The sequence below is a fragment of the Carassius carassius genome, chromosome 49 (genome assembly GCF_963082965.1).
Source record: "Carassius carassius chromosome 49, fCarCar2.1, whole genome shotgun sequence".
Classification (NCBI taxonomy): domain Eukaryota; kingdom Metazoa; phylum Chordata; class Actinopteri; order Cypriniformes; family Cyprinidae; genus Carassius; species Carassius carassius.
In genome coordinates, this window is record NC_081803.1 from 12,221,711 (window position 1) to 12,500,620 (window position 278,910).

At 37.1% G+C, this 278,910-nt stretch overlaps 4 protein-coding genes and 1 long non-coding RNA gene across 12 annotated transcripts; 2 read left to right on the top strand and 3 right to left on the bottom strand.

The window, feature by feature from the left end:
• Positions 1–865: 865 nt before the first annotated feature.
• Positions 866–30,717, bottom strand: LOC132132398 (HMG box transcription factor BBX-like). 5 transcript variants are annotated; one of them, XM_059544762.1, is made up of 17 exons: positions 30,562–30,717; positions 24,616–24,697; positions 20,564–20,735; positions 18,736–18,993; positions 18,336–18,537; positions 17,821–17,888; positions 15,818–15,898; positions 15,593–15,667; positions 15,407–15,484; positions 12,669–12,746; positions 11,373–12,258; positions 9,972–10,110; positions 9,011–9,159; positions 8,743–8,832; positions 8,209–8,397; positions 2,390–2,573; positions 866–2,312 (listed from the first exon to the last, which is right to left on the bottom strand). In XM_059544762.1, the coding sequence occupies exons 3-17, from the start codon at positions 20,720–20,722 to the stop codon at positions 2,231–2,233; spliced, it is 2,718 nt and encodes a 905-aa protein (XP_059400745.1). In that variant the 5' UTR covers positions 20,723–20,735; positions 24,616–24,697; positions 30,562–30,717; the 3' UTR covers positions 866–2,230. The 5 variants fall into 5 exon arrangements, with proteins under 5 accessions (XP_059400745.1, XP_059400747.1, XP_059400746.1 ...); XM_059544764.1 differs by lacking the exon at positions 30,562–30,717 and adding an exon at positions 28,576–29,412 and having other exon boundaries at positions 12,669–12,743; XM_059544763.1 differs by lacking the exon at positions 30,562–30,717 and adding an exon at positions 28,576–29,412 and having other exon boundaries at positions 2,390–2,570.
• LOC132132400 (E3 SUMO-protein ligase ZBED1-like) lies at positions 5,353–6,978 on the bottom strand. Its single transcript, XM_059544767.1, has 2 exons — positions 6,472–6,978; positions 5,353–6,352 (listed from the first exon to the last, which is right to left on the bottom strand). Exons 1-2 carry the CDS (start codon positions 6,907–6,909, stop codon positions 5,456–5,458), a joined length of 1,335 nt encoding a protein of 444 aa, XP_059400750.1. The 5' UTR covers positions 6,910–6,978; the 3' UTR covers positions 5,353–5,455.
• Positions 30,718–59,106: 28,389 nt separating the features above from the next.
• On the top strand, positions 59,107–117,832 carry LOC132132517 (E3 ubiquitin-protein ligase CBL-B-like). 2 transcript variants are annotated; one of them, XM_059544919.1, is made up of 19 exons: positions 59,107–59,364; positions 60,030–60,192; positions 60,799–61,049; positions 86,560–86,706; positions 95,612–95,768; positions 97,698–97,819; positions 101,519–101,656; positions 103,506–103,593; positions 103,687–103,818; positions 107,309–107,500; positions 109,519–109,674; positions 109,762–110,124; positions 111,594–111,679; positions 114,332–114,460; positions 114,541–114,605; positions 114,805–114,909; positions 115,438–115,593; positions 115,710–115,832; positions 116,163–117,832. In XM_059544919.1, exons 2-19 carry the CDS (start codon positions 60,040–60,042, stop codon positions 116,411–116,413), a joined length of 2,814 nt encoding a protein of 937 aa, XP_059400902.1. In that variant the 5' UTR covers positions 59,107–59,364; positions 60,030–60,039; the 3' UTR covers positions 116,414–117,832. The 2 variants fall into 2 exon arrangements, with proteins under 2 accessions (XP_059400902.1, XP_059400903.1); XM_059544920.1 differs by having other exon boundaries at positions 114,835–114,909.
• Positions 117,833–119,715: 1,883 nt separating this feature from the next.
• LOC132132518 (CD166 antigen homolog) lies at positions 119,716–180,123 on the bottom strand. Of its 2 annotated transcripts, XM_059544921.1 has the most exons (15): positions 179,875–180,123; positions 135,196–135,302; positions 134,797–135,016; positions 132,794–132,858; positions 130,259–130,346; positions 129,699–129,872; positions 128,102–128,226; positions 127,857–127,986; positions 126,087–126,199; positions 125,878–126,004; positions 125,632–125,753; positions 121,421–121,550; positions 120,588–120,614; positions 120,191–120,305; positions 119,726–119,942 (listed from the first exon to the last, which is right to left on the bottom strand). In XM_059544921.1, the coding sequence occupies exons 1-15, from the start codon at positions 179,930–179,932 to the stop codon at positions 119,852–119,854; spliced, it is 1,692 nt and encodes a 563-aa protein (XP_059400904.1). In that variant the 5' UTR covers positions 179,933–180,123; the 3' UTR covers positions 119,726–119,851. The 2 variants fall into 2 exon arrangements, with proteins under 2 accessions (XP_059400905.1, XP_059400904.1); XM_059544922.1 differs by lacking the exon at positions 120,588–120,614 and having other exon boundaries at positions 119,716–119,942.
• LOC132132519 (uncharacterized) lies at positions 178,878–233,619 on the top strand. 2 transcript variants are annotated; one of them, XR_009429048.1, is made up of 5 exons: positions 178,878–179,231; positions 181,308–181,371; positions 181,480–181,511; positions 232,930–233,109; positions 233,231–233,619. It is a non-coding gene; the product is annotated as an uncharacterized LOC132132519 (long non-coding RNA). The 2 variants fall into 2 exon arrangements; XR_009429047.1 differs by having other exon boundaries at positions 178,878–179,227.
• Positions 233,620–278,910: the final 45,291 nt, after the last annotated feature.

Here is a 278,910-nt window from a genome sequence, read left to right on the forward strand (position 1 = left end):
GTCACTGAACGGATCAGTAAATGAAGCTTTTTTAGTAAGCTCATTCAAATCAAATATTTTGCCAAACACAGAATTTAGCTTCTCAAATAATCTAATCTTGTTTGAAGGATTTATTTTTAGATAGCACACACACCACACAATCTTGTTTGAAGACCAGAACATGACCCTGCAGGGGTCTGACTCACAAGTGCCTGAAACACAGGATGTGCACGTTGCAGGAGAACATGTGTGTGTGTTTGTGTGTGTGTGTGTGTGAGAGGGTGTATCTGTGAAAGATTCTTCTATGTCAATCCCTGTTTGATTTTCCTTTCTAACTCTCCCATTGTGTGCTTAGAGGAATGGACAGAATCAGCAAAACTATGAGTTGGAATGGCGTCTTCAGCCTCAGGTACAGAAAAACACGAGGGCCGAGTATCTCAGTGATGATACAAAAGCTAACTAAACAAACCAAAACTTTCTATTATAACGAAAGCCAACAACAACTAAAAGCATTGTCTACGGTAGCTTAAAATAAGTGCAGTGTCTATTATTAAACTATATTAGAGAGGAGTAGCACTCTTTTGGATTAGCAAGCAAGACGCTACACACTGCAGTAAGGTCAAGTATTGACATAAAATGCATTTTTGTCGTTCAAGTATTGCCATACTGCTCTGATAATGATAGCTGTACATGTCAGAGAAGAGTGAACAGTTAAAAGTGACGGGGTGTCACGATATAAAAAGGTTCAACTGGCTTTCCATGGCATGATTCAGTCTGAAACACTTATAGGCAGGGTCTAAAATTATCTCTTACCAACATCCAGCGGTTAATGAATTGGAAAAAAATAAAAAAATAAATTCCAACCAGAAATATGATTTATTTCTGATTATTTCACATTATAACAATGTGGGGGGAAATCATAAATATTCATGCATGAAATGTTATTTTTGTAAATATACATTACGGTTCAAAAGTTTGTGGGTAGTAAGTCTTTTTCTAAAGAAATTATTATTTACATTTATTTGGCAAAGAAAGTCATGATCAAAAGTGACAGTAACATTCATGATGCGTTTTCAAATAAATGCTGTTCTTTTAAACTTTCTACTAATTCTAAGATTAAGATTTACACAAATATATAAAGCAGTACAAATGTTTTTAACATTGATAATAAGAAATGCTTCTTTCAGCACCAAAACGGCATATTAGAATGATTTTTGAAAGATCATGTGACACTGAAAACTGGAGTAATGATGCTGAAAATGCAGCTTTGCCATCACAGGAATACATTACATTTTAAAATATAATCTAGATATTTTAAATTCTAATAATATTTCACAATAGTACTGTTCTTAATGTATTTCCGATCAAATAAATACAACACGATTGATCATAAAAGACTTCTTTCAGAAACATCTCCCAAGCTTTTAAACGGTAATGTATATTGATAAACATTAAAGTATTTGATTCTTGGCAAGTGTTAATTTTGGAACCTGCTCGTAAACTACTGCGCAACTTGCGCAAACATCCAGCTCCCCCCGACAAGTCGCTGTTGTCTGCGAGTGGAAATCTCTGAATAACTGTCATCTACAGAGGCACCGGACACACTGAGGGTCATTGCTTGAAAGAAAGAGGCATCTAGGCATTGAATGTGCATTATGAAGGTGAAGGTGGTGCATCTGTGCACAGGTCTGTGAGGTATGAGGCTGAGGTTGAGCACTCACTCGCTCTCTTCAAAAGATTCAGAGCAAGAAAAGGGAGCAGGAAGCCACAAAACATTGTGACTTCTGACCGAGAGATCGTGTACACTGCTGTGTGAAAAAAGACATTTGTGCAATAAAGCTGACCAGGAACAGAAGCGCTTAGATAGAGAAAGACAAGGAGGGAACACTTGCTTCAAATGCACTTTTTGTTGGCAAAACTTGACCTTAAATAGTAGCCATTTCTTGCAGATTGTGAAGTCTGAAAACTGGTCCGGCGCCACCAGAGGAAACAGGTGTAGGGACCAGAATTGGCTCTCCCGGGGCCCTGAGGGGGTGAGAGGGAGGGAGGATGGGGTTGGGTGTAAGGTGAAGGCTTCTGGGATAAAACATCTTCATCCTTCTCCGAGCTTCCCTCATCCCTTTCCAGACTCTCTCGCTCTCGCATGCTCTTTCCTCCTGACATCTGATGCCAAGGGTCAAGAATAAGGCCCCGGCATGTCCATACATAAGCCCAGACCGGAAAAAAACCCATCCCAGGCCAGGCTGAGGCCTCACTGGTCCGCACAGGAAATCAGCACAGGAGCTATGTCCTTCACTTGACCTTCAGTGGGGATGCTCACAGCACGCTGGGCTCTGGAACAAACACACAGGTGTTTATTATCAACAGACCACACCATTGCAGTTAAAAGATTGAAGGGTTTCCTATATACCTGTGCACATTCTCCATTGCTGCAACCTCAGCGAGAGCAGCCAAGCTGAAGAAGGCCGGGAGGCCGCCGGACGCATCAGCCACGTCCGCTTCCGCTGATCTGGGGTCCTTATAGCAGATCCCGCTATTGCATAATGTCTCTTGAGTGAATGGCTTTTCATCCTGATTTTTTAATTTGTCTTCTGCTGAAATAGAGAGTAATAAAATAATTTTAGACTTTTAAACAACCCCTCCCCCAATCTTTTTTATTGGCAGGACAGTAGCGATTAACAATCCAAATGTTTTAAGTGATGCACACTCACATGAGAGGAAGAATCCAGTCATATCACTGGGTACAAAAATATATATTTCATTCTACATGAGAAAGATCCACCATATTGGGATGACATAGCTTGATGTGGTTTATTTTAACATAGTACCCTTCTGTTGGTGGCCATGCTTTGGCTGCGGTATACATAGGTGAGAAATATATTTGTAAACAGTGGCAAGTGGCATCAGTGGCTAACTTTTTGTTTTTTTGTATGATGCTTAATCTGTGTTGTTGTGCATTCAATGTAAATGTTTTTTTCCCCATATATATATATATATATATATATATATATATATATATATATATATATAGATTACTGGTGGGCATAGATTAATTTTTTTAATCTATATTAATCTCACTGTAATCTTGGAATTAATCTAGATTAAAATGGCTCATTTGAATTCTGCCGAAGGCATTCAGAATATGTGCTACCCAAATAATGACTAAAAGTAAGTCTTTGAGAACAGGTTTCTCAAGCCAGGTGGCGTTTCCAAAATGCATTACAAACTGCTTGAGAAAGCTGTTCTACTATGATAATTGGTGATGAAAATAAATTATGTTTGTGACGAGTGGGGCGGGGCCGAGAGACGTGGGAACAGGAGCGAGGCCGGTGGAGTGATTGGAGATGAACGATACCTGTTCGACCCACCGGTCTCGAGTCCCACGGAGGAGATGGAAGGATATAAAACAGGAGCGACGACAGTGAAGGACGAGAGAGGACCAGGTCTGGACTTTATTTTGTTTTTGCTTTTTATTTGTACGCAACAGTCGTCCGCGAGGGGCTGTTGCGCTGTTTCGTGTTTATTTTGATTATTAAAGTTTCATTTGATTGTCCGCCGGTTCCCGCCTCCTTCTTCCCGATGATTTGGAAGGTTTATTCATTACAATGTTCAATAAGATGTACTTGTTAGTACTGATAGAGCTGTGCTGACGGGCTTGCATTGGTTGCACTCAGACATAGTAGTTTGACGACGACTCTTCCCCTGCGCTACATCAGTGCTTGGTCCGGCATCTTCCGCATTAGCTAAGGATGCTTTGTGTTTAGGGGGTACTTGAGGCTGGAAGAACTCCTACAGTAAACTAATTCCGCATTGCACAAGTTGCAAACAACCGGCTGTTTCACACTTTACTCCGTCTGCAGTGCGTATGCGTTGCATATTTTTTTACGCACCCATGTTAACGGATTACAGCGTGTGCACGGTTGCGGTTCGACAGTGCATTCCAGGAGCGGTGCATCTGCAGCAGTGCAGCGATCGTTTATGTACCGAGTCTATTTTTGCTGTGCTGCACGCACTGAATTAAAGTGACAGCGCATTGTTTGCGATAAAAATTAACATGGATTGACACTGAAATGCAGTAATTTCACAATAAATGTATACTAATTAAAGCCTACTGTGTTTCACACGCAACACATGGGTTTTTGCCTAGGTTTAAAACAAGAAAAAGAACACCTTTAGATAAACGAGGCAACATAATATATGCACTTTTATGGAAGCAGAAAAACAAAGTTCATTAAGAACCATAAGATTGCTTGTAATAAAGATTTAAATGCAAAAGGCACGAGAGTCGACTGTTTCTGCTAGTGGTGTCTTAATTTAAAATATTTGCGATGTCCTAATAAGAAAATTTGGCTAATTGTTGTGTTTAAATGTTTTGCCTCTTGCTTGAGCAGCTTATTATACAAACCTAGAAGTCAAATGCATAAATAATATGTTGTTTATATTTATTGAGTTTAAACTAATGTCTATGTTTATAAAAGAATGTTACTGTTATGTGATAAAAGAGTCACAAAATTGCTGAAAATTAATTAATTTATTTTTTCTTTTTTTTACATGATTCGGAATATAAAATAAAGAACAAATGTTGTGTTTGTGGACTAAACAGCTGCAGATCAGTAGCAGACTGCAAACGCATCCTGTGTGACAGCACAATGAGTCCGTGCTGCTTCTGCTCCACATACGTAACACACACGGACTGCTTATGCACTGCAGACGGAGTATGTGTGAAACAGGCGTGAGTCTTGTCAAGGTTTCTATTGGGAAGCTTCTTAAAAAAAATTTCCCTGAAGCAAACCCGGAAGCTTCATAGTAGGGTTGTGCCGTGATGGCTGACTGACATCACGATGGAGAGACACCATCGTGATGCCACGCCCCCGCCCTGCTGCGAGTCGAGACCATAGACTGTAAAAAATACACACACTAATCCTAGTCTCTTCTATAGACTATAGTTAATCTAAAATCTTTGCAGGAATTGCTCTGTAAATTAAATTGAGAATATTACTGATGCATATATGTTATTTTAAATACTCACGGTAGTCTATGCCAGAGACGTGACGTGTGTTAGTATGTGAAAATACGGTGTGAGGCATTTGATCTTGACATTGTTAGAATCTTGTCTTTTTTTACATGTTAAACACTGTACATTTATTTTTAATTTTGTACAAGAAAACAGGCCTTATTAATGAATTATTAGTATCCTATTGTAGTGTCTCGGGAGATCGTGCTCATTGTTAGATGTGTGGCTTTACTGCACTGAAGCGGCAGTTTAAACCCAGAATTCAGCGAACGTCAATTAACTTTTGTCTGGTTAATAAATACCTTTAAAGACAATTTTCCTTGACCATGATGTCAAATCAAATGAAAGAATGAAGGTAATTCAGATAACACAAATTTATTAAAACACAGAAGAACAACAAAGAACAAGAAAACGGGAACAACACTCAGACCGAAACGCGGGATTTACATACATAGACCATGATTAAATTTCGATGTTTCTGGCCAGAAATACCAACATGCTCACTTTGTCTGGTTTTAATAAGCTGCGAATTGGAGTAACTACACTTCCCGCTGTGCTGAAGACCCGCTCTGATGGAGTACTGGTAGCACATATGCACAGATATTTCCGTGCTAATCTGGCCATGAACGTAAACCTTTTTTCGTTCGTTTTCCACCAAGTCAGTGGGTCCTCTTCCCCATCGATGGCCATTTCCTGAAGGTAAATGGTCATTTCTGACTCGACCTTTTGCTCATCAGTGAGCGTGGCTGCAGCTGCTGTGACTGCTCTCTTCGCAAGAAGGCTGCCTAAAGACCACTTTTTTTTCTTAGGCACGGTGGCGACGCCGGCATCTGGTTCCTCTCCATCTTTTCCAGCATGTGATGGACCTGGTGTTGGCCTTGGCAGCGACAGATCAATCTCTTTCACAATCTCTTCCACTATTTCAGATTTTGTAGAATGAAGTTCGGGAGGTTTCATATGGTCCCCTCGGTACCTCGGGTCAAGCAGTGTTGCTTTACGCATCATCCTCTGGATGGTGTCATCACCATATCTGCCTTCCATCTGCTCCAGGATGACACGCTTCAGGTCGGCTGTCAGTTTAGAATCATCACCTGACTCCTCCAGGACACCTTCTAAATGGGCCAACATGGGCAGCAGTGAGGACACCGTTACGTAATTTTCTCCAGAGAGAATGTCTGTGAAGTCCGCTACTGGCTTCAGCGCGTTGTTCACAGATTCCAGAACACTTATGTCTTGCCATGTCAGCTGGGGGAGTGGGCGGCGGCTTTTGTCTTGGGCAAACACACGTTTGATGGCTTGCTCCTGCTCCAGCATTCTCTCCACCATTTGCTGTTTTGAGCCCCATCGTGTTGCACAGTCCTGTCAGTAAAGACGCAGTAAATAATAAAATACATATTAAATAATTCAAACAACAATTTTTTTTTTTTTTACATTTTTTAAAAAATAGTTTTTAGTTAGATAACGGTTTTAAAAATTACCGTGATCAGTGAGTGCTCAGGGAGTTTCATTTCCACTTGTGCTTTCTGCAGTTCACGTCGCCTTAGCCAGCTGTGCGAAAACGCAGTGTTGACTGCCCGGCAAACCCCGAAAGCTCGGTCTGTGCTGGCCCTCTGTTGTGCAAGCGAGTTGTTTATGGCCAGGTTCAAGTTGTGCCCAAAGCAACTTAACCATGGCCATTTCAACTGCCGGATGGCTGCAACAATATTCGCCCCATTGTCGGTAGTTATACAGGCAATTTGTTTCTCCTGTAGTTTCCAGTCATTAATTGCCTCGCGCAGTGCATCTTCCAAATTATCTGCTGTATGGCTTTCGGGCATGAAACAAGTTTGTAAGCATTTGGACTGCAGTGTCCACTCTTTATTTACATAATGCACTGTCACTGACATGTAGGGCATCATATTGCAGCTGGACCACATGTCCGTTGTCAGGGCCAAATATTCTACATCACCCAGCTCTTTCGTGATGTTACTTCTAACCTCGTTGAAAAGGTTGAAAAGGTTTCTCAAAGGTCTTTGAGAAATATTTCCGACCTGGCAGCTCATACTGTTTATCAAAGGTATGCAGCATGGCCTTGAACGACGGCTTCTCCACTGTATTGAACAAAACCATTTCTTTGGCCAGGAAGCGAGTTACCGCATCTGTCAACTGCCTCCATCTGTCACTGTCGGTTTTATATTTAGTGCCTTTTGCAAAAGCCCCAGTTATCATCTGCTGGCCCTGGCTAGCTTTTTTGCTAGGTCCAGCATGTGCAGGCAAGGTGGCATATTATGCTGGATGGCGAACACGCAAGTGGTCATGAAGATTGGTCGTCTGCCCATCTTTTGCGCGGATCACACATGAGCAGATCTTGCACACAGCTTCAGTCAGGTCCCTTGGCTGCCCACTCTCATCAGGTCTAAATCCAAAAAATTGCCATATAGGCGAAGTAGTACCCTTTTTAGCAACCAATACCAACGCCATTGTATCAACTCTTTAAGTGGAAGGACGCTACTTTTTTCCCACACATGCAACCTATTGGAAAGCCCGGATGACGAAATTATAGTTTTTAAGAAGAAAAAAAAATATGTAAAAAGATATATTAAAAATATATTAAAAAGTGCATAACTCTTCTTAAGTGTAAGGACGCTACTTTTTTCCCCCTTACGTGCAACCTATTGGAAATCACGGATGAGTCATTAATTGGGAAATAAAATAAATAAAGTAATAAATTAAAATAACGAATACTAATTATATAATAACGAACATAGACCCAATAGACCCAGCTCTCAACTCAACTTTGAGAATAGATTAACAGCGATATTTTTTTAATCGCCCGATAGGAGTCTCACGTTAACGCAGGACGTTAATGCCGATAACAGTCCACCAATAATATATATATATAGCATATTGGAATGTATTTATAAAGAATCAAGTGGCACTGAAGAATGGTATAATGGCTGCTAAAAATCCAGTTTTTGACATCACAGGAAAAACAGGAATTACAATTTAAAATACATTAAAATATTAATACAATTACTTTATTTTGTAAAATATTACATAATATTTGATCAAATAAATTAAGCTTCAGTGAGCAAAAGACACTTTAAAAAACAAAACCATGTGTTAACTTTTAACAACAAAAAGTAAAAAATGGGTGTAGAGCGTTTCTGCAAGAGGTTATCGGTTTAGAAATCATAAATAAGACTTTGCAACAGGAAACTGTGGGTTCAGCTCACCCTCTGCAGGTGACACTCTGCCATCAGCCGTGCGCACCAAGTGTGTGATTTTACTCTTCCTGGCCTTCCTCTTCTGACTGCCCACAGGTGTGTCCAGAACCTTCTGGGGTTCAGGAGAGGGAGAAACACACGGACTGCCCGACTTTACTGGACTTGATTCTGTAGCCACTGGGTCAGTTGGGACGATGTCTGGAAGGGGGAATGTGAAATGCGTCAAAAAGAGAATTCCTAATGCAGGTGCCTGACAATGAATGATGCTTTATAATGTTATACTGAATTTAGCTTGCACCACTAGCAATACCCCACACCAGGCTGCATCAAAGTATTTACAAAAATGTGACTTGTGTGCCCCTTTTTTAGGTAACCAGAGTATATACAGTGACCTAGATATGACAGCGTTCCCTGCTATGCAGCAGGAAACACCGAGGCACACCATGCAAGCAGAGCTTCCAGCACTCGTTCACACAGTCTTGTCATCTGAACACAGAATGAAGCTGATATCAGAACAGTTGCTAATGGCTGTGGGGGCATCACCTTTGTCTGCGGCACTGGATTTCTCCTTCCTGTGTTTGTACTTGTTCACTATCTTGTGGAATAAGGTCTTTTTCTGAGATGAAGATGAACCTAATTTCAAAAGCAATAAAACAGAACAAAAAAAATACAACACAGCATGCTATGTTAGATGGAAGTCATGTCATTCTGAACATGAGATGACTACTTCCTAAGAAAGTAAGCAAATGGGGAAATGAGTGTGGGGGCCAGGAGGATGTGATGTCAGTTTCCATGCAAGCTGTTAACTCACCCTTGCAGGTTTTAGGCGGTTCAGGAGGGCTGGATGTACAGTTTTTTTTCTTCTTGGTGACCACCATGCTCTTTTTGTCAAAAGTCAGTGGGCTGTACTGCGGTAAGCTGTTGAATTTTTTCTCGAACTCCTCCTCAAGCTTTCCTAGTCTGAGAGTTTTATACACAGTAAAACATTAGCCATCTGTATGCAAAGTCTGCTAACCTGGATTCAACGTCTTCTAGATTAACTGACGTCAGTCTTGCACAATGAAACACAATGGAATGTTCTTAAAAAATGTTATCCTGATAAACTATGATTATGGAATGGCAAATATGTGTATGATACATGCTTGAAATGTACAAGCTAACCTAATGCACAGAAACTGACAGCTTTTTAGACCATTAACACTCTCCAATTAATTTAATAAAAATAAAAAAAACAGCAAATCCAAAAGTTAGCCTCTGTCAAACATACTAATTCAACTGATCAATGCTGAACAAGGCTGCAACTAATGAATAAAAAAAACTAAAAATCAAGAAATGAAAAAACGACAACTAACTTGTAATTATTCAAACTGTTTTGCTACTTTTAAATGATGGAAAAATTATAGTTTGTTGTTTTGATCATCTTAAAAACTATTCAACTTTTAGAAAATAATTTCAAAACTCAGTTTTATAATAAAAAATGCATAGTTTATAAAACATTATTTATATCTAAAACCAATGTATAGCAAACATTCATTATTACATTTAAGTATTATATAGCCTTAAATTTGGGCAAGAAGTAAATTTTTCAATAAAATGAAAAAAAAAAAAAAATACAAATAAAAATAAATAAAAACTTGATTAATCAAGAAAAAAAAATTCCATTATAAAAAATTGTTGTTCGTTGCAGGCCAAATAAAATCAACTCCTCTGTGGGAGAAGAATCAGTGTTTCCCTGTAGGTTCAGTGCTGTGATGAGAGAAATCATAGCTCACCCTGTGGTGGCTTCCTCTTTAGACTTGGACTTCTTGAGCTTTTTTGGGTTGCTGGTAACAGCTTGAGAAAATCCCCAGCTCTCGTCATTCCAGCCGCCCTCATGATCGGACACACTGCCTCGCATTGAACCTCTTTTCCCTGGAATACAGACCAGAAGACATCTAGAAGACCAAACAGCACTTTTTCATTTACTGTATCAACTGATTTTAATTTATACAGGGCTCCAGACTTAGCACGAGCACTTGAGTTGGTCACTATATATATATATATATTATATATATACACAGTGATTAACATTCCCCGTTCTTTTTCATTAGTAGTATTATTTGTGATTTCAATTTTGTGAATGGGAGTTTTGCTATTTTATAAGCCGGGCTTCAGGTGCTTTCACTTTCAAATTCGTGATCCTGTTATCAATAAAACAGTAAGATACAATGACAAACTAGCTTACAAAACGTTTATTAACAAAACGAATAAGATGAGGCATGGCATACACCATGTGCTGTATTATATCTTGACTAATAAATTACAGAACGTTTTGAAAACACTGAGGAATCAAATAAAAAAAATAAAGAAAAGGGAGCCTCCATAGCGTAAAGTGAGGTAAACAGCAAAGATACCAACAAGCTTTTCAAAATGAAAACAAAAATAAAAATAAAACTAAACTGGTTGTTGTTGACCATGCATGCTTTTTTTTCCCAACAAGAATGCCAGCATGGTTTAAAATTGGTTTAAGAAGCAGACTTTTACTTTAGCTTAGCTTGGAAACATTTCTTTACTCAATATTTGTGTCATTTTTGCTGCGCGCACTTTCATTCTCATGCTGACACGGCAAGTATAAATCAGGCTGAGTGAGTGGGTTAACATGAGAGGGTGATGGAATAGCAGGGGAGGGGAAGTGAAAACAGACTGACGGAATGTGCGTTGAACTAAATACCCTGTGCATTAATACTAAATATAATCATATGCAAATATTGCAGTCGCACCAGTGCAACCTCTAGAAAAAATTAGTCACACCAACAGGAAAAATGGTCGCAAAATGTGACTATTTGGTCGCAGTCTGGAGCCCTGTTATATGTGAGTTATTTGACATAAAGGCCCGCTGAATCATATTAACTGAAAATGATCATTGATATTCAGTATAAGTTAAAATAAACACATTTCAGGTTGATGTTGTTGAAAGTTTCCTTTAGCGTACAGTGGAGAACAAAGGTCCAATTACATCACAAAACACTTCCCAAAAATGCTATTTTTGTGTTTCAGGGAAGTATGTTTTTTATTTGCTCCACATAACCAGTTGGAACTAATGTGTAATGAGTTTCAAATCTTATCACATGGTTTCTATGACAAGATCAACAAATAGAAAAGGAACGTGGGAAATTTGTGTGTGTGTGCGTTACCTCTGTCCACATTTGCTCTCAGCGATGTAAGCATCCCTTCGGAAACCAGAGTCTTATAAAGCGCTCCTTTACAGCTTCTCTCAGACTTCCTGGACCCACAGGTCTCCGGCTTAACCTCTGGCTCTTTATCTTCCGGTCTGGTTTGAGGTGGTTTGGTGTCTGTGTCTTTCTCCTCCTCTAGTTCTGTAGGTCGAGGAGGAGAGCAGTGTGGTGCCATGTCCTCCACACCACTAGGTGTCTCCACCTTCATGTCTTGCTCATTCTCACACTCCGCTTTAGGGGTCAGAGGAGCTTCCTCAGTTTTCATCTCTTCGTCCTGTGGTTTATTGATCTCTACGTCCCATTCTTCCTCTTCCGCCGCGCTGTCGTCTTTAAATTTCAGCTGTTTTTTCGGTTTAGATTTTGTTTTCTTCTTCACAGCTGGAGATTGGTCCATTGTGGGGCTGCTCTCGCTACTTGAGGGATGAGATTTCTTCCTGGGTGTTTCTTCCAAGCCCCAAGCACCTTTTGCTACCGCTTCGATGGTGAACATCACACTGTCCAGGTCCGACTCTGGCAAATGGCGCTTCTTTGCCTTTTTGGGTGATGCAGGATTTTCGTCTGAGTCTTTATTTGCCTTCTTCTTTTTCTTCTTCTTCAGCGTCTTACATGGGCTGAGATCCGATGGGGTGGTGTCAGTAGGGGAGGACGAGGTGGAGCCAGAGGTAGAGGAAGATGATGAGGATGATGATGGTGTGGTGAGAGGAAGTTCAGGAGCATCCGCCTGCTCTTCGTGTTCTGTGATGTCTCTGCTACTTGAGCCGTGCTGAGCACAGAGTGAGGAGGAACCACCAGAGGGCTGGGACGATCCAGCTTCCATCTTGTCAGCCTCAGAGGCCAAACACATCTATACACACAGAAGGACATCAGGTTATAAAAAAATGACTAACGTGTAACAGGCTATCAAGGCTTTCAAGTAAAAACATCTTAACATCCTTTAAAAAGATGAATTCATTACATAAGATATTAAAGTTCATTTTCAGCAAATGCTTCTTGAATTCAAGTGTTTAATTGGTGGATTTAAGATATATAAACACCCACCAGGTGGCAGACTACGCATAAACACTCTCCTAGGATATGTTACATAACATTGCCTGCCATTGTCCGTGCCAACCGGTCAACACTAGCCATTGCCTCAAAGAGCTTTAATTCTGCATTATACCATCAAATACTGTCTGATGGTATAAAATCCCTCCTGTTTTGTATCTTTGTGTAACCCGGGGCAGTGATTGTGGTGTTTATGGGTTGGTGATGTACCTCTGCGAGTTGGAAAAGAGCCGACTGGCTGCACTGCCTCCCCTCAGACGCTGACTGAGACCTACTGGAGGAGATCTGCTACAGAGACACACAAAACACACATATCAAGCTATAAGCTTGAAGGAACATAAAATTATCCTGACAATTCATTAGAAAATGTGCCCACAGAGAAGAATACAATTCTGATTTAAATTACAATGTTATGATGGCATATAAGTCAATCTTTTTTCCTGTTTTAATTAAAATTTTTATTTGTTTTAGTAATTTTGTAAGTTATATTAGATTTAGTTTTTAAAATGTTAGTTTTATTTGTAATATTTTAATATTTCTGGTTTTTCTATATTTAATATTTCTGTATTTAATTTATTTGTATTAAAGTTTTATTATTTTTGGTACCTCAACTTAAACTTGTTTCAGTCAGCAGCCAAAGCAACTTTTTTTTTAATTTTCGCTCAAGTATTTTAAGTTTAATTGTTTTTTTCAGCTTTACATTACTGAAATTTTTTTTGTTTCAGTTAACAGTAAAAACAAACTGCCTATTATGTCACATGCAGTCACATTTTGTGCCACAATTTAAGAACAGAAAGTGCAAACTGCTCAAATTCTTCTTCAAACCAAAATAAATCTGCAGAGGGCCATTCCAGTTAATGACACTGAAGAGAAATTATGAAAAACAAAAGCAATGACGAGAAGTGCAGGAGTATCAAAATGGCTGTCTGGATGGAGGAAGTTGGTGTTCTAGAAGGTAATACATCAGCAAAAGCAGAAATGTGACATTTTATTGGCAATCTATTAGTAAATAAAGGTTTCTGCTGTGGTCACTGTTTGCAAAATATATGTGCATCAATATGAACAACCAGTGGTGTAGTCTAGTTTTCTGTAGTGAGTATACTGTGATTTTTCCCACCCAGCCTCATACTCGCCTGTCCCAGAGCAACACCCCATAAGCAACACCACACCCACTATTGCATACAGTTTGTAACGGAGCGCATTCTGAAAAACTGCTTGTGTGATATCAACATGTCAGTTTATTATAAGCAATAACTTTAACAGCCATTGACATTTACAGCTGGAGAGACTGGACTGAATTTCTATTGTTGAACTCAGCCAGTTAAGAGCTACATTTATCCTTAGATGTTACAAGAATGAGATCCAGTTTTATCAGCTGGCAATTTTTTAATGCACATTTAAGAGTGCCTGTTTTTAAATTTCCTAGCCTGACGTCCAGTCCACAAGGCTGGCCAGAAGTTTCAATCTCTCTCATCATCTGAAAAAGGAGATATAAACATTGTATTCGGTTTACTGCTGTACACAGAGACACATATTATCTGTTTTATCTCTCCCCTTCAAATGCACTCATTGATCCAGAAAAAATTGAAAATCCAAAATTTCCCATAGACTTGCATTGGCTGAGCAAAAATGCCCCTGTAAAAAACAATTGCAGTCCACTAGAGGGAGCCACGGGGAAGAAATCTTTCAACTGGCCTCATGTACTTTCATTTTCAAACATTTCAGTTTAAAAATAAAAGCATACATTTACAATATGCTGCCAAGGAAAGCTAACATATTTGATTGTGACCAGGTCAGGTAGTGACTGTCTGATGGCCTGAGGCCAGTGTGAAAGACGCTCGGGAAAGATGACTGATTTGTCACAGCTCCGATTGGGTTATGGTGCATCCTTGCGAAAGTTCATCACCGGGCCGTCTTTAGGGTGGTGCATTAGGTGTGATCGCACCAGGCCTGCACTTGATGGTCCCCACACACAGCGGGCCCCCCGCGATAACCTCCCTGCACTGGGTTGCATCGTATCATGTGTCAAATAGCCAGATATTTTGTCAAAAGCATCAAAAAGTGCCAATATTAAGAGGATTTGGCATTTCCAATTAATGTAGTCCAGTTCATACTTTTTATACTTTCACTTTGTATTAATTGCTGAGATTAAAGGCCCATTCACACCAAGCACGATAACTATAAAGATAACGATAAAGATATAGTTCTAAAAATCGTTCTCAATATTAAAGAATAGCGGAGTCCACACCACAACTATAACAATAAAGGCACAGAGAAACTATATCGTTGCAATCACTTTCAGAATGATTTTTTTTTCTGATGAATGATAAAAACATTGCCAACAAATCAGAATCAGTCCTGCTTTAATGAGCTCGAGAATTTAAAGCAGCAGACGCGCGTCCGCTTAGAATACACAAACAATATTGTTTGCTGGTGTGGACGCTAATATCGTTATCTTTATAGTTATCGTTCTTGGTGTGAACGGGCCTTAAGACGTTCACCGGCATAACTCTTGCGCAAAGTTTGTACGCTGCATAATATCAGCCATCATGGTTTAAAAAAATATTTCAAATTTTGCAATGTAATGTAACAGTGACAAATCTCCCCATGATTTTGTGCTACGCCACTGCGAGGGGGACCAAAAGAATACTATTACCCACGGATTGGCTACCTGTGAGGATATCGCTAGTGGACCACGTGAAAGTTCTTTCACAAAACGATGTTGTTACGTATCCTCGCGTTTTTTTAAGTGGGTATACGGAAATCCTTGACCCGTCTTAGTGGATATAAGGTGTATACCTGCGTATCACTTAGACTACACCACTGTGAAAAACACATAATGAATTTAAGAATAATTCCTTCATAGCATAGCATGATTGTTATTGCACTGTGAGAGATCTAAGGTGGGTCAAAGGACATTCAGAGTCTCTAGGAGAGTTCAACTGTACCTCAGCCAGCTGAAACAAGGGTGATTTAACACAACTCTTGGGTAGGTCAGGCGAACTTGGCTGAGATGGTCCAGAGGCCTAAGAAGGACATTAAAATGAACTGAATAAGTGCTCAGAAATAATTTTAAATTCAAAAGGTAATGGAGATCTTCCACATGTTTCACTTAAAGAGTCCAAAACCCTCACCTCTACATGTGTGAGAGAGCTTGTGTCCTCAGCTTTCATACTTCCCCCAGCTGGCTGTATAGGACTGGAAGAAATCTAAGGGGAAATAGTAAAAACAAAATGCATTCAGATCTTTAAGCAAGTTATTTGGATGTACACATCTAACCATCATCTGAGACGTCTCACTACTAAAGAGGGTTTTAAAGCTCTGTTGTTAAGGACTGACGAGTCTTCAGGTGGTCTCACCTCAGCCAGCTGGAAAAGGGCTGATTTCCCAGTGTGCTTAGCAACATCTGTGCCTCCTGTCTGGGAAGAGCTGGAGGAAATCTAAAATGAAAGCATAAAAAAAATTAAATCATTAAAGCTGAACAAAATCACAAACGTAAACAACAGTGAATCAACATCGTCTTTGAAATGACCACTGACATTTACAACACAACACCTCCCTCTGTTGACAGCTTGAGGAAAAGCCACAGGTAGATTCAATAAAATAAAAAATAAAAATAGCTATAAATTATTCTAAACAGGAAATGACCGACATCTAGAGGTGTCTATGCTGGAAACCGCTACACATCACCTCAGAAACTAAACATAAGCAACAGTTAGTGTGTCTTTGCAGAAAAAAGCATTAATTTCTTAACCTTAATAATAACTGCAAACTTATGCAGTACAAAAAAAAATAGGACTGCCTTTCATTGGGCACCAGAAATATCACATACTGGCTTTTATGTAACAGTTAAGAATAAGTGAATGCATAGTACATTCAATTAACAGAAATAAATTCACACATGAATTAACTATGCAGCACAAAAAACTAGAAAGGGACGACGTCAACATAAAGCAACTTCGACATGGTGTTACTCTCACTTTATCAGTGACTTGATACGATTTGAAGTGCACTAATGCCAGACACAGTCGCTGTAGATCAACCTGTGTTTGAGATTCAGAAGACTATTTCTGGTTAAACATGGAAAGTCAACAGGTAGAGCATTCAGCCCTGGCTCCTCAAATAAGACCAAACAGATGATCTAATGTGATCTGGCCACAAAACAACGAGGCATTGCCTTTTGTTTTGTATAAACCTCCCGTGGCCCTCTTCAGTGACAAATGCACTGCGCCGAAGGCAATTAGGATCACTTAGTGGCAGGAAAATGGAATTTACAGAGGATTAACAGGGGTGAGAGTCTGAGGAATCCACAGGAACACACACAAACAGCACACATCCCTGATTCACACACACACATTGGCCTAGAGTCTTCAACGGCTCATAAAGCTCTACAATTTATGAAGTCTATGCACCTCCTAATGGCACACAAACCCAGTTTGGGGCCCAAAACAGTCATCCCAGTCTGTTTAGTCACAGCCCGCTGTGGCTGCCGTATCCGTGGAGATGGGCCTGTCACAGTCTATTTACATGAGCACTGATCATGTGCTCATTATAACAGAGGTCTGCCGTGAGTACAGAATGATGTAGATTTGTCTCAAGCTCATCAAGATATGAGGATATGGATCTAGACTAATAACTGTTATTCCCTCTTCTTTGTGTTCCTGGTTTAAAAACTCATTTAACTTTACTGTTGTTGCATTGCATGTGTTTCTACTGCAAAATCTGCATATTATTAATATGCAATTACACTGTAACCCATTCTAATTGTTAGTACTGTGATGTAATTGTGTTTTTAGAGGCTGTTCTGATCTGCATATGAGGGTCTTGCATATGAACTACAAGAATTAGGATATTATGGATGCACTGATATCCAAATAATTTATTTTAAATTATTCAAATTGGCCAATATTTGACCAAGACTATAACTGTTTTCATATTATGGCTGATAGTAAACTTTTGTCTAATGAAATTAGAATTTTTTTTTGAGAATTGCTAAAGATTACATGTAAATTTTTTAAATCATTCGTTTTTAAAGACTAACTTTTAGTACATTAGATGACAACACAGGTAATCTAAATGAAAAAAAAGAGAAATAAGCAAGCACAATAATCTACCCAAAATAATTTAATTTATATCCAATATCAACCAATACAGATGATATAAACAATCTTTACTACTGTCAAATAAATGATATGATACATTGCATCCCCTGACATTAATAAAAATATGGCAAAATATAGCAATGTGTCACACAGTCCTTAAGTTTGTATTCAAAATAGGTCTTGGATGTCTTGATTTGATAAACGGTTGTGCTTAGCCTAAAAACTGTATTTTCATATGTATTAAAATTATGTTCCTTTACCTCTCTGGCAGTCAGCGCATGCTCCCCGGCTAACAGCAGCATGCTCAGGCCACCCATCTTATTGGGATCTAAAAACACAGCAAAGGAAAAAGATGTTAAGAAATGCGTAACTATACAGTTAAACAACCTGTGACGTAGAGACACTACCATTCAATCGTTTTAGATTTTATTCAGCAAAAGATGCAAAAACACACAGAATGATTTATGAAGAATCATGAAACGGAAGACTGGAGTAATGGCTACTGAAATTTCAGCTTTGCCATCGTAGGAGTAAATTACATTTTAAAAGATGTTTTAAATAGTAAATTTACAAAAAATAGTACTATTGTGAAATATTACATAATTATAATTATATATAATTATAATTTACAAATATTACAGCTTTACTGCATTTTTGATCAATTAAACAGCCTGGGTGAGCATAAGAGATGTCTTTCAAAAACATTAAGAAAATCTTACCAAACCCAAACTTGTGACCAGTATTGTATGTGTTTAAGTGTTTGTTTTGCTCCTACCAGCCATGGCGAAGTTGAGCTGGGGTGTGCTGTCAGTTTTGGGCTGTTTTTTGGCAAGTGAAGAATCCTTGCTTGGGTTGGAAGGAAGAGACCAGACTTTCTTGCGAGTGTTACTCACGGAGTGAGAGGGACTCTTTACTGGCTTGTTGGTGGCAGGACACCATTTGTAACCAGGATTAGCCTTCATGAACGCATCCTTATACTGTATAAAACAGAACACACCATTAAATAATAGATTAATGTCAGCTGTTGACATTTTTCTTTTCCTTTCTAACAATTGATTAGCCTTTTTATGCCAAGTAAATTTTATGGTAGCTATCATATTTAATCACGGTCACCACAAAAAAAAAACAAGATTTTTTGTTTGTGTGTGGTCTGCCTCACTTAGATTGTTTTTTACCTCCTTGGCCATGTCTGTGTATTTTTGTTTTTCTTTGGGGTCCAGTACGGCCCACCAGTCCGCCAGGATCTTAGTGGCTCCTCGGTTGTCTAGTCGCGGATGCTCCTGTCGGACCAGCGAACGATGTCGTTTGCAGAACAGCAGAAAGGCGTTCATGGGCCGGCGAGCCCGTTGTTCAGAGGAGTATTCCTCACTGTCATCTTCCATTCCGCCACACTCTCCCTCCTGTGCTCCACTCTCTGCACATAACACTGGCTCCTGGGGAGAAAAGTGAAAAAAGTGGAAAGAGACATACAGAGACCTGGTCAAATTCAACAGCAGCAGTGGACAAATCTACACTAAAGGTCTTTGCACAGTAAGAAATATCCGCACGTTGAAAGACAAATACGACCTCATGTTGTGTCAATCATGTTTACACACTGCCTCCGAAACTTTCATCCGTCATAATTTGTTTTTAGATCGGTTCGATTTTCTGCGTTTTTGCATCCGTAGCATGCATTTTGATAGGCAAGGATGTTGAATATGAAAAAACGCATGCAAACATTTCAGACTCTTAAGACAAAAGCAAGGCCTATTCATACATTTTTTGCTGCAATATTTCACCACAGTACAATATTAAAATAAAACTAAACATGGATCCCTTTAAAATAGCCCAGGGATTTGTTAGCTGTGTTTTACTATTAAAATGATTTCTTTTTTTTTAAATTGAATATATTTGTGATTTATTTAATTATTAGATTTTTATCATCTTATGAACACCCTTATTTAAGCCACAAATGGAAATCTGGGAAACCTTGCATTAAACATTCAACACTGAAAAATATGAACCACAAGGAAATTACAAAGTTAGTTAGATTTTTGTCCTTCCTCTACATAAAAATAATTGACCAAAATGCAAGACATTAGCTTCTGGTAAATTATTCCATACCCATGACTCAGAGAAGACATTATGCTGTTTCTATTGTTGGTTTTCTCTTGCTACTGTTGGTTTTCAAATATAGGTATCTTCGATTAAAATACCACAAGAACGCATTTTGATTTAATGTAACTTTCTTTATACTTTCTTGCAGAGATGGAAGAAAACTGATGCAAAACATCCCCAAAAAACTATACATTTGTATATTTTACAAATCTGAACCTGACAATGATTCAATAATGATGCAACGTTAAGGACCATATGAAGATGATTTGTTTATTGCTGTACTGACGAATTTCTGAAACTGAAACAACATTGGTGGAAGGGAAGGTCTATTTTAATAGTCTTTTTTTTTAGCTAAAATAATACTACTGAAATGAACCCTGATTTGCTACATGCTATTATTATTTTAATATTGATTATTCTAATTATAAAGAGAATTTTATTGGACAAATACTATACAGCCCTCAATATACATTACCATCCAAAAGTTGATCAAAAATTAAATAAACTGATCAAAAGTAACAGTACGGACATTTCTAATATGATACAAAAGATTTCTATGTAATATATTATATTTCAATATTTAACTATTATATTTAACTTTTCAAAATATGACTATGATTTACTGTATTTTGATCAAATTAATGCAGTCTTGGTAAGAATAAGAGAAACGTCCGACCTCAAACTTTCGAACTGTATTGTAAATGACTGAAAAAGTCAAAGGTTTAAATCTCCTAAAAACTCATTTGTCAGTGTTTAGAAGTACGCCCGCATACAGATGACCTCAGCACAAACACACATGAACTGTACAAGCCATAAAACTCCCATTTTAACCTCATGTAGTCAAGTCTTTGAGGAGCAGCTGCTGTAATGAGCGAAACACTAGCGTTAATGCACTAAATCATTCACCTTCTCCAGCTCCTCTTCATCCTCCTCCTCCTCTTCCTCTGAGAAGTCTGGAGCTTTCTTGGCCAGCAGCGGGTGCCACTGCAGACACTTGCGTTTGGGTCGCTTTCCGCTGACTTCTCCCTCCACCGGAGGTTCTTTCCCTCCACCTCCGCCCTTCATATTGCTGCTGACCCTGATGAGGGCAAACTTCAGAGGTTAAACATGGCCCTTAATGCTCGTTAACGACACATAATAGACCAAATGACAGGAAGAGGCCATAACAATGATAATTACATTGCCTGGTGTTAATTTAAAGGTGAAATGTACAATTGATTACAACAAGAGAGAGAGAGAGAGAGAGAGAGAGAGAGAGAGAGAGAGAGAGAGAGAGAGAGAGAGAGAAGAGCATTCTGAGGAGACTGCAAATATAATTTTTCGGGTATCAGAGGAATATAAGAAAAGCTCACACTATATTATTGTATTTTTTGGATGGGGTCATAAATTATGTAATAACCGCATCAGTGTGGACAAGGAGCCTTAATTCACAGCATATTCGACGTGCAGTCTCTTCCAGTGCGCAGTGGTAGTTCAAGGAAAACAGGCACGCTGTCGAGTGCAGTGTGGCGCAGTGTTCACTGAGGGAGAGCGGACACAGGGTTCCCTGTCTATCTCAGCACTGTTCTTCTGCGTCTGCAGCACCGGTGCAGCTCTACTGTACATGTGACCTTCACATGCACCAGCTCTCTCCTCTCCAATAGGACCAGAACACACATCTCACATGCGTGCACACAAACAGGAAGAGGAAGACACACACACACACACACAATGACACTCGCGTCACCATGAAACTTAACATAGAATGATTCCTAACTCGCGTGTCTCAATTATCATGTGTTCAGTTTTCAATTGCACACAGGAATTTCTCTGAATTTGGGAGTACTATGTATCCATGCATTGCATTAGCAGCAGACATCTTCTGAAATGTTGTTCATAGCTGGTATCTGCTGCCCTCTTGCTGTTAATTTGGTTACAGGACTGTTATGAACAAATGCTGAAAAGAGATAAGGTCTCGCACATTCATTCATCGTTGCTCATGTGAGAAGTCAAAAAAAAGCAGGTTACAATAGAGGTAAATATCCTCTAACCGAGAGGTTTTGATGCTTTTTCATGCCATGGATCCAAACAATTATTTAATTTAAAAGCAGCTATATATTTAAATGTAAAAGTTACATTTATTCTGTTAAGCATATAGAAAAAAAGCTCTGTATGGATATATGTTGATTAATTAAATAACTGGCTTTTATATTATCACTGTAATAGAAACAACCGATTAAACAAAAATTAATTAAGCTAAACGTGAGAGTATACATTTCCTGGAAGTATAATATGGCAAGGAGGAAAGGTTAACACTCACAAAACTATTTGTGAGTAAAAATGAGAGTCAATAGAATAAGATAGCTGTAACTGATTATTTATCTTCTGAAAAACAAAACAAAATGAAAGTGAAAAAAAAAAACTGTAAACGTTAACATAATACATTTTTTAGGTTGCTAACTTATTTTTAACAGTAAATGCATTGTTCTCAATCATTTACTCACTTTTATGTACATTTACATCTATTCATTTAGCAAATGTTTTCATGTCATGTCATTTCAATCCATTTTTCCTCTTTGGCACACAAAAGGAGATGTTTTGAGGATGTTCATGCTGCTCTTTTCCATACAACGAAAGCAATCAGTAACAAAGTAGTTCAGGACATTCATCAACTTTTCTGGTCTATAGAAAATCTTGTGGGTTTGGAACAACATGAAGACGAGTAAATGTTGATAGAAGTCTTGCAGGACAGCAGTTCTCTCTTTACGGCCAGTCACTACATGCACTAATGGGTGTTCAGCCTGAGTGGCAATAGCCTTTCTTAGTGATTGCTCATGTGGCCTGATAAAGTGCTATAAAACAGACATTACAGGACCTTACATTATCAAATGGGGATTATATATATATATATATATATATATATATATATATATATATATATATATATATATGATTTCACATGGGAAATATTGTGCCATCAATTTAAAGGAAAAATCCCATACATAGTCAACCAAAATATACTGTGAGTCTTGGTTGTGAGAATGTAAATATAGATTAATATCACTATTAAAGGAATGCAGTAGTAGAATGCTGTTAATTACCACAGAAAAACATTTTGGCTTGAATGTCGGTACATAAAAAAAACTAAGCAGAAATCGTGTTTACAATGAAAGTCATTATTACTGTCAAAGGAAATCTGTGTGAAAAGTGAATGATTTGTTTTCAGTTCAGGTAACATGATGAAATTAAACTGAAAATGTTGACATTACAATAAAGAGCCTTCCCATATGTTTTATGTTTGAATGCATCCTCTGATCTTCCGATCTTGTGTTCTCTCGGGCACTTGTCATGCAGGGACAACTTTCATGAACAAATTATATCTAATTTTCCCAAATTTGAATGAAACACTAGTTCAAAACATCATTGAACCAAGACACAGACTTGCAACCGGTTTGCAGTTAAAAAAAAGTTACATGTCCAAGAAATCTGTTTAAAGCTATGAAATCTATGCTAATATTTGTATTTTTAACTGATATTTTAACTCATAGAGCAGGGAAAGCTCCGGTCCTGGAGGGCCACTATCCTGCAGAGTTTAGCTTCAGCCCTCATAAAAACTCACCTGCCTGTATCTATCTAGTAATCCCGAAAACACTGATTGCCTTGTTCAGGTGTTTAATTAGGGTTGGAGCTAAACTCTGCAGGATAGTGGCCCTCCAGGACCGGAGTTGCCTATCCCTGTCATAAAGGTATACATTCATGATCAAATAAAATGCCATAATGTAAAGATAGATTTCGGATCTATCTTTACATTATGGCATTTTATTTGATCATGAATGTATAATGGGACTTTTACACAGCAGAAGTGAGTCAAAGTTCCTCATTGCAACGTCTGTATTTGACAGGCTGCTTTACCTGAATCAGTATTCAGGTTTTACTAGCAGAAATAATACAACTTTATTGATGCACTTTTGATGAATGCAATGAAAACCTACAAGAGTTGATAAAGACTGAAAGGTTATTAATATTGAAGAAAGGCTAAGAAAACTACAGCAGTTTTGGTATTCATATGTAAATATCAATAGTGAACTTAGAGGTTTGCATTATCAAACTATTATAAAAATAATAATAAAAAAAACTTGGATCTGAAGACCCATTAATTAAGAAAAATATTTTTTCTGGTTTTTAAGTATATGATGATAGAGAAAAAAATCATTGTTATATTCTTCTATTTAAATCTTAGAAAACTTGAGGAGTATTACAATTTGTCTAAGAACTTTTTATATGCTGGTTAAATTCATTCACTTTTGGCATCTCAAATTTTATAACAATTTCCATATTCATTTTGATATTAGAAATTAAACCGTATACAACTTAAAGCTACAATTTTGGTTTTTCATTACAATTTAAACGGACATACTGAAAGGCCAAAAAGTTGTAACTATTTTTGAAATACAAGTCAAAAATATCAGATAGCACACTTTTTATAGTTACAGCTATTTTTTTTATAAAAACAAATAGATTAAAATCAAAAAAGTTGCTTTTTTCTGTTTTAGATATCCATGACAATGTCATCGAGTTTGGCTCCAATACCAAAAACTGTGATATTTACAGTCTATTCTTTACAAATTACAATAGAAGGGTTAAAGTAATAACATGCTATGGCATAATGTAATATGCCATTATATGATGATCAAAAGTACAGTTTGTTATTAATGCAGTCATTCAGGAAAGTAGAACATGTTTGAACAAACTGGCTCTTTGCTTGCTAACAGGTTGAAGAATGAATATGTGTTCTATCTCGGATTGAGCACAACTCAATAAACAGGTGATTATGTACAGACACGAGCTTAAAATCTGTGATGTAATGAGTGTTTGATCCGTGATGTTAAGGCATCAGATCCCAATTAGTCTGTGAATTTAATAGATATAACAACTGATGAAGGGGAAAAACACATGGCATGAAGTGAAGGCGTACTTACAGAGCCACAGAATATGGAAATACGGTATTTGAAAGATGAGGATGGATCTGTCAGTCAGGCTGTATCATGCGATGAAGATGACCTAAAAAGTGAAACAAAAACACTGTGCCCTCAGTACAGGAATAAATCGTCTAAAGCAAAGCCAAATGAACAACATAATGCTGCCCCAAGTCCGACTTCATCGGTCAGTGACATTTTAACTGTGGATTAGTGCATATGTGCACCGCTCCAGCTTCAAACTAAGGTGGGACCTCCGGTTTGTTGATGAAGCATAAAGTTATGACATAGCTCACAGTATACACTGAATACATTAAACTACTTTAGCTATGGCAAGCTGTTGTAATATTTATTCGTTAGAAGGTGTATTATTTACTAATACTTATTTTTCTATGTTACTAGTACAAAAATGACGCTCACAATGACTTGCAGCAATAAAGTAAATGGATATCAGTTTTCAGATTACTAGTAAATGTAGTAGTGTTCCTGTAGCTCAACTGGTAGATCACTGCGCTGCCAAGCGCAAGGTTGGGGGTTCGATTCCCCGGGAACACATGATATGTAAAAATTGATAGCCTGAATGCACTGTAAGTCGCTTTGGATAAAAGCATCTGCTAAATGCATGAATTTAAAATTTAATTTAGTAAATGGTCCAATAGTGACTAGAAGTATCTTTTTCAATTTAACAATTTAACTTCTTTAAATTCCAACAATCACTAGTATCTATAATTTAGCCACTTGTTAAAAAATACTTGTATTAATAGATGCTACTACTATCTAACAGGTACAAGTAGCTACTATTTAACAAACAACTTACTTAATAATTACTAGTTAAGCTTGAATATATAATTAGTGTGAATATATACAAGTCAGAAACAAATAGCTGATATCTGAACCAAAATTCCCATAACATTTAGTCGAAAATACTTGCAGTAGCTAATTGGAATAATTACTAGTATCTAATGAATAATAATATTTGACTTCTAATTAATAAAGTAGCAACTTTGTAGCTGCATTCCATAAGTCGATGTACTGGTTGGTTGTTAGTAGCCATTCTTAGTTCTGGTTGATCTTACATTGTAATGAACGTCACTACTGCTAAAATGTTATTTAAAGTAATTCTGTGCATCAACATACAGCAGTGCAGCAATCTGTGCCAAGACCACAAACGGAAGGCTATATGGGCCCAACCACACAATTAATTGTCATACAACACGTTTTTAAGTTAATCCTTAAATCATCCCTGGGGTCAGAAACAACTGAAATTAGCTGTCTTTAAAGATTAACTGGCACCCATCTTGCAGATGCACACTAGCTAACGAGACATTAAATTGAAGCCGGCATGAAATTAAAATTCACTCTTTCTAGATGCATGTTATAGATCTTATTGTAAACAATTCATATCCACATTTCTGACCTCGTAATGTTCAATTAAAATACCATAACTGGATTGTTCATCAAAACGGTATATTTCTCTCCGGAGACATATTTTGGATTTCTCCAATCATTTAGTCCGCTTAAACCCACCCCTGCAAGCTTATGTTCTTCTGTCTCCACGTTCGAGCGCAACAACCACATCTCAAAATACAATAAACTACCGATGGAATAAACAAACTAGGGCTGTCACTTTTTCGTTCGAATCGATTTTAACCAAATATGCACACTATTAATTTTAAAAAGAATTAAACAAATTATAGGTGTAACAAAACTCACAAAGAAGCAGAAATATAAAGAATTCCGAAAGTGGAGTAGGCCTTGTGAAAGCAAGACAGAAAATAGCCAGCAATTTTACACACCTATAGTTTCATGGTTTCAATCGCTGCATCTACTGTTTTCAAAGAAAATGGAGGACAACGTCATGATGAGTTATGAAATGGAGCCACCATTGCCAGCTGACAGCGACCCGCTTTCGTGGTAGAAGATTGGCAGTACGAAATACCCCCACCTTGCGCAGCTGGCAATGAAATAGTTGTCCCTGGGACATCAGTGCGGTCGGAGCGCGTCTTCTCAACAGCTGGACATATAGCCTAGTGAATAAAAAACACTCTGCTCTGGACCCTCGAAAATGTTGATCGATTTGTTTAACGTTACCTGTCCAATAGTTTGTAATGGGTCTAGCCTTTTCGCGCATTTCATTATGCCTGCCTAGTGCCGCCTAGCCCAGTTGTCGGTTACGTTCAATAAAAAACACACATGGCCTGTTCTCAACTTCAAGTAAGTACATTTAAAGTTTCATTTTTGAACAGTTGTTTGAAATGGATTGAATCATTATTTAAAATAAATGTGGAGATTTTTGAATTGCCTAAATCATAAATGCAGCCGGGTTGAAGCCTGCAGTAATGTTTTCCATTTATGTTTTTCATTTATGTTATGGCAGCAGTCCACTCTGCATATATTTTTTTTCGAGAATGTTGCACTGTTGCTGTTTGTTATACTGCACGAAACTTCATGCAAATAAATAAGAAATATTACTGACTTGTGCGTTTCTAGCAAAATCTTTGGGTTCGTCCGTTATTTGGGGTTGAAAACGGAAATGTCTTTTTTTAGACATGGAAAATCGATTTTACAATCGATTCAATGAACACTTATGTCTTAAAAATCGAAAAAGATTTTTTCACAAAAGTGAAAGCCCTAAAACCAACTCCCCATCCATCCATTTTTCTTTTGCGATGTACATTACATTACGGAAGAAAAGTTATGTCGCTATTGTTTCATTTTGTTTGTTTTTTTTCAACTTTGATGAGTCGCTGAATATGATCACATAGTAGTGAAAGGTCATTGACACTGAGAGCGCTTGAATCGCTGAAGGTCACCGAGTTGCTGTAGGCTACTGTTGGTTTCCAGTCGGTGGTCCTACTCCAAACTCCTACTGGTAGTCAGTGCATTGCAAAGCTGCTCCTTTGCATAAAATTAAGCTCTTAACTTTTCCCATCACCAATGGTCATCAACGCTCATGTTGATTGATTGACTTCCTGTTGCTCTTCCACTGTAGATCTTTGGCAGGGTGAACACCATGTTATTGGCATATGCATTTAATGAACAGTTACTTGTGAATTTAAACATACGACCTTTGTAATATTAATAAAGATGCAAGCTGTAACAACTGTTAAAGGGGCTTGCCATAATTCGGCTCGATCACGTAGGGCTTTATAAAGCACATCCGACACAGTTTTCGTCGAGTGGATGGACGGTATATACAGTATTGCAGGCAGCGTTTAGTTTTCAGGTACAGCCGGAGAGCGGTGCTCTCTCCGTGAGTGTGTGTGTGTCTTTGCAGAACTCTCGATCACCGAAACAAGAACTCCACAAAGCACCATGATGACGATACCCTCCGATTATTTAAGCCATCGGGCTCATTTCAAAACTCATTTGACCCTTTATTTGAACTGTGCTGGGTTTGCATCTCGGTGCAAAATGTCGAACTGGTCTCTGACAAGACAGACAGCCGAGAGTCCATCTTGCTTTGGGGAAGATGGAAGTATAAATCTCACTCCTGTCAAACTCCGCCAGGGCATTTTCAGAGACAGATCCCCCTCCACGAGCTTTCATTACTTAAACTAGGGGTTTTCGGGGCAGACTTTTCAGATGAGAAGGTTTTGTGCTCGGGTTTCTCGCTCCGTTTAGTAAGATAGAATAAAAGTAGCTGGCTAGCCTGCTAGCCCCTGTGATGCGCGATTGCTCTAGCTCGCCTGAACGTGTCATTAGCAGACCCATATGCAATAATCGCACGGTCGGTCGTACATGTTAAATCGTCGTGGATTTCAAAGAAACCCTGATGTTCGGTGAGAGCAGGTGTCAAACACGCCGAACGCCAAAGTTGTTTATGCCGAAACACAACAAACTGGCACGAATTTCGCACTGTCTAAGCGCGAGCTCCCGATCAATCGGAACTCGGGGCTGTTCGCACACAAAAATATGTCTTTAAGTTTTCAGTCATCGCGGCATCTGTGAACGCAAACTTACCCCTGAAATCCGGTCGAAACGCCAGGGCCTTCTCATTCCAGCCTCAAACTTATTGACACATCAGAACAGTTCTGCACTGGCCGTCCGTACAGTAGCCCCACAGACACTTATATTATTTTTACCGGATGCTTGGAAAGGAGCAACACCGCAGCATGAAGTCGACAAAACTACATCACAATCGCTCCGATCACTCCGAAAACGAATAACGGTTGGGCCCAAATGGCACTTAGATGATGGTACTTTCGTTTCAGACGAACAATTTTCTCGGCTTGTTTTCTCTCGCAGCCCTCCTCCCCCTCCGTGCGTTCAAGTGTTCCCACTGACTGCTGTTCTGAAGCCCGTGTGCACAGTGTGTGGATGATCACAGCGCTGGACTCACTGGCCTACCGTGTCACATCATCAACATCATCCAAGCGGTGTCCAGTTGGAAAATTTAGTCTAATATGATACATGTGATTTATCAGTGTTTTATAACATGTTAGCTGCGTTCTAGCTGGTCGACCAGAAATAAGCTCGACCACCTTATGACTGGCTGGTAGGTGGTTTTCTCCTGGTTTACGACCATCACAGATCAGGAAAGATACAGAAACCTCACTAGAATCTTGCTCCAAAACACATCTACTTCGTGCAGTTTGTGGCTGTTCTGGACTGACTGTTATCATCTCATCGTCAACACTAGCTGGTTGACCAGTCATCATGCTCCAAAAACCAGCTTGACCACCTCACATGACCAGCCGGTCACTGGTTTCTTGTTCGTTCAAGAGCTTAATGAATATCTTACAGTATATCAGCTAGAAACTAGAAACCATGTTCCTTAAACCAGATGAGATCAGCCAGCCACCTTAGGCTGGTTTTAGCCGGGGGGGTTTTTTCAGCAGGTATTTAGTTTGTGCACAGTTATTGGATATTTTTGACTGACTTGATTATATAATCATTATCATAATTAGCTGGTTGACCAGTAATCAGGTTCTAAAAAACAACCTCACATTACCAGCTGGTCAGCTGGTAGCTTGTTTGTTGCTGGTTAAAGAGTTCAATTACGATCTTATAGCAGCTAGAAACTGGCTATCATGCTCAAAAACACATCTAGTTAGTTTGTACACAGTTTGTTGCTGTTTCGGACTGACTTGACTGTATCATCATTATTATAATTAGCTGGTTTCCCAGTAATATGGTTCCAAAAACCACCACACATGACCAACTGGAAGCTGTTGCTGGTCTACCAGCTTAATGTCCATCTTGGACTAGCTAGAAATGAGTTAGCGTATTGCAAAAACCTGCTTGACCGCCTTTAGCTGATAAGAATGACTTATAGCTGGTTTGTTGCTCGTATAAGATTGATCATCAGCTATAAAACAGTTACTGCTGCTAGTTAATTTGTGCAGTGTGGAGCTGTTGTGGAGAATGTGGACAGACTTGACTATACATGTCATATTATCATTTTCATAATTAGCTGGTTGATGGTTCCAAAAAAACTGCTTGACCAACTCATATGGCCAGCCGGTAGCTGTTTTTTGCTGGATCAACAGTTTATTGACCAACTTAGACCAGCTAGCAATGTTGTAAACAGATGCAGATGTAAACAGTCCAACTGACTGTATCTTTCTTGCTGTTGGTCTAATTATCTTAGACTAGACTAGAAATGTTGTAAAAATCTGTCTGACCATCTTAAAGTGGTATGAACGACGGATAGCTGGTATGAAGATGTACAAGCAGCTTAGATCAGTCACCTTGTTTGAAAACACACTATTCATTTTAAACCGGATTTATCATCAGGATTTAAGTCGAACCATTCTGCCTTAACTTTTGCGCTGCATTTAATTGATTTACAAGCACCTACTTCTAAAGGACGACACCACCATGCTGGGAATGCTTTTCTGATCACAGATCCACTATCTATAGAGCTTCCTGGATGTTGTATATTAGTGTCAGATCGGCGTCGCGCTGGTAAAATAAAGTCTACAGTCCATGTGCGTCGCCACTTACCTGCAACAGGCCCCCAAAGTGACTTAAGACGACCGTTGTCCACCTCTCCCACCTCTTCGATGGTGTCTTTCTCTGTTCACTTTAATAATTTTGTGTGTGTTATTTTGCAACATACAGTCTACTGTACATGCAGTGAGTGAAAATATAGTTTTCATGTAAGGACAGTTGTGATTGGCCGCACGCTTGAGTGACAGCCCGAGACAGCCACTCAGACTGCGCGAAACATTTCGGCACGGTTCCGAGATAGAGAGATTAAAACCACATCTTCGTAATGTCCCAGACATTCATAAAACACGCAAAACATACAGTAATTACAGAAGAAGTGTGCACTATAATTCATTAGATCAACAGGAGGTGTGAGTTTATCGATATAGGGACGCCGTCGAGAAAAGAGTGCGAGTGACATACGCTTCGGAACAATCCCAACACACTCTAAACAGACACCGAGTGCGAACACACATTAGTAAACAACATTGATGTGTTTGCCGTTTATTCACTCATTCCATACGACTGTTGAAAGCTCATTATGGTTAAAACACGATATAAAGCCATGTGTGTGATCATTCGTGTCACAGCTTCGTTCTCTCACTGGTGCACCGTTTTCCTGTCTCGTGCCCTCTTTTAGAGTTTTCGTGCGATGGCTCTACGTGCTAACATGAGAGTGGACATTAGACATCGCATCACTTTCACATATCACTTTGGTCACATACGAGCTATAATAAAACAAGCTATTTGTATTCATGATTCTTTATGACGGTGATACTGATGAATGATGATGAGGAGGAAGAGGAAGAGGAAGAGAAGGGTCAACAGAGGCGCTATAATAGCCTACCTGAGTGACACGATGCTTTTTATGTTAAGTTCATACTTTTCGGTCAAACTTTAGTGTAATTCGAAATGTAACCCTGTCCCTGAAAAAAAAAAACCTAGCCTAAACTGCTGGTCTTCGTCTTTTCACCTAGGCTGATCAAACTAGTCTGCCCAGTCTCCTTTTTGGTTTTAAACTGGTTTTGAGCACTTTTCTACAAGTCTAGCTGGTGTAAATCAGCATAACTAGGTGAGCACCAGCTTGGCTGAACTGGGAGACCATATTTATCAAGACCAGCAAATAACCCCCCCCCCCAGAAGGTTATAAATTTGGCAAAATACAGTATGTGTAGCCACTTCTAATAGATAATTAATAAAAACAATTAATTGGACAAATTTATTACATTATTTATTTAGTTTCACTTTTATTTTCAAAGATTATTGCCATTTTCTCTGATGGACAATGATTACAATTTATGTCATGTTTAATAATGTTTAGGTCTAGTGACGAATGTGAACTGATTTTGAATGCCTGCATCACTCATATACTTTGTCACTTAGGCTATGTGTTTATCATACTTTTCTGAGTTACGCAGCAAAACAACCACACGAATGTGAAACGTGACATTCTGTATGCAAGTAAATGATTATTAACTACTGCTTTTTTATTTGGACTGACTAAACAAAACTACTGTACCAGTCAACCCAAAAGAATCAGCCTCAGTGAGTGAATCTATTGGGCCAATCATTTACCTCCCGGTCAGATAAGTTTGATTAGACATTCAGTTCCCACAAAAGTGAAATCAAATCAATTGTATTTTGATGTTTCATCTTAATCACATTAAAACAGTATGTGTTGATAGTCGTTTTGTTTAACCGTGCCGCTGAGAGACTGAAAGAGAGCAAGTGAGTTGAGGAAAATCACATTAATGACTGATCAGATTATTGCTTTCAAAGGAAGTGGCTCAGAAATAAATCAAGGTGTTTGCTTTGGTGGTCTTTATTAACCCTTCAGCAGCCCGTTTTTCATTGTCCTGGGTGATAATAGATCCGAAGGGATTCAGATTTGCATAGTCTTTTATAAACAGCTCCTTTGCACTTGTTTGATTTATATCCCGTTGTTCAAGGCTTAAAATTATTTAAATGCTGCATTAGATGAGTAATACAAATGTAATGTTATAATCATCATTATAGAATCACCGCTGTATCAGTACTGCAAAATTAATTTGTGTATTTCTTGACCTATTCTAAACTTCCCCATGCACATGGTTTCCACAGTCTCGGAAATTAGTGAATTTTAAAATTGTGTTTTGTGTATTGAATATACATTTCATGCTGTAAAACATTTACTTAGCAAAATATTACTTGTTGAGAGTAATAATTGTTAGCTGAATCATTCTTATGATTATTTTGTATGAATCAGTCAAAGCAGTTCAAAGAAAGGTCAGAATGATTCATTAACATATCAATCTAAATGAAAATGTTCTTTAAAAATCCTAATGGTCATGGAAAGGTCATTGAAAACTCAGCAATTCACTTGTGAGAAAAAGAGTGCATGTAGCAAGATAGGCTTTCTGTTACATGTATTCTACATTAATGTTTTATTTGTGGAAGCCATAAATAATTTATTTTAAACATGAAGCTCACGTACGTATTGGCTTTGATTGTAGTTCAACAGACACACTTTCTGCAATTTCTCTACAATCCAAAATAATATTATATAAATAATATACAGAGATTGTAACAGCAATAAACATCACATAATAAATATAAAACACTTCAAATATTAATATCTATTGGAGTGGTTCCACCAAATACCTACAACTGAAGTTCATGGCAGAGTTCCACACAATCTGTTCACTGTTTCAAAATGAATTTTCTAAAACTACACCTATGTGCTCTTTCTGTATAAAGACAAATCTTCCTGCTTGAAACAGCAGAGAGCAGCAAAATTGACTGCAATCAAACCATCTTCAAAGCATACGCTCACTCAAGCTGGCAGGTATACTGCCCCTGCATTCAGTTTCTAACATCTCACATTTGACCCTATTACTGAGGATTTATATTACACACCACAGCAATACTGTAACCGCATATATTAAGGATTATTTTGGGGGAATCAAATGTAGAGCTTATATTTGAAAACCCTGCTAATCTGTAGATTTGCTGTAAAGTCAAATTGAAATACATCAAGTATGAGGCCATTTCTTTAAATCAAATTCTTGATACAATGATTGTCTGGTGGACAAAACTACAACAGTATAAACTATGAACAATGAGAGTGCATGCATGCATGCATAAATTAAATTATCAATAGATCCTACCATGTTTATCTATAAATTAATTAAATAATGAAAGTGATGATGGTGACTATTATTATTAACAATATTTTTTATTAAAATATTATATTTTCATATTTTCCCATTATTATTATTATAATAAATCATCTATTGTTAATTATCTATTGATCCTGTCATGTCTATCTATTACTTAATTGAACCATTAACAATCATTTTTATGCAAATATTTAACATAATAATAATTCTCATTATCAATCATTTATCTGTATCATATGTCTATTAATGGAATCTGAACAGAAACAGAAAAAGGTAGCTGGCCGCACACGGAGTCCAATGAAGACTGAAGAGGTCTATTTATTTTATAAACTGAATATAGCAAAAAAAGCAAAGTGCACGTGAGTTAAAAATAGATGAGCAGCAAGTTGCTATCCTCAGTGCTCAATATGCAACAAATGGTCACCCTCTTTCTTAATATGCAAGCAATTGAAAGCAATCAACTGAATCCAATTAATCACAAGTATCAATCAATTATCACAAGTGTCACTGCAAGAGAGTCTGATAATTAGCAAACATATAAATACAAAAAAATAGTGTATAAATAAATAAATACATATATATATATATATATATTATATATATATATATATATATAATATGTGCATATTTAGTGCAAGAGGTCGAGGAGAACGTTCCTTGATGTATCTTTTCTATATAGAGGAGAAACAATTTGTTTGTTAACAAGAAACATTTATAACACCCACAGAACGTGTGAACTTAATAAAAGGTCTTAAGCAATTCATATATTAAGCAAATGCCTCAAAATCACTCGCAGAACCTTTGTAAATAACAAAACAGTCATCAATGTACTGTATGTCTTAAACAGAATGATGTTATCAAAAAAAGGGTCTTTTCTCCAAAAAGCCCAAGTATAAATTGGTATAATCAAGAGCCACGGTTGGTGACACCATGGCCATGTCCTCTGTATATAATACCAGTTTTCAAATAAAAAATTTTTTTAGTAAGAACCATTACAGCCATTTCAATGATAAATTTAGAGGGAAGGCCATCATCTTCAACACACAAATCAAGAAAATGTTTTAAAGCTAATAGACCTTCATTGTGTGGAATATTAGTATAAAATGAAGTCACATCCATAGTTGCTAGTATAATATCTTGCTCAACATCTTGAATAGTTGTTAGACATTGCAGAAAATCTGACGTGTCTCTCAAATAACAAGGAATCTGGAATTTTTCAATACCATAAATGTTTAAATTATAAAGTGAGTCCGATTTCCTGAACAAAATTTATGACATGGTCCAGCCTTCATATACTGTCCTGTTCTTCATGTACATACTATGTACTTATTGTAGTAATTACAATAACTAGATACTAACCCTGAACCTACCCCTTAACCTAACCCTATCCCATGTAGTTACCTTATATTACCAGTAATTTCTTGGGTAAGTACATGTAAGTACACATACTGTAAAATGAAGTGCAATCCAGAAGAAGCTGTGATTTATGGGGGACAAAAATAGTACTATCTTTCTCTATAACTATATACTATATATAACTATATAGGAAGTTGTAAGCTTCAGCATGCTTACAAGGGAAAATCATTGAAGGTTAAACGTAGGTTTATTGTTTTATTTATTTTTATGATTATTTTAATGGCCATTTTTTTTTGGAATGGTCACATCATGGTATCGTTCCTCACGCAGGTTTTGAGGACTCCTTTTAGGTGATCTTTGACCCAGATAAGAAGATTCTGATAATCTGGTGAATTCTGAAGCATGTAGATCAATGACAAAGAGGCATAAGAGACGTCCAGACCTTTGGCCTCTGAAGATAAGGAGACGAGAATCCAGTCGTCTCGAAGATAGGCATGCCCCACTGCCTCCGTGTATTTGCTTGATGATGTCTGGTCTCAATACTGAGTCTGATGTATTGAACGTGTTGATATTTGCCACTCGTGTCGTTTCCGTGGTACATTAGCACTCTCTAGTGAGGGTTAGAATAACCGTGACACCTGCTGCCCTCTGCTGGTCACCTGTTACTGTAAAAAATCCTTAAAGGCTAGTGAAATTAGTTGTCATAATCGAAAAGTATGTAGTATCATAAGACAAAAATAATGATGTTAATAAATGATGATAATAAATACTAAAATATTTACAAAATAATTGTAATACTAAATTGATCTGGTTTCAGAATAGAAGGTCATATGAGAAAATAGAGATAGAAAAAGATACATGAAATGAAGGAGTGTTAGAACATTTGGTTCATGTAAGAAGCATCAGTGTTAGAGTATTCGAATGGAACTAAAGTCAGTCCGTGCTTGATTGTGATTGGCTGGCTGGGGATTTCTAGGTTAGTGCTGTAGGGTAGAGTTGTCTCACAGAGAGAGAGAGAGAGAGAGAGAGAGAGAGAGAGAGAGAGAGAGAGAGAGAGAGAGAGAGAGAGAGAGAGAGAGAGAGTCAATCCAATTGAGCTTGAGATGTGCAGCTTGCTTCATTCAAAGTTCTAAAACTCTTTTCATGACTCTTATCCAACTTATTTTGCAAACCAGAACTAAGATATTTCCTTTGAATGTGTGAGACTTCTGATTCATTAACCGCTAGGTAAATAACAAGAAGAGTAACAAAGAATAGTAAACGGTAAAACTATTTGCTCTACAAACCACTTTATGCTTATCATAATGATTTAAAATAAGATGATAGAATTTACCAGCTTGTAATATCAAATAGCATAACAGACTGATTTTGTACAGGTAAAATAAGTGTAAGTGAATGACAACAGGAGACTTGTACGTTCACTTTACAAAGGGCTGCACCTCTGATCTATATATCTCTATCATAGATCAGTGGGCTGCCTGCACCCGTTCTTAAAGGGGTCATATGATGCTTTTTTAAAGATCATTATTTTGTATATTTGGTGTAACAATATATTTTGACATGCTTTAATGTAAAAAAAAACACATTATTTTTCAAATACAGTACATTATTGTAGTTCCTCTATGCCCCGCCTCTCTCAAATGCATCAATTTCTTCAAAGTCCCTACTTCCGACAAGAGTGGTCTGCTCTGATTGGCCAGCTGACCCAGTGCATTGTGATTGACTGAACACCGCAAGCACTCAGCGGAAATGTATCATCCCTTTCCATAATCGCGAGCTTCATCTTTTAAATTAAATGTAAAGACAGTTAATAATGTCCTTTGTTTCACCATCAGTTCAAGCCGAAAGGGGAACAGAGTGACGTGACATACACAGTGATGAAACTACACAAGCCACGGACAGTTAAGACAGCTGACTCCACTGTGTGACCTTGTCTCTTTCTCTTTCTCTCTTTCTCTCTCTCTCTCTACCTCTCTCTCTCTCTCTCTCTCACACACACACACACACACACACACACACACACACACACACACACACACACACACACACACACACACACAACAACAACGTGCAAAACTCAGCATTTGAACATTCGATAGCAAATACTTAAACTAATAACAAAACATACTTAACATACACTAGCTTATTTAGAAGCACCAGATTTTCGTAGCAATGTCAGAATTACCTCCTCTCCTATAGTTCACGAAACGGTCATCTATAAAAAGCCTTGTTGTTCTGTTGTAAGTAATCTTAAAGATTCCTAAATGCATCTACTTTCTTAAGGCCAAGTAAAGTGCTTACGCCTGATACACACAGCATCTCCCTGACATGGCTGCTTCAACACTAACTGTGGTTGCTGAAAAACATTTTTTGTGTGAACTTTTGGGTGGCATTACGCAAATATTTCCACATAGTGATGTAGACATGGCAGAGTCTTAATTTTGATAAAAAAATATCTCTTTGGATTTGAGACTTTAGTCTTTGCAACTTTACAGATCTTCTTTATGCACCAAGAGCTTGTAACACTCCAAAGAGAAAGGAAAATTTTTAAATCACATCATATAGGACCCCTTTAAAAAACACCTATTCACTGCCATTATAAAGTTTGGAAGAGCCAGGGCATTTTTAAAGGTCCCGTTTTTCGTGCTTTTATGAAGCTTTAATTATGTTTACAGTGTGCAATATATAACATGTGTTCATGTTTCGCGTGTAAAAAAAACACAGTATTTTTCACACAATTCACCTATCTGTATACCGCTGTTTTCACTGTCATAAAAACGGGCTGATGACTTCCTTGTTCTAAGTCCCTCCTTCAGAAACTACGTAACAAGTTGTGATTTTGCCAGCGGTTCCTGTGTTGTGATTCGACAGCAGCTGAGAGCGCGCCCCCTCCTCGAAACACGATTGGGCTAGTTTTGAGAAGCAAGTGGGCAGGAGCATGTGCTGGAGATGTACTTGTAATCACAGGAGCGTTTTTACTGACGAGATGCGCATGAAAATCGCATTCGATTTTTTTGCACAGCCCTAACATCTAGTTAACAAAGCTAAACAGCGTTGCCCTTAGTGTAATAAGTTACAGAAACTGTTAAACACACCAACTTAAATAATAAAATACACTTACTGTTTGTGGTCCATAAACAACACCTTCTCCAGACAAAGAGGGAACTGCTCCATGGGCGAATCCGGCATTAAACTGATTCAGATTGAGAAAGCTGTCCTCAGCAAGCTGTCCTCAGCTAAATGTGCTGCACATAGTTTTACATGTGGATTATAATTTTCGGGAACCGAGTTAAACATAAATTGTAACCATTAATCTTCAAGTACAGCGTCCCTGGGAAGCCCAAACAAAGGTGTTTGGACTCCGAGATGAAAATAACAGCGTTTCGACGACATGGCGACAAAAAGAAACAGCAGCTCTATCTCTTCTCCGTCGGAGCGCAACAAGACCACACCCCCCTGTTTATGTATTCATGTGGGCAGAGGTTAGTCAAAAAACTGTTTAGTGAAGTCATTACTGCAGGAACTAGAGGGATGTAGTCCAAACGGGTCGTTCTTTATAGGCGAATTCTTCTCGCTTAGCATTGAACTTTAAGCTTTAGAATTTTACAGATATTATTTATACTCTAACAACAACATTACACACTAACTAAAGTTTAAAACATGGGATCACGAAGAACGAGACCTTTAAAATATAACTTTGAATGGAGTTATCTGAAAGAAGAAAGTCAAATGCACCTAGGAAGGCTTGAGGGTGAGTAAATCATGGGCTAATTTCATTTTTGGGTGAACTACCCCTTTAATGACTGTAGTGGGTCTTGTGCGGATAAACACCATCTCTTACAGCAGGGGGCAGCTGGCATTTATGGCAAGGGAGACAAGAGGGGAGAGCTAGTGGGCAGAGATTTAAAATGGAGATTCTCTGTGTATGCATCTCTCTTGCTACTCCCCTGGCGGTCCCGTTTATCTAACGCTAACTAGCTTCAGAGCCACTGAAGTAGATAAAATCCTTCTTTACTTACTGGTAGACCTCCGTCCCTCCGACTAGTGTGAAGAGCTGTCAGTTATGCAGCAAGAACATGGTCAGGGAACTAACATGATGTTTCTTTTCAATGGTGCCTATGCAAAATTCATTAAATGTTTGAAACAAAATTTTTAATATATACAATGGTTGAAAATGTTGACATTTTACAATGGTTAGTTGGTACTCAAAAATGAATTGTTGACTGGCATTATGTCATTAATGAGTGACTATGGCTGCATCCAAAATCACATGCTTCTCTTCTACAGTATGTAGTAGGTAAAAAACAGTATCTTTAAAAGAAGTGTGTCCGAATTCACCATAGTCATATAACAGGAGTCAAAATGTATAACCGGATGTGTGCATAAGATGAAGCTCATGAACACACTATTTTGCTAAAGTGCTAGAGTATGAACTGGCACTGTTCATTTTGCCAGCCTGCTGTTTTTTTAAATGCATTGGTCCAAAGAGTCAAATCACATGTGAAAATCACCATTTGTTTTTGTCAAATAATTGAGACTGAACAGACCTTGACCCAATGAATCATTCACTCAAATGTTTAGTTCAAAACACTCATTCATTCAGGAACAAAACAGGTGTATTTACAAAGGTTCTATTGAATCTTTCATTCAACCAATTTGTAAAAAAAACACTTAACAGTGTGTCCGAAATCGCATAGCCTACTGTCTGAGTAGATACTACATTTGAATTTGAACTTACTTTGTGACCATTAAAAAAGTATGAATATGGGTAGTATGAATGAAATTCCGCCATAGGCGTCTACACCTGCCGTGTTGTTACTACTGTCACATGACCTACATGTGTCAGTTGCGTCAAAAACTATAGAATACCCTTAAAAATCTTAAATAGACTTTGGTTGCCTTGCTTTGAGTTATTTGAAACTGCATTGAAACTAATCGAATACTTATTTTTTATATCAACTCAAACAAAAATGATTATAAGATTAATGAATATTACATTTTTAATGCCAAAATATAATCACAAAATATAAAACCATAAATAAAACAAATAAAAACTATTATAGAACGAGGAGAACATTACTTACCATATCAAGGGTAGGTAATTTAAATAAATGCATGTAAATAACTGAGTTCCCATGGGTTCAACTAACAATAAGGTTTGCTCTACATCTAGACAGACAGTTACTTACAGTTGATTTTAAAAGAGGGCTTTGCAGTAATGGTTTATGTCCAACAGGTGGTAGTATACTTTATCTTTTACAGTATTCTTGAGGCGTTCATGGAGATGACATAGATTTATATGTAAAAGCTGAAATGCTAACTGTAGAGTTTGAATACATTCAAATGATAAAAAAAATCACATCTTTATACATTTTTCACATTACATCTTAGACTGTATCTTTACCAAAATAACTCATGGCTTAAATCTTTAATCAATCCCGTTCTAGAACTCGCACTCTGTTGCATATGAGTTATACAGATCCTGATGCATCAAGGACAGAAGATCAGCTGGTCCATGACATTTAGATCAGACGGACAGACATGACCAAATCTCTCAAATCTCTCTTTCTCTCTGCTCTCCTATAGAGACTGATCGTCTGGCAGACAGTGTGCGGCAGGGAGAGCCTCGGGCCTGATGGAAATGGGGAGATAATGTGTTTAGCATCAGATCTCCTGCAGAGGAAGCACTGCATCAGAACGATTTGATTAGGCTTTTCCCAAACAATCCCATTGATCAGAGTTATTATCTTTACTCAGATTTATGTTAACCAACAGGAAGCCATTATGTTGGGTCAACAAAATACGTTGAAGAAGACTCAGCACAGTATCGTATCCCATAATGATGATGAATAGTAAGAGAGTAAATGAAATACAATTGTGTTAACCTAATGTACGTGTGTGTTCACTGATCAAAAGGTCCTACTGTGTTAAAAAGACTTGCATTATGATAATTTGATCCTGCACATGCACAGGCATGCCTAATAGTGCCTTTTTAGTGCATTTACACTTATTCCAGTAAATGATTAAGCTGCATTTATTTGATCAAAAATACAGTGAAAACACCATTGTGAAATTTTATTACAATTTAAAGTAATTGTTTCTATTTTAATATATTTAACATAATTTAATGAATTTTCAGCAGCCGTCACTAGACTTTAATGCCGCATGATGCTTCAGGAATCTTTTTAATATGCTGATTTGGTGCTCAAGAAAATTTTATCATCACTGTTGAAAACAGTATTTGCTGTTTTTATATGGAAACCGTTTTAGACTATTTAAAAGCTGAGGGCAAGTATTATTTGAAAAAAAAAAGAAATCAATACTTTTATTCAACAAAGACCAATAAATTGATTAAAAGTTACTGTAAATACATTTATAATGTTTTTGTAAGATCTTTTTCCTTTCCTCTCACATCAGAGATATGGACATGCTGGTCAGCATCATTTGATTTGGTCTGAGAGCCATTTCCTGTTGAAGTGGACACTGAAAGAGAGAGATTCTGCACCCAAGAAGTCTTAGCAGACAGAATTGAGCCTAACATTGTCATTGCCTCTTTTAGCACTAGTAAAATGCTTCTCAGGTGTTTAGCCACCCATGCGTATAAATGTACTTGGGGGCACTTTTTAACTAAATGCGATGGTATGTAAAAACGGTGTTGCACAAAAACTGCACAGAGGTACGTATTTTTATGAGACCAGGTTGGTGTATACAGTGCATTTAATAAGCTGAAACATGATGTGAAATAAGCAGTACAGAATATACTATTCAAAAGTTTGGGGTGAGTAAGAATTTGTAATGTTCTTGAAACATAAAGCTTTTTTAAATGTATTTATAATGTATTTCGAAGGATTGTATGACTGACACTTAGGAAATCTGTTATTGTAAAATGGTGTGAAAAATCCAGATCTGAGGTCAATGGATTGGTGAAGCTCTGGGTTTCCAGAGGGTCTGCGTGTGTTTGAGTCACTCATTACTCATTGCAGACAACTTTGACGCCTAACAGGAATTGCTACACTGGAAATGCACCAAAGAAGATCCTTTGTTGCACTACACCAGTAGGACAGGCTGAGTCATGTTAAAGTGCTAAGAAGTCCCTCGGGACACACAAACTCAGACGTTAGCAATGGTTTTGTGTCCGGAGATGTCAGCCTGTAATCTGTGTGGGAATTTTTCTTCCCTCCAGCTGCATGGACAATGCAGATGGAGTTGGCAGATGGGGGGAAAAGCCCACTTTACATTGTTAATCTCGAATAGTTTATCTTTGTCATTTCAACACTGGACTTCACTATTTTAAACAATGACCAGTATTATATAGTCTCACAAATTTAAATCACGCAAACTGATTTACAACCATCTCTGTCGCATTTCAGGTTAGCAGATCAAGTCAAGTTTTTTTTTTTTTTTCATTTGTACGTGTAGGCACTCGTCTTGTCTTGAAAAAAAAAATGTAAATATAACATTTTGTGTATTCTTGCTACAGTTTTGAGCTACTTTTATAAAATGGAAAGCATTATGAAAGATTTCACATACTAAAGACACACACCAACTTCATAAAAGGGGGATTCAAACCCAAAGCCTTAGATGGCAGCCCTCCTCAAGCAACCCCTAACTATAGACACAGCATCTCTCAGGCCTTCATATTCAGTATTAGGCAGCCTGTGGTAAGAGATGAAAGAAAAGATATGTCACTTTCACCCACCATAACTCTTTGAAGAGCAGCAGAGGAGGCACTCCAGCCTCCTGGTCTCCTTCCCAGCTGGGCAGAGTTAGTGTGTCCTGAAACGTTAAGACGCACAGTGACACATTGGGATGTTTGAGGCAAAAAGGGGCCCCGATCAAAGCTAAACACCACACACGTTTAAACAAGCATGTCTGTTTCCTATCAAGACATTTTGTGCAGTGATAGAACTATTGCTTAAAATTTACATGGAATAGAGTAAAATATGTCAAAAGAAGTGTAACAATATATGAATGTATGGTCACATTTACCATTGCTCAGTTAAATTTTACAATCAAAATCCATTCATTCCAATTGGAATCACGCAAGTTTCACATGAGGACAACATTTTTTGTTCATGCTCAAGTTAGTTGTCACATTGACCTACAGAAAGCTGCTTGCATTGAAAGTGATTTTTGTGTGAGCTGTGCTTAAAACATCACTACACAGTCGAAATTTTGCCAAAATTTTGCTTGTGTTACCGCACCGCAAAGACCCACTCACAGCAAGCATGATCTGTAAAGATAACGGTAACTATATTAGTGTCCACACCAATGATAATACTCTGTTTATTATAACCATGCCCTGCCACTTTAAATGCTCGAGCTCTTCAAAGCAGGCTGGATTCCAATTGGGTTTTAATGCTTTAAATTATTTATCACCTGAATAATAATAATAATAATAATTCTGAAAGTAATTCCAACAATATCATTCCTCTGTGCTGTTATAGTTATCATGTGAGCTCTGCATTTCTTTTACATTTAGAAATAATCCTTGGTGTCAATGGGCCTTAAGACTGTAAAAGTTGCTTCCATAATACTAGTTTGCTAGGGCATTGTTATTCTGTATGCTATTTTTAGCATGTTGTCCTTTAGTGGCTAGAGTGTTCTAGGTTGCTGCTAGGTGGTTACTTATTTATTCACCTTACCCTTGAATCTTTTGATCATTCTGGTCCCACCTACATTTGGGATTTTGTGTCTATAAAATGTCCATCCTGCAGTATTGATCAATTAGAAAGCCAAAAGCACTCTCTTCAAAAAGCTGTATGATTTTAGATATCATTAATGACTGTCGCATGGAAGAGAAAAGAGTGCTATTAAAAAATGTGAATGTGTTTCAATAATTAGAACTGCCTATAGATGGCACTGTTGTAAAAGTGTAAAAATATATTATTATGTATTTACACACATGAACATCTGATGGCACATTGAAATCACACTAAATAAGTGTGCTAAGTGTTCCTTTCTCACTATTCCTGATGTGAGTTCTTTTTCGAGACGTCGTGCAGCGCTCAATTGGTATGGCCCTCATTTCTAGAAGCATGAAGTGTGAGAAAAGAAGAAGAAAGAGACAGAAATGAAAGCCAGAAGGGGCCAGAGTGAAACTGTCCTTTGTGATCAGATATCAGAGGGCTCTGTTATTAGCCCTTCTCTCTTCAAGACCGCAGGCGGCTTTCATCTCTACTGAGTGTCAGTAGTAAAAGCTGGAGGTCATCTGGAGCTCCATACCTGTATTAGTGCGTGTGCTTCTGTGCTTTCGGCTTTACCGAGGTCAGCCCACAGCCATGTCAACACTGCAATTTAACAAAAGACCTCTGACAGGAGATCAGACAATTGCCCCAAAAAAGATCATTTACATGGTCCGGCATGACATTTACACTGATGAAAACACAGGGTGCTCCGAGTCACATTTGATTAACATGATACCCAGATGGTCTATTAGGACACTTGTTTAGTGAACTGAGATGCTTTGTAGTAACACATCCGAACGGGATGTTCTCACAGGTATCCTGAGCAGACATTATCTTTCACTGTACTCTGGTTAGTGTGCATGACAGAACCTAAAGTGAAGGCCACTGTCAAATATGTACTCGGGGATGGAGTCAGCAGCAAGTTGTGATTAAAAAATGCCACCTTGTGGAAAATCTGTCACTGTGAATCACTTGGTATCCCACGGTCCTGCTGGGGACTTATAAATGTCAGAAGGTGAGGCATCTGTCACTGAGTTGTCTCAAACAGTGAGCTGAGTTGCTCATTAGCTTATATGAGTTGTCTATGCTAGTAAGTGAAAATGTTAGTTGTCTTATGATTGCTTGCGTGCTCAGTCAGCACTGTTGTACCAGTTCAAGAAGTTCCATATTAGGAAGATTCAGTTAGGTTTTACCTATACTGCTTTGATATGTAATTAGTTTGTGCTATGGACATGAACGATTCCTCAAATCATGCAGCTTGTTAAGAGGAGTTACTTTAAAGTTAATGAACTTGCAAAATGTGTCTCGAAGACAATAAAAAGTGGTGAAAAACCCATAGACTTACATTGAAGGATATGCAGGGAAAGGAACCAGTGGGAACACCCAAACACCTAGCAACACCTTGGCAATCCCACTCAGCATGTGGCAGCACATTTTGCTTTGGCAAGTATGTTCAGTAGCATTGTTTGCTATTGCATTAAAGAGATGGTTTCCCTCAAATTATGCCATTATTTACTTGCGCTCATGTAATTACAAAATTTTATGACTTCTTTCTTCTGTGGAACATAAAATATATATATATATATATATATATATATATATATATGTGAAAGTGAAAGTGAAGTGACATTCAGCCAAGTATGGTGACCCATACTCAGAATTTGTGCTCCGCATTTAACCCATCCGAAGTGCACACACACAGAGCAGTGAACACACACACACACACTGTGAGCACACACCCGGAGCAGTGGGCAGCCATTTATGCTGCAGCGCCCGGGGAGCAGTTGGGGGTTCGATGCCTTGCTCAAGGGCACCTAAGTCGTGGTATTGAAGGTGGAGAGAGAACTGTACATGCACTCCCCCCACCCACAATTCCTGCCGGCCCGGGACTCGAACTCACAACCTTTCGATTGGGAGTCCGACTCTCTAACCATTAGGCCACGACTTCCCAAAACTATATATATATATATACACAGCAAGGTAAATGGACTGCATTTATATAGCGCTTTCAACAGACCACATGGCCATCCAAAGCGCTTTACAATTTGCCTCACATTCACCCATTCACACACACATTCACACACCGACTGCGGTGTCTGCCATTCAAGGCGCCATCCAGCTCGTCGGGAGCAGCTGGGGTTAGGTGTCTTGCTCAAGGACACCTCGACACTTGGTCAGGTGGAGCCGGGGATCGAACCACCAACCTTCCGGTTTGTAGACAACCTACATGAACCACTGGCTCAGTGGTATAGTGGAACAATATATATATATATATATATATATTGTTCCATACAATCTGTCCATTTCATCTTCTTATGTGTTACAGAGAAAAAAGAAAATAATAAATGTTTGGAACAACATGAGGGTAAGTAAATATTTAAGTAAAGCTTAAAGGGTAAGTTAATATTTGAGTGAGCCATCCCTTTAAATAATATTATTTATGTTTGAACTTGTTAATTTGTCTTGGCTCCTGGGCCCATTTCAATAAGGAGGTTAAACTAACTGAGTTTAAACTTGAACTCTGAGTTGACTTTCCCTGAGATCGGTTCAGCAGAGAGCATCTCAAGTGCAAAAGAGGAGCGGGTTTGGCTGTGGCAAGTGTTCACAGTCACACCCCATCAGGATAGAGGGAAGCTTTGTAGAACCGGTCAACGATAGGCTGTGGTTAGGAGCTTTAGATTTTACAACACATTGTTGGAGCAAAATGGCCTTTCATTTGCCAAGTGGGAATCACTTGCATATGGTACCAGGATGCTCCGCTGTAAGGAAGCACCTTTGAACAAAATGCTTGTAAAGCATTAAAGGATTGTGTAAGACAGTCTTGAAAGGTCTAGATTTAACTTCACACAATTTTGGCCATAATTGCATCGCATTACTCCTCTGCAATTATAAATATTTATTTCGTTTGTGTCTTGGATTATTAGGCTTGTCTGCTAAAGTGTTTGAGGACAGATTGCATTACATTTTATTTTATTTTTTTTGTTGTCAAACCATTAATCATGATTAATTGAATCCAAAATACAACTTTTTGTTTACATAATATATATGTGTGTGCTGTGTACATTAATTATGTAGATATAAATAAATACACAGACATGCATAGTTATGTAGTAAGAAAATATATTTTTTATATATAAAACATTTATATTTATATAATGTATATATTTATGTAAATTATATATATTTACATGTAACTATTAAAAAATAGTTAAAAAAAAATATATATATGTAACTATATATATATATATATATATATATATATATATATATATATATATATATATATACATATATATATATATATGTAACTATAAATATATATATATATATATATATATATATATATATATATATATATATATATATATATATATATACACAGTACACACACATATCATATAAACAAAAACCTTTATTTTGGATGCGATTAATCCCGATTAATTGTTTGACAGCACTAATTATTATTTATTTAGTTTATTAATTATTTAGAAATTACTTAAATAAGAATAATTAATGTAATTATTTTTTATTGTTTATTAATGTTATGAAAAATTATTATTATTATTATTATTTATAATTATTATTAACCAATTTTTTTTCATAGAAACTGTAGAAATACAAAATAACATTAAATAAATTATTTAATGATTTCAGACTTAAGTTTGAATTAAGTTTGGAAAAACTGTTCATCACCGAGGAGAATTTGCAAAAAGTGGCATTTTACATAACAGTGGCCTTGATTCATACTGTGTAATATACAAAATTATCTTATTTACCACACAATTTGTAATTATTCCACAAATTAAAGTTCAATGCAGTCATTAAGTTCACAGAGTTCAGACTACGTAACTAGATTTAGACTAGACTATTACTTGATTTTCATTTGAATCGAAGAAGCCAAGTCTGTGGCCAAAAGCTATGGCCAATTTACTGAGGAACAACATCACACCCATGAATAAAGGCTAATGAAATGTGTAGGTTTTGTTTTTTTAGAGCCCCTTGGATACTTTACAGTCAAGAATTTGTCATCACCCAGTATTCCCAAAAACTCTCTGCACTCTGCATTTAATCCAAACAAAGCCCACGTATTCTCAGCATGCCAAGATTGCTCTCGGCTGGAAAGGTGCTTATTCTCTCTAGTTATTCACGTTGTACATTAATCACCACGTCCCACTCGACTGTCACCGCTGTTGCCAAGAGGCACTGGGAATTCTTTTTCAGTCTCTGTCAAAGGCTGTGTACCTTCAGGGTTCAATCGAGGGAGTTCTTTCTGTGGGCACAGTAGCTGTTGAGAACAGAAGAATGAGTGGTTTTGGTAGCGCCTGGATATTATAGAGTAATTCAACATGTGTGGATCAGGCACGGATTATGATGTTGGCATGCTCTGGGCACGGATGGGGCCCATCACAGGACATGTTCTTGCTTTCAAAACAGATGGAGCACAACAGAACTGAACAGAAGGTGCATTTAAAAGGGGTATTAATTTTCATACACTGTTGCAAATGTAACACTCAGGATATTTGTCCAATGCAATGAGCTGTAACGGGCAAAGATGTCCATTTAGCAATATTTACCATTTAAAAGTTTGGGGTCAGTAACATTTTTTAATGTTCTTGAAAGAAGTCTCTTACCAAAATTAAAAGATAAAGTAAAAACAGAATAGTTATATATTATTACTGTTACATGTATGGTACATGTTGGTGCTCAAGAAACAATTATTATTATCAATCTTGAACAGTTGTGCTGCTTCTTATTCATGCTACATTTATTATATATATATATATATATATATATATATATATATATATATATATATATATATATATATATATATATATATATATATATATATATAAATAAATAAATTAGAAATATCGTAAACAAATTATCCCGAATGACTAAGCAAAGTTATATTACCCATTGACAACCTCAGAATACTTACTTACTGAATACCTACTCAGAGAGTAAACAATTTGGGATGCAGCTGTATTTTTTATTAATGCCGCAGGTCTAGTAAATATGAAGGTACTGCAGCTCACCGGGGGGCCCCCTGCTGGTCTGGTCCCCGTTTGGCCTGTGGGTTTAATCCATCTGTGATCTGTGTGGGTGGAGACAGAATATTTGAGCTCTGACAGGTTTGAAGGAGCTCTCCTCAGATGAAGCCATCATCCTACACTTAGCCTTTCCCACAAACGTGGAAGTGTAGCAGATGAGATAACATGGCTAATACACACACATGTGACCCACATCATTTTGGTGTAATCCAGTATGGTAATCACTCTTAAAATATACTTGAATAAACTATAATTTCCTCAATGACAGGCTGGATAGAACGCTTGGCCTCCACAACAACCTTATTATCTTTGACAGTTTCAATCTACAGTATTAATATCCCATCTCCGGCAGCCAGCCGCAGTTTGCCGTATTTCCCATGCTGAGGTTTAAACTTTATCCTTGATGTTTAAACAGTCTTCTGGAACTCTGTAGCTGATGGGCCTTACGCGCTATGTAGCATGAAGGCTAAAAGCTAAAGCTAGACTGTCTGTGAAAAGTATTGCTTTGGTTTTGAAGAGGAGTTGAAAATTACAGCACATGTGTTACTATGTATTTGGACACAAGGACACATTCGTCTGCTCTTTTTCCTGAGGGTTGAACATCACTGCTTTGAACTGTGGCTCTGTGGGGAGACCTGTTGAGTGGGCCTTGTTTTAGAGGAATTAGGTTCGTTATGCTTGTCGTTGAACTTGTCCTATGCACTTACCTCAGCTTGACCAAACAATGTCAACTGAAGTGGCTATTTGTATAACTAGAACAATCAAACCCTGTCACATCGAGTTACAACACACTGCTTCAGTTTGCATGCTTCTGTTTCAGCTGTTTGCTCTGTGCTGTGTAAATTAATGTCTACGAGCAAATTCAAAAAGCTTGATTTGTTTTCTAAAACAGAAAAAATAAAGATTTCAAGGTCCACAACCTTCACTAAGGCACTAAGAAATAGTAGTTTGTGCACATACTACGTGCCTTCAAGCTCTCCCCTCCTTCCCAGATTTAGCTAAAATATCTCTTTGTATAAAAGGGAGCGTTGGTTATTTCAACGGGTTTCATCAGTTGTTTGAGGAAATTGTTAGTGTGTTTAAACATTGGCACTTGCTCAGCTAAATTTAATCATCTGATAATAAAATTGAAGCATCTAGCTTATATTTAAATCACACCTCTGATGTACTGTACCTTATTTTTCTATTGTTTTAAATAGGCCATGAACTGCATTTTTTTAATTATTTTATAAGTCTTCACTTGTAATGTTGGCATGATTTTACATAAAAAACTATATAATTTAGAAGTAATGGGCTATTTTATATCTTGTATTTGAGCCTGTAGGCGGGGCATAGATGGACACTGCTGTGATGTACTGTAAAAACAACATGGGTCATTTGGGTTTAAAACATATAAATACTCAGTATATCAAAACGGTCTGGAACAGACAATGCAATAGTGGTAAAATCATGTTTACTCACACTTATGTGTTGCGACAATTACTGTTGAATCCACTCTAGTCAGACTCAGCTATAACAAATTCCAGACAGTAAACTGATGTCCTGCTCTATTTCTGACATACAAGCATTGTATGGTTCTGTTGATGGAGTAATCCTGTGTTTGCAGCTAGTATTTCCCCTCCTCCTAGTACTACAAGTGTGTCTCGGTGAGTGCCGCTAAACAGGAAGTGATGTAGCAGCAGGCGTTGATCTCCGCCTTCGGAGGTGGTGCTTAGCCACACTATTATGTCATAAAGATGCACATTCCAAAACAAACTGTTTTCTGAGCTTGGTTTCAATAAAAGCTGTTTTTAAACTAACAAGACATTTTGAGTTTTGAAACAGAGGATGGTTTTATAGTACATTGACCTATTATATGTCAAAAGATCAAGGGAAATTTGATTTCAGAATGGGTTTTAGTTATTATGCTATATGTTTATTATTTATTTGTTTTTATTTATTTATTCCTATTTAGCCTTAATTATGTTTTTGGTGTAGGTTTTTGTCATTTTAGTTCTTTAACTTATTTTATTATAGTAATCTAATATTTATTTAGATATTTAGATATATGTATTTATTTTCATTTCAGCTTTATATCAGTTAAAGTTTTTTTTTTTATATATAGTTTTAGGTAATAACAAGTGGAGCAAGCATTGCTATTACTATTGCTTATATTTGGCGTTAGAAGTATTACATCTTGCCTACTGACAAGAACCCACTTAAAAAACTATGTTTTTTCATTCATGATTGACTATTTTACCCGATATTTGTTTGTGCTATGTGTTATTTTGTACTTTTGTGTTGTTAGCTTGGCAATAGCTAACATCAATCTTCAATTTAATATCAAACTATAGCCAAATCTATATTCCTCAAAAGTACCAAAATAATACTTTTTACTACATACAACTTCATTTGAACTTGAATCTTTGGCTCTTAACTAGTCCTTCAACTAGTGACAATTTCTGGAACACATTCTAGGAATTGGTCAAGTGGAGCTGTGTCTTGTGGAGCACAGACTGCGAGGGTGTCACATTTCACAACAGAGGATCCGGAGCTCTGTGTTTGGGAATGGAGTGCTGCTTCCTTTTAAGGACGATGGAGCACAGCAGGCCCTCCTCCTCCTCCTCCTCTTCACAGATGCCATTTCCTGAGTGTTCGCATTCTTCTGGCTCTCTGTGTTTCTGTGATTTCAAGAGAAGAGTGGGATAAATATTACGCAAGTGATGTAAGGGTCTGCAGCCCACACATCCTAACGACGTCATTGCCACTTGCTGTCCAGGTCAAATGTTCAGTTTGGGTAAATTGGGAGAAGAATATCTGGAGCTCAAAACACAGGGAAGGAGTTATGGTTAGTGTGGTTCCATGTCTGATATTGTCACTTTTTAAAATAAGGATTTTACAGGGTGAAACCAGTGAAGAACTTTTTTAATTAAATTGCAAAAAAAAAAAAAGAACGGCATGTGAAAAGGATAGTATGTCTGAATTCATAAAAAAGTAAGTGAAAAGTACCAGTAAGTGACTTCCGCCAGGGTTCTGAAGTGTGCATCCAGTGGACACTTTCCTATCCCATGAGGCCATAGAAGAGGTGTTGTGAATGGTAGTGTAGTGCATCCAGATTTCATTCATAATACACACAGTCACATATAGAACTATATAGAACATACCTTGAAAAATTTCGTTCATCATCAAATGTAGTATGTACTTAGACAGGATGTGACTTCGGATGCTCCTAAGTTTATTCACTTATCTGAACAATAACACGTCCGGTTAATTAACACAGACATTTGAAAGTAACTTTCGCCCCATAGAGGCTCGATTACTAATAAGTATGTCAGACTGTGTTTTTATGTGAATATCAGTACAGACCATTTTTATTATATATTTATTTCAGTGTTTTTGTGTTCTTTTTGAAGCTTAAAAGCCTTTATTATAATTGTAATTAAACAAGCCACCAGCACAATACTTTACAATTCTTCTTTTTTGTTCAACAGACAGAAGAAAGTCATATTAGGGTGAGTAAATTTTTTTTAGCTGAAATTTCTTTAAGAAGACATGAACTAGGGCTTGAAAATATAGACAGGACATGATGATGAAGATGACCATAATGCCAATGGTAATGATGCTGTAGTTATGTGACCTCATTGCGAGGCCACAGAGCGAGGCTTGTGTGTAGACGCGTGCATATCTGTTTATGTGTGTGTGCGGGTGAACAAGTTTGGTACAAAGTAACCCAAAGACCAGTGCAGTACAGATTAGAGGTTGTGTGGTTTTCTGGTTGACTGGATTGTTTCTCATCTTTAGCTGTTTCCTCTCCGACAGAACTCTTATGTCTTATCTGAGCGCCACAGCCTTTCATGAATCTTTTTATAGCTCTGTTGCCATGGGCATCGCTGTGGATACACAGTCTGACACTAACCAAGAAGAACGACAGAAAGATATTTCAGCGAAAAGACAGTTCAGACCAAAACTGCTGAAAGGTACATGTGTGTCTAACATGAATGTAAAGTTAATTTTAGCATAGCTATTAGTTGCAGCCTCAGGAAACTCTATATTGTCAGAGAAAAATAGTGGGTAACAATTTCCTGTCCTGGCAGGCCTTGGACTGTCGGGGCCGGATATTTGTGTTTGTTTGCCGAAGTCTTTGTTTACTATACCATTACCAGAACAAACTTTATATCTCACCATGGGAATCAGAAAAGAGGTTTTTGAAGCCAGTATCCTGGGTGTTCAAGTCAAAATGTGAAAGCCCTGTTGGAAAATCCAGCTTTAACATTGCAGATGGTCCAAACTGGTTCAACATAGTTTAGATTTGAAATGCCAGCTGGCATGGACCTGACTGGGCTGGTAGACCATCTTAGACCAATAAGAAGCCAGCTATCAGGTTCCAAAAACAAACTGGATCTTGTTTTGCTGCATGCCAGCTGATTTTGTAGTTTCTAAATCATCAAAACCAGTCTAAATGGGCTTGGACCAGTTACAAATCAGGGTAACACTTTACAATGAAATTTCTTTTGTTAACATTAGTTTACTACATTAGTTAAGATGAACTTAGAATGAACAATACTTCTATGACTTTCTTCTTTCAGACAAATACAAATAAGAGTTTTATTATCATATGTCCTGGCTCTTCCAAGATTTATAATGGCAGTGAAGGGGGTTTGAGATTTTCGAGCCCAAAAAAATGCATCCCTCATCATCAAAAGTACTCCACATATCTCTGGGGGTGAATAAATGCGTTCTGAAACGAAGCAATGCATGTGTGTAAGAAAATCTACATATTTAAAACTTAATAAACCGTAATGTCTAGCTTCCATTAACTGCCGTACGCATGTTCAGGAGAGAGTCCAGCAGATGACATAGGATGTAAAATTTTAAATATGGATAGGCATCTTTACTTTGAGGCCACTCTGAAGCGAATCGCACCCCTGGTTATTCCCGTGGACATGATAAAGCCTTTTTACATTTCCTGAACATGCAATGGCACACATGATAACTCCCTGATTGAATTGGCTCAATGCTATACCAACTTCCTTTATGGAAAGCAGATTAAATTCTTATGCCTTATGGCAACATAGTTTCATAATTTTACATCTGAGCAAACATCCAGGGAATTATTTTGCAATACTTGATGACATCACTGCGCCCAGTTGCCAAAAACAATATTGTTATCGAAACAATGAGACATGCCAATTCCAGATAATCCTGACATTTCACAGTGAACCTCCACACCTTCATTGTGAATCCTGTTGAGTACAATGCAGTCTGTGACGGTTTAGCACACTATGAACAGGCCACAGACATCCTGAAAGACGGCTCGCTCTGAAATAAGTGTGCTTAGTCATAACAGAGAAATAATGACTCAGAAACATGTCAATTATATTTTTCATCACTTCAGTCAGCATATTGTGCCGAAGCCACTCTGCTACACATCGCAATGTACATTATTGTTTTGATTGAGACAGATGCAACTTTAATAAACTGTTACTTAAGTGATCGTTACTTTTTTTTGGTATGCTTTTATTAATGGTTAATGTTGGGGGTTAGTGACTGGCCAGAAACACTTACTTTGGGGTCTTTTGCCCCCCCCCCTCCCCCAAACTATTATCACATACTTGACCTCCACAGGTCAGGAAAAGGGAAATCGAAAGCAGGGTCACGTTCTAACAGAGAAGCAAGATATTGTGCAGACCATTTGATACTTTTGAGAGGGAATCAGTTATGCTGACATTTCAAGAATAACTTGACAATAACTTGTTGTAATCATGTTGTGCCGTACTGACATGGTGAGTTTTAATTAATTATATATATATAATTAATGTGTGTATATATATATATATATAAATAATGTGTGTGTGTGTGTGTGTGTGTATCAACATCAGCCCCTGTAATGATATGATTGTTCATCTTGTCTGCTCTCCTTTCTTTGGAGAAAGATATGCCCTGGAGATATTGGATCACATATCCTGTGTGTGTGTGTGTGTGTGTGTGTGAGTAGTGTCATGGAAGTGGAACTGAGAGTGTTGTGCTTTAATAAGCGCTGTGCTGTATTGTGTGACCTCCTGGTCAAGGCCCCAGGGACCTCCATTCTCATTACAAACATCATCTATGGTGCTTTGCTGCAGATGGGGGCAAGTTTAAAATTTCAATTTTGCCATAAGACAGTATATACAAACAAGGCTGATATAAAATCTTCTTTCATTCTTTGAAAGCGGCTGATTATTCTCTGTGATTTTCTGACAAAGTAGAGGGGATATGTACTAACCACATAAATAGCTTCATTTAATCCAGGCATGTCTGAGCATTTTCTGGATACATTGAAGTCCTGCATCCATTCTCAGTTAAATTAGTCATGTCTTACATTTCTGAACTCCTTTACTAATTTCTTATTCACATTGTGTTAATATCTGAATAAACAGTCTACTTTGTAGTGTCTGCATATTTGGTTGTGTCTTCAGGTGCAAAGATGTTTCATTGTTTTTGCTACTTCCTGTTTCCCTTTTGAGTGCCTATACCATAATTTTTTTTTTTTTTGTAGTGGTTTGACCTCACAGTTTCATATTTCACAGAGTTTCTGTATAGAATCACTCATGCTTGTACTGTAACTGTTAGATTTAACAATGAGTTCAGTGTATAGTCAGTTAAAGAGTAGAATATGAAATCCATATGTAGCTGGTCTAGGTGGGATGGGATGGGTGAAATACCAATCTAAAAGATTGCTGGTTGTTGGAAATGCCCTATATTGTTTCTAAGTACAAAATAGGATATGATGCACCTATAAAAAAGATCATAAATTCAAAGCCAGACTGTGACATTATGATGAAATAGTATGAAAGTCTTTCTATCAAAGAACTCTTTCAAAAATATGAACCATTCACAAACAAAACAAGTCTTAACGTACAAAGCTCTGGATGAGTTAACTTTTCCAGACTCAAAATGTTGAAATACCAGATATATCCAGGTTTTCCATGACTGTGAATATCCATCTAAGAATACAAACATGAGGAAGATGAACTGAAGGAGATGAAGACAGAATATGCAGAAGAAAAAGAGCAAGACATTCCTTATTAAACGACTGAGACAAAATGTACAGCCAATGGCCCATGTGGATATAGGGCAGCTAAACAACATGACCTGTGGAAAGCCAATTTAACATCTATTCTTTTAAACTAACTAGTAAAGTCATATCAATTTTTACATTACTTTTGACCTACTTAGCATACTTATTTGATTAAATTAGTCATTAGATTCTAGTAATTATTACATTGCTACTTATCACTTCTCCAATTCAATGATTCTAATGTTACTAGCAACAAATCACAAACTTTTGCAATTGAAATTTCATCTTAGTAGCACCGGCGGCGCCAGGGGGGGTCCTGGGGGGTCTCAAGACCCTGCCAAAAAATGCCTTGACCCCCCATTTAACCCACCACCCTCTTCCTGATTATATATATATATATATATATATATATCCGGGATAAATATAAAAAAATTATCTTCAAACTATGCAGAATAATAATAAATAATACTTATTTTGACATTTATTTATACACTGAATGAGAACCGTTTCTGTCGGACCCGTCCGATTCAAGAACCGAGGAGCTGATGATACTGCGCATGTGTGATTCAGTATGAAGCAGACTGACTCACAGCTCGTCTGAACTGATTCTTTTGATGATTGATTCTGAACTGATTCTGTGCTAGTGATATGAGCGCGGAAACTAAACTGAAGGCTTAAATGATGGGCAGTCATCGCGAATGACATTACATCGAGCACAAAAGAACCGGTGAACCGTTTTTTTTTAACTGGTTTTATTTGATCGAACTGTCCGAAAGAACCGGTTGACTTGAGCACCTGCTCCTTTGCCCCTTAAGTGCCCTTTTGTCAAAGCAAAATTTCTTTGAATTTTTTTTGTAATAATATTCCCTTTTGTGAATGCCTGCCCACGCCCAATCATAATTTTAGTACAATTTATTAATAATAATTTAGCCGTAAATAAAATGACCAACATGATGACCTTTCACCTTACGACGACGACCTCATCTGACCGGGACGATTCCTCACGCACATTTTTTAATTGCTAAAGGAAATTTTCAACACCGCGGCAGCTGGTAAGTGGTGTTTCATTCTCAGCGAAGTGATTTTGATGTTTATTTACTTATTATTATTTTACAAGAATGATGTGATGTGAGAACATGCAGATATGTTGTTTATATTGCTGTGTGTAGCCTGTAGTGTAAAAGTAACACTAGCGTGCTGTTTGAGGGAGAAAAGTTTCACAGGCGTCAAAGGGTCTGGTCTTTTTTATGTTATTTGACTAAACTATTATTATATTACAGTACTTATTTACTTTTTAACACATAGAGTGCCTTAAAAATAATTATCACAACACTGGTAAGGCTTATTCAGATGTTCTCATTCTCTGAATTATCATTATAAAAATAAAAACAATTCAGAAATGAATTAAAATAGAATTATATTTTAAATGTGACGCAAATATATATATTTTTTCTACAATAGCAACAGTGTTTACAACAGCAAGACCACTTTAGCCTGTAAACTCAATAATATCTCTCTGGAAATAAATGTAAAAATATCAATGTCAATAAAAAATGCATAATATACCTGACATCAAAGTGCAGTGTGAAGGATATGAATAACAAATGTAGCCTGTCATTTGTTTACATTGCAAAGGTGTTCGATTTTAGACAACAACAACTACAACAGTGATAATAATATGAATCAATATATTCCAGTGTATCAGTTTTTTTATTTTTTGTATCAATATTTAAGGTGGACTTATAGATTAGGTGCAAGAGTAGTAGTGATGGTTAAAATAATAGATTAATGATGAAATAGTAAATTGAGCCTTGTTCCTAGATGGACAGAGAGTGGAAAGTAATAGATCAAATGAGGAGATGGAGAAAGAGGAAGAAAAAGAGGGAAATGTAGAGGCACAAGTTACAGAAAGAGAGCAGGTAACAGCAAGCCAGGAGACAGAGGCTGGTGAGAAAGAGGAAACTGTAGAGGCACAAGTGTTTTCTATAGTTTTTACTATAACAGCTGTTCTTAATTATTCTGTAGAACAGAGAAGAAAAAGCCATCAGGTTGGGACAATTTAAGACATTTTAGTTTCTAATCACAGAGCTATTATTATTTTAAACTTAAAATTGTCTTCTCTATTGTTTCTTTTTCAAAACTGCATCAAAGCATTTGCTGCTGTATCAATAGATAACCATCCATATCTATACGTGAATCAGCAAGGAATGCATCACAATATATTGCTGTATTGATATTTTGAACAGCGCCATTTAAAGCCTTGTTCCATGTGCCCCTTTTATACTCTGAGCACCTGCCCCTCCAAAGGTCTCTCCACGGCCCTGTTCAGAGGGAGTGTCAGCCACGTTAAAAAAGTTAACCGCTTAAGTCATTTGTGGATTAATGCGTACTGGTGACGCGAAGCATTTAAAACACCAACCCTTTAAAGTTTGAACATATTGTTTGCAAACTGCAATTGATTAATTAATTAAAAACAAAGTAGTTGATATGCTGTGTTGTTTTTGTTGTTTAGTAGCAGTAATATGCAGTTATTAGCCGTGTCCACTGTATTTTTGGTTGGTTTTCATGAGCCCCCCCTTGAAATGACCAGGCACCCCATTGCCCCCCCAATCAAAATTGTCTGGAGCCGCCACTGCTTAGTAGTATTCCAGTTACTTCTTATTCTAGTTTATCTATGGTACTAGAACTTACTTTATAGTCATTAGCATCCATTTTAGTATAAATAGTAGCTATTTATTAGATACTGGCATCTAATCCATTTGTCACCAGTATCATTATCAGTAACAATGGAATATAAAGTTAGTGAGTAATTGAATTGAAGTTAGTTGCTATCAAAATAAGTGCAATTATCTATTAAATTGTACTAAAAAAAGAATATATATATACTAGTCACTATTGGATTAGGTACTAGTAGTGAAAGAGTAATTAGCATACATACATAGCACAATATTTAGGTATTTTTAAGGAATGAATGCAAACGCGGCTTGCCATAGTACTTGTTTCCATCGGAGAAACTGAAGACGGCTGAATGTACAATTTGCATAATAGGAACAACCTACAAATCGCTCTGCACGATTTCATTGCTTCCTCATTTGCGGAAATATTAAGTATGCGGTTAAAGTCTCCATTTTAATTGGCGATTGGAGGACTTCATCACCTCCCAGAACGTTCCCGCATTCTGATTGGCCACCTGAGAGCGATTGCTTCATTGGCTCCGCCCACTCGGCTCCTCCCTGTTGCTTTCGCTGCTTCTTGTTCCAGTAGTGATTTTCAAGCGAGCAGTGACACGACCATATCAGACAGCGAGTAAAGCGGGATTTTGTTGCGTTTAAGCGGTTTCTACGTGAGGATACGGAAAAGCCGCTTCAAGTTTCTGAACATCTGGGCAGAGATGTAACAGTTTCCTGGCATCTGGGTTGTGTTTTTGTTGCTTTTGTTGTATTTGTTGTGGGGACCTCCCTAAAGCTTCAACTCAGGAACTCTGACATTCCCTGTCTTGGCAGCTACACTGTTTTCCTTTTGCCGCAGTAAGTCTGGAGTTTATAGATGATACAAAAGAGCAGTTTGCCGCAATTTACAATGAATTTAAGATACTTGCTTTGGCTAATGAGTTGTCATGGTTTTGAACATCAAGTTGCATTTCGTGCTACAACGCATTTTGTTCAATTCTCTTTTAAATAGTGCAACATTGTAACCCTTTTTGCAGGGTGGTTTTTAAACCGTTTAATCCCAAATTATTCACATGTATTTTACTGCATAGACAACGTAATTAAACAAACTGCATGCTTTCCTATAAAAAGTTTTTCAAAACTTTTAGAATGTGATTTAATCAGTTACTCATTCAAAAGTGACCACTGACATGTTTACATGGATAATGACCATGATTTGTATGAGACAGAATTTTGTACTTAAATGATTATTGGAACCTATACACGTATATGATAGGTGCATTTGTGTTTTGTATTATATACATGGTTTATTCTAACTAATGTTCACAAATGTAACCAGTGGAATTAAATTAAATGGGATGATGGGGTTGCTATTGCTTAGTTACAAAGTTCAAGCATTTTTTCTTGACTTAGTACTAAACACTGGACAGATATAAAAGACCGAAGGTTTTATACTGTCACATATCTGTCCACATGTGTTTTGTTGCCTTCAGCAGCAAAAAATGTTTTTGTGTGTGTTACAGTGTGCAGAAAATGGCAACTGCTCTCAGTGGACGCCCACCTAACAATCGAAAAGGCCGTATTTTAGGCATTATTGACGCCATCCAGGACGCTGTTGGACCCCCCAAGCAGGCGGCTGCGGACCGCCGGACCGTAGAGAAGACATGGAAACTCATGGACAAAGTAGTAAGTGTCCTGAGTATGTTGCAGTCTTACTGCCGATGACACAACAGTTCTCAATGAGAGAGGTTTCCATGAAGTTGGTTGTTTGGAAGCGTTTGTAAGATACATAGTAACAAACTGTTTACTGTCTGGCAGCTAACTCGAGAAATTTGTTGGTTATTGAAATCCATCCAGTTAGCTTAATTTTCTCTATCTGCAGTCCTTTGCAATTTTTCAATGTTTGAGTAATATATAAAGGCATTTATGTGTGTTTGTGTATAAAAAAGGATTTTTTTATTTTGAGCACCCTTGTTTTATATATTGACATGTTTTATATCTAAAAATACATCAAATACTTTTTTTATAATATATTTATTTAATATATGCACTCCTTTTGTGATTGTTAAAGTATTATTTATATATTAATGTATACATTTATGCTATATCTTATGTGATTTATTTCCCATGCATCTGTCAATTCTATATTTTATAAAAGATTTGTCAGAAATACCACCTACCTTTTGTATTATTATTACTATTTTTAAATAAATAGTTTATTGAAAATTGCTGTTTACTTTGTTGTAAGTGAAGAGGAGTTGATGTGAGTGTGCTTTTTTTCTTTATTTTTAGGTGAGGTTATGTCAGAACCCTAGACTACAGCTGAAGAACAGTCCTCCGTACATCCTGGATATTTTACCTGACACTTACCAGCACCTGAGGCTGATTCTGTGCAAATATGAAGAGAATCAGAGACTTACTCAGCTAAGTGAGAATGACTATTTCAAAGTGTACATCGACAGCCTGATGAAGAAATCCAAAAGAGCAATTCGCCTCTTTAAGGAAGCCAAGGAGAGAATGTATGAAGAACAGTCACAAGACAGGTAGGATGCTTTTTATTTCACTTATGGTCTGTTTCACAAGTGGTTTGGTTAGTGTTTTATTCATTTCAAAGTGAGACAAAAAGAATAGAGCAGACATCTCACTTTTGTTTTATGTGCATCCTGCTTGTGATATCTGTTTTTAACACCAGCAGATGTTTTTTTAAGATCATCTTCAAGCGTTATCACGGTTGTCAGTCTCATTACTCATACAGTCTTTCTTTTGACACTGATCTGTTGCTCTTTAAACGTCCTGTTGGATGGTCATAGACATAAGAGAGGTCTGGTCACATGACTGGTCTGTTTGTTGGGTTTCCTCCGGTGTCAGTTTGAGTCGTGGCTAATTATCATGGAAATCCAACTCCGATCAAGAACTGCAGCCCTAATGAAAGAGACTGACCCCCTCTGGATCTAAACCCTTGGTGGGCCGGGCAGATTCTGCACTGGACGAGAACAAAGTGAGAGAGATTATTAACAGAGTAAGTGTGTCTCGGGCATAAGCTGACACAAGCAGAACACTCTCCCTAAAGGAATTGGAGCTCTGGGTCAGCCTGTGCTTTTCAGACATGAAACACGGCCCTTGACTACAGAGGAAAATCTTAGCATTCTGCTTTACTGACAGCCTAGCGTAACATTCCCAGCATCTGGTTTAGAGCGTAGCCTCACATCAATTAAACTGTATTTAGGCCACTGACTATTTGGGAAAATACTGCACAGTTGAAAACCTATCATAAGGCGTTTGATATTGCCAGCAGATAATAGTGTTTCAGCTGTTGGTTTATATCCCAGTGCTTTTGATTGGCAACTGTGGCTCGGGTTTTGGCAGAAGAGTTTAATTTCAGTAATGCGTTCGATCCCAGTCTCACCAGATCCTGCAGGGGTCAGAAGATGATTCAAATGACATTTTTTGGGAGTGATGGAGAGGTAAAAGCAGCATTTGTTAGCCTGCGGGCACCAGCTGACAGGGCGTCCTGGCATGTTGTCGTATCCAGAAGCTGTGACACTCACTCTGGACAGGAGCAGGGATATCGGCTGACAGCTCCTCCACATCTGCTGTGTCACTCGTGTTTTAAATCTCTGGAGAGAGATCCTCTACCTTGCCTTCCAGCCTTTGGTTCCCTGGCCCACACAAAGGGGGGTAGAAATGTGTCTTTTTGCAGATTACAGAGAGGAAGGGAGGGAAGACAAAAAGGCCAAGAAATTGAGATGAGTGCAAGGCTTAAAAATAAGGTTGCTGTCAGGGTTTCGTATAATTGATGATCATGTATAATTTTTTTTTGTGGTTTGTAAATGGAAACGTTTGGTTTTCTCACATTGAAAATTCTGCTAATTTAAATATGTTGCCACGGTAACATCTGGCTGGCTAACACAGATGAGTTTTTTGATCTTGCACGCAATAGTTCTAATGGAAATAATAAATGACAATAAAAATTTAAATATAAATAAATTATATCTATATCTATATATCTATATTTATATCTATATCTATCTATATGCATGCATATAGATGTTTAATAGTATATATTACCATTTGGAATATATAATTTAATAGGACATAATACCAATACATATACATTTGAAAATAATACATTGGAATAAATGTGTTTGAAAATTTTGAGTGAAAGTGAAAGTGAAAGTCCTGTTTAGGCCAGCAGAAACATTCCTTATTATTTAGCTCACTGAACGAGATGCGTAGAAAGGACAGAAGAGGCAATAAGAGAGGAGGGAAACAGGATAGAGCCATGTGGAAAAGCAAGGAGAGTTCATTCATAGTGCAGTGGGGCTGCGGGGAGACATCAGTACAAAAGCTGGTCCCCGGCCTGCAGCCAGGCATCTTCATAGAGGCCCCGCATGTGCTATAGTAATTATACTGCAACTCATGAGACCAACAACGGGACTCTCTTTTTCTGTCTGTCTCCCCCAGCACGCTCCCGCCTTATATATCATCTCTGGCTTCAACTTGGAGGACAAAATAGTTCCTAAATAACTTATAATGCCTAGTTTTGTTGTGTCATTGTGATTCAGTCCATAAATATGCATAAGTAAAAAGTTTTAAAACATTTAATTTTGTAACCCCTTTAAGTATCTTTTTTTTTATTTTTAACTATACTATTTTATTGTTCACCAAATCTGTGTTACTATTTTTCTGTGTTTACATCGTTGCACAGCTGTGGGCAAATTACAACAACAACAGAAACAGAAAAAAAAATGAACCATAAAGCCACTGATGGAACAGTGGGCGGGGGGATGAACGTGGTCTTACTTTGTTTCATTTAACTGCACAATTTTTAATAACTATTAAAAATCATCGACATGGTGATTATACAGACACCCATCTTCAGAATTTGTGCTGTATTTTAGCCTAGTCAGCCCTGTTTGAAAATGATCAGAGGATCGCTGAGGTTCTGAGTTCCTCTTACTGGAAAGATGTATATGCAGAACTATCTATTACTATTGACGTTAAAGGTGGACAAAACGGTGGTCTGGAACAGAGATGAATAGGCCGGATGTATTGAATCAAGTCAAGAATGGCAAGCTTTGTTGTATCTGGGGCTGAGGTGGCAATTGTAAGCCTTGCAGTGTTGGATCTCTCATGCTTTAATCTCCTCAGTGTCTTTTTTGGTGACAGAGATGGAAAGCATTGTGGAGAGTAGCATGGAGCCATGCAGTACTTTGCTGAAGCCTCAGACTTGGCCTCATTGACGCGCTTGCTTCTCAGTCATCATGCATGATGAGAAGATCGGCAGATGTTTTAATGTTCTTGTGGCTTTGAGGTGTGAGCTGATGACAGAGAGCCTGCTGTCAACAGAGATAGAGACTTCAGATGCACTGTTCTCAAACTCGCAAAAGAAAATATCTCTGAGGTTTGGCCTTTAAGCAGGCCACAGACAGTGGGGACGGTCCTTGGAGCTGTTTTGCATTTACACTGACTGTGAAATTGCAGTGTATGAGTGAGCATCATTCCTTACTCTACCTCTTCCAGCCTCATCACATCCCAAAACGACGTTTTTTTTTTTTTTTTTTTAAGTTCTGAGAGTCCTTCAAGACATCCAGTTCCCCTCTGAGAAAGGTAATAAACTGCACTTGCTCACAAGTGGCAGCCGTCTGTTTAAATCTCCTTACTCAGCTTGCTCAGTTCAAAGCTGATTAACAGCTATGGAACATTTGGGGAAGTTTTTGCCTTCCGCAAAGGTGCTAAAATTGAATTTCCTTCCCATCTTGCACCTCTACTCCTCTAGCACCTGTAAACCAGTGTAGGTGTTAGCACCATGATGTGATGTTTGAAATGTTTTATTTCCTTAAAAAGCACAGGATGTTTACCGCCCTCTCACTGAATAACCATCCTTCATTCATGTTTGACCACAAGCTACTATGTTCTCCGTGCAGATGTTCGATGGATAAACACAATCCTGTAGTTGTTGAAACAGACTTTTTTGGAGCCCATTGCCGTCTGCTGTGAATAAACAAAATTGATCAACATGTTACAGTACAGGGGGCAACAGGAATGTCACAGGATGATGCTTGGACTGAACGCTGCCCTGAAACAGACTGAACTGATGCAGCAGCAGATTTGATGGAAAAGGTCTCTGATGTAGCTTTATCTCAAGACTCTGTCTGAGCTGGTGATGAAAAGCTGAAGTGAAAGTGCAGACCTTGATGGAAACGGAGCTGTGGATTTAAAACTGCTAGGTAGAGGAACTGAGAGACTGGCGTGCCTTTTTTGACCTTAAGCACATTGCAGAGAGCATCTTTTAAAAGGTTAACTCTGCTATTTGTTCTGTGCAAGCAGAAGTTAATGTTCAGCGATTTCTACTTCCCTAGGAGAAACTAATTATAGGTTAGGTTTTTGGTGAATGAGCACAATTACCCATTCTCCAACCGTTTCTGGTCAGAAAGACTTTTCACTATGCATCAAATTATTACAAAGTAATAACTGCATTATATTTTAGGCTCTTTTTTCTTATATAAAATAAAATATTCTTATAAAAGACTCCAGGAATCTGGTTGGAAATACCATTTTGTTGTTTACCTGTCTTGGACTATATTGTCTTGTTGAAAGGTGCCATTTAATAAGTTTGATTAATGAAAACATTTTAATTAGGGATGCATAGTATATTGAAGCCATATTGGTCAAAATTAGATATATTTTTTTAATTTTTATTTAAATGTTTGGGGTTGATAAAACATTAATATTGTGAATATTATTAAAATTAAATTAAATTTAATGTATTGTAAACTTTAATTTATTCCTGTGACAAAGCTGAATTTTAAGCAGCTATTAAATCATTAAATTAAATAGTGCTCAAAAAGCTTTTCTTCTTATGATTAATGTTTTAATATGGGTGCATCCCTAGTTTTAACATAGCACAACCTATTGCTCAAGTATACAAAGTAATTATTGACTGCAGTAATGTCCAATGTGAGCCAGACCTGGCACATGGCACATGATGGACTGCAGCAGGGCATGTCACCCCTTGACTGGAGTTAATTGGAGTTATTTACAGAGTAAGTGAATGCCCTCCCATGGAGAATGAAAGGAAAATATACCCTCCCCTCATCTCAGAGCCTGCAGACCAAATGGGCCCCTCTCCACCCCCCAATCTCAACCTTCTCCAGCTGAATCCATCACACACTGGAACAATGAAGTTCAAACAGCCAAATAACAGTGGAACAGAGCCAGATGTTCTACTCAATTAGGGTCTCCCTGCTCTCTGGTCACTCCTCATGTTTTCCTGCTCCTTTATCCCATTGTGTAACATGTTTGTCCTGCAATGGGGGCTCAGTTAAGTTGTCCTGTTATTGGGTTCATGTTTTTATTTATTTCTCTTAAATTGCCTTGTCAAATGTAGGCCAATCGCTGTGATTAATGAGTGGTCTACATTTGGGTAAAAGCACAATTAGCAGCACTCAGTCTACCAGCAATCAGATGGCACACCACATATCCCAACTCCCCCACCCCACCACGCCTCAGTTACCGCATCTGCTCTGCAGTGTGATGATGAGGTTCATCTGGTGCCTGGCTAATGATGGAAAAAAAGCTTCATTAATAAGGAATTCCGATTCCGAGCCTAAGACCTCTAGGAGATACCACTGTTTACTGCTTTGAATTGGCTTCACTGGAAAAGACTAAATTCAGTGTCTATGTTCTCTGTACTTCAACTGTATGGGAATTCAGTCAAGGTCCCAAAACTTATCCAGACTTTAAGGGAAGTGGGTTGCAAGAAAGGCTGGGGTGAAAACCGGAAAGGAAAAACATTGGAATATATGACCTCAAGAGGAAGGGCAAACACACACATACACACACTCTTACAAGACGGGAAATCTTTACATTGCAAATCAGTGGCATTGAGTGCATGTATCTGTTATTTTTGCTCACTCTGGTTTTGTTGTGCTGTGCCATTTAACCCTCTTTTCAGTCATCTGGAGGAAAACTTGAGGAAGTGCCCCATAACATCCTTTTCTTGTATTTCCCTTCCACAATTATCCTTTTTCTGTGAACACAAACACATTTAAGTCAGAATACTTGTATACGCAAGTAGACGAATGCTCCTAGCCATGAATGCGGTTCATAAATCAAGGGTTGGTCATTAGCAGAAACTTTTCTTTTTGCTTTACTGCATTATTTAAAAATAATTTGTTGACCGATTAAAAAAAATGTTTAGTTAGAATTTAAATATCAATTTAAAGTATAATCAGTTTATCTGTCAGATATTAATATTATTGCATCCCTAGATGGCAAATTTGAACTCAGTCATTCTCTTGAGTTTCAAGGTTTAGTAGGTTACCGTCACAGTAAACTGAGCATGTTAACGGGTTAATGGGACTTCAATGCATTGCAATTCGTTGGCCAAGCTTTTGTGTTTGTGTGCTTGTGTAAAGTATATTTCTAGCTAGTGTTGTCACTGTACCAGCATTTCAGTATTTGGTACAAATACCAGTGAAAATCCACGGTTCCCGGTACCAAAGCAAAACATGCTAATTATAAAATTTGACTATACTTTCATTAAGTCCAAACAGTGTAAATATTTAATTTAAAATGGCTTTTGAATTTTGAAGCCAAGAATAACAACTAAGTTGTTAAAAAAAAAAAATAGCCCAGAACTGCTTTTCTGACTGATATGACACAATGTTAACCATTTGTACATTCTCTAACACTCATATTTTAGATTCACAATTCATTTAAATGCCTCTGGTGTGTAAAACTAGTAAATATATATATATTTTTACCCTAATAAAAGTTATAGGAGCATTAAATAGTTAATAAAGAAACTTCATTCTAATGCTCATTATATTAGCGTTAGTTGCGCTTATGCTTACGCGTGAGAGAGGTGTTTCCCCGGTAACGGCTGTAATCAGATAAGTGCTGAGCCTGTGCTCACAAACACTGCTCAAGCATTACAAGCACGATGAAATTAAATGACATCCATAATTTTCTGAAGACCGTCGGTTTTCTTCAGTAATACAGTGATATAAAAACACCTGCACCACGTTTCGAATTTGACTCGTGCATTTCTAATGTTTATTCAACGTAGTCAAAGCCTTTTGCAAAATCTATTTGTGACAGTCAGTTTTGATATTGTAAATAAATCAGTGTATGGGAAACACAATGAAACTTACATGCTTGAGCTCTTTCGTTTGATCTTAGTTAGATTTTTCCTCATTTTGATGTTGCCATGTCTCAGTGTTTTTATGAAGAGAGCGCATCTGCACACTTTTCGGGTAGCCCATCAAGAACCGTGTTGACCAGGTACTCGGTACCACCGGTACTTAAAAAAATCTGGTACCGTAACATTTTCTTTTTTTTAGTACCAACTTCGTACCGAAGCACTGGGTCTTTTGACAACACTATTTCTAGCCTTATTATAATGCAGTGAGCTGATTTCAGATGCAGCACCCATCTGTACTTAAAACACACATCACCCTTTTGTCTTTATGATTGTCTCTTTGTGTCCCAGCCCCCTGAAATTTGGGGTTCAACCTTTGCTGATCTCATCTGGAAAAGCATCAAAATATGGGATGCCTCCTTAAATGAACATCTAATGAATTATCAGCTTTTCAGGTTTCATTTATATCTCTGTTGGTGGTTTTAAATGTCAGACCATCTGCTCGCCTCTTCTTGCTCTCTAATATCTCGCTTGTTTTCTCTATCTTTACCTCTCAGTCTTTAAGTTCTGCATCTCGGGTGTCATGGGGCGCTTTTGAGCTCATGAACTGAGTAGGTGAGTGTCACACTTTCCACGGCAGTGAAAATGTGTTTCTCTGAAACCAGAGCCCCATTTGTGGCAGCTTCTTGCCATCTAAGTGACTGCAAGTGTGTGTTGGTGCTGTCTTTTTATTTTTTATTTTTTTTCATGGGCAGCAGGTGGAACTTCAGGATGGATTCAAATCAACCCAACAGCAAATCAATAGTAGTCTTGACAGCTTTGTCTCAAGTGGTTAGGTGGCTTGTAGAGCGAGAGAAGAGCAGAGGATGAGAGAACAAGCCTTTTGTTATATATTTGTTATAATATATTTACTCTACATCTAGCAATGTCCAGTCCCCGTATGATCACTGGGTTAGGTCCATTGTGGCAGATGTGTGCTTTAAAGGACAGAAACCTGCTTTGTTTCCAGCAAGGTGCTTGGGGAGTCGGCTGTGTGTGTCCAGTCCAGAGTGGGAATGATGATTTGTCTAGTGAGGTTTCACGGGTGTCCATATGGGACTTTGTTGCATTTTTGTGTCTATGTGGTGCTTTTGGGAGTCTAGCTGGCGTGCTTGATTTATTGTTAAGTGTTTGTTTCTCTCTGTTTCCGTCTCATATACTGTGTTTTCAAGATTTTGAAAGAAATTGATACTTCTGTTCAGCAAGAATACATTAAATTGAAAGTTACAGTAAAGACTTTAAAAATGTTACTTTTTCAAATAAATTCTGTTCTTTTGAAGTGTCTAATTATTAAAGATTCCTTAGAAAATCTGTTATGTATTATACAAAGTGCAACTGTTTCAGCATTTGTAATAATTAGAAATATTTCTTGAGCAGTAATTCAGCATATTAGAATGATTTCTGAAGGATCTTGTGACTCTACAAACTGGAGAAATTTAGCTTTGCCATCACAGTAATTAATTACATTTTAAGGTATATTAAAATACATACGTTGTTTTAAACTATAATAATATTTCACAGTATTGCTGTGTGTTTTTCTTCAAATAAAACCTGGGTGGGGCTTCTTTTAAAAACATTAAAACATGCCTCCCTCCAACTCTCATAGTTGTCACCATGCATTCAGTTGATTTCAATGAAACATTTGTCTGCATGTGTTATGATAAAACCTCAGGTTTGTAGTTTTAAAGCAGCCACAGAAGAACACCTGCCGGAGCTTTGAACGCCTTTTGTCTTTTCCCGCTGTAAAATTGGTGACCTCATCAGAGGGACCACATAAATGCTTTTGTCGGGCGGCACGTAGTGCTGTTGATGTGCACAGGATGGAAACTCTGAGCTGGCAATGGCTTCTTTTTCTTTCTGTGATCAGAAACCTTCAGCAGACTCAACTCAGCATAACGTGCCCCCAAAACTGCCCTCAGCACTGTGACCGACTCGCTACCTCAGTGTGAAAGCCTGTTTAAACTGTCAGACTAGATTAGGCCCTCTGGGATCGGTTGCCTTCTGTCCAACCGTCACTCAAACCAAGCAATATGTCACTCATCGTGGGGTGTGAGAGACGTTTTTGAAGTGTGTGGTCTTGTCAGTTATCCGTTGCTCTTAAATGTATGATGACATGATGACCAGTTAAATTCTTTGTGATTCAGAATTCCAGGAAGAAACCACCTAGCAGTCATCGATATCACCCTAGCATCCAAATAGACATTTTCTTCTTTTTTTTTCTTTTCTTTTTATTACCGATATGCCTTAGTTGATGTGTCTTAGGATAACAGAAAAGCTACTTCATTAGCATTTTTTTATTTTGAGTTATTAAACTGTTGGATATCTCAGGCTACGTCCACACAAAGCCGGAGCTTACCCCAATCCAATCTTTTTTTTTCCTCGTCTCAAGAAATATCCGCGTCCACACGAAACCACAAAACGATGTAGTATACATGCCAGACCAGCATGTGGCGCTGTAATTCTGCCACAGAGAAACACTAAAAATGGAGAAGACATGGACTATGTGTATAAACCTTGCGCGTGGTACACAAACGAACATGGAACAATAAATTTATTAATCTGTGTTAATGTTAGTTGATAAAAAGACAATCATTAAGTGTGTGTTCATGTTTTTGTTGCTGTTACGTGATGTAGAGGTGTCTGACTAGGGGCGAGACGTGGGCTGATGACGTCATTGTTTCAGAAATTATACAGATGGCCCCGTCCACACAAAAATGCAATGATGGCTGTTTCAGATTTATCCACCCTGGGACCCGGTTTCAAAAAATAGCGGTTTCACCTTTCCGAAAACGCCGGATCCGTGTGGACAAAATGCCTGTTCGATAAAAAATGTGTGCGTATTCACAGAAACGTGCCTCCATGTGGATGGGGCCTCAGACATTTCTTTCACGTTTAAGTGCTTGGAAATGTTTGCATGTCAGATCTGCATTTACACTGATAAGGCAGAATGGAAGCTCCAACAAATTTCCTTAACTCAAACCAGTATTGATCCATTCTATCCCGGAAGCAGCATCCTCTTTGAGCCCATGAACAGAGTTGTGAAACAAGAGATGTGGAGAAACAAACTCATCACTCTTTTATAAGCACCAGTTCTCTAAGCTTTAAGAAGCAAACCTAACAACCTATTCCAACCAACCTTGGAGAACTCTGTCTGGCTGTTGCTGTTTTGGGTTTGTAGCTGGTTTTAGTAAGCTGATCATCATAAAGCTAATCTTAGATCTCTTTTTCCTGTTTGTCACTGAACTAACTGTAACATGTTCCGCTGATTCAGAAATGGCAGTTCAGCTCGCTCGCAGAAAAAAAAAAGAAAAGGAAAATATTGGCAGTTGGGGTCAATGTTTGAGTATAGTCAGTGGCGTATGGGAGAATCGTTTCTATTTGTTATAGAGACACCGCTTTCACAGTACCTTAATATTACAGGAAATGAAACAATAAGGCTTTGTGGTGTTCTGAAAGTGATGGTCGAAATATCTTCTCTAGGATATCCTTCCAATACCCGCAAAGGACAATGAAGCAATGTTTTATCAAAAAGTTGGTATCATCACTCATGGTTTGAAGGTCATACTTACGGTTCATTATGCCATAGATCAGATGCTTGTTCTAACACACATTAGATTAAGACAACAAGGCAAGGTTATGAAATAACAACCTGACATTCTTTGACTGCTGGGATACTAAAAGCAGAATAAACAATAGTTTAATGTCATATTCCAAGTTATTGGCTGCATGCTACAGAGAGCATTTGAGAACATAGACAGTGCACACAGAGGTACAAGAGTTGCGTTTGGCAGCATTTGAGGGTTTGGTGTGTTTCTTGGCATTGGGTAATTATAATGCATGTTGCAGCTATAAATTTGCATGATTAAAAATGGCAGAATTGGTTTTCTGAGAAGAGTTCAGATGGTTTTTGCCACAAGAAGCCCACAGGATGAAGCTTGCATGTATTGAACATCTACATCGATGTGTCTTGCAAACATTGAAAATGTTTGGTTTAAAGTTTAAGGAAGTTCACTGCTAAAAAGTTATTATTGACCAAAATAATTTTGATTTATGATTTTTGCCAGAATTAAGCGACCCTATAATGATTTTATCATTTTATCATTTTAGCAAAAAAAAAAAAGTTTATTATATAATAAAAATATAATATATTTAATGTTTCATTAACATTTTTAAAAGTTCTTTAACATGCTGTGCTGTGTAGTTTAACACATACCTATTGAAAATTACAAATAAATCGCCAATTCACATTGTTTTTCAGCAAAAGTGTATGTGTAATGTTTAGTTTACACCCATTATTGCAAAATACTAATTTTAGGAAACTGTTTTTGACCAGACAAGAAGGAAAAAAACTTTTTGTAGAGCCCCGCTGTGCTGATTTTGCACAGAGATAGCTTTCAGGAATCAATAAAGTACATCTTTTATCAATCTATTTATTAACATACGCCATCTGCACAGGAAATGGGCCCAGAAAGAGAACAAGAAATGAAGAGCAGAGCTGATTGAACGTGTGGGGGCCTGAGCTACAGTATAGAGAGAAATAGGGGTGTTTTACTCATGTCTGTGAGTAAGTCATGGAGCCAGCGACACAGGAGGAAGGTATGACGGAGTCCCATTCCAGAGCCATTCCCACACTATGATCAAACCCTGGGATCACCCAGAACTGACATGCCTTCTCCAACATACAGTACTCACAGAGCAGCACTATGCTTTACACAACACAGCTTCCAGGTGCATCATTGCGTATTAAGGGAAAATCCTCACTTTAGAGTGACGCCATTTCCCTTTCCCCCTTAGTTTATTGCTGGCAATTAGGAAAGGATATGAGTACCAGAACTAGGAAATGACAGCAATAATCGATCATGAAAGGAAAAATTGCGTAACTTTTTTTTTTTTTTTTGCTTTTATTATTTTTGTTTTATACATTTATTTTTAAATTATTTTATTTTTAAATTTGTTTTGGTATACTTTTATATTTAATTTTGTAACTATTTGTAAAAAAAAAAAAAAATTCAACAATTTTCAACAAATTTCAAAAAACATTTTTTTGGTGTAAATTAAGTGTAAACCAATGCACCAGCTGACAACTTCTATCTGTACGTAGAGCAGTTTGACAGAATCCATTGGTTTAGTACCGGAGTAAAATGACCAGAATGTCCATCCTTCCTGCAAATATGAAAGCAAACGGCCTGAGTGCACACTGTGGACCAGAAACAACCCATTCGAGTCCTGAAATCTGGGTCCCATCTGCTAGGATGTTGTGAGACGGACATGAGTGGGGTTTAGCCATCTAGCAATTATATCTATGGCTCAGGCCATGCCAGAGTGAGGTGCAGCATGTAGGCGGAGAAGAGGAGGGTGTCTTTCTTTAGAAACGCTGACTGTAAAGACTCCATGAGACGTGCTTAGTCACTTCGTGGGCGTGGATGCCGTTTTATTCATCTGTTTATTCCTTGTGTTAACGAAGAAAGCCTTTCAACCACAAGTCAGTTGCAGTTGATTAAAGGGTCAGAAAAGTTAATGTTAGAGGAAATGGAAGTGTAACATTTATGCAGGAAGTGGACAGGAGCTGACAGTGTGTGTGAATATGACTTCCATTGAATTTCCTGCAGCACATCCTGTGTCTGTGGGAGGACGGAGTGCGTCCTCTCTTTCTTTGTCGATCTTTCGTTCTGTTAGCAAAAGGTTTGGAGACCCAAAAGCCCATCAGAAGAAGCCATAAGTTTGTCAACAAGAGTTCAGGAAACATTCGAGAAGGCACAACTAGCATCTGGGCTTCAGAGGAGATGGAATGCGTGGGTTTGTTTGCTGACTTTTGTGCGAGATTGTTTGCTTGTGTCTGTGTGGTATGCATGTGTTTGTATGTGCGAGCGCGCGTGGAGGCGCCAGACTGGGGCTTTGGTGAAGAGTGACATTTATTAGTTATCTAGAATGATTGATGGTGGACTTCGTTTGAGGAGCTTGCGTGTTTGTCCTAGGCCTCTCTGCCCCCGTATGTCAATTGGCTGCTGCTCCGTGTCAGTTCAGCTCGGTGAGGTGTAGTAATAACTGCATTTATCAGTTGAGTTTGGGGCTGAGCTGGTGACTCACTGCTGGTCTGTGATCAGTGTAGGTTGACACCCACACAGTCACCAAACTGCGCTCTGAGAGCTTGCCATGACTCTAGGCTTCATGGTTCAGGTCCAGCTCAGATCATGAGGCTCAAATCGAAAATGTTTTAACATTAAACTTAATATTGAAACGCAAATATTTCTCCCAATTTAGAATATAAAAATCCAGATTCTCCAGACTTGACTGTAACAATAGAATTTCTTAAGAAGTCGAATTGTACAAGTGGCATAGTGGCAGCACACAGGTGGAATGTTTTTTTTAATATTACACTTTAATCAGAATTTTTTAAATAAAGTAATATTTTCATCCAGTAGGGTTTGCATTAAATGGATCAAAACTGACAGTAAAGACAAATATAATGTTACAAAAGATATCTATTTCAAATGAATGCTGTTATTGGGACTTTCAATCAAAGAATCTTGAAAAAAAAAGGTCATCACAAATGGTTTCACAAATAATAATAATAATAATAATAAAATAAAAATACATGTTAATAATTATATTATAAAATACTCAGGAGAAAAGCTACAAAACTCTCTGGCAGTACCCTTTTAAAAGGTACAGATATTTAGGAACTAAAGTATGTACTTGAAAGTACTAAAATGTATATTTACTTTTAAGGTATTAATATGTACCATTTAGAGGTAAATACACTACAAAGATGTAACTTGGCTTTTGTTCTTTAGGGTACAGCCCCAGTGACAGCTTTGTATTTAATTTTTTTCTGAGAGTATACTTAGAAATGGTGCTAAGGGTAGGTGACAAAGTGGCACATTTAGTACAGATATGAATTTAGAAATGGCTCTGTCAAAAAGGTTGGTGCCCCTTGCTCTAATCTAAAAAAAATTCCACTGTGTAAATGGAACGAGGTGTTTTTAGACCTGGTGTCTAAAGACCTTTATACGTATCATCGATCAAATGATCTGTGAAGATTTCTCCCCCATACACACACATCACAATAACAGAAGTGGTACTGGTAGTGCTGCAGTGGCAGAAGCTGACATGCAGACACAGTCCTGTTTTGTTTGAGTTTGAGCGTATTACAAGACAAACAGTCTGAGCTGTTCTACGGACCGGAATCTTCTGCTGTCAGCACACGGCGGTGTGGGCCGTGTTGCTCTGTGTGTGTGTGTTCCTGTTCCTGTTTGTGGATAAATTCTTGTCCATCTTTTGTGTATGTGTTAATTTTTTTTAATGTGTTCTCACTTCTTAGTTGTTCAAGTGCAGTGTGAAAGAGCTGACTTGAACTTTGCTGTATCTTCTTTTGCTCTCTCTAATGAGAGTTTCATTACCACAAGCACTCACGTGACTTTCCCGTGCTGATTTGCATTTTACTGATCTTAAGTTTCCATTTCCTAAACTGTTTTTTTATCATTAAAATTTATTACGATACCCCCCCTCCCAAAAAAAAGATTAGATTAGATTTCTGTCTATTTAAATATATTTAAATATTATTTATATGACACACACACACACACACACACACACACATACACACACACACGCAATTATTTATTTATTTAAAGGAATGTGTGTGTGTGTATATATATATATGTATGTGTGTGTGTATATATATATATATACATGCATGCATACATCCATATGGATAGTGGCAAGCACTATGTACCCTGTGAACTGAGCCAACAGCATTTATCTGTGGGGAGACTCTCTGGGCCCTATTCTAACTATCTAAACACATTGTGTAAAGTCCACGGCGAAGGTGCACTCATGGCTATTTTAATGACGGAACAATGGTTGGCGCGCCCGGGCGCATGGTCTAAACGGGTTGTCCCTATTCTCTTAATGAGTAATAGGTGTTTTTTGGGTGTAACGTGCAATAAACCAATCAGAGTCTCATCTTCCATTCCCTTTAAGAGCCAGTTACACTCGTGCCATGACGGATTTACTATTTACACGGCGGAATTTGGCAAGTGCAGTAAATGTAGGCATTTATATATAGATTTTTATTTATTTATTTAGCCTACAAAAAAAATTCTTATGCATTGGAATTCTTTAATTTTTAATTTAATTTAAAAACAACAATTTAACTTTAATTTTTTATATTTGCCATGTTTGTGTGCTGCTGTGCGTCCTTGTTTTTAATAAGCAGCGTGTATGCTCTGTAAATAACACAGAAAAAACATTGCGCCAGACTTTAGACCAGGTTTGAGTTGGTCTATGGCGCAGTCTATTTTCAGCTCCTTAAAATAGCATTGCGCCAGCAATGCACCTGAACACGCCTCTTTATATATATATATATATATATATATATATATATATACACACACAAAACCAGTCTTAAGTGTAAATTTTTCTAAATTTACATTTATACATTATCTGAAAGTTGAATAAATAAGCTTTCCATTGATTTATGGTTTGTTAGGATAGGAAAATATTTGAAAATCTGGAATCTGAGGGTGTAAAATAAATCACCTTAAAAGTTGTCCAAATGAAGTTCTTACCAATGCATATTTCTAATGAAAAATAAGTTTTGATATATTTAAGGTAGGAAATTTACAAAATATCTTCATGGAACATGATCTTTACTCAATATTCTAATGATTTTTGGCAAAAAAATAAAAAATAATAATTTTGACCCATACATTATTTTTTTGACTATTGCTAAAAATATACCCCAGCGACTTAAGAAAACTTAAGTTTTGTGGTCCAGGGTCTCACACACACACACACACACATTAATTTGGTATGATATCTAATTAAATAGCATGCCAAGTTGATTATGGTTTTTCAGACAATATTCTACTGGAAGTATTGTAGTGTTTGAATCAATACATCGATGTGGTGGGAATGTTGGAATTGATTTCTGCCCTGCACATGTCTTTCTCTTTCACAGTCATTCTGTTTTTTCCCTCTCATGCTTTCATGCATTTTGTCTTTAATGAATCGGTGTGTCATTACGAATAGAGTGGTCAAAGCTAGTGGTACTTTAACACCAAATTAATACATAAATTCATAAATCAAAACATTAAAAAAATTAGGCACATTCAATGATACAGTTTTGAAGAAATATTTACAAAGGAATATAGATTGGTTAGATAGCTTTTTTTGTATTATATAATATTATATAATATATAATAATTTTATAACATATATCAAAAATAATAATTATTCAATATTCAGTGTGTGTATAAACAATATATACATAGATATATATAAAATGTTATAAGCATAATATTTAATAATTCTTATAATAAATATATAGGCATATATATTATAATAACCGTTCAGTTAGTTTTTATTTGGTGTCAAAATGTGTTATTGAAAATAGTTACATTATACTGGTATTGATATCTAATAAAGAAGTTTAAGGTGATACTGTGAAGTATACTTTGTACTTAGTACCAACGGCAGGCCGTTGAAACTAAGTGCACATGTGCTGCTTGCCCTTCTCTCAATAAATGTATCATTTGTAACAATGAAGGCTGAAAGTGAGTAGATGGGGCACAATACAAAGAGATGGGGTTGTGCAGGATGTGGTAGGAGTATTTAAAAAAAAAATGATTGGCAGGGTGGGGTTTGGGGGATTTCTGCAGGGGACAAGCCCCATATGCGCACACTGCCCCCTTTTTATTTCCTCAGGCATATGTCTCTTCCCTTTCTCCTGGGACAGACCTTAACCAGTCAGTAGTCTAATGAGACAGAAGTGTCCCAGTCTTTGTTTTGATTTTCAAGATGCAATTTTCTCCAGAAATTCACACACACACACACACATACACACACACACACACACACACACACACACACACACACACACACACACACACACACACACACACACACACACAGTGTCCCAATAGCTTAGCCCTCAGAAACAGCGAGAGAAATTCTGGAATTAATATTCTTATACCCTCAACTTCAAAGAGAATCTTGTTTGTTAGATTTCATCTTTGAGTCTGTTTATTTGCAGGTCATGAGAGAGACTGCTGCATATAGAGAGCTGCATCTTGTCAGTAAAATTTATTTCCTTTTTTTTATTTTGCAGTTGTTCAGTTAACAAAATAAAAGAATCAGCACTGCTGTGTATGCACTAACATTGTTTTCAGAAGAAAAATCTAGAAAAAATATGGTTGATTTAGATAATTCACATGAACCTCTTTTTTATGTTAATAATTATATATTTATAATTAAATATAGTGGTAAAGAAAAAAAAAGATTAGCTAAAATTTGTGCAAACTCATTGCAATATTATTTTAGGACTTGCTATTTTTTGTTCTTATATTTATTAGGAGCTCAGGTTTTCACTTTTCACAAGTGTTTTAAATATTGTATATTATGTTGATGAATATTTTATATGTTGATACACGTTTACTTACATTTATTATTAAATGTTTGCATTCAAAAAAACTGTTTTATTATTTTGGGCTTCATCATTAATTTAATGTTTTTGTCATGAACTTTAAAATAATACTTTTTTAGTTTTATTCAAAATTTTATTCTAAATTGAACATTTTAAGAAAATTAGGTAAAAGACAAAAAACAGCAGTATGCTGATTAGAATTTAACAATGGTAGTGGGTTATTTTCCTCTGTTCTTCACCCCTGTGTTCAGGAGCTCCCCAAGGCTCTGTACTCGACCCATCTAAACTTATTCCTCTTCACTCTGAGGCATTGAACTTGACCTTTTAATTACACACATCATGCCGAAGACTTATGCGCGGTTGAACAGGCTGATGTGCACCACTCTCATTTAGTCTCTTTTCTCGTAATCGAACTGATTGTCATGTAATTTGAGCTTGCACTTTGCATCTGTACTGCTGTGAGCAGCAGGGAATGCCTGCTGTCTCTGAGGACTCATTATAGAAGCATAATGAGATTGAAATTGCTCTTTTACAGAAATTGTTTTGCCCCACAATTTTGTGTGTATAAGATTGTGGGTAATATCCTGAATGTAGTCACCATTATCTCTATTGTGGAATTAGTGTATTTAGCATAAAGGGAGGGAGGATTTACTAATGAGCACGTGAAATATTTTGGCCACATGAATTTGTGTTTGGCAGCATTTGCATGTTCATGATTTAGCTCTGAGCAGAGGCACACATTACCATTTAATTATTGGAGCATTTTTTTCTTTAGATTGCATAAGCTTTGAATCTGTTTACATTGGACCTCTTTAATAAAACATGCATTGCCTCATATGAAATGAATGAAGCTCTGTTGCCTCTTGTAAAAGCTCTGTGTATTTCAACTCACAAAGCTCTTACCGTATCAGAGGAACGGCAGCACTTCAGACAGTAGAGATTTAGGCGGTAGAAACAGATAAAATGAAGAGAATAAAACTTTGAGATGAGATTAAGAGAGTCTCATAACGTCTTAAGCCCTCAGCAGCCCTCAGAAGTTTCTTCACATCTGTTCTTTTCTCTCAGCGTGTGCCTTTTTTTGAGAGTTGTAGTGGTTTCTTTTTAAGGTTGAGAGATGTTTGTTTACGGTTTTCTTCGCTTCACAGCCACACTGTAAAAGCATGATCTAAACCCCAAATTTTAGCTTTTTCTACCAGGTTTCTAGATGGTTATAGAAGTGGAAATGCAGAAAGAGTCAAAGGCGAAGGATATGGATGAGGTAACTGTCAGGACATGCTCCTCAGAAGACCACCGCTGTGTGAAACCTGCATTTTGCAAGTCGCCATCTCTGTTGGTTTCACTGAATCTTAAAATGTCCCCTGTTGTTGATATGAGTGGATAGAGGTGGCAAAAATGCATTGTTTTTAAAGGCAGGATATACTCAATGTTTATCTTTTAAAACAGCAAACAAAAAAATATGTGAGCGGTGCCAGTGCTAGAGTGTTTTGGGTGGTTGTCAGGGAATAGGGTAACTTATTATTGGTACTAATATTTCCAATATATGGCTCTGTTTTTCATTCATTGTAGTTTGTTTCTGCCTGCTTTATTGTCTGTCAAGCAAAAAAATGTAAATCTGCCTTGTGAAAATTGCAAAACAATTGCTTAGAAAAGTAATAACACCCCTCTCACCTCACTTATCTCTAACGCGCAATTTGAGGTATCATTATTGTCTGTAACACAAACTATTAACTAAGTGTTGTGGTTCCTGTTTTTTTTATCTTCCTCCCTTTTATCTTCTTAATCCCCAAACCGTTCATTAAAAAAGTTGAACAGTACAGTTACTGGAATCCTATCAGTTTTTCATGTATGTGTTCAAAGCAGCGGAGTTATTAAGTGTGGAGTGGATTAGTGTGTGTGTGTTTGTGGGAGAGAAGGAGATGAGCGAAAGAAGTTGTGGCAGCATTGATTTAGTCATAAAACAGAGGCTTGTGATGTCTCTTCAGACAGTAGAGATGTCCCCCCCCCCCCACATATGCTAGTCTCTCCTTCCGTTATCCACCCCCTGTCCCTCATTATAGACACTAGAAGACCACTTCAAGGTTCAGCTGTTTAGAGGAAGAACAGACAGGCATACTTGACTAATGGAGAGGCTTATTTGTCAGTTCCTCTGCAAAATGATTGTTGACGGTTTTAATAATTCATAGTGATTTGTGCATGGGTGTTGCCGGTAATGTGTATGCATGTGTGTGTGGTAGATTGGCCTGCAGCAGGAGGACCTGATAGATATCTCATCTGTTCTCCACAGCATTAAGGGGTCCTGCCGCTATTATCACACTTACTCTCTCACTCGGGCCGGTCCTGCTGCGGAGCAGGCTGCCAGGTGTTTTATTGACGAGTCATGTCACTGGCCTGGTGGCTTCACTTCTGCAGATAGCTTTCAGATAAAAGCAGGACAACTGAAATTGCTCTGTTATAGGTAAACAAGCAACTGACTGAAATAGTTACACTTTTGTGGTTTCTGTTGAGGCAATAATTAAACATGATATCATAAGATGTCCTTTGTTTCTCTCTTCTGTATAAAACATTGGAAATCCAATTAAGTTGGAAAATCAGAGTCAGTTGAGTGAATCAGTTTGGACAGTTTATGTGAATAAACCCTTTTTTTGTTCATTGATTCAAAATTCAGCTGGCTGTATTAAGCCCAGTGTGTCTTGTAGCACTGAAGTTTGATTAAGTGAAAATTGTTATATACTGTTGTTTTTATTGTATTGTGCTTTTATTGTATTATTGTTGTACTTTTCATATTACCTCTATAATATATACACTTATATATTTATTTTATAATATATATATTTTTTTAATATCAATAACTTCCTCATAACTGACACTAACCACTAGGCCGTGGCTCCAACAAAAAAAGGTGCAAGTGCCCTTTTTTCATGCAGATGGAATTTTTGAAAAGCTCTTCTGTGTATTGATTACATGTCATCCGCTGTGGGCTGTTTTCTGACTGACAGCCGATTGATGTAATGACAGTATTTATGGAGGAGGGTGTGTGAATGTAGGTCAACAAAAAGTGAAAGACAATAGCAAGCAACGATGAGTCCTACAGGTGTCAGGAAGCATAGAAGAATGTCACGCCGGCCGTTAGACGTGACAGGTGCTTCCACGTTCTTCTGAACCACACACGCCTTCGAGGGCGTCAACTGCACTGTGCTGGAAGTGTTTGCAGGGTTGTGTGGTACAGATTGAGGTTGAGCTATAGTTATAGTGGGCATGATACTCATACAATGGCCCTCCTCTAAATATAGGTATCTTAATTTTATATTTTTACATTGCCATTCAGAAGTCTGGCCTCAATAATTTTTTTTTAAGAGAAATTAGCCTAATAATTTTATTCAACAAGAGCCCATTAAATCAAACAGTAAAGACATTTATAATGTTTTAAAGGATTTTTATTTCATATTTTATTTTGTGTTAATCAAAGAATACTGAAAAAACATTTATACAGTCCCAACTTTTTAAAGCGATTCAGTGCTTGAGTTTCCAGAGAGCATGAAGGGTGCTTGAATGTACTGGTTGGAGGTCTCTCTCCCTCTCTAGCTGTTGCTTTTTTTGCTGTAATGCTAAAGCTGTTAATCAAACCAATGCCTGATCTCTGCACAGCCATCACATGTGCAAGTACCTTTATGACCCCACACTTGACACTCCCTGATGAGGACCTTTAGACCCAACTGCAATGAAGTACTTTACGAGATCATACTTCATTAACACTAGCGGCATAGGCCAGATGTTTTTTATGAGCTAAAAATGATTGTGTTTTGAAATAGCTTTGTAGTCATAGATGTTATAGAAAACATTAAGCGATATTTCTCTTATATTCCAGTGGGATTGGATTCTAATAACAGTCATTGTGAACCATAGTTCATTTTGCAATCTGCCAATAATGTGTGAGTATCGACTGACTTTGCTCACAGAGGTCAATTCCGGTGGCCTTTTAACACGATGTTGGAGTATGATAGAACTTAGATGTTACCTCTCGTACAAAACTCTTTAAGACCTGCAGACTTGCTTCATGCTTCCATTTGGGACATTCTGGACATGGAGAAGCAAAAATGCAGGAAATGGAAACGCATCCCTGACTGAAGCACTCAACAGCAGACACGTGGCACCATTCTGAGCTGCAACATTGTGCATGTGTGTGTGTGTGTTTCAGTGTGTATGGGAGGTGGTTATTAGAGGTTTCGACTGAAAATCCAGACAGATTGCTTGAATGTAATTGAAGGCTGAAAATAAAGGCTCCCCAGGGTCATTTCCCAGTTTTTCCCTCCCCTCCAGATGAGCTCGGATGAACCCCAACCCCAGCACTCTACCATTATCTGCAATTACCATAAAATCATCTGTGTTCAAATTCAGCACTGTCATCCTCCATCTCCCAATAACATATTATGTTTTATGGGGTTTCATTCAGAAAGGCAGGAGTCATCCGGTTCACAGAGCATGCACAGGAAGAGTTCACAGAGATGATGTTAGGAAGTCTGACTTTCTTTGCTCTGGCCACAATGAAACACCAGGAAAAGTAATGCAGAGCAGCATTTCTAATGCAAAAAATACTATTTATTTTATTGTATTTTATTCCTGTCACTGCTATTTTATTAATCTTACTAAATCTTACTAAAGTTACTCAACAGGTTCACTCTATGTCTCATATGACCTGAGCAAAACCGAAATTATTAGGCTTTATGCTGCTTTTAGAACAGTCACATGGCTCTTATGTGAGCCCAGAATCACTATTTCTGTTCCTTTCCCTTTAGCAACCTCTCCCTTAATAAACACAAATGTGTAGTTTGGTTTATTTGTGGTGTTTTCTAAGGCAAGCATCACTATTATTATTATTATTATTCTCGATTCTGCACTATGCACATGACTGATACCTCAAATCATGTGGCTTGTTGAGGATAAGCATATGTTATTACTTTTCTAAGCGATCAGACATATTATTTTCACCTGGCAGAGGATAAATCTCATAGACTTTAAAGATTGGAGTCGAATCATATCTGCAGACTAGAATATCATAGATACATTGACTTGGATCAACCTTTAATGAAAATAGAAAACAGTTGGCACGCCTTGGATCAACCGTTCCAGTCACCCTACAGCTTCTTGGTGGTTTCTTGTTGCATTGGACTCTAAAACGACTAAAGAGAAATAACAATTATAAAGAGAAACAGGTTTCTAGAATATACTGTTCCAACATATTTTTTGCCCATGTAGCTGTTTTGTAAAGTACTTGCAGAGTAATTTAACATATCCCAGATTAAGCTCCAGCTATATCCCGCTGAGCTGTGGTGTTGTGTGAGGTAGAGATGTGTCCTATGGAGTCCTGGCTCTGTTCATGCGTACCCCCGCTCCTGTCGATAAGAGGTGAGGCACATGAAAAAAAAAAACACATCCACCCCAGCAGCGCAGAGGGAATTAGCATACGTTAGTTGCCTGCAGGGCCGAGATTATTGTTCTGTCTTAAATTCAATTTCTTCTGCCTCAGGACATGCTTCTGTACTAGGATTAACTCTCTGTGTGCATCTGTCACTCAGTGTCCTCAAAGGTACACTGTCTCCTCCCTGGCTTTGTGGTTAGCTTGTGACATGTTATCAGTCTGTACTGCATGGATCGGGTTTAAATGATTCACGGACATGGCCGGGAACTGCTGTGTGTGTCAGAGGTGTTGAAGCTTAAATGATCGCTGTGAACTGACAGTCAGCACATGAGTATCTCTAGGATTCATCTGCGTAATGGTGCAAACTTTCTGAGCGGTGTAGATGTTGAAATATTATAATGTAGTTCTTGTGTGACCCATAATCTCTAATTTTCTGAGAAAGTGATGAAGCAAGCAGGTGTGAGTGCTTGATGTGGTATGCATGTTGTCTGCTGGTAATGGATATGTCGGATGTTAGTGATTCGAGTTATATGTGTAAACGTTCTACAGACATGTGAGCAGGTGGGTTTCAGTTATACAAACAGAATCTATTGAGTCTGATTTAGAAACAAATGACTCTTATGAGTCATTAATCAATAAAAAAATTGTATTGTACTGTATTGTATCATTATCGTGTTGCAAACTTTACATTTGCAAAGTTAAAAAGCCTTTATTAACATAATGGCTAAAACTCACTTCAAGTTCACACTGATGCATTTTGGCCTTCAGCCTTCCTCAGAGTGTGTCAGGTATCAAATGAATGACAATTGTAGGTATAATTAGTCTGAAACATTAGGAGAAATCACAAGGGGGGCATATAACCTTGTTAGCGTTACAAAGTATGGAAGAAAGATGGAGAAAACAAAAACAAAAAAAGAAATCTCTTGTTAGATTACATACATCTTTACTGTTACTTTATTTAATTGTTTATGAAGAAAAGTAGTCATTTCTTTTAAAAGAAAAAAACTGACTCCAAAAATTTGAATGTATGGGTTTATTACTTATTTATTTACTCATTTATTATTCATTACTAATAAAAAGCAAGCCCAGAGTCAGCCCATCTGGACTGTTTTAGTTGAGCTTGCCTTTCTCCAGTCTGACACCTAATATATATGAATCCCTCAGCAGTTTCAGTATTACTGCATTAAACGGGATGATAAAATGGGCAGTGACTCGCAGTATTGAAAACTTGAAGACTTAGAGGTATCAACTGAACTGAAGTTTATGGAGAGAAATGTTCTCTGGTGGGTTCATCAGAGACTTATAACGAAATAAAAGGATCCCTTCGGCTAAGTTAGGCTGAAAAGAGCTTTATTGCCTATATCCGAGGCGAATACCACTTAGATCTTTAAAGTTTTTCATACTGGTTAATCACTGACAGTTTTGAGCTGTGATTATGACCAATGCTTTATAAAAACTAGGAATAATCAGGATTCTGAAATAAAATACACCTCCATATTTGACCTCTGGTTCTCATCTGCCAGTTTCTCCCTTCTCCCACCGGTTCTGCTTCACTGCTAACGTGCTAATTGCTTTGTCACAGTTATGTTTTGACAGGAAGCTACAGTGATGTAGCACACTAATTAATGGGCCTCAAAATAAAGCCTAATTTAGACAAGAAATGCAAATGTGACACCGGGGAAAGAAATTGTTGTCCAGAGCATGACAGTTGTGCCAGAATTTCGGCAACACTCCTGGGAGCTGCAGGTGCCCAATTGCTGCTTTACAAAACACCACTGTAAATCCTGAAAGTTGGTATGTGTTTGTTGTGCCTCAGAGGGGCTAGTTATCTACTGCTTGCAGCCCAGTTCCTCTTGACCTCACTCGGGCTGAGTGGCCCTGTGTAATTGAGTGCAACCTGAAAAGTTGTTCTGAAAGGTGGGTTATCTGCCCGCTCTAATCCCACAGGAGAACAGCACAGGGGAGGAAGGGGACAAGCCCCTGAGGGTTGGAGTCCCTGTCTGCCAACCACGAGGCATTATGGGAAAAGTCACTTAGGGACATAAGTTTGAAAGTCTCAATGACTTTTGGCACCTAAAGATGGTGTAACTCATTATATTTGTTTGCATGTCTGCTGCACTGTTCTATAAATTACCCAAAAGTCACATGTGTAAATATAAAGATGTTCAAGGTTAACCAACGATATCTGACAACCAATTCATATGTATTTTACAAGATGGGTAATTCGTCTGAATTCGTACGACCTCAATCGTAAGATTTTTTACAATTTGTCTAGACCCCGGTGATGGGTAGGTTTAGGGGCGGGGTTAGCTGTAGGTCATTCGTACAAATTCATAGGAATTGTGCAACTCATAAAATATATACGATTTAGCACAAATCATATGAATTTGTATGAATGAGGTCGTACAAATTCATACGAATTAGCCACCTCGTAAAAAATTGTCGTGAGGTTACGAATTGCCATGAGGTTAACATAAGAAATAGGAAAAGTACTAGTATACGTTTTAAAGCAGCTGATATTGCATGTATGTTTGAAGTATGAAAGACTAGCATAAGGAATTGGATCAAATGATTTAAGCATTTTTTGTGAACCAATTGAAGAACGATTAGTTTGACAATCAGACATCAGCTGCATCCCACTTATGTAATTAATGCAATATATGAATGAACTACAAACACATGAAACATAGTGATTTGACAGAAAACCAGCAATTGTATAATATAAAACTCAGATCATCTCTGTTCTGTTGGCTGGAGTCCAGTGAGCGTTTGTTTTCTGGTGTGACTCCAACATGCCCCTTCAGACCACCTGCATCAGATTGCACTGTATCCTCATGCTGTTTGTAGGGAGACGCATATGGCACATTAACTTCCAGACAAGCTCAAGGACAAGAAACTCACTCAATAGAGAATGTTGAGAGTTCACTTTTCTCTGTGTGTGTGTACACTTGCACTGACTGCTGATTTCCTGTCTGTTTAATGTACTGACCCTGTGCTCTCGCTTTTGTTCATTTCATTCTCTTGCAGAAGGAACCTCACCAAGCTCTCGCTGATCTTCAGTCACATGTTGGCCGAGATCAAAGCCATCTTTCCAGGTGGACAGTTCCAAGGAGATACATTCCGCATTACCAAGGCTGACGCCGCCGATTTTTGGAGAAGGTATTTTGGCGAAAAGTGAGTTTGAACAGTTTTCTTCTCATTTCAAGATCTATCTGCCAAATCAGATCTGATTTTTCCTGTTTTCATTATAGCTCCAATCAGTTAAAGCTCTTTATCATGGAGAAATACCTTTTCTGTTTTCTATTTAGCAGCGAGTACTGCTCTTGAGCCAGGCCTGTGATTTGGCATACATCTGCACACTAAACCAGACACGGTGATGGCTTTCTTTGCTGCTGTAGTTAGCTTTTGAGAGGTCACTGGTTAGTTGATTTGTTTGTTTTTTTTAAGTGAAAAAAAGTTAGTGACGTGTGGTCATGGTGTTCCATACTCAGAATTTGTGCTCTGCATTTAATCCATTCAAGATTACCACAGAGCACCACTTTTTTCAGGCTTACTAAAGGGGTCATATAATGCAATTTAACTTTTTCCTTTCTCTTTGGAGTGTCACAAGCTTTTGGTGCATAAAGATATGTAAAGTTGCAAATACTAAAGTCTCAAATTCAAAGAGATATTCTTTATAAAAATGTAATGTCAACAACGTCTACCTAAAAAGGCTAATTTCTAACACGCCACAACATGTCTATGTCTCTATGTGGGAAGACTTGCATAACGCCTCCCAAATGTTCACGCAAAGAAATAAGACATTACTTTTATTGATTTTTGAGCAGTGTAGAGTAGCACTTGTTTTTTGATGTTTCTCTGATCACAAATGCGGACATGGTTTTATGTTTACGCAGCACGATACGCAACACAACGCGTAAAAAGACAGTATAAGTCATTATTATCAGTAATTATTTCCCCACTGGATGCAACAAATGCCTCGTTTATGATGGGTTTTATATACTGAGATACATACTGTATATCACATTTCAGCAAAAATATACTGCAATATGATTTTTTGGCCAAATTGCCCAGCCTTACTGCCAGCATACAGTATAAATATAGCTAAAGAAAGAGATAAAGTTGTGACAGTTCATGCTAGTCAGTAAGTTTGGATAGAGGGTTGACAATTGATAGAAGGTAAGGTATTTTTTGTAGTAGTAATGTTTAGGTATTGGGTTGGGTCAAGGGATCTAGAATATGGTCATATCCAATGGTCTCCCTCTAGAAAATTGTGCGAAATATGCGTTCTGTGTGAACGGCTTGGTTTCAGTTTTGATGGAAACAAGATCTTCTCCACATTGATGTCCATGTTGATGTCTTCAATTGGCTAACACAAACCTTATAATGCAATGACACTTACATCGTCATCGCATCTCTGTGCACCGTCTGCATTATGAAATATTCGTTATCCACGTGCAGGCAGTTTTTTGAAGGCTGTACGGATGGTGTGCATACGCGAGGTGAATGATATTTATTTTAAATTTGACTAATATTCTAAATTAAAATAAATTCTGACAACCCAGTGCACACAAACTCCCAGAATACTTACTTCCCTATTGGTTAAAGTGTTTACTTCCTTTTAATTATATTTTTATTAAATATTTATCTATTTGTGAAAAATACTTCATCTAAGTATGTTTATTTTACTATTTTTTAAAAATCCGTTGTCAAATGATGTCTTGAATAGTAATTCAAATAAAAACAAAAACAAATTATATCAGCTTTATATCGGCTATCGGCCAGCCTGCTTTTCAAGATATTAGCATCAGCTGTCAAAAAACCAATATCAGCCGACCACTAGTGTTCCCTAATCTAAAGTCTTATCGAAAATCTATAGTTGGCATCAAAAAGCTAAGAATGTGTAGTATTATTATAATATAATATAATATAATATAATATAATATAATATAATATAATATAATATAATATAATATAATATAATATAATATAATATAATATAATATAATATAATATAATATAATATAATATAATATAATATAATATAATTGCAGCTGTTGATGACAGACTAATGTATAGAGAGAAAGATGGCAAACTAATATATATATATATATATATATATATATATATATATATATATATATATATATATATATATATAGAGAGAGAGAGAGAGGGAGAGGGAGAGAGAGAGGGAGAGAGAGAGAGATAGATAGAGCGTTAAAGTTATAACAGTTCATAGGTGTGTGTATGCGCATGTGTGATTGAATGTGTTGGTTTTGCACTCTATGTTTTAGAGTTTCACCCTGTCATTGCTGTGTTCTTTTGTTCTGCATCATGTGCATTTGTAGACTGTAGAGAATTGTTGTGTTTTTGTCGATTTCCCTTTCATTTCCTATGGTCGGTCATTTTTGACCAAAGACCACAAGTGGGACAATTTTTTTAAGACCACATAGCCCTTCTCGAATCATGCCTTATTCTTTATTTGTTTTATTTTGTGTGTGTGTGTTCACATTCCAAATGGCCTAAAAGTCACCAAGTGTCGTACCATTCTGATGAAGCTGTGATTTTTTAAAAAATTGCTTCCATTGTCCTCATTTGTAAGTCGCTTTGGATAAAAGCGTCTGCTAAATGTAAATGTAATGAAATGGCACTTATAATATCTTGATGACATTTAACAAAAATAGTGATGATATTTTTAGTGCAGTGGCTGTATATCTTGTGTGTTGCTGTGAACACTGTTGCCGTAACTTTCATTTTGATTGTATGAGTTTTTTTCCCAATAATTATTCTTTTACTGTGAGGTTATTTTTATTGCTTCCTCTGATAGGAGAAAAAAAATCTAGTAATAATAAGGAATTCATCTGATTTCCATTCCAAGCACAGGACTCAGGTCTTCTGTGTGCAGATCTCTCTAGATCTTTAAAAGGTGTTGTCCATTTGCAGATTGCCATGTTTAATTCATTTGCAATCTCTGTGGCTGCTGCATATTTTATCTCTTGTTTAATCCAACAAATCAGAGAGTTAAAGGAAGTGTGAACGTGTGCACTGACACAGGCGTGTTAGGGACGGAAAGGCCTCATAATGGGGCAGGTGTGATCATCTATCCCAGAGAGGAAGAGCAAGAGAGATTGAGAGACGGGAAAAGACCGGCGCAGTCTCTAGTGTGTATCTAGTTACCGCTCTGATATATTATAGATTATTATAAAGGTCTACTTCCCGCTTTGTACAGAGGAAGTTTGCATGAGTCACTGATACGAGAAGCAGAGCAGGCTTCCTTCAGCTGTTCTATCTCCGTTTCTCTCACTCCCATGTATGCGTGTCTGTGCATGTTTTGTGTATTGAGATTAAAAATTTTAATTGATTTCGGTGGACTGTTTTTTTTTTTTTTTATATTAACATGCAGTGAAGTACAGTAGTTTTGGCTGCTACAAATTCAGTTTAGCCATTATACACGCTCAGAAAATAAAGTACATAATTGTAACTTTAGGGGTACAATGGCTTGTCACCTTGGCATATGCTTGGGAACATACATGTACCTTTTTGACCCTCATGACCCTTTTGTCCAATAATGAGCCCTATGGGGTACGTTAGTGTAGATTGTACCTTGGGGGACAGAAATGGACTCCTACTGTACCCCTATTTCTGACAGTGTAGGAATCAATTAAACTTTAAAATATAGTAAAATAGAAAACAATTGTTTTAAGTAGTTTCACAATGTTAGTGTTTTTTTTAATTGTATTTTTGATCAAATAAATGCAGCCTTGGTGAGAATAAGAGACTACTTTCAAAAGCATTAAAAATCTTACTGAACCCAAACTTTTGAACAGTAATGTACATTTCTTTGTAAGATATAATAATCAAATATTATGACAACCTTTTCTTTTCAAGAACTTTATTATTTTACTGAGTTTTTTTTTCTTCATTATGATTCTGCATTTTTGACTTTCAAATAACAGAGAAAAAAACTGCTCATCATAGAATTAATTGTGAATTGAATATTCAGTGTAGTTTCGAATACATTATTAGATAAGACAAAAAAAGCATCATGCCATTATTTCTTTTGATGTCTTTTTGATTTTTTTAAACTTTTTTATACCGATTTTTAGACCATAAGCATTCATATGTAAAAAAAGACTTGTCACTGCGGTGATTAATGTAGCAGGACAGATTGCTCTGAGACTAGAAAGATAATATCAGACCTTATAAGTTCTCTCTCTCTCTCTCTCTCTCTCTCTCTCTCTCTCTCTCTCTTGGTCTCTGTCTTTGTGGGTCTCTTGATAATGGAATTTAATGCTTTTACTTCGAGTAACCATAGAATGGAATAAACGTGAAGTCACCTCCCCCTCTCTCATCTGAACACTGTTTTCTGATCAGCTTCAGCTCTCAGTCCTAGGGACACAGATGCATTAGGCATGCAGTATTTGGTGTGCAGATGATATAATGAAGGGAAAATACGATCTATATGCTCCTCTGCAGTAGCAACAGGAAGTCTTGCTCACTGTTTCCTCATTATCAGTTCATATTAATATCTCGCAGTTTTGCTGACTGATGGGTTGAGGAGAGATTTGTTTTCAAGCTAATTTTCCTTATTAATCTCCTTTTGTCCACTGAGACTCATTTCAATCTCTCGTTTAAATTTTGTAAGTGGCCAGTGGCCAATAGGAGCATGGTTTCCAGAGGGAACACTGAAGGTCACTGGCTGAGCTGCCTGTTTTCTGTCTTACTCGGGCGGCAGCTGTTTAGTGAATTAAAGTAATGCACTTGCTGATTTTCTTCTGATAGCACAGGGGATTATCACACGACCAAATAGCCCCAGAGCAAGCACTCAGGTTTAGTATTTTGCCCAATTTGATTCTCTTGACGGACAGCATGAATTGGTGGAGGCTTTTTGGAGCCTGTTTTAACAGATGTGGAAATAATTCCCCTGCCTCGTGACCTGCCTCGCTCTGACTCTTCACTTCTTCGTTCTTTTATTTATTAGCATGATGGTATTATGCATATGTCTCTACCTTTCCTGCTACTGTAATTGGCATGGACACAGTCCTTAATGAGATTCCTTTTTGTGTCATCCATTGAGAGAATGAGTCTTGAGTCTTCTCTAATTTAAGAGGTCAGCTATTCTAATAAATGTAATTAAACTAGATCTTGTCATCACAAAATCAAGCTCAGCTTACCCGTCCAGCTACAAGTTGACAATATAAGGAGGAAAAGAAGGATCACTTGTAGAAAAATGACTTGTAACCCTAATTTTTGCAGACTTGGAGGTGTATCATATGGTAAACTCAAAAGATTGATTCATTGTTTTCTTTACTGCATCATTTGGAAGTTTATCAGAGGCTAGAGTGAGTTTCATTATTCCTGGTGATGCATCACCACTTTTGAGCTGTTTCGCTGTGGTTGCTGATTAATACAAATATAAAACACAAAGTTTCTCTGGAAAAAGTGGTCAATTCCATGCTGAACTGCAGTGTAATCATGCTGTAGATGCATAATGCGCAGATCTCATGACATGATGGAAATGAGTTTGAATTTGAGATGATAAAGGTTAGAGAAATCAACCTACATATGACTTAGAATTTCCTCTACATGATAAACCTAGGGAATTTGAACATGGAAAACACTGAACAGCACCTTTAAAGTGTTGGTCAGATTTTATTAAGATTTCTGTCTCTTATGCCCACCATGGCTGCATTATATTTGTTCAAAAATACTGTAAAAACAGTAATATTATCGGTTTCTATTTTGATTTGAAATGTAATTTACTTATGTGATGCAAAGCTTATTTTTCAGCGGCCATTACTCCATTCTTCAGTGTCACGTGATCCTTCAGAAATCCTTCCGATTTGATTTTTGCACTGAAGAAACATTTCTTATTATTAATATTTTATATCTTAATATGTTTGTAGAAACTATGATATCTTTTTTTTTTGTTGTAAAGTTATACATTTATTTACTGTCGCTTTTGGTAAATTCTATGCATCCTTTCCGAATAATAGTATTTATTTCTTTTTAAAAATCAGATTTTATTGAAAGAACGAGTAATAAATAAGAAATATAATATCTAATAATATTTGCTTCTAAAAACATGTTAGCATTCAAAATAAAGCTTCCTATAAGATGACCTGGGACAACAATTAAATAAATAATTTAGTGGTCATTATATAAAAATAATTTCTCAATCAGAATCAGTTAGTCCAGTGAATCACCTTTTATTCAAGTGCAATAGAATTCAAAAGGAAGTCATCTTTTAGATAATTGGTTAAACGTGTGTGTTGAAAATTAACCAGCAGGCCACTGCCCTTTCTAATAGGAAGGTTTTCTTCATTAACCTGCTTCAGTGTGGAACTTCCATGCCATTGTTTCTGACATCCAGATGACTCACTCTTCTCTTTATTGTCCTGATCAACAGGCTCTGATCCTCATCTTGTATCGCTGTCATTACTGTTGTGTTTTAATCCGGAACAGTTTTTACTTCCTGAAAACCTCAGGTTACTTGCGAAACAAGAATGTTTCTGGTTTTGGTCCAAAGCTTTCTGAGAAACAGCAGCCAACAGGAGTCACAGGAATGATTGGTAATGCTTTCTTGTCAGAATGAAGTAGTATGAATAGTAGATCCTCTGTTATTAGTGTGAAAAGTCTCTTTTGTTGTCTCACCTGAAGGAACGATGTGACGTTACCCTGAAGTGAAGATTTGTGTGCTAACCAAGAAAAGAGAACAGGCTTTTAAGAAGCTCTGATATTGTTTTTTTCTCCTTCCAAGAGTGTGTTTGTGTCTGAAAGTGTTTATTGGTCAATTTGTGTCGGTCAGTGTTTATGAAACTGTTCTTCAGAGTCGAAGCAGAGCGTGGGAGGCACTTTTCTCCACATGCTCTGCTTCTTACCTAAACCTCCATTTTGTGGCTGTTACAGACCACCAGAGGAATATGTACAACATTTTTACAGTATGTGAAGAGAGTTTAGAGATCTTCATAAGCACGTATTCAGTAAGAACTAGTGTTCTGGCATGCCACAACATTGCAGAACCTCTGTTTGTAAAAACCACAGAAATATGCATTTCCAAAGAAATGTGATAAACTTTCACTGGAGTGTTATTTATTATTATTAACTCTGTATTATATCAGAACAACAAAGCAACAAGATAACAACCACTCATAATATCCAAGCAACTGCATAGCAACATACTAACAATGACCCCAAAATTCTTAGCAACCACATACCAACAAAACAGCTACTAGGATCACCCTAACAACTGCATAGCAAGAAATAATAATAATAGACTGCATAGCAAGATGCTAATAGCTACCAAGAACACCAACCTGCTCACAACTACTCAAAACTCCCAAGCAACTGTATAGCAACTAGGGCTGTGAATCTGTGGGTAGACAGCGCTTTGATTCGAGTCACGATTCATATGTTTTCTATTCGATTCAAGAACAATTTTAGCTAAATTAGAACGATTCAATTTGAATAGATTCATAATTAAATTGTTCGATTTGATTATAATGATTCAGTTCTTCATTCTTTAAAGGGATAGTTCACCCAAAAATCATAATTATATTATTAATAACTCACCCTCATGTCGTTCCAAACCAGTAAGACCTCCATTTATCTTCGGAACACAATTTAAGATATTTTAGATTTAGTCCGAGAGCTCTCAGTCCCTCCATTGAAACTGTGTGTACGTTATACTGTCCATGTCCAGAAAGGTAATAAAAAAATCATCAAAGTAGTCCATGTGACATCAGAGGGTCAGTTAGAATATTTTGAAGTATCAAAAATACATTTTGGTCAAACAATAGCAAAAACTACGACTTTATACAGCAGTGTCTTTTCTTCTGTGTCTGTTGTGAGAGAGAGTTCAAAACAAAGCAGTTTGTCATATCCGGTTCACGAACGAATCATTCGATGTAACCGGATCTTTTTGAACCAGTTCACCAAATCGAACTGAATCATTTTAAACGGTTCGCGTCTCCAATACGCATTAATCCAGAAATGACTTAAGCTGTTAACTTTTTTAATGTGGCTGACACTCTCTCTGAGTTAAAACAAACCGATATCCCGGAATAATTCATTTACTCAAACAGTACAGTGACTGAACTGCTATGAAGAGAGAACTGAAGATGAACACCGAGCCGAGCCAGATAATGACTTGTTCACGAGTCAAGAACCGTTTCTGTCAGACGCGTCCGATTTTTCATTTTTCGGGCTCAGCTCGGTGTTCATCTCTCTCTTCACAGCAGTTTAGTCAGTGTACAGTTTGAGTAAATGAATTACTCCGGGATATTGGTTTGTTTTAACTCAGAGGGAGTGTCAGCCATGTTTAAAAAGTTAACAGCTTAAGTCATTTGTGGATTAATGCGTATTGGATACGTGAACCGTTTTTAAACGATTCAGTTCGATTTGGTGAACTGGTTCAAAAAGATCCGGTTACATCGAATGATTCATTCGCGAACCGGATATGACAAACTGCTTTGTTTTGAACTCTCTCTCACAACAGACACGGAAGAGAAGACAATGCTGAATAAAGTCGTAGTTTTTGCTATTTTTGGACCAAAATGTATTTTCGATGCTTCAAAAAATTCTAACTGACCCTCTGATGTCACATGGACTACTTTGATGCTGTTTTTCTTACCTTTCTGGACATGGACAGTATACCGTACACACAGCTTCAATGGAGGGACTGAGAGCTCTCGGACTAAATCTAAAATATCTTAAACTGTGTTCCGAAGATAAATGGAGGTCTTACTGGTTTGGAACAACATGAGAGTGAGTTATTAATGACATAATTATGATTTTGGGGTGAACTATCCCTTTAAGTGCATTCACCGGATTATTTAAATGCTTCCCCTAAATTAGCTGTTAGCAACACACTAACAACTATCCAGAACACCCTGGCAACCACATCACAAATACTGTAGCAATGACCTGGCAAACACATTTTCTACATTCAATTTCACAGGCGAGTGACTGAAGGATTTGATGGCGGATTCAGTTCATGTTTACAGCCCAAAGCTTTTGGATGTATTTCGAGAAGTCTAATCCCAGTGTGCATTTGTCTGTGCTCGTGTGATTCCAGAACAATAGTGCCATGGAAAATGTTCCGGCAGTGCCTTCACGACGTGCACCCCATCAGCTCCGGATTGGAGGCCATGGCTCTCAAATCCACCATCGACCTCACCTGCAACGACTACATCTCCGTCTTTGAGTTCGACATCTTTACACGTCTTTTCCAGGTAACCCCTAAACCCCTCACCTCCCACAGCCCCATTTAAGACTATTTTTGTCTCGAGTTCTCACCAATGCAAACATGCTTTAAATCGGCTCATTACAAGCTAACATTTAAATGTCAGCTACTTTCTAAAAACAGCTAATTGTAATAACGAAAGCGATACAGGATCGCCCTTGTTTTTCTCTCACTCCAGCATGTGTTGATCTACTCATTCTGAGGAGAAACCTTGTACACAGATGTCTCACAGATAACCACATTTAAATTGAAAACATCAAAAACGTCACAATGTTTTGTAGTCATCACGTCTGATGGAAAATAGCGCTAACACTGGGGATCACCTCAGCGAATGAGTGTTGAGTGGGAGGTTTGTTTTACGCAGAGGAATCCCGTAGTTAGAAAAACACACCTCATCCTTAACCACAACACACATGCTTACAAACCTGTGATTGAACAAGTCTTATTACGTATCGGCTAAAAAAACACCTACTTTTTTTGTCTACCTACTCGAGTCTGTGGTGCAAAAAATAAAAAAATTCCCAGATATGTGCTGGAAGGACCCACATCAATTCATTACTGTGAATTTGTTTATTCATGTGAGTATATCGGTGAGCAATTAGCCATGCTTCTAATTATCATGTGACTTTCCTCGGCTGAATCACAACACACGACCCCCGCTACCTTACAAAACTACACCCTACTCATCTGAACATCCAAAACTCTCTTTGTAGCTCTGCTGCAGATTTTTGGGAATTGCTTAAGTCTGGATTGGTTATGCTTGCATGGGGAAACAGCATAAACCTTTTTCCCCTACAGTATCCAAGTCCAAGCTGTTTTTCATTTAATTCTGATATGTCAAGATGAGTTTAAAAATGTACAAAAAAGTCTAAGCTCTTTAAGTTACTCTTAAATGTTATTGTATTAAGTCAGAGGTTTTCAAATTGCAGTCCATGAGCCATTAAAAGGTACTAGGAGGTTTGCAGAAAATTTGTGATCATATTGGTTTGTAGGGCTGTCAAAATGAATGTGTTAACCTTAAGAAATATTTAGAAATTAACTTAATAAAAAGTAAATGTTTCTCAATAATATGGCTTTATTGCAGTGAGAGTATAAAAACTAGTTGTATTATATTCATCATCATCATCATTATATTTGGGAGTCCTTAGAATCACAAAACCCTTCATTAGAAAATGCAATTCAAATCAAACAGCATCTGCAAATAAATTATGGTCGATATTTTCTTAGAACTATAGTAACTTCCCTTTTTTATTTTTAATGGATAAAAGCCACTTCCCCATTACCTTTGTGTATTAACTAGAACCATGTTCGATGAACCTCTGACAACCAGAAAGTTTTCTAAATACTTGTTTTCTTCTATTTAAATAGCATATTTATTAGTTTATCATTTAAAACACACTTCTTTTTGTGTGTTTGTGGTTTTCATCAAAATAAATTGCACATGGTTTAATTTTTTTTTAACATTTTAAATAGCACATTTTGACATTTTGAATAGCACATTTATTTATTTATTTTTTATTTAAAACACTTTTTTTTTTTGCTAAATGCAAATGTTTGAAACATGTTTGTGCTGTTCTTCTTTAAAATAAATATTGCAAAGATAATGTAATTATAATTATATAATGCATTTTATTGTATTTGTTGTATACTTATATTTGTTATATGTTTACTATGAAAAGTGTGTAACAATCAGGCATTTTTATCTGTGACTTTTAAGTGTTGGGATTTTTTGTGTTATTGTTGTAAATCCAACTACAAAGATAAGTTGTGTACCTAGTTTAGTTGGTGTGTCACAGCTTTGTTGATTTATTCGTCTGAAAGGTTGTAAAAATGCAGTGCACTGTATGCTGGCACACTCCAGATTACAGGCATCCTAAAACCACTACCTTTCTCTCTAATTCTTTTCTCTTTCCTGTAGCCGTGGGGCTCAATCCTGAGGAACTGGAATTTCCTGGCAGTCACGCACCCAGGCTACATGGCCTTTCTGACGTATGATGAAGTAAAGGCACGTCTACAGAAGTACATCAACAAACCTGGCAGGTACAGACTAGTCTGTGTGTAACTGGATGGCTGTAATAGACATACCATCTTTTTCTCCAGTTAGCTTATTACAGGAGGCTCTTTGTCTGTTTACTCCTCTCCGACTCTTGTTTGTCATTTCGCAGGCACTGGTCTAACATCTAAGATCAGTGTAACCTGGAAATGAACCCCTGATCTTTGCATCGGCTGCCTAGATTGTGCGGTACCAGTACGCTAAGGATGCGGGACAGTGCCGCAGGGAGACGGGTAGTTAAATCCAGTCTGTTTGGATTAGCTGATTAGAGAAATAGCATCACATCTGCGCCAAAACGACTCCGAGGTCCAGAGCCAGACGGCAGGCACGATTACACACTGGTTAGAGTCGTTTAATGCTACAGCAAGATAATAGCGAGGCCATAAAATAAAAAAACTTTATGGGAAAGGATTCCCACTGTTTGAGATGGGCCGTTTTAAAGGGCTGATGTGGGTTGGAGAGATGTGGCTGAACAAACAGAAGCAAGTCGAGGACGGTGGGTGGTCGAGCAGAACTGTATGCAAATACCAATCTACTGAAGGGGAGCAGCAGCTGTGTGTGTGTGTGGAGAGAAGGTAATGGCGGCACCCTAGGAGGCTATATGTGTTTCATGCTGAGTATCTACCCGTAACCGTCACCCGTAACCGTTGACAAGCCAGATGTCATATTCATGTCTGTTTATATCAGGGCAGTGTGGCACGAGAGGCAAGGGCTCATTAGTGCGGAAACACACACTCGCTGTCTCAGTGGTCACAGCAGCCCAGAGCTTTTTATGATCTGTGTGTGTGTGTTTGTGTGTGATGAATCTGAGGGTGTTGGTGACTTGGTTTGTTGTCCATAATCGTTTCCCAGTTTCTTCTCTCTAGACATCCATATTGCGGTCTCTGCCTACCAGAACCTGTCTGCCCAGTTCCACAGTGCAGAATAACCAGCCGAGGGAAGCTGAATTACACCAGGAAACAAAAACAGATATCTGGAAGTCTGTTCCTGAAGAATACCCTTGTTGCATGAAAGTAAATGAGGACTGAGGCTAATAAGCTCTAAAATTGGTTTTCTGAAGTCATATGATAGGTTTGTCATTATTCACTGAAAACCTTGATTTCTGTTTCATTTGTCTTCTTGGCATGTTCATGAGTATTGCTTGATCCAGTTCTCAAAATCATTGTAAATGAATTAAACCGATTCTGTTCTTGAGTTTGGTAATGTCAGTTAGGGGTGGGCGGTATGACCAAAATTCTGTTTCACGTTATGACTAATTTTATATCACTGTAACAATACACTTCACGATAGTTATGTAGTTACTCTGAAAATCTACAAAAAGGGCTTTATAGAATACATAAACTTTAAATACTTTAGAAATTAAAAGTACTTCACATTGTTTGATTTTTCAAAAAAAATAAATCCTATGTTATAGTTTTGCTCGTGTCCACATTGAATGCAATTCTGGTGTGTCAAAATTAACTATATACATAAGAGGTGGTAAGATGTCGATTTCTGTTCATTATGACATTGATATATAAACTGTTGGAGTCGAGTAAGCTGAATTCATAATGCTTCCTCCGTTGTGAGCCTGTGCGCTTCTCTAAACTGTCCGGTTGCTACACTGCTCAGGTGCACGTTAACTTTTGACACATTTGTTCCTACAATATCACGTTTTTAACAACCCTTTTGAAAATTTAATCTTTTGTGGATCGGATCCTCCTGATCTAACTGTTCATCTTTCTCCATTTTTCTTTGACAAATGGCACCATCTCCGTCTCACTTGTGCTGCTTGTGAGTTAACCACGCCCACTTATTTACATGTCGCGGTATACACAATTCAAAAATCGTTACGGTTGACAGTTTATACCATGGTAACGAAATATATACACTGCCATATGTCAATGGTTTACAGCTCACTGGAGGAGAAAATTTCAGTGAACATGATTTGAGTTTTCCCCAACAAGGAAATCATTTGACTTCGGAATTATTTTTAAATGTGTTTTTTTAATTATTATTCAAAGCTTTGGTCCCCATTCATTCTATTAGGATGGACGTTGTTTCAAAATTGAATTCTGACTTAAAATGAGTCTCTTAGACTATGATCTGTCCTGTGATAGAGCGGTTTGGTTTATCTATGGTCAGATTTCAAAGTAAAAAGCCAATTCTTTTTCAGTGTTGGTGTAGGTACTGCATTTGCCTAGCCTATAAATAAAAAGTGTCAAATGATATATATTATGCCAATGGTACACTGGAGCAGCTGTCATATTAAACAAAAGAGAGAGGAGAAAGAGTGACTGACAGAGAGATGAAGTCATTTGCAGAGAGTTGAGTTGAAAGAGTGTTAACGAGAGTTGGTGTCGAGCCTGTATGATTTTTTTTCCCCCTGTGCATGAAAAGCTCCATGTCCAGTGTGAAAGCAGCACAGTGGAGCATTATGGGATTAATCACATTTAACACAGAGAGCTCCATTCATCCCCAGCAGCTGCATTAGAAATAACTCTAATGTAATCAAGAAATCCTGCAACAATCCCTTATAGTACATCAGGCCTCGACCTTCTCCTGTGGTGGATCAGTGTGTGCGGTCTGATTTCTGGAAATAGTGGCTCAAACATGGCAAATTGTCACTTTTGTCGAAGTGTTGCATTTACCTCATCAGATGTTCTTATTCTGGCCTGCTAGTGCTAACCTTTGTCTGATTCATCTCATTCGCACGTTTGTGATGTTTGTGACACCACATGAGGAAGTAGTATTTATCATTGCAAATTGAATTCTGCAAGACATATTGTAAACTTTTCCACCTCCTGCTGAGAAATGTCAACCTGTTCTCCTTTCATTACTTTGCCAGACACATTTTTTCTCCCTTTTTCCGGCCTGAGTGCCAGCCTGTGCCACCCTGATGTTGTGGGATATTGAATGGAAAGGTTCAGTCTGGTACCAGCTAGTCTCTTAATCTGTCTGAATTTGTTCTTCAGCAGTTGCATAACCAAGAGACGTCTTTGAATATCTCCAAAAATGTGCTTTTCGTTTCCTTTTCCTTTTACATTTCTTAGTAAAGGGGCATGCTGAAGTAAATGTCATCCATATGGCTGTTTTCTTTCCATTGTTTTTCATAGCCTTTGATTATTTTATAATTTCTGTTAAGATATCAAAACTTTTTTTTTTTCTAGCCAAATAAATGTTTTCTTTAATATAATCGACCCAAGCCTGCTGCTTTCATGCAAACGATAAGCACCCAAGTGTTCTATTTACATAACCTCATTCGTGCTCATGTTGTGTGTCAGCTGATTTTTAAGTGTGAAGTGACATTCGGCCAAGTATGGTGACCCATACTCAGAATTTGTGCTCTGCATTTAACCCATCCGAAGTGCACACACACATAGCAGTGAACACACACACACACTGTGAACACACACCCGGAGCAGTGGGCAGCCATTTTTTATGCTGCGGCGCCCGGGGAGCAGTTGGGGGTTCGGTGCCTTGCTCAAGGGCACCTCAGTCGCGGTATTGAGGGTGGTGAGAGAACTGTACATGCACTCCCCCCACCCACAATTCCTGCCGGCCCGGGACTCGAACCCACAACCCTTCGATTGGGAGTCCGATTCTCTAACCACCAGGCCACGACTTCCCCATTTGGTATGCAGTATGTTTTTTTTTTTTTTTTTTTTTTTTTTTTTTTACAGTTGATTTCTCTCTCTTGCTCCCAGCTATATCTTCAGACTGAGTTGTACGCGGTTAGGACAGTGGGCCATTGGCTATGTCACCAGTGACGGCAACATCCTGCAGACCATCCCACATAACAAGCCGCTGTTCCAGGCACTCATCGATGGATGCAGAGAAGGCTTGTGAGTACCTCAGACAGATTAAACTATTCAATAAACATCAGAGCTTTGGCCTAGTGGCTGCTGCATGTTGAGCCATGGTGCTTATTTGGCCATTTGGAGTTCCAGTCCCAGTCCTTCCTCTTCTCTCCAGCTTTACTAAGTGCCCACTGTCTCAATTACAAGCTTTACCTCTGTTCTCTTTCAAAGCTTCACATTACACTTTTTTAGTGTGTTTGAACTTTCTTTGATTTTAATATTTAATATTTAGAGAAGGGGGCTTAAAACGAGTGGATTAACATTTGATCAGATGTTTTTATGTGACCTTTTAAAGTTTTACCCATCTTTATCTGCATACATACAGTACACTTGCATAAAGCAATATATTGCATTGCAAAATGTAACTATAATCTCGCCCAGCTCTTTATATAGATTTGGATAAGTATGTCCAACTTTATTCACATACACACAGTATACCTGTGTATGCCAATATATGCTATATATCAAATCTCAACTGCCTGATTGCTTGCATCATCACAAATTGTAAATTATATTATCATTTAGCTCTGATCTGCTTGATGCAATTATAATACTTGGTCCTATTACGATATTATAAATAATAACTTCATGATTATATGTAAAGTTTCTTTGAAACCATGTTTATTGTGAAAAGTGCTGTACAAATACATTTGACTTAATTATATTGAATGATTAATCTATATCTGAAGTAGAAGTACCAGGAATGAAGATCAAGGACTGTAAAATGTTTCCATTCTTTTAATGATTGTAAATGATTTTCTCTTTTTCACAATGGTAACAGCTGTGCAGTAAACCATAAAAGTGCAGTTTGTAGGTTTAGCACCACTTTGCTTTTTAATTTTATTAAGTGGAGCATTGATTGGCTTTTTTTATACATGCATATAATTCATTATTTCCTGCATCTGAGCCAGCAGTGGTGCATTTTTTAATATTACCTGACTAAGTTTGATTGAATGGGCCAATGACAGGGTTCTGGCGCCCCTGTGTCCAGATCTCCTCATTTTGTCCCATTTTCCTGGAATCAGCTCCCTTCGTTCTTCTGTGAAGCACCCTATCTGCTCAATATGTTCTGATAAATTGTCAGTCTTTCTTGTAAACAAACACACACACACACACACACACACACACACACACTGTTCACCCCTTTCTGTTTGTTGGCAGGTGTCTTACTGGCATGTCTGTTTATGGCATCATTTGCTGGTTTAGCTGCATGTAGCTGTCACTGTTGCTGTGTCAGCTGTCTCTGAACCACTTCACATCACTGGTTTTGTGGCTCTGACTGCCTGGCCCAGCGCTACATGCAAATATCACACCATCTGAGCTGTACCATGGTCTCCGAATTCCGTTTAGATAATGAATCTGATATGCCTGTGTTTTCTTCACACAAAAAGAGCACTGTAATATTGTTAATGGACACCAGGCGCATTTAATTTGTTTGCATTCTGTAGGTTTTTTAGATATTTTTTGATTATACTTTCAGTCATCAACTGCTGTCAGCTCTATTTAACATATTTAACCATTCTGCTGAATTCTATCCAACACAGAAAATGCAGAAAAAAACCCTGCAGATTTTGTCTGGATGTCTCTCTCTCTCTATTTCTCTCTCTCTGTCTCTCTCTCTCTCTCTCTCTCTCTTGCTCACTTTCTCTCTCATCTGATCGCCCCAGCCGAGAGGTTTGATCCGTGCTGTAAGTGTAGCGGTTCAGACACTGGCTGTGATTGGATGGACTGGGGAGGTGGCCCGCTTTCACAGCACTGCTAATGGAGATGCAACAGAGCCAGTTACACATGAGGACAAGACTCTTAACCTCGTTCTCTTTCTCTCCATCTGTAGTTATCTGTTTCCAGATGGGCGCAGTTATAACCCAGATCTCACAGGTCTGTGTGAACCCACCCCACACGACCACATTAAGGTCACACAGGTTAGTAACCGATGCATGTTTGGGAGGCTATATGTCGGATTTTGTATATTATCTTTTTGATCTAAATTTTTCTATTTTTTTCTTTCCTTTTAGGAGCAGTATGAGTTGTACTGTGAGATGGGCTCCACGTTTCAGCTGTGTAAGATCTGTGCCGAAAATGATAAAGATGTTAAGATAGAGCCATGTGGTCACCTCATGTGCACTTCCTGTTTGACATCATGGCAGGTATGTCTAAAGATGTTTTATACTTCACTAGTGTGAATAATTTGTCAACTATTGTCAAACTGTGTGTGTATGAAATGCCAATCTCCTCCAGAAAATTCAAAGTTGGAATTTTTTGGGTTCTAATTACACATAATTAATGTTTTCACACTTTTGCAAAATTTGACATTGAAATTGAAATGACCTTGATTTGAAAATTACAGAAGATTAAAAAATTCTACTAAAAGTGAATTTTCTTTTATTTCTTCAAACATTTAATCTCATATTTCATCTTAAGCATGCCTTCGATGGTACTGTTGTCAAATTTGTACCCGAAACGCTTCCTGACCCGCATTTTTAAAAAGCAGTAAATGCTCATCGTAGCGTCATTGGGCCATAGGAACGTAGGCAAAACTAACTGGGCAAAAAAAAAAAAAAACTTAATATATTACAATTTTGTCAAGAATCATAAAAAATCGTCAGTAAGCTCATAATTTGTACTAAAATAGTCTAGTCTGGCTATGTCTATTTGTATGTTTCTGCAAGGTCAGCAGACATTGAGGCTCGGGTTTGTTCCGATCAGAGCTCGTGAGCGGAGAGCGCATTTCTGAATATCCCGATCCGCTCGCTCATTCCGTGGGGTCTCGCTCAACACAGAGTGGCCTGCTGGTTTGAAAATATGCAAGAAGTCATTTTATTGTTTATTAATAAACTGGTGTTTTCTGTGTTGCTGCAAAGATGAAGTTGACAATGCAGACTCGCCATTAACGCCAGAGAGATATTTCATATGGATTACATCATCAGAGAGTAGCCCGTTTATTTTGGTTTGAAAATTTTCGTTTAAAAGAAGATATTTCAAGCTTTCTGTAAGGTATAGCCTATATTTCTCAAATCTGTGAGGCACACGCTGAGTTTAGTTCACATGCAATGAAAGTGCTCGTGCCGGCGCCTTATTACATTGTCTGCTAGGCTATATATTTGCTTCTTATTTATTAAATACGGGCAACTGATTGATAAAACATTGATCAAAATTAAGATACAATTTATACAAAACGAAAATCTTTTAAAAATAGTTTTCTATAAAACAAAACTTAATGAAGTCGTCAAAATCATGTTTTACCAAAATAAGAGACGTTGCTCCCCATGCAGTCTTCTTTGCCGCCTCCATCTCTACGTGCAGACTGAGCTTGTGCGTCATCTTCATGCCAGTTATTCAGCCAATAAAGTGTAGGTCTATGTATTTCAAGAATGTGAAATACAATACTAGTACCAGGACCCGACCGACCGCGACCCGAATATCATTACAAATATTTTTGAATGACTCATAACCGTGGGTAACCGCGGACGACCGCAGGCACCCGCTCATTTTGGATCAACCCGCGCATCACTGATGCCCAGTGCTCGGCTGATAGATTTAGTTAGAAGTGCTTTAATGGCATGCTATGACCTGAATACTGAGTGCTATCAGGACTTATTAGAACGAACAGCAGGTAATCTGTCTCTACGTTGCCCTTGTGTTTGTCCTGATCAAAAATGCTAGCGTCACCACAGCGAGCAGGTGAAAGAAAGGCAAATGTGTCCCTTCTGGTTGCATTTATCCTCTGGGTGTGTGTTTCTGTGTGTCAGTGTATGATTGTGATCGAGTATGTTTACATGGGTGACATGTGGGGTGAATTGTGTTTGTGTTTACAAATTAAGTATCTTCTGAATTGCCAGAAATGTTCAGATCCAGAGAGTTGTCTGAGCATCGGAGCTTCTCTTATGATAAACAAATATTTCAGGGCCTCGGTAGGGTCAGCTAAACTCGGATGCTTCAGCCAGATGCATACTGCTTTTCTTGTTATTAAGGAAAGTACACTTACTCAAGCGGATCCAATCAAATTTCTGATTTGAACCTTGATACTAAAGTAGAAGAAGCAGGATTGAATCCACTGATTCCATTCCTTCTTTTTGACTCCAATAATGTCCTCAACATTTTGAGAAAGAAGCAGAATTATTGTGGTGTTTCATGATTTTTGTTCTTTTGGTCACAGTATTTTTCACTCTGCTGCAAATGGATCTGCTACCTGGATTTCTGAGAGGCTAAAGATCAGATTTTTGCTTATTGACCATAAACCTGTCTTCTTTACTGCGTGAAAGTTTAAGTGAAGTGCTCAAGGTAATTGAGTTCAGAAGAGCACTTCATCAAAACAATACAAAAATATTTTTGTAAAAAAATATTTTGACGCTTACAAATTTATGAATGTCACTGCCTTGAATAAGAAAATGTCAAACCAAATTGCCATTAATTTTAAATAGAAATATAGACAAACTTATTTTTCAAACAAATCATTTCAGAATAAAATTTTGATAAGGTTTATCTGAAAAATGTCTAATACAAAACCGTAGACATGTAGCTCAAAATTAAGAAAAGTTATCTTTCTGCTTGTCAAATGTTGGTGAAACATTGCGTCTGTGCTACATTTAAGTGTGAGAATGTGTGAAGAAGGGTGTCATATCTGCTTCATTACAGAATTATTAATGAACTCTCATTATATTAAAATAGATCTAAAATGACATCTAAAATTTGTCTTGGACAACAAGAAACATACTATTTGTGCTGTGTGACTTTTTTTGTATCTCTCCTGCTGTTGCTCACCCTCTCACTTTCTAAAACAGCCAAAGTAGCTTCTCTTTTAACCTGTCACATGCCTATAAAAGGAACCTAACCGTTAAATAAACCATTGAACCGGTTGAGAGTCCAGAGAAGTGTAGTCTCACCTCCTAGCTGGCAGAGGCATTAATATTCATAGCTATTTTTCTGGCAAGTTTACGAACACACAAAGCAGTGAAGTCTGGATGGTGACTAGATTTCTTTAGAAATCTCGCTCTCCTTTCGTTTTGAATGGCCTTGTTTTATGCTGAGTCAGTTCGGGTGTGTTTCATTTTCCTCTGTTTAAGGGCTTTAATTAGGATTAGGTTTCAAAAGATGCTTTGATGTCTTCAGCGACCCCTCGACCAGATGGCAGCCACGATCATCTTTTGTTCTTGTGAATATCGACACACTTTGATTCTCTGAGTTTAATGAAGGAAGTGAAAGATGATTGTTTTTAATTTTGCCATGTGTAAGCTGTCTCCAGGCCGTACCGAGCCATGCAACAGGACAAACTTGCCTGCCTGCATGTGTGTCTGTCTTACTCTGCTGTTTTCTAAATCGAAAAAGAAAAATTCAGTACTCTGCTTGAGGGGGTAACATGTGCGTTCCAGCTGTTTGTAATCAAGCATGGCTCTTCAGATCCTGCCAGTAAAGAGCTTCCTCATGGCCGAGACATATTTCCACAACAGTCTGTCAGTGTTTACAGCACTATACAAATAAGCAGCCCAGAAACATTGGGGTAGAGATCAACGGAGGTACTACGCTCTGTGTATGTGCTTGTGGGGCGGTTTTCTGGACTTCAACCATTTTTTGTGTGTGTTACAAGTATGTGCTAGTATTTTAAAGTTCACTCAGTGTGTCCTCGACTCTTGTCTGCAGGATTCGGATGGTCAGGGCTGCCCGTTCTGTCGCTGTGAGATCAAAGGAACCGAGCCCATTATTGTTGATCCGTTTGACCCACGCAACGTAGGGGGCAAGTGCTTCTTCCTGGACCACTTCAACTCCCCCATGCTGGACCTGGATGATGATGATGACAAAGAGGAATCGTTGGTTATAGATCATATCAAGAAGGTAAAATATCCATGAAATTTTCAATGTCTTATCTAAATCGACCCTATTGCTTATCATTACATACTTTGGGGTTGATGTTTTTTTTTAAAACATGTTTTTGAAATAAAGCTCAATGCTGCATTTATTTGATCAAAAATACAGTAATAACAGTAATATTGTAAATATGATTACAATTTAAATTCATATATTTTATATAATATTATATTTTATATAAACGTTGTCTTTTTTTTGGATGATGTCACCAAGCCCTTTTATTTTTTAGTCCAGTTCATTCTTGTATGTAATGCCAACTTTTCAAGACCCAGTCAAATAAGGATGGATAAAATCAACTCCAGACCTACTTTGTTTTGTGTCACTCTGAAATGTCATGTTTTGTAAACAAAATTGGTTGCAAATGCAATTTCATTTCGAATTAATCATATTGCTCTATGTTTACAAGTATGCAGAAGTTTGTTTTTGCCCAAACCTGCTCTGTAGAGGAGACTTCATTCATCACTGTTGTCATTCTACTACCATCTCCTTTATTTCTAGAGTTTTTTTCAGTCTTTTTCTTCCCTGGACTACAAAGAGGCATATATCCTGATTTTATATAGGTGCAAGAGCCTCCCGCTCTCTAAATGTCAGTCTCTTTTATTAGAAAAAGAAACCTGTTGGAACCTGCCTCACGAGGACACAACCTCCGCAGCTCCACTGAGTAGATTCATTAAATGGTAGAGCTTGGAGAGCAATAGAGGGCACCTTCTGGCAGGAATGTTTTTAAATAGAAATGCAAGATACAGTATATATTATTTCCTTTCCTCATAATGCCCTTGCAAGAGAACTTGTAGAAGATATTGGCCTCCTAGTGGGTGAGAACTAGTTTGTGTAGTGTATGAAGTGCACATTATTCACCTTTCATTTCCTGTACTGTTTCATAGAAAATTGAATTAGCAGCTCTTTCCACTCTGTAAATATTTTTCTGCACTATGGACAAATGCTGGCCAGCTGCAATTGCTCTGGTTATGGATATGCTAATGATGCTATTAGTTAATTAGGAAGTTGAATACCATAACCTTCCCAAAGCAATTCATGGAGGTAATAGGCCATTAGGATAACTTTGTATGCAATCATGATGATGGGTAATAATGAGTTTGTCATTGTTCTTCTCGTTGTCTTGTTTGTTAAAAGCATTTTATTTTAGTCAAGACCAAGACCTGTGCAACATTGAGTGTTTCTGTATTGCACTGACTTAACTGTTTCTGAAAAAAAAACCTTGAGTGCTGTTTGTGTAAAACATAAGCATGATTTTGGGATGTTGTGGATGACTGTCAAGCTGCTGCAATGCGGTCGCTAATGTGATTTGAGTGTTTTTATCTGGTTGCTAGAGTGTTCTTGGTGGTTACTAGGCTTTTATAGGTCTGTGGTTCTCAACCAAGGGACTGAAACCCACTAGGGGGCATCAGCAAATTTCCAAAAAGGGCTTAAGATGGCTTAATATGATTTAAAATAAGACAGCTCAAGCTTTAATTTAAGCTTAATCAGATGCAAATATTATTAGTTTAAATTTGTTCTCTCAAAAACTTTTTTAAGAACCCCAAATTTCCATTGTTTTGGAAAATGTGTATATATTGAAGAAACTTTATTTTAGTTTTTATTAACTTTACTTTTTATTAAAAGGTCATGAACATTTCTGTAATTAATATAAAATTCTCTAGTTTTGACAAGCTCATAAAAGCAGGTAGAAATTGCTGTTTGTGAGTAAAAAAAAAAGTAAAAATAAATGGAGTCAAGAAGAACCAATGCTCTAGCTGATTTATTTCTGATTGTCCCAAGGGCTCAAGTTCAGTCTAAGACTTTTTTGGTCATTTTATTTCTTATAGAAAAGTAAAAGCAAAATGCATTATAAGTTATGCACCAAATTCTAAACTTACAGGTATGAACAACCCCTATAAATGAACAATAATAATGATGCTCATCTTGGCAAGTGCTCCTAAATATTGCATAAATCATCATCAGTGTTTCTCTGTTTCTTTGCGTAGTCCATGGAGATCCAGAACTCGCCAATAATGTCTCCGAACTCATCCCCTGTGTGTGAACGCCGGAAAGCCACTGCAGATCATATGGGTCCACACTTGAACATTCCACCCGTACCGCCCCGTCGTGATCTCATTCCTAGTCCCACAGGTTCACCCAAGGTATCTTTTGTTTTAGATAGCATTACATTTTTAGATTTTTCTTCATTTAATTTCCATATGTTCCAAATTTCTCTTTTCGCTTTGCAGTCATCTCCAGGCTTGTCCAGAAAACAGGATAAACCCCTTCCTGCCCCTCCACCTCCACAGAGAGACCCTCCTCCCCCACCTCCACCAGAACGCCCACCTCATATCCCTCAAGACGGCAGGGCCGCTTGGCTTGTCACCCCTTTATCTGGCCTTCCCAGGGAACCTAGAGCGCCCCTGGAGGCGTGGAGCCCCATAGACAGCACTGCTTTGTCAGATTGCAGGACATCTGCTGCAGACCGCTCCCCCAAACTCGCCCACGCTGCCCCTGTGCACATCAACGGAAGACCCCTCAGCTGCTCCGGTGCAGACTTGGGATTAAACCGAACCAGCCACAGACTGAACACGCAGTCAGAGTGTAGTAAGGTTAGGAATGCACACAAATTCCTTCTGTATCATGTGGATCATGTTCACATGCTCATTTTGGGGAGCGACACTTTATATTAGGGTTGGAATGTCCTTCTTTGATAAGCAGATTTAAGAACATGAGATAAGAGCAAAAGAATAACCGGACATTGTGCTTTGAAATCACCTAGAACCTTCTGTACTCATTCACAAGCCCTTACATGCCTAATTTAAGCCATAAATATTCACTTTTTGCTCATGGCTGTTACTAAGCAACAGTGACGATATTCACAGGAAAGCAAGGCTGTGAAATTCGGCTGTTTGTAGTGCTTCGAGCCCTGGCATTAAAAAAAGAGGTATTTAAAAAGCATTCAGCTCCTTTCATGATTACAGCAGTTGCCCTCCAACCCTACCATGTGTTTTGCATATATCCAGGTTAATGCACCAAAATGCTAAATACATACACACATATTCATGGCTCACTGAGAGTTTATATATTATGCTTTAAATAAATGTGTTCTATGAAAGGGGATTGAAGAGAGTTAAATATTTTGTTGCAAAACTGTAGCAGGTCTCTTATTAAAGACTTCTTGGAAACTAAAGAACGTCTCTGAGATGTTCTGGGTTGTTTGAAGTGCATGTTGATCTTTTTGATCCTCTTGTTTTACTAAGGTTTGCAACATGCAGTTATATTTAACCACCAATTGACTGTAAAATTCTTTCTCGCTCTGTCCCGGGTTGGCATGTCACTATATGGATTAATTTAGTGTCACAGTGTGGGCACAGAGAGCTTGGCCCCTGTTCTCCCGTCACAAGCTCTGTTCAGCCCACCGCCTGCAGCATCACATGCTGCTCTTGATCTCTGAAATCAACACTCAGACATCAGAGATTTCTAGAGCTCCATGATGGATGACTAGAAGATCCTTCTGCTTTATTTTACAGGATAATCTACATGAAAACATATTAACTCCATTTCTCTATTTTTTTTCTCTTGCTTTCTTTAATCTATTTATTTATTAGGATTGACCAGTATAGTATATATACAATATTACATTGTTTCAGACATAAATTAATTATCCATCCATCCATCCATCCATCCATCCAACCTATAACAATTTATAATCTGTCCATCTGTTTACCCTTCAATCCATTTATTCAAGCATCATTCTATCTTTACATTCATCCTTCCATCTCTATCCATTGTCTATACATCCATCAATCTATATATGCACCTTTTGTTTTTATTTTATCCATCCATCCATCCATCCAGATAGATAGATAGATAGATACTCTTTCCCTCCACTATTGATCTGTTCAAATGGATACTGTATTCACTCACTATGGATCTGTTCATTCTGTCCCATATTGATATTTTCTGTATCTGTATGACTGGTTGCTTATTGATAACTAAATCTAAACAAGTGTTATCAAAAATGGCTTGGTTGTATTATTTTAACATTGCGTGTTTGTGTGCATGCATTTCTCTGCAGTCTTTCGTCAACGGTCTGTTACCTGGTGATGAGTATGACATCCCCCCTCTGCATCACTCCCCTCCCCTTGTGGACCACAACCAGAGGTAAGCGCCACACACACACACACACACACACACGTACCACTCCCATCCCTGGAGTGCTGCAATCACTGTAAAGCTGCTGAATCTTTGTTCATTCTGAAGTGAGCCTCACCAAACAATCACCTGTTTGTCGCTCTCAAGCATTGCATATTTTTCTGTGAACTTCTCTTGACGCCAATCCAGAGCATCTTTTCCTGCTTTGGTTATTGATCTGATCTCTCAATGTTCCATGACTGAATTATTGCTTTGTCATACAAATGATTTTTTGTGGTGAAAAGACAAAAAAGATCATGTGGATTTGCTGAATGTGTTAATGTGATCCAGGGATCATCATTCTGTATATCTCTAGAGCTCTATCAAACAGCACACACACACATACACACACACACACACACACACACACACACACACACACACACACACATGCAGCAGTTTGGACACATGTGCACCAATGATGCAAGAGCACCAGGATCCGGAGAGCATGTGCTCTTTAAACAAACATAAAAGCATTCACACACACACACACACACACACACAGACACAGACACAGACACAGACACAGACATAGACATAGACATAGACCCAGCACATGTGGACTTCCTGTGGGGCTTTTGAGGGAATTAAGCAGAACCAGTCTGCAAGCCATAAATCCTCTTCTGTCACAAACACGTACTGTATGCTCTTTCTTTCCTTTATATTGCGCTCAGTGTTGAATTTTTGTTGTTATTATTATTATAATTAGATAAAAAGAAGTGGTTAATTAACACCGTAAACTTCACCACTTCACTTGTAGTGTTGTAGTGCCTCAGATACATGATGCCTCAAATTATGTTGGTTGTTCAGGAAAGGTCTGCTCTTAATTTTCTAAGTGATTGGACTTTTCACATGGATGAAATTAGGTGTAACTTCCGAGCAGTTTTAAAAATGTTGCTAAGGCATTCAGTGTGTTTTTAGGTGTTACTTTTTAGTTTCTCAAGGAAAAGGTAAAAACACTTTTACAAAGTCATTTAGTATTTTGCTATGGAGTGGTATGTTGCTATAAGGCATTCTTAAAACAATGAGTGTCATAGTAACCACATAGCATTAGCACCTATAGCAAATTTTGAGTAGATTTCCGATGAGCTTTTAGCATGTTTTAGTATGTGTTTTCAGTATTGTTAATACATTGCTAAGGAGCTGTTTTTAGTATTCGGTTGATAAAGTGTTTTAGAAACAATCTAAAAACCTTAGCATATGCTTAGCAATGCTCTGACTATCACCCATAGCACCCTAGCCCTAGTCATTGGTTTGGTTGTCAATGTTAATAGCTTCATTCATGCAACACTGTTGTGCTCTTCTCAGCAGTTCCTGCTACAAGAAAAAACGTGTTTCTGTCACCTCTTTGACAAATGAAACCGAGAGGCTCTGGAAACCACAATGGTTGTTGTTTAGAGCACAGAAGAATAGCCTTGTGTGTATATGTGGCGTATCTGTCCATAGAGCTCAGTGATGTGTTTATAGAGGCTGAGATTATTGTATTGTTAGTAAGGATAGTAAGGCTTTTCTGCTGGCTTCAGGGCACACTGGGTTCTTTGTGATGAGCATCACACTTACTGTACAGAAATGCACACACACCAACATCTTGGAACTTTTGAAAGCACTTTCCAACTCCTCAAAGAAAACAAAACGTGTGAACCTGTCATCTCTCTGTCTCAGGTGTTTTCACACTGCCATGGTTGGCTTCAGTTAAAGACTTGGCAAATGTACTTCTATAAACACTGTCTTGATGTCTTGGAAACAAGGAGCACTTCGAAAAAGTTCTTTAATGAATCTCCTCATCGTCACAAGGACAAGAAATGTCTAAAGTGACCTCTAATGGCACATCGTGGTAGCCGCCCAGACTTGGCCGGAAAGACCACCCTTCGTATCTCAGCCAGAACTAGCCTCTGTCCACCCTGTTTAAATATTGGCTGGCTTTGCCTATTTCAGCCCAGCCTGTTAGTTAGAGCATTACATGATTAAACTGTCTAATCTCACAGTGACCAGCTCGCACACTGCAGAGTGCTCATTTCAGTGAGTCAGCATGAAGGCGGAGAACATCATCCAAGTCTCCCGTCAAAGAGCTGTTTTCTAAGAGTGCTGCAGCATCAGTTACAATGCTGTCATCAATGTAAATATTTACATATGGTTATTCCACACTTTGCGAAGGCGGTATATTTGAGTATTTGCTAATGCAGTAATTCATATTTGGAGCTAGGGAGTTGTTCAAGTATGTATCAGGTTTTCCATGGTACACACATAAATGATGTTTCAAATCATGCTGTTGTTGAGCAAATAACTGCTTTTACTTTTCCACAAGTCATCAGATTTATGCTAAAAAAACTACAACAGACTTGCATTGAATGGGAAAACATGTCTGCATATATATATATATATATATATATATATATATATATATATATATATATAAAAAAAACTCTGAATCTGCATAAAAACATGCTAAAAACAATCTGAACCTGTTACTGACCACATAGCAGCATGCTATGTTGGGCTGAATGGTGTCAGTGTGATCTGTGGTCGATCTGATGCCTGAAGCATCATGGGATTGGGTGGTTCTGATTCTGTGGTGTTATTTGTTCCTTTACGTCTTGTGAAATGTGTTTTTATGATCTACAGACACACCAACCCCTTCACAAGCCACCGGAGTCTGACAGACAGAGTGGAGGACGAGTATCAGATTCCCTCATCACATCCTGTCTGCATCACACAACCGCCCATTTGCATCCCCTTTCGCATCCCTAACAGGTAAACACACACACACATGATGGTGAAACAGTGACTGTTTTAATGTGCCGCCCACATTTACATGTTTGCTCTCCTTAAAGGGCTGTAGAAAACGGCTCGTCGGATCTCTCAACAGACGTAAAGAAAAATAAACCACCAGAGCATGGTGAGAGAACACATTTAAGTCACATACTGTCTTCCATCTATCATCTTCACTTTTTGTGTTGCCATCTTTTTGTGTGATTGTGGGAGTTTGTGTGTGTTTGTAGCGTCAGGGACGAAAGTATGCATTGTTTTATGTGGCGGCCGATGCTGGTTGAAGTCTCCAATTGTTGGTCAGTATAACTCTGTGTTGTGTCTCTCAGGTGGGTTTGACTCTGGTTCGTTGATTTCAGGTGTGGCTCACACCACACAGTGCCCCCTCAACAACAGGACACCCTCAGACTACGACATTCTACTGCCCCCTCAAGGTAGCCAATGGCACAGCGCCTCTATCTGATTGGCTGCCTGATTATCAGACTGTTCACTGGTCTTTGTTTGTTTTGTTGCTTTGTGTTTTGCATTTACTGTTGCACTAGTTTAAACAAAATGAGCTGCGAACTACTATGCAGTCATTATTAATTATTGAGTCGCTAAATCTTATTATTAGTTTACATTAAGAGCTGTGTGATGTGCACAAGGTGTGTTTGTGCTGTGCCTCTTTTCTAACATTTATTCACCTTCACTTCCATAAACCTTTGATTCTTGAGTATATTTATTGAGTATTTATTGAGTAGTCTTTCAGTTTAATTCATAGGTAATATAGAATAACTTTTTCTCAATTGCTTTGACACAAAAATGCGTCCAGTGTTTTCATAAAATGTGTTATAGCAATTGAGTAAACAATTCATTTAGATGGAGAGAGCAATCATTTCATGCCTGAATGAGATTTGAGCTCCATCTGTTGGTGAGAGGAGGGATTGCTGAGGCACATAGACTCGATTTCTCTGTTTTCTTAGCATCTCCAATGGAAGACCCGTTCAACTCTCTTCCTCCGTCCCAGCCTCCTCCTCCTCCCCCCATCAGGAACAGTTTCACAGAACCCTCCTCCTCCTTACCCTACCCCAGACCTGCCCGCCCCTCGTCTGGACACGAACACTTCCTGCTCAGCCCTGGTGAGGCCGATCCCACATTTCACTACTAATGCCGTATGCACTATTAATGCAGTACAAATAACAAGAACTGCCTTATTTGGGTTAAATTAGGGTCTAATCATTGGTGTGATTTACAGACACTTTCATAGACGCATTGAATAACTCGGCTCCCAGTCCCCCTGTGCGGAGACTAACAGGAGACAACATGAAGAAGCCATTCAGGGCTCCGCAAGACTACGATCAACTGCCGCCAACCTCAGGTAATAACTGAAAAAGTGTTGTTATAAAGCAAAAGATTGAGCTAAGTTAAAAAAAACAACAACATTGCTAGCATATCTAGAATGAGCCATAAATATTCACATTATATCCTGATAAAACAGCTGTGAGCTCAGTGTGTTGTTATGAATATATAATAGCCATGCACGTTTATTAAATGAAGCCATTAGCCATCAAGATGAATGCACTCAATGAATTATTAATTATTAGCCTGTAATGGGTTTTTAATGTGTTCAGAGTCTTTTTAGTCGGCCTGCTACTATTCACTCTCGATGGCCCATTTTGACTAAACGCTCTTTGTTTCCTGTTTACAGTGGCCGGAGATTGTTTCAGGGCACCTGAGAGACCTCCCAAGCCACTTCCCAGGATCATCCCACCAGACATCCACAGAAGACCGAACGAATCGTCCCGGGAGAATGTCGACGCCAAGATCGCCAAGCTTATGGGGGAGGGTTACTCATTTGAAGACGTAAAACGAGCGCTAATGATCGCGCAGAACAAAGTGGACGTGGCACGGAACATTTTGCGGGAGTTTGCGCTAGTCGCCCCCAGGCAGGGCCTGTAGCCCGGGTCAAAATGATTTCAAACTAACTACGACTGTCTCTAAGCATACAAACCGCAGGCTGACTTCCGCTTGCTTTTGTATGAGACGAAAACTTGTGCTTTTTCGCCAAAAGGAGCCTAATGGAGCAGTGCATTTGTAACAATGGGATCCTGTGAAAAAAAAAAAAAAAAGCCTTGTGTTTACAGTGACATGGCTTATCTGCTGCGCTCAGGTCATCGTCATTACAGCTCGGGACGTTCAAGAGAGGAACTGAAATTGAATTTTTCACATTTGGAGGTGTCCATCCACATTTTAGATTGGATTTGCTGCATCCTTCAAAGCAGTGACGTTTGTATTTCTCTCAAATCGTCTGGAGTGAAATGAGAGCAGCTCTGAGCGCTTCTGTTTGTGTTGCCAGTGTCTGCAGGCTGTTCATGGCTTTCCTGCCACTGCTGCTGCCGCACACACACACACACACACACACACACGTATTACACACATCCAGCCACTCCTTCCTCGTCTCTCGGGTATCATGAATTTTACAGCAGCGGCTCTCGGTGTGACCATTTCTTTTTTTTTATTGTATTAGTTTGACGTGAACACGACCAAACAGATCAGATCATTTGAGGAACAAAAAGAGATGGACTGCAAATATCAGGTTCACAGTTTTTTTCAGTTTTAATCTTCATCAACTCTTAACAGATGCCTTTGACAACTGCGTGCATTCCAGCATTCGCAAGCAAGGGCTATATACGGTTGTTTCATCTTCTGTAAATAGGGCCTGTCAGCCTGTGAATAAAACAAACCGCTATGTTCCCTTTGGATGCATTGGTTCCTTATTTATTTAAAAATAAGTGCAGTGCAGGAGGAAGCCACCTAAACCTTTCCCTTCCCTTTCGTTTACCCTCAGCCCACTTGCACTGACGCGATATGCAAAAATAACAACTGGACATGCACCGTTTGTATAAACGCCTGCCAAACAAACCAAAAAAACACAGAATATCATCTGCGAGTCATTTTAATGGTGTCAAATTGAATTTGACGTAATAGTGATGTCCACAAACTGAAGAAAACAATGCTTTGACTCCATTTTTCCCCTATTGTCATTCCTCCCTATAAGGTTTTCTCTTGAACTTGAAACTTCATTTTTGCACTGGCTCTGCTCTCCATCTTACACCTGAAAGTCTGATAACTAAGTGGACCCTCCAGCAGAAGAGGAAGTGGTCTTCGACTGGTTCTCAACGGGAACGCTTTCTGATCATTTCTGCTTTTCTTTTTACCACAGATTTTAGTTTGTTGGAAAATGCCTCGTGGATCATTTAAAAACCAGTGATGTGTGCAATTAATTTATACTTTGTTAAAAGTTTTCTTGGAGATTATATTCCTCTTTCAGTAATGTTGGTAACCTGTGATCTGTTATTGTGGAGCAAAAAAAGGTTTTATAAAAGCCAGTATTAACATCTGCTATGCGTTTGTTTTTCAAATCACTGTGCATGAAAAAAAAAACTTTTTTTTTTTTTCAAAATGTACACTTTTATTGTCAACAAAAGTACAAAAACAAAAGTCAGTATTTACAATACTCTATGGCCTTCTTTTGCGGTTACCCTCTTTGGTTTCACTGCTGACCTGATGGTTCAAAAGACGCTTACATTAAACATGAACATTCAAAACACTCGTTTTTGGAGACAAAACAAAAAGTGAAAGCTGAATTTCTTCTAAATATCCTAGACAAAGTGAGATTATATTTTAAATAAAAAGGGTTTCTTTAGTGACTAAGCAGAAGCACAGCTACACTTGCATTTCTCACACATTATAAATAGCCAAACACAAGCAAGACATTCAAACATATTTACAGCTTCTTCAGACCATGATAAACGGAAAAATACTTCAACCCATCCTTAAAGACTAGTGTCAAACAAGAAATCTGACAAACATTGTAGATACAGAAAATGTGTAAAAAAAAAAAAGGCAGTTTTTGTAGTACAAAACTGAAAGGCTATGTATGCAGTGAGGTTTCAAATGAACATATTGAAGTTTGACCCCCCCATACTGACTCTTTCTGTTAAGGCAGAATAAAGGGGCTTTTCTTTTATATTTACTTCCTATAAAAAAAGAAAGCCTCTGCATGCAAGGTCGCTATCACCCAGTCAGATACTGAGAGCAGATGTTAGCTTGTTTATACTATAGGCAATTCACGTCTATGTCACTATGTTAAACTCTAGTGGGCCGTGTTCTGCTGAGTTCCGGGCCCTACAACTATGACATCATGCAATGCAACCTGAAGGCCACTGGGTGTAGCAGGATGTTTCCCTATGCTATGCTAAATTTCTAAACCCATTTTCACTACTTAGCCACATCAAACTAGAGGAAATAACATGAATGTCTCAGTGCAGTGACATTAAAGAGGTACCAATAAATAAAACATGAGGTGTAACAGCAGTGAAGTCAACGTTCTTCCAGCATCAGACCGCAAGCTTAGTAGTTTTCGATTGAGGGAGGGACTGTGCAATATCAATATGTGATTCCAAAATCCATAAACTATTTTTTTTCAATGATCCAAATGATAAGCTGAGTGAACATACTCCCCTTATTTACACAGGCCTAAAAAGTGTACAGCAAATTTACATTTTTTTTTTAACTGGAGGGGGAACAAAACAGCTGTGCCCACCACATCAGCAATATGCATGAAACAATATTCACTGGGAACACAAAAAGAAAAAGTCAGAATCGATCAAAAGTAAACGCAGTCCTCAGACTAAATTTACAACACAAGTGGTTTTTTCATTGACACTTTTGTACCGTGGTGGGGGGTTTTCTTTCTTTTTTTCCTTTCCTTTTTTTTTTTTTTTTTTTTAGTAAATAGTTAAGTTGGAGTAGGAAATATTCTGGAAACATTCTGTGATGCACATGAGTAGCCTGAAGGAGTCGTCGCTGTCCAATCAGATGTCTGGAATTAGATGATTGACGTGTGTAGTACTGCACATTCAGTGTGACAAGGCCTCTTTCCTGGTTCATAACTGGCACACAAACAAAAACAATGAATGGGATTAGAAAAAATGAAAAAAAAACAAATCACAAATATTGAGTAGGCTTGCTCAATATTGCACTTAATTCAAAGCCAAATGCATGATACTGACCAGTTAGCTGGTACCTTTATTAGCTACTGTAATATACAGTACTATAATGTTTACATCACACTGTACTAATGATAGTCTAACACCTCACTGATGTAAGTGATGAAAGACATGCACAACTGTCTTCTAAAAAAATACAACTGTCGTGACTCAAGTGTGATTCTATTTTACCGCCTTTCACTCCAGTGAAAAATGAACAAAATTATGCATCACCCATCATCCAGTTATGGCAGGTGTGAATTTTCAGTCCTGCCCTGAGCTTTGAAATAGTAAAATTGCAAGAGAAAATATCCTCACCTCCTTTTTTTAACGGCTCTCTCCTCTTTTAGACATCTGCTTTATGATTGTTCTCCTCCAGTTTCTTACTCTCCTCTGAAGTGCCCGTCTCCTTCTCTCCGGTCTTCCAGCTGCCTTCTCTAACAGGACAATTTTACCTTGATTAATCTTTCAGCACGTTTCAAACTGAGCGCTCGCGGCTAGACCATTTCTGGCTCGCTTGCTTCTCATGTCAATCTGAACAAATCATGACGATGTATAACAGCAGATACTATGACTCCTACTGCAATCACATGTACTTCATCCGTACAGGTTGTAATTTAAAAGTAGGCGTCGAAATATACTCTGCTTTTTCATACTCAACTTATTTGTGCATGGTGTGTCTTACCTTGTTTTCTTGATATAGAGCCAGTAGATGAGTCCCACCAAAGCAACGGCTACAAAGAGTCCAACCATGACACCCACAATCACTTTGGTCTGCTCCATGCCGCCTTCATTTTTTTCTAAATGCGATGGACAGATAAACACTATGAATTCTTCTAAAGCATTATGACTCTTGACAGGGAAAGGTAATCCTGGGAAATGAAAAACCATTGACAGAATCCTGGTCCTTGAGAAAAATTTAAGCTGGATTTATTTCAAGACGACATTATTTAGGTACAATTCAAACATGTGAAGGCACAAAGTTTGCATGATGTCAGGATGCTTGACACCCTCCGACTCATGATCTTAACTTCTACTTCATTTTAAGTGCTATTCAAGTGAATGAAATCAGATGATCTTACCTGGTTTGGACTTGTGCTCCTCATATACTGAAATCAGATATAAAATCAAATTAACTGGGTGCAAAATGAAACTAAACGGGCATTTATGACAAATATGGTGAGGAAAAAGCCACCACCCAGCTGTGGTTTAGATGCAAAACCAATTCAAAAGTATTGTCCAATCAGATTCTAGTAAGGAAGATGACCGCAAGCATGCGATAGCAGTCGGAAAGAGAGGAGAAAGAAAAGGGACAGCAGTCCAAGCACCCTGACACAGACAAACGAAACCAGAGCCAAAGCCAGAAAGCAGAACGAGAGTGAACAACAGGACCTGAGGGAGAGCAGCCAGCCCTGTCTTTCTAGTGTTCACACCAGGACACTTATAATATTAATATAGTAAAATGCCGCTAAATCACCCTGCATTTGAATGGTGCATCAGGCAAAACTGTGAAACATGCCAGCTTTACCAATCTCTTCACGTGCACATATAAGAGATGTTAGATGTGGCATCTACTTATCAGGGCTGTCAAACTACTCTTATTTGCGCCATTAAAACATGTAAAATTAAACAAAAAGAGCAAAATATACATCAATAATCCTAATTCTGTCATCATTACAAAACTATATGGTATGTTTCACCTATTTTTGTTGATCAAGTAAACATGCAATCTCAGTGTTTGTGTTCGATCTCAAACCACTTGTTATTAACCATGTCAAATATGTACGCTAATGGTTCTTTTTGATGTAAAAAATATTCTTGACAGCCCTATAATATGAGCCTTGATAAAGGGGGCGATTGAGTGGTTAGTAAGCTAAGCGTGAAACCCCTTCAGCGAATTCAGTGAGTTACTTACGAGAAAACACGCTGATGTCCCTCGTGTCTTGGCCGAGTTTATTGGTCACTTGGCAGCTGACGGTGAGGTTCCTATTGGGCACCACGGTTATTTTGTATGTGGTCTTCCCGTCGAGATATGCCGATTCATCCTGCAGGACAACAACGATTGCAGTTATTTTTTTTATAACTTTTTATAAACCAAATATTAACTTTTTCTAACCGTTTTAATTATATATATATATATATATATATATATATATATATATATATATATATATATATATATATATATATATATATATATATGAAAAATACAAATAAACTTTGCTTAAAACCTTTAATCACTCCTAAAAAAGGACAACACTTAAAGTCTTTGGGGTCATTTTTACCCCAAACTTTTAAAAAGCGATTGCATAAGGAAATATACATTTTTTATATGGAAAACTATATATCATTTTTTTTATTTACTTCTCAACTATACATTTATGCTGTGTTTTTGTGGAAATTTTGAAGTTTTTTACCTATTTACTGCACAATTACATAACTAGGCCATAAATTGGCTCATGAAAAATGATTTTTTAAAGAAAAAATCACTTAAATGATGATCTTAATTAAATCTAAATAGTTTCTGGACATTGCTCTATGTGTTAGGGATAGAATACTGCCATCTAAAGGTTAGTCAAAAAACTTTATTTCTTATGGGTTAGGAATTAAAGTGCAATGGCCACATGTATCCACTAGAGTGCTATAGAGACTCATTCATTTTCACTTCATTTTTCTTGATGCTTCAACTTCTCCTCACAACTTTATGATATATATTTTGTGAATATTTATTTAAACATTTTGAAATACATAAAAAAATCTGTAGTTTTGTCAGAGTTAGAATTTGTTGTTGTTTTCTAATATATTTTGAATTATCTGCTTTTGCAAATTATTATACATACATTTGAAAAAAACATTACAAGTCACCACTATGACATGATTGTAATCACACACTATTTATTTCAGAAAATTATTTATCAACAACTATTTATTTTTTTAGAACAAGAGATTTTAGAACAAGATGAATTTTAAAAGTAAATAAACCAATATAATACAAAACAACAGCACCAATAAACTGTAATGAACAGGAGTGAAGGGTACACAGAACAACTTTTTTTATAAATCACATGGCTAATAAACATGTGAAAGAACAAGCAGAATATTATAGAATATATATTACAAGCTTGTTCCATGTTGCATATGTGACATTTTTCAGATTTGTGCCAGTTTAGTTGATTTTATTTGCCAATTTCTATAAAAATGCTCTCTGTTGCAGTGGCATACGTATGTTTGTGTGTGTGTGTGTGTGTGTGTATGAGATAGAAAGTTTGTTCCACTTTGGGTTTATGCTCTAGGACCAGACCTTGAATTAAATGTAAACATTTTTAGATTTATGCCAGTTTAGTTAATTTTATTTGCCAATTTCTATAAAAATGCTCTCTGTTGCAGTGGCATACGTATGTTTGTGTGTGTGTGTGTGTGTGTGTATGAGATAGAAAGTTTGTTCCACTTTGGGTTTATGCTCTAGGACCAGACCTTGAATTAAATGTAAAATTTTTTAGATTTATGCCAGTTTAGTTTATTTTATTTGCCAATTTCTATAAAAATGCTCTCTGTTGCAGTGGCATACGTATGTTTGTGTGTGTGTGTGTGTGTGTGTGTGTGTGTGTATGAGATAGAAAGTTTGTTCCACTTTGGGTTTATGCTCTAGGACCAGACCTTGAATTAAATGTAAAAATTTTTAGATTTATGCCAGTTTAGTTAATTTTATTTGCCAATTTCTATAAAAATGCTCTCTGTTGCAGTGGCATACGTATGTTTGTGTGTGTGTGTGTGTGTGTGTGTGTGTGTGTATGAGATAGAAAGTTTGTTCCACTTTGGGTTTATGCTCTAGGACCAGACCTTGAATTAAATGTAAAATTTTTTAGATTTATGCCAGTTATTTAATTTTATTTGCCAATTTCTATAAAAATGCTCTCTGTTGCAGTGGCATACGTATGTTTGTGTGTGTGTGTATGTGTGTGTGTGTGTGTGTGTGTGTATGAGATAGAAAGTTTGTTCCACTTTGGGTTTATGCTCTAGGACCAGACCTTGAATTAAATGTAAAAATTTTTAGATTTATGCCAGTTTAGTTAATTTTATTTGCCAATTTCTATAAAAATGCTCTCTGTTGCAGTGGCATACGTATGTTTGTGTGTGTGTGTGTGTGTGTGTGTGCGTGTGTGTGTATGAGATAGAAAGTTTGTTCCACTTTGGGTTTATGCTCTAGGACCAGACCTTGAATTAAATGTAAAAATTTTTAGATTTATGCCAGTTTAGTTAATTTTATTTGCCAATTTCTATAAAAATGCTCTCTGTTGCAGTGGCATACGTATGTTTGTGTGTGTGTGTGTGTGTGTGTGTGTGTGTGTGTGTGTATGAGATAGAAAGTTTGTTCCACTTTGGGTTTATGCTCTAGGACCAGACCTTGAATTAAATGTAAAAATTTTTAGATTTATGCCAGTTTAGTTAATTTTATTTGCCAATTTCTGTAAAAATGCTCTCTGTTGCAGTCACATACATGTGTGTGTTTGTGTGTGTGTGTGTGTGTATGAGATACAAAGTTCGTTCTACTTTTTATTTATGCTCTAGGACCAGATCTTGGTTTATTTGTAGAAATTTTCAGATTTATAATGGATTTAGTTTTATTTTTTTGACAAACAAAATTTTAAAAAGTAATTTTTTGCATTTTCCCATTCATTTTCAATGTGGGGTCATTTTGACCCCAAAGACCTTAAAAGGTAAATTTTTTTTTACACACCTTTAGAACAACCAAATCAAGCCCAGTTTTTTTTGTGCATGTTTAGATAGATGATTTAGGAAATGTCACCGAGTTTCATGCCCCTGCGATGAAGGTAACACTTTTAAAAAATGAAGGAAAAATCCATTGGGGTCATTTTGACCCCAAAGGATGATTAAAGGTTAAGGCGCTATTTAATACACCTCACCACTAGAGGGCGCTAATGGTCCTCAGCTCATTTATTATCATACAGTCGGCATCCACACACAGCGTTAATGGAAAGTCTCACAAACACACACTCTCAGGGTCTGGAAGCATGAGTTCAATGCGTGTCAGTAATCACACTTCCATTAAATGCATCTCCATCACAAACACACTTCAATCTCAGTGTCATTAAGGCAGACAGTGAGCAGTGAACCCCTCAAAGAGCGCAGTGTGAGTTCGCTACTGACACCAGTGACACTGCGATCCACAGGATCACACAGCAAAATATTCCAGAAAAAAGCTGCCATTAAGACACAATTTAGTCCAAATTAATAGTGTATATATAATAGATGATGTATTTCATGATATTCATTTAAACACAATTTATTTGTTAATGAAAAAGCTTCGGATTATGCCCACCAAGACTGCATTTATTTGATAAAAAATACAGTAAAAGCAGTTCGATAGTCAAATATTATAACTATTTTTACGTATTTAAAAAATGTCATTTATTCCATTATGATTACCACCATTATCCATGTTTTCATAGTAAAACATAATACTGTAAATACATAAATTGAGTTATGACTCATGGGATACACACACTATGTCTGAGATATCTGGGGTAACACACACAGGCTAGTTTTCGGTGTCCTGCTTTGGCGTCCCTGTCCTCATTGTCCCATTTTCCTGTCCTGGCTGTAGTCTCATAATAAGTGGAAATGGGCAGGCAAACTCAAATTCTTTAAAGGAGAGTCATCACCTTCCCTCAAATATGTGTTTGGGAGGATGGCGAGACGTGCCTTTTTGGAAATTTGCTTCTTGTTATAAAAAATCCAGAAACAAAAGCAAAGTCGCTTGCAACAAAATACCAGAGCCGTCAGTCTGTGGAACACGGGACGAATAATAATTCTTTGTGTGATTCCAGACATTTCAGTCCCAGGACAACTGCTCCCTTTTTAACGGAAACTGAAAGTTGGCTCTTCCCTTCTAGGTGCTGAAAACCTGCTGAAACACCTGTGCACCTTTCATCTTGTCTAGAACTGAGTGAAATATCTGGGCATCTCTCCTTCTCACATAAAAAAAGTACAAGATGCAAGGCTCTTTTGGGAGAACAGTGATGTCTAAAATATGTTGAACAATTCAGATCTATATTATTCCATATATTAAGATCTGTATTCATTCTGACATTGGCAGTGACTCACGGTAGTTCCATTGACACTCCACTGCACTTCAGGTTTAGGTGAACCTTCTGCCTCACACATCAAGATCTTATGTTTGCCATCATTGCTGCGATGCTTTGTCAGTCTCAGAATTCTGGGACCACCTGGAGATTATAAATTTATGCTTTCATACAGTATACAGTATACATGTAAAAAGTATAAAGTGTGTGAGGATATTCACAAATAATAAAATGTTAAAATATTAAAAGTGTATATAATAAGTCTTACCTTCTACAGTAAGTTCGAAGGATAAACTGCGCTTGATTCCTTCAGTGGACACGTCACACACATACAGGCCTGCGTCACTATACGTCAAGTTAGAGAAGTCGGGCAGTTTGTCTAGTGTAAGGTCACCCTGGAGAAATTGAAAGAGTGGTTTGTTTAGCATGACTAATCGAACCTAACCCAGATCTGTTAGATTCCCTGCAATCTCTTACCTTTTTCCAAGTCACTTTGGCTTCGGTAGAGGCGTTCTTTTCAAACGACACCTCCAACTTTTCCCCGAGCTTCTTTAACACCTTGCCTGTAGGAGTGAGGCTTACATCCAGAACTGAAAGAGAAAGACAGAAAGTAAGGGGAGATGACAAGCGTGTCTCAGTCCGCTGCAGGCTTCTTTTTTGTACACCTGTCCTAAAAATATTTCAACCACTGAAGAGGCTGAAATGCATCACATTTCTTCGTCGACTAAGATAGCTAAGGCCCTCCTCGCGCCCCCTTATTCTCGCCTGAGCATTTGTTTTCTGTCCTCACATAGACAGCTGAGATGCCACCAGCTTTGAAATTGCGCCACACAGATGCCGTGAAAAATATTTTAAGTCTCCAAACTGAAGCGTCACTAAATCCACATTATGGAAATCATCGGGTCTCTTTTAACCAAACAGACGGACACACACTCACTCATTCACCTCAATGAGAATTATTGAAAGGCCAGAGTGTGTGAGCTTATCAGCGAGCTGGAGACCGTGGCAGCCTCAACTCGAGTCAAAAACTCCTAATTAAGCTGTGTGCCTGCTATCCTGCCCCCTTCGCTTATCCTGCTGGAGATAGATTTGATCAACGTTTCGCTTGTGCATTAATTCATACTATAAAAAAAGGAATTCATTGGCAAGGAAAAGTTTGGTGAACTCCGACTGCTCATCTGTTGAGCTGATTCTTGACTCTACAGCAACATTGACGCAAGCAACCGCTTGAGTTTGGTTATGCTAATGTTGTTAGATACTACACTCTGAATCTTTTAAGCCCAAAAATCAAATTAATAATGCTCAATGTTCTAAAGTGTACCTATAACTGATGGGTCTGTGCTGTAATTTCCGGAAATATTTATTTAAAAAAAGTTAGGTAATTTTTTATCCGGTATTTCAAAAGCATGATAAAAGCTCAGTACAATTTTGAGCGATTTATTTTTCCTTCTCTGGTTCCCTGGTGAGTTTCTTATTTATGTTAACACTTTCCGCATCTACGAAAACTGGTAAAACTAAACTTAAATATATTCCCCAGGAAATGCTTGTGATTTTGTTTTTCAAGGCTAGAACTTTCAATCCATTTGCATTTATTCATGATCCATAAATGCAAACAGTATGCTAACAGGTTAGATGGTAATTTGCAGCAGGCTAGCTAAAATGTGTGTGTCATTTAGTTGAGAATACATGTTTTGGATTTGAATTTATTACAGTTCATTGCCAAGAAGGACAGCACGTTTTTATTTTAAAGAACAACACAAGCTACAGTACACTGTGAATGAACACAGGCTGGCTGTATTAGATGATTCTTTAAGCATAATATTGCACTAGATATCGCTAAATATCAATGTACACATTAACCGTGTTTTCAGAAAACCTGGCACTTTTTTCTCAATGGAGAAAGCATGTGTCGATTGCCAGATTGAGTAAATATAATATACTACTATACAAAGCATGCCTTTTGTACTATTTTTCCGCCATATTTGTGGAAAGTTTTCGAAAGTGATTCTTTGTCAAATGAACAAATGTTGAGAAACTTGCAATTACGACCAACAGAACTACAGAGAATGCATTTAGAAATCCAATTCTCTTTATTACTGCTTGATTTTAAACTCAATCGGCTATTTCCAAAATCTCAGAAATATTTTTCCTTATCTGTCTAACGCTCCATTAGGTCTTTCACTAGTGTGCAGATGCCCTTAGATGAGAGAGAGATAGAGAAGAAGAGCGTATCATTTGCCCACTCACAGCTCACTGTGACCATCTGAGTGGACTCCAACACATCGTTGTCAAGCAGGGAGCACTTGTACATGCCAGTGTCCGCTCGGGTAACGCCAGTCAGAGTGTAGACATTCTTGTCCATCACCGTGACCTTGCCCTAAAGAAGGCAAGAGAGAGAGGAAAGACAGTGTAATTAACCTGTAGGGAAGGATACAGGGCAGACAGCAGGACCCTGGAGATGAAAGCTGTGGACACGGCCGGTAATCACTCACCTTAATGTTGAAGTTGAAGCTGGTAGGAGGGGGGTTTCCGTCCGCCTGGCATATCAGTGTCACATTATCACCTTCTCTAATGGGACTCTGAGAAACAACCTGTAGACTCACCTTCTCAGTAGGGTCTTAAAGAGAAAAAAGAGAAAACAAACATTAGAAGGGACAGAAGAGAGCCTGAGGAAGATGGCTGTCATTTCACTTTCCATATCAACATGTAGCAAGCAACAACAAGAAAAATATCATTCTTTAAGACACTGCACCATTCTGCAGACCCCAAAGAGCTTAAACGCCTTCATTTCCAAAACCATTTGCAGTATCTTGTCCTCCTCCTCTCTTTCTCACCCAGCAGCCACAGACCATTTCACATCACGTGTTCACCCCGAGGCACAGTACAAACCTCCCAACATTCAGATAAGAAAGAGAGAGCGAGAGCGATGCTACTGCAGACTTTGTTACTGGCATTATACCTAGAAAAAACATCAAATTGATCCTGGCTACCAGCTGAGACCTTCAATTGAAGGTTCAGGACTCAAGAGATGGCTTCATGTACTAGGAGATGTACAGATATTCAGGCACCCGTGAACATGGATACCTCAAACCAGCTGTAAAATCAATCTAATAAAGCATCAAAGTGCTAGGCACAGCACATGTCACATCAGGACATTATCTCAGGTAGAGACAAAGCCCCAGCGCTTGACTACCAACACAGTGGAGCTAACATGCCAGATCCACCTCTAGGAAGAGCTGGTTTGTGTACGAGTAGCCATGTAAAGTACTGTAACCTGACTGGCACATTAATTGATACTTCACCTGAAGTAAATATAATGATATAAAAAGACTGGGTAGCATGAAATTATAAGATGACATAAAATACTGCACATACTATACTATAAGTAAATGCATACAGGTAAACAGACATCTTTTTAATTTTATTGTCTTTGCTGGCCGTATCAAAAACAAAGTGCAATTAGGGTAATAAATTGCTTTTAATATTCCTCTTGGCAACATTGGCTAAGTTGTTGAATATCAAATTGATTTTAAAATAATAATAACAATGCTGATTAAATGAATACATGAATAATATAAGTATGATAAAAACAACCGTTCAAAATTTTGGGGTCAGTAAGATTTAGTTATTTAATTGTTTTGTTGCTGATAAAAGAAATGCATTGTTTTATTCAGCAAGGACACATTAAATAGATTAAAAAGGACATTTATTAGGTTACAGAAATGAACGTTTCAAATAAATTTAGTTCTTTATATATCCTAAATAAATAAATGTACCACAGTTTCCACAAGAATATTGAGCATCTGTTTTGAACACTGATAATACTACATGTTTCTTGATCACCAAATGAATGATGATGATGTGACATTGAAGACTAGAGTAATGACTGATTAAAATTCATCTTTACCATCACAGGAATAAATCGCTAATTAAAATGAAAAAAAAATAGTTTTAGATAGCAATAATATTTCTGAATATTATGTTTTTGCTGCATTTTGATCAAATTACTGTAGCTTTGATGAACATATAAGACTTGAAAAACATCAGTAAACTGTTTAGTATGTATTTAGCAGTAATGAAGTTACTCACAGTGGATTGGGAAGGTCTCGGGTGCTGAATTATGGTCAGGGCCCAACACATGCTTTGCCGTGCATGTGAAATGTGATTCTACGTCTTCTTTGCTAGCCGTGTACTGCAGACGGGAAGATGTGCTGGACAGAGCTGTGACTGGGTCCTTGGTGATGGCAGATGTGATAATGATCGCTGTAGTCACACACAAACACACATCAGTCATTACAGCTGGCAAATGCAGTAACTGTCACACCTTCACACTGGAAGTGCCTTAAACCACAACGGCTTATTTCTGTCAATACTGTCAGAATGTTCTCTAACTCTAACTAAACTAGTCAGTCCGAGACCACAAGCTTAGAAAAAAAGAAAATAATAATAATACATCAAATAAATTTCATAGCAATCAGTTTTTTTATTTTTTTTTAATAAATGAATCTTCTTAATTTCAGACAGATGGGGAAACAAATGGGAGAAGTAGTTCTGCAGCATGCCAAAAACAGGTACCAGGTGTCTGTCAATTAAAAACAGTGTGTTTAGTGCACTTGTTTTGATGTATTTCCTTTGATGTCATGACTCACTTTTGCCGTCATCCACTAGGGGCTGATTGTTCTTCATCCAGATGAGATCTGCTGCTGGGTTGGCACTCTCCGCTACACATTCCCCCAACTAACACACAAACACACACATACGCAGAGAGAGAGAGAGAGAGAGAGAGAGAAAAAAAGGCACATTTGATTTAGCGACGTTTTCACAACCTCTCATTAGTGGAAATTTAGATGACGTTCCAGTCTGCGATACTCAAACACTTTCGGTTTCACCTGTTCCACATCTATTTATAGACCTATGACACATAGTATCACATGATGTGTCATTTCATTTGACACAGTTTAAGTGTGTATTTGCATGGGACTTTGGGACACTTTTCTTGGGACTTTCCCTAATGTTGGTTCAAGGTACTTTTATCCCACTGCTGCTGCCCTTGATGTGGGTAAGTCCCGAGGTGGCCCAGGGAAGATACTTTTATTTAAATAATGACATCATTTGTATGAGCTAAAGTGGGTGGGGTTTTAACCCTACAGTTGTGATACAGGTCTTGCATTTCCTCACTTTCTTTTTCTTGCCCTTTTTCTTCGCTCTGGTTGAGTAAAAACGCTGCTAGAGGCCGAAGAGGCTCTGCATTTATAACACGCTGACAGGATCACATGCTGACGAGCTATCTGCCCCGGGATAGAGAAATCAGCAGAAAGAGAGAAGGGTAATAATGGCAGGAGAGCAGAGCAGACGGGGGGATGATGCATGAGTTCAGATGTTCTGGGTGGTGTGAGAAATCCAAGATTTAGAGGAACCATCGCTGTACCGTGATTCCGAACTCCCATAACACAACGGACCCTCCTTAGGAGCCGGACCATGATACATCACCTCTCAAGCGCAGAGTGCTGCCTGAAGCCAGTAGCTTCCACTGAACCGTGGAACAGAGCAGCTGTGACTAAGCACTTTCCTTCCTGGACTCTCTGGGGGATTCACAAAGACTGAATTCTGCCTGCTAATAGAGGTCATTTATTTACACATGCTTTCTGCATTGTTTTAGCAACCAATTTAACGATTCTGTTTCATTGACGATTCTTTTAGTAATTTTGAGGAAGAAAAGGAATTGGAAAAAAGAAATGCAATTCCACTGGCAAATAATGAGAAAAAAACTAAATTCAAAGTTATTTTATTATTATTTATATACTATTATTATAGCATTTATTATTATTTTGTATTAGTTTTTGTTTTTATATTTCCAGTTTTCTTTTTCATTTTAGTTCAAATGCTTTTGTAATTTTTGTTTTAAATTCCATTTTAGGTTTATTAATTTTAATAGCTCAGTTTTATAGGTATTTAATTTAATTGTCAGCGCAAATTTGTATGTTTAAGTTTTTCATCTAATATCTTATTTTATTTTATTTCAGCTTTCAAGAACATTTTTTATAGTTTTAGTTAACAAAAACAATTCTGTGGAAGATAAAAGTGTAGCAAAAATATATAAATAAAAATATAAGAAATATATTTAAAAATATATGCTAAACAAACAAAATCTATAATATGTGTTATGGATTATGTTATAATATATTTCACTCCATGGTTTTAAATAATATACTACTGACAAATCATGATCATATGAGTTTCTGATTCACAGTTTTCCATGGCTGTACAGAATAGCTACATCACTGCAATCCAGACTTCAGAATGTACTCTAAAAACCCTAAAAGATTATAAAGAACCAATTTTGGTTAGCAATAGGACTCTCCTTCAGCTTATACTGCTGCTATGATCACTGAAAAAAGTACACAAACCTTTTAATACAATCCATTTACACCCTGTGTTTTTTTTTTTTTTTTTTTTTTTAATTGGCACACCTATTTAAATGTACAAACCTTTCTCTTTCTAAATGTCTTTTTCCAGAGACCTTCAGCCACCTTGCATTTCAACTGTATTAAATGTTTTATATTCAGATGCGGTGCTCTTTCTTCCTTTCGGAAGTTTCGACACTTTGAACATGACAGACCTCAGTGGGTAGCCACGGAAAAAAAAATACCCATAATGCCGTATACACAACCCCAGCCTTCCCCACTCCCCACCTCCACCTTAGCCAGACATTAAAAAGAGAGAGTAATGGGGGAGGAAATGAAAAACCAGTCATAAGGACTGCGTGGGAAGCCTCGTATGTGCTCCAAGTAGTTCAAATCAAAGCTCCGTCCTTTTCTCATGCATCCTGCATTTGAGATGCAAACTCTAGACAAAATAAAATGGGTTGTTTCCTGTGCAGCCATTGGTGACAATGCTCAAGCACTGCCTAAATCAAGTGTGTTTGCCCCACAGACGCGTTTGCTGTTGTCCGTATCATTAGCGCTGTCTTTGAGCCGCTTCTGACTGTGATAACAGAAGGTGTGTGTCAATGTTGAGACTACAAGAGAGGCATGCTGGGTAATAAAAACAAAGGCACAGGGTTTGATCATGCACATTGTTAGTACACTGGCTGGTTTGTGTACTGGAGCAAACACCGGATACAGGAAACAGAAGCAGCTGAAGCTCCGGGTCTTAAAGGGAAAAGTAGAAATAGCACGACTCACCTGCGTCAGTTTGCCGTTTTCCAGTCCTTTTGCTTTGTTTTTGATTACAGGGCCTGATGGTTTTTCTGGAATAAGAGATAATGCGTCAAAACAATAGATATGTTTGATAAAGCATAGCAGGATAGTTGCTTCTATGCCTAGAATGTAGGTATTTAGGTTTTTTTTATGGATTCTTGGACAGTTAAATTCTATGGATTCTATAAAGAAAATAAATATGTATTATATATATTGAAAATATTTTAGTATATATACTACCTTTTTACATATATAACAATGTGCTTGAAATGTCAACTACCCAGACCACCTACTTTGTTGGCCAAAATATCAAGTTAAGTCAAGTCTGCTTTATTGTCAATTCTTCCACATGTACAGTACATACATACAGAGAAGCGAAATTGCGTTAATCTCAGTGCATATAGATAACACTAACGATCTAGATCAAAAATAAAATATAAGATACAACTGTATAAGGGAATGTAAAAAAAGACATTAATAAAAATAAAAATAAAGTTAAATAAAGCAGTGCAAGGCACATGGAAGCTTAAAAAAAAAGCTTATTCAGTCTGATTAAAGTGGCAAAGGGCTCTTTATTTTCTTTAAACTGACTGATGAGGTGGTAGAATGACGTCAGTTCCATGGTGAATGAGGTAGTGAGCAGATAAATGCTGCACAAAGTGACTGGTGCACGTCATCGTATGTTTGGGGAGGGGGGGGGGGTTCATAGTTCAGTGCTGCCTGAGCAGAAGAGGGAAGGAGGGGCAAGTTTGGGAGCGAGTTCAGCTTTCTGACAGCCTGATGGATGAAGCTGTCCTTCAGTCTGCTGGTCCTGGCCTGGAGACTCCGCAGTCTCCTCCCTGATGGCAGCAGACTCAAGAAGCTGTGAGACGGGTGGGTGGGATCACCTGCAATGCAGAGGGCTTTGCGAGTGAGACGGGTTCCATAGATGTGCTGGAGGGAGGGGAGAGAGACACCAATGATCTTCTCAGCTGCTCTCACTATGGATTGCAGAGTCTTTCGGCAAGACGCGTTGCAGGCACCATACCACACAGTGATGCAGCTCGACAAGATGCTCTCGATGGTGCCTCTGTAGAAGATGCACATGATGGGGGGCAGGGCTCTGGCTCTCCTCAGTTTGCCAAGGAAGTAGAGACGCTGTTATGATTTCTTGGCCAGTGCTGCAGTGTTGTCAGTCCAGGAGAGGTCCTCTGTGATGTACACACCCAGGAACTTGGTGCTGCTCACTCTCTCCACAGTCGCACCATTGATGGTCAGAGGAACATGCTGAGTGTGCGCTTTCCTGAAGTCAACAACAATCTCCTTCGTCTTCTCCACGTTCAGAGAGAGATTGTTGTCACTGCACCATCCGGCCAGGTGGCTCACCTTGCTCCTGTTTCTGTTTGCTAATGAGACCCAACACAGTCGTGTCATCCGCAAACTTGATGAAGAGGTTGGAGTTGTGTGACGGTGTGCAGTCGTGGGTCAGCAGAGGGAAGAGGAGGATATATATATATATATATATATATATATATGCATGATAGTTACAACCTATATGGCGCACTATATGGCCCTTCATATCCAGTGTGACAAATGCACCAGAAATCCTCTTTGACTCATTTTAAATTACATTTTTTACAAAATATTGGATTACAACTCGATTTACACCCCAAAATGATGACTGTATGCCACTCAATGAATTTAATTCAATGCTGTAATTGTGTATTGTTTCACATTTTAAAACTTAATAAGTATATAAGTATATATATATATATATATATATATATAGAGAGAGAGAGAGAGAGAGAGAGAGAGAGAGATGCGTATATATGCAGTATATATTGGTTAGTATGCACATTCCATTCCAGTGCACATTTGGATTGGTATCCATCTAAAAGCATGCAACTAGATTTCATCATAGACTGAAGCTGTGCTTGCTTTCCCCTATTCTCCTCTCTGTGATTTGCTCTTATTGATTAATATTTTGTGTGTGTCTTATTAATACTCACTGTAAACTTTCAATTCCACTGAGTATTCGTCTAAGTTGGTTAATGACACCGCCATGCAAGTGAAAACTCTCTGGTCGACCAGCGAGCCTTGGGCAATTAGGAGGCTGGAGTTGGCGCTGATGCTGACTCTAGTTTTGTAGCTGTCTGTGGCGGACACGGTGGCCTCATCTTTGTGAGCCTGCTTCACGAGAAGATCGCCGGGAGAGCCATCATCTTTCACCTAAATGAGATAACAGGGCCTTTAGCAAACTGTAAAAACACACATTTAGCACCTATAGATAGAGGTTAAATCAGAAATCAATATGACGATGACAGTAGCTGTATATTGCTTGTCTACCCAGACTGGCTAGCAGGGCAGAGTAACAGCACAGATGCACAAATGCTAAGAGAAACACTCACATATTTCCATTTGGTGAAAATAAGGCCATCTTGCTTGATAGTTCCAATCTTGCATGGAACTTCAATGGTCTCGCCATATAGACCTATAACCGTCTCCACACAGCTCCCTGGAAAATACAAGACAAGAACATCCTGTTTTAGATGGCGGGCTGGCATCAAACAGAGCAGCAGCAAAGAATCGGCAGAAATTACTGTCAAATGCGACATGCGTGCGTACGCAAACATCAGGGCATTATCTTGATTCTGAAACTAAGCAACAAGAAATGGGAAGGGAGGATAGGCAGCTGAGGTGTTGTCTTGATTATTCCCAAGACGTGCACGTTATGCATCTTAATTTTAAATTAGACGTGTTCGCAGATTCTGAAAGCACAAAAGGCACGACTCAACGCAACAGCACCAATGAATTATATTCATGCTGCAGTTTTTCAACACATAACCCGTCTGGAATTCTCTCATGGGAAGTGCATCTATTTATAATTGTCTGTGTATTAGTGTGTGCGTTTAGGCATGGAATGAAGTGACAGACTTGGAAGTTCAACATTGTCATCTCGAATGATAGAATGCACGGCATCGTTCCATTGCCAAAATGACAGCACTGTTTGTCACTTGTGCTGATGAGCGCTGTAAACATCCTACTGTCTTATGTAGATAAGCACTGCCAATCAGCAACAGTCGATCATAGTTTGGAGCGCAAAAAGAGTTGGCATTGTGAAACGTGATGGTATGTTTGCACAATAACAGTTTGAATGGAGTATGACTTGTAGTCTGATTCTACAATTCCTCAGAGTGTTGAGCAAAACTTAGTACTTAAAGGTTGCAGGGCCTTTTATTAATGCCTGGTGAAGTTGTTATGGCAATGAGGCACCATGTACAGTGGTATGATGGATTTACGTAAAGCAGTATAGCGGGTTGAAAGGTCAGGGCAGAAGGGACTTCACAGTCCACCCACTTCCATCAGCACCCCGTCTCTAAGAGAGACTAACAAAAAGTCTGAACAACGAAGGTTCAACTTCTGGTCAAACCAAAGACGAGAGCTGTAGGCAACCGCTCTTCCAAATGCAGTCAGCTTTGCCTCCAGGGCAACTGTTCCCCATTTTTGGAACTTTTCATTGTGATAACAGTTTTAATATTGACCGAGTGCCTGCAATGCAGAGGATAAAAGAGCTGATAAGCAGAAACAACACCAGTGATATAGACACACACTAGAAAACACAGACACATTCACACCAGTTCAGCAGAATAGGTCATTTTGACCTATTGAATACAGACTAATCTGCATAGATACAACATTTCACAGTGCTTTCCAATCAGCCTTTAGATACACGAATACTGGAATTAAACAATCAATCAGTATGCACAAAATTGCTAATGTGTTGGCTAAAGTAATATATCCGCCCCCAAAATTTTCATTTGAAATAAAAATAGGCTTATATTTGTCCGTTTTGAGGCATGAAAAGACATATTCACTATGAACTTACTGGAAAATGGCTGCTTTAAAATTCCCCTTTTATGTTCAAAGAAGACAAAAATAGCATATGGGTTTGAAAAGAAGTGAGGGTGAGTAAATGATGACAGAATACACATTTTTTACATTGGACTATTTCTTTTAAACAGGCTTGGCAGTCACTCTGACTTCAACAGGTTCTGATAAATGACAGAAATGAGACTTTTTTTGCTAAAAGCTCTGAGCTAATAATAAATCCTGTGGAAGAACTGAGATGATGACAGCCTAAAAGGACAGGTGTGGAAAGCAATGTGTACATAGTGGGGTCTAGATACATCTAAAGACTACAGACTGTTTGGACAGCACACAGGGCCTGTGCTAAAATACATCACCAGCACATGGAAACATGATACCTGCACAGGTCGGATAGCACCATGACAACAGATAATCTGATGGAAGATCCAGACAGTAAATAAAGTCAAGAAAAGAGGGAGATGTCGATAGGAAGGGTTTTTTTCGAATCCTGATACCTGTTAAAACATGATTTCAAAGATGAAAGAAACAGCTTAAACTAGCCAAAACTGGTTTGCTGGTGTAAGCTGGAATCTCCACTTGGTTAGGGTGGACTCAGCTTGAGCTAAGGCCATCAAACTTGCATTGGCTGAATTAAACTTTTTTTTTCTTTAGCAAAATGAGTCATATTTTATCCCAAAATCTAAATAAAGTATTGAGAGAAAATGTATTTCACATAAAGAAACTTTTTTTTTCATGGTTCTCTGATTTCATGCAGCTGCTATTTTGATATAAAAATGGAGGTCTGGTGGGATAAAAAAAAAAAAAAAGGTAAACAATGTCCTGGAAATCAGCCTGGAGCTGCTGTATTGGTTTGAATGTGGAAAAGTGGACCAAGAAAGATGCAGAATCACACAGGATTGTAATTCAAGTCTACAGAAATTGGAAGATAAGGCTGTTTAATATTAGCATTAGCATTCCAGCTAATGTGTGCAGGCTACTCCATTTAGATGCACTGTGTTTGTTCAGGTTGTTTTGTTCATGTTTTAAGTTGTGATTGTGATGGTTTCTTCAGCTGGATATTTTTATCTTGCCACCAGATTTTAGGTAAATTATTATTTAAGTAAATTGTTATCGTAAAGAAAGTGAGTCAGATTCTGTGAGGGCCTGGGAATTTCATTCAATGTGAAAAAAAGAGAAAGGATTCCGGTTAACAGCCAACATGTGTTAAAATACTCCCTGCTTCTATTTTAGTTTACAATGGTATAAACCTTTACTAAGGCTTTAGTATTTTGGGGTGAAGAATTGTACTGGATAATGATATATTTAATAAAATATGTTATAGCAGTATTATTTGTCGTACTAAATGTAATTTATGCTGTAAACAAATAATTTTGTGAGACAGGTATTACATTCATGACATTTTTTTGTATGTTAGTATTAAGCATGATATTTATTTACAGTAATGAGAACTTGCTTAATGTGATTGTAGAAAAAAATGTTTTTGGTACTAAGAATAGGTGTAATTTTATTTGCAGAAATGCAGTAATTGTTAAAGTAGGGTTGATTCACATTAATCAACTAGTTATCCAATAACAACTAATCAGTTCTGTTAATTTGTTCTGTTCTTTGCTTAAATCGTTAGACAGTTTGTTGCATGGTTATATAATATAATATTGAAATTATATTATGGTAATTTAAAGCATTGCTGTTAGTGTACAGTCATACACATTATTACATTCATTCTCTGGCTGGTGTTGTATGTGTGTTTTTTTCAACACGCATTGGGCTTTTAAGTTTGGGTCAATGTAAAAATAGACCTCCTTAAAAAAAAAAAATCAAGACCTACTTTAAGAACTGGAGACCAGACAATAATGCAAAACTAAGAACTCACAGTGCATTTTTAAGTAACATCAGAACAGCATGAGACACTACATAAAAACATTTGCAACAAAACTTAACCTAAAGCATTCTAATTCATGAATGTGTCAAAGTCTGCCGTCTCACACACAAAGACAAATGAAGGCATTCAAAAGCTAAAATGTGTCACAAAGCCTCTCATGTCTCTGCATAATGAGGGAAATGTGTTAAAGTATGGACGTTAAGAGAGAGAGAACTCCAGAGACCAGACCTATCTGAAGTGAAGTCAGACAGAAGTGTGACTGATTATAGTTTCTGAACTTCAGAAATGGCTCACAACCGGTTACCAACTAATTTAAACAACCTTTGGTGACCACATCTATCACACTGCAAAAAGTCGGAGTCCTTCTGTATGACTTAACTGTTAACTGTTAGAAAAAGCTCTTTCAGGGTTCCCATAATCATGGGAAACCCAGTATCACACTGCTTTAGCTACTACTTGGAGAACAATAGCAAACCAACAAGGAGAATTTGCTTTCTGTCAGAACCATCAAACCTTAAAGCAGATTGGACTTTAAATCAAAACTCTCTGCAGGAAAACCATTTCATCCCAAAACATGTCTCACTGGGACATTGGGCCATTCAAAGAGTACGTCGATCTTTTGAAAATGTTTAATATTTTTCAGAATGAAATGTTGCTGAAATAATACTGAAGATATGTACACCAGCAATCCCAACATCAACAAAACCTAATGCCTTTTTATAGCAGTGTGGACTAAAAAGGCCTTTTCTCCATGCTTTTATTCAAAGAGAATAAGCTTTGGCCAGTGCAAGAGCTTTGGGCGGCATCAGGTGCGGGAGAGATGATTGACTGTGTCTGAAGTGCTTTTATTGTGCTCACCTAAGTAATAAAGCTAATATTCACCGAGCATATGGTCCTCAAGGTCAAACTGATCCCACTGGGTAATTTCACATTAGAATTTAGCCTTATTCCTGGCAATGTTATTCAGATGTTTTGTTCTCTTTACTTTTAAAAAAAAATCTTTTTTTTATTCACATGGTGACCAAGTCACATGGTGACTGTGCTTCAGTCTAAAGAGATCTGACAAGAGAAAACCATTCACAGCTTAAAACTTATTGCTTTGTTCTTAATTATATTAGGTTTACATGAATTAAACATCAATATACACTGCCTATATGTTGTTGATCAGAAAATACAGTAAAAAAAGTATTATTGTGAAGTTTGATTACATATTAAAATAGCTTTTCTATTTTATTTGTTTTAAATAAAATAGATTTTATTTGATTCTTAAATAAAATTTTATTCCTGTAATGTCAAAGCTGTTTTTTTTTAAAATTCAGGATTCTTTGATGAATAGAAAGTTAAAAAGAACAGCAGTAATTTGAAATAGAAATCGTTTGTCAGATTATGAAAGTCTTTACTCTATATTTTGGTTAATTTAAATGTGTCCTTTCTGAACTAAATAATTAATGTCTTAAAAAAAAATCCAAACTTCTCATCCAAACTTCTAAACAATTATGTACAGCATTTATACCTTCTAAGTAAACGATAAATGCATCCATAAGCATTTAATAATAAGTGTTTTATAAAAATTTGAGTTGAGATTCATGAAATTTCACTGACATTAACTACTGAAATTCTGCTATTGTGACAACGCTAATTATCTCAGCACTAGAGCTTGACAGCTGGAATACTCTGCGCTTTCCGGTTCTTCTAAATCATCTCCATGGATTCCGAAACCCCTCACAGAGAGCAGCAATGTTAGGAGAGAGGGAGGTAAAAGAACTGGCACTGGGGAAATCAATGCCTTCTCTGCTTCACTCTGCAGCCTGCGATTCATCAAACGGCGCCTGCCCTGCCCATGATCAAACCCAAACATATTAACGGCTAAACACGAGAGCAGATTGAAGAAGCTTCTCACAAGCACTCAGAGTTTATCTTACTCTGCTTGCGCTCAAACAGACCGTCGAAAGAGCTTTTGGCACCACCTCGTAACTTCAACATTTGCCTTAATTTAAAACCTGCTGGGCATAATGCCATGCTGAATACGTCTCGACAGTTTCACCATTCTCTACCAACCTTCAGAATGCACTGACGTCAGATATGCTTCTGTGATTCTAAAACATCCTATAAATCTAGAGCTTTACGCTACAGTCCTTCAGCCTGTCTAGAGAGACCTGGGTTGACTGCAGGCTGGCGAAAGATCACAGGATGGTAAACTGGTAATGATCACATGCACACACTCCAAAACACAACTGTCAACACACTCACCAAAATAGACCATTTGAGAACTGTAGTATTTAGTTGTTTTACCTTTGCAGTATTAAGGGGGTTCGGAGGCGGAGATGGAACTGGAGCTGTATTTTAATTGTCTGTCTATGTAGAGGTGCGATATGACAGATATATATTTAATATAAAGTAAAGGTCATAAACTGTTTCAACAAAACCCAATTGGCACAGTTTTTTTATTTATTCGTTGTATCAAAACTGGAGGAAAATCTTAAACATCCTAGGGATTTTTGTTCTTGCAATTGTTGCCTGTAGCTTTCTCACTCGGGGTTGTTATACATAATTTTCTTTTCTTTTTATCTCCATTTTTTTTATTTCATAAAGCTCCTCAGGAGCAAACTGTGAAAAAACTATACAACTTAATTTAATTGAGAATTTTATTCTCTATTAAGTTGCCACACTCTGCAAACACATGAATCGTAAGGTACCTGCCAAAATGCCATCCTTATAAATCAGAAACTTAAAAATGATAACCCATTTTGGTATGTTTGCATATAGCATCTGGACATTGATTAGTGTAAAATGCTTTTCAAGTCACAGTATTAATGTGTTTCCATTAATGATTATTGTCATAATTTCACTCATACACACTGGTACTCCTGCTTATCTCTTTTAATTACTGCTGTATTAGCAGTAAAATACTAATCGAATTGTATCTGGAGCTATAAACCTGGAATGCTATGCCTCCACTTGTGGGAAAAGTTCAAACTGTGCTGAGTTAACACTTTCGTAATGATTGATTCTGACTTTTGATCATTTGACCAGAAAGACCCACTGCAATGCAGTAGATTTTGTACACAACACTGCTAACTGTTTTATTTCTTTACTTTTTAAATTGACCTGCCCCAGGTTTTACGAACATCAGACTTTGATCCACAACTTCAGATATTCACATTTTAAAAGTAGCTTTTGTTCAATAATGACATGCATTTAAAGTAAATGTGTTTGCTGAATAAAGGTTTGGAGGATCCCTATGGGGAAGTATTTTCAGCGGTTTCTAATCTATAAAAACCCACAGAAAGGTGCTATTGTGGTGTTTTGCTGCCAGCCCTAGACACTAATTAATTTAAGGCCTGTCTAGTTAAAGGAATGAAATGCATCCAGACCGGTGATTTGATGGAATTAATGAAGCTCCGACTAAAGCCAGTAATTGATTGGAATTCCATTAGGTGTGGATTCCCTCAGATGCGCCAGCTGAAAACATGCAGGGCATGTGCTTTTGTACAGAATCACCCAGCATGGCGGCTGGGTTTTGACTCAATGTTAGCTTAAATGATACCTGTATCCAAACGCACATGCACGCACACACACACACACACACACACACACACACACACATAGAAGTAGAACAGAGATTCATTATATACATACAGTATATAGATAACACACAGGCAAAAATTCTGCATAAATCATAGATGCAACACCTGTAGCAGATAAAAGTAAATAAACTATTGGTCTAAACAAACTTAAGCAATAAATACAAAATATGCACTGCATATAATCCAATATAATGCAACATAACCATCTGTTCCATATAATCATGCTTACCTGCAGACATACTGTACAGCTCTCAATTAAAAAAATGCCTTTTTTAACCATATAAAAAAAGAGAGAAGAGGAGTAATAAGATGTATAAGAGCATAGTGATTTGAATGTTCATTAACATCAATATACTTCTAAAGTCTCATTAAGTGTGAGCGGTGGCAAACTACTAATCATATGGAGAGGAGAAAAAGACGCAGTATGCAGGTTTGACCTGAAGCTCGAATAAATATATTATTACTGATCCTTCATTCTAAACAGCCTCCACAGCCAGAAATAACAAACCTACAGCAAACCCAACCCCACTTCCAGAAGAAAAATGACAATTTAAGAAGTTCTGGAGAAAGTTCATGATTGAGAATTCAGTGCCTATAGCATGTTGAGCATGATCTAGCAGCTAAGGGCCTCTGAGCACCAGCGCTAATAAAACACAGTGTTTGCATTGGCAAGGTGCTTTCATCTCTTCTAATGTTAGTCTGTTCATCTTCTAAATCAAATATTACTGCCTTCCCAGAGCCATGGATCCACACGAAAAATAGGGTGGTATTAACCAACAGAAAAATCCATATATTTTTTTTTTCAAGCAGGTAAACAAGGAAAGCAGGTCTATGTGATTTGATTTACTCTGCATATCCCACTACATTATTTTTAAACTTTTGAACTTATCCAGTATCAGATTCAGTGATTAAAAGACTGATGGCTTGTATATGGCATAGAATTAAAATATAATTCATTATAGATTTACATTATTTTCATTATTTAATGTTTATGGCACAAAAGGTATCAAATCTTTCATATATTATAGATACATATTACATACATATCTTTTTGGTACCTCAGTATTTTTCTGCCTAATTGGCTGATATCCATATGCTTAAAATACCTCAATATTTCCTGATTAATTAGCCTGGCTGATATTTTAGCCCATCACTAATCAGGACATGCTGAGAAAAAGACACACTGCTTGGTGCTCTGCACCCTTATTAAATATGGTACTCTAATCACGAAAATCCTCAGTATACCATATGCACATCTATAGAAAACATCGGTCCAGGTTCGCTCCACCATCTGTCTCAGCAGCAACTGTTAGTTTGTTCAATTTAATTGAGGGATTTGTCCAGTGCATCTGCATACCCCCCCCCCCGAAAAAAGAGCCAAAGCCAAATCACCCGCATTGCTGATAAATGGCCGCCCATTCAACAAGTAAAAATTCAGATAATTACCACTTAAATTTGACTGGGAACATGCATATGTCTATTTTTTCCCCTATTCTTTTATAAACTCGTACCTCACTATTTTGTTAAGCTATAAAATTTTTTCACCTCTAATATGGCATTAAGCAACACTGCTCTTTGCTTTCAATGGTACCCTGACAGCGATGGTCATGCATAAAGCAGCTGGTTTAGCAAGCCGTGTCAGGAGAGCGGTAGCATTGGATGTAATCATCCTTCTGATGGGCGACAGCAATTACAGTGCAGGGAAAGAGCATTGTCAAAGGGGCTATTTGTTCAACTCCCTTTACTCTTTCATCCTCTCTCCCACTTCCCTTTCAGTGTCTGGACTTCAACTTGGATCCGTCGGCCCTGGAGACTGCAGTGCCTCTACAGAGAAGTTTGAACCGAGATGAACTGAGAGTCTCTCTCAACAAATTAGCTATATGATGTTAGCTGAGATGATTTCCCTGTTCCCTGTTGGAAATCCATCCATGGTGGGTGGCAAATCCATGGTAACTGTGTTGTGAAATATGGTAGAAATACTGTATATTTCTAGCTGTTCCAATCTGGTTGTTATCTGGTTGATCAAACACGAACTTGCACAACTAAAGACTACTACTACATCAGAACAGATAAAAACCAGTACTAAGTTACTATTCTTTTTCTTTTTTCTTCTTCTCTGCAAAAGTGTTTTACATAGTTTCTAGGAAGTTTAATGAAACAAGTATGCATTAATTGAAACCTTTTTTCAACTATATAATTTATCTATTATATTGTCTATCTTTTTTTGTGAAGGCTTTCTAGAATTGGTTCATGTTGGTTAGTGCTGGTTTACCTGTCTCTTTTGGTGAAACTGGTTGATCATAAGAATGGTTAAGCTAGTTAAGAATTCTAATGACAACAGCAGCAAACCAGCAATATATATATATATATATTAGCAGGGCACAGCTCTGTAACTTTCCTCTGAGAAATTCGCAAATATGTGCTCTGAGGACCAAACAAAGCTTCGTTCGGGATCAGGGCCAGTACTCTGGAAGCAGTAGATGTGTATTTGATTATGTTCCAATAAATTTGGAACCCCATAAGAGTTGAATCGACCACCACACAGTGCCTCTGTGTACTGTTTTCATTTAGACATATGGAAAACAAATATTCAAGGATCACAACACACAGCGATAATTGGCCTTCTTCCACGACTAGCACAAGACAGCCGTTAATGACATTTGCTGAGGAGGAATATCGCCTACAGCGGTCTAATAAACACCATCTAAAACAACTTCATCCCATACTGACAAGAGGAAATCTGCTTTTGGCAGAGTTGCGTCCATACTATTAACTTGACTTGACTTTTTCAACAAGACCTTCCATTAGCCTAAAACCTTCATGCTTTCAACATAATTCCTTTCGTTTCTGACGAACCACATGAAATAATAATGAGGGAAATGGGGAGAGAGATTAGGACTCTGATGGGCTTCCTGTGGATGGAGACACTTTAATAGCAATGTACAACTATGCCCTTAAAGAGTTCACGTCCATCACGGTGTGTCTGAACATGGGGCGAGAAAGTAAGGGATAGGTTAATGAGCTGATTCAGATAAGTCTGCTGACCGCAGTCTGGCCAAGAACGAGAACAACCCAATCGCAATGCAAATGTGTACTGGGGATCAATGCTCTTTGCCCACCGAATCTGGTCCCCTGTGCTGTTAACAAGGAAGAAGTAATTGATTAAAAGAGCCGGCACACGCAGAGAAATAAAGCACACAAACACACGCCGATGTGACTACGTGCTCAAAAGCAAACAGTAGGTAAACTGAAAGTGTGCGGCTCAGTCAAGAGCAGTGACTTTATTAGCGTAGTCTTTATTACACCACAAAGGTGAAGAAATCAGAGCCATTTTTTTTCTCTTCCGACTCCTTGTAGAGGGCCTCTGGTGGTGTATGCAGTCTAATTGACCCATCCATGGCCCGGGCTTTCAGGAGTGAACGGGCACAGAGCCTGGAGTGCTGAAATAATTGACTTGATGAAATGAAGAGCAGAAACTCTCAGAGGATGGCTGCCTCATCCATGCACAACCTCTGTCTGTCTCTCTCTTTCTTTCTCTCCAGCCTTTTTGGTCTGTCGCACCAAGGGAGAATTCACTAAACAGTTGCTCCACAATGGTTTTTGCCACAACAAAGAGCATCTTAATCAGTAAACAACCGCAATCCAGCAGAGAAAGTGCTCTGTCGTATTTAAATCAAGTAATTTTCTTTTTTTTCAGCTATTTGTCTGGGGAAAAGTAAGCAGAAAACTTAATTTAATTACAAAGAGATGCTTATGTAAAGTTTCTATTGATCAATGCAGCAGTTATTCATCAAACTCTCCTCAAATGGGGAATATCAGACAAAGTTAATGAGTGCACTTTTGGCCAATTTAAAGAACCAATTCAAGCACTCCTTCACTGTTAAATCTTCAACAACTCAACAAAAGTAATCTTATGAGTTGAATACGATTTGGCAGTCTGTTTTGAATTTGATGCAACAAAAAGACAAAATATCTGCCCAAAACATCTTTCTGTTAAGTTGACCTCGTGGCTGCTTGCAATATAAAACAAAAAGGAGAAAGTGACCAGTTAAAAAATAAAAAAAAAAATAATTAAAAAAGTTATTTTTAGTGAATTGAAAACATACAGCATGATTCAGTGTGATGGGTACTTGAACAAATAACTCTCATGAGCTGGTTCTTTTTAGTGAATCAACAACATAAAGTGATCACTGATTCATAAACAAAATTATTTTTTGGTAAATTGAAAATATTCTGTGTGATTCAGTTTAGTCAGGTTCAAGGACAAATTACTCTTATGAGCCGGTTTTTTTAGTGAATGAAAAACATTCAGCACATTTAGAGTTGTTCACCAAAAAAAATTATCATATAAGCTTATCTGTATCAGACTGAAACACTACCTCTGTTAGTTTACAGAAATTGCAGAGAGAGACTCTTTTACATATATAACCTAATCAGAATCAAATCCAAATTGAAATCAAAACAAAGGATTTTGAAATTTGAAATTGACAGGTTTTTGTCAGTTATAAGATTTGCATAATTTTTTTTGAACCGGGCAGCAAAACAATGCATGCATACAAATAAATAGAAGTAACGGTGAACTCAAATTCCTTCTAAGCACAATCCCCCTGACTGATTGGCGAAGCAAGTCAAAGCTGTCTTCTGCAGGGCAGTGTGTTGTTCTCACCTTTAACACAGCACTATTCAGACAGACTGACTCAGCAACCCACTTAAACAAATGCTAGCCCTGCAGAGGACCATTGAGACCTATGTGTGTCTTACCAGACCTCTTATAATAGACATCAGTATGCACTGAAGTGAAGGTTGAGAGTTTGAGACAGGAACAGAAATACGTGTTGCTATTATTAAGGCAGGTGCTTCTTTTGAGAATACGCTGCTTATTTTCTAGGCACACAGACGTAGCCTGAGGCATTAAGGTGAAGTGGGGATATGGCCCTTTGTCAGAGCATTGCAAGGACACTTTTCATAACTAAGTAAATTTTTGACAGCTGGGAGAAGTGTTTGTTACTTCCAAATATTCCAGGATGGTGACACAGTTAAATGTGGTATGCTACATGATAGGGCTTGTAACACAGAGGGCATCTATTGCATTGAATCTCACAAAACAAGCCTAAAATATTCATATGTAAGCTTATTTATTATAATTAGATGTCTAGGTATATTTCAGTTCCAATAAAAAAAATATTAATAACTGAATGTCTAATGAATATGATATGTCAATTAATAACAAGAAGCCCACAAAATGAAAATAATTTAAAGATGTTACTGTAGCAGATTAAAGCTCTGAATAGTTATTGCAAATAGTGGCAGCTTGTTAGGGGGAACAAAAAAGGCACAGCCAAATTTTGAAAATGTAAAGTAGAAAAGAGCAATTTATTGTTATTAAAATTCCCAGTTATTAATTTCACATCTTCATAATTTGGATTAATTTTTTTATTATTATTATTTTCTATTTCACCATTGTAAACCATACTCTGAACTCCAAACCCTGGTCATGTACCAGTGTTTTTTTCTTTAAGTGCTAAATAAGTGAAACTTGTCTTATATAGTGTGTATGTGTATTTTTCTTAATTTTCCTGTATAAAAGAAGCTCTTTAAATCCCCCAGTACCCTAGACTGTTATCATTTAGTACACCCACCAGCCATTACTGATTACAAAATGGCTAAATTTTGACTTTAGGCAACTGTTTTGTAATCAAATTTATCCAAACACATGAAGTGTTTTTTTCATTATTCATATGTAATCATCCTTAAATTAACCTTGTAAGTTCACATCTTTGAAAAGTATTTTATTTATTTATTTGGAATAGTGAAATTCAACCACATATAACTGCCCACTTGTTCATTACCATAATGCTTTTAGTTTCATTGTAATTCTTGCACGAAAATACTCTATTATAGTATTTTTTACCATATTACAGTAATGAATCACCATTGAGAAGAATATGTGAAGTATTACAAAATGCATAACAGTAATAAACAGTTTGGAAGAAAGTGTTATACATACAGCTTTTGTTTGCTTTTCGGTCTTTTTTTCCCATTGTCCCTTGATTTTAGGGTACAATGTGACCTGGATATGATTGTGAGATTTACTCGATCACTTATAATGCCTGATGTATATAGGCAATAGAGAGAGACAAAGATAAAGACACACAGAAAGAGACAGTTCATCTCCATGCACAGCTTGTGCTTCACTGAACAGGTGGCAGGGAGTGTGAGGTACAGCGACATGGATGTGAAAGGACGAGAAACACATTATAATTGCCCTAACCATGTTAGAGTCGATTTCTCAATAGCAATGCCAGCAACACATGCCTGAAAGGGCTTATCTGGCAGGAACGATGCAATTTCTGTCTGGCTGAACTAACCAAACAGACTTACTCAATTCAAATAGATTGCAGAATTTCAAAAAGAAAACCTTGAGGGCTGTATAACAGGACAAATTGAGCAAACTTGACCAAATGACTATTATATGAGTGAGTGTGATTTCTGAGAGTTATGAGCACGGTGATAACATTCACTTGTGGAATCTTGGGCACCAGAGAGCCACTCCCATGAACAGAGAAAACAATGTGAACATTTTCAGTTGTGCTGTCTTGGGTGTCAGGACTGGGCTGGGATAGACATCGTCATGTGAGGGAAGAAAGAAGAAGAATATGTCGAGCTGGAATTAAGGGTTGTTTTTGTTCATTGGGCACACTGAGAAAAGAGGAGAGGAACAGCAGTGTGCGAGAGAGTGAACGTGCTGTGAAAGAAACCACAAGGCTTCTGGACTCTCATAGGGATAAGCAGCATCATACATCCAGCTTTCTTCTTCTCTTCTCTCTCTTCTCTCAGTCTGTCGCTATTTCTCTGTTGGATGTTTCAGATCAATGCTGGCACTCCCAATGCTCCCTGCTACAGTGCTGTCTGTACTGAGAGATTTCAATCCCATTGATAGTGAAGGTTTGTCTCTGCACTGAGACATGGGCCAGCATTTTAATCCAGAGGCCACTCTGCTATGCCAAAACACTCTCAAGGGAGGCATTCATTCTGCTTCTGTGTACACCAAACACAAGTTTATTCCAGGCTTAAGGAAGTTCTGAACCTTTGCACTCCTTACCATTCACCATATTTGCTATTCAAATGTATTCTAGTCAAATAACCCTGAGATCAGGATTATGACGATAGGTGTCAAAGGTAATAGAGAATGTATACATCTATAATGAATCCAGATGATGAGAAAAGTTGTTCAGGAACTTAAAGTCATATCAAACTGATTTACTATCCTAATGGACATTTCTGTTCTTCAACAATGAGTCATTGCAATAGAGATCAACACATTTCTATTTAGTTCACTCACAGGCAAAACAGTTTGAGCAGATGACTCTTATAATTGGTTATTTTTAGTTATTCAAAACCATAGAGTGCAACGAGCATAGTCTGATTCATTGGCAAATGTCTCTTATGAGTGTTTTGTTTACTGACTCTTTCAAAAAGACTCAAGTTACTGATTTAAACCACTCCAATGAATACTTCACTAAACAAACTCATTGAATCAGTCAGGGCAGATAATGAATTAATACTGAAGTCACTTAGTAAACTGCAAGTTAGCTAAAAAAGGTTTTGCACTCTTAAGGGTTATAATATCAGAAACATTTCTGACAGACTATCTAGACGTTCCCGTTCTAATTATTTTTTCTGTCACTCAAACTACAAATGTGAAATAGATTGCAGTAGAAAGACATTTCATATTAATAATCTTTTATTTATAGGATACTGTTTAAACAAAATGGAGGTATTTTAGGAGGCTTACAAATTAAAAAGTGCTAATTATTAATAGCATTTTAATCAAACCTTTCTATGAAGAGTTATTTACCTGAACAAAAACAATTAGCATAGTTTGTAGTCTGATTAGAGTTATTCTTTTATACTAAGTTTATAAGGTTTTTTAGATGTCTCTAAAGAATGTTCTTTACTCTAACAATTAATCTGAAAAGTATAAAAGGTGAAAAAAGCTAAAGAAAAAGCTAAAATAATGCTGGATAAAGGAAGCAATAATTGTGTAAGGAAGCTTACACACCAAAAGTAAAGCAAGTGAATAAAGCAACTTCATAAAACATTACTTGAATAGTTGGGCAACTATCCATCAGCCACGTCCATTTGTAGGAGTGGCTATACAGGTGACAAATGGAAAATGTCACTGAAAATGAACACATAAACAATTCTCTGAACTATTGCACACACTCACACATTCGCCCTGAAAGTCACAAAGTTTCTATGCTGAATTTTTCAAATTTCTCATTCAGAGGAAACAATTAGACAGAACTCCCTTTGCCACAACAAAACAAAAATCCAATTATCATAGCATTCGAACACAACAGCGCCAAACGCGGAGACTGAAACAGTCACACAGAGGAACAAAAAAAGAAGCAAATTAACTGAGTATTGTGCATCAGCCTAAAACAGCTCCCGTGTCCCATCCCCTCCCTCCCTTTGCGTTTCATTTTGATCTCTTCTTTGCAATGGCAGGTGCAGCTTGTTAAATAGAATTTTTCTTATCCAAATGTAGATGTTAGAGTTTTAAAGTAATGATGCAAATTTGACATAGTATGAAATTGGCTGCAAGCTTAGCTTGCAATCTTACATGCACAGCATGCAGAGGTGATTAATCATGTACTTTAATTGTAAAAGTTAACAAAATAAAACATTAATTTATCCATAAAATGTGTTATTTCTCAGCTTAAATTTTTGCTGCAATGCCTTTTTGATCACGTAAAAGCTACATTCATTTTAATTGATTGTAAATATTCCTATTATTTTATACGATTGGTCAATGACATGTAAGCACTCAGAAAGAGAACAGAATTTGAGCGCCGCCTCTATTATGTTTCCTCTTTCCAATTGAAAACTGACTCACATTTAATGGTTACCATGTAAGATGTACTTTTACATGCACCATAAAACAAAACAAAAAGCAGCATATGTGCTGTTTTTATAATGTTGTGAGTGAGGTTCATTACCTGAAACAAAAGGTGGACCCAAAGGCTCACCCTCCACACTTTATATGTAGAAAAAGACCCAAGTCCATAAAAAAAGTATGGTGAGAGTACAGCTTTTGAAATAAGTCAAAATGGCTCTAGTGATTCTCCCCTCGCCTTTTATCTGCCCTCTTCAGAGAGAAGCATACCACTCTTAGGACCCAGGAAGAAAATGAAAATGCATGCATACATACACACAGAGGAAAGCAAGTACAGAGCAAAGCAAAGAACATCAGTCATGGAAGGCAGGTAAGTGCACTTTGTAATAATTTCTGTAATGCTTTACATTATGAGTTGGAGGGTATCATTTGGGAGCGGTGATGCACATGCTTCCAGGAGGTCTTGGTGGTGAGGTCTTGCATCACAATCTATGTTCGTCTGCTTCCCTTTATGTAATGGTATTAAACCCACTGCAGGGGGTCACTGCAGGGTCATTTGGAAACAACAAAACCTCCCCGTAAGTAAAGACTTGCTGCAGGGCATCATTATGCCCCAATCTCATTTAGTACTGCAGGTAATGAAGCAAAATCATTACCCTGCATCTGCTGCTCATACAAAGGAGACAACAGTCCATTTGGAACCTGACACCAAACATCTAAACAGTACAGTGGCCAGTTAACAGGGGAAACGGGCATCCTCCCATTACCGGATCCCTACAGTGACTGTATGAGCAGATGTTGCACGTTATATATTCAGGTGTAGGCTCTGACCGCAGTTCAGGCTAAGTTCCCCACTGAGCAGTTAGTGTTGGTCCGAAAGGGTAAAAAAGGAATGAAAGAGGGCTTAGGATTGGTTCCTGTGGCACACCCTTTGAATTGAGAAAATATGTCACGATCATACATCTTTGGTTGAAGATTAATTGTCATTAACAAGTTCAACTCATAACATCAATATGCCAGTAAGAGATAGATGGCTCATTCATTGAATCATTCCTCACTGAAAAAATTAGATTTTTTTTCAAAAATGGTGATTTACTCAGGAACAATGCAAAGACTTTTGAGTGAGTCGTTCACTCAAATGAATTGTTTCATTAACAGTGAGTCACTCAAGAATCACACACTGTAGATTGCTAGGAGATGCGCAATGGTTCTGCTTTGACGTTGTATGGAATTATTTCTGTGAGTGGAGCCAAAATAATAATAATAATAACAAGTAATGAGCAACTTTGTATCTAAAATGTAAGTTACTCAACATAAATTGTATTAAATTGTTGTATGATATCAATGACACTCAAATTCCAAATATGTGAAACAATACTGTCTTTGCTAATGTAATGTTTTATTACACAAGTTTTAAAATAAAATAAAAGCAGTGCAATACGCACTCACATAGAATTCCACCGTGCTGCTTTTCCATTGTTTTTCTATATAAACAAGCACTAGATGGATGTGTTTGACTGTTAAGTTCTGTCTTTTCATGCAGAGGTTAAAAATATACTTTTTAAACACAAAAACATTCTGTGTGAATGGCCCTAACACATTAGGTCTGTCCCAAATTGCGTACTTACACTTTTAAATGCCATTTTATTATAAATAGTGTGATTAATATTAACATTTCAAAAAGTATTATTTTTTTTAAATAAAATAAAAATAAAAAAAGTCTCATGCCCTTAACTGCCACAGCTTTCTTTACATATTAGAGGGGGAGGAGCTATCAGACTCAAATGGTGGAGGACAAGATTACCTTATAATTCACACACTAGACAATGGAGTAACTGGTGTATAGTATAGGTGCATAGTGTACAGTATGTCATAGGGGACACAACTATTAGTTCAAATATGTGTACTTCACACTCAGCTCACCAAAGCTGAAAAAAAAAATAAACGGGATATGAAAACCCATGTTTCCACTTAATAGGTCTTTGTGCTATACAGCAGGCTCAGGGATACTGCGTCAAGTGAACGCATGCCTCTATTAAAGTCAATGTTCTGTACTGCTCGCTCTTGACACAGCAGAAATCCTTCTCACTTTTGCCAGTGTTCAGATCTCCATAGCCATATGGAGAGTAACAGGGTGAAAAAAATCACAGTGTATCCAAGCAAAATCCTGTTATTAACCGTAAGTGTCTGGTGCCAAAGGCCTCTTTTCATCCAACTCCCAACCATAACCAGCAGCAGGAGAGGTGAAGGATGACTCCGCTCTCGCTCATTTTTGTGTTTGTTTCTCTCTGTTCTCCCGTCTCATGCTGGTGAAAGGCCAGCAGTGGGCCTGGAATGGACAACACCCACAACCCCCCAGTGTGATAGCTGCAAAAGTAAAGTTCCCATGAGAAAAACAGGCATTCGTTTCCATTCTGCTGCTCAGTTGCCCATTAGTTGAACTGGGAAGAAGTCATGTTTGAAAGCAGACAGGAAATGAGGATGGGCATGAGTAACAGTGTGAAGATGGTTTAATGGCTGGGGACCATTTAGCAACACAGACTTGGAAAACCGATTGACATGCCTTGTGCTTCTACACACTGGAGCTGTTTCACACCTGTGGGAGTGTAAGCTTTTTAGTGCGAGCGTGTGAGAGAAGTGTGAGACATGCACCATTAGTGCTGTGTGTGTCAGTCACGCTGGCATGCCCAGGAGACACATTCCTCTGTTTGACTTTAGATCACATACGATGTGTGCAATTTATAATCTGAGCTAAAGGATTAGTTCATCTTCAATGAAATGTCATTTACCCACCCTCATGTCATTCCAAACCAGTATCTCTGCATTTCATGTGTGGAACACACACATTTTGAATATGTGACAGGTTCACAACTTTTTATATGCATCTATAATGGTGAATGGAAATTTAAAAACTTGGGGGTTGGGGTGAATTATCCCTTTAAAGTGACGAGACGAGATTTTATCAATATCGGCGCAAGCCTCCTGCCAACTACAGCTCCAAATCCACCCACGACACTAAAGACATGCAAATGGCGCAATGTTTGCTTAATCACATTTAGAGAGAAAGGGGTCTCTTGGAGGCCTAGGGGCAATTAGGCACAACATTGAAGAAATGACAGCAGATGGTCTTGGGAGTACACCAGAGCATTACCTGGCTGCCTTTTCCTTCTTTACACACTACACAATATTAATAATAAGCTTACCACTGCCAAAGAGTTACCCAAAATGCTGCTTAGCCAAGTCCAACTTTCCAAAAGTTGAGTGCATATTCCTACATTCTAATAAGATCCGATCCTATTACAGATGCATTTAGTGTCTTCTTAAAAATGGTTCAATACAGTAACACTGAGTTAATTGAAGCCTGTGGACATCTTCTTTTTTGCTTTAGCACAGTAACATGCAGAGTTAATGAGGATGACCCCCTCCAGAGTAAGTCTGCTGTGGATTTAACTTGGCTCCATGGTCTGCTCTGTCGATTTAGCACTTGGTCTTCTACTATCAGACCTCCTTTTTGTGTTGTTCACTTTCAGCACAGCCCTAATCCTGACTAAAAGCCCCGATTCTGCAGTAATCCAAGCCAGTGTGTGAAGATGTGACAGAGGAAGCCAGTGATCTTTGGGTTTACCCAGGGAATTGGAATAGTGTCTTGTATTTAACCTTCCCTCCACTCACGGATAGTTTGTATTGTTGACACATGGTTCTGCATGTATTACTATTAATGTGAAGTATTTGGTGATCTCATCACGTTTGACTGTGTGTGTCTGTTGACTTGCAGAGAGACTGAGAAAGGAAAAAGACCAACTCAAGCAAGCAGGTTGAGTCATACACAGAGATAAGGATGTAATTGGTATGTGCTGGAAACGGGCAACGTTGTCTTACATTTTCTCATAGCTCAATTCTATTTATCAACTGGTTCTATCTTTTTGAGTAAAGCTTATCATAAGTTCTACAGACTAACCATAAACATAGCTTTAAAATAAATAGGGATATGCTTATATCTGTATAATATCAAGTACAGGCCAATATTAGAGATTTTTTAAAACACCCTTTTCATTTAGATTACCTTTGCATCATTTAATTCTCATTTAAAGTACATTTTAAAAACATAATAATAATAAAATTGTTAAATGTTATATTTAGCAAATTTGATCTTTAATATATATGTTTCAGACTGCATATTATAATGCCAATGCTTAAATTCACTTGTAGCATTTAAAACAATTTATTTAATTTTTTAAGGATTTAAAAAAAAATTATTTAGACAAAACAGTAAATAATTTTAATTCTGTGAAATTGTTTGTTTATCTGTTTATCTCTCTATTGTTGCTTTTTACCATAACATGAAAATATTTTTCAGCTTTTATCAGTATTAACCAGAATTTTTATATTGTGCATCCCTAAGAATAGATTTTTTTTAAACCTATGACAATGACAACTTAAAGGACACACTATTCATTTGCTGTCATAGTTTGACAAACAATGATCAGCTGAGTAACCTCATCTTTACAGACCTTTCAGGAACTTGGAGTATTTCTAACAATGACTATGACCCTAGAGAGTCTATAGTTAGAGATTTCAACTGGAACAACAAGGACAGTGGGAATGAAGGGTATGAAAAACAGCATTCAGGGGTCACATATGATGCTGTCATTGTAGGAAGGACCAGAAGATAAAATAATATATATGTGTGTGTATATATATATATATATATATATATATATATATATATATACATATATATATATGTATATATGTATATATATATATATATATATATATATACATATATATATATATATATATATGTATATATATATATATATATAATTTTTAAATATATGTTTTTAAATATATGTATAAATACTGTAAATGTTAATGTAAATATAAATATTTACATATTTAAATCGCACAGATCAAAGGTCGAGGGGTTAGATAAACAGCCCTAGCAGCGGGAGTCAGGGGTGAGACCAGCAGGTGATAGCTGATATTTTTTGCCTCACTGCTTAGAGCCATAGTGGGGTCACCCAGAGCCCATCAACATGCCAGCTGCTTTAGTCACCATTATTGTTCGCTGGCTCCTATTCTTTTCAAGTTGAGGAATCTTCTCGATTGATTTACCATGTTGTGCTTTACATGCCTGCAAGCCATGTTACCCTGACAACCTCAGGGCTTGGCTATTTTTATATTCCTTTCGGACAATCCAAGTCCTCATCACCTTGTCCAGGCCAGAGTTATTACTTTTCTGTGCGAGTAATAAAACTGAACTGCGGCGAAGAATATAATAATTTGACCAACTCAAAAAAAAAAAAAAAAAATTACAAAGTACAAAGTACAACATAAAATGTATCACATAACACAATGCATTGAGTTCTGGCGGATGCTGTTGCTAAGATATCAGTATATTGCACTGTTGCCATACAAAGCAAGATAATAAAATCTTGGCTTCTTACTAAAGGGTAACAGCAGATAATGGTTCTAGATGGTATCCGGATCCCAACAGCAGCTGGTCTGATAAAATTGCTGGTTCCCTCAATCATGCTAATACCGTTACAGTCTAAGTAGAGCAGTGTGTGTGTGTGTTTTTTTAGCTTAAAGTCTATAACGAACAGACGACCACAACAGCACATTCCCATTTACACATTCCATTGGCCTTCATACCCAGCCATCACTCACAGTGTTACACCTGAGTACTGAAAAATGGCCCATTTCATACCCTCAAAAGAGGTCGTGATCCTCTGTTCCAGCATAGTTCCCACCTCTCTGCTGCTGAGATTACTACTTGGCAAAAAAAGAGCCATTTTTATGGGGGCATACACATAAACATTGTCTGTGTATCATGCATGAAATCTCCAACAAAGCAGGTTTCAGACCTAGGGACGGATCTCTATGTAAGCTGGTTGGTTTAAAAGGTATGGCACCATCATGTTTGGATTTGGGTTGGGGAGGATGGAAGTGTCAAACATGCTGCCTCTAAATACAGCATGCGTGAAACGCTCTCTAATTAAGATCTAAGAGGGATTATGGCATTAATTCCAAAGGGAAACCCTGTTGAGGGAGAATTAAGTTGGCACACACCCCTCCTCGTAATTTTGGGTGCTGGAGGCGACTTCTAGAATGTGTAATGTGAGGTGAACAAGTCAAGTAGTCATTAGTGAGTGTGACTTTGTTAAAAATGAATATAAGTCCGATTTCAGACCCTTCATGAAATGTCACTATCCTCATTATCCGAATAATCTTAGTCACTAGCTGAGGGGGAAGTCATCGACTCTTAAAATACAGTAATCTTGTCTTGAGAGGAGACCACCCACTGGTATCCTTCTCCTCCTGTGAAGCATCTTTTAAGAAAAGGAGGAGCTGAATCTGCTTGCTCTAGACTTATCTAAGGGTATATTAAAGGAATAATCCAGGTTCAGTACAAATTCAGAATAATCTCAGATCTCTTCCCTCCTTTTCTTTCTTTAAAGTGGAGTTTACGGTGAGACAATGGCAACAGAAGAACATACAGTAGGCCAATATTTGGAGGATTTAAAAGCTGAGATGAAAAATTAAGCTTATAATTCTTCCATTAAAACTTTTTTGATGCAATTATTTGATGAAAAATATTGAAACAGTGAGTATTTAAGTGTTCATGGATTTGCCACATTCACTTCCCACTGCACGTGTCTCACTTTTTGAATTTGTAGCTTTCACTTTTAAAGTCAAAATTATTTTTTATGGTAAATAAACATTATGTTGTCGATTGATCTTAGCTTGTAATGTACCTGTAATATATTCCTTTAATCTAAATTGACTACAGTAAAGGGGGGAAAGTGCTTCCTGCTTCTGAAATATGACCAAACAGACACACACGCCCTCCCCAAGGAAGGCCAAAGTCTATGTTTGTGCCTGTTCACAAGTGAGAGAAAGTAAAAGAGTGTGCTGGTGTGTTTGACCTCCCTATGGGCAGCTGTAATAGAACCCGTGTTGATGTCAAAGCTTTCTTAAAGAGCAAGTGTTTGTCATTAGGAGGATCTCTGTTCCTGTTAAGCCTCCGAGATCACATCAAAACCCTCCATTCATCTCGAAACAGCCCAGTATCAGGACTAAAGGCTGATAACCACGACAGGATTAAAACCAGGCTGACAGAAACAATCCTCATTCTTCTCAGACTTACCAACCCAGGGAAGGTCATCGTTAAAAATCAACCGCAAGAGACAAAACATAGAAGCCAGTTGAGAGCTTGTTAAAAGAAGTCCTGCTATCAGATCACTGTTTATCTCTCTAGTGCATGATTATAATTCATATTTACAAACATGAAAATCTCAACAGTATCAACAGATTACATTAACATTGTTTATGTTTATGCATTCATGTGATTTGAGTAGATCTATACATAATGTGAACCGTTTTTTTCACACTTGTATTTTTTATTTAATAACTTAAAAACAAATTTCTTCATTTTTTTTTTTAAATAGCACTCTTAATGCTTCATATAAAACTCATTTTACCTGAGATAAAAGTCTTACATGGTTTATCGGTTTTGATAAATATAAGCAAACGGAACACACAATTTTGTTTTATCAATCTGCTTGAAACTCTACTTGTATCTTGCATTTAAGAGACCAATGAAAGGGGTTACATAGGTTCAGCAGTGCTAAATATGTGAGTCACCAACACAGAGTCAAAACAAAGTTGTATCATTAGTAATAGTAGAATGAGCAGGTAATGTTGATGAACAAACAATCTTTCAATACATTTTAAGACGAGTCACAGTATCTGAAAAGGGCACGATAGAAAAAAAAAATATCTGGTTACCGACTGTACAACACTTGAAGTGTGCCTGGGGGTGCAAGACTAAAATGTTGGAGAACTTTGACCCGCAGAGGGCATCTCAGAATGTGAACTCTTGACATGGACTGACAGAAGAACCTTTGAGATGCATGAAAGGTCCATTGAGGGCTGTCAGAGTTGAGTTTAGACGGGAATGATGGCAACAAGGGAGAGGGCTGGTGTCATGGCTCATTTCAACGTGCTCTCGTTTTTCCATTTCATCCGTTTTGCCAAGCAGAAGCTGCCGGCCTTGGCAGCAGGCCACAAAGTGGTAAAAAGCAGGGGGGCAGGTGTGTGTGACGCTGGCCACAGAGGGCCCTGTGTTGTGCTAGCTATCAGAAAGGGAGTGCTCAGAGAGATAGGTGAGTCAAGAGCTGAGGTCACCCTGTCTCTGGGAGTCTCAGATAAAGCCCCAGGGGAGTTGTTATGGGGGGCTCTGGAAGAGGTTAGCAGGCTCTTTCCAGGTGGTTTGCATCCCACACCGGCCTGTCAATGCCTTATCAGGCTCGTTGTTCCGGAATCATCCATCCACTCACAGCAGGTTAGATAAACCCAGGACGGAGCTGTGTGGGACACCACAAGCCTGTGACAACTGATCAGGGGGAAGGCAGAAATGCTGAGTGAGGTGCCAGAAATGGAGGACAGAAAATAGCCTCTCTTGAGCCAATTGAGACCACATCTCTAAAGCATACTCTTCTGTTCTATCAACAGCCAAAACTTGTTAAAGATCTCCTTAATCAAATTTTCTTAAGCCTTAATTCTCAATCAGAAAAGTACAACATAGTGTAGTGGAGCCAGACCTTTTCTTTTAGCAGTAATTGTGGCCAAAAATCTGTTTAATTATTATTTTACTATTATTATTATTATTATTATTATTTTGTGTTTTTGTTTTGTTTTATTTTTTTCTTATTCTTTTATTTTATTTTTTTTTATTATATATTTGTTTTCCAAGCATTGTTTTCATTAGGAAGCAGATGGTAAAACCAACATCCTGTCCCAAGTGTTGTCTTTTCAACATGGCTTGTCAAGTTTATATAATAGTTTTTATAAAATGTGTCTTATTTAGTCCTTTTATTTTGTTCAGGCAAACACCCAACTCGTAAATTTGGAAAATAATGCAGTTTTGCACATCCCTAAATCATCCCATGGCCTTGGCATTGCTAGAAACATGATTTTTTTGAACTACAGGAATGTCAATGCCAGAAATTATTAGTTCATCCTCAATGCATCCTCACTGTATCAAACCATTACCTCATAAACACAACTTTGTTTCTAAGCAAACTGGTCGCTTCCCACTCCTGGAAGTTGCATAGCACCAGCCAACCAATTTCAGCCATTTATGTGCATAATATGCATCCGATGGTTAATGGACAACCTCAGAGATGTTTGTTGATCTTATTCTCTCAGGCTGAGACAATTTAACACCATCAATATCTAGCATACAATATTAACATCTCTTCCAAGACAGCACTGCGAGAAATTAATGTGTGGAACAACTTTGATGTTAAGATAAATTAATTACTTTCTTCTGAGAAGGACTTTGCATGTGTGTGTGTGTGTGTGTGTGTGTTTTGTATAAAGGATGTGTGTTAATGACAAGTTAGTTTATCTTCTTTCCGCTCTGAAATTACTCTTGGGGTACGCAGAGGTGGATCTTCATATAATTAAAATATGCTAATGCCATCCATACATTTATGTCTAACAAGTTTCAGTCAATTAATGGAGCCAACAGCAGACCAAGGCGATAATTTACAACCAATCACAAAGAGGTGATGATGTAAACAAATAAGGGCCATTTAACTTCAGGAAAGTTCTATGAGGTTCTACTTTGCAAGTTCTGCTCAGGTCCTGAAGCTGTACGGGAAAATGGAGGAAGCAATTTCCAAAGCTACACGAGCGTTTGATTGTGTTTGTCCAAACACTCATTATTTTCACACTTCGTTTTTTCCGTGCTTATCTCAAAGATGCTCACTCAAACTCCTCCAGAATAACACTCATCCCTGCATTAGTCACACAAACACAGACTTTTGCCTGGAGACCCAATTCACTGTCTAGGCCAAAGCCATTTATATGTCATTATAATCAATCATTTTACTGGTTCTAATGGAAAAAAGGACAAGCACATGAAGTAAGAATCGAGTAAATCACCAAAAAGAAACCTCCCGGCATCCTATTACGGACAGAACCGCTGCGTAAGAAAATCTCACAAATGCTAAATGTTTGTCAGTAATTAACATTTGACATTTGAGACCGCCATTTCCACAAGAAAACACAAAGCCGAATGCATTGGTCTGGAAACCGTTAAGTTTGTGTGGTTAAGAGGCTAATCCAGCTGTTTCAAAACCCAGAGATGGATGAAACTCTGATTAGGGTAGTGGATCAGAGGAGATATATTTGGACCACTGTGAATACCCTGAGGAACACAAATGGCAGGAGTCTCTTCCGTGTGTATAATTGGCAGAAACGCTCGCTAGTTAGGACTGAGTGAGAACTGAGAAGGTGTAAATTACCAGTGAGCATAAGCGTGACTTCTAGGCTGTGGTGTCTTAAGCTTTAAAACCGAGGTTGCCGAGATTGTGTGTTTAAGATGGATATCAGAAACTCTCTGCAGACAGGGGTGGGAGGTCAGAAAGAGAAAGAGGCCACCCATAAAATGTATGCTGTCTCTAACATCAGAGGGTAGATATGAAAATTGCTTGTCTATATAAATCCTTCAAGAGTGGCAATGCCCTTCCTTCTACACCTCCTCTGGGAGAAATTTTCTCATTTACATGTCTGCGATTTGGCCCACTGTGAATTAAACAGACTGTTAAAGGAATATTCTGGGTTCAACACAAGTCAGGTTCATTTGACAACATTTATGGCATAATTTTGATTACCACAATTTGACATTTCCCTTGTTTTCGATTACAAAAAAGCAAAAATCCAGGTTAAGATGAGTCACTTACAATGGAGGTGAATGGCGCCACTTTTTGAAGGTTTTAGAAATGTGAAGCTTGTAATTTTACAAAATCACTTACATTAGTTCTGTTAAACTTGAGTTGTTCAAATCCTTTTTTATTATCATTTTATAGTTTTTTAGTGTTTATGGGTATGTTGTAATGGCAACAACGTTGTTAAGCTGGATATAACTTTATAACTTTTCTGGATATACGGAAAAGGTTACTAAATATGTTTATTTTCCACAGTAAACTGAGTTAACACAAATTATTTTTCTTTTGACTATACTAACTGTAACAGTGTGTATTTTAATTTATTTACATATTGGTCCCATTCACTTTCATTGTAACAGACTGCTTGTTTATGGAGGAACAGGGGAAATTAATTTTTATGGTAATCAACATAATGCCATGAGGGCTGTCGATTATATAATCCAGAATATTGTTTTAAGTGAAATAAATAGTTTTCGCTGTCTATGTTTTTGACTTCGTGGTAGTGCTTGCAGAAGCTCAAATTCATTTCACCGAGCAGAAAAATGCTTTGTTTGCCAGGGTAACAGGTTTCATTTAAGGAGGCGCACAAAATCACGAAGACAGACAGAAAAGGGTTGGTACACAGAGCACATCCTCTGTTTGAGCAATAAAGCTCCTGCCAAGGAAGACTGTGCTTCCCTCCTTTGCTTGTCGTCTTTGACGTCCATGTGAGCTTTTGGATTTTTTTGGGACACATGCCGTAGCCCTATGTACAATGATGTATCACCACTGCCATTTGCAATTATTGTGAAAGCAATATGGCAGGGGCAGCCTCTCAATGAAAGTACATAGAACAAACAAAGAATATCACACATTGTATAATACAGCCATTCAGCTGAGAATGGCAAACAGGGACCTGCGGTTAATCTGAAAAGATTTCTCTGAGAGTCTATATATTGAAGAGCATCCATATTTAATCACAGTATCTGGAGTAAAACATCTTGCTGCTGTGAATCACACACTTGCTTTATTACCGTATTTGCTAGAAACGTCTCGTATTCGCTTATGGCGTCTGGAGGATGGAAAATGGAATGATTTCGTAATGGCTTCTGGCACATCCACTATTCAATATAAAATACCTTGAAAGTTCATTTTAGTGTGCTGTGTTTTGTACTTCAAGCTGCCATTTCATATGTGGCTAAATTGATTCAGCAGTGTTGTGCGGGGTAAACCGTTCCGGCCAATTTATCATGCAAAAGGTAAGCCTGAGTAACAGAGGACATTGGGAAAGGGAGGGAGATACAAAGGCCATTGTGTGGGCACGCACCGATTGGTTTTTAAACAGGTTCTCCAGTCAGTTCTCTGCAGATAAGATGGCCATTAATGGCCACAGAGTCAAGCTCTTCAGAATTGACTGAAGTTTCTTTGAAATCAGCAGCTTGACAGGTTGAATCGATATTGGCTTGGTCTTTAACTATGGTGTTATTTTTTAGTCAAAAGTTATGAGCGTGTAAGACATGCTCACGAGCACATTATGTTATTTCACACGCGCAAAAATGAACCTTCAGCTGGCATGATAAAAGTACTCGCGCACAAATTTCAACAAACGAGAGGTGTACAGGTAGCTGCAAGCGAGCGCCTGGCATACTCTCATAGGTTAACTCTGCTTGTACAGTGGAATCCTGCTCGCGGAGTACTGTTTTGCTCGCGCAGTGGATTTCTGCTCGCTCAGCTGATTTCTGCTCCCTCGAGTCTACATGACTTTTGACAATTTGGGGGTGGAAACCAAGGAGGGCACTGACCCTCTTATGATTGGTCACTATCACCCAGGGACATCCTTGTACCTTGATTGACAGCTCTCATTTTAGGGAGCACGGAGTTGGGTTAAGTTACCACCGAAGAAGAGTGGGAATGAATTAGAATGAGTTTTCTAATATACATAAAATCTCTCTGCACGTATAAAATGCTGCGCAGATCATAGTTAAATCAATTACCATCGATGTATATATTTGCGAACGATGAAGCCTACGTTTTGTTAAGGAAGTTAACATTAACGTTAAATTTTTTGAGCAACAAGTAACATAACTAGCTAGCCTATTCATGTAAAAGTACATGTGAAAACAGTTATGTTATGATTCAGTTAGGCTAACGTTAGTTGTCTAAGAAGCAGTTTTTAAAGATTAAAAGTTTAAAATGAGTGTCGGGCGATCAGCATCACAAGTGTTGGCTAAGGCGTTAACTACAGAACGAATAGGCTAGCTAGTTACGTTACTTGTTGCTCAAAAATATGTAACGTTAATGTTAACTTACGTAACAAAACGTAGGCTTCATTGTTCGCAAATATATACATCGATGGTAATTGATTTAACTATGATCTGCGCAGCATTTTATACGTGCAGAGACATTTTATGTATATTAGAAAACTCATTCTAATTCATTCCCACTCTTCTTCGTTGGTAACTTAACCCAACTCCGTGCTTCCTGTAATGAGAGCTGTCAATCAAGGTACAAGGATGTCCCTGTGTGAAAGTGACCAATCATAAGAGGGTCAGAGCCCTCCTTGGTTTCTGCCCCCAAATTGTCAAAAGTCATGTAGACTCGAGGGAGCAGAAATCAGCTGAGCGAGCAGAAATCCACTGCGCGAGCAAAACAGCACTTCGCGAGCAGAAGCCCGCTGCGCGCGAGCAGGATTCCACTGTACAAGCAGAGTTAACCTATGAGAGTATGCCAGGCGCTCGCTCACAGCTACCTGTACACCTCTCGGTTGTTGAATTTGTGCGCGAGTACTTTTATCATTCCAGCTGAATGTTCATTTTTGCGCGTGTGAAATAACATGATGTGCTCGTGAGCATGTCTTACATGCTCATAACTTTTGACTAAAAAATAACGCCATAGGTTCTCCAGTCAGCTCTCTGCAGATAAGATGGCCATTAATGGCCACAGAGTCAAGCTCTTCAGAATTGACTGAAGTTTCTTTGAAATCAGCAGCTTGACAGGTTCAATCGATATTGGCTTGGTCTTTAACGATACAGTTGGAATGACTAATCCCACAACAATACAATTCAGAGAGTTTTTGGAAACCAAATCCTTCTCAAACAAACAATGAAAAAAGAATAAAAACAACGCTCAAAATATGTTGAGGAACTATGCAGCAGAGCATAATTATTGTTCTATATTTACATGCAGAAGGATGGAATGTTGTGCATCAGGTAACAATGCCTTTGCGGCATGCAAAGAAAGATTCAAACCGTGGGAGACAGAGAGATGGTGACAGAGCATGAATGTGATGCGGAGGAAGAAAAAAACACAATAGCTCAAATTGAGGGAGTAAAAGAGGAGTAATGGTGGCAGGAGGAGAGGTTGAGAGGCAGTGCCACCAATCTAGTTATAACCCCATGCAGTGATTGTTCTGTAAAACTTAGCAATTACACCAGTTCCTTCCTCTGCCACAGACTTCTATGCAATCAGACTGGCCTCTATCAAATTGCCGTCGAACGCTGACCAAAAAATGCTCACTGTGTTACTGCTATGGGGGAAAAAAGTCAATTCAAACTAATTATCATCTAAATTAGGAATTTTCGGGCACACAATTGCTACATTGTCATGTTGCTTTTTAAATTTCTTTTAATAACATACTGTTGAGTGAGGTCCAAAAGTCTGAGACCACTAAATGAATAAACATTTTCTTCATTTCAAATCATATGATTAGCATAACAGTGAGTTTAAAGTTTAATTGAAAAGTGAACATGCATTTCTGAATGACTTCATATAATTTTTCATACAAAAATGAACACTTTGTTATATTTAGTCATCCTCTTGTTGTTCTAAACCAGTATTTCTCAATCTTGTATGTTTTTTTTATTTATTTTTTTAACTTGAATCAAAATCTCTTTTTTTCACACTATCCAACACTATTTCCCCATAAAGTAAGATATTACTGCCAGTATTTATGTTATAATTATGTCAAAGCTGGTCTTTACTACTTTCTTCATTCTGCAGTACACAAAACAATATATTTTGAAGAATTTTGGGATTCAAACAACATTGACTGTCATTGCATGAGCAAAAAAAAAAAACTGTTTTCAACATGTTCTTTTGTAGTATACAGAAGAAAGTCATACCGGTTTGAAACGCCTTGATGGTGAGTAAATTAAGACAGGTTTTTCATTTCTGGGTGAACTGTCTCTTTAATGACAACAGCATGAATCTAGAAGCAGTGAAGGATCTATATAAATATTTTAGTTCTTTGGGCCCTGTTTGGACGACATAGCTTTAATGTAGTCAAATTGTGTAAAGTCATTAAGATCCTGGTCACATCGGTTAACTGCAGGCAGAAGCTAATGATCGGGTGAGAGCTGGAGAGAGTGTTTCTGAGCTGGTTTGGATCTAAGGAACATATGCTAAATCATTTACACTGTTTACTCTGGGCATCAGAAGGCGTTAGACTCATGCATGTTATTTTAATAATGTGAGAGAGGGCAGAAATACCATTTCCACACCAGTCTGCTGTATAACAGCTTAAGGCTCTTAAAACATATTGTGCATCTGTTTTTCTTTTTTCTTTCCAGTGTAAATGTAATCACCTTGAAGAGAAAAAATGTTTGGTATGGTCTGAAGCATTAAACGTGACGGGGTTTGTAATACAATTTAAAAAGGGCTCATCTTTTGTAAGACACATCTTTTGTTCTAATTCATATTTAAATAATATGAGTTTCCAAAAACCTCTTTGAATATCTGATGTCTTTGAAATGCAGCAAACACAGAGAAATAGGCTTTTATATCTGGAAAGCCAATAAAGCGATGAATCCTAATGCATACTGTGTTTATATAGCTGACACTGATCCTTCCTGGTCCATCCACTAGATCTTCAAGTCCTAGACCCAAAGTTCAAGCATTTCACCCATGAATTTTGGCTATGAAAAAACCAAAAGGTCAGCTTCTGAAAGGCCTTTTCAGCGCATACCTGTATTCATGAAGCGCCTTCAAAAGGACATGCTGAGAACTATGCTAGCCTACAGTATTCTGCCCTAGAGGCAAATATTACTTGTGGCCTTCCTTAAAAAAGGAACTGTCCAGCACGCTTCCCAGCCCAGTGCTCCTGGCATAAAGGGTGAAACAGGGACTTTTTATTAAATAACAAAGCCTAGAAAGACAAAATACCCAGAAATACTATGGTATGGTATTCCAGCACTAATTTTGAATAGTGGATTATTTTAAAATCATGTCTACTCAAATTTTAAGTGCCATTGTGGCACACAGCATGGCTGAAAAATAGATGTAGGCCTTGGAAAAGTGAAATTCAGGTGCTTATGAATTCACCTGAATAGGGCTGCTGGCACACAAAAAAAGAAGCGTTGAAGCTGATAAAAAAAAAAAAAAACATGTATTAGTTTCCTCTGTGTGTTTGTGTGTGTGTGCATGAGCAAAAGCACATCTGTGTTTGGGGTATGTTTGAGATTTGGGCGGGAGGTTGTTGTGGCTGAAAAAGTAGTCTGTGTGCGTTTTGGGGTGGGGAGACGGTGGGTGGTGGCAGCTGATGGAATATGGAATTTTACCCTGAAGCCATTTGCATTACACTTTTAAGACAGTCCTTTTTGTTGATCTTGACCACACCCTCCAACTGGCCCCTTTCCAGTGGACTGCACAAGACCAAACTTGACATCCAGTCAAGTGAACAGAACAGATTAGTTTGTGGACCTCTATCTTTAATTTCTACACACACACACACACACACACACACACACACACACACACACACACACACACACACACACACACACACACACACACACACACACACACACATATATATATAATTAGGGATGCATGATATTTCAGTACCATATCGCTTATCATCATATATTAGAGATTTGTAATGTACTGGTATCTGTATTATTTTAGTATAATTTCTTTCATTCATAATTTGTCATTATTTATAAATATTTTGAATCGAGTTTAATGTTTATATTTTCATTTTAGTTTTAGTAATTGTATGTGGTTTTGTCATTTCAATTTCAGTTTTAGTTATTTTAGTACTTAAACTTATTTTATTTCAGTTACGTTTTCATCGGTAAGTTTTCCATCTAATATTTATCTTTTAGCTTTATTTCAGTTAACAAAAAATATTTGTAATAGTTTTAATGTAGTTAACAATAAAAAATATTGTATATTTAATTGTATATTTAATTGTGTAAGCTAATTTCAAGTCAAAATGAGTATCCATTTTTAATTCTGTACATTGTAATGTTGTGATGTTTAAATTCACTTGTAGCATTTAAAATTATTGTTTTAGTTTGGGGTTGTATTTAATTAAATTAATTTATTTAGACAGCACTAGCATATAATTTTAATATCAGTCATTTATCAATTATCAGCCATGACTAAAATTGAATAAATAAAAAAATGTTGGCTAACTGTATTGGACAGAATTCTAATATCAGTGCATTCCTAATCACAATCATCTATCACAATCACCCGCTTTAATATTGCTATTGTTTTTCATAGACAACAAGAGACTTTTGATTCCTAAGGAACTAATCCCACACACATTTGCCCTAGATTTCAGGAAAGAACACAGAGTCATAACACACAACACATACCCTGATTTCTCAAGATAGAAAAAGATCAATTCTCATTACATTCTTCCAAGAACATTTTATCTGATATTCTATGTTAATTTATTGATAGCTCTATACCTTTTCAGCATGCATGACTCCAAGTTGAATTGAACAGAATTACAAAAATGATTATTTTCAAACAGGTTTCTAGTAAATATTCCTCATCTGCCATTGGTCAAACAAACAATCCCGCCCTAAACCCGCTCCATTGGTTAAGCCAGTATTGCTGTTGTCGGGCAGGTCCAGATATTCAAACAAACAGAGCATTGTTTTGGTAACACCACAGAGCCACAGTATTTCACTTCTTGGCATAAATCAACCAGTGAATTTCTTATTTATTCTTGAATATTTTTGAAGAGAATTAAAAATCTGAAAAAACATCTGAGCCTCTGAGAGAAGCAAAGGCTTTTGCAACTCTCTCCACAACCGCCCACTAGCAGAGCAAAAACATTAATATTGTAAATGAGAAAACAGTGTTTATAATGTGAATGTTTGCCATTTTTCTTGAAATATTGTGTAAAAACACTGAACTGGCAGAAAGAGGAAGGTGAATCCAGGACGTAAACATCACTTGAAGAGAAACATCAGAGCTTTCAACTATCAGGCTCCTGCAGCCAAACCTTCTGTTGCTTCAAACAGGATGTTCAGAAAGACCTGCAGACCCCTGATGTTTTTGTTCAAATACTTGTCAGGCCTGGGCACACAGTTATGGCATCACTATACTGTAGATTTCATTTTTATTTAAAAGCGGGGGAAACAAAGCCAGTTCATGTTCTGAACTGGATGAGAAGATAAAGTCAGCTTTGCTTTGTAGTTTCAATCATGCAGAGGGATGCAGTATAGCCGTTGGCAACAAGAGCCAGGATGAGGGCAGCCAGTTTCCTTCCTGCCGTTTTCCCGCACAGCTCCTGGGGGCACTCAGGATTCAGTTACCACAACAGCACAAGCTAAGATGAGATTTGAAAAAACACTTTCCCTGGCCAAGAACAAGAAATGAGCCCTGGATTCCAATAAAACGCAAACACCTGAGGAATATCCGAGCAAAATCAACACAATATTGAATATGAAGGAGCGCTTTGTTTTTTAGAGCTTCATGTTGAAGTTTCTGCTCAAGTCGTGTTTGCTTTGAGTCAAAATGGTTGTTAATGCAAATTATGGGACAAAGAGATCTTTATAAGTCTAAATACTTTAGGCAAGATGCAAAGCTACATATTCTGTTAGTCTGTGCTTTAGTGGTAAGAATATTTTAGTGAACTTTTTTGCAGGTTACATCGATATGCCAGTAAGTCGCAACCACCAACAGTCTATATGAAGTACTTGAATTGAATCATTCATTAGTAAATCAATCACAAAAATAACTGTTAATGCAAATTAGGTAACTGGTTGTTAATACAAATTATGTGACTAAAAGATGGTTGTTAATGCAAATTAAGTGACAAAAAGAGCTTTATTAGTCTAAATACTTAAGGCAGAATGTACAACCATATATACTGTTAGTCTATGCTTGGTTGTGGGTATTTTCTGTGACCTTTTCTGGAAGTTACATCAATATGCCAGGAGGTCACAACTAGTGACAGTCTTTATGAATTATCTAATTGAACCTATAGATACTGTTACTCTTTGCATTAGTGGTTGGGATTTTTGTGACCTTTTCTGCAGGTTACATTGTGACATTAATGTATTTTGAAGTCATTTGAATTGAATAACTGAATGACTGAGTCAATCAGTCATCTGTTTTGTTCAAAAACACCAATTCATTCAGAAACTGGTAATACTATATATTAGTATGTTATTAAATCGTTCACTCAACTGTGTTGTTTTAAAACATGGATGCATTCACACCACTGTTATGTGTGTGAATTTTATATATATATATATATATATATATAGAATACAATACAATATGTGTGTGAATTATATATATATATATATATATATATATATATAGAATACAATACAATAAAAGTTAATATTTAAAAGCAATATGACTGTCAAAGTAGTAGTGTTTGTCTGAATATCAATTTCAATGCCAAGGAAATAAAACAACTCAGCAATACAGTTCTCAAATAAATATAGCCTATAAATAGAGAGACAGAGATGCATCTGACTTCAGCTCTTAGCTGAAAAACTGTGTTTGGTTTTTAGCAGATGAGAGGGAAAAGTATCTGCACTGCTGGCCGGGATTGTGCAGGGTCTGATGCTGTAGGTAAAATGGATCAGTCGTAGCACTGAGCCATTGGCTGCTTTGGCCCATCTGAGACACGGGAGCCACTGGGGTGAATTCATGAAAAGGATCAAACATGCTCCAAAGCTTTATAGAGATATGATATGTTACCCTTCCCCACGCCTGAGTTAGCAATGCACATGAAAATAAGAGAAATTATATTGAAAGTTCTAGTTCTGCTGCCTAAACTGAATAAAACAGAGACCTTAAACCAAGTGAAAAAGGCTGATGACAAGCAAATGGGTCACGGTTTGCCAAGTTAGCATGGCAAAGTTAACCTCAGCTGATAGATGCTATAACCACAACTGACCAAAAGCATCTTTCTCTACTAACATCCATTCTGAATTAGCTCTGATAAAATAGATTTTTCAGAAAGAACATATTAATGGCAAACATTACCAGTATCAGATGTTGTTTGGAGTGTTGTTAAAAAGGTTCACTGAGGTGAATGGGAATGCTAGGATGACTAAAATGTGACGTTAAAACCATTATGCTTTTCTGCTTTGTGACCTTTTGGTTCAGATTAAGATGATTTTGTTAATTTACTTAAAAATAGACATAGAAATATTCAGCCCTGGTATTCCTAAGTTTTGTGTCCATGTGAGGAACCTTGTGTTTCGGAGGTCAATTTCATTAAATGACAGCCTAAATGTGGTCATGAGACCATTGCATGGGCCTGAATCAAACAAATACCTCAGCTTGTGTCTCCTATATATAGAACAGCAGAAGATTAGCACACTGCCCAGAGAAAATACATTGTGTCTTATCTCCAAGGAACACACTTGAAGAAATCTTTTCCAAAAGTGTATGTGCAGTCCCGACGAGAGGGGGGTAAAATGAGACGGTGAGCAAGAAAAGGAATTAAAACTCTTCACCTGCAAATAGTCTACCTAAGATGCTGGGAACACCAAAGGCACAGGCTTTTGGCTTAAATACCTTTAAAATTAGACCTACGATAAGCATTTGAAAACCTCCCAAGAATGGTGTTATCTCTGACTGAATTGAAAGCGTTTATAGGTATTTCCAAATAAGGATGTAAAAAGAAGTGGAAGTTGGTCAGTTTGTGGTTAAATTTAGTGTGCTGTCACCCTAAGCTTTCAATGTGGATGCTATCAGACAGCAACTAAGTTCCTTTCAAATATATTATGGCCTCATGCCGCAGGAATGGCACTTAAAAAGATGGAGTGGACTCCTTAAAGTGCACTGGATGTGCTAGTGACTTGTTATAAGAGCAGGATTATTTATGTTTATACATTTATGAATAAATCCCAGATACATTACTGTAGATTTAAGACCAGCTGTTGGATATGCTAAAAATCTGAAATCAGGAACAGATAAAAATATACAGTGCTTGGTTAGCAATGTAACAAAATAAAAAAAGCCCCCCCCCAAAAAATCAGACAACCATCTGACTGCAATCTTTTATCTTCCCTTTCCTGTTTCTTTCTCTTGCACAGTGGCTTTTAGTTCACATAATGGCTAGTATGAATACTTTGAACAGAATAGTTAGGCCTGCCGTTAAAAAGCAAAAACCATGGCTTTTAGCAGTTACAGCCCATTTCTGTGGAGGTTAATGCTGGATGTGCAATTGCCTCATTTGCTGAGAGTAAAATTACAATTACAAAAGTCAATAGGATTATTAGCATAGCATTGTAAAGTGGAGGCCATGGGGTGGCAAAATGGCAGACTACGGGTGTACACAGCACAGCCAACAGGGGTCTTTGAGATATACCACTTAAGTAATTTTCTTTTCTGATGGCCTTCTAAAGAGCACAGCTTCCTCAGACTTGATATTCAGTGTAGCACACTCTTAATTTTCCTCTACGCACATCTACGGAACTTTATCCTGCTCTCTGCGGTATTCCCATTACAGAAGCAGCATCAGAACAGTGGTAATGTGTGATGTCGTGCACATAGTGTAGAAAACGTCCATCAACCATTAAATTCACATGTGAAGGGTGATATAAACCTGCGTGAAGACAGGAATTTTGGGAGCCATCACAACAGCCCCTCTGGCCCCTGTTCTCAATGTGCCGAGGTTCAGGAACAGGGAAAAAAGCAGGCTTCTTTTCTCCGCGATGTGAACCGAAGCAGATGTGCACCGGTTGTGTGTACATAATCAACCATTTACCTCTACTCCAACTTTCAACCTTTTAAAATCGCATTAGAATGGTGCATGCTGAAACAACACAGAGCTCTGAGGGAGCTCCTCCAGCCTGCGAGAGCTGGAACTAATTTATCGCATGAGAGGATGCTTCTTCCCTTGCCTCTCGGGAGCAGAGCATGTCGACTCCCTGCTCTAATCATTTTTTAACCATGAGGTTTACTGAATGTTTAACCTGTCAAAAAGCCAGTGCTATTCGACTATGGCATGTAAAGTAATGCGGCAAAACCGTTTTGGAAATTCGAAAAGGGAATAATAAATTGAGTTGCAATTGATTTTATATGTCATGCATGCATCTTTGGGAACCCTTTTGTTTGGCAAGCATTAATGATACTCCTACATGTGATTCTAGTGGGCATGAACTTGCAGATGAACTTCCTGCTCTGAGATTTGGGTTCAAGGTTTTAATCTCGACAACGTTATTTTTTTTTATTGTGTACTCCTCCTACTGCAGCCTCATCCACCCATCCATTCATCCTCCCTTTCGCTCCCACCAGTAACCCTTTAAAATCACACAATCAGTTTCATTTATTACTTAGGCACACAAAGACAACAATTCAGCGACTCTGAGCATGATTTAGTGGGAGGTGCTAAAAAGGGATATGAACGTGAGAGAGGAGGCCACTAAATTGTAAGTGGGAATAACTTTTGACCCTTTTTCATTAGAGCTATGTACTAAGAGAAACCGCATGGCAAAGATGGATGACGTACATCTAAAATGGATCTAATGACTACAAAAAGGCTCCCACTTCCTCTTTCACTTGCAACCTCTGCCCCAGTTGAAACTCATGACTACTGCCTGAAGGAGTTTTTCTTAATTCTACCAGGGTTGCATTTTGAATGTGGTTAAAAATTCTATCATCATTTACTCACCCCAATATTATATATATATATATATATATATATATATATATATATATATATATATATATATACACTCCCTTTTTCACTAGCAACCTCTGCCCCAGTTGAAACCCTAACATGCATAACTACTGCCTGAAGGAGCAATAATATATATATAAATATTATTATTTATTTTTTTTTGGCTCAAACCATGTCATATATGTCATATAGGTCATATTTGAGTTACTATGTCACCCTGCAACACTGCAAAGGATGATGAATTGGAATGACAGAAAGAGGACTTTACCTGTGACGCATTTTAGTAATGTATTCTGCTGGGAAATGAAGTGTTCTTTCACCAGTTTATTAAGAATGTGCTTTTCTAGTTTTTCTAGTTTCTTTCTTCTGTGGAACATAAAAGTAGTTATTTTAAATATTTTAAGAGGTTTTGTCCACATAATGAAAGTCATTGCGATCCAAAACAACATTAGACACAATTGACTTGGGCTATTTTTCAAAATATCTTCCAAAGCATACAGGTTTGAAACAACATGAGTTTTTTGTGGTGAACTACTAGAAAAACAAAGTTTAAAATTGAAATGATGTGAATTTCCATTCATTCCACTCTCTTCATTTTAAATTCAAACTGCAACTGGAATTTAAGTAGCATTCTCAGTTCAAGTCTAAATGGCACAACCTTCTGCTCAAACTTTAAAGAGAAATGATTGCAAACGAATAGGCACATTGTGAACCTACGAAAAGACCAATTAAAGCTCTAAACGTTGAGACTTCTGACCTCCTCTTCCGCTCGCATTGTTTGTGCTGAGTGTCTCTGAATAGGGCCACCACCCGTCAAGCTCACGGTTCACCCCGCATTACCTTTAATAGATTTAACCAACGTCAGTGCTTCCTCATTCACCCTGACAGCTCTGGGAGATCCCGTCCCTATAACCAATGGAGCTCATGGGCACTTTTTCCATCTGCCTCTCACACTCTCACTCTATCCGGAACAGATTTAAGAGAGTGGAAAAAACTTTGCTTCCTCTGTCATGCCCCTTTGAGTTCAAAGCGTCACTTAAAGAGGCGAGAGTGGCAGGCAGGAACGTCTCCTCACACATGGAGAAATGCAATCTGCACATCACAGACGGCATCAAAGTGACGGACCCAGAATGGGAATCCGGTTATCGTGCGTCTCCATGGCTGCCAGAAAGGTTGTGTGGCTTTGAATGTCAGACTGAATTGAAGCGCTCAAAGCCTCAGATGGATATTTGACAGAATTTGATTTGGCGGGGGGGGAGACAGGGCTACTACTCGCAACCTTTTGTAGATGGATCTCAATGCCAGGACAAACATTTGACATTGATGAAATAATATCTGCCAGACCAACATTAACCACAACACGTGAACAAGCAGCCTGATGTATGTAAATACTTCTCTGCGGGGTATTATCGACCTCAAAAACGTATGGCTTAAAAAGTCTTAAATCAAAACTTACTATGTACGGTTCATAAACGCAAGTAGTAAAACCACTCAAATTGGTTGTACACTGTGATCTCTGAACTGATCGATACAACAACCCTGAAGAAAGGGTGACTTATGATTCTTGTGCTATAAGCAAACTTATAAATAACATTCCAACAGCCACATAATTGCCGCTAAAACTATATTGAATGGCTCGAGGTGGCCTCGCAATGGCCTGACCAACCATGCTCTTGAGTTACCGCCTGAAAGCACAAGTTAAAAAATACGTTGTTAAGGACTAATTGGATGCTTGTCTAATCAATAGCCATCCTCGTACCCCGTACGTCAATATATTTATATCACCGGCCCATAAATGAGCAAGAGTGGCCCAAAAGAGTCTGTTATGACTCTTTAAACCATCCCATTAAACTCAAGATGGGATAAAAAAAAAAAAACTCAAAAGACAAGAAGATTTGTTTGCCAATAATTTACGTTTCCGCCTTAAAACCTGTCATGCTGCCAAATGCCGCTGGTCTGCGGTCTGCATGAATCATTGATATTAATACATAAATGCAGATAAACTAATCTGAGTCCAATCGGCACATTTGATCAGCTTTCCGCATTCTGATTATGAGCAAAAATCTTGTATCTGAGAGAGAACTGGTGAGTTTACAGTCAGTTCTATGATGGATATTGATCTGAAAACACTCAGCCTTGAATGTTTTCTAAGTGAAAAGCAGGTCTGCCACCAAGAGAGCTTGAATAAACATTGTTGGCACTTCCATATTTGATAGCACAGATGAGAATTCTGCTATGAAAATTACATTATTGTATACAGCACAAAAAATTTAGCACTCTCATTTAAAGCTTATCTTGGAAGCCTTGAACTTTTGTCTCCCTGCTGTGCATCGCAACATTATGTATATGCATAACAATATTAAAGCAAGAGAACAATATTCCCTCAATGCAGCACTTAAGACCACCAACTGCCTTCTATCAACCAGCAATCTTTAGAAAAGACATTTTAGTGCTGGTAACGAACACAACAGTCCATCAAACGATGTACATGACATAAAGTAACCATTCCCTTTGATTATGTAGAAAAAGTAGGGCTGTGGGACCAGATGAGTAGATAAGACTGGCTAAAGTCTCAGGGGGGCATTTTGGGCGGTGCAGACAGCAGGCCTTGCTTCTTAGCAATGCTCCGATTAATCCATTAGCAAATGGGGAGTGTGTCTGATGGACAAGAAAGACGCCAGATGAAGCCAAATGAGGGATAATGTATTTCTGTGTGCATGTGTTCAAGGGAAAGCAGATGCTTAGTTCAACACATGGCTTGAGTAATTTACTGTAAAAGCCTGTGATGGAACATACATGAACATGTATGCATGTGCATGAGTGGTCGGTAGGGAATTTAAATATGAATAAATGATGACATAATGGCCTCGGCACTTCAACCCATTTAAACGGTTGGTCAAAAGTACATTCTGAAATCTTAACTGCCTGTCTCATCCAAGCCTGGATCCAATAAATTCTGAATAATACCCAAAATTATTTTAGCACACGAAACTTTGTTCACTTAGCCCTTTGCTCTCAGTATTTTTCCCCTCTTCCCACCATTTAAGACAAAGAAAGCCCAAAAGCTGTAAAATTAGTTTGTACCATATGCTCACATTGGCTCTTCCTGAAAGCAGTCACATAGTTAGGCTTAAACTAAATGAATATTCAAATATGAATTAGACTTTTCTTTTCACTACATGCGTTTTCCTGTTTGATATCTAAGTGGAACTGACGTTAATCAGCTCAGGCCTTTGCCTGCCAATAAACAATGACAAAATATTCCCCCATCAGGCCATGGTGGCATGAATCTTTCACTTGAATGCTTAAATGATCAGATGTGGAATTTCCTGGTTGACATGAGATTAAGTGTCGGTCTTAAAGTAATCCTTTTTTTTTTTCATTTCTCATACTAAATAAAGGCCTGTGCTTTTTAGTTCAGAGAGAATTTCAGTTCCTCCTCATGGTCATACTGTATGTCATTTGGCGTGACGTCAATGATATGCAAATGGAAATTAAAATATATCTGAGGTTTCAGTAACCCTGACGTAACCCAACAAAGTTTCCAAGAGTGCATTTTTTCAAACCAGGAAGAGGTTTTTTGCTATACACACAATCCAACCACTGAGCTTGCAAAGATGTCAGAGATGCTTTTCTTTACCTGTTTTCATACAGGTGATCAGTCTCCTGCTGACAGCACTACAGATAAACAGACCTCTCCAACACACAACCAAAAATAGCCAGAGGGTCATAAAAGCAAATGCCCTTTGAGTAAAGGCTATGGTTTATGTGTATGTGTGTGTGTGTGTCTGGGGTGGGGGAGAACTCTTTGAAACTCCCCACACAGCTTACAGCAATATCTGTGTTAGGGAAGCAGAACTATACTGACATGCCTTACTTCTCAAGGTAAATCATGAGATGTCATGTTCTGTCACTTAGAAACTACACTTGGAAATTTTAAAGGATGGTATGGGTTCCTCGGGCAAGAGCATGAACCATACCTATAGCCCTGTCAGATCAGACAGAATCCTAAAACAACAACCTGAACAAAGTCTTCACAAGCTGTATTTTCCAATGAATTTCCAGTGCAGTTCTTTTTAATCAACAACATATTCTTTGTCATACAATAAAATTAAATGAAGTTCTGCAAACAGGCTGACAAACGAGTGTTATTTTGGAAAATGTCACATGATGAGCAGAGCTTCCCTAATTTTATGCTGGACACATTTAATTTGATTTGAACAAATATCCCATTATAGTTTGTACATGGCAGACAGTTTCATACCTAACATAGTAAACACTATTTTTAGATAGTATAAGGGTAGTTTATTTTTCACATATTATATATATATATATATATATATATATATATATATATATTTATTTATTTATAATCACATTTTTGGTTTACATTTGTATGGATGCATAGACCTATATAAGGGATTAACAAGGGAAATTGTATATCTCAGGTCTTGTAACAGGCCACAATTTTTCCCACAAGATTTAAATACCATTTTGCCCAAATAGTTTAATTGTCCTGCAGTGTGACATGATTTTGGAAAGCAAAATATAATAATCATCTCTCAACTAATGCATGGTCTTGTGATTAATTTGAGCAATTATACAAGGCCAATGAGTTATAAAATAGTCTGAGGTGTCACATCACAAGAAATGTTGACTGTGTTGACCCATATAAAGTATAGCCAAAGTATAAACAGTAAACGTTTTAAATAATAAAACATAGGTATCTATTTAATAATATATATATCAATTAGATATTTTATCTAATATAGCCTACATAAATTTAAATTAAATTCTGATACGCACACAAGCATGTGACACTGATAAAACCATACACCAGTCAGATGACTGAATTTGTAACACACCGCCCTCCTCCACCTCCGCAACCTCTCGTGAGCGTGCACACGATCGCTTCTCGTCTCTCTCTCTCTCTCTCTCTCTCTCTCTCTCTCGTAAGCGCGCACATACAAACCGCAATCACGCGCTCAAAAGATTCAAGCCGGGCGGCGGTCGAGCGCGTCTCAAAAATATGATAGACTTTAATTACTGATGAAATTGACATAATTTGCTCAACCTGGGCAACAACCATGCACGAACCAAAAATTAAGCAATTGCTTTTTAAAAGGATAGTTCGTCCCAAAATTACAATTCTGTATGTCACTCCAAAGCTGCGTGACTTTCTTCATTTGCAAAAAACTAAAAAATATCTTGTTCGATACCCCTGTGCTATTAAAATAAATGGGGACTGAAGCAATCAAGCTTCAAATAAAGGCAGTCTACCTTAAAAGTAGCTAGTTTAAAAATGTCCTATTCGTCATAAAAAATAATTCTGGGAGGTACAGGACAACATTTAAGTCTTATTATTTCGATTTTGATCTTTGAATTAGATGATTCAATTCACAAAACCATATCCGAATGATTCGTTCATCAGTCAAACTGATCATTTCTCACTGAGTCAGTGATCCGGGGACTAACAGCAGGTGTTTTCGGTTTGTTTCATATACAAACTATGACTCAAGAAATGTTCCATCTGTGTTCTTCGGAAGAAATCTAGCCATACTCTTAACAACAACACGACGGTGAGTAAAGGATGACAGGACTTTATTATTATTATTATTATTATTTATCTTAACAGTCTCTTTATGGTCCGTGTTTAGTTTCTATTTGGGACTGAGGCATAAAATAATAAGATGGGGAATTCAGACACGTCACTGTAGCCTACCTTTCTGCTCGTGACGCGGCTAAACCGAAACAGAAACAAGCAGCATTAACAACATTACGTCGTATGTCGAGTCACCGGTCCAAACTAAAAGTTGAAGCACTCCCTATTCACTTCTCTCTACTGAGCATCGTTTAAATTTGAAAGCGTTATCGCGGTCTCCTACTTCTGGTGATAAAAATGAATGAATGTGAATGTCCGAGGCGGGTACAGATGGCTTAATCTTCGTCAGGTGGAGAGTTGACCTCTTGTTCTTAACGTGAGAGAAATGAAAAGTGTAACACATGATCTACAAATGATTGCCAACGAATTACGGCAACGGCTTTTATAAAAACTTGCTGATGTTCACTGATGGTAAGGAAGTAAAAAAAAGTCGAATGGTCACTGTAGGAACGAGCCCGTTCAACATAATTCTCGAATTACGGCAGCGATGTTACATGTAAAGAACGGGAGAGAGAGATTATTTCTCACTGACTCAGTATTTACATTATAAATTAATTGACATACCTGTTTGAAACACAGCGGCTGCTATGGAGGCACCAAAAAGGCAAATAAGCAAATTCATCCTAGAAATCCCCGGCTCTCCTTTATACAGTCCGAAGAGATTTTCAAAAAAGATATGTTCGTTTGAAGTTGTTGGACAGTATCGAGAGAACTCTCTGGTTGAGTGCGCTGAAAGGATCAGGCGGTTGCTCTATGCGTTGATCGCAGGTGAAGTCTGGACTCTGGACGAGCAGTGGAGACTGAGAGAATGGGAACTCACTCTGGAGGGTTGGAAAGCAAATCCCGCCCAAGCCCCGCCCCCACGACACGCCCTCCCCGTGCAAAGCCCTGCCGCTGTTGGTTACATTTGTCATGCTGCTGCGTAATGAGTAGCGCTGGAAAGTCCGAATAATTCTAGAGGATCTTTTCTTGTGAACCTGTTCAGGAAGCCATTTCAAAGCATTCTGCAATTCACACACACACACACACACACACACACACACACACACACACACACACATGCCTATCTGGAGAAATAGACTATATACACACTACAGTACAAACGTTAATGGCCAAGTCATTTTTCTTAAATATATTTTTATGTATTTTTTAAATTATTTTTCAGATTAGATACATTAAATTGATCAAAGTGACAGTAAAAATATATCTATTTTATTTAGTTTTCTATTTCAAATAAATGCTTTTTAAAAAAAATTCTATTGAAGAATCCTGAAAAAAAAATGTATCACAGTTTCTACAAAAATGTAAAAAAAAAAAAACTTTATTTCTGTAAATATATAATTGCTGACACTAGAGCAGAATACTCATGAATTAAATTTTAAGAAAATATTTTAATTTAAGTTATATAGCTTGAGTAATTGGTATGGATGATATCTTCACATCTGAGGTGTTTCAGAAAACGGGTTAGCACAATTATGCACATAATCATACAGAAAACCTCACAACTAATAAAAATCTGTGTTCAGCAGTGTCACCCCAGTTTATTTCCCACCTTGTCATCAGACAGGCTCTGAGGAACTGACACCAACCGAGTCACACTGAATTTGAAAATTAATGAAAAGTGAACAACCCCAGTATTATATAAGGTTATATTTAAATCATTGTCTGTAATATGTGTCTTTCACATAATTTAAGGACATTTAAGAAGTAACTTCAGCTCCAAGCATTACATTTGCATTTGATTTTTGTTTTTCATCATCAGTGTTCATACTCAAGTGTGTAAATGCATACTGTAGTGTGTTGTCATAATGTTGACTTTGTCATATATTTTAATCCGAAATTAAGAGTTTGCTCTATCAAAACAAAGTGGTCTTACAGGGAACAGTCATTCTCAATCACAGTGTTGCTTTCTTTAAAGAGAGAGAGAAAAAATGTCTTGTATTAGTAATAACAGTAAAATATTCATCTTTTGTCTTCATCTTTTCAATTTGTTGCAGCTGTTTCATTATGAATGACTTCCTGACCCTCCTAAATGAATGGCCTGAGGGGAAAGACTTCAAGGTCTCCTTATGTTTAGGGCATTAACATTAATTAACTGTGTTTAATGGTCATAAGAGCTGTCTGTTTTTTGTTTCTAATGAAGACTAATTCTTAAATATTCATTTACAGAAACTGATGAAGGACCCTTCAGGACCCTCCAGGTAAGAACATGTCAATTGAATATAATTAGACTATACAAGACCTCTGAAACCAATTAACAAACTATATGATAATGGAGCTGAGAACTGTAACTATATTTTAGCTTAATCTTAATTACAGATACAACTTTTCTAAGTGTGTAATTTTTAATAGATCAGATTGACAGCTGAAGCCACATGTTTGGCCTCAGTGTGAAATATTTTGTGGCATCAAGGGGTCAAGGTTTAGCTAGTTAGCATGGCCCCATGGCATGTAATTAGTAAATGTTTTAAGGTCTGTTTTTTATAATATAGCTATATATTGCAAATGTTGGTTTAGAAACAATTGATTCTAAAATTCACCATCTTCCATGAAAAGCAGACCAGGTATTTATTATATTAAAAAAACAACCTTTGCATACATTATTGGGCTATTAATGACTGTATATATAAGAAATTATTATATTTTTTATTTAAATCTCACTACTTATAATCTCACACATTTATTATTATCGTTTGTTTTTTCATTATATATATATATATATATATATACTGTATGCATGTGTGTGTGTGTGTGTGTGTGTGTCTATTATAGCCACGTGATGAGTAGTCCAGGTTTCAAGTTTTATTTTGTGATAGTGACCATCTAGCTGTTATTCCAGAGTTTATTTCTTTTTATGATCTATGACTCTTTAAAGCATCAGATACGTGGCATTTACATAGTAGAAGAAGACAAAGAGTTCTGACGGATCTTGAGCCAGCCATTGAGCAGGAAAAATAAAGCAAGCAAGTTTCTGATGGGGCTAAAAATGCAGTTTTACAAAAGAAGTCACTGACTTTTTGCGACAGGTTGGAATCAGCTTATGGCACTTCTCATTCATTCCTATGGTATTCGTAAAACGGCGATTGAGTGTCGCACAACTCTGACTGAAATTCAGTGACATCAAGGCTGTAATGTGATTGGTTATTAAGGCACATGTGATCCAAGTTGACCGTTATGCATCCTTCAATAGTAGGTAGTACAGACCCTCTCATCTCTCAATAGTAAGACAATCTCTGGAAACACCTTTCTGCAGGAGGCAATACACACCTCCTCGGGTCACCTATTTGAGCTTAAACTAAAGAAACAGCGCCTCCCCTTGGTTAATGACAGGTTAATTTAGTAGGCCTATCTAGTAACTTAACTTCTTTTGATTGAATCAAAAATGAAAAATCAGCAGTATATCATATGAACAGTCGTGGATATATTCATGCAAGTAAAGACACCAAAGAGTTTTTTCATTGTTGTTGAAAAAGATTTGAACAGCAGGGGTTTCTTTTGAAATGAGAAAGGCGTGATGTGTGCCTAAGACATGCGTCATATTTTGTGTGATCTAGATTCTTCACTAGAGCCAGATTTTTTCCCTTCAACTGTCAGTCCAATTCAGCACTCAATCTGTTTTGGCCATTTCATGTCCAACCCAGCTGCGAACGTGCGGGCGTTCAAAATAGACTTCATTTTCGATGAGTGGAGTAGACCACAGGGCTGAAAATGCGTTTAGCTAAACTCATCTATCATCTGCAGTACACGCACAAAATGACAAAGTCATAAGCCAACGAATACAACTGCAGAAATATGACTGATTAGATCGGTTAGAAATCATGTCACCATGCTCAGTATGTTCAGCATGTTTACTTGAGGTTCACCTGTCTCTGAGACCTGAGACTTTTTCATTATTGAACAAGGCAAATGTATTCAGAGTTTGTTTGTGCAAAAACTGTAGTAGCTTTATCACTGAGAGACAGCTGAACCTTCTGAATATGATTTAGCTGAATTTTTGTCCTTGGTTAGTTTGAACAACTAAAGTGTAATATGGGGCAATACAAAAATAACACCTCATCTGTCCTCCTGGCATGACTTTGCAAGTCTAGCGCCATTTTCAAACCTAGATTTGCAGCATTTATAATATATATCCTGCAATTTTAATACATGATGTTTTTTTATGTTTGTGATAACATATATCTATCTATCTCTGTCTGTCTGTCTGTCTTTATGTCATTTTATCTGATTCATTCTATTTAGTAAAATGTCCATTTAGATAAACGTTTCTGATTGGTTCATATTCACAGTCGTCTATGGATATCAGACCACTTACTGATTATATTGAAAATCACCTCAGCGTATTTTGTAGGCTAATATTACTGTAATACTGTAGCAGTATGTTTTGTTGCTAGGCTGATTGTGTTAAAGGCTTGAATTGTGTCAGAATGCTGGAGTCTTACAAACATTCCCTATTTACAGTTTTTCTCAGTCACTTTGGTACATTTCTCAGATCAGAATTGAAATTCTCAAAACTACCTGTTCAATTCTCACATCAATGTGTCACTTGTGCACATCAAAGAAGCAGTTTCTCATTTCTTTGAACAAGTTGCAAATGCTTTGGTACATCCATGCAAATGATTATGTACAATTCTCTGTTGTTTCCTACATTATCAGTTGCTAATGTCATGTTGCTCAAAATTTATTATATAGTTTTCTGTGCAATAGTCTTACCCCCCAAAACATCGGGTCTTTAGTTCATCGTATAAGTCATTAAATGCAAAATGGTTAATCTTGTCATAAACTGCCAAGCAGTTTTACACATTATTATTAGGCTTTTTGTCAATTTGGCATGAATTGTGCAAGTGAATATTTACTAATTAAGAGAATGTCGATGATAAACCAATGATAAACCATTTCTCTGAAATAGCTCAAAGGTTCATCTCATATATCTTTAGCTAGAAAGCTTATACTGTATAGACAGAGGACAACACAAGAGTTACACATTCTGACAATTGACTTATTTTCATCTTTGTGCCCATATTTCCTTTTCCTTTTCTATATCACAATGACATTGTAAAGGTTTTTTTTTTTTTGGTCAGACCACTAGTAAAAGTGTAACTGGGAATTCTATCCAGTCTCTTTCAATCAATATCCCACATACAGTAATGTGTAAATTTGTACTTTTGAAATGGATATATGGCATACATAAGCATATTGCATACTGTTCAATACAGTAACTGTCATCCAAAACAGCTGCCATAGTTTACATCATAACATCCCTTTAGAGTACACTGTTATATTGACAACATGACTAAACAATTTGACTGTCTTATCTGTAAACTATGACACAAGGACTTGTCATTCTGATGTTCATTGACACAGATATTTATTTTTGAGAGATGAACTAAGGATTTTGAGCAAGAGACTGGCTTTTGCAGGTAATCCATGGTGTTTTGCTATTTGTACGAGTTGTTTTGAGAAATGCACTTACTGTTTTGCAAATTGTGAGTTTGATTCGAGAAATGTACCAAAGCGACTGAGAAAAACTGTAATGTGAAAAAACACATCATTCTATATTTGTGATATCAGCAGCTAGAATGAATGATTTAGACATTCAGTTTTCACTTTATTAATTGTAGAATCATTTATTTCTGATGGGAATTCTGTTTGAGATAAGACATTTTGATCTAAAACTGTCCAGAAAGTGCCTGCATTTTTCATACAATGTTTTTTATTTATTCACTTGTTTGTGAAGATTTCTCTTTTATGTGAGTCTCACTCCTTGGTATTCACACCTGTTGAATAATAATCTGGACCGCTGATGTGTTTTCTAATTTTTCTCATACTAGGACCTGTTTACTTCCCTTTGACAAGGACAAAACAGATACTAGGGGGCTTCATGCAGAAAGAGGTCTATATTTTTGTATTTATGTGTTTCTTTAAACACTGGATTGATTGTAACATTGTCTCATTTGGCAAGGTAGGGAAACTTTGTAGTTGTTAAGGTGGAACTATTGATTTTATTCAAATATTTGTCGAAGGTGGGCAGTAGAGAAAAAAAGAAATGTTCATGCAGATTTTCTCAATTTATTGTCTTGTGTTTATGTCAGCACTGACCCATATGCACAGCAAAATCTCCAGAGTTAAATCGACTCTGCTCAGTATTGTCCAAATCTACAGAGTGTTAAAATAACACTAAAACAGAGTTAAACTTTAACATAAGTAAGCAATTAATTAATTGAGTGAACATTATTAAAGAAGGCCCACTGTTAACAATGTTGAAGATAAACAATCAATCAATCTTTTATTACAGACTCAAGGTCCAAATTAAAAAACAAAAAAACAAACACACAACAATCAAGACAATCGGACAACATATACAACCCACAGCATCTACCACACACACAATATAAAGTTACAAAATGCAACAATACCAATGTCTCCACAGCTTTGACTGATGCCGTGTAGTACTAGCCCTTATATTTATATTGATATATTTTTCAAATCATTTAGCCGGCAGATAAATCTATACATAAGATTTCGTAACAGTGCTTTAAACGTGATCTCTCTAGCACTCACAAATATTTCACTTGCACTATGCCATCTAGGTCTCTTTAGTAAAATTCTCATTGCGTCATTATAAGCTACCTGCAGCTTCTGTAAACTAGATGTTCTATAGTTGAACAACAGATGAGCAGTATGAAGTGTTGTACAATATGCTTTAAAAAGTGACACCTTCACCTCATCTGAACAGAAACTACATTTACATAACAGTGTATTTGCCTGCATATACATCATATGGCGTTTTTTTTCACTATCCTCATCGTCTGTCATGCGTTCTGTGATGAAATGTCCAAGGTATTTTACTTTCACAGACAAAGTACAGTCACTAACATTATAACGTATCATATAATCCTCAACAGTGGTAACTCTGTGTCAGTGTTAGTTTAACACTCTGTAGAATGGGACAAATTTAGCTGTTTGTGTGTTTGAATTGAAAACCCAGAGTAATTTCAATCGAGGGAGAGCCATGGAAACCTATTGAAAATGAAATGGTATATTTTATAATCAAACGAATCACGTTATTCACAGTGTGTAATGGTTGCTCTGTAATTATACCTGTCAGTACATGATTCAAACAGTTATTATTGATGGTCATATGAAATGGAATGAGCTGCACAGTAGACTGATATTCGAAGTGTTTTGTGACAAATGTGGCAATTTAGAGCAATTGGTTTAATGGTTCATTTCACTCGTGTCCTTTTTTTTAACCAAATTTTCAGTGGATAACTGATAATGTGCATCAGTGAAGTTCCAAGGATATTTGTTATTGCATATTATCTAATGTCTATGATAGATGTGGTCCTTTCTCTTGATGTGGTGATTTGGTGATTTTCCTTCGTCTTGTCTGGTCAGGAGTGAACAATAAGGATGTCCTGACTGTTGGTTCGGTCTAGTTAATCAATGTTGTGTTATCACTTTTGAAACTTTGTTGATTATATGCATGTTTGTGTGAATTTCAAACCGAAACATTATAGTTTTTTTGGTAATGTATTAAACGTTTTTGCAAATTTTTCTGATTTAAATATAGCAGTTATCTGGCTGGCTGACACAGATGGGGTTTTGTTGAAACTGAATGAGAATGAGTTGTTGATAGTCTTGAATCAGTTAGAATGGGATGAATATGATAAACAGACTGTAATATTTTGCACCATATGCCATCATTTTTCATCAAAAGTCTGTGTAGGTATTTAAAGCTGTCATGTTACTGTACAAAGTTACTTTATAGCTTCTTAATTTCCTTGTTTTGTTTGTATCGCTTTTATTATTGTTTCAGTAAACACTTTTTTATTAAGCAGCTGAATGATTTTTAACATCAAGTTATTTCTGAAAGATCACGTGAAAGAGAAGACTGGAGTAATGACTGCTACACAGGAATAAATTAAGTTTTAAAATATATTAATAGTAAACAGCTATTTTAAATTGTAAGAATATTTCCCAGTATTACTGTTTTTACTGTAATACTCTACAGTATTACATTCTGTAATTCTATAAAATTCTGATACAATTCTTGATCAGATAAATTTTGGCTTAGCATAAGAGACTTGATTCAAACACATTAAAACATCTTACCGATAACAGAGTTTCCAACAGTAGTATAAATCTGTCTGTCTGTCTGTCTGTCTGTCTGTGTGTGTGTGTGTTTATTGTTGAGCGCTGCTGCTGTTTTGTTTACAAAGCCTTCACTTACTTATATTTTAACATCCTTTAGATTCTTGTACTCTTGACTGCTGCTCTGTGTTCCCTACACTGTAAAAAAGTGATTCTGAGTTTTAGTCAGGTGGACAAGTGAAATCATGTCCTGTCAACTTGCAGTGTCTCACTACACAATAGGATGAGTTATAACAACCTCAACTTGAAGGGAAATGCACAACTTAAAATAATCTGTTCATATAAATACAAAACATACGTTCTATACATTTTCTGCATAATGCATGTGCCAGAAACTCTACGTCATGATGACGTACCATTTTAACGAATTTGAGCCAGACGCGCCATCAACCTTTTCTGCACGAGATCACAACATGAGTTGCTGATGCGAGAAAAAAGACAAAGGAGCTCTTATTTGAATGACTACAGGTGGATTTTTATGGACTGCAAATAATGAGTAAGTATACCCTGATTTGTGCTTTATTTAATGTAAAAATTAGGATTGTTTCGTTTGTATTGATTTCAGGCTATCACATTTGACAATCTTGATTAGTAATCAGGAGCCACACGCACTGCCAGGCACATTTTTGCTAGCTATGCAGTGTGTTAGACACCGAGCTGCTGTCGAGACGTGAGCAGAAACATAAATTAATGTTGGTAAATTGATAAAAAAGTGTACATATAAGTTACTTTTTAGCATGATCTCATTATCGTTAGAAACACAGAATGACCAGTAACTAGGGCTGGGATAAACGATTATTTTTTAAACGATTAATCTAGTGATTATTTTTTCGATGCATCGATTAATCTAACGATTAATTTTTCCGGACCGATTCGATTTCGAATATCTCCCCATTAATTGACTACTAACAATTTATACATGTTGATTTACATATCTGAATGAAAAAAACATGAATTCCTTAACATTGCAATATGTTTATTGCTCTTAAAATTACAAAATAAAAGACTGACTAAGAATGCATTACTTTGCACTTGTATAGAGATAGCATTCAATAAAACCTTGAAGCCTTGAAAACACAGCTAACTGAAACAAGCTTACTGAACACACAGGGTCTAGCTTACCGAAAAAAAGTTCTTCTTTCAGATGAAAATAACAACAACTTGATGTCTAGCATTCAATAAAAAAGGTCACCCAAAATACTTGTTTAGAGCAATTGAAAGAATACAGTAACCAATGTAAACTTGAGGGCTTTAAGCTAATACAGAGAGTGCTTTTCCCAAAAAAAAAAAAAAAATAAATAAAATTTAACAATAGGAGCTAGCAGCCTGTCATGGAGAAAAAAAAAATCTCAGAATGCTCCACGTGAAACTTTGGCGTTCCCCCCTTTTTCTATCGTGTTTAATGATTTTGGTTAATATGCACGAGAGAGAGAGAGAGAGAGAGAGAGAGAGAGAGAGAGAGAGAGAGAGAGAGAGAGAGAGAGAGAGAGCGAGCAAGACAGCGCTTGTGTAGTTTGAAGACTGTGAGTGCGCGAGCGCGCGTGAAACTTTGGTGTTTCGCCCTTTTTCTATCGTGTTTAATGATTTTGATTAATATGCACGAGGGAGAGAGAGAGCAAGAAGCGCTCGTGTTGTTTGAAGACTGTGAGTGCTCGCGCGCAGCCGGGGCTCTCTCTCGTACGCGCCCTGTCAGGCGCAGTAGTCATTCTATTCTACATCCAATCAAATAAGGCTTTGACAGCCGCCAAAAAAAAAGATCAATGCAGAAAAACCCCTGGATTGGTTATATAACATTGGACAGAATGTTGATCCGGCCATCGCGTATATTCAGCGAACATAAGGTAAACGTTTTGCAAATGTTTTTTAGAGAAATAAAAACAGGTCGACGAATCGATGCGCATATTTTGCATCGACGTATTTTTTGCGTCGACGTCATCGATGACCTCGACGCGTTGTCCCAGCCCTACCAGTAACATTAATATCTGAAGCACAGCCGCCAGTCCATATTTGTGTTTACATTTACGAAAAAAAATGCTTGATATACTTATGTTTCTTAAATGCCCAGTTGTTATTTTTTGTAGATTTTAATGACATACTATATGAATGTTTTTGAGCACGTGCAAATGGCGTGCCTTCTGTAGGCCTATATAGGGAACTTGATTTTGATTTTGTATTACAGTTTTTCTCGATTGGTTTGGCTCATTTCTTGAAACCGAGATGACATTCTCAAAACCATAAGGTCATTTGCCCAAACAGTCTTACAGTTCTGCTCAACATTATAGCTCACTAGCAAAATCAAATAGCTTTCCCCAAACTCTTCTTCCATGCTTGAAAAGCAGATTCCTTTCCCATATAAAAGGTCAGTACAGTCAAAATAGCACAGATCCTTCTCAATTGCTTTGGCACATGTGCATTCATTTAGTGCTTTTGTCAAAATAACCTGGATGGTTTAGCACAACACCATGGATCCCCTGCAAAAGCTCATATCTCTCCCAAAACGGTTTATCCATGTGTCAAAACTAAATATCCTTCTCATATAGTCAATGCCCCCAAAATGCATTATACCTTTGGCATTGTTTAAGCACTGCAAGTCAAAATGCTTAGACGTTTAGAGAACATACTGTGAAAAGAAAACATATACAGGATTCTGTAAATGTGAACTGTTATAAACAAACAAAAAAACCTCTAGCCTACCATACTGTAAATAAAGTTTCAGAACTATAGTACAGTAATATTTTCAGTGGTCGCCATTGTCACCCTCTCTTTCCTGGCCACCATCCTCATCCTCCTGGCCATCGACGCGCTGCTCTCTGTTAGGCCATAAATTCTCATCCACATCGCAACGGATATTTTCTCTTGCGATGCAGCGAGGGAAGAAACGGCGTGAATGTCTCAACCATCCCCTACATTGATCCCCTGTGATGTCCTCACATGCAGCATCCATTGCATGCAGCAGGGCCCTCTGGTCTTGAGCCTGATGCTCATACACCCTCCACCTCAAAGCTGAAAAAAACTCCTCAATTGGATTTAGGAAAGGAGAGTAAGGTGGAAGAAACTCCATTAGCATCCGGGGATGGGTGGTGAACCAGGTTCTGATGCGTGGGCCACGGTAGAAGTGGCATAATGTGGTAGCTGAGGTCCTTCTTCACCGCTCTCATTTTCCGGGATCAGATCAGTATAAAGGTGGTCCAAAAATTGAGGAGCTTTTGTGTATTGTAGGGCCCTAAACTGGGAATGTGTGTGGCCACACCTCTTTCTGATATAGTGGCACACATTGTTATATTTGCTCCTCGCTGGCCTGGGACATCCACAGTGGCTCTGTGGCCAATGATGTTACGGCCACGCCTTCGACCTTTGGCCAGGTTGAAGCCAGCTTCATCAACGAACACTAGGATGTGAGAGGTTTCGTTGCCTTCTAATGCCATTATTCTCTACAATAGAATAAAAATAAATCTAATCAGTCAAGTAGAGACAGATACTGCAGGGAGGATCTAAAGTACTGTAAAAAGAGGGAGTGAAAAACTGAAGACAATTTCTAGGCAAAATGCTCTAGTCACACAAAGCTGGATTCTGAAGGTAAAAAGGATAAAGCAAAACAAAAAAAAAGTGGTAACCATGTCTTACTGTAATAGTGTTACAATGATAGACAACCAGTAGTTGACTTACATGCACATACTGGTACCGCAGCTCTTTCACTCTGTCAGAGTTTCTCTCAAATGGTACCCTGTAAATCGGTTTCATGGTCATCTGATGTTTCTTCAACACCCGGTCTATTGTGGAGATGCTGATAGAGTTTATATTTTGGAACATTACATTGTCTAGAAGGATTGCATTACGAATCGGTCTCAGTGTGATGGCATTATTTGCAATGACCATGTTGCATATTTCTCGTTCTTGTTGTTCATTTAGAAGTTTTCTTCTGCCACCCACTTGAGGCTGTCGTCCAATCCTAGACATACAAGTCAAAGGTCAACACTGTAAATTTGTTACAAAATGAGTTACCAATGTAATTGTACTGCTGTTTTATGGTACTAAAAGTGTGATGCACTGCACAGTGACTGGAATACTATTCACAGTATTTTCTCCATTTTTTTTTCTTTGTCATTTTTATAGTATCATATGACATCACATGAAGATATTACAGTACTCTAGGCCTACACACACACCAACACTGAATAGTTCAATAGAATAGTTCTGTACCTGTTTTCCCTGCGAAAGGTTTGGATGATGGAGGAGACTGTAGGCCGAGGCACATTAGGCTGCACTCGGCGACCTGCCTCTGCCATTGTGAGGCGATGGTTTATAACGTGGTCAATAAGGGTGGCCCGGATTTCATCTGGGACATCATGGTGCCTCCGTGCTCCTCGGCCTCTTCCCCCTACTCCTCCACGCATTCTCACTCCTCCTCTTCCTCTTCTTCCTCGAGCAGGAAGTTGCTGTTGTACTTGGCGAGGTGCTTCCAAGTTCACACTGCAAATGAAACTGACCCCGGGCCAAGCTCTGTCTATATACTTTTGGCAGCATTCATAATCATTGACAACACCTGTCAGGTAACTAAACAAACTGTTTGATTGGTCATCTGAGATGTGGGAAACTGCTCCTTCGTTAGTTCTAATTTCACCTGATTGATTGTCAAGTACTGTCATAAATTTATCAAATGTTCCAAGAAATTCTTTCATGGTATTATATCTTTGACTAATTTTGACAGTTGAACAGACAATTGTGCATATGATGACTTACACAATGAAACCATGCTGATATGTTTTGGAGAGAGTAACCATTTCACTGAAAAATCAACTAATCAGTTTAGATCAGCAAGATCTATTTATTTGGAAAATGTGCTTAATGTGGGCTCATTGTGCTAACTGTAGCTACTTGTACATAATCATTTGAAAAAAAGCACAGAGTCACTTGAGACATGTACTAAAGCATTTGCAATTTGATAAAACCAATGAAAAATGACATTCTGTTGTGAACAATTGCAAGGTGGTTTGGAGATTTGTCCATGTTATTTTGAGAATGTCATCTCGGTTTCAAGAAATGAGCCAAACCAATCGAGAAAAACTGTAATATAATGTCAACTTTTTGTAGTTCATAATCACATGATGAAACTTTTATGTTTTGGGCCAAGAACAATCGCGCTCAGGCTCGGAGTCCAGACCTCAGCAAATGAACCCAGTGTGAAAGCACCCTTACACACTCCTGGTTTAAGTGACATGAGCTGGTTACATCCACTATTAAATCTTATTTTGGTGCTGACCAAAAAGGTAACGAACAACTGTTGTTGCACCACATCACTGGTTATTTATTTACAACAAAAGTATACAAGTGTACATATTTGAAATTAATGTTTTTATTTTTCAAGAAAGAGGGAGGGGGTGAAAGGATAAATGAAAAATAAAAACAAAGGATTGAACCAATAAAGCAGGTACTTTTACCATCCTATATTTTACAGACAACAAACCAAAGGGTGAGGACTGCAGCATTGTACACATTAAACCTTGACTACCCAGAGGAATTAAAATTCACTTTTGAAGTGATATAGTGCCTGTTCATTGGAGTTGGATCAGAGTGTTGCACCGCAAGAGTTTACTCTTTGCAAGTTGCTGATATAAGATAAAATATTTTCTTTTAAAGTTTAAGAGTATTGTTATTTTAGATCTCATTGTTTTAAGTGTAACATTGGTGTGATGACTACCGCGTACAAACAAAACAAAGCCCAGGCCTGGTCCTCTCTCGTCCATCACTGTCGTTGCTCCTCTTTTTTATCCTTCCAAAGTCCTCCGTGGGACGCGAGACCGGTGAATGTCGCAGGTGTCGCTCATTTCCAATCACTCCACCGGCCTCGCTCCGTTCCCATGGCTCTCGGCCCCGCCCCACTCGTCACAATTGGTATTCTTGAATTTTTTTCAAACAGACTGTTTTCTTGTTATCTTGTCCTGCTCCCTCTTTCCTCCTGTGTTTTAAACACAGCTTATTGTGAATTCTTCATGTGCACCTGTTCCTACAATAAAAACATCTGATAGTGACAAAGAGAGTTATTTCTCTTAGAATGGCTCTAAGATGGGTCTGTGCTAAGTTTTCACGTGCTTGTGTGAGCTAAATATATGTGAGGGTTTTTCTTGTGATGTTTTTATATCTTTGCAAGCTAATTCTTTTTGTCTGTGTTTTTGGGTGCAATGCATCTGTTTAAAAAAATTTATGCTGAGATTTTAAATTTTGCATTTGTGTTGATTTCATAAAAAAAAAATCTGGTTCCAGGTAGATATCTAGAACTTCTTGTCAAAGCAAGCAATGGAGTGTAGTAAACTCAGAAGGTTAAGTCGTGATGTTTGGGAAAAATTACTATTTATGTCAATTAGACTTGGTTAATGTTTATGAAAACATGAAAAATTAAGTCCAACCAATATGTTTTTAAGTTGACTTAACAAAAAAAATCTAAATCCTTATTAATTGATACAGTACGTTGGATCAACTTACTGCAAGTTATTTCAACAAATACATATAAGTTGAGTGAACCTAACTCCTAATGTTGGCTAAACTTAACTGAGTCAATGCAACAAAATGACTTGACCAAGTCAAGTTGTGTCAACAAATAATTTTTTACAGTGTATTGGATTGATTTCAATGGCACATTAACAGTAAGCCCAGTCCAAGACCATAAATAATTTTCAGTGAAGAGCCATCAATAACAAATGCAATTTAACCTGTCTATTTGGGCACTTAATCTGTGTCCAAGAAACTGACCTCTTTTTGTGTCAGAACGTTAAGATAGGAGCAAAACCTCATCTGAGAGTTCATTACTGTTAACCTCCATCTAGAAACACTGGAGCACTTGAAGCAAAAGTCAAGGTGTTATTCTGGTTTGAAATCTTTTGATTGCTCCGACTATAATTGATTGCGATTTCACTCAAGCACAGAGAAAACTTACTGAGAAACAATGCGGCTCGCTGCAAATTGTTGCAGAAAAAAGGTACTCACTTGCTAATGGATTACTGCAAATTATAATCCATCATTTACATCTATTAAATTCAATGGACCATGAATTTCATGCTTCAAAGAAATTGCAATATAGATCTTTTTATGAATTAATTAGTTCCATTTTGCAACCATTAATCCTAAATGTTTAATAGATTAGATCCAGAATCTGTTTTTAGACTCGAAAAAAAAAAAAACGAACATTATTGCGTTGTGGCATTCTTCTGCATTTTGATCTGATGACAGTCCCTGATTGTTTGTCATGGCTGCACGGCTGGGATTGATGTTTATCGAAACAGAGGAGCTGGGAAAGAATCAGATGGGTGATTATGGTGCGGTTGTCAAAAGCATGAATGCCTCCAATTGTCAGATCCATCTCAGGCTTTCAGCAGGCAAGATGAGCATGATTACATAATTATGTCAGCAAAGTGGCTCTGAGGGGCCAGCAAGTGGTGCATACAAGAGCTATTATTTACTGTGGGCAACACAGAATATACACTATCCAATGACCTGTGCAATTGCATGTGCTAGAGATAAACTGCATTATCTCACTCAGTAACTTCAATGTGGATTATTGTTTCCTATCATTTCATTTTCAAACACAGCCCACGTGTGGAAGTGCATTATCAAAGCCATGAAAACATTAAACATCGTTCTAATTGCCACTTCTTTCAGCATCTCTAAATGTGAATAAATCTCTCTTTTTCAAAAAACTGCCAAAACTGTTTAATAATACTTGGAAAGGTAATGGCTGACAAAACAACACACATACCTGAAAAGTGATTTTTAAAACCACTATGTTCTTTAAGTGGACACATGTTGTTAGAAAACTATTAACAATTTCCTTTTTAAAGCAAACAGTGGTCTCAATTCACATTTGAGGTACAACTGTGTGTAATTTATGTTTTTTGAACAAAACATATATATATACTCAAATCATTAGCGCTAATTAGGTTAGCTTCTGCGTTGGCCAACAAACTGATGTCATGAGTGGACAGATCTGTTATGATGATTGGTCATCATGTGTTTTCATGCCTTGTAAACTTAAGAATTTGGTTTTCAGTGATTATATTGGATATTGCTGTTGTGAATTTAGCTGACTGACATACGGTAAAGTTATCTCACAGGCTATCATAGACAAGGTTTGCAATTGCAGAAATTGCTTGAGATAGTCTTAAAAGCATGAGCCCAAATGAGCATTTAATGTGTCTTTTAAACTGGACATATGTAAACAAGTTTCAGACGTGGGGAACATCATTCAAATGGCTCTACGGAGCCAATTGCATACTTTTCATACATTAGTGCAAATGTCTCTTGGAAATACTGTAGTTAGATGTTAAATATAATTAGGCTGATCAGATCTGTTCGTTGATTATAATGCATTCGGCTGGAATTATAATGCATTCGCCTGAAACAGAGTAGCAGAGACTGTATCTTCAGTGAAGTTAGCAGTCGAGAACATCATCAGCATTCAAGCTTATTATTGACTTTAGAATATGTCTTACAATAGTGACTTTATTTGAATTCCTTTGTTTTTCTAAAGTGAAGAATGGCATGTTTGAATGAACCTCAGAAGCTTTGTTATTTGACTCTGAGTGATGTCATTTAACTCATTAATGAGTGTGAACCCACTTAGATGTTGTTTCAGGGTTTTCACCTTTGTCATAAGCATATTAGCAGATAATGCTTTCCTTTTGAATTATGTCAAGAGGCTAATTACCGAAATGTCACGAGCTAGATACTTCAGAGCCTGCATTTTTCCACTTGGGCTTTAATAACAAGGGGTTTCTGAGATTGTCTTGATGCTTTATACAACAGCTGCAGTCGGCTCGGCTGCAGGTGCACCCTCCAGGCATCAGACACTTTAGAGCACCTTTACAGAATTAACATAGCTGCACCAAACTGCATCACCATGCAAATTAATTTTCAGAGGTTCACTTTGCTCTGAGAAAAGGGGGCAGAGAGAAAAAAGGATGTAGAGTTCAAGAAAGACGAAAGATAGAGACAGACAAAATAGCTCCCATCTGGGTCATTCTACAAAACAGGTGCCTATTTTGTTCCTCAAGTACATGTTTTAATATTACTTCAATGATGAATACCTCTCTAATAATAAATAATAATAAAATACATTACCATTCAAAAGTTTGGGCTTAATTATTTTTCTGAAAGACGCCTTTTATTTACTGAAAATACAGATATAATAAAAACAGGAAATATTGTGAAATATTAAACATACAGTATTATACAGCCACAAACATCTGAACAGAATATTACATTTTAGTTGGCAAAGTGTATATATTTATATATATATATATATATATATATATATATATATATATATATATATATATATATATATATATATATATATATATATATAATTAAGTAGCTTTCCCAGTTTCTGCATATACCCACATTTCTCCTTTCAATACTTCATGCAATGAAGTATTGCATGGTTCTTAAAGAAGTTACTTTTTTTAAACTAAAGTCTCCACTTTTGCATTAATGGTTGATCTTAAATTTATCTTAATATACTAAAATCTTAATATACTTAAAACAATTAGCATAATTAATAGAATAGTCAGTCTATCAAAAGCATACTTATCGAAAGATGCCATCATTTATGTCAGTAAAATGTAAACTAGCATTGTCCCTAAATTCATTCATGCACTATCAGTGACAGACAGTGATGCTGCATTTTGGTTTAAATGGAAGATGTGTCTCCCCAGACAACCGAGCCATTCGTATCAGGGCTGAACATTTCCATGTGTTTGGAAATCTCCAGACTCCTTCACACACTGCAGACAAACTTCCTGCACCCCCCCCCCCCCCTCCCTTCTTTTAAACACTTCATGTTTGATCTTCTCAGTATCATAAGCAAAGAGCTGGCAGGTTGGATCCTGACATCCTTTGAGGCACAGGTAGGCGTAGATTGGCAGTAATAAGGGCTGTTTGTCACCTCTGGGGACTCTGAATTTTCCCCAGCAACACGCGGGAGCTTTTTATGAAAAGAGAACCAAAACAGATCCCCTTCCCTGTTGAAATGCAGCAAAAAGGTATCTTTTTATTTCCAAAGTGGTTTGTGATGACTCCATTTTGCCATTTTAGTTTCAAGTGAAACGTTCCAAGCACCCATGTCACATTTATAATTTACAGATTGGGGAAAAAATAGAAAGAAAGAGAAGTTCTGTCTGTTCATCCTGTTGTGCATATAGAGGACATTGCCTTTTGTGCGGGAAACAAACCTGTTTCATTTTCAATGATTTATGGGTGTTTTTTTGGGGATTTTGCTTGCAATTCTTAGCTTGTTTGATTTAAGAACTAAACTACACCATTCAGAAGATTTCTTTAATGTTTTTTGAAATAGTCTCTTACCAAGGCTGTATTTTTTAATCAAAAATGCAGTAATATTGTGAAAAATTATTATAATTTCTATTTTAATTTAAGATGTATTATCAATGTTGATAACACGTTTTTTATCAGATTTTTTTATGATGAATAGAGGGTTCAATATATATATATATATATATATATATATATATATATATATATATATATATATATATATATATTTTGTACTATATTTAAATAAATCCTTGCATATTAACAGTATTAATATCTTACAAAATAACAAAAAATTAATAAATTACCCATATTGATAGGCTACCCATACTTTTGAACGGTAGAATACATAGCAAAACCTTAAATTTAGGTCTGTTTGACTTAGAAGTGTGTAATATTTATTTATTTCATATGCCTACTTTTTGGAGCTTGATATACTATTGCAATGGAAGATATTGCAGTAATTAACCCTGTAAACAAGAAACATGGATTACATTTTAACCTGTTGGGTGTTGGACATTTTTTGACCAAACTAACTCAGCAAACTGAAAACTGAGTATTAAAACCCTGCAATTGTTAGCAGGCTGGTGACGAAAATTGAGTGTTTTTATGCTTGTTCAGCTGTTGCTTTTAAGCTTTTGACTGTAATGTGAGGCCAAAAAGTCTCAGAATACTGTGCTAAAAGCATTTTGTACAATTTAGCAAACCCTAACTAGCTTTAGTATGAGAATAAAGTACCTGAAATAGAGCCAGTGTACTTACTAGCAGCATGAAATCGTTTTGAGAGTTTTTACTTTAGTAAAAGAAAATAACACAAATAGCTTAGCTGGTCTTCCAACCTGGCCAAACAGGTGCTCAACTGGTTTATTACTCAGCCCGACCAGCTAAGAAATGCCAAAAACTACCTTAAGTCAAGATTCAAGATTCAAGATTAACCTGCCAAAAGATCAACTCAACCAATCTGAAAGACTTGCTTAGACTTGTTTAAGCTGTTTTTAGAAATTTAAATATTGCCGCAGTGAACAATTAAAGGATAATTAACAGCTAATACAAAAGTGCACTGATGGTAGCAAGGCTATAACGTGTTAATTTGCGTTTTATGCCTTGCAAATGACTGATGGTTTACTGTGAAGTCCATATCAAGGATCAGGCTTTTGTCTCTCTGCTGTCACTATTTAAAGCATCTGAGTTTAGAAGAGAGTCAAGCTGTGATATGTGAGAAAAATAGCTGGGTGTTGGCCTTCCATGCATTAAAACACTCTCCACACGTTCAGCAGTGTTGCGCTGACTGAAGTGCTTTTAAGTGCGTCTTGGAACAAAAAAAAAAAGAACCAACTCCAGGAAAGCCTTCTACTTAAATGTATAATTCGAAAAAACCTTCTGAAAAAGCACACAGCAGCTGCCATAAGTAGAATGTGATGCTAATTTAGTGACTAGCAGGTTCTTTCTGTGGAGTTAAGATCTGACAGCTGAAGTTACAAACTTTGCTAAGAATGCTAATTGTACTGAGACTTCTTGGTACATAATGGCCCTGATACACTGTTAAGAAAAATGGTCCTAAACCGTACCAGATTGGGATTCTTCAGCTTTTAACAATAGTGTAACCTTTTTATTTTTGTGCTAATAAGTGCTAGAACTGTTTTTATAAGGTTCCATGCTTTGAAAGTGCTAAATAGAATGTTAATGGTAATATAAACCACCTTTTAATAATAGTAAAATTTCCATTAACATTAGAGTATTGTTATATTTTATCATTTATTTTATGTTAATAAGTTTTTACTCCACTATGTTTGCATGGGGTTGTTCATGCATAAACCCAACTCTCTCATTTACAAGTTCAAATTTATATATATATATCAGTACAGACCAAAAGTTTGGACACACCTTCTCATTCAAAGAGTTTTCTTTATTTTCATGACTATGAAAATTGTAGATTCACACTGAAGGCATCAAAACTATGAATTAACAACACATGTGGAATTATATATGGAATTATATAAATAACAAAAAAGTGTGAAACAACTGAAAATATGTCATATTCTATATATATGCCCTTTTGCCTTCTGTCTGCGGTCCAGCTCACCTTCTGTCTGCGGTCCAGCTCACCCCTAAACCATCTCGATTGGGTTCAGGTCCGGTGACTGTGGAGGCAGGTCATCTGGCGCAGCACCCCATCACTCTCCTTCTTGGTCAAATAGCCCTTGATGCCTTCAGTGTGACTCTACAATTTTCATAGTCATGAAAATAAAGAAAACTCTTTGAATGAGAAGGTGTGTCCAAACTTTTGGTCTGTAATGTATATATAAGAACCTGTTGAAAGTCTGTTGAGAGTCTGAAGCGTTAAGCTCCAAAAATGTCGTCAATATTATGTGTTATGGAGCCAACAGTACAGGAAACATGCCAATCCAAATGCAAAGCTTTATTAGACCACATGGTAAGACAGGCTAAGATCAGACACTGGCAAACGGGTACAGAGGAGACAAGATGAAGAGTGATGCATAGGCAGGTGTGGATCTGCGATCTATGAACAATATCCAATAGGGTCCAATGGGGTCATCTGTATCCAGGAAATGATCAGGCAAGGGGTAGACGATGTCCAACAGGGGCAAGACTAGAGAGGAAAACTAAGGCAGGCAGAAGGTCGAGGCACAAGGTGGAACAAAAATGATACACTAAAGCTAAGACATGAAATGACTAGAATAGTAGAACTGAGACTAGGAACTAAGAACTAAGGCAGGGAACTAGAATGGTTGAACTAAGGCTAAGACACAGAATGAAACTCAGACAGGCTTAACGCTAAAAACACTCAGCCCAGATGAGCAAGAGAGTGAGCCTTTTGTAGAGAATGTGATTGGACTCAGATGTGCATGTAATCAGTGAGATGCATTTGTGGGAGCTGTAGTCCAGGGTGATCTGTCTGACTGTCTGTGTGGTGCAAGAGTCAGTGTAAAGAATAGACAAATTCTGATGGCGAACGGACAGAAGGCTACAAAACAGGTTCAATACAATATGGTTCTATATTTTATGTATTCTATATATTACTATACTAAAAGTGTTTATTAAAAAGGTGTGTAAGGTGATCTGCTGATTAAATCTGCCAAAAAAGTATATTATACCTGGAGAAATCTATCTGATAGAATTCACATTTATCTAAATAGATCTTAGTCAGATTAGATGCAATATTGAATTGAATGCAGATAAAATAGGGATAGACTTACAGTATTTACAATGGTTTGTTTTGTTAAATGTTTTATGGGAATTTTGTCTACTGAAATTTTGTCTACTGAATCTACAGGAAAATGACTCAATGTCAACAAAGTGCACACTTAATTTGATAGATTGCACACGCAATTTAGTTTTTGGTCTGTTTTTGTTTTAAGAGTTTTACAATGCTTTTTTACCCAAGTGGCAAGAGCAGTAATCTTCTGCTGAAAAAGCAGAAAAGGGTTTAATTTCCAGTGCCCATGTCTTAGTTGTCCCACTTTTTATCTGCTGGACTTAATTCAGACTTAATTTGGGATATTTGTCGTATTCTATCATTTTTGGACTTCCAGAATTTTTAACAATCCTTCCAAAAATATCTAATATTATATTCTGGCAGACTTTAAAGCGCTTAATTGAGCTAATGCCACCTGGTTCAATGACATTGCAGCATTGCACTTGTTAAATGCTGGCACAGAACATGAGGCTAATTGGAGGAAAAGGGGAGAAAGTTTGGCTGTTGCATAAGTGAAGAGAAATTAATATTTTCAAGTACACATCACAGAATACAGAACACACCACATCCCCCAGTGACATCTGCATAATGAAATGACCATGTCCATATTCAATGAAAATATTCATATGGACCTGTCCCAAATTTCCCATGCCAACTCAGACAGCTATCCAGCATGATTCAGATCTAACTGCACAACTGTTTTGCAACATGCTGGCTATTGATTGTATTTTTCTGTCTTATTATTCCTTTTTGCTCTCTGAATAGCATTTATTAAAGTTAAAATAAAGTAATTTATTAGTGCTTGCAGTCCAATCAGGGGTTCATTAAAGTAAAGATATTGAATCGCTAGATTCCAAAGGACCTAATAGAGTGAATATTTTCAATCCAAACGAAGTGAAGTCGATGTGTGTCAATATCTGAGACTCACATATTTTTAGTTATATGTTCAATAAACATTTTTTATTGAGTAGATTACATGTTTACATGCCATCTCCAATTAATTAACTCATCAGAGATGTAGATTTAAATAAAGCACCATTTAAGAACATAATGTGCAATGTTTACTAGGCCCATTAAAGTCTTATTAGACAGCACATGTTGGTGTTTTTAATATCCCTGCTAGACTAGTGATAATAGCCGCAGTTTCCTTGAGCACCAAAGGTTATTATTATTATTTTTTTCATCATTTCCAGCAGTAAATCTCCCATCAGCCCTAAAATAACAGCAGTCATTGAATTGTACAAGTGTAGAGAATTGAATGCTGTACAACAGCAACACAAAAAAACGCATATATGCATCCAAATTATCACAGTTATACTAAAGTGTTTCATACAGTGTCTAGATCCCCAGTTCCCTGCATCTGAACTGTGCTGTATCTGTTCTCAAGAATGGCAAAAGCAGCTCACAATATTTGAAATAATACAGATCACAAACAAAGAATGTGTGCACAATATGAAACAACCACACACACAAACACTGTATAGTATTATAACATAACTGCAGTTCAGTTCAACCGTTGCTATGCCAACAGCTGCAGCTATATTTTACTAATATATAGTCGTACTGCATGTCTGCTTGTGTTTATAAGTTTGTAATAATTACACTTTTTTATGTTTATAAAAGAAATCCCTCATGCTCACCAAGGCTGCATCTTTTTGGTCAAAAATACTGAAAAAGTAATAATTTTTTTTTTTGTCAAATAAGATGCTGTACAACAGAGCTGTATAAATTAAAACATGGATAAAAAAATATTTTGGTTGTATAATATTCCTTATATATTATTATCATTACCTTGAGATTACCTTGCACATTTTAGTATTTCTGTCATAATTTCTGAAGATATTTGAGTCTCAGGTTTGCGGTTTCAGTTTTTCTCAAACATAATGGTGAAAATTTCTTGAAGTGAACTTTCAAAACAGTTCTCGATATCATGAAGTTTGTGTCCTCATATAAAAGTCTTCTGAATCTACATCATAGCTAAGGAAGCTAAGGATCAGTAAATAATGACGATTCATTTGAAAGTAAACTAACCCCTTTAAGTACTGAAGTATATAATTACAGTACAGTACTGTGCAGAATTGTGCAGTGCAGAATCTTTGAACTGCACAAAACGGCGTGTTTTACTGCCTAAATTGACGTAATACTGCAATCATACTGCAGTTTCACTGCGGTAAGGGCAACTGCTACGTCTGTGAAATATCCTGTCAGTAAGGCAGGTAATCCCTCTGAAGGGCCTAGCAGTGTTCAAAGCTGCCATCTTTATGCCAACGCTGAATTTTTTAAAGAGGATTAATCCTTGGGTAAATATTGGCTCCAAAACAGGAACCAGTGGGCTGTTCATTTGATGCCAATCGAGATGCCACATCGTGCTGATGCACCCTAGACCTACACTTCCTTTCAGGCTGCTCTCTTTAGCTGATAGATAAAATAAAAATACTTTATACTATAGCATAGAACCTTGTGCACCAGATTTCCCCTTTCAAGATGTCTACATACACGAAAACATGGTATTCTGATATATGTGGATGGATAAATCTTTTCAACACAAGGTCAGCATCCTTTTGTTTGCCAACTTCATTTTGTCATAAAAGTTTAAACACCACTCTGACCTGCAGTGGCCATAGTTTTATTAGTGGAAGTTTCTCAAAATGCAATGCCAATCAATAGTTAATTAAAGCCCAACAGACTGAACAGAAGACTGCGAATCTGAGTTTGCGGGCTGAGTGGGATGCTGCTGGCGAGATTTACCAGACCTCTGTTCAATACGGCTGGCTTCTTCTATCACTTAGTGAGCTATTGAGTAGATTCATAATTGCTAGATGTTGCTTTGCTCAGGTCAGTGCTGCACTTTGTTTTTATTGGAGACTTTAATACATTCTGAGTGGACGTGATGTTTTTAATAGTTTATTGTTATTTAGGAATAGTTTGGGACTTGGAGAAACAGTATTTCCATAATGTCTCAAAATGCATATTGGTTTATTTTCTAACAGGAAGTTTGGGTTGGACATATTCTTTTTTTGACAACTTAACTTAATACAAATAAAATATTTGACAGATAATATTTTTATAAGTATTATATACGTTTGGCTTTAGTGCAGGGAATTTTATAGAGTATTTTTGGGTCTAAATACACTACCATTCAAAGGTTTGGCCCATTTGATGAAAAAATACATAAAACAATAATTTTGGGAAATATTATTGCAATTAAAGAAAATATTAAATATTTTAAATAATATATAAAATAACACTTAATAATATTTAAATAATATTTTAAAATGTCATTTATTCCTGTGATGGCGAAGCTGAATTTTCAAAAGCTGTTATTCCAGTCTTAAGTGTTACATGATTCTTCAGAAATATTCTAATATGTTGATTTGATGCTCAAGAAACATTTCTCACAGAAATAATTTTGTAAATGTTTTATAATTGTTCTTTTAAATTCTTTGTCGAGTAGAAATTTCAAAAGAATACTATACTTGAGACTTTTTGGTAACAATGCAGAAGTCTTTACTGTCACTTTTAATGGATTTTATGCAGCTTGAATAAAATAATTGATTGGACTATAATCTGTTTAGGGCATCAGTATTGTTTGCTCCATTTTCTCATAGTTAAATAATCACCTTTTAGGTCTACACTAGAATACAGTTGACCCCAAAACTAATAAAGTAAAATGTACAAAAGTCATCAAAACCATCTCACCAACATGTCCCATCTCACTTGTTGCAATTTTACTCCCTGCGGTTCACTCTAAACATTCGAACCCACCTACAGAGACACACTCAACTGTCTACCCCCCTACTGTCTGTCTAGATCTCTCCCACCTTCGATATCTTACATCACCTTGCAGTTCCTTATTACTCTCACTGCTGGCCTGCCGCCAGCCAGCAGGCAGCTGAATCCCGACCCTAGCTGATTTCTTGTTTTTCTGTAATCACAATGGCCCATATTCACAAAGACTCTTAAAACACCAGCTGTTTCTGGCTCACTTTAGGTTTTTGTTAAATGATGTCTGTGATTAGTAGTGACAGGACGATATCTGATTCTGGAGCATCACAGCTAGCATGAGATACTTTGTAAAAACATATGGAGAGCGCTCAGTAAGATTTGTTTGAGAGACATTAGTACAGTAATGGAAACTCCTAAGGTTAAAGAAGGTAAAGTAGACAAACAGAACCATAACAAAATAAAGTCCAGGCCTGGTCCTCTCTCGTCTTGCACTGTCGTCGTTCCTCCATTTATCCTTCTGCAGATCCTCCGATGGGACTCGAGACCGGTGAGTGACACAGGTGTCATGCATTATCACTTACTCCACCGGCCTCGCTCCGTTCTCATGGATTTCGGCAATTCGTCAATATGCAGCACAATGTTCTTCCAGAAACCAGGGATTGTAAATAATCTGAGAATGGACCTGATGTAAGAAGTCCATGGATGGTAACTGTTCTGAGTGTTTGGGTCAGATTTCTTTCAGCTTGACATTTCTGCTGGTCTCAGCATGCTACCATTTCATTTGTCAAAGAGTGTCATAAAGTGTTTAGCTCAGCTAAGAACACAAAAAATATGCGTATTCTCGGGTCTGTGTTCATTTGAACGAAGCTGTTGCTGAAAGGTTTTTTTTCCCCCTGCAACCTTTTTCGTTTTCTCTGATGTGTGACAGTGAGTGAGCATGCAAGGTTACTGTCAATCCTCGCTTAAGCTCTTTAGAGAAAATAGTTATTTTGTAGTTTTAAATCTGGGGTCTTGAGGCAGGGTACCTTTCAAGGTGAGATCTGTCCTTTAGCAATGCAGTAGTGGTGAAGGGGAGGGGCTGCATTTGGAGCATAGGCAGTGTACCTTTAGAAAACTAGTGATCTTGACAAAAAAGGTCACACTAAAAGTGCACACATTCAGAGCACTCAGTGTCCTTAAAAAATTTTGGTGAGCTAATGAAAGTAAATTGCACTGAATATTTTCAGCTCAAAAACGTGTTGCTATGAGCATTAGTTTTCATGAGAACGAATAAGTGTAATTTTAGTATTAGCTTTATATCCTTTTTTCAATATTTTTATATTAATATTTACTTTATTTTTATTTATTGTCAGGTTTAGCTTTTATTTCTTTACCAGTTAGTAATTATAATGCTAACAATGTGTTAAAACATGCTAGCAACATGCTAAACATGTTAGAAAAATTTAAACATGCTAGAAAAAGTTAATAGTGTGCTAATTAAAACCAGCTAGAAACATGCTAAATGTGCTAGCAACATTCTAAGAATGATCTATCTATCTATCTATCTATCTATCTATCTATCTATCTATCTATCTATCTATCTATCTATCTATATATCTGTCTATCTGTCTATCTGTCTTTCTGTCTGTCTTTCTGACAGATTTAACTGAAGGTAAATCTGAATGATGCACTATTTTAAGTTTAATCAACAAGTACAATTGACCATGACATCCTTGTCATCTCTTATTCCAGAAAAGTTGCTCACCCAACACTGAATGGAGTTGTAGCTCACATGCATGAATGTTGGTGTTGGGGGGAGGGGCGTGTCTGGGCTAGTTGATGCACAGAATCATCACCCTGATAAAGAGGCTGACTGGAAAGTATTTTATGTATTTTGAAAATACAAAAATACTAATCTAGTGTCACTGAGCCACAGGAACTAGTGTTCCTGTCAATTGTAACTAGTGATAGAGCATTGCATTAGCAGTGCAAAAGTTTGTGGATTCAATTCTCAGGGAACAGCCGTAGTGGTTAAAAAAAAAATGTCAAAAAGTCGTTTTGGATAAAAGTGTCTGCTAAATGCATTAATGTAATCTTAAATGTATTTTAATTCAAATTACATTAGATTTTTTCCCTAATGGCTTTAAAATACAAAATTGTATTTTTTATTTCAAATATGTATTTTAATGTAAATACTAAATAAAGGATCTGCCAAATGAGGTAATCTAAGAATTAGCTGGTCTTTATCATGCATGTCACCATCCTTCCTGGGAATTTAGGGGTGAAATGAAATTCAGATCTTTTTCTGAACTTTAAATGTTGCTCAGTTTTTTTCTTTTAGCTCTTTCTTGTTTTTAATGTTCTGCACTCAGGTAAATGTCCTGGCCATTTCTTTCATTTTCGCTCCAAAGAGAGTTCCATCTTTTTCTTGTCCTATGTGCCTATACTTGATCTTGTGTCTATTCCTCCCTGAAGGGGCATAGGCCATGAATTATTAAATCAGCAGCTGTTATTTCCATATTAGCATAATTTTACAATCCAATCAATGCACTTACATTCTATTCAATGCATTTTTAATCTACCATATTTCCGACCACATGGCTTGATTAGCCATAGCTGGAAGCCCTCAAATCAATTTAATTTTGGTTAAATCAGATTTTGACTGATTGTTCACTTCTTGTTCCTTGAAAAACAATTTAAATAGCTTTCAAGCCATGTTACCTTTACTTAATTTTCTATTGCAAGTGTCCTCATTGAATCATTTACTAAACCAATTCGTTCATATATTTTGATTCATTCAGGAAGTTTGTATGGCTTGGTGACACTGAAAAGGCGCTCCTTCTTTGGCTTTGTTTGGAAATAATTTTACTAGCAAAGGAAATGTAAGTTGTTCAACATTAACTTCTTGTTTATTGATTTTGTTGTATAAAATGAATGTCACATTCGCAGTCACACTGTTGGTCTGTATAGCATGCCTTTGTTGGAAAGATCGGATTTTTTAGTCACTTAATTTTGCTGAATGAGGTTCACAGATAATATTTATTCAAGTAATGTTGGTCGTTTGAGTATATGAATTAATTTTTTTTTCAAATAACCAGATTCCCTGAACATGTCCACATACACAATCTTTGATCATATTCTGAATTAGGAAATAATCAAAAGGAAGCTAAAAATTAATTATGAGAAACATAAATTATTCATCCATTTCTCAATGTTCCTTTGTCACGGACAAACGAAAAGAATGAATATTTTATGAACTCCCCATTGGAACAAGAGCTTTCTTGCTTGTGTGATTTAGCGTGTAGCTTATCTAAATTATGAAGATATTTATTTATGTATTCACCTATTTATTTACTTAGAGTAATGATGATAAGTGATTTACAATGAGACCAGTAGCATGCATGATAAACATAAATAGATTCCATTTTAATTTAAAAGGATATTTCACCCAAAAATGAAAACTTGTTGTTTATCTGCCTAATCCCAGGGCATCCAAGATGGAGATGACTTTGTTTCTTCAGTAGAACACAATCCAAGATTTTTAGCTCAAACCGAACTGTTCGAACTCTCCTAAGCGTGTCCTCCTGAGCGTGTTCTCAAGCAGGCGTATGAGGAATCTTCTTCTTCTTCTTGCTTTAAGGAGGATCACAAACTTATAAGTTTATTACTGCCACCTATCTCTCAAATGGACCATTGACACTCTATCTACAATCTCAATCAAGAGTGTGAATTTTTTGTTTGTTTGTTTGTTTTATTGTGTGCTTTAGCTGTGATTCCCATCCACTTACATTATAAGACTGATAGACTGCAACGGTTTGAGCTAAAAATCTTGGCTTGTGTTCTAATGAAGAAACAAAGTCACCTACATCTTGGATGCCCTGGGGGTAAGCAGATAAACATCAAATTTGCATTTTTGGGTGAACCATCTCTTTAACACTGACTTTAGGGTTTAGGGTTGAGAAGTAGTGGTGAATACCTAGAAGGAGGAAACCGCTCATGCCACACAAGCTGTTGGTTTCGGCTTTCAGATGAAAAAATAAAAAAACACAAGGCAAACCAATTAAATCAAGTTTGATCCCAGAAAAGGCTGTGGACGCTTGCCGTAAGCTTCCCCATTACACTAATCCCAACCAAGAAACTCAATACGGATAAGAAACCCCTATGACACTTGGCAAACTTGGCCCGAAAGCACGTTAAATTACCAATCCCCTGGAATGGATGAGAGCCTGAATCTACAGCTCTGTTTGAAAGCCACACAAAGGGATTACCTCCCCCAGCGCCTGTAGATCTGACAGGGTGGCTGGGTGTATTTTTGTGTTTGTTTACTCTTTGAGCAGGAAAACCGAACCTTTGGAACAGATGAAAAGAGGAATGGCCATCCCAGCACCACTTGATAGCGAAACATACATCAATGATTCCCGATCGCACCACTCAATTGGAGGGCCAGACTCCCTCTTCCACCGGGTAGAAACTCTGACCCGAGAGCAGCATAGACATTTCCTTTCTCAGTTTATCTTCTCATGGCTGACACTGGCTCTAATATTAGACTCCATCTGTGCTGCTCCATGTACTGCTTTTCAAATCACAGGCTAGCAGAAGATAATGCAGTGTACAGTTCAAATCACTGTGTTTGCTTGAATGCCTGTTCCATTGTCAATTTTGTTCATTTTACATTTAAAAGGTAAAGCCTTTTAGAGATGAAAACCATGCACTGAATTTTTCATGATTTTGGCCCCTGAAGAGAATTGTTTCATTTTCATGACATCATTTTTTTTTTTAAAGATGCATTTTAGCTGTTATTGAGGTTTGTCTTATAATCCTGAAAAGATGTCAATACTTTACTCATCTTTTTCGATTTCTTCTTGAGGCTCCACATTTATGATTTGTCTTTAGCTTTTGTTTTTGGTCCTTCCCTGGTGATACATATTAGATTGAGATGGAGAAGGTACAAAAATAAAAAAGGAAGGTGAAGAAAGCAACGTATAGTCTTTTTATTGCGGAAATTCTTTATTGAGGTAATCTTTTAGTCTTGCACATTCATTCTGGTTAAACAGAAAATAACTCCTCTGTGTTTTACACAAGTATTGTACTTTGAAATATTAGTTAACTGAAACTACCATTTTATATAATCAATATATGGCTTTATTTATTATTTTGCAAAGGCATAATTGACTGCTAGAACAGCAAAATTAAAATGGTGCTATGGTTTGATCCCCTACAATTACTTAGAACTTTAAGTCAGGCTTAAATTCTAAATTAACATTTGTCACCAGTTGGGTGGAATGACCTTTCCCAGTACAGTATTTCTCTCTAGACACTCATCCTGGTTGTGGAGCCTAGGCTTTGAAAAGATGCATGAGCATCAGAAAGTAGGTGACCCACTGCGACTTGGTGACCTCACACAGGTCTGTAAACACATCCTATCATCGACCCCTTTGGGGAGTCCCGGGGTTCGGTCAGCCGTAACGCTCTGAGCAGGGGAGCGCAGCGATCCGTGGAGCAGATGAGTTAAGATACCTATACTTAACACTCAGCGTTAATGGGTGTCACAGAGGAAGAGCTGGATCACAGATGGGGCAGAGTTATTTCTTATCACAGCTTCCCTCAGAACTCAAGCTGAATGACAATCAGCTCTGGTTCTTAAAAGCCACTCTGATCTGGCAAGCTCTTCTGACAGTCATTAACAGTCAGTTAGCTCTTTTTAGTTCTCCGTTTCAGTATTTCCTGGCTGTGCAGCACACTCTAGTTAGCAGCTTTAATTTAGCCGTATTTTGTTGAAAGTTTTTAATGTAATGTTATCATTGGAGTTGTGTGAGGCAATGTGTACCAGTGTACATAACAACAAAGAACAACAACATGGTTAGAAAGTGCTTGGTCTTTCAGAACAAAAACACTGTTGCTTTTAAGTCTTTTTTTTTTGTTGACATTTACAGAATTAAATTATCAATGCAGATATACATCCTTGTAGTGCATTGTAGTTTGGGTTGAAAGAAAATTTCAAGTTGGAGAAAATTATTTTTTAAATCATGGTGGAAGGCAGCAGATAGATTGTAATTGTGAATTTTGACTTTATAATTTAGTTGCACGCATTTTGTGTACTGCTGGCAGAGAATAAAGATAAAGTTTTGTAGGCCATATATGCCTTTGTAAAAAAAAAAATTCTTAAGAGGTTCTTAAACTTTTTTCTTAAATGTTAAAATTTTTAACATTTTATCCTTAAATATTAAAATGTTAATATTTAAGCATGGCAGCGAGTGCAACCCGGGAAAGATCTAACAACATGGTTTGGTTTTCCATTAAGTTTTTTCCCCATTTAAAAGGCTGTATATAACAGTAACTGTCTCTCACTGTGTTTATACTGTGATGAAAGGGATAATTGGTTGCCAAACTGCTCATTTTATGGAGAAATCTGTTCAGTCCTGACTTAGAAAAAATGCAGCCAGCATTTCCACTTTGGCAGCCACACTACGGCAAAAAACAACAACATTCCTACAGCTGGACAGTAATAACTGTTTTGCCTTCAAAATTTTGACAAAGCTTTTTGCTTTTTTGGACATTTCAGTGTTTCCAATGCCAAATAAATTCAGTCATGCACTTACTCTGCTTCATCAGTTAGTTTTAGTGTGATTGTTCCTAGCAGCACTGAATGTGGACCAGTTGTAGATGAACTTCATGGCCAAAAGTGTATGGACATCTGGACACTGTTCCCATATATGTTTGCTTAATATGGCATTAATATGTATTTGGTCTTTCTTAAAGGGATAGTTCAACTGAAAATTTTAATTTGCTGAAAATGTACTCCTTCAGGCCATCCAAAGTGTAAATGAGCTTGTTTGGATCAGATTTGGAGATATTTAGCATCACATCACTTGCTCACTAATGGATCATCTGCAGTGAATGGGTGCCGTAAGAACTGTTCCTAAAATATGAATCTTTTATACAAATTGCTCTCTGTCTGAATCAGGAGGGAAATATGCACCGATCAAATGTTTACATGAAAACAGTCCACATAGTTCTAAAATAAATTTTCAAATATGTTTGGTTAGAAACAAACAGCTTTTCATTTTTTACAATATATTAATTAATAGACTGGAGTCGTGTGGATTATTGTAATGTTTTTATCAGCTGTTTGATCTCTTGTTCTTGACGGCACCCATTCACTGGGCTGAGGGAGTAAATCTTCAGCATATTTAAAATTTTGGGTGAAATATTCCTTTTAAGGGTAAGTTTGCCGATATTTCAACTAACTATGTATTGTTACAATGTCAGTATTTATATGTAAATAAACAATGTGTACTTTTTTCTGTGTTACCTACACCCAGATATCCCAATTTATTTGTCAGCAAAAGTCCTTTTGTGTCACACCAAGGACTTTTGACATTGTTTCTGGTTTAACAATAAAATAACTCTTCTGTGTTTTGCACAAGCATTGTACTTTGAAAGTTTAGTTCATTTAAACTACCATGTTATGTGATTTTTACTGCTCCAGAGCTTTGTTAAAACTTCAGACTGGACTTCTATATCTTTGTGCTCCCACCCACAGCCAGTCAGAAATGGGTGTTAAGGCTTTCCTACCTTTTTTACTAAGGGAATGCCACATGATTCTCTAGTCATGTAGTACTGATTTCATTTTATTTTATTTCCGTAATTTCTACTGCATATAGCCAAATTTTATTAAAAGCCTATCCTGCCCCCTTTAACAGCCTTCATTCTTTTTTGAAGGCTTTCTACTGGATGTTGGAACATGTGCTGGTATCTGCTCCCGTTCAGATGCAAGCATCAGTGAGATGTTAGGTGTGTTGGCAGCATTTGTGCTGCGTAATATTTACATGGAATTAGTGATTCATTTCAGAATACTTTGATAGAAAATTTGAAACAACATAATTTACTTGAACTTGAATGCTTACTTGAAATTAATCGATGTAATACATTATTGTTGAATAAGAGGATTCATTTATTTAAAAAAAACAAACAAACAAACAAAACAAAAAAACATTGACTCTGACCTCAAACTTTTGAAAGGTATATGTAGATTTTTCTTAAATGGTATTTTGTAAACTATTTACCACTGTACGTTTATCTGCCCATTGCATTTATTTATATTGTTAGGATGTGATTAGGACATGAATAGACATGTCAAAAATACCTTTATAAAAGTAAAATGTTATAATGCAAAAAATATTTATAATATAATGGATTTAAAAAGATTTGTAAATGTCACAAGCTATGCATTAGTAAATTCTTCTATTTCAGCTGCTGCAGACCTTGTGTTTCTATATGGTTCTCACTTTGTTCACAAAGGCTTATCATGCTGGAATAGAAAAAAGATGCTATTCTACAGTAAATGTTTGCCTAAGGAGATTGCATGCCGGTGTGCTTGATTGTATGCCCCTGTTAGGCAGTCGAAAGAGCTAAATGTGTTCACTGGAACAAGGTCTCTATGCATTTGGTCATTTTTAACAAATAACACGTTACGAAACCCGGCTCAGTAGTGTTCTTTGTGCAGAGTGTCGCAGCACAGAAAAACGTCCATTATCGAGCAGCTAATTGACTAAAGAATATTTTTGAGCATACTGAAGTTCAACTTAGAAAAAAGAAACCATAGCTTCAGGGAAGTATCTTGTATGGATTCAACAATAAAATGCTCATTTGTGAAATAGATACAAGCCGGGGTACAAAAAGTCTGCATCAAAAGCTGCTTTGTAAAGATAGGCACAGGCTTCAGAGATATGTCTCGTCAGGAAGTAACACCCCTGCTTATGACAAAGTCTGCGAGCGTTTGAGCCTGGTAGCTGAGTCTCATCAGTGGGAATTATTCTTATCCTGAAATAGAAATGTTTTTGCTAATCAGACGCTAACACGGAGCAGATTTAAGAGGATGTCAGAGCAGCGTTATACACCATCGAGCATATGTCTCCCTCTCTGCGTCCCGTCTGCCTGTCACTAGCTGTTGTCAGGGCAGAGAGAGTGCTGTTAGGCTGTGTTCTGATACTTTATCTCACAGCTGTCTACGGCCTTCTCTTCTACTGATGTTGGATTGGAAGCAGCGATTGCAGCTGGTTCTTGAATATGGTTGGTGGTGTTTGTTTGTGTAAGTGTGTGTGGATGTTTGTGTGCAAAGACCATCTGTAAATCCTTCTTATCCACTCGTCCATGACTGTATTTAGTTCCTCCTTAGTGGGTCACTTTTCTATGGGTGCATCAGAAAAAGAAGGCAGCTGCTTTGCCGCCTTGTCAGTCAGTGCCGTAACTGGCTGTGTTTATGCATGAACATACTTCCTAAAGAAAACTTTTAAGGCAACGCAACACCTGATCATTTGATGATCTTGAACAAAACTTTATCGAGTATTAGAGACAGATACAATGATTACATTGATAATCTTTGGAGAAATAGAATTGGATGTTCTTTAAACAAATTCTAATTTTTCTTCTTTCAACCACTGAATTGCTCTTCATTATATGGAAGAAAAAAAATACTCTTACGTGTTTATGTGTTATGTGTCTTAAGTGTTTAATTGGCTTTTATTTTTCTATTTTAATTTTTATTTTAATTTGTTTAATTTTTCTGTAATTTTTTTCTTCAATATTACTATTTGGGTTTCGTCCTTTTTTTATTTTGGTCTTGTTGTTCAGATTTATTTATTTATTTATTTCCATTTTCTTGTTTCTTTTAGTGTCTTAACATAGCTTGAGTCTCTGCAAAAACTCTACAAATTAACACAAAAAAACCCTCCAAAATAATAACCATAAGTGAAATAAGAATTGAATTATGAATACAAAAACACAAAATTAAGTAGCAACAATGATTGTATTGTCAATGCCAAGTATGACAATAGGTTTATTGTAAACCAGTGCTTGTTACTCACAATCCTTGCATATTATCTTAATAGAATATGTTATCATTGTTGAATCAATGCCCACTGACCTCAAATCCTTTTCTGTTCTGTTCTGTGCTTTCCCATGCATATCTACACCATTTACTCTGCACTTTCTTTACTTACTGTTAAATTTAATTACACGTTTAAACAACAAGCTATTGTTGAGTGTTTGTCTCCCTAACAGGGTCCGGATAGTGAAAACTTGTACTTTAGTATAGGCATCTTTGTCTTCGGAGTTGTGGAAAATACGCCTCTCGAATTCACACAAATTAAGTTTTCAGAGCTATGTCCTATTTTGATTGAGTGAGTTTCTTGATGCATTTCCTTACCATGAAAATGTTAAGCTATTTAAATGATAAATTCATTCATTAATTGAAGAATATTTGGGGATTTATTCAAGTGTTGATTATAATATGGTATGTTTCCTCAGGAGCAATGATTAGCATTAAATAAAGTTGGAAATGATAGCAACTTAGCAAGTTATGAAATCCTGGAAATGCTCAAAATGGCAGCCTGAAAAATACAGTTTTCCATTATGGTAGTAATATTCAAAAGGAAACAATTTGATTATGTCTTTTATTTGTTCACTTTATTGGTACATGCGGAGTACTTGGATGGTAGACATTGAAATGTCTTTCAATAGGGCTGATTCACATTATATTTTCAAAAATAGTCACAAATATCCCACTGTGAGTAAGTGCCAACTATACAAGAAGATCTCTTATAGTTAGAGGCATGTCCATCCTTTGATCTTCTGCTGTGACTCACTTATAAATGGTAAAGAATAAGCCTTATTATTATAGTATTATAGTAGTATTTTTTCATCTCTCTACATGAGACGGTAATGGATCCGCTGTCAGACTGAGCCATCAAAGGGATCAGGTATCAGTCTATTTTGCATGTGTTGTTGTGTTTCCATGGTGTTTGACAGGTGAGAGACACAACGGGTCACATCCTTTACCTTCGGTGAAGGTGTGCAGATCAAGGCATGCATGAGTTTACATTTGCATGTGGTGAGGATCTGCATTATTCTCTCCTGAGATTCATCTTTTGTTGCTGTGCTCGTTATTCAGTCACAGATTTTAAATTGAGCATGTCATTGTCTTATTCTTTGGTCTATTAGGACATTAAGTAAACAAATTATTGTAATGCTTTTCACATTTCAGGCCATGAACATTTATTATTTCTGAAAGGTTTTTTCTGTTCGTCTACAACCAAGTTATGTAATAATAATAAAAAAAGAACTGTGCGGAATTTCAAGTGGTATAATTAAAAATAAATTAATAAATAAAAGCGATTGGGTGATAAAGAAATTTGAATAAAATAATTATAACTGACATAAAGTGTCAAAATTAAGACTAAAAGAAGACTTTTTTTTGTTGAGTGAAGATTTTTCTTGAGTGCAGATCATGGTTTTACATGAAAAGTGTCAACATAATCTCATAACAATTTATTAACAAAACACATTTAAATAATACATTTCCTTATTGTGCTTTTTGTTTACATTAATTATAATTCTAAATATTGAATTGTTTTATTTGTTTGTTTTGTTTATTGTATTTTTAATTGATTTTGTCAAGATTATATTTATTATAAATATTATATTATATTTATAATTAATTAATTATATTTATAATAATAATAATAACAATAATATTTAACATTATTATTATTAATAATAATAATTAAAAACTTTTGTGTTTTCTATTCATTGCATTTTGTTGCTTAATAAACTCTGATATATTTGCCTACAAAATGCTGCAGTTGTTCAATCAGAATTAAGTTTTCTGAGAGCAGTTTCATAAAAACATATACTGTAGTAGCAGTCTTTTGCATACTTTTTAGCCACCTATAAGAAATCAGTTAGCATTTTAATTTACACTATTGCCTTTCTGAAGAAAATCTTATTTTAATAATCAAAAGCTGGTCTTAACACAACTTTCACCAAAGCTGTGAAACAACATGGAAAAGTGCATTTGATTTATAAGTGATGAGCTCATTATTATCACATTATGATTTTATTACTGCATTTAGTCAAACAGTCTTTGGTGGCCATGGAGTTGCCGGGAGCAGGATGTTAGTGTTGATGCCCAGAGCTCCCATTGGGCATCTGCTGAAATCAGTATGCCACCCTACCAAGATGGCCTTGAGGGGGCTGGAGCTCCAACCTGAAGCCCACCGCTAACCTTGAGCAGCTGCATACCATTACAAAGATGAATGAAATGTTCTCTCTGAGCTTTTTGAACGTGAAGCCATGTGTAATTCACCAGCATTTAATTCCTGGAGGCTAAATGAGACGGTAGAAATAGAACATGTTTAAGGAAACATCCCTTAAATGCATTTGCTTATTCCTCCATGCGATCTTCATTCCATGTTTATTAAGTCAGATATTTATAGAGAGACACCAAACGCCCACATTATCAAAGTAACAGCTGTTTTTATTTCTCAAGTTGCCCTTTATTATTTCCGATGAATTTGCTTAGTACATTAAATGAGGTAGCAGATGAATTTAAATGTTTAAAGTGATGTGAAGATCAGGTTACTCTCAGTCAGGGATCATTTTGCTTCCTCTTTTCAATGAGGATGGATTTACTCTCCTCCTAGACCTCTTGATCTTTTTAATTGCTGCTCATACCAGATTTGGAGAGCTCTTGACACTTCATGGCTGAAATGAAGCCAATCATGAAAGATTCAGTGTAATAAGGGTGTTCTGAGGTCGCGCTATTCTTGGAGGATGTGGGCGATGGCACCCAGGGAAGCACATGTGACCGGCGATTCACTTTTTCTCACCTAGTGCTTCATTTCCCCAGGGCTGCTCACAGGGATTTGTGGCCTTCAGTACAGTTCAGGATTAGCATCATCTGGAATTGTTGCGAAGGCCTGCGGCAACCGTGAGAACCTGTGGTAAAATCTGTAGAAATTATCATTTTCCACCAGGGTCAACATTTTATTCAGGGATGTCTGTGGGCCTCTTCGAATTCAAGAGGATGTCAGATGTTCAATTCTTACTTATTCCACTTCAGACCTCAGATTTCTTTTCTTCCGACAGGTACTGTGATTCTACTTTGGTAAATGAATAGGTTGTCGCTGCATTTCTACCCTCACATTTTTCACATCAAGTGAGAGGAGGGCTGAACTCTGACTCATAAACTCCTGCTTTGAGTGACAGCTCACAGAAGTAAGTGAAGCATGGCTTTTTAAGCTTCCTCTGTGGACTTTTGGCCCTATTTTATTCCACAAAAACAGATATCACGTCAGGCTCCTGTGCAAGAGCAAGTAAAAATATATTCTTTTATGAAGGAATACTCTGAGATGGCTATATCTATTACCACCCCAGAGGGTAAAAATATTCATTTCATGATCTTTATTTGAATAATCTCAACATTTATTCTTAAAGCCAAAGAACTATTGCAGTAACACAGCACAAGCTGATTCAGGAAGGAATAACTAAAATCACTCTCTTGAGCAGGTCATTTTAATAACTCATTCAGAAAGACAAGAAATGCTATTTAGATTTACTACAGACTTTTTTGTTGTCGTATTGAATATTATATCTGTTAAATAATTTACAGTTGAAAATGCATGTAGCTACTGTTAAAAATATAATAAAAAGATATTACAGTAAGTTTAACAAGAAAATTCTATATCAGTCTTTACTTAAAAAAATGTTTGTGTGTATATATATATATATATATATATATACACAAGATTTTAATTTACAAAGTTAGAATGTTCCTTGTAATTCCTAATAATTTACATTATCTGAGAGGTATTTCATTTGTAAGCTAAGCGGACATCATAACTGAAATTTAAATATTACCAAAAGAATTCAGAATCTGGAATGAATTCAAATCTGGACATTTTTATCGAAACTCAGCTCTAGTCTTAGTCTTTTTCTTGTTTTCTTCTCTTTGCCTTGTTAACCTTTTCTTGTTCTAGAAGAGCCACTTGTTAGATTACCTGAGTTGTTTGTTTTTTTTCTCAAAATCTGAGAAGATATCAATATGCTCTTTAGGCGATACATTTGAGATATTAAAGAATGTCTTATTTGGGAACTTTCTTTCCTCCAGTCCCTGCAAGGAATCTTATTGATTTATCATTGATGTACTGATTGAAAAGTCAAATCTAAAATTTATGATGGTGAACAGCCTTAGTTAATCAGGGCTAATAGAATGAATGAATCTTTGTTAATAGGCTTCGGCAGACTATGTAATTAGCTCTGACAGAAACGAGTTCAGTGTGTGAAGCAATTAGAGGCCAGTGAAGAGCTGTAGGGAGTTTAACACCTTATCTACATCCTGTATGCATACTCTCACACTCTGCTACATCTTTAACACATTATCTTCTACTTCAAATTTGGATTTATTCTCTTCATCTTATTCTGATGGGATGTGTCACTCCCAGTATACCCTATTCCAGATATATTGACTGACATTTGGAGTGTCGCTGTGATCCAGCTTCTGAGGCTCTGGGCAACAGGGCAGATACCTGTGTGAGTTTCATCTCAGTGACACAAGGGACACTTCAGCTGGTGGGCCGAACTCAGTAGCACTGTGAACATCTCTTTGTGTGAGCTCCATAGACACAAATACCATGGCATTTCATCACATATCTGGTGTTATTTTATTTCAATAAATAATTGTGATGCTAAAGCCTTGAAATGGAGGCTGAATGACATCCAGATCTTTTGTCAATTGATTGATGCCACTGTCTTCTTCCATGTCAGCAGAAAAGAGCAAATGAAAAGAATTCATTTCTGTCAGACCAGCTTCTCATCAGGCAATGGCCATATCTGATGAGGGATATTTTTGCTGCTCACTGAGAAGCACTGATGACCAAGTGAAATGACAGACAGAGATTTGTTGAATTAACCATGTGTGTCTTTCTCCTATTTGCAAAATATAACATTGTGTTAAATGTTAAGCATTTAACATGATCGATGTTACTAATTAGCTTACATTTGATTAATAAACTAAAAAGTGCATTATGTTAATATTCCCTAATTTTATCAAAATATTTTTATTTGTATTTTTATGTAAATTCTAATATTTATGTGTTTCCATGTTTAAAATAGGGCTCCTAATCATCAAATAATTCTAGACACACACACACGCACAGTGTTGGTATAGTAAAGAATCACCCCCCAATTTAAAATAATATTTAAAAAAAATTTGCTTTGCAGCCTGAAATGAAGGCGGCACTCAGTGCAACTTGTAACATCCAAGTGAAAGATATAACACCGACATGTCAGAAAAAAAAAAAAAATAATAATAATAAAAATCATTGAGTTGGATAAAGGATAGCATTATTAACATAATTTTGTCAGACTGAATTTTGGCAAACAGTGTCTTTCCCGCATTCACATGCTGAAAGTTGCATGACTGGACATAGCTTCCCGAGACTGTTAAAAAAAAATAAAAATAAAAAGGCAGCCAAGTGAGCTTCTTCTGGACTTTGCTCTCTAATCAGCTGCACTTTAAAATTGTATTACAGTCCTTTACTATGTCTTTAGATTTATGCTGGAAGTTTTTTATATACTGATCAAGAGTGCAAATATGAATGCTGCAATGAAGGACCAGAGTGCTCAGTGCTGCTTGAGCGAACTCAGGCTAATGTAAATGCTGCAGCTGGGAAACTCAGGAAAGCCAAACGCTATGAGTGTATTTTATGCGTTAACTACATTTCTTTGCAAGCCAAAAATAGACGGCTAATCAAGAAATACCTGTTTTTACCTCTTTTAGGAAAGTGTTTGTATGTGCTGAGAGTAACTTAAGTGCTGAAATGTACGAAAAATTGGTTTTGCTGGCCTCCATCTTCATTTTAATAAACAAAGCAGCCCTCCTTCCCAATAAGATCTGTGTTTTAAAATCATTCCATACCATGCCCAGGGCCTTTTGTGGTGAGGGAATCTATACCTATTTAGTCATTAGGATGTCTGGGATATTTCATGCAGAAGCTAAGTTCGTTAATTTGTTCCATACAATCCTGTATTTGAATTTGCCAGAGGGAAATTTTATTTCTCCTTGTTTCTGATGGCAGGCCAGAACTATTGCTTTTCTGCTTGAGGGATGCCTGGGGTTGTATCAAGTAAATGCAAAGATTTTATCCCATTCTCTCTACTCTGGAAGATTCAGGCTGAGTTTTTCATTACTGAGGGTGTGATCTCTGCCAGAAGGCAAAGAGAGCGAAAGTGTGGCTGAGTGATATTGGCAGAAACACAATTGAACATTGCTATTGTTTCTGCTTGTGATGGATCTTCCAGTAAGAACCATTTTTTGGTGCGTTTTACAGCAATAAAAATGAATATTACTGCTGTTAAAATGGGCAAATTAAACATGATTCTTGAACTTAATATAATTTCATTAAATTTGTACAATGGAACTGTGCTTAATCCATTTGTGGTGGGACTATGGGTTTTTTTTATATTTTTTTATTGATTTGAGAATTATTTTTTAATGAAGTTAATTTAAGTTAGTACTCCAAATTAAAATATGTTTTTTATTGTTTTATTTCTGGTTGTATGACAGGAAAAACAAAACAAAAAACAAAACACTGTTAGTCATCAGGGTCACACTTTAGTTTGGGAATATGTGTGTGTATGTGTGTTTGCGTGTGTGTGTGTGTGTGTGTGTGTTTAATAATTCATATTGTGTTACAAAAGTATGTCCATGTGGTCTGATGCCACAATTTGAATTCTTTTTTTTTTCACTGCATCTTGTTGAAATGAATTTATGTTCATACATTAAGACCGAAAACAAATCTGTTCAAGCAATTTATAAAACCTGATATAATCACAAAGAAGTTTTCCTAATTTTCATTTAATTCATTGAACATTAAACATCTTTAGTGTATAATACAAAATCATTGGTACTCAAGACAATAAAACCACATAATCATAAACTATGAAATCCTGCAATTACAGAGCCATATCCCATTATGTTGAGATTCCTTGTGCTTTTTAGGGGATACATCGATAAACAAGAGCGGCTGTACCGCTGTCTGAAGAAGCCACATTCAATTAAGTGACACTTTCAGTAATGAGCTACAAAGCTTTCCCTCATTGCTTTGTTCATGCTACCGGAATACTGCAGAATTTTGGTGACACTGTTTAATTCTGTAAATAGACAGTAATGTCTGAAAATAACACATGGTAAACAAACAAATGTAGCTGCCATGGTGGGTGATATTTTGAATGCATTTATTCTGTTCTCTTTAGGCAAAGCACATACTAACCTGTTATACAGTATATGCCCACCTTAAATGGAAATATAAATAGTACAGATCATCCTACAAGGTCATTCATGGTCCAAACTAAATGCTAGTAATCTTGATGAAAGTCCCGATAAAATGTCAAATTATAGACTTTTCACATTGGCCTTCTTCAAATTAGATTTTAAAATGTACTTTAGTTATCTTATTCTTCGATGTCACGCTGTAATGAAACTCTTTACTCTTTTGCCCATTCTGGATGAGTGTATCACCATAAAATTTAACAAAATTACAGAAAAAAAAAATATATATACAATAGTTGAACTTAGGACTAGACCATTTTGTTAGCAGTATTCAGGTTGGTTACTGCATGATTGGGACTGATATGAAGAAACATCCTCACTATACAATGAAGAAGACACTGAAAGCTCTGGAAAATATGTCATTCTAGCCACTGAAAGTGTTGTTTAAATAGTTTCGATTGGTTTCCATGGTGCTGATGAAATGTGGTTCATGATGAAACAGATTGGTTGGTATAGCTTAGCACTGTTCTTTTGATAAGATAAAGAACAAAGAACCTTGAAGCTTTTAAAAAGCCACTTGTCCACTACTGCCAACATTTACAAAGCAATCAGTAAGGGACCATGGAGCCGTATCAGATATTCCAGTGTCGGTGTGTGTGTGTGTTTGTGTGTTTATGTAGTATTTATGCATTTCCTTTTTGAATAGCTCTCATCTGTTTATTAAGTGTCTTGTCATTTAAAAGCTTTCTCCCTGGTGACAGTGATAAAGTACATTTGTATGCCGGAGAGTATGTGAGTCTTCTCAAATGTGGACCAGCAATCACTGCTCTGTTCATTTCAAGTATTATTTTCATTTTCTTCAAATATTGGTGATTAAATGAAACAGTGAAAAGAGAGGTTCATGTCTGTGTCTATAGGTAAAATATTCCGACACTTTGTATTTTACCATAGTTAGTCTGTTTCTAGAATTAGTTTGATTCAGCCCCCCCCCCCCCCATGTTGTTTCACTTTGTATTTTTGCAACCATAGTACGTTTCTATCACCAATAATAATAATAATAAAAATAATTTTAAAAAACTGAGTAGCCGGGAAATTATTTCTTCTCTGTTGCATAAATGTTTTAGACGGCCATTAAAATGGTGGCAAAATGAGACAAAAAAAAAAAAGAAAGAAAAAACCACAGTAAATTGGGAAACAATTTCCAAATGACACAAAAGTTGTACAAAAGCCAATTTTAGAAGAAATTACTGTTTTGAACCATTTATTTTTTAAACAGTCAATAAAATTCATTAACTCACTTGTGAATTAACGATTTGAATCTGATTCACTTATTCAAAGAATCACTCACAGCTGTTACGTAGTTCACAACTGACTCCATCAGTGAACTGTGAGTAATTTTTTTGATGAGTCGAATGCAAAACAAATGTATTCATAATGCAAACCCTAGTTTGTACAATTCAAAACTCGCTTCTAAATAAATATCTTTTAGTGATTTTGTATTGGTTAAGTTTTTACTCAACAGTAGCTGTTCACTTTCACGATTCAGTACAGTCAAAACACCATAAATGAGTCTTCTTAAAAATGAACTCGCCATAGATAAACACACAATTAATGCATGCAAAAGAGATTATGTGACTTCACAAGGGTGGACTAGCAATCACTTCTTTGTTGATTTCAAGTCTTATTGCTTCGTTTCTTCAGACATGGCAGAGGAAGAGACAGGCTGACAGCTGTCTGACTGTGTCCATACTGTCATGATGTTCCTGTTTTACTATATTTAATCACTTCTGAGTGCCACAGAGCTCTTCTGTCTTCAGCCCCCTCAGTGTCTGACCCTCAGTCTCCATCCACCCACAGTCCTTCTCTGTCCATTTCTTGTGGGAGGAAAACTAGCGACAGCATCGTCCTGTCTAATAGCACAGTGGCCTTTAGACCTGGGACCATTGATAGCATCAGCATCAAGTTCATCCGAAGCCCCTTGCCCTTCACTGACTCCCCATTGTCTGGGATGGAGCTGGGATAAATGGTGCACCAGTAAATAATGCTGATTGGCCAGTGAACAAACCCCAGGGGATTTCATTAATATGGCGGCAGATGCAGCATCATTAGAGTGCTATCCTCTGTCGTCGTGGCCTGAGTATGAAAAGGAGGACGTGGGAGATGGGAGGGTAGGTAGGTGGGTAGGGAAATATGTATTATTCTGTGTGATCTTTGAGGTATCTTACTGCAAATGAGGATCTCTTGTGGTTCTACCTGTCTATGTCTCAGTCTGAGTTCACCTTCATTGATTCTGTAAACATTTGCAGCTCTTTAAGCTCTTCACAGCCATCGACTTCTTTTGAAGAGAAAAGGTAATCATGAAATTATCTGGTGCGGGATTTGTCACATCGCCGGGATTCGCAGCGAATGAAGTGTGGTGGTATCCTGCAAAGAGAAAGTCTCTTTCTCTCTCTCTTGTCTTGGTGTCAGTAATATCCATTAGACTGATAGATGGTGGTAGAAAGATGTCTCTTTACCAGCAGACACAGGGACATGTCTAGTTCGTCAGAGATGAATAGACCACACTCGGAGTGGAAGGCTGGTTTTATGCCAAAACTAGTCACCCTCACAGAAACAGTCCAGTGTGATTCCGTAAGAAATCACTGTCTTTTTAAAATGCTTTATAAAACTGCAAGCGTTTCAGTATCATATCTGTTAAAGCCAGCAAGAAGGATGAGTTATGGTCTATTTTTGAAACTCTAAAGGTACTTTCACGCTGATGACTTGACAATATTAGCTTTTCAACTTGAGTCTTGGTAGGCACTGCATCTTAACAAGGGCTTTAATGTTGATTATTATTATTATTATTTTCTTTATAAGGTAATGAATTCCAGTTAATCTCATATATATATTATTTATTTATTAGTTCCTTGCAGATAGTCTTACTTGTTTTATGTGTGTGCATTTATATATTGATTTATTTAGCTGATAGCCTGTAACTGAGTACGAGTACAGTGGTTGAACTCTTTCTGCTTTGTTTCAATAGCCACCTATTGCTGTTGATTCCCAAGCTATAATCGGTTGCTTTTTCTGCAAATTGCTGTCAGTGTGTGTGCGCTTTAAGAATCACCACAGAGTTCATTGCGTTGGACTCGACTTCATTATAGAATAGTGGCTGTGATAACACTTACCTTCAAAGAAGTTAACCCAACCTGTTCTGCGTGTACTTCATCTCTGATCCACGGTCGTTAATTCTCTGATTAATGAACTGAATAATGAGTGTGTTTATTTCTCCATATCGGTGCGTGCAGTCGTTTTTCGAGAGTGTGAGGCATGTTTAATTGCAGAGCTGCTCTGTGTGATGACTGGGCTCCTACTAGGACTGTGATTGGCATATCACTCTCTTCACTGAAAGAAAACGGGTGAAGAAGAGTGAGAAAGATCCCCTCTCTGCCATGAAGAGAATGATGATGCACGTTTCCAGCAGCAGTTATTATCAGCCTACCTCTGGCTGTGGCTATGAGACATCATTATGCCCCTATTGAATTTTACTCAGCAATAAGCTACCTGCTGCTTCCACTCTCTTTGGCCCAGGATGATAGAGTTGCACTGACACCAGGAGAGCGAGTAGCTTGTGTCTGTCACCCAACCCAACTCCCCCAGTCACCCCTCCTACACATTTAACCCAGTGTCCTTAAAAATGGGGTCATTATAGTGGTGAGATGTTTGGTTGTTTAATACATTTGACAGCCTTTTTCTTGAGAAATATGTTTCTTTTCTTATTCCACATTGTTTTGCTGTAACTTAAACTGAACAAACAGTTTTAATGTTTTTATGGTCACATTTCATTTTAAGGTCCAATTCTCGTTATTTACAAGCCATTAACTACTGTATGACTTTTGCCTCAAACTCCTAATTTGCTGCTCATTTATAGTTAGTAAAGTAGTTGCTAAGTTTAGGTATTGGATAGAATTAGAGATGTAGAACATAGTAATGCAGAATATGTGCTTTAGAAGAACTAATAAACAGCCAGTATGTTAATAATAATTATGCTAATTAGCAACCAGTTAATAGTGAGAATGGTCACTATAGTAAAATGGGTTACACTTTATTTAAAGTGTCCTTGTTGCTGTGCAATTATGTATATCATTTTATAGTAATTTTAATTAACGTGTACTTATTATATGGTTAGGGTTAGGATTTGGGATTTGCTTAGGGTTCCCTGCAAGTAATTATGCATAATTCTATTAAATATACTGTTGAAACTTAATTTCCTGTAAAGCTATATGATTAAACTTGAATTGAATAATTAATAGTTATTATAATAGTAAGTAAATGTAAAATCAAAGTATCATAAAAAATTCGGACTGCAGGATAAGGTTAAAAGTAGCCTAATGTTTACCCATTGCACATCATAAACCCATTTTTTTTTTGCAAGTACCAGATGTGGGGGTCATAAAATATTTTAATAGGCCTACGACTGCATTAACTTGATCACAGTGTAATAAAATCATTGTAATCTATGCTTTCATTTCCCCAGTTATTCAAGCAGCGAATAAAAAATAATCTCTTACTTACATCACAAGTACATCTGCAATGTAACATCACTCATTTTATTAGGCTATTTTTAACTGTGTAGTTGAGCAGTTTTGGAGGGATTTATTGTATTTTTTTATTTTGTCTGAATTTGTAATAATCTAAATATATATAAATATATCATACTGCACCTCCTAAGTCTCAGTTCAGTTAGTTTGAAGCGTTCACATATGTCCAAATTTATGCAAGCAACCCTCAGACCCCTGAATCAAACCAAGTGTGAAAACACCCTGAGAAAGAATGTAAAAATGAGAGTCCAATCTTGATTCTCAGCTCTCTCGCCTGTAGCTATGAGTCACATAAACTGCACTAGTTTTAAAAGGCGTGTGAAAGGATGTCAAAGATCCTTCATTAGCCTTTCCGCTTCTGAATTTAGCCTTTAATTTCCATAATGAATGAGACCACAGGACTCCTTTTGGTTAAACATCTTCTGATCCACGTGCCCTTACAGACTACACCAAATTATTTATAATGTGTTCTGGAGTCGCAGAATAGCAATAACCCGTATGCAAATAGCGGACCGCAGACCGGCTGCTCACATTTAGCATGCCGCGGCCCGCGCTGACAGAGCCATGACAATCGGTGAGACAAAAGCATGCGTGTTGATTGATGTGGAGTCTTCAGAAGAGCCATTGTCCGTGTTTTCATTTATGCAGATAAGGAGACTCATTCCTCAGTTTCCAAGTGACAAGGACAGCTCCTCTACAACCCCTCATCTCAATTTTCATATGTTTGTATTTGCTCATGAGATTTAGCACCAGGGCTTTGCAGATCCGTCTGCAGTAGGCCTAAGTTTTATTTCTTCTGCAAATAGTGTGTTGGGGATCGTACAAATAGGTCTTTTGCTTGCATTTAAAATACTCATTGTAATAAAAGAACACAGTTGATAACAATGTATTTAAATGTATCAGCGTTTTGTATTCTCTTCTGTCAAAGCTTGTTTCTGCCTGGGGTTAAATAAAATTAAATAAAAGGTAGGCTACTTGCAACTTTTTATCTCACAATCCGGACTTTTCCCCCTCTAAATTCTGTGGAAAAAGTCTGAATTGCGAGATGTTGCAAAAAGTTTTTCTCACAATTGCGAATATATATTGCAATTCTGACAAAAAAAGTCTAAATTCTGATATATAAACTAGAAACTCAGAGATAAAAAGTCGGAACCGCGAGATGTAAACGTAAAATTTGGTGAAAAAAAATCTGGAATTGCGAGAAAAATTCTGAATTATCAAGAAGTTTGAGGCAGTACCAATATTTTATATGAGGATCATGAATTTAGGAAGGATTTTGGATTCGTTTTACTAAGGAAAAGTAAGAGCATTTTTTTTTTTGAGCATGTGGGATTAATTTATTACTTTGATGGGCAAATCTGCAGATTGAGTTGGTATATCACAGTTGTGAGCATGCAGCATGTGTCAGTCTTCATTTTAAGTTGACCAAGTAAAACATCTACTTTTTTTATAGAACAGCTGAAAATTTAAGATTCTTGTCATTTTGCATTTATATTTTCAATGTTCTTTTTGCTGACACTTTATGTTAAGCAATGTAGTTAGCCTATACTAAAAGTTTACAGTAACATAATAAATGCACTGTAGAAATGTCAGGAATAAATCTGTTCTGTCGACTCCCAAATTTAATGATGTTGCAGCATAATTTATCAATTTATTTAAAGAAAAATTTCAGATGAAATGCTTTGTAATTTCACAATTAATTTCAACATTGGTAATAATAACATCCTTCACATTATTAGGCCTATCACTTACAGCAGATATTATTCATGCTAATTTTCAACTCGTTGCTTGAGACCTTCTGTAATGTTTCTCTGTGCAAGCAACAGTATCCGAGGAGTTAAAATAAGCAAACATGAGAATTCTCTTTATGTATTATTTACGTGCATGTGCGAAAGTGCAAAAGAAAAATGATGAGAGTGAGACAGCAGGACTGAAATAGCTATTATTTGCTAATAACAATAAATAAAATCATGTCAATAGCAGATTTTATTAAGCATTCATTTGACGTTAAAGCTGTCTTCAGTATTTTTCCTTATGAGCGAGCAGCAACAAGATTCTTAACATTTCACATTCTGCGTGAGACCCTTGAGATCAAGGCATTCATGCATGTTGCAAAATGCGAGCAATTAATACATTTCCCAATCAAAGTGAATAATTCAATTCCCTGGAGTTCAGCGGTGAATTTAGTTTGCTTTTTATAATTTCAACTTTCTCATTTCCCCACCTGGCTCCTCTCTGATGCACGCAGCCATGTTAATTTTCATTGAATGTCCGGCCTGTCTGATGCAAATGTTTCTGGATTCTTTCTGTATAAGATGACTAATTAAAAGAAGGGCCAGGATCTGCCCATTCTGGGAGTGCGTGTATGTAGAGAGTCTGTGTGGGTGGGTTTACTAAGAGAAAGATCCAGTTGATAAATAGCCGTCTCTCCCTTTGTCTCCCCTTCACTGATCATAAACATTCCCTGATTATCCAGCTGACAATGGCCACAAATGTTCCTCATTCTCATGATGGATTGGTAGGAGACAGATGGACAGAGAGAGAGAGAATAAAAGACAGAGGCTGACTGGTTGGCCTGGTTTTTCTCAATCTGTGAACAAATAAAACCAATAGGTCTGGGCACCATATCCTCCTTTTTTGTGAAGTATGAGGGCAGATAATGCTTAGACCTCTCTACGTGAACTTGGCCAAATAGACAGTGCTACAATGACCTGAGAGTTGCAGCTTGCATCGATTTTGTAGCAGGGAAAAGGAGAGTAATCCTGCGTTCTCTGTCCATTTAATTATAGCCTTACTGGGAAAAGCTACTATTATTTATTTGGTTCCAGACTGGCAGGCCTGATTCAGCGGGGAGAACAGTAGTCATCTAGCAGCTCTCGATACTTAGTATGCAGGTAATGAAATTTTATGTGACAGTGCTGAGTTCTGCTGCTGAACAGCCTGTAATTGTGTCTGTTATGTGGAGAGAGTGGAAAAAAAGCGAGCAAGAGAAATGAATGAGTTGGTCTAAAGAGGCTGCCATAACCTCCTGCAAGAACTGCACTCTCCACAGTAACTCAAGTATTATCTAAACTATATCCGTTATTAATGTGCTTTCTCTATTGCTGAACAGCTGAGGTAGTGTACTATAAAAACTCTCCAGCAAATTGAAGAAATGTTTTGCCCCAAAATTTAAAAAACAAACTGTAAATGTACTTTATTTACATTTTATGTCATTCCAAACCACTGTTACAAAAGCAATGCGAGCTGCAACTATAGAAATGTTTCATCAATAAGAAAAAAAAGATAAAGATAAAAGATTTAAAGTTAAACCATTTAAATTTTCGAAAAGTTGAAGTACAGACAGTACTAAAATGACTAAAGCTATATCTTAAAAATAAAAATAACACTAAAAAGAAAACAAAGTTAATTTGAAAAATTTAAAATAATAACTAATTAAAAATAATAATATATACTTAATATATTATAATGCTATATGTCATGCCCCTGGACTCATTAGGTTGTGTTTTCCCTCCATGTGTTCAGTGTCCCTTGGTTATTACAGTATGTCATTATGTTCAGGTGTGTCTTGTAATTAACTTCATTAACTTCCCCCTTATAAGTTGCATTTAATTCAGTGTTTGGTTGTCCGGTCTCGTCGATTTACGTATACGTTTGTTTCTGCCTTTTACCTATGGATTACCCCATATGGATCATATGCACCACACTTCTCTCCTGCACCACACTGTGACAATATATAAATGTAAAAATTCGAAAAAAATACACTTTTGCAGTGTGAACATTCTGCTAAAATATATGCACCGAAATTCAAACAAAAACCTTAGAGTAAATGCTGTCTGTAATAATACGTTTTATATTATTTTTATGTTTTGTCATCAACGCGAAACCTGGCATGATGCATCTTTTTATGTGCTATTCCTTTAAAGCCTTAAATTCTAAAAGTACGATTTAGATGTATTGAGTGGCAGAGCCTTCTCGATTCTCTAATAATCCATCATAATTTTTTTTTTTTCTGTATGAAAATCTGAAGCTTGAGCTCAAAATTAACTTGCCACTTGTGTTGTATTTGACTGAAATATTTGGTGTATTGGTTTGGTTTCTGTTGAAAGCCCAAACAAATCCTCTGTAGTGAGACTTGCTGGAGAAAGAAGTATCGAAGGTCGTTGTGTTTCAGTGAGTCAGCTCATTTTTACTCCAGCGGGCTACTGCTTAGATTCAGATCTCAGTGTGGCGACTTTCCCATGACCCAGGAATAATCTCTTACCTAATTTGGTCATAACTGCAACCACACTATAAGCAATGCTGAGCCACTGTCACAGAGCAAGAGAGAGTGAAAGTCCTATCAATTCCCTTTTGCTCTATTATGAGTCTTCACTCTTGCTCTTTTTACATCTAATCCAATAAATCGTTCTTCCCACTTTCTTTGCAGTGACTCCAGCTGCCCTTGCACAATTTTACTTTACTCATATTCGACCGCTGAGAGAGGGTCAGATGTAAATATAGTACACAGTTGGCATGTTTAAAGAGGTTTGTTTTCGCTGTCTAAGTCAGAGGCATCCAAAGGTCATTTCCACCTTCCACTCTTTAACTCTTTAATTCTTTGTTTGTTTCTCTGTCAGGTAAATTAATGCACTCTAATATGTTTTCAGCTGATGTGCCATATGTGGCCAAGAGAGACAGAGAGTGTAAATTAGATTCAGTGCTTCTAAAGGTCAGCTTCGCTTTCCTGGATGAAAAAGCTGTTTTAGTATGACCACCAAACCTTTGCTTTGACACTGTCATTCTGCACAGTGAAATCCCACATTTACTGTCATAGTTTTTAGTACATGACTCATTGAGTTTATGAGTTATAAACCATATATGACCATAAAACTGATCATTAATTTTTTTCTTTCAGAACTCATTGTTCATTGTTTATTATTTGCATGCCAATCTTGCAAAATGGTATAATGCTGTTTTTTGCACGTTTTGAAACACTAAAAGTGAAATGCCTAGAGAGTGGCACTAAAATAGTTTTTTTCTAAACCAGATGAATGTTAATCTGGCAACATTTTATTACACTGCTTATTGTATCTATATGAACTGTCTGGTGATTGGTGCTAGAATGTTAATGCTCTATAAATACAGACCACCTACACTAAACCCTATACCCTAAACCTAACTGATATTGTTAACAAAAGCAAACGTGAGATAAAAAATATATATGCAATATGCAATAATATGCAAGTCTTTGAGCTATTTTATTGAGCCTTGTGTTTCACAGGATCGTACCTGAGCACTATGCATTACAAGTGTAATGCTGTACCAGGTGAGGTACTGAGCAAGTGAGGTACTGAGCAAGTTTACTACATTAGCCATACATATGGAGCTGGTTATGTGATTCAAATCTCAAAATTTATTTGATTACTAATCACATAACATGGTAAAAGTGGTGTGACGAGTGGGGCGGGGCCGAGGGACGTGGGAACGAGTGAGGCCGGTGGAGTGATTGGGAAATGAACGACACCTGTTCGACCCACCGGTCTCGAGTCCCACGGAGGAGATGGAAGGATATAAAACAGGAGCGACGACAGTGAAGGACGAGAGAGCACCAGGCCTGGGCTTTATTTTATGTTTTGGGTTTTATTTGTGCGCATCAGTCATCCGTGAGGGGCTGATGCGCTGTTTTGTGTTTATTTTGATTATTAAAGTTTCATTTTGATTGTCCGCCGGTTCCCGCCTCCTTCTTCCCGATGATTATGGAGTTTTGATTATTACAAGTGGTATAAGGCACAATATAATATTGTGCAGGGAACCTAACAAAAGTAAGTCTTTATTAACTGATAATCTGCCCTGTAATCATATTTTGCATGAAAAGGAATGAAAGATGTTGGTGTTTTACTGCCAGTAGTGTTCATTTCAGGTGAAAACTCTAGTGAATAGTATTTTCCAATGAGTCTGTTGACATGGCTCACATAATTAATTTAATTGAATTTTTTTCTTGCAATGAGCATGTTTTTATGCCCACGGACAAGTGATAGTCATCTCTTTGTGTTTCTGTAAGCCTGTTGCACTAATCAAATCTGCTGTAATTGTAAACCAGAGTTTGCATGGAGTTCACACTTGAGATTTAAGTTAGTATTACACTGTTCAGGGTTAAAGATATTTCGAGACACACAGCTCTTTATTAGACAAAACAATGCAGTTGTGTCATTACTAATGGACATCCTTGAGTGTGCCATGTTAAAATATGGGAAATTAATGCAGTTGGATTGCAATTAAACCTCTGTTGTGATCATTAGACTGTCTTCTCTCATATTTTTCAGGATAATAGTGCTTTGTTGTAAGTCTTTGAATGAAACTTTATTATTTGCTGCTTTTTGTTTGTGTGCATACAGGCCAAAGGCTAATTGAGAATTCAATTTTAAAGGAGAACTGGCTCAAAATACGAAGCTTAATATGTCAGTCAGAAGAAATAAAGAAGCAGGTGCACACAAAGACAAAGACATCACAGTATGTTTAGGCTTATGTGACTTTCCATCTCTGTCTTATAGATATCCCTCTCTGATGACTGGAGATTGTCTGGATACAGTGCTGTAGGAGAAGAAATTTAGCTCTATACCTGAACCCTCCTAATGGTGTCTTTAAGTCTTAAAGCTCGACTTCAAACAAACAACTTCAACAGCAAGGTTAATGCCTCCCACCTAAGGCCCCAGGACACATGCCTCCTTCAGGTTAGTGATCCATATTACCTCATCAAAATATTTAGTCATTAAACATCCATCTCTCTCGCCATTCTCAATGTTAATGTCATTGCAACTCTGTTTATTTGTATTCACTTTCAATCCTAACTAGATTTCATTTGCATTCTCTGGTTCTTGTCCATGCAGAAGTCGTTCCATATTGCTAGGGTGTTGTAAGTCATTGCCAATGAATTGCATTACAATTACTAATGTTTTTTTTTAAAGGTTTTTGAAGTGTTCTCTATATGGCTGCCATGTTGTTCTGGCTGGTTCTGGTTAAGGACGTTGTTAAGTGATGGCCATTTAAAAGGAACCATACATTCTGAAAAATAAAAAATGTAAGCATAATTAATAGGTGAATTTATTTTGCCTGATTTGATTATAATTAACAAGTTCTCGTTTTGATTTCAATTTGATTCTGGTTCATTATATATTTCTGTGACAATGTCTGTTCTGTTTTGCTTATCCCCTAGTTGTTGCAGTAATTATACAGGAAACCTTCTAATTTGGTACTATTAATTCGGTCTTGATTTCACTTTGTAGCCTTGTTTGAAATGTGCTTACGTCTCTGAATGGAGAAACATCAAGTTCTCCAAAACTGTTTACCAAGCTTACCAGTTCACCAGCCCATACGCAATTGCAGTCCTAAGTGCGCGTTTCAGAACATTGTTTATTTCTGTAACAAGCAAAACTTCTAAGGGCAGCTGCAGTGGCACCATGACTTTACCAATTGGCGATTGGCTTTTTTATTTAGAAGGCGGGACTGTTCTGCCATTTTACACTTTCTCCCATTCATAAGAGTTATTTCTCTACTGTAGCGGAACTGACCCGAATCAGACAAATTAAAGAGTCGATCTGGACTGTGGTTGAAACACGAGCCGAATTCCTCAGAAAGGCAACAGGAAGTCATAAAACATTCTGTGCCACAAGTCCCAAGCAAGATAACAACCAACCATTTCACAGAACAGCTTTCAACATTAACACCACTAGAACAATTATTGACAATTTAAATTCGGAGAAGAGATTGTCAAATTTGGGGCAAGTAATTGAGATGCAACGCCGGACATCACATGTAAACCCATGAGTGTTATACACAATATAACACTTCCCCCACCTAGCAGAACCTGACTGAAATTCCTAAAGGGGGCCTTTGAACCTCTGGTCTCCACAGAAATCTTTGTCAGATAATGTCTTTTCTACATATATATGGAACAAAATGAACTCAAAAAGACTTATAAATGAATATCAGTCCATCGCTTCACTCCATATTCATTTATATGTAACCCACACATTTGACTATCATGTTTATAATCTCTTATTGTGTATGTCTTTTAATAACTATGGGATAGCTTAAGGATTTATAATCATGTTTGGTATGTTTGTGATTGAATCTGTTAGCTTGAAACAGTCATGACCATCAGTTATTTGTCAAATGTATCATATTCTTGTTATAGGAATCATGTCCAAAATTAGACACTGCAAGAGCAGGAAAATTCGGACCACGTGCTTGGTAAGATAACATATGATTTATGATACGCCCAAGCCAAGACAATACCTGATTGGTCAAGACAACATTTGAGGTGTGGCCAACAGGCCAGTTTAAATACTTAGGACACCATAAAATCCTGCTTTTAGCTTTTAGCTTGCGTTAAGCTTCTGCTATTAGTCATGCCTGCTTTTAGTTTGCTTTTTTTGCTTTAGTACTTAGCTTTAGCTTTTAGCCATGCTTTTAGTCATCACTGTTCTTTGAGCGCGGTTCCAGCGTGCTTCGGCCTGCACGCCTGCTGCTACTTAGCCACGATGAGAAGAAACACCACCTAGTCTCGTCAAACTTTACTTCTTTTTTTTCCGTTTGAGAGTTTCATGTTTTGAGTTAAGTTTTGTAACGGTGTCTGACCTCGAGTGCCCGTTCAACTTCAACCAGCCACACAACTCCACGTCTTCAGCCAACGCCCAACCACGGGCTTCCCAAGACGTCCCTTTCAACGACAACAAAAGGACACCTTTACACAGGCAATGTACCTCCAGACTGATCTATACTGGTTTATCTAATATAATGTTAACCTCATCGAGGTTTTAACTCAATGCGATGGTTAATTAAGTGATTGATGGTTGTTCATGTCTATGCAATTTCACGTATTGCTGTAAACTTGGGATTCCACAATTCCATTCTCTTAAACTCATCTTTCCCTAACTTTCGATCTTCCTGCAACTTGTGTGAATGTGTGAGTGTGTGTGTTTATTTGTTAGATTAGTTTATATGTCTTAGATTTATCTAATAAAGCCTTATTCATATTGAAAAGAGAAGTATCTTGTGTTTTGTGCTTACAAGTTAATGTCTTAAACTGCCGATCTTGTTACTGTGCTAATTGATAGTGTTTTCACTATAATTTGGATATTAATATCCAGCGTAGATTTGATGTTAAACGGCTCGTTCAGTGAATCGCAGGGCGTCTCAGTGATCAGCTGTGAAACAGTGATTCTGTTCAAATTCTGTTTAAAATCTTAAATGATTCCCTCTGAGAGTTAAATTGACCTCTTTCCCTTACACTACTATAGACCTCCTTGCTTGCCTTAGCAACTACCATTCAGCATGACCACTGTCTCTCTCTCTAGTGTGGTTTGTTGGTTTATTTCGTCCTCTTTTAGTCTGTCATGAATGATCAAATGGCTCAAAGTCACTGGATCCACTGGGCAGTTATAGCTGCCTATGTTTTCTTAATAATTTTAGCCATTTTGTGAGCTTAAGCATCAATGTTCAGAATGAAGACAGCGTTAAGCCTTGAAAGTCTGGGGACTGAGAAGTATATTACATGGGTACCTTTCATCTGAGTAAGCCATTGTGATGGATAGCCCAGTGGTGCCACAGGTACACATCCATTTTGTTTAAATGACCTTGAGAAGAGTCCCAGTATGAAGCAGCCCCAACTGAGAGATTACATTTATTTTCCTCCGAAAAAGACAAGCCTTCTGGCCTCCGTAGCTTCCGTTGGCAGCTCACCTGTGAGTCAGGCACACAGCGAACCACAGAACACCGGTCCTGATGAAAAAGTGAGGGTGGGGAAAAAAAGAGTCGGGACCTGGATGTGGGAATAGGTAATCTGGGGGATTACATTGCCTTTGAGTGCTCTACCGTCTGCTCTGTGACTGAAAGAGCAGACCCATCAAAAAAGACTTCACGCACTAGACTTTGGCCCCATGTGTTCATTCCCTTGATGGCTGAAAGGACAGACATTGTTTGTTTTTTGTAGTGGAGTGTGCTGACAGGAAGGTAATAAAATAGCATTTCAGACCGTGTTGAAATACTATAAATTATATGCCATGGTTGCAGAGCGTGGCTATTAGTTGATTACATTTTTTAATTGAATAACATCATAATCTGAAAATTAAATAATCAAATCAAGCAAAAGGCCACAAATGAAGATAATTCAAAACATTTGGACAATAATTTTTAAAATCTGCTTGGCAAAACGTGTAAATCCAGATGTTCAGACATCATATCATTAGAGTTGACGCAACAATAAACAGAGAGAGCTTGCAAACAAATTACTTTTATGATCTGGTCCTTTTTAATCAAAAAGATTAATAAAGCAGTTTTCAATCAGTGAGTTAGTGAAGTGTTTAGAGACATTACTGATTTTAACTCCCACACTAAACCCTGAATCGCTTATCGGATGTATCAGATTCAAAACTAACCATAACTTGTGATTAAAGATACATATTAACAACACAGTTTGGATATACTAAATACTATTCTGTACAACAGTACTGCTGGTCATTTTTAGCATAGTTACTGAAGTTGTCATTTACAGTAAAACTGCAAATTGGGTGACATGTTGGAACCATAATCAAATTATAATATTATAACATAATGCCACAATATTAGTTGTTTATTTCAGGCAAAATTATTCATAATTACTCTTCCAAACAACAGAATCCTGAAAAATATTATAGTTTCCACAAAAATATGAAGCAGCACAGCTGTTTATAACATTGATAATAACAAGAAATGTTTCTTGAGGAAATCTACATATTAGAATGATTGCTAAAGGATCATGTGACACTGCAGATGCTGACAATTCTGCTTTGCCATCTCAGTAATAAATTACTTTGTAAAATATATTAAATTGGAAAACCGTATTTTTTGTTTTTAATGATGCATGCTTTTCTGGCCATTGCATCACTATTTTTTTCATCACCATTGAATGTTAAAAGTAAAAAAATGCATTTTGTTTGGTTTCATTGGAAGGACAAGAATCCTCTAATTCTTATATATAATTTCTTGTAGTCAGAACATGAGGCTGAAAAATGTTGTGAAAAATGTTTACTGCTTGCCTCAGCCTATGTTGTGTGATGCTTCTTAAAATATAAATGATTATAAAAAAATATAAATAAGAGATGCATGAAAACTGTATTAACTTGGGTATCCCCCAGGTCTTTAGTTCTTGGAGAGACCCTATCCAACAGAAAAGCTCTCCTCATACAGTTTTAATGGAGATCATTTTTGTAACCACATATGCAGAGGTGATAAGATGTTTATGTTCCAGCCTGGAAGACACATTCCTGCTAACTGTATAAGACGTTTTAATAGCAAACTGTTATTTTTAGAGGATCTCATATATTTTAATGTGTCTGTTGAATGTGCGTACAGTATGTGTCCTCGCTTCATTAAGTCTGTTAAATCTGATGGTGGTTTATGATTTTTTGCATTTATGAGGTAGAGTGACCTCCTGTAAAAACAGAGCATGTCCTCCATGCAGATTCAGTGAAGCTTTTTAATAAGGCTCAGCTGAGAGAAAATGAAAAAGACAGATATACCCATGCACCATGGCATCATTAGTATCCGGGAGCATCAGTGGCCTTTCGAATAATGAAATTCAGCAGACGTGCAATGGTCTCAATCACAATGATAATAAAAATACATAGATTCTTTCCTACACGTCAGTCATAGGTGACAGCGAGAGAGAACAAAAGGGAGAAGACCAGAGGGAGAGCGAGACAGAGAGAAACCAAGGGAGTGTGTGTGTTTGTGTGTGTGTGTGTATGTTTGTGAGTGTGTGTTTGTTTGCATGTGTGTGTGTGTGAGAGAGAGAGAGAGAGAGAGAGAGAGAGAGGTGAGATAGCAGAACAAGAAAGACAGAAAAAGGGTGAATATGATGGAAGGAGACGGTCAAAGTTGACGAAAGAGAATAAAGACTGAAAGACTGGCAGAGAATTAAAATCTTTTTAATTGTATATTGTCTTGTTTTTCCTTAAAACAAGGTAAATGCACTTGCATTTTACATTTATTTGAGTCAAAAAAACAGTAATAAGTAAAATACAGTAAAATAATTAAAGTATTTTTATATTATTTTTAAAAAGTGATTTATTCATGTAATGGCTGATTTTTGTCACATGATCATGATCATTCAGAAATTATTCTAATATGGTGATTTGCTGTTTCTTATTATGAAAGAAAGAGAGAGAGATAGACAGAGAGAGAGAGAGAGAGAGAGGAAAAACAGTTATGCTGTCTACACTTTTTGTGTAAATTGCGACATAGCGAAAGTTCAAAAGAATAGCATTGATTTGGAAATTTAAATTTTTTTGGTCCTTTAAAAAAAACTTTGATCTAATTATTTTTTTCCTTCTCTACTAGCATTTTATTTTTATTTTTTTTAAGCTCATTTATAAAACCTTACAACATTTACAAATTTTATTTGCTAATCGATAGGAAAAATAAAAATTCTTCAAAAAAAAAAAACAAGTCATAATATCACTTTTGCTTAAGTTGGCCTTGTCTTAGGATGTTTTTATGTCTTTCTGGAAAAAAAATAAACATTTGTGTAAGACAGTTGGAGAGTCATTTGACTCCTTAGTAGTTGCCGACAATCCATGCACATCATTTAATAATATATTGACAGAGGCCTTAATATCAAATGTAAGTTGATGATTGTGTAACTGCTGCACTGTGTCCACATGCCACTTTAGAGCGGATGAAGCGCAAATAGAGACAGAGCGCAAGCTGATTTGCTATGAGTGAGATTTTTCGGTCCCTGATAATTATAGTCATCTATCATTACTCTATTTTCGAATACAGCCCTTCTCCAGAAAAATCACCCTCAATGCTGTTCTTTTGATTGTGTGAGTTTCCTTTCATTCATGCTGCTTTGTCCTGCATCCAAATAAAAAGGGGCAGAATGCCACGATTACAGCTGGCACAGGTTAATGAATGGAAACATTGCAGTGTAGTAACATGGCCTGTAAATATGAATGTTCATGCCATTTCTCTTCATCTTGGCCCACTGCATGGTCCTTTCAGGATGTCTGACTCACTGGTGAGTGAATGACAGCACAGGAAGTAAATAACAGCTTCTCTGTGTCATTTTCTCCTTTCAAAATTAAAAGTGGAGGATGAGAAGGAGTTCGGAATGGTTCATTTTGCTGACTGTCAGAGGGGATGATGGGGCATTTGCTCCTTCAGCAGGTGCGTGCAAATGAATGCCCACAAATGGTACTCATACGGTACTCTCTTAGGAAGCCAGGAAAAAAACATATGATTATGACAACGGAAATGGTGACAAACAAAAAGACAGTGATCATGCACTCCGACATTTCATTTTTTGAGGGATGGCATGCAATCCTGTTCCCAGAAACCTTGTCAGAGAGTTTTAGACAAAAACTGTAAGCAAAGTAAAGATAGTTTCTTTTTAAAGAGACAGTTCATCCAAAAATTTAAACATTTTTGGAATTTTCTAATGTCATTCTTAGTCTGTATGATTTTCTTTCTTCTGCTGAACATCTCAAACAAACCTCTCTTTTTAAAATAGTTTTAAAATAGTTTAAAAATAAAGCATATGAATCATATGGATCACTTCCAAAAATATTTTTTATGATGCTTTTACAGTACATCCATTTTTGAGCATGATTTTGGAACAACATGAGGGGGAGTAAATGATGACCAAACATTAATTTACAGGTGAATTTTCTCTTTAAAATTCTGCTGCTGTCTCAGGAGAGGTTTGTGAAAAGGGATTTTTTTTTTGTCCGTGGAAATTGTGAAAATTGCATTAATATTCTGTGTGTGGGCCACTTTATGGTATTTTGATGGTGCTTTTGCTTGAAAGTTTTAGTAAGGGTGAGCAAAATATGACATTTTTCTTTCTTGTGGAAACTATTCCTTCAAAACCATTCTTTTTTGTCCTAAAAATGACAGCAATGTAGAATTTAGCATTAGGGGAAATGAGGCCTGTCCAGAACAAGAAAGAACCTCTATCAGTAATTAGTAGGATTAATATGGCTGATAATAATATAATAGTGTAGTTCCTCATGGCAGTGAAGGCAGAGATGGATGAACGGTATGAATCATCTGCTTTTTTCCCACTAATTTATCATTGTGGTAGACCCTGATCCTTACCATTTGCCTGTCTGAGCCAGTAGCCATTGTAGGCATCTTTTCTCTTAAAGAATCTTAGAGAATGAGTGACTCAAGTGCTTATCCTAAAGAAAAGAACTTAAAATAATGATAAAGACATGTTTCTCCTACCAGGAAGGAAAATAAATGGATATCAAATGAGACTTTCTCTCGAGAAAAGACTCTTGTTTTTCATTTGTGTCCTTTAGAATTTCAGAAGAGACCTCAGCAATGTCTAAGATTTGTCAAGATGCCAAAATCTGCAATGTAATGTATCTTCTCAATGGCCAGCCCGAGCCTTTGACCTTTGGCCTGATCTTTAAGACCCTTAAAGTACAGTCTCTGAACAATAAATTTTTACCATCTACAGAACTTCAATGATTGCTTCAATTTCATCCAATTTTTGTGCATTTACAAAACAGAGAGCGTAGGCATCTTAAGGCGGTTGTGACAAATGGTCAAAAGCACGTTCAGCTTTCAGTTTCTGACTCACTTGCTCTTGCCTTTACAGCTGTTAGTTCTGTAAGTTGAAAGTTCTCTCTTTTATGCCATTCCTCTGCACAGCTTCTTGCACTTGGCAAGTACAGACCTTTTAGAGTTGTTTTCACTCTGCGTTTCAAGTGTTGTTGAATAACCCATCTTTGAGAATAGTTCAACGCCTCTTATTTTGAGAGGCTCTTTGGGATGCCAGCTAATGCATAACAGGCACAGCATAAATAAAAGATTCAAATGTTAGTGTTATTTAGCAAAAAAATGCACCATTCGTCCTTCTTTGAGATGTAAGCAGGAATGAGATAGTGTCTACTTCTTAACCGCCCGTACCAGGAAGGAAGCGTCTCAGTTCAGCCGTAAATTCATATGCTACAGAGCTTCAAGATGTTTCTCTGGAGCTAAATTCAGATGTAGCTGAGTAGTAGTTTTTGAAGTAAATGAATCAGTCTTTTTCACTATCATCATGCACTTATTCCTATTTTGTTTACTGATTTCGCTCTCTATTAAAATAACAGATTTAATTTGTTTACGCTGTGTTTGGTGTTTTAGCTTGATCAAAGTAGTAAATAAATTCATATCCGGCAGTTAACAAAATTAAGATATATATAGATCTGCATTGTCATTTATGAGGAAAAACATGTATGCACAACACCCTCTGGAGTAGATTTGTAGACATACAAAATTTCATAAGCTTTTTCAATTGAGTCATTCATTGATTTGGTGACTCACACATAATACATTTTTGTGGAAATATGATACATTATTTCCAGGGTTATAGAAGTCTTTAATGTCACTTTTGATCAGTTTAATCTTTGATGAATTAAAGTATGAACTTCTTTCAAAAACATGTTATTAACCCCAAACTTTTATAACGGTAGTGTGTATGTGAGTGTGTACATAAATAAAATTATTTCAGTCTCCCTCTCTAGAATATGTCTTGTTTTAAATGCTATAATAGGTGTTGTGTTCTTTCATGTGGGTTTCTGGAGATATGAGGTGTCTCATCTGAAGCTTTTAGATTCATTAAAAAAAAAAATCAAATTTTTATAAAATAGAAAAAATACATTTGAAGATGCTATCTGTTAATTAATATTTGACAGATGAAATGACACTTCAATCTGACATCCATGTTTAATATTTACTTTCATCTCCGTCACTATGGTTACAGACATTCATGTTGAGAAGGGCATCCTGGGCCTTTCGGTTCACCTTAAACAGAACCTCAGGTATGTGGTCATCAGCACTTAAGGCCCATTAATCCACCTGAACTCTCAGGAACAAACAGACCAGACACTCACAAATTGCCCAGAGAAATGGGTCTGTCCGAACTTGCTGACTAACAGCCTTTACTCCTGAAAGTGTTGCATAAGTGCATTTTTCAGAAGGTTTCATAAGACAAGAGTAGATGACATTTATTCCCTCAGGTTCTTAAAGTATTCAAACCTATTCATTTGGAGCCCAGACTTCAGTGTTCATTGTCTCTTAATTTACACACAAAGCTGATTTCTTTTCCACTGCCTTCAATATACAGTGACATTAATTAGGAATGGCATTTTGGTATGAGAATGGTATGAGAATGATGCTGATTTTCTTGTTCCCTCACTGTATCTTTTATTCTCAATGTCTGTTTCATACTTCCAGCATGTCCCACCGAGTGACAAGACATTAAAAGCATGACTCCCACATAATGAATACATAAGTTAGAGCTATTCAGAGTTTTCATGTGGCCCGTGTTGTTCCTTACACAAACCTATTGGTCGACTTCCAAATACCCCAAAAGTGTCATATGGATATTATTATAGTGCTTTTACATACATTTTGAAGGTTGGAAGCTTGAAAGAGTGACCTGGACAGAATTTAAAATAGATTTACACAGATTAAGAACAGAAATCGTTAGTATAGTTTTAATGACGTGGATAAATATATGACCAAAAGTTCTTTTGAGGGTCAACAGAGTCTTTAAAATTCTGTTGCTGCCTTGAGAGAAGGTTGTTAAAAGAGATTTTCTTTTGTGAAAATTGTGAAATTTTCATTAATATTCTGTGTAAGTTCCATTGTCTTTATCCACAGTCACCTTTTATGTCAAGACATGCTACGCTCTTAAGTGCTATCTGGGTTTCCCATATGATTTAGCAGGAGTTCCCTGAATAACATTGCATTCATGTCTAAACCATAAAATATGACGTGATATGATTGCATTGTGCACAGAGTACCCAGAACCAATTTACTTAGGAGAGAGGCTGTACACAACTTTAATGGGCTTGTGCTATAAGCTCTATAAGGCATTTCCCTTAAATAGCTGTCATTCCTGATTCAACATTCTTTACTAAAAGACTATTGTCTCAGGCACACAGAGGTTCAAGTAAACAGAAATGACTTTGATATAGTTTACAGTGAGAGTCTAATTCTGTATTGAGTTTATGTAATTGTTTCTTGTTTCCTTTTGCTTCACGCTAACATTTGCTATTTCCAGTTTCCATTTGAGGTCAATTTTTGCATCTACTTCTGAAATATATCACTCTTATTTGAGTTGTGTGGTACATTGGCTGGAAAAATCACTTTATTGCAGAATTACTCTCTTTCCTTCTAAGATGAGAGCAAGCTCAGCAGCAGATGTGCTGGAACACTTCTGAGTCTGAGTGCAGAATATTGGAGGAAATGAGGAAATTTACCAGCCAAAAATATATATATATATATTTGTCCCAACTAGTAAAAGTCATGTTATAATTCTTATTCTAAAGTTTAAAAATCATAATATTGTTGGTCTTAAATGAACTGGCCAACTAGTGGTTTTATTTCTTTCCCAAAGCCAATTTTTAGGCTCAGTTGGTGTTTATTAAGTGTTAATTTTGGACCCTGAGTTTAGATATGAAGTTGTCATATAATTAACTGAATCTTCTGTATCATCCTCTTCTAATTTCTCTTACATAATCATAATTGCATATCCTCCTTGTCAGTGAGTTTGCATTTCTTGTTGTGGTGGGTGCCGTAGAGTTCAAAATTGATTAAACTAACGGATCATTTTGTTGCTTTACGTACTTTATCGAAATGCGAAATTAATTCCACCAGTGCAAACAAGATCAATCCTGCTCCTTCACCTTTAAGCAAGACAAATATCCTCAAGATGACTTTTATAACAAATGTGCTCTAATGTAAAAATATGATGGCATAAGCAGTTAGAGTGAGGCAGAGTGCTGCCTCTGCCTCAGCATTATCATTATAGTAATGAATTACAGCAAAGTGGTATTTTAGCATGTGCAACAGGGACAGGTACTGATTCATTGTGTTGAACTCATCATAAATGTGCTTCAGTGGTATCAGAGCTGCCAAATTATCATCTGACTTATTGATTTGTTTATCCAATTATGCATGTTTTTTGTGGTATCCTCTCATTATTCCCCCGCTGGCATTCATATTGGATGCATGTTTGCTTGTAGGGACTTAATGCTATACGTCTCCCATGATTCAGAGTCATCCAGCGGTGTGCCAGTTCGTGCATTAAAAGACGTTTCTGCTCCCACCCATGCAAATGCTCTGTAAGGATACAGTATTTGTCAATTTCGTGACATTCAGATCAAGAGCCCTGTTTGGTTTGTGTCTCAAAATGTGGTGAGTTACCTACCTAGACAACCTTTTAGACATCATTGTCAGTGTCTAGCTAGGTTTTTAGACTTTCAGGCCTCAAAAAGAGATGCAAAAGCAGCAAAAATAAAAAGTACAAAAATCCATGTTATATTTCAGGTCTTCTGATGTCACACAATAACTTTGTGTGAGGAAGTTCAAAGCTATTCATTGATAATTTTCCCCTCCAGTGAGCTGTTAACTGAATCACTGAATCAGTGAATTGAATCAGAGAATTAGATCTAATTTTAGCTGAGTAATGATTCTTTTTTCATCTGTTTCTCATATTGTATGGCTTCAGCAGGCTTGGAATATTGCACAAAAATCATCACTTTTATTTTGATTTTAAAAATGTATATTCATTTAATTTTTGTATTTTAATTTTTGTGACCGCTAATAATGCAATTATGCAGTAACATTTTGATTATTAAATATTAAATATAACTAGCAACAGGAGTGTATATGTGTATTTAATTAAATATTTGATATTGTTTAAATATTTTTTGTATCACATATTAAAATATTTTTCTTAAAAATGTTTTTGATTAAATATTTTTACTTTAATTTGTACTTTATTGTCAGAATAGCCATGTGTTCTGATGATAACATATACATAAACTGTTATTATGACTCATTCACTTTCAATTTCTATCTATTTTTCTTTTTTTAAGACATATTCAGTTTTTGCCCCTCCAAAATATGATCAAACAGTAATTAACAGGCCCCCTACAATTCCATCCTAGACCCACTGTGGGTCACAACCCCACTGTTGAACCGATTCTTTGTTCTTCTCTTACTCTTAATCTCGTTGCCGCAAATGCTCCCAGTTTGTTTTGAAAATTTACCTCCTCAGGGGTCACATTCCAAAATAGCTAATTATCCCCAAGACATTGTTTCTCTTGTTCTTTCTCTGACTTTTTTTCATTCTGTCTCTGTTGTTGTCTTCTCTTTGTTCCCAGTGGCACCTGGATCCACACTCTGAATGGCACCTCTATTGGCAGCACCAGTGTGTTGGTACAGCGTGTCAAAGTGGAAAGATGCTGAGGTCAGCCAGGTCAGTGTCGCTCCCCACTGCAGCTCCTGGGTGATTTGGCCCATCAGCCCGGTTGCCTTTCAATCTGTAGCTGTGCCAGGCCCACAGAGGTCAGAAAACTTGCAAGGGGGGTTGAAACTGGATTCAGCCGGATGTGACTGCTGAATAAAACAGAGCTCAGCTGATATCAGCAGAATAACAAAACTTGTCAAAAGTTTGGGGAAGTCGTGGCCTAATGGTTAGAGAGTTGGACTCGCAATTGAAGGGTTGTGAGTTCAAGTCTTGGGCTGGCAGGAATTGTAGGTGGGGGGAGTGCATGTACAGCGCTCTCTCCACCCTCAATACCACGACTTAGGTGCCCTTGAGCTAGGCACCGAACCACCAACAGCTCCCCGGGCGCCGCAGCATAAATGGCTACCCACTGCTCCGGGTGTGTGTTCACGGTGTGTGTGTGTGCACTTTGGATGGGTTAAAAAGCAGAGCACGAATTCTGAGTATTGGTCACCATACTTGGCTGTTTGTCACATCACGTCATTCACAAAGTTTTTGTTTATTAAATATTTGGGTCAATCTAACAATGCTTTCAGATGGCAACAAGAATGTAGTTCTTTCACACATTTTACTATGTGTAACGGTGCACTCTGTAATTTATTTTTTGTTGTTGTTGTTTGTTTGTTTCTTCATAAACTGAGCAACATGTCTAAAATGTTGTGCATTGAAATAAAGACTCCAGTCCTATTATTCGCCCTCAATGGGGCGGTTGCCATGTTGGAATAACCTGATCAGCTGATTGGTACTCACTTTATCTACATAACCAAATTACTAAAATAAAAATTTCAAAAGAACAGGATTTATTTGACATAGATATCTTAAGCAACATTAAAAATTTCTTTAATATCATTTTTGATCCATAATGCATCTTTTCTGAATAAAAGTATTCATTTCTTTAAAAAAAAAAAACACTTGAACAGTGTTGTGTATATTTAATGAAATATTTGATATAATATTTTTTTTTGTATATAAATTTTAAAATATTACAATATTTTTAATAATTCATATCTTTACATTTGCTTTCTTATATAATAATTTTTATTTTTATTTTTATTTAATCAGAACAGGGATGTTTACAGAATGGTACTAATACACTGAAAAAAAAATAATAATTGTATAGAAACAATTTTCACCCAGAAATTACTAGTGAATTTCACAAATAATTTTCAAAGTAATGGGAAGTAAAACAAAGTATTAAACATTACATTTTGGAAGTAGAAGCACTGAAATAGTATTTTCTTGTAAAATGCACTCCAGTAGTCTTTGTTTTATTTACAACTACAGAAAATTATTTTTTACAGTGTACATGGCTATTTTTAAATAGCTGTCATTGGAGAAAACAAAAGTAAAACTTGATGTAGTTCTAACATTAACCTAGAGGGTACAATGGGACCATGAAAACTTTGAACACAGAAAGTCTAAATGAAAAAGAAAAAGACAGTCCTAGGTGCACTGGAACTAGTCCCTCGTTATTTTAGCCTACACTGTGCTGTTCAGCTAACCGTTCTAACTGTCAAAGACAGAAGGAGGTAGAGAAAAACGACCCTTGGGACTCTCTTATTATTACCTGAATTGAAGAAACAGTCTCAAAACCCATTTCCCCACATCACTGAAAACGAACGTAAAAGGTCTTTAATACATTCCATGACCTTAGTTATTTTACAAAGCAGCTTGCCTTAGGGCAGCGCAGGGTGGCTGTGTCCTTGTTTGGGTGAGGACAGATAAAGTAAAGATGAATATGTGTGTATGTTGCAGTCAAGCAGGGAACTAAGATGACAGACACTCTCACAGTCCGTTATCATTTATTTTAATTGTGTGAGCTCCTCCACAGAGGTGGTCTGAGGTAATAAAAGAAGCAATGATCGATAATTTCCATTTCTGAAGTTAATTTTTTACAATCTTTTCCTCACAATGGGAGTGCCCCCTTGCTGGCATGTGGGAGATGAACGTAAATAAGTGTCAGAAAGACATATCGCTAATCAAGCGAAGCAGGGTGTTATATTTAGGCTCTGAGTGAGTCTGTTCGGGGCCCCCTGTGGGCCCTTGGGGACTCGCTAATGCTGACAGATTCAGAAATATGAGACTGCATCATGTCTGTGTCTCAGCGGGTGAAGGAACCAGGGAGGACAGGTCTGCTCTGCTGCTCCACTCCACTGGAATCATAAATAATGTGACTCCACGCTGTGACTTCCACCTTCGCTCTCATCACAGATTTTTTCTCTCATATTTACATAGAGTATTAGTGAGACTTTGTTTTTAATGAGAAAGATAATGCTGGGTTGAATTATTAATGCGTTTGCGGGGTAAGGATGCGCAGCGCATCTCATATAGGTCAAAATCCACATTGCCAGTAGCCAAGCGTTTGACTTTTGGGTCATCGGTTCAGCTTATTGTGGCCAAGCCCCACCTATTTATTGACATGACCTGATGTAAAGCAACCAATCACATTTTTTTTTTTAAGTTGATTGAAGCTAGCCAGTCAGTGATTTCAGCCAACTCTTGCTGTTTTCTTATACACAATGTATCAGTCTGTTTGTGGGCGTTCTGTGGGTGTGTCATGTGAGGCTGAGACTACAGCATCCCAATCAACAACCTAAACGAGGTCTAATTTCTCTGTGCTGTGCTGCCTGACAGCGTCCTCTATCTCAGAATGGACGGATATGTAACACCCCGCCCCTTTTTCTATTTTCGGCCATCAGTCTCTCTCTCTCTCTCTCTCTCTCTCTCTCTCTCTAACGACCACCTGCTGGCAAATAGTCTTTTAATCACATTTTAATCAGATCATTCACCGTTTCGATTTGTATTTGACATACACCAAAAGCACAACGTCTCCAGTTCTATGAATTAAATATATAACAACTCGTCTATATAATAAAGTAGAAGATTCTTCAAAGATTGATGTGTGTCATTCAGTAGGATTATGACAGAAAGTGCATGCAAAATGAGTAAGGTCTTTGTGTGCTTTCCGGTCACATTGATGTTTTGATTTGCAGTATGTATGGTGGCTTTGATTCTCTCTTTAAAGGCATTTTCAGAGTTAAATAGAAAATTTGTCCTTCAAAACAAGCAAAAAGCATGTTTACAGGAATGCACTTATAAATGCCATTTATACATTTGGCAGTGGCTTTTATCCAGAGTTTTCAAATTATATGTTTTATCAGATACATTCCCTGAAATCGAACCTTGGCATTCCCAGCAGCATACTTTGCTGTATTTTTATTTTTATTGTATTTTTTACATACAGACACTTCTTTCTTTACTCAAAGGAGTCATGCATACATTTCATTAGTTTATGTGTAACCAAGTAATTGAACCCTGTATATTTTACCTTCAATAATTATAATTATTATTATTCACAATTATTATTGTTTTTGTTATTGTTGTTGTCATTATTGTAGGTAAAATATAATTGTAGGTCAGTATTTTTGAATGAATGGTTGAATTTGTGTGTGTGTGTGTGTGTGTGTGTGCATCTGTGTCTGTGCGTGCATCCATTATCTCTCTGCAGCTGGTATGTCAGCTGTCCTAATTGGAGACACATTTTCACCAGGCAACACTGAAGCTGCCATGCATTGTCTTAATTAACCATAACTCATCTGACTGCACTGGGCATACTAGGATACACACACACTCGCCTCAGTATACTATTAATGTAAAAACACTCTTTCAACATGTACATACACACACACACACACACACACACGCAAACAGAGGCACCGTCACATTTTCACTAGGCTTACGTCCCAACCATGTGCACTACATGGCAAAATCAACTGCTTTTAATCACTGTTCATTACGAATGGAATTGCTAGAGGGGTCTAGACAGTTCTTCATGGTATCTGTGGGAGAATTAGAGCAAGAGAGAGAGAAGGAAAGAAAGGTATTTTATGAACAAAGACTTAATCCTGTATGTGCACACCACCAAATCCATTGGCTTAATTTTAGCTCCATTTGTCTGTAATTGTGCTTAGAGGTTAATTGCAAGTGCTTCTTGTTTCTCGCTCTCTTTTTCCCATTTACTCAAAATCATTTGTGAACTTTTGCACACACACTGGGAAGCATTTTCTGCAATGTACATCAGTGGTGCCATGGATTAGGAAGGCTAATGGGGAATTTGAGCATTTCTTGGCATTGTTTGGTCCCCACATGCCCATGAGCAACATAGCCTAGCATGCACCTGTGATAATGGGCACTGAAAGCTAGGTAAATAAATGAATAGAGACATCCCCTTCAGACTAAAGCGTCAACATAAACCTCTTTCAGCAAATTAAATGTTTTATTTTTGTTTTTTTGAAAGTGGCCATTACACCTTGGGTGTACATTAATTTTCAATAATTTAAAAGTACAAAAGTCAGTTGCTGAGCGTATATCATGGTTGTCACATTAATACATTGTCTCAGGTTGTTTTTCACATTTTCAACCAGCAGTCATGCCGTAATGGTTAGAGAGTCTTGTAACCCAGAGATTGTGGGTTCTATTCTCTGTACTGGCAGGGATTGTGGATGGGGGAGTGAGTGTACAGCGCTCTCTTCCACCCTCAGTATCATGACTGAATTGAGACCCTTGAGCTAGGCACCTAACCCCCAACTGCTCTCTGGGCACTGCAGCAAAAATGGATGCTCACTGCTCTGTGTGTGTTCACTTCTTAATTTTGTGTGTTTTCACTTAGATGGGATAAATGCAGATCATTTTGGTATGGGGTTGCATGAGTGCGTGTGGCATGGGCAGCTTACACATGTGGAAAGGCACCATCAATGCTGAAAGGTATATCCAAGTTCTAGAACAACATATGCTCCCATCCAGATGTCGTCTCTTTCAGGGAAGACCTTGCATTTTCCAACATGATAATGCCTTTCAGCATTTATGGTGCCTTTCCAGATGTGTAAGCTGCCCATGCCACTCGCACTCATGCAACCCCATACCATCAGAGATGCAGGCTTCTGAACTGAGCGCTGATAACAACTTGGGTTGTCCTTGTCCTCTTTAGTCCGGATGACATGGCACCCCAGCTTTCCAAAAAGAACTTCAAATTTTGATTCGTCTGACCACAGAACAGTTTTCCACTTTGCTACAGTCCATTTTAAATCAGCCTTGTCCCAGAGAAAACGCCTGCGCTTCTGGATCATGTTCAGATATGGCTTAGTTTTAGCTGGCAATGGCGAATGGCACGGTGGATTGTGTTCACTGACAATGTATTCTGGAAGTATTCCTGAGCCCATGTTGTGGTTTCCATTACAGTAGCATTCCTGTATGTGATGCAGTGCTGTCTAAGGGCCCGAAGATAATGGGCATCCAGTATGGTTTTCCGGCCTTGACCCTTACACACAGAGATTGTTCCAGATTCTCTGAATCTTTGGATGATATTATGCACTGTAGATGATGATAACTTCTAACTCTTTGCAATTTTTCTCTGATAAACTCCTTTCTGACATTGCGCCACTATTTTTTGCCGCAGTGGGGGAATTGGTGATCCTCTGCCCATCTTGACTTCTGAGAGACACTGCCACTCTGAGAGGCTCTTTTTATACCCAATCATGTTGCCAATTGACCTAATAAGATGCAAATTGGTCCTCCAGCTGTTCTTTATATGTACATTAAACTTTTCCGGTCTCTTATTGCTACTTGTCCCAACTTTTTTGGAATGTGTAGCTCTCATGAAATCTAAAATGAGCCAATATTTGGCATTACATTTCAAAATGTCTCACTTTCAACATTTTATATGTTATCTATATTCTATTGTGAATAAAATATAAGTTTATCAGATTTGTAAATTATTCCATTCCTTTTTTACTCACAGTTTGTACAGTGTCCCAACTTTTTTGGAATCGGGTTTTGTACATGTATTTGTGTTTTGCCTAGCAAAAAGACTCCAGATAAGAGGTGCATAAAACAGGTTTTCCGCATTAGAACCGGCTAATTATTTCCTGCCACCAATGGTCCATCATGTACAGTAAGCATATGGGACTTAAAAAATGCCTGGAAATGAGTGACATTTAGGTCTGTTTTTCACCTTTTTTCCCTGCTGGCTCCCTGCCTGCTTCACACATCTGTGTCAACCTCTGCTGCCATTTGGAGAGATTAATTCACTTCATATTCCCGGCTGGACCGTTACTCAGTATGATACTATATCAAACTCTTTTGAACACATCCACTCTATCAAGCTTCTTTTCTATCTCATTTTCAGCTACTATTAATCTGCCCATCTCATTCACAGGGTAATTCTGCAGCTGTTAAACTGCAACTAAGGTTCAAACATGATTTGACAGACTTTATGAGCAAAGCTAAAGGGGATTCAAATTTATAGTGACAGAATATAAGGATATGCTTGTTTTATGGTGTTCAGCTTGTATATTGCATATCGCTTTGATTGCATACAGTGATTACATAAAATATACACATTTACTTCGTCTCAGAGATGACCCTGAAATGAACTGATAGCTCTTTTTTTGTCTCTAAGCAGCTTGTTTGCACATTACTGAAACACAGCTAAACTTAGCATTTGTGTTTTTCTATTTCTGCTAATTAACGGCAGTATCATTGAGCCAGGATGTCAGTTTCTCATTATGATAGGCAATGCACTGTAAACACATTCATATTCTAGATGCAATTAATCCACATGTGACGGACTCCGCTGTGACATTTTGAGTTTAGGGAATAATGATGTTTCCTGTCTTCACTGTGCTGACCGCAGGAGCTGGAGCGAGGGTGAGCATGCTGGAAAAGTACTAGTGGTAAACAATGTGCAAAAAGTGTGTGCGTGCAACAAAAGAAAAGGAGTGAAAGGGTATGTAGATGTGTGGTCGTTCAGGGCTTCCATTAGTGCCAGAGTTGCTAATGAGCAAATGGGGGTTCTTGTGGTCCCAGTAGGCATCATGCACACAGTTCAGTGTCATGCATCAGAACACACACTCAAACACAAACCCAAACCTCTGCACACATAACACGTGCACAAGCGCTCTGGCTCCAAGTACACTAACATGCATGATAAACCTCACCACAGCCATTAAAATGTTCCCCTTTCCTGAGCCGTGTGAGCGTGACGCCCAAACCTGAAAGAAAGATGAGAAGGACTTCTCAAGAGGATTGGAATTCAGCTACCGCTGCTGCACGGATCCAGTGTCCGCTTTTTTATTTATTAGCCTTTTAAACTCTATTACTCCTCCATGATCCTGTAACACAGAATTGCGCTGGGTTAACCTAGCATGCCACACCATGCTCGCACTTTTGTTTTGCCCAAATGAAAAAGAGATTGAGTGACTAACTATTTGGAACAAAGAATAGTATCATACAGCATCAATGCATGATTCAGTAAGCCGTGTGAGTTAATTTACTCAAATTATATTTAAATTATATATATATATATATATATATATATATATATATATATATATATATATATATATATATATATACAGTACAGACCAAAAGTTTGGAAAAATTACTATTTTTAATGTTTTTGAAAGAAGTTTCTTCTGCTCATCAAGCCTGCATTTATTTGATCAAAAATACAGAAAAAATGTAATATTGTGATATATTATTACAATTTAAAATAATTGTTTTTCAATTTATTATACTTTAAATTATCATTTATTTCTGTGATGCAAAGCTGAATTTTTTGAAATCATTCTAATATGATGATTCATTATCAAAGTTGGAAACAGTTCTGCTGCTTAATATTTTTTCAGAACATGTGATACTTTTTTAGGATACTTTGATGAATAAAAAGTAAAAAAAAAAAGAAGCTATGTTTTTAAAATATAAGTAATTTGGGGTCAGTAATTTTTTTTTTCTTTCCTCTTTTTAAATATAAAATCAATACTTTTATTCAGCAAGGATGTGTTAAATTGATAAAAAGTGATAGTAAAGAAAATATATTATTAGAATATATATTATTAGAATTATTTTTTAATTTTGAATAAATGCAGTTATTTTTAACCTTTTCTTAATCAAATATATTAGACAGCAGAACTGTTTCTATAATGATTTCTAAATGATCATGTGATGAAAAATGAAGACTGGATGTTACATGTGACACTGAAGGCTGGAGTAATGATGCTGAAAATTCAGCTTGCATCACAGGAATAAATTATTTTTTTAAAGTATATTCAAATAGAAAACTATTATTTTAAATAGTAATAATATTTCACAATATTACTGTTTTTTCTGTATTTTTGATCAAATAAATGCAGGCTTGATGAGCAGAAGAAACTTCTTTCAAAAACATTAAAAATAGTAATGTTTCCAAACTTTTGGTCTGTACTGTATATATATATACATATACACACATATACATTTTGAAAATACATTTTGAAAGTGTGTCTTATGAAATGTTATATTTTATTATAGATTGAGCCATTACTCTAGTCTTCAGTGTCTTATGACCCTTTAGAAATCATTATAATATGCAGATTTTTTTTAATCAAATTACTTTTATTATTATTATTACTGTATCATTACTGTATCAAATATCATTAATTTTAGGGTTGTTATTGCCTTGTTTGTTTAACCCAGTAGAAAATGCATATTCCTTACATCTGCACACCCCTTTTTGTTTGTTGACACTGCACAGTTCTCCAATGGGGGACTATGAGGGGCCGTGCAAGACTTAATTCATTCTTGCACTCTTACACGCTTACATTCTCCTTTCACATACATATATTCTTGCTTTCACACACTTACATTCTCCTTTCAGATACATATATTTTTTCTTTCACACACTTTCAATCTTCTTACACATGCATATATTTCTACTCTTACACACACTTACATTCTCCTTTCATATGCATATATTTTTGCTTTCACGCACACATACATTCTCCTTACAAATACATATATTTTTGCTTTCAAACTCATACATTCTTCTTATACATATATATTTCTACTCTCACACACATACATTCTCCTTTCACATACATATACACACATACATATATAGATGTATGTAAAAGAAGAATGTATGTATGTGCGAGAGAGAGTATAGTGGAAACGGAAGGCGTTTAGTTGAAACGGAAGGCAGGTTAGGCGCGATCAGGCTCACCGTGACAGGTCTTGATCAGCATGGCTGAGGTAGATGAGGAAGCCGCAGATGTATTTCAGCAAGCTATCTGGGTTTTAAAAAATAAATAAATATTATTATTGTGAAAAGGTTACATGGCCTCGTCCTTTGAGCGAGTTGTGATTGAGGACGCGAGCTCAGCCTCAGACGTGTTGCCAGATAGATGTATTATAAGCCTCCAAGGTTTTTTTTTTTGTTTTTTTTTTCATTTAATTTAGGAAGTGAATAAAGTGGGAGGTTGCAAGTTAGGGACAGCGAAATCTTTATATTATTTAAATAACTCAAGACTCATTGCGGTTTATTTATTTTTAGATTTTCATTAACTTATTTAATTATTTTTTTTTTCAATTGCAGCTCTGCATGCAGCAATAACTCAGTGCTAGAATAGTGTTCTATAAGCGCCACCTGTTGTCAGAGATTGATTTAGCATTTTCATCAGAATCAGAAAGAGCTTTATTGCCAACTGTTTACACACAGAAGAAATTTCGTCAGGAGCTTCCAGTACAGAAATTACAAACATAGTGCAGACACACATATAATTAAGGAAATAAAACTAATAATAATAAATAGTAATAATAAAATATTCATTAAGCCAATCTGATGTTTTTGTTTTGTGCACTTGCTTCATGTTGCATATATTTTTTTTTTGTTTGTTTGCTCAAGGTTAGTATGGTCAGTAACAGAGCAAAATAAACATTTAATAAATGTAAAAAAAGAAGAAAAAAAAAGAAGAAGAACTAAATAAATTGGCAACGAGAATGGGAATCGGCTCATTTGATTGTAAAATAAATAAAATCCTGATCAGTGCATCCTTAACTGGAATAGTTAGGCCTACCTGAAAGACCCGAAAAAGCATGGTTTATTTATTTGTTCAAATTGGTTATTATTTATTACAATACAATGTTTACAGTCAACAATGAAAACAATAAGTCTTATTGATTGATTGATTGATTGATTGATTGATTGATTGATTGTGGCAAGTCCTGTGAAAATTTTGCCAGGGCAAGTAAAAAATAAATAAACCACAGGCCGAACTGGACCAGTTGAAAATGTCTTTAGCGTTAAGCCCTGTTAATACGATCAAAATCAGTGTCTAAGTACTTGTACACAGATCTTTAGAACACGGTTACATAATGATATGTTAAAAATAAAAACTTAAAATATTTACTTGAAAAGTAAACAGGATGACTTTGAATAGCATAACTGTAAAATTGTGAGGAAGAGCTAAGCAGGTCTTGCACATGTATTTCCTGCTCTGAGAGTGACGTCCTGCTTAAACAGGAAGTAATGGATACCAAAAAAGGTAGAAATATATATATATACAGTACAGACCAAAAGTTTGGACACACCTTCTCATTCAAAGAGTTTTCTTTATTTTCATGACTATGAAAATTGTAGACTCACACTGAAGGCATCAAAACTATGAATTAACAACTGTGGAATTATATATGGAATTATATACATAACAAAAAAGTGTTAAAAAACTGAAAATATGTCATATTCTAGGTTCTTCAAAGTAGCCACCTTTTGCTTTGATTACTGCTTTGCACACTCTTGGCATTCTCTTGATGAGCTTCAAGAGGTAGTCACCTGAAATGGTCTTCCAACAGTCTTAAAGGAGTTCCCTGAGAGATGCTTAGCACTTGTTGGCCCTTTTGCCTTCTGTCTGCGGTCCAGTTTACCCCTAAACCATCTCGATTGGGTTCAGGTCCGGTGACTGTGGAGGCCAGGTCATCTGGCGCAGCACCCCATCACTCTCCTTCTTGGTCAAATAGCCCTTGATGCCTTCAGTGTGACTGTTTTGTCTGTGTGATATATATATGTATATGTATATATATATATATATATATATATATATATATATATATATATATATATATATATATATATATAAAGGAGAATGCATGTGTGTGAAAGCAAAAAAAAAATGTATGTGTAAGGAGAATGTATGTGTGTAAAGCAAGAATATATGTATGTGAAAGGAGAATGTAAGTGTGTGAGAGAGAGTAGAAATGTATGTATGTGAATGGAGAATTTAAGTGTGTGAAAGCAAGAATATATGTATGTGTAAGGAGAGTGTATGTGTGTGAGAGTAGAAATGTATGTATGTGAAAGGGGAATGTATGTGTGTGAGAGTAGAAATGTATGTATGTGAAAGGGGAATGTATGTGTGTGAGAGTATAAATGTATGTATGTGAAAGGGGAATGTATGTGTGTGAAAGTAGAAATGTATGTACGTGAATGGAGAATGTATGTGTGTGAGAGTGCCAGAATGAATTATGGCTTATATGGCCCCCCATAGGGGACAGTAACACATACTCGTAGTCATAATGTAGTTGTTTTTCTCAGGAAGAGAATAAATATAGGAACCAATGTGTGGAAGAGAACTGAACTGATGACTTGGACTTTGAGACTCAGGGTGTGTGTGTGTGTGTGTGTGTGTGTGTGTGTGTGTGTGTGTGTGTGTGTGTGTGTGTGTGTGTGTGTGTGTGTGTGTGTGTGTGTGTGTGTGAGTGTGTGTGTGTGTGAGTGTGTGTGTGTGTGTGTGTGTGTGTGTGTGTGTGTGTGTGTGTGTGTGTGTGTGTGTGTGTGTGTGTGTGTGTGTGTGTGTGTGTGTGTGTGTGTGTGAACAGAGAGACCTCTATTGAGACTAAGGTAGGCTGTGCTCAGAAGAACTTGATGCATTATTAATGCAAGTTAAATTGAAGGAGCATCTCCCTGTCTGCTGGTTTCTGTCTGCATTTTGGTTGGCTGTTGTCTTTCTTCTGAATCGGTGCCCTCCTTCTTTCCATCTTTCCATGTCTGTCTCTCATTTGTTCTTCATCTCGCTGTTTATCTACCTTCCTCTCTGGCTGTAAGACTCTCACGTGCGTATGTACACATAATAACCACAGCATTAATCATAATAGAGCAGATGCATTGATCATTGTCAGGCAGTGCTGTGCAAAAGATGAAGGGCTCACAGAATGGGCCGACCCTGGGGAATGTGTTACTTATGTATTTGCTGTTTAGGAGCATTATAGCGGGGGCATTTTCTCCGAATTTCCAATTCTGAAGTAAAACGCTAAAAGAAAACAGATATCATGAATTATCAGATACCGTATAAACCAACAGTTTTTCCGAAGTAACACTGTCTGTTGGATTTGATTGGCTCATTAACCCATCAAGATCCCAATTCCTGTCTATTGTTTTCTCTTCATCACCATGATTGGCTGATTACCCTTCTGATGTGATAATGGCCATCTTTCATGTTAACAAACCATCTGAAAGAATCAAGAAACTGATGCAAATAGATCAGCTAATCATAGAGTAAACATATAATTTAAAAAATCCACCACATACAGTATTGTCTACACAAGAATTGGGAAGTTGTGACAAGCACTGGGGTAACAAACCTTGCCAATTTCACCAAGTTGTTATGTTTGTTCCAATATGTTTTTTAAGTGTGTGTGGAGTTTCATGTGTCAGAAACATAGCAAGTCATTCATTGCCAGTCATACTGGCTTTGTGGTGACCCAAAACTATAATATTCAGCCAAATGAGCACACACACACACACACACACAACATCATACATCATACATCATAACTGCATCTGAATGATTGCATGCATGTGGTTTATATTAGCAATTTTCCAATATTAAATTTGTTAATTTCCAGCTCAGTATTCCATTAGTTTTCACACATTCGCAATGTGTTGGGCTCACACAGCTTGCACTGAAAATCTAGAAGCCTAATCAAAAGGTATCTTATATTCGCTCACAGCCTGAAGTCTCAGATTGTGTTGTTTAATTGTGAAGTGTGAAAATGCATGCTGTGAATTTGAGCACCACAGGTCAGGCATTGTTAAAATTGTATTTTTAAAAATTTTGTGTGTAGTGTTTTGTGGGTTTATTTGAAACCGTTTCTGACAGTCAGCATTCAACTTTGAATATTGCACAAAAATAAGAAGATTGCATGACTGAATGCTTGATTTTATGCACTGGTGAGCAATGATTATAGTTGAAAAAGCCAAATCTGTTAGTTAATTAGAAAGGTTATTCTTTGTACTTTTGTGATGGTATTTTGAGTAATCAGTGTCACAAGCATGGACTTCTATTCTCCTGTTTCTTTTGAGTTTTTCTTATTTGGTCATGTTCCTTTTCTTGTTTAGTTAATTGATTACTCCCCACCTGTTATTACTGCTGATTACTTAATTTGTGTTTGTAAACTCAGTCTGTTTAGTTCTAGTTTGTCGGTTTGGTAAAGTATCATTATGTTAAGTTATGTATGTGTTTGTTCGTCACCCTTGTGATCATTAAAACCAACTCCTTGTGGATTTTTGTCTGGCACCCTTCATTTGTAGACACGCACGTGTTACAGAAAAAAATGAAGGCTGAAGAAGAGCTGAGGTGTTTGAGGCAGAGCGGTCGAAGTTGGAGTGATATGTAGAGGATGTACTCGAGCTCGCAAACCGGGTGAGTTACCACGTCTTTACCCTTTCACATCTTTACCCTCACTCTTTAAACTTTAAGACATGTAATATTTTTTTCAAGCCTTTAAAATTTTTACTTTTTTACATTCAAAATTAAATGCTGCAACCTCAATTCAAATTCTAAATAGTGCACAGCTCTGGCTAGCAGCTGAGCTTGCTACCATGGGGTGCTGTGACACAATTAAATGATGATTACATTATTGTGGTAATTGCCATGGAATCTCAAGGAAAAGGTTACGATGCTCCCCTACTATGTTGAAGCGCATCTAGAAATTAATCCTGACAGTTTCCTGGTCCTGTTCTGATATATTCAGTCAGCCGCTCTCTGAACGCTCAAGCATGTGGGCACCTCGCTTCTCAATTAAGTGAGTGAACAAATCAAATGAACAAAAAAATTTAAATCTCCTTTAGCCATAAATGAACCACAAAACCTGAACGTTTCTTAAAAAAAATTTAATTTTCCACAAGTCATTGATTCCCACACAGAACACTCCAGTCTGCAGCTGAACATTTTTGACATTTATAACCTCACAAATCTATTAAACACATACCATATTCTCCATGTAAGTGGGGCAGGGAGTTCCTACAATGTGCAGCTGAATTGCTTAGTCACAGTCGACAGATAAAATATCTGCAGTGTTACAGGAAGATGAAAGAACGAATGGATGAGAGAAAAAAAAACGAATCAGAAAGTCGCAACTCACAACTATTCAGACTTTTCCACTCAATAACAGCGCTGTCATTAATAGCGCCTATGGAAAAGAAAAAGGCAGCTAAAGACTAATGCCTTGGTTACCTACTTTTATTCAACAGCAACAATGACTATGCTATGCCCTTTCTGTGTGTATGTGGTGGATGTTGTGTTGCTGAAGTATGTGTTATGTGTAGAGCCAGGCTAGTTTGATCGCAGGGTTGAGGACAAAGAAAGGCCGACTGAACTGCCATGAATTCTTTCAGTCTTCCCACCACAGACTGTAATTAAACTGTAAAACTCCACAGGAATGAAGCCGGTGCAAACTCTGGAGAGCTCCCCCACAGATTTTGTTACAACAAATACCTCAGGCCAATGAGAAATATAAAATAAACGCAAATACAAAAGACAGTGATGTAAAATCAATGGGTTCTTTTAGTTTTTTTGTGCCGCATACACTTTAAAACAGAAAGCCCTGTTTACAAATTTGCTTCTGTGACCTTCATCTTTTTACAGCAAAAACCTTCAAAGCTTCTTCATTTTTTCTCCTAATTCGTTTTTCTCCTTAATACAGAACAAGTAAACAGTTGCTGTTATCCTACAGCTGCGTGTTAGCGTGCATGTAAATTTATGGTAATATTTGGGGCTCTTTTATTCCAATTGAGAGTGAAAGTGTATACACAATCTTAGTTTAATAATGAATTCATCAGCGTTGAAGTGGACTCTAGGAGAAGCACTGTGTCACCAGTGCAGTTTGCAAATAAATGATCCATTCAAATGAGAAATATTTTTTTAAGGCAAATAGATTAAATATAAACCATATACCTGTGTGTGTGTGTGTGTGTGTGTGTGTGTGTGTGTGTGTGTGTGTGTGTGTGTGTTTATGCTCCAGGTCAGTATCTTTGGTGTTTTCTGTTTTATTTTGTCTTGTGTTCTTTTTTTTATCTTCTTTTGATGGCTTACTTTCAAAGGGTTTTTAGCTTTTTGGAATTGTTTATTAGCTGTTTCAAGATGGTTTTGATGGCTGATTAAAAGGAATACCTTCAGATTAATCATGTTCCTTGTAGACACTCTCATAGATCATCTTGATCAAACTGGTTGGTCAAGCCATCCATCTTGGGGAGGTTGTGGGCTAGTGGTTAGAGAGTTTGACTCCTAACCCTAAGTTTGTGGGTTTGAGTCCCGGGCTGGCAATACCACAACTTAGGTGCCCTTAAACAAGGCACCGAACCCCCAAATGCTGTGACTTTTTTTATCAGCTGTAGTGCTGGACATATATTATATAGCAGCCTCTAGACAGGAATGCTTTTTATAGATGGACTTTGGAAGCTCACGAGGTCTGTGCACACACAGTATTAGGCAGAAGGATGTGTGAAGGAGTGGGTGTGAAGCTTATGTCTCATCCAACTGGCAGCGGAAGTGAGCAGCCCCTCATTATGCCCTGCTGGAGCTCTGACATGTCCACTGAGCTGGAGAGAGATCTCCAAAGATCATGGCCGCCAACCTTCCAGCTGATCTCAGATCTGCTTGGAGACAGGAGAGGATAACAAACGCTGGGGGTTTCAGGATGTGTGCTGTTTTTGAAACGGTGGTGGGAATGATACGCCCTCTCTGGTTGTTACTTTCATGCTTACTCCAGCAGAAGCCTGACAGTTGCTGGACATATGGTTTGCCTGACACACAGTGACCATAATAGAAGGGGGCAAATCTTCGAGACACTGGTTTAAAGGACAAAACTAAAAAAGGGACAGAAGGGCAACAGGATAGTCTCACAGTAAAAAAAAAAAACAAAAAAATAAACAACAACAATAAAAAAAATGGACAGCTTAATGCCATTCAACTGATAGAGTGACAGACAGATAGTTCAGGATTGACAAATCACCTCCCTGCTAAAAAACGCATTCCCAATTAACCCTTTTTGAAGCCTGACCGAAGTTAGGTTGGTCTGTACTGATGGATTTGTGGGGATTTAGGGGCACTTGGGAATTTGTTTTAAATTGTTTTATTTTGTCTTACTACTTTGAATGCTTAGAACTTTTTATTTTATTGTATTTTAGTAATTTGATATTCTTATAACTATCCATTTTATTTAATTTAGTTTTATTCATTTAATGCTTAAAACAATATTCTTTATTTTATTTTGGTAATTTCATATGTTCATAACAATATTTTATTTTAGTAATTTGATATGTTCATAGCAATATTTAATTTAATTTTATTATTTGGTATGCTACCGAACAATTTTTATTGTGTTTTCCAGTGGGTATAGAAAAAATCACCCCCATTTTAAATAATGACATTATGTAGCTTGGCGGCTTAAAATGAAGAAAGACACAGATTTTGTTTTATCTGGCTGTATATACTCAGTGCAATTTGTAACAACAAAGTCTGCATTTACACTGCAATTCTTAAAGCACAGATCCAATCTTTTGACCATATCTGATTTTTTTGGCCCGCCTGTTTACATTCACTTTAAATTAATTCCGGCCCCAAAAGGAAAGTCTGCAGTAATCGCTTGCACATGGTAGACCCTCAGGTTTTGAATGGCCATGCAATAAAGATCATTTATATAATTCACATCAAGTGCCCATTATTATGGACAATGGCTGTCATGGATGTTTTGCAGCACAAAATCTGACTGAACGGTTAAACAATGGAAAATAATGGCAAATTTCATTCGTTAGGCTAATTTATCTTATTTATAAAATTCACGGGGCAGGGGTGATAACCCGCTCCTGGATGTACAATTGTATACCTACATAAAGTTTCCATATCAATAAAATGCGAGAGCATACAGTTAATATTAATTAAAAAATTAATCTTTATTGGCAAGCGTATCGCCTTGGAAGTTCTGAAGTGAATCAAATATGTGTGTTTAGAAGTAGTCTAATATTTACAGTATCTGATTTACAACGACATTTGGACAGTGTTGGGAAGGTTACTTTGGAAATGTAATAGGTTACAGATTACAAGTTACCCTATTTAAAATGTAATAGTAGTGTAACTTTTTCAATTACTTTATTAAAGTAATGTAACTGATTACTTTTGATTACTTTTTGATTACTTTTAAAAATCTCTAATAAATGTTTATTTGCAACCGTTAGTCAACATTTACACTATGCAGGTTTAACCTTAAAGTAGAGCTCAATACTGTCAGACTTTCACCATCCTTCATCACTTGAATTAAGATGATCAAATTTGAACACATCCACCACACAATCAGACTTTAGTTATGCATTTTACTTTAAGATTGATCTGAAGTTCAATGCAAATTTAAAATCATAAGAAATTGTTTAGTGAAACTTTAGTGAAACTTAGTTGAAACCAAATCTTTGCATAGTTACAGGAAACACTGCTTCTAACAATAGTTTGGAAAGAAAAAGTTAATTAAAAAATAATAAATAAAAGCATATACATCAACTCAAATATGTTTATGTAATAAGCATACCTCCTATTCTGTGTACTAAACTCCTGAAACATTGCTGCTCTTTGTATATGATGATAGTTTTCTCAAAACAAGTTAAATGCTCATGAAGTGATTCATGATAGAGATTGTGTTTATGTGTTCATGTACTAATATATCGAGACGGTGGAGGTTGAAAACACTCCGAGCTTCAGTAGGCCTATGTATAGTAAATGAAACCGCAAGTCTGCATCAATTTCCATGAGGGGTGGACTGCGAAAAAAAATTTCAGACCAGGAAATCTCTAACTCATACAAACAAATTCATGGACAACACTATTTTTTGTATGGACCTGACATAAAAAAGGTATAAATCTTTAGTTTGGGGACATGCAAAATAATTAAAAATTCTCTGCTGAACTGCACCTTCACTTCTATTTTTCTCTTCAGTCTCTTTATTTTGCACTGTTATCCATCTCTCTCATGACTTTAATACTCAAGATTGAACAAAACTGTAACTGTAATTTAATTACTCACTTTTTCTTAGTAACTGTAACTGATTACAGTTACATTTATTTTGTAATTAAATTACGTAACGCCGTTACATGTAACTAGTTACTCCCCAACACTGCATTTGGAAATGGTAAAACATCTGATCTTGTGCGGATTTTTATGTTTACACGTGCAACAAATTCTAATCCGTGTCGAATGTGAGCAAAAATAAATCTGATTTTCTGTGACAGTGCAAATGCAGCCGAAGTAAAAGATATAACACCAAAAAAACAAAAAAACAAAAACAAAAAAAAACAAACGTATTTCGTTGAACCACCTTTTGCTTTAATTACAGCCTTTAGTCGGTTGGGATATGTCTCTGTCTCTACTAACTTTGCACCTCTAGACCTTGAAATATTTGCCCACTCTTCCTTGCAGAACTGCTCAAGTTCAGTTAAATTTGATGGTGACCATTTGTGGACTGCAGTCTTCAAGTCATTTCACAAATTTCCAGTGATGTTCAAGCCTGGGCTCTGACTAGACAATGCAAGGACATTCACCTTTTTCTCATTTAACCACTCTGTAGTGAGTTTTGCTTTGTGCTTTAGGTCATTGTTATGTTGGATGGTAAACCTTCTTCCCATTGATAACCAGTGTTGGGAAGGTTACTTTGGAAATGTAATAGGTTACAGATTACAAGTTACCCTGTTTAAAATGTAATAGTAGTGTAACTTTTTCAATTATTTTATTAAAGTAATGTAATTACTTTTGAGTACTTTTTGATTACTTTTCTAAATTTGTGAAAATTAAAGAATAATAAATAAAAGCATATACATCAACTTAAATACAGTTATCTAATAAGCATGTGACGTATTCTGTGTAATAAACTCCTGAAACATTGGTGTTTTTTTAAACTGCTGTCTCTTTGTATATGATGATAGTTTTCTCAAAATAAGTAAAATGCACATGAAGTGACACAGAGCAGTTCTAGAAATTATGTTTATGTGCTCGTGTACTCCTATATTGAGGCAGCAGAGGTTGAAAACACTGCGAGCTTCAGTAGGCCTATGTGTAGTAAATGAAACCATGTCTTTGCCATTAATTTACAGGAGGGGCGGACTGGGAATAAAAATCAGACTGGAAAATTCAAACTCATACAAACAAATTCATGGACAAAACTATTTTTTGTATGGACCTGACATAAAAAAAGGTTTAAATCTTTAATTTGGGGACATGCAAAATAATTAAAAGATCTCTCCTGAACTGCACCTTCACTTCTATTTTTCTCTTCAGTCTCTTTATTTTGCACTGTTATCCATCTCTCTCATGACTTTAATACTCAAGATTGAACAAAACTATACTTTACAATACAATAATCTACAATACTACAATATCTTTATAGAAAAATCCTAATACTGTACACGAGTCATGTTTTTCCCTTACAAAAATTAACCATGCTTTTATTAGCCTATATAAAAGTAAAATAACCTTGTTTTATTTTTTTTTATTTTTTTTGCAAATGGATTTGTATTTATTTTTAAATAAATACATTTGTAAAATAATTTTACATTTTTGGTTACCACAGTTAAACAATAGTAACAATTTTCTCTGGATTTATAGTTAAATTTTAAAATGTTAATTTTCGTTAGGGTTTTGTTGTTGTCTATCGTAGCTCCCCCTAAATCTATATAAAAAAAAAATCTGATTTTTTTTTCAGCTAAATTACTACTGTAACATTACAACAGATACTAATGATGGCCTTTATATAGTATTTTGAGTGATGACTGATGAGCAACGATCTGCTGCTTGATTTAAAAAAAAAAAAAGCATCTTTACAGATGAAACTGACCTGAAACCCTGAACAGTAGTTCTGCTTCTCTGCTCCAGCTGTGCGCTTCCACAGTCCACTCTCTCTTTCTCCCTCTCTCTCTCTCTCTCTCTCTCTCTCTCTCTCGCATTGATTACTCTGAGTCTGATCCAAACCGTTTGGCGGAGGCGCGGAGAGCGCGCGAGTCATGACTAACAATTCATGACTTATTAGAGATTTAATTATCAAATGGCGGATTCGCAAATGATCGCTTTAATACATTCGGCGTGCAATTATACAATAACAATATTAAAATAGTGGGGCAAATCATCTGCCAGGCAGGGCTGGACTGGGACAAAAAATCCCAGACCGGCCCACTATATGATCATAAACACCACCCATCTTTGCACGCCCTTAATTATATGCATACCAACTCCTATTCATTAGTCCTATTCAAACCACTAATGCCATGTAATGAGTGAGTATAGGAACGAGTGAGAGTTAACAGATGAAATAAGTCAAAATTGTATATTTATTTATACAGTTGAACTATACTCCACAGCGGTGAATCCTAAAACAAGCTATAAGCGGCTCTGGCATAGCAATACCAGTGTTTCTTACAGGATTTTTGTTAAAACTATGGTGGTGTGTCCTCGGTCCTTCTAGGGGGGTTCGGGGGCATACCCCCCCCCCGTGAGAAAATTTTGTGCATTTTAATGTTAAATTCATTAATCTGGAGCACTTTGAGAGTCCAAAATTAAAAGCTCCAACCCATATTCAGTGTGCAAATTAAACAAAGAAAAATTCAAACCTCTTTTAGTTACAGTGTTTTTTACATTACATTACACCTATACATAATAATAGTTATAATATTAATCCAATGACAGTAATAGCCATATTTTGTAAAACAAATGCACAAAAAAATAAAGGAAACTTTCTTAATTAGTTGTACCAATTTCTATACTTGAAAGAGGTAAGCACATGATCTTTTATTTTGACGCAAACTGCATCAAGCTTTTATTTTGGCGGAAAATATGGTTTACAAATGCCTCTTATTAAATTTCTAGTGAATTGCGGTAATCGTCAACTATGCAGATGTGGAAATAATCTACACTCATGACATGGCCTAAGTGTTTTGAAAGTAGTTATGCTTACCGCAGGCTCTACACTTTCTCATCTCTCTCCTGATCCTCCGTCCTCACTATCATCATCTGCCACAGGAGCTGATGAAGGTCAGAAAACATATATTTTGACACAGTTTACAGTGTCTGCTTTAATGGCCTGGTTCTATTTCTTCACGCTATTTATCTGCACATTCCTTGCGTTTCTTCTCCATCTTTTTTTACAGATACACACTGACACTGCTGCCGCTCGCTCACTCGTTTAAAGTTGTGATTGGGCTAGCCCAGTGTCAATCAAGAAAAGAGCCAATGGGCCGCTGATCTACATGTTTCATGGGCTGGTCTGTCAGAAAAAAAAAAAACTAACACTGACTTTGACCAATGCATTACACCGGCACAAACCCAGCGCCGCCAATTAAGCAAAACAAAACAAAACAAAACGAATGGGCCGCTGATGTACAAATTTTATGGGCCGTTTAAAAAAAAAAAAAAAAAAAAAAAAAAAAAAGTAAGAGTATGAGATATAGCGGCCCAAAAAGCACGTCGGCCCACCGGGCAAATGCCCGGTATGCCCAATGGCCAGTCCAGCCATGCTGCCAGGCCACCGGGATTTGTCCCGGTTCTCCCGGTGTCCAGTCCGCGCCTGATTTCCAACACCCAGAATGTGCAAGTCATATATTGGATTTTTTGTGCTTAATATTTACAGACACTAGTCCATGTCATGTTTTGATTCAAGTGTACTGACCTACTTTTGATTTAGTCATCCAAAATGTGGCATATTGCGTCCGCGTATTCTACGAACCAGACTGTATTTCTGCATCCCGGAAATTATTAGGATGTATGTCTCATAATAGTCAGTGCAATTTGGGAAAGAAATCAGTTAAATCTGTATGTGGATGTGTGTAAATATTCAAATGTAATCCCCTTTGTAATCGTTAAAAATTTCATAAGTAACTGTAATTTAATTACTAATTTTTTCTTAGTAACTGTAACTAATTACAGTTACAATAATTTTGTAATTAAATCACGTAACGCCGTTACATGTAACTAGTCACTCCCCAACACTGTTGATAACTATATGGCAGAGGGCAGAAGATTTTTACCATCAAGAAGATGGTATTTTGCCCCATCCATTTTTCATTTTATCCTGACAAGTGCTCCAGTCCCTGCTGCAGAGAAGCACCCCCATAACAGGATACTATCAGCTCCTTGCTTTAATGTAGAAATGCTGTTATTTGGATGGTGAACTCCATTGGATTTCCACAAGATGAGTTGTTTGATGTTGAGGCCAAATCATTCAATTTTAGTCTTAAATGCCTCAGAATCTTTAAGGTGTGTTTTGGCAAAGCTCAGTTGTGACCAGTGTAAGTGATCAAATAAAAGGTAATTCTGATTGCAATTATACCTGGTTGTGAAGTTATTAAAGAAAATTAATCATGAAGTGAAGTGAAGTGACATTCAGCCAAGTATGGTGACCCATACTCAGAATTTGTGCTCTGCATTTAACCCATCCGAAATGCACACACACACAGAGCAGTGAACACACACACACACTGTGAGCATACACCCGGAGCAGTGGGCAGCCATTTATGCTGCGGCGCCCGGGGAGCAGTTGGGGGTTCGATGCCTTGCTCAAGGGCACCTAAGTCGTGGTATTGAAGGTGGAGAGAGAACTGTACATGCACTCCCCCCACCCACAATTCCTGCCGGCCCGGGACTCACAACCTTTCGATTGGGAGTTCGACTCTCTAACCATTAGACCACGACTTCCCCACAAATTGAATTAAACAGAAAACAAAATGTATATCAGATTCTTTTCAAATGGGGGAAACACATTACAACATCATTCTGATCTTAAAAGATGGTAAGTGCCGGCATAATCAGATAGTGATGTGTGCATGTGTATCAAGTCCATGTAATTCATGTCCCGTCACCAAGCTTAACAACCAGTGACAACCAGTGTTTGGAATAACGGCGTTTAAAAGAACGGCGTTAGGTAACGTCGTTATTTTTTCAGTAACGGGGTGATCTAACTAATTACTTTTCCCGTCGTTACAACGCCGTTAACGTTACTGAACGTTAAATGCGGTGCGTTACTATGCATTGATTTAATATGCAATCCGAACGCACCCCTGGCTCACACAAAGCGAGTGAGCAGGTGGGTTAATAACGAGTTAAGCGATTATGATTGGCTAAGGCAGAGTCATGTGTTTCATGGTAGCCAATCAGAACCAGTGTTTTTACACACACGCGCCAGTGGCGCCAAACACACACAGTCACACACAGTGTTGGGGAGTAACTAGTTACATGTAACGGCGTTATGTAATTTAATTACAAAATTATTGTAACTGTAATTAGTTATAGTTACTAAGAAAAAATGAGTAATTAAATTACAGTTACTTATGAAATTTTTAACGATTACAAAGGGGATTACATTTGAATATTTACACACATCCACATACAGATTTAACTGATTTATTTCCCAAATTGCACTGACTATTCTGAGACATAACGCCCTAATCATTTCCGGGATGCGGAAATACAGTCTGGTTCGTAGAATCCAGTCATAAAAACGGAATGCCTAACGCGGACGGAATATGCCACAATCAAAACATGACATCGACTAGTGTCTGTGAATATAAGCCCCAAAATGCGTGTCTGTGGAAATCAGGCACGGACTGGACACCGGGAGAACCGGGACAATTCCCGGAGTCCTGGCAGCCGATTTTGCCCCACTATTTAATATCATTATTGTATAATTGCCTGCCGAATGTACTAAAGCGATCATTTGCGAATCCGCCATTTGATAATTAAATCTCTAATAAGTCATGAAGTGTTAGTCATGACTCGCGCGCTCTCCGCGCCTCCGCCAAACGGTTTGGATCAGATCAGAGTAATCAATGCGAGAGAGAGAGAGAGAGAAAGACTGAGAGAGAGAGAGAGAGAGAGAGAAAGACTGAGACAGAGAGAGAGAGAGAGAGAGAGAGAGAGGACTGCTGGAGCAGAGAAGCAGAACTCCTGTTCAGGGTTTCAGGTCAGTTTCATCTGTAAAGATGCTTTTTTGTCTTTGTTTTTTTATTTATTTAATCAAGCAGCAGCACGTTGCTCATCAGTCATCACTCAAAATACTATATAAAGGACATCATTATTATCTGTTGTAATGTTACAGTAGTAATTTAGCTGAAAAAAAATCAGATTTTTTATATAGATTTAGGGGGAGCTACGACAGACAACAACACAAACCTTACGAAAATTAACATTTTAATATTTAACTATAAATCCAGAGAAAATGGTTACTATTGGTTAACTGTGGTAACCAAAAATGTAAAATTATTTTACAAATGTATTTATTTAAAAATCCATTTGCAAAAAAAACAAGGTTATTTTACTTTTATATAGGCTAATAAAAGCATGTTTAACTTTTGTAAGGGAAAAACATGAATCGTGTACAGTATTAGGATTGTTCTATAAAAAAAATATATATTGAGATATTGTAGTATTGTAGAGTATTGTATTGTAAAGTATAGTTTTGTTCAATCTTGAGTATTAAAGTCATGAGAGAGATGGATAACAGTGCAAAATAAAGAGACTGAAGAGAAAAATGGAAGTGAAGGTGCAGTTCAGGAGACAACTTTTAATTATTTTGCATGTCCCCAAATTAAAGATTTAAACCTTTTTTTATGTCAGGTCCAAACAAAAAATAGTTTTGTCCATGAATTTGTTTGTATGAGTTTGGATTTTCCAGTCTGAATTTTTTTCCCAGTCCGCCCCTCCTGTAAATTAATGGCAAAGACATGGTTTCATTTACTACACATAGGCCTACTGAAGCTCGCAGTGTTTTCAACCTCTGCTGCCTCAATATAGGAGTACACGAGCACATAAACATAATTTCTAGAACTGCTCTGTCACTTCATGTGCATTTTACTTATTTTGAGAAAACTATCATCATATACAGAGACAGCAGTTTAAAAAAACACCAATATTTCAGGAGTTTATTACACAGAATACGTCACATGCTTATTAGATAACTGTATTTAAGTTGATGTATATGCTTTTATTTATTATTCTTTAATTTTCACAAATTTATAAAAGTAATCCAAAAGTAATTAGTTACATTACTTTAATATAGTAATTGAAAAAGTTACACTACTATTACATTTTAAACAAGGTAACTTGTAATCTGTAACATATTACATTTCCAAAGTAACCTTCCCAACACTGGTCACACACACGCAACAGCTACACAGAGATTCGCAGCAGCAGGAGAAATGGCGAGTCAGGAGCAATCCGATGAAAAGTTGGCATTTTCAAGGTGGAGATATAAGCACTACTTCAAATTCATTGTAGTCAAAGGCAAGAACGTGCATGTAATGTGTACATGTAATGTGATACACACGCATCTACAAAGCTAGTGGCCAAAAACACTTTTCTTACAAAGAGCAGGATAAAACTCTTGCTGTCTGTTGACGTGCAATAAATATCAAAAACAAATTCTTTGACATATAGCAACTTTTTTTTTTTTTTTTTACAGTAACGCAAATAGTTACTTTCCCTGGTAACGAGTTACTTTTATTATAGAGTAATTCAGTTACTAACTCAGTTACTTTTTGGAACAAGTAGTGAGTAACTATAACTAATTAAAGTAACGTTCCCAACAGTGGTTGTGACTGCATGTGTCGTTTCTTGAAGACCCTTTTTGCAACCCTCCCATACAAGCCACATTTGTGGATAATTTGTGATACTGTCACATGCACACAGTGACCACTCTTGTGATAAATACCTGCAACTGCTTCAGAGTTATCATAGGCCTCTTGGTCGTCTCTCTGACCAGTTTCCTCCTAGCTCTTTCATCCAGTTTGGAGTGATATCCTGATCCAGGGACGGTCTATTTTGTACCAAATACCTCCACCTCTTAACAATGGACTTCTCTGTGTTTCTAGGCATTGATAAAGCCTTTGAATTATTGTTTTTATCCATCTCCTGACTTGTGCCTGTTAACAACTCTATCAAGGAGATCTTTTAACAATGTCTTGCCTCACATACTTGATTGTTTGCTTCAGTTGCACTACCAAGGCCTGAAATGCTTTCAGCTAAATATTTTCTTTACTGTTTTATCGAAGAAAAAAATCACCTACATCTTGGATGGCCTGAGGGTGAGTGAATTAACAGCAAATTTTCATTTTTGGGTGAAAAATCACTTTAAATAAGGTACCTCCCGTCTAACATTATTATGAATTTCCCAGCCTATCTGAGATGGTTAGGATAGTATGTTTTGATACAATAGTTTAATGTTGGTTTGGGGCATGTGTGAGCTAGTCTAGCTGGTCCCTTAACTTGACAGTTGCCCCAAACCCCAATGAAACATAAAAATAGACCAGCACGGCTAGGCTGGGAGACCAGTTACCCCCTTAGGTTGGTTTTGTTACCAGGACTGTATCCTAGTCTATTCCATAGGCTCGTCTTAAATTTTCTTGTGCAGCCATGATATATATCTGGCTTTGTATTAAATTCTCTGTGTGGTTTTGACCTAAGCATACGGAATAAAGTGTGAATTGCATTGGCAATTGTATGCCAACACTTTTCTCTCTCTTTCTCTCTGGTGGATGGAACCTGCTGTGAGCACATGCGGCCTTTTCAGCCACAGCAGCTCTGAGTTAATGAGCCAAAACACCTAAAGCAAATGCGCGCGTGTGTGTGTGTTTGTGTGTGTGTGTGTGTGTTTTCGGAAGGATAAATGTGGCATAGAGAGAAGAGTGTGTGTGGATGTGACAGAGAATGAGAGGGAAAAAATAAAATTTCTGTGTTTGTGAGTGTGTGTCATCGTGTGGGCACTTCTCTCACAGCACAGTTAGGACAGATGGAGAATTATCGGCTCGCCAAAACCTCTGAATAGCTTAAAGACCTTCACAGACATAACAAAGGGAAAGCATGCAAGAGAATAATGACACTTGAGACCGGTCGTAAGGTTGTGGAGGCATCATAGACCCATCGAGTGCAGCTCAGCATGATGCCATTAGAGCACCAACCTCCGTTTAACATTGAGATAACACTGCTGTACAATGCTTGATATTTCCAGCCACAGGGTTTATCTGGAACCCAACTGCACGGGTGAAAAAACCTCAGCACTGTTTCCACCAACACTTCACAAACCCCATGCTGGGAACCCTACTGAAAATATCGTTGGATCTTCATATCATGAAGTTTCTGTGTTTAAAAATGCACATAATACTCTCATTCTGCATGTCGTCTTTGTCTCATGCTGTGCATGCTACAATAATGCAAAACATCCATGGGAAGGTAAATCTATTGCCCCCTAGAGGCCAAGTGTGAAGGGCCATCAGACAGAGAAATTGACAGAAAGCAGTCGAGCGAATTATGTTATTTATTACATTTTTACTATAGAAGAGTGCTGGCTGTAACATGGGGCCAGGCGGAAATCATATAGCGTTTTATTTAAAAGAAAGGACTTTCCATCACAGTGTCTTCTGTGCTCTCTTTCCGTCCCCTTTTCTTGCTCTCCTTTCACTTTTTTATGTAAAACTTTATATTTTTTTTGCTGTGATTAAAGGTAAAAGGACCATGCATAATCATCAAAAGCAATTATATTGTGGCAGGTCGTTCGCTTTAGACCTGTCATTACTCAATGCCAATTCCAGAGCGCCCCTGACAGCTGTGAGTAATGACAGGGAGAGAGACAAGGCTAGACTTTAAGATGTCCACCTCTTGCAACAGGGATGGAGGGGTACATGGTGATAGCTAGGAGATGGTTAACAGTTGAAGAGATCTTAATGATAAACCGTGAGGTAAGTGGTTTGAAATGTTATGAGTAAATCTGTGATCTGCAGGATAATGTGATGCAAGGTATTATCTGTTCCCTACAGTAAAGCTGCTAGTTTACCTGTCAGTGTAACCCATTTCAAGAGAACAGGTTTAGCCTGAATAAACTGAAATAACATAGTTGAAAATCTTCCATTAGTTTTGCTCACTAATGCTACTATTTTTCATATTTAGCGTTAGGGATTTTTACATAATCCTATGTAATAAACTTAAGTGCCTTGTACTACACATGAATGATAAAAATAAAAAAAATCCATGCACATTTTTTACATTTTATTAGCATGTTGGTGTTTCTGTCTATGTTTTATGCAAAATCCCCAAATTTGCATTAAATATATTGTTTGAAACCTGGCTATAAGTAACTGAATCCATTGATTTATGTATGTATATGTATTCCTTTTATTTTATTTTATTTAATTTTTTATAAAATATTTCTTTTATTTTATGCTCAATAAAAAATACATATTATTTTTTACTTTGTTTTGTAAGTTGTGGAGAGAATATAATTTTAAAAGGTCATTTTACAATTTAAAATAACCATTTTCTTTTTGGATATATGTTAAAATATCTTTTATTCCTGTGACGGCAATGATTGGTAGTGTAAAATGGTAGTGTATGTTCTTTGAAAAACTGTAGAGGTGTAGGCCTCCAGGATTTTAGTAGCTATAGTGATTGACTTATCACTGCATTTTGGATTTCTTGTTGCTGCAAATGTCTTGCTAATTATTTCGGTTTCATTTAAACAGCTTTTTATCACATGCTCAGGAGACCATTTCAGGTCACAGAGACAGTTTTGTTACTGCATTTTCAAGATAGCAGAATGTCTAAGTATTTGGTTGGTAGATACTGATATTTTTCCACAAAACTAAGCAACATAACCCACGACTGACCCGATATCTGTCTGCAGCTGCAAAGCAGAAAGGAGATTACGAGTGAACGATGCCGTTTTTCCTCAATTAACTGGCCGGTTAATTAAATCACACCGGTAATGAGTACAGCCTCACAAAGCCGAAGGAGGCCAGAGTGCAGAATAAATTTCATCTGACACTTTAATTAAGTTTCCTCGTGAATCAGATGTCATAGCGGTGACGGTTACTTTTTTATTTTGATTAAAAAAGCCTGCAACCTGGTGTTCAGAACAGCACGTGGCTGTTGAGCTCTGTGTTTGTCCGTCATCCTTCTCGTATTACAGTCACCAGAACCCTGATATCACTGGCCTGTGCTGCTAGGCATAATTGACAGCTACAAATGACTCGGCTTAAGATATGACGGCAAACATGATGGCACATCCTTTCATTTTGAAAATCAATAACACTCCACAGAGCCTAACTGAACGAAAGCATAACGGCAAATTCATGTTCCTAAGCGTTCCCCTACGACCCTTAGATATACTGAGGTTACGTGACATTCTGGGGGAGCTGAAAGGAACACCGGGTTACAGTTAACTGCTATATAATACTCTGCCAGCTTGGCCGTTTAGAAAGGGAGAAGGGGCAACAAATGTGGCCATGACTTTGCTAATGGTCCCTGTGTGTCAGTGTGGATATCGCTGAGCGTTTATCAGTAACAGACACCCTTCTTATCTTCACCCAAAGGGATGTTCGGATCCTCCAAACTCTCGCTTTTGTTCTGCTCTTTTAAATGCCACATCCCTCAACTGATTTCTGCACATCTGCTTTCATATTGTCCCCCATAAGTCATCTCTTAATTATGCCTGTTCTGTTCTTTTTTTCTAGATATTCTAAGTATTTCTTTTTATTTGCATATTTATTTAATTATTCATTATAAGACATCTATCTTAAAAGCAGTTTCCATCTATAATCATTTTAGATTTTAAATTTTTCAAATACTTTGTCCATTTGTCTAATCGTTGCTCTTAGTCTTTTTGATATTTCTGAGTTAAGCCAAATTTTAGTAATTTGTTTCAAAATTGTTATTCTGAGCACTGTAATTTATACTGGTCTGTTTCATTCCTTAAAGAACTCAATCTTGTTCCTTTTTTTACACCTTGCTACTGTACCTCTGTGCCCATCTGACTGAATGCAGCGTGATACTCATGTGATGTCAGATCGGGGTTTGATTAGATCCCACTGAGCATTTCGGCTGGCAGTCCGTCTCAGCCTTTGGCGTGCTGCGGCCAACAGCAGCGCTGCTGAATGGATTGATCTGTGCCCAGTGGAGCTAGGTCAAGATTGCACAGGGGAAAGAAGATATTCAGGCGTTAAGGAGGCAGCGGTCATTTCCAAACCTCCCTCCCAGGTCAGATCCTTCTGCATAGCCATCTGCTGTCTGACTCCCAGAACCAGCTGCAATGCGGTTCTTTCTGCATGGAGAAGATGAAAGAGAATGATTGATTGAGGAAGAGCGGTCTGCAATACCTGACCGGTAAAAAAAAAAAATCAATAAAACAATCAACAACTAATTTCATTACTAACTAGTCGGTTCCTGGCAATTTTAATGAAGAACTGTTGTAGAATACTTCACTTTAAAGTAGTGACATTTATTTGAATTAAAAATGTTCAGTAACACTTTAGTATGAGGGCAATTCTCACTATTAACAAGTTGCTTATTACTTATTATGAAAATATTGGCTGTTTATTAGTACTGATAAAGCACATATTCTGCATGCCCGTACTCTAAATCCCTAATTAATAACCTAAACTTAACAACTACTTTACTAACTTTACTTACTGCTAATTAGGAGTTTACTGAGGCAAAACTCTTCGTTAATGGTTTGTTAATAGTGAGAATTGTTTATTTACTTTTTATGGTTATATTCTTATAATATGAGGATTTATAATTGTTTACAAAACAGCACATCCTAACAGCAATAGAGTGATTAAATGTTGCTGCCAGCATTACATTTCAAGTACTTCATAAACAAACACGGCACAACAGAAAAGAAGCTCAATAAATTGGATCAAAACAATGTTTAGTGTTACATTAACATCAAATATAGGCTTTAAAATAACCATAATTGAAACATGAAGTCCTGTATTCAAAGCAAATAATTACATTAATGAAAAATAAAGTTATCTGCAACCAGGGATGTAAGGGGGTGTCAGCCAGACTCATGAATATTAATTCGCTTACAGATTGCTCCTTCATTCAATCGATTGGATGCTGATGCAGCTTGGCAGAAGCTTCTGTTATGCGATAGATGTAAGTTTACTTACCCTATAGTTGTTCCAAACCTGTGTGAATTTTTTTTTCTTCTGTGGAGCCCAAAAGAAGAAAACACTAATTTTTTCCTCCATACAATGAAAATCAGTGGGGACCCCCAATGGACTAGTTCTTAAAAATATTGTTTGTTCTTTTGTGTTCCACAGAAGAAAGAAAGTCGTACAGATTTGGAACGACATGTGGGTGAGTAAATGTTGACAGAATTATCATTTTTGGGGTAACTTTTCCTTTAAACCCTGTTATTTTACACTGTTATGCACTTGCTGGGCAAAATAAAATCCTTAAAATATGATCATTGTCCAAATTGTAGTAGGAAAAAGTTTAAAATTTCTAAAAGCATGAGGCATACGTTCCCCTCTGTGCTCAGTTGCTTCGCCCTTTAGTCGCAGCTCTTTATGAGGCCCTGCCTTTCTCATGAGATAAATGCTTTGCTGTAAAAGTCGTGCTAGATCATTTTTCATTCACGCTCTGGTTCGCACTCTTGTGTTTTCCCTCTTCTTCAGCATTTTGCTTTCCATCTTTCTGTATTTTCATGATCAGTGTGTCTGCGTGACTATGATTGAGGAAGCAGTAGCTTGTGTCTTTGAGAAATTGCCTGGGCTCGCTGAAGAGGCCGTAAATGAGCCTCCTGTGGGTCTTTTCAGAAGGCCGTGTAATCAGGCTGTGTTCGTATAGAATGGCTGGCACAGTGCTTTTGACTGGACGAGAGAAAAACAGTAATAGTCTACACAATGAGCTCGGTGAATGAGCGCTCAAACTGCGAATGTGTTTGACTCATATGCTCACTGACTGGGCCGATTAACCGATAACCCAGCTCTGAGCATTTCTTGCCCTGTCTATTGAAAACTCCTTCTGATTAGCTGTCTTTATTTGACCGCAATTCAGTATGTCACACTGGCTCCTGTATAAACTCAGAGCACCTCAGTCAGTCAATGAGAGTTTACATGAAAAATGACAATTCTGTCATCATTTGCTCATCCTCACGTCATTCCAGACCTGCATGACTCCCATGCTATTTCTCCATGATATTGGAGAAATATTCTCCATGATATTCATGAAATTTTGAAGAATGTGTTTATTCAGACAAGTTCAAATACAGTGCACAAACTCATATTGACCAATTTAATGATCATTTTACATTCTTTTTGGTCGATCCTCATTAGCTTTATTTGCATCGGGAAAAACAATTTGAAAATATTAAAATAGTTTTGTGTTGTGTTATCCTGGTTTGGAATGACATTTACGAGAGGCCATATTGAGTCATAGAAATTAAGAGAACTGAGTCATATTTTGTAAGTGAATAATTTCAACTGATTTTGTGAACTGAATGAGATGGTTCATTAAGAGAATGATTCAGAAAAAATATTCAGTTGCACAGATAAAATGAAAGTCATGCAGATTTAGAATGAGGATGAATAAATGATGACAGAAAATTAATTTTTAGAATGAACTTTACCTTTAAAGGTCTTTATAGCCAGTGGAAGATCTCAGTGTGCACCTCAAAAACCATCATTCTCTTTGGGTGAGGATGTATGTCTGCAGTTCTCAACAGCTATATCTTGTTGTATTATTACAGCCTGTGAGCTATTTGTCCCACTAGCTTGTCAAGGTCACATTTGAAAAGCACAGTGTTTGCCTTATATTTGCACATGAGTCATATTCATATGAGCTTCTCACAAGGCACATGCATATTCTATAACTGCAGGCGAATGCTCTCAAATGCAAGCAAGCCCTGGTTCTTTGATGAATGACAATACTCTTTCTTGATTTTACACTTACAGTATTTTAAACATAATATTAGCTTGAGCAAACATAAGATTTCTGTCATAACATTAGTCGCCCTCACTCAAAAACCTCCCTTTTCTCTTTCAGTTCTGATGTGGAGTGTGTTTGGCTATAAAAATGGAAATGAAAAACAAACCTTCAACCCATGGCAAATCGGCTTTTTAATGTTTCATTTTGCATCATTTGCACAGCAATAAAAAAAGATTTTGCATACAAATGTTTTGCTGGACTGATTTATGTTTTTTTAAATTATTATTTAATATTCTTTTTCTTCTTTTTTTAAGACCCCATGGATTTAAAATTGAGGGTTTGTGGCTTTTAGTGCAAATATTAGCAATGAGGCTGATCTGTATTCT

Bases quoted from the DNA above. Each gene is read 5' to 3' on its own strand.
- LOC132132400 (XM_059544767.1), bottom strand. From the start codon at position 6,909: ATGTGGTCCAGCTGCAATATGATGCCCTACATGTCAGTGACAGTGCAT. The intron at 6,353-6,471 runs GTAATTTTTAAA...CTTTACTGACAG, and splicing joins CTGAGCACTCACTGATCACG to GACTGTGCAACACGATGGGG.
- LOC132132398 (XM_059544762.1), bottom strand. From the start codon at position 20,722: ATGAAGGGCGGAGGTGGAGGGAAAGAACCTCCGGTGGAGGGAGAAGTC. The intron at 8,833-9,010 runs GTGAGTTAACAG...TTTTGAAATTAG, and splicing joins ACCGCCTAAAACCTGCAAGG to GTTCATCTTCATCTCAGAAA. The intron at 2,313-2,389 runs GTATATAGGAAA...TGTTTGTTCCAG, and splicing joins GCAATGGAGAATGTGCACAG to AGCCCAGCGTGCTGTGAGCA.
- LOC132132517 (XM_059544919.1), top strand. From the start codon at position 60,040: ATGGCAACTGCTCTCAGTGGACGCCCACCTAACAATCGAAAAGGCCGT. The intron at 101,657-103,505 runs GTGAGTACCTCA...CTCCATCTGTAG, and splicing joins GATGGATGCAGAGAAGGCTT to TTATCTGTTTCCAGATGGGC. The intron at 103,594-103,686 runs GTTAGTAACCGA...CTTTCCTTTTAG, and splicing joins ACCACATTAAGGTCACACAG to GAGCAGTATGAGTTGTACTG.
- LOC132132518 (XM_059544921.1), bottom strand. From the start codon at position 179,932: ATGAATTTGCTTATTTGCCTTTTTGGTGCCTCCATAGCAGCCGCTGTG. The intron at 127,987-128,101 runs GTGAGTGATTAC...TGCCTTCTTTAG, and splicing joins GCTTCAACTTCAACATTAAG to GGCAAGGTCACGGTGATGGA. The intron at 125,754-125,877 runs GTAAGACTTATT...TATAATCTCCAG, and splicing joins CTTCGAACTTACTGTAGAAG to GTGGTCCCAGAATTCTGAGA.